The sequence below is a fragment of the Molossus molossus genome, unplaced genomic scaffold, assembly GCF_014108415.1.
Source record: "Molossus molossus isolate mMolMol1 unplaced genomic scaffold, mMolMol1.p scaffold_m16_p_10, whole genome shotgun sequence".
NCBI lineage: Eukaryota > Metazoa > Chordata > Mammalia > Chiroptera > Molossidae > Molossus > Molossus molossus.
The window spans coordinates 103,881,240-104,167,172 of record NW_023425345.1 but is presented as its reverse complement, the minus strand read 5'-3'; the positions used below and the strand labels follow the sequence as shown (position 1 = coordinate 104,167,172).

The 285,933-nt window shown below is 41.0% G+C and overlaps 4 protein-coding genes, 1 non-coding gene and 2 pseudogenes across 14 annotated transcripts; 3 read left to right on the top strand and 4 right to left on the bottom strand.

Moving 5' to 3' along the window:
- Nucleotides 1-32,425: 32,425 nt before the first annotated feature.
- Nucleotides 32,426-33,726, bottom strand: LOC118623483 (gap junction alpha-3 protein-like). The gene is given in 2 exon segments (XM_036251126.1): nt 32,426-32,838; nt 32,841-33,726. Coding segments are annotated over 2 exon segments (1,299 nt in total).
- Nucleotides 33,727-63,179: 29,453 nt separating this feature from the next.
- Nucleotides 63,180-81,402, top strand: LOC118623482 (gap junction alpha-3 protein-like). The gene is made up of 2 exons (XM_036251124.1): nt 63,180-63,235; nt 79,856-81,402. The coding sequence occupies exon 2, from the start codon at nt 79,872-79,874 to the stop codon at nt 81,210-81,212; it is 1,341 nt and encodes a 446-aa protein (XP_036107017.1). The 5' UTR covers nt 63,180-63,235; nt 79,856-79,871; the 3' UTR covers nt 81,213-81,402.
- A 3,582-nt stretch (nt 81,403-84,984) lies between these two features.
- LOC118623837 lies at nt 84,985-86,494 on the top strand (annotated as a pseudogene).
- A 4,067-nt stretch (nt 86,495-90,561) lies between these two features.
- LOC118623491 (60S ribosomal protein L32-like) lies at nt 90,562-90,969 on the bottom strand. Its single transcript, XM_036251131.1, has one exon. It carries the CDS (start codon nt 90,967-90,969, stop codon nt 90,562-90,564), a length of 408 nt encoding a protein of 135 aa, XP_036107024.1.
- A 34,221-nt stretch (nt 90,970-125,190) lies between these two features.
- On the bottom strand, nt 125,191-255,645 carry ZMYM2 (zinc finger MYM-type containing 2). Of its 10 annotated transcripts, XM_036251105.1 has the most exons (26): nt 244,824-244,845; nt 215,323-215,824; nt 214,968-215,061; nt 209,086-209,371; nt 207,572-207,737; nt 206,352-206,564; nt 194,142-194,213; nt 187,815-187,965; nt 187,236-187,351; nt 184,260-184,376; nt 181,973-182,123; nt 178,392-178,564; nt 169,085-169,250; nt 167,923-167,957; nt 163,216-163,320; nt 162,010-162,139; nt 161,164-161,279; nt 159,431-159,602; nt 157,777-157,902; nt 156,276-156,370; nt 154,224-154,392; nt 153,578-153,729; nt 129,046-129,160; nt 128,161-128,412; nt 127,726-127,846; nt 125,698-126,079 (listed from the first exon to the last, which is right to left on the bottom strand). In XM_036251105.1, coding segments are annotated over exons 1-26 (3,990 nt in total). In that variant the 5' UTR covers nt 244,826-244,845; the 3' UTR covers nt 125,698-125,886. The 10 variants fall into 10 exon arrangements, with proteins under 10 accessions (XP_036106995.1, XP_036106996.1, XP_036106999.1 ...); XM_036251102.1 differs by lacking the exons at nt 163,216-163,320; nt 244,824-244,845 and adding exons at nt 254,379-254,447; nt 255,484-255,645 and having other exon boundaries at nt 125,191-126,079; nt 214,968-215,824; XM_036251103.1 differs by lacking the exons at nt 163,216-163,320; nt 244,824-244,845 and adding exons at nt 254,379-254,447; nt 255,372-255,599 and having other exon boundaries at nt 125,192-126,079; nt 214,968-215,824.
- On the bottom strand, nt 173,599-173,706 carry LOC118624798. Its single transcript, XR_004958467.1, has one exon. It is a non-coding gene; the product is annotated as a U6 spliceosomal RNA (small nuclear RNA).
- LOC118623246 lies at nt 219,501-219,955 on the top strand (annotated as a pseudogene).
- Nucleotides 255,646-285,933: the final 30,288 nt, after the last annotated feature.

The following is a 285,933-nucleotide window of genomic DNA, read 5'->3' as shown; positions in this document are numbered from 1 at the left end:
TAAAAAACAAACAGCTCCCCTACCCCCACCCCAAAATAGCAATGTCTGGAAAGACAATAGCACCAGGGATTCAATGCCCAGGTGAACAGGTGAAAGCAGACTAAACTGACATGGCAATTAAAATACAGTGCTTGAAACTTGATTGGATTCTGGACTGGGGGGGAAAGAAACAGTTTAAAGGGCATTATTATTATTATTATTATTTTAATCCTCACCTGAGGATATTTTTCCATTTATCTTCAGATAAAATGGGAAGGAGGGAGAGAGAGAGAAACATCCATGTGAGAGGGACACATCGACTGGTTGCCTCCCACACGACCCCGACCAGGGCTGGGGACAAACCGCAACCAAGGTACGTGCCCTTGACCAGAAATGAACCCGCAACTCATTGGTCCAAGGGCCAATGCTCTAACCACTGAGCCAAGCCAGCCAGGGCAGAGGACATTATTAAAACAATTGCAGAAACTTCAATACTGGCTGTATTTTAGATAACATGTTTTGAATAAGTGCTAAATTTGCCGAATATGAAGTGAATTTCCTGGATACTTCTTAAGAAATATATGCCCTAGAATTTAGGGATAAAAAGACACGAGACCTGCAATTTCAAAGAATTCAGCTATCACCCTGCCTCCAAATCGCTGTTTCTATATTACTTGTGTCTGTGTCTCTCTCCATACAGAGAGAACAAGTGTGACAAAATGTTAACAAGAGATGAATATACAGATGAAAGAAGGACACACGGCTCAGACAGCACAGGAGGCCTTGGGGATGTTTTCCTGGGCACCTGTGACCAGTAAGAACCTTCCACCCAGTGGAGCTGTTCCAGCTACTGGGAAACCACCTCGTGTTGTTAAAGTACCAACTTCACAGCACGCCCGGAGTCTAAGCCGGGATCTCAGATTCCACTGCACAGGCCTCAGAGGAGTCCAAGGTTCGAGAACAACGAATGAACATTCCTCCCCAGAGGGGACCTAGACCAACCCGTGAGGCTGGGAGTAAGGTGATGTTGAACCCCGATAAATTGTGAGACACCCTGACAGTCACCAGCTCTGCCTCATGGAGTGGACAAATCAGAGCTTAAAGATTTCTTTCAAAATTATGGGACTGTGGTGGAGTTGCTCATTAATCGTGGTGGGAAATGACCCAATTTGGGTTTTGTTGTGTCTGATGATTCTGAGCATGTCCAAAAGGTCCTTAGCAACAAGCCCATTGTGTTCAGGGGTGAGGTCCGTCTGAACATGGAAGAGAAGACGACTCGAGCTGCCCAGGAAGGGGACCAGCAAGATAATCGCCTTCAGGACCAGAGGCCCTCGAGGTGGGCTGGGTGGTGGAATGAGAGGCCCTCGCCAAGGAGGCATGGTGCAGAAATCAGAATTTGGGGTGGGAGGGGGAATTGCTCCAAGGCAGTGAATTGCTCTTCACTGGTCTCCATGCAGCAGTACAACCCGTTCCTGCAGAATGGTGAATTTCTTCAACCACCCCTTGGTATCTTGCAGTATGACCCTGGTCTCTAATAAATTGCTTAAGTTTGTACAGTTTTACTTTTTGTGTTAATGGTGTGCGCTCCCCCTTCTTTTCCCTTACCTCACCTTTTAGTCCTTCCAATTTTGTGGAATGATATTTTAGAAAAAGTGGATTTTTAGAGAAGGAAAAAAAGACTGAATTTCCTTGCTTTACTTTGCATATACAGATTGGATTTTTTTTTTTTTTTTTTTAACAGCCATTTTTCCAAAGGAATGTGTCTTGCTTATTACTGACATTTGGTATATTTCATTCATTGGAATATTTCTTACTTATTTTCTACGTGTTTCAAAAGCCTTTGAGAAATACAGGATTTGAGAAACATTTTGAAGGCAAGAAAAACCCAAATTGTTTCTTCTTTTGAGAGTCATGACTTCCTTCTAGTGTGGAGGAACTGCCATTGGAAAAATTGACAATTTTGATTCTTGGTTAAAAACTGAATAAAATATGTTAGTAAAGTTTTCTTCTTTTGATATGTGATCGCAAAACAATTATAAAAGTCACTATTTTTACCATTGAAATTTAAATCATGAGATATGTTTAAATGTCTATAATTTAACTGATGTGATTTTCTTGAATTGTTAGGTTTTTTGAAGTAGAATTTATTTTCATGTTTAATTTGTATTTGTAAAAAAATCAAAGACCAACATCCCCCCGCCCCCCGCCCCAATCCGAATAACACAAAACCAGAGCAAAACTGCTGTGCCTTCTATTTATCTTTGATTCCAGTCTTGGCAATTGTTTGAAGGAAAAAAATAAAAGTCTAGAAAAACAACATCAACAACAGTAGCCCCCTTTCTTTTGACAGTGAAGATGAAAATTAATAAGTATAAATAGTTTGAACTTTGTTTCAAAGAGCATATGGGGTGTTTTCAAAAATAACATTTTGTCTGTTATAAAGAAAATACAAATGCATTATAGAAAATTTAGAAAACAACAAAAAAATTTATTAAGATAAAAACAAAGCCAGACATTATAGGCATGTCATTTAGGCAGCTTTGACAGGAAACTGCAATTTCACACTCCCCAGGGATCCAACAAAGGGGAGATAGACCTGTGCCCAGTAAAGTTGGGGGTGTAGAGAAGGTGCTTACTGTCAGTCACTTCTGGGAACAGATATTATTGGCCAGAATGGGCATGGTCACTGCAAGCCCTTGGAAATGTGGGAATACATAATCCCCTAAACTAGTGGTTCTCAACCTTCTTAATGCCGTGACCCTTTAATACAGTTCCTCATGTTATGGTGACCCCCCAACCATAAAATTATTTTCACTGCTACTTCATATCCGTAATTTTGCTACTGTTATGTCTTAGGCGACCTGTAAAAGGGTCATTCGATCCCCAAAGGGGTTGCAACCCACAGGTTTAAGCTAAACAAAGAAATTCACTGTCTTGGTTCTCTTGGGACTCATGTTGCTTCAGGACCATAGGGACCCCACACACAATGGACTGCAGCACAAAACAAAAGCTAAACATAGGCAGTAAAATTTCAGACATCTCATGCAGCAGTATTTTCACTGATACATCGCCTAGGGCAAGGGAAACAAAGGAAAAATAAACAAATGGGACTACATCAAACTAAAAAGCTTCTATACAGCAAAAGAAACCATCAACAAACTGAAAAGGGATCCTACTGTATGGGAAAACATTTTCTCCAATGATACATCTGATAAGGGTTTAATTTCCAAAATATACAACACTAGGAAGACAAATAATACAATTTAAAAAATGGGCAAAGGTCCTAAATAGACACTTCTCCAAAGAGGATATACAGATGACCAATAAACACATGAAAAAATGCAGAATGTCACTAATCATCAGAGAGATGCAAATTAAAATGACAATGAGGTATCACCTCATACTTGCCAGAATGGCTGCCATCAATAAATCAACAAATAAACACTGTGCTGGTGATGATATGGGGAAAAGGGAACCTTAATACACTGCTGGTAGGAATGCAGACTGGTACAGCCACTGTGGAAAACAGTATGGAGGTTCCTCAGAAAATTTAAAAAGGATCTGCCGCCCTGGCCAGTTTGGCTCAGCGATTAGAGCATTGGCCTTTGGACCGAAGGGTTTCAGGTTTGATTCTGGAAACAGCCCAAGTGCCCATCAGTAGATGAGTGAATAAAAAAGTTGTGATACATTTACACAATGGAACACTATGCTGCTGAAAAAAAGAAAGATTTCTTATCCTTTGAGACAGCATGGATGGACCTGGAATTTATTATACTAAGCAAAATAAGCAAGTTAGAGAAAAACAAATATCACATGATCTCACTTATAAGTGAAATCTAAAGAACAAAATAAAATGACAAACAAAATGAGTTCATAGGTATGGATGCGTGAAACAGAATAACAGATCTCAGTGCGGTAGAGGTTTGGGGGGAGAAGACAGAAAGAGATTAACCAAAGAATATATATGCATATAGGCATAACCCATGGGCACAGAAATAGCATGGGGAAGGCTTGGGGTGGGGCGGAGGTTAAGTGGAGGTGGGAAAAAAGAGAGAAAATGGGAGACATCTGTAATACTGTCTCCAATAAAATAAATTTTTTAAAGAATCACTATTCTCTAATCAAGTTTTTAAAAGGCTTCTCATTCATAAATAACAAATATTTAGGAATATGAAATATTTCAAACATAGAATAACATAAAAACACCCATGTTTCCATGAACTACTTAAGCAAACACAAACATCAAGTTTTATGGAAAATTCCTTTGCTATTCTGTATATAGAATTAGAAGATCCCACAGATCTAACTTCTAGAGTCATTCCCTTCGTTGTGACCTTTCGTTCTGACATCCCAAACCATCTGCTCTTCACTAATTACAAACCGGAGGCAGCTACAACTAACTCAGCAAGTATGATCCTCCTGCTACCCGCCTTTAAATCCTGCTCTGTTGCACGATGGTCAACATGTGGACTAAAAGAGTCCTGATTGTCCTCAATATTACTAATATTTCATGGAACTAGGTGAGATTCCACTTTATTTAGAATTAGCCAGCCATGACTTGGTCCATTCTCTTAACTCCCGAGGTTCAAATGAAGCATGATGGCTAGTAAATACACACGCTGGAGAAAGGAGGGCCTTTTTGGGTAATCTCCCAGGGCTGACTTAACATTAAAATGCAAATCAGACTTTGTCTTATTAAGTGTCCCTGAATGATGGGAAATCCTGACTGGATTTCAGATGTGCACATGCATCACTGTCACAGCATCTTGTTGACTCCAGTACACCAGACCTGAGTTAAAAATCACACCTCTGCTACTCTCCAGCTGTGAAAGGAATCACAAATTATCAAGCCCCTTCCCTAAGCCTCAGTTCCCTCCTAAATTGGAGATAGTAAGTCTATCACCTGCCTCTTAACAGTTCTATTGATTAAATGAAACAATCCAAGGAAAGTGCTTAGTTCAGGGCTTGGCACAAAGAAAGCATTCAGTATGTGTTACCATGGTCATCACCAACATCAGCGTTCTGAGGCAGCAGGAAATGGAGCTCGGAAAATAGGTCAGACAGCGGAGATGGCAAGTTAGAGAATGTCGGACAGGCCTGGACAGCAGCTGAGAGGCTGGGCATTTGAAGCTAGAACTTGGATTGATGAGGACTACGATCTCTCTTCTCCATTTGAATTCTAACTAGAAACAAAAGATACTGACACTAACAGCATCAAAGAAGCTGAAGGAAGAGGGTACAGGGATCTGAAATGCTTTGTAGTTCTTTCACTGTGGAATAGTCGAACTTAAACCAGCTTTAATATTAAATATTTTGTCCAGACCATAGGATCCTGCTTAATCTATGTAACTATTTAATTTCTTAAAACTAATAAATATCACTCCTTAGTAATGCCATCTGGAGGCATAAAACATACCATATATAATACACACAGAAACACCTGACAACCATATGCATGAAGACTAAACACATAAAGACCATACACATAATCTGAGTTATTACTTTTTATAGAAAAGACGTGAGAATTTTCTCATTTGCTTTTGATGACTTTTTAGAAAATGGAAGAAAGTTCCTAAACACCAAGCAAGAAGACCTGTTGAAACTCAATAAAAACATCAAGGGCCGCCTGGCCAATGTGGCTCAGTGGTTGAGCGTCAACCCATGCACCAAGAGGTCGCTGGTTTGATTCCCAGTCAGGGCACTTGCCCAAGTTGTGGGCCAAATCCCCAGTGGGCGGCATGGAGGAGGTGGCCAGTCCATGTTCTCTCTTATCGATGTTTCTGCCTCTGTCTCCCTCCCCTTTCCTCTCTCTAAAATCAATGAAGAAAAAATACTTAATGATTTTTTAAAAACCCTCAAGGGCTGTGAATGAGCAGTGAAAACAAAGAAAGTCCTGGCTCCGATCTAAGGAATTAAGCAACAGGAGAGAGCCGGGCTAGGTTCTTTTTTTTTCCTTCTCTTTTATAAACCTAAAACTTTTGTAGCCTTTATAACCTCTTACAGACCTTTCTACAACTTTCACAAACCTTCTTACCCATTCATAAATAACTATCCTTAGAAAAACTCACATTCTTCCTTTTCCCTCAAAAAATGAATCTCCATACCTCATGCCTTCTATTACCAAAATCATCTAATTTCTTTCCGATTTCAGGAATTTCTAACTTTTAGAAACCTCAGTTTTCAATGATAACCAAAAAGTAAGCAACCAGTATTCTCTAGACTGACTTTTATGAACACATTCCATAACCTTTGGAAACAGTTCCCTCTATTGACAAACACACCTCTAAGAAACACACCTCGGACAAAACATTAGACGTTTATTAACAGCTCCAAACATACTCCACGGCCTCTGCAACAAGAGCCCAGGCAGGCGGACCCGAGACCTGTCTAGCAGTGTTCCAGTGTTTTATGTTACTTCAAAATATCTAGACATTTAATAACTTTTATTACATTTAAAAAGGAATAGCTGAAATGAGTTAAGTTGATTTGTTTAGATGGCTAAGGTTTTTTTCTCCTTTCAATAAGGATTACCTCCCAGAAACTTGCATTTTAAAAGATGGCCCAGATAAGATCTGGTGGCTTTGCATTGTTTCTGGAGCCACTGCTCTGGTCCTGTGAAGACTGCACAGTAAAACAAGGACAGTACTTTATTTTGTTTTGTTATTTATTTATTTATTTATTTATTTATTTAACATCTCCACAATGGACTGACAAATGCACTCACCCATTTTTTAAATGTTTCTTCCCATTTGGATTTTTTTTCTTCTTAATCCTCACCTGAGGATACTTTTCTATCCACCTTCAGATACAGTGGGAGGGTGGAAGAGAGAGAGAGAGAAATATGGATGTGAGAGAGACACATCTACTGGTTGCCTCCTGCACAACCCCAACTGGGACCGGGGATTAACCGCAACTGAGGTACGTGCCCTTGACTGGAATCGAACCGAAGATTCATTGGTCTGTGGGCTGATGCTCCAACTGCTGGGCCAAACCAGCCAGGGCTGGATATGTTTTTTAGTTTGCAGACAGCACATAGCTTAGGGTCGCCTCTGAGAGCCATAAAGGCTTGGTTGGATATTTGGCACCTCTGGCCACGTCCCTTGGGAATGGTAGAACAGGTGTGGCTGTAGCATCAGCTAAATAACTTCCTTTTGCTTCCATGGTGGCAGTTTTAGAATGTCCTGGAATTTTGATAATTGCCAATTATTTAAATGTTGTGTGTGACATCTAATAATTCTGCAACCTGTTTTTCTTTATGGGCTGCCTTAGAAGATTAAAAAGTTGAAATTGGACAACAAACAGGTCCGGGCCTCTTGTCATTACTAAAGCCAATTAAACAAAGACAAGGTTGAATCCTTTATGTGTGTTTATTCCAATACGCCAGCAGCATGGGCAAGCAGGGTCATCCTGTAATAATCTGCTCTCCACACCCCCATAAGCCAACTGTTTATATTGGTTAGAAGGACAAACTACCTGGAGAAATAGGCCAAAGGAACGACGACGAGTCAGCCAGTTCCAGATCATAGCAGGGGAAGGAATGCGGCTGGGGAACGCGAGCCGGGGGCTATGAAGGGCTGTCTCCAGGCCACCGCCTCCAAGGCTCCAAAGTTGGTCTTCTTTCCATCATGAGGGGCAGTTCTCAGATAAGGAGAATGGACAGCATTCCCGAGGTCTTCTCCCAGGGTGTGCAGCTCCCAGCCAGGTCAGAACAGGCTTTCTTTAATCAGAACAAAGCAATCATGATGAACAGAGCAAGAATGATTAGCATTTCTTATAACTATGGCTAGTCCCCCACTATAAATAGTTCTCTATTATTCTCTCATGCTTCTTTCAAAGTCTTGCTGCTTCTACAACATTTTTTTAAAATCTCACCCAAGGATATATATATATATTTTTCTATTTCTCTTCAAATAGAGTGGGAGGGAAGGAGATAGAGAGAGAGAGAAATATCAATGTGAGAGAGATACATTGACTAGTTGCCTCCCGCATGACCCATCCAGGACCAGGGAGGAACTGTAACCAAGGTGCATGCCCTTGTCTGGACTCGAACTCCTGATTCATGGCTCTGTGGGCCGAGGCTCTACCACTGAGCCAATCTGGCCAGCTTCTACAACATTTTAAAGGTGTGAGTTACACCAAAATCATAGCTATTATCTGTGTAAATATTGACTATTTGATTTTGGGCCAATTGAATAATTAGCCAAAGTCCAAATTAGAATAATTAGGCTTGTTGGGCAGATCTTATTCAGGTAAATAAGAACCTTCAATTATGTCCCTTTACAGCTAGTTGTTGGAATAGGTATATTGTGTTCTTTGGGGAGTTCAGTAATTTTCTAGAGCATAAACAAAGTCACCCATGGGTAGGATTAGAGTGGACTATCTAGGAAATTTAACATTATTTAAATTAGCTTTAAGTATCTAAGACAGTAAGTGGGACTCCTTGTATATCCCTGGGCATTATTGTCCAAGGAAACTTGTAATCTTCTCAGATGAAGGCAAAGAGGCATTGACTGTCTTTTTCTACTGGGATGCTGAAAAAGACGCTATATAAATCTTACTGAAAAACACTGGCAGTCACAGGAATGGCTGATAATAAGGTGTGTGGATTTGGAACCACAGGATGTCTGGGAATAACTAGCTTATTTATAGCTCCGAGATTTTGTACAAATCTCCATTTTTTTTCTTCCATTTTGTTTCTTTACTAAAAGGATAGAATTACAGAGACTCATACATGAAATTATAAGCTCCCCTTATATGGTAACTTTAATTTCCCCTAAACTATTAAGAAGGAGGAGGGGAAACATCTTCGTGTGATGCTCAGAGCAGCCCTAGGCTTGTTTCTGGGGGTTTTTCTAAATCCCATTTCAGGTTCCTATAATCCTTAAAGTAGACAGACTGCCCTACAGGAGTTTTCTTGTGAACTTTAATACTTCTGTTGTTTTTGCTCCCAGAAACCAGTAGGTATATTAATTGGAATAAGTTAAAATAGCCAAGATTAAATGTTCTACCAGTTAAATTTCTTTGTGAGCCCATCAGGGTCCCAGATAAAGTCGGGAACAATTGCTGGTGTCTCTCTGGCTGAGACCAGCTTTTCTCCAAAGGGGGCTCTTAGAATTCCTGTTCTTCTTTCCCCCAGTCAGTAGGGGTGGTAGTGGGGAGACGGAAGGGGAGGGAGGAGGAGGGGAGGGCCCGTCTGCACCAGGAAGCTCAGGGAGCGAAGGACGCAGTGGAGGAGGACAGAGGGGAGGAATGGGTATGGGCAATTAGCTTCAGAGGAGTTCAGAGACAGTCTCTAAAATTTCTTATTAACTTCTTTAGGAATTTATCTGTGCTTCTCCTAGCTTCTAATTTCCAAATCAAGATACGCTTTCCATTTATTTATTTAGTTTAATTTTAGAACTAGCATTTTTTTAAAGCTTTGCATGCAAAATAATTAATTTAGGCACCAAGACAACTGCATTTTGGCCATTTTTAGTTGATATTTCCCTTTTTTTTTTTATCCTCACCTGAGGACATTTTGCATTTATCTTCAGATAGAGCGGGAGAGAGAGAGTGGGGGAGAGAGAGAGAGAGAGAAACATCAATGTGAGAGAGACACATCGACTGGCTGCCATCCACACGACTCCAACCGGGGCCGGGGACAAACTGCAACCGAGGCACGTGCCCTTAGCGGGAACCAAACCCGGGACTCTCTGGTCCGTGGGCCGATGCTCTAACTGCTGAGCCAAACCGGCCAAGGCTAAGTTGATATTTTCTAGTTAAATGTTCCCATTTCTGCAAATCACTTGCAAGTACAAGCTTTCTGTAGGGAATATTTTTTATTTATTTATTTAATTTTTTTTTTTTTTGGTACGTGCCCCTAGCGGGGACCAAACCCAGGACTCCCTGGTCCACAGGCTAGCTCTCCAACTGCTGAGCCAAACCGGCCAGGGCTCTATCAGGAGTATTAATGAGGGCTGGGGTCTGGGGGTTCCCAGCCTTGGAGGCACAATTTCCCATGTCAATTTTAGGTTGTTTTTTTCTTTTACATCTGCAGAGTCTGAGCAAATGTCCTAGGGATGCTGTGTAGTGGTCAGAAGTGTGCTGCTTGTGGGTTGAGCTCCACAAGGCTCTCACCCTTTGAGTTTCCTTCAACCCTCTTATGCGCCTGAGTTTCTCTCCCGGCATCTAACACAAACAGAAGGTCTCAGGACACAGCTGACCAAACCTTCTGGATGCTCCCCTAAGTGAGCCAGTCAGTGAACTACAGCTGAGCTGGAAATCCCTACGGGGCTCCTGCTCGTCTTGAGGAAGGACCTCTGACACCCCCACAAAGATTCTGAGCCGCCCAGAACACCCGAGATTCGGGCTGGAGGGAGGGCTTGCCCCTTATCTTTGGAGTTGAGTGAGTTCAGCTCTCATTTATACAGCGAAGGTTTTTGTTCAAACTCTCAGAAAGCAATTCCAATTGAAAAGCCAAAGTTAAAAACCAGCCATGTATTTTCTTTCCTCTCTTGCCTTCGCCTGGGCTCTGTCGACCCTTAACCCTTAACCTCGAGAATTTAAAAATACAGCTCTAAAAAGGTTAGATCCTCTACCACAAGCCAGGGAAGGTCCTGGATCCAAGAGACAACTCACTGAAGTTCACCCACTGGGCCCGGAGCTCAGTGGGCCCTTTGCTGGAACCTAGCACTGGTCCTGGTCCACAGGGTGGTCCTGGGTGAGCTTCTTTGGAATCCTGCCACCCTAGTGTCAGCATAAGAAACATTCATTCAACAATAAAAGAAAAAAGAAACATTCAAACCTGTGAAGAATTGTTATGAGTTTATTTGAGCCAGAACTGTCAACAATTGCCAGGAAGCATAATCTCAACAGACTGAGATAATGCTCCAGAGAATGGCAGTTTTGCACTTAGTTTACACATTACAGTCAAAGAGGAGACATAAGTAAGTAACATGAAGTCCATTGGTGATAGATTAGGAAAAAAGCAAAGCAGTGGGAACCTCTGGGATTGAATAAAAAGTAAAATGATAGACACATAGTCTTTTATACAGGTGGGGACAGGATGGTTAACAGCAATTATCTCAGTAACCATGAGGGGACTTGTGGTCTCCGCAGAGCGGGGCCTGTGCTTCGAGGGGTCTGGGAAAAGAAAAATGACTTTGACATTCCAAAGATATGTTATCATAGATGCAGAAAGACCATAGACAGGCTCAGTGAAGGTAAAGATTGACCTTGGTCAGGGAAGATGCTGGCCTAGAACATGACCACCTGCCATAAACTGCTTTTAGTCAAAAAGTTTCACTTCAGACCATCCTCTGTGGTTACTTAGGTCTGAGTGTGCAAGGCCGCCACGCAGGCCTCCCTGAGCTTGTCAGGTTAGCACGTGGCCCCTTTTCATCCATACTTTAATTCCAAATGCAGGGTCCTATTTCCTCGGGAGGGGGAGGGGGAGCTTTGTATGACAAAGAACACAGATTCTCGCTGAAAAACCTACGGTGAATATGGAATTAGAAGTTTTTGAGATCCACTGGATTTGCATTTGGAAGTTAATATATATTTGCTTATACGCCATTCTTAACATGTTTTCCAAAATTTCACTTTTTAATTGTTATCTTTACTCATTCACTTCCCTATAAGTTACAGAAATACAAGCATGGTTCTCTGCACTTCTGGCCCTCTGCTAGGAGAGAAAAGAAGGCCTGGTCTGGTCCACAGCTGAGTCCTGGGACTAGCCCAGCCTCTTTATATATGAAGAACGGAGAATGTCACTGGGCCAGTTTGAACTGTGCCAGGTCCCAGGTTACCCCAGCTCTCATCTTCTGTTGCCAACATTTTTCTTATTAAAAGTGCAGGAAGCCTGTGGGAGGCAAAGGCGCTGCTGCTGCACCATTGAGACCCGGGCCTGGGCCCGCCCCCTCGCCAGGCCTCCCCCAGCGCCTCACCACTTTGAAAATGTGTTGAAAGTTATAAAATATCTCATCTAGAAAAAGGCTGGCCAAGGCAGAGTGGAGTTTGGAGCCAAGTCAGCAGCCAGTTGTGGACTCTGGAATGTTGCAGAAGTGTGGGCCTTCGCCGGAAAGCCAGGCACTGCTTTGTAGGAGGTCCCCGAACTGCAAGCCCAGGAAGGCGGCCGGACGGCTGCAGAGCAGCAGCTGCTGGGGAGAGTGCCCTTCAAAGGGGCCTCGCTGCTGGCACCGGTGCCCTGTGCAAGGAGGGGTCGCCCCGAACCTCCTGCGAAGGCTGCCAGCAGGAACCTGGCAGGAGCCACACACGCCCTGTGAATAACTGAAGTAGGGCTTCAGGTAAACAAGTCATACGAGTCCACAAAAGAACATCCAAACCCACTGAAAAATTGTATACGAGTTTATTTGAGCAAAAATCTTGATGACATGCCCAGAAGCAAGATCTCAGCAGACTGAGAAAATGCTCTATAAAATGGCAATTTTGCTGTTTATTTGATGCATTAGAATCGAAAGAGAAAACATAAGGAATCTGTCAGTTGTAGATCGAGGAGGTGGGATAAAGCAAACGGGAAAATCTCTAGAACTAGATAAAAAGCAACATGGAGACACACATGCTTTTACATCAGTGGGTGCAAGAGAGTTAAGATTTAATATTTACAGCACACAGAGATGGTATGTGAGCAACAAGATAACAGTGCAGGGCTCTGCAGACCTGTGTCTGGTGCCCGAGGGTGGTTATGCCTTCCCAGGGAAAGAAAATTACTCTGACATTTGAAAGGTATGTTATCCTAGATGCAGAACAGTGGACAGGGCTCACTTACGGCAAAGACTGACCTTTTGCTAGGGAAGCTACAAACCTGAGATGTGACTGTCCAGTTAGGAATTTATGATCAGACCATCCTACGCGGTCACTCTGGGTCACTGGGCTTGTCATGCTTGTTGAGTAATCCCTGAACTTGTTGGGTCTGCAGTGTTGCCCCCATTTTGTTCACATGGGGTACCTGGAGGGACAGGGCAGGCTGTCAGGTGGGGACAGACAGTGGACCCTTTCCTGCTCCTACACAGCCCAGGCGGGGTGCGGTGTGGCCGCATCCTGCCTAAGGCCCCACACTTTGATATTGACGATTCACTCACATGACATAAGAAGCCCTCTGAGGGCAGATTTGGCCCATGAGCCCTGAGTTTGTGATCTCTGCTATTTTTAAGTAAACCTTTTATTAAAGTGGAATAAGCATGCAGGAAGCCAATAAAGCCATTAAAAACTTTTTAAACAAAATAAAAGAATAGGTGGTATTTGGGTTTTTTCTATGGTTAAATGTGACTTCAAAATAAATCTCTCTTAGTGTTGAAGTTAATTTTTAAAAATGAAAATAGCCTTGGATGGGGAAGGTGGCAAGGGCCAGACCAGAGGGAGGGTGAGTGTGAGAGAGTGAGCGAGTGTGTGAGAGAGTGTGAGTGGACGTGTAGGTGGACGACCAAACCAAGCAGTGCAGAGCCGCGGAGCAAAAGGTCCCTGTGCTGTGGATGGAGCAGCTGGCTACACGGTGAGCAGCCCTTCAGGGTGCTTCTCCCTGCGCCGCAGGGAGGCCCCATCATTTTGGAAGATCCCTGGTCATCCCTGGGAGGAGGTAGTGGGAGCGGGTGGGGCCCAGTAACCTGAGCCCACCAGTGCACCTGGCACCGTCCGACCACTGGACACCCTGTGTCAACACAGACTGGTGCACAGTAGTGGAGCTCCCAAGGTGCTGGTCACAGAAGCCGCAAATGGCCAGGAACCCAGGACCATCCCCCGCAGTAGTAGCCCGATCAGAGTCAAGATATACCCCCAGCAACAGAGGCTGGTGAGCAGAATCCATCCCTAGGCAACAGAAGCACAGGTCAGCAGCTGAGACCCATCCCCCAAAAACTACAGCAAAGGCTGAGCAGGAGCTGAGCTCCATGGGGCAGCAGCACTCCCCAGCCGTCAACAGTGGGACCTGGGGCTCCACAGAGGTCGATATGACCCAACAGTCCACAAGAGCAGTAGGAAGCCGGGGCTCGAGAGGAACCAGTGTGATCCAGCTGCCCGTGGGACCTGTGGGGTGCTGGGGCACCAGAGAGGTCTGTGTGACCCAGTTACCCACAAAATAGGCATGGAGCCAGGTCTCCAGAGGGGGCTGTGCAATCCAGCTCCCCACAGGATCAGCGGGAAGCGGGAGCTCTAACGGGGCCTGTACAACCCAGCTGCCCACAAGATCAGTGGGGTGTCAGGGCTCCAGTGAGGCCTGTGCAACACAGCTGCCCACAGTATGGGCAGGTAGCGTGGCTCCAACAGGTCCTGAGCTATACAGCTACAGGTGGCACCAGCAACCAGCTGGGAACACAGCTCTAGAGGGGCCCGTGTGATCCAGCAGCAGCACCTACCATGACACACAAATACCAGACCCCAGTAGTCAATTCTCCAGGATCCACAGCAGGCAGAAGGCAACACACAACGAAACAGTCTGGGAGGCACAGTAGCCTTATTTGATATACAGTGAGCTGCCTACACATCCAAACATCCCTCAGCAGGTCTAGAGCTACCAGACAGCTAAAATGGGGAGACAAAGAAACAACACCCAAAGGAAAGAAAAAGAGGAATCACCAGAAAAGGAACTACAGAAAATGGAAGACAGCAACTTGTCAGATAAAGAATTTAAAGCAATGATTTTAAGGGTGCTCAAACAATTTGGTGATAACAACAAGCAACTTAATAGGAATTATGAACAGCTCACTGGGACCTACTTCAGCTTAAAAAAAAGAGGTAGAAGCTATGCATAAAAAAACAAGAGGAAATAAAGAATGACATAGCAGTTATGAAAAATACCTTAGAAGGGTTCAATAGTAGATTAGAAGAAGCTGAAGACTGAATCAGTGACTTAGAAGACAAGGTAGAGAAAAACACTCAAATAGAGCAGCAAATGGAAAAAAATTTTTTAAAGCAGGAGTATAGTTTAAGGGAGCTGTGGGACAATACAAAACGTAACAACATTCACATTGTAGGGATACTGGAAGGAGAAGAGTCAGAGAAAGGAATAGAGAATCTGTTTGAAGAAATAATGACATAAAACTTCCCTAAACTGGTAAAGGAAAAAGTCACACATACCAGGAAACAGAGCGTCCCAAGCAAAATGAACCCCAGAAGACCCACAGCTAGACACATCATAATAAAAATGGCAAACATTAAAGACAAAGAAAGAATCTTAAAGAAAGCAAGAGAGAGACAGAAAGTTACCTACAAGGGAGCTCCCATTAGACTGTCAGCTGATTTCTCAGTAGAAACACTGCAGGCCAGAAGGGAGTGAAATGAAGTGTACAAAGTAATGAAAGGCAAGGGTCTGAATCCAAGACTACTCTATCCAGCAAGCCTGTCATTCAAAATTGAAGGAGAAATAAAGAGCTTCACAGATTTAAAAAAAAAGCTAAAGGAATTTACCACCACCAAACCAGACCTGTAAGAAATGCTGAAGGGACCATTGTAAGAAGAAGAGAGAGGGAGAGAGAGAGAGAGGAAGGAACACAGGCATAAAATTAAAATGGCAACTAATAACTATCTATCAATATTTACCTTAAATGTAAATGGCTTAAATGCTGTAATCAAAAGACATATGGTAGCTGATTGGATAAGAAAACATGACCCACATATATGCTGTCTACAAAAGACCCAGCTCACAACAAAAGACTCACACAAAATGAAAGTGAAGGAATGGGAAAAAAATTTCCAAGCAAATGACAATGGAAAAAACCTGGTGTAACAATACTCATATCTGATAAGATAGACTTCAAAAACAGGGCCATAACCCTGGCCGGTTTAGCTCAGTGGTTAGAGCGTCAGCCTGCGGTCCAGAGAGACCCAGGTTCGGTTCCCACTAAGGGCACGTACCTCGGTTGCAGTTTGTCCCCGGCCCTGGTCGGTCTTGCAGGTGGCAGCCACTCGATGTGTTCCTTTCACATCGATGTTTCTCTCTCTCTGTTCCTCTCTCTCCCTCCCACTCTACCTGAACAAAAAATGGAAAAATGTCCTCGGGTGAAGATAAAAAAAAAAGAAGGCCATAATAAGAGACAGAGAAGGTCACTAAATAATATTAAAAGGATCAATCCAGGATCCTCAAAATGGCGGCAGAGTGAATGGAAGCTACACAGACTGTCTCCCAGGACCAAACTGGAATTACAACTAAAACACAGACAAATCGACAGGAAAAAGCAACAGAAAAGCAGATTGTGAGGACCATATGAACAGGGACACTGACTTGATCCTGGTAGAATTGCGAAGGCGTGAGAGGGGGACTGGGAGCCCACAGACAGCAGCGGCCTTAGCTGTGACCCGTGCCCTCGGGTTATACTCCCAAGCAGCTCCACAGTGCAGAGCCGGGACAGAGGCTAAAATAGCCACAGCCACTCACATTGGGCTCCGGCAGAGGGAGGGCAGACTGGACTAGAATTGTGTTGGGACACTCGGGATTTGGAGGGCGCTCAGAGCTTTTGCTGAGTTGTAGCCACGCAGGACGGTGGCCATATTGTTCCTTCCCAGAGCTCTGGGGAGAGGCAGCAGTCCCTCCCTTGGAGATTCAACCCCACCCTGTGGGCCACTGAAATGCAAATTGAGGCTTACTAACAACCAGCATCTGTCCCACCCTTGGGAAATCCCCTTAAGCTAAGCACCTGAGGGAGTTTTTCAATCAACTAACAATCCAAAACTCTTCAAGTAACCTGGACTGCTAGCCTCCAGGCAAAAAGCTAGAGGATAACAGTACCATTCCTGGGCTAGCAACTCTAACCAGGAAAGTAAGACTTGACAGTGGTGTTTAACGTGGGTCTTCCCTCACTCATCTAAACCCAGGAGAGGGAGCCACAAAAAGCAGAACACCAACACCCACAGGGAAAACTTGGCAGGCTCCAAAGTCCACTGTGATAGCCAAAATGGTGAAACACAGAAACAAAAGCCAAATGAAAGAACAAGAGACCTCCACCAAAAATGATATCAATGTGGAGCAGTTAGGCAAGTTAACAGAGCTAGAATTCAGAGCCATGATCTTGAGGAAGCTCAACAGCATGAGTAAGGACATAGAGATGCTGAAAATAAACCAATTGGAAATTAAAAACCACCAAAAAGAGATTAAGAGTGACATATCAGAAGTAAAGAACACATTGAAAGGTCTAAAGAGCAGAGTAGAGGAAGCTGAGGACCAGTTCAGTGAATTAGAAGACAGGGTAGAAAAAAATCAACCAATCAGAAAACCAAAAGGAAAAATCGATTAAAAAACAGGAAGACAGCTTAAGAGAACTGTGGGACAATTGGAAACGTAATAATATTCACATCATAGGAGTCCCTGAAGAAGAAGAAAATGAGCAAGAGTTAGAGAATATATTCAAAGAAATAGTGACAGAAAACTTCCCTAATTTGGTGAAGAAAGAAGGCATTCAAGTTCAAGAAGCACAGAGAGCCCCAAGTAAGAAGAACCCAAACAGGCCCACACAAGACACATAGTAATTAAAATGCCAAAAATTAAAGACAAAGAGAGAACCCTAAAGGCAGCAAGAGATAAGCAACAGGTTACCTACAAAGAAAACCCCATAAGGCTCTCAGCTGACTTCTCAACAGAAACACTACTCTACCCAGCAAGGCTGTCATTCAAAATAGAAGGTCAAATAAAGCGCTTCCCAGACAAAAAAGGCTAAGGGAATACATTAGCACCAAACCGGCACTATAAGAAATGTTTAAAGGACTGCTGTAATTAGTAGAAGAAATAAGAAGAAAAATATAACCCAACTAAACAAAAATGGCAATAAATAAGTACATATCAATAATCATTTTAAATATAAATGGACACAGAATAGCTGATTGGATAAGAAAACATGACTCATCTATATGTTGTTTACAAGAGACCCACCTCACAACAAAAGACTCATATAGGTTGAAAGTGAAAGGTTGGAAAAAATTTTTCCAAGCAAATGGAAAGCAAAAAAAAGCTGGCATAGCAATACTCATATCTGATAAAAATAGATTAAAAAATGAAGACTGTAACTAGAGACAAAGAAGGCCACTACATAATATTGAAAGAATCTATTCAACAAGAAGATATAACCTTGATAAACTTATATGCATCCAATATAGGAGCACCAAAATATATTAAAAATCTTCAGGAGGACTTCAAAGAAGAAATCAAAAGCAATACAATCATAGCAGGGGACATCAACACCCCGTTGACACCACTGGATAGATCCTCTAGACAAAAAATTAGCAAGGAAACAGAGACGCTAAATGAAGCACTAGATCAAACGGATTTAATAGATAGCTTCAGAGAATTACACCCCAAAACTACAGAATTCACATTCTTCTCAAGTGTACATGGGACATTCTCAAAGATAGACCACATAATAGGACACAAACTAAATCTCTACGAGTTCAAGAAGATTGAAATCATATCAAGCATCTTCTCAGATCACAATGGCATGAAACCAGAAATCAATTACAACAAAAACATGCAAAGACATTTGAACACATGGAGGTAAAATAGCGTGTTATTAAACAATGAATGGGTTACTGAGGAGATAAAGGAAGAAATTCAAAACTTCCTGGAAACCAATGAAAATGAACACACAACAACACAAAATCTATAACATGCAGCGAGAGCAGTTCTGAAAGGAAAGTTCATAGCACTTACAGGCCGACCTTAAGAAACAAGAAAAATTTCTAATTGACTGTCTAACCTCACAACTTTAAGAATTAGAAAGGAACAAAAAGAAAACCCCAGAGCAAGTAGAAGGAAGAAAATAGTAACGATCAGAGCAGAAATAAATGACATAGAGACCAAAAAAACAGTTCAAAGGATCAATGAAACAAAGAGCTGGTTTTTCGAAAAGATAAACAAGATTGATGGGCCTTAGCTAGACTCACCAAGAAACAAAGAGAGAGAACCCAAATGCACAAAATCAGAAATGAAAGAGGAGAAATAACAACTAACACCACAGAAATACAAAAGATCATTAACAGCTACTATGAAAAACTATATGGCAACAAATTGGACAATTAAAGTGAAATGGACAAATTTCTAGAAACACACAGTCCCCAAAACCGGAACGGGAAGACATAGAAAACGTGAACAGACCAATAACAACTAAGGAAATTGAAGAGGTAATCAAGACTCTCCCAGCAAACAAAAGCCCAGGCCCAGATGGCTTCATGGGGAAGTTTTACCGAACATTCAAAAAAGAACTAACACCCATTCTCCTCAAACTATTCCAAAAAATTCAAGAAGAAGAAAGACTTCCTAACTCATTTTATGAGGCCAGCATAATTCTAATTCCAAAATGAGAAAAAGACATTACAAAAAAAGAAAACTACAGGCCAATATCCCTGATGAACATAGATGCCAAAATCCTGAACAAAATACTAGCAAATCAGATCCAGCAATACATAAAAAAAATTATTCACGATGACCAAGTGAGATTCATCCCAGGGATGCAAGGCTGGTACACTATTCGCAAATCAATAAATGTGATACACCACATAAACAAAATGAAGAATAAAAACCACATGATCATATCAATAGATGCTGAAAAAGCATTTGACAAAATCCAGCATCCATTTCTGATAAAAATGGTCAGCAATGTGGAAATAGAGGGATCATATCTCAAAATAATAAAGGCCATACATGAAAGACCTACAGTCAACATCATACTCAATGGGCAGAAAGTAAAAGCATATCTCTTAAGAACAGGAACAAGACAGGGATGGTTACTTTTGCCACTCTTATTTAACATTGTACTGGAAGTCTTAGCCACAGCAATCAGACAGGAAGAAAAAATAAAAGGGATCCAAATTGGAAAGGAGGAAGTGAAACTGTCATTATTTGCAGATGACATGATATTATACATAGAAAACCCTAAAGACTCCATCAGACATCTACTAGACTTAATAAATGAATTCGGCAAAGTAGCAGGATACAAAATTAATGTCAAGAAATCGATGGCATTCTTATACACCAATGATGAACTCACAGATAGAGAAACTGAAAAAACAATCCCATTTACCACTGCTGCAAAAAAATTAAGATATCTAGGAATAAACTTAACCAAAGAAGTAAAGGACCTATTTGCAGAAAACTACAGGACATTGAAAAAAGAAATAGAGGAAGACATAAAAAAGTGGAAGCACATACCTTTTTCATGGATTGGAAGAATTAACATCTTTAAAATGCCCATATTACCCAAAGCAATCTATAGATTCAATGCAATCCTCATCAAAATACCAATGACATATTTCACAGAACTAGAACAAAAACTTCAAAAGTTCATTTGGAACCAAAAAGACCTCGAATAGCCACAGCAATTTTGAAAAAGAAGGACAAAATAAGTGGGATCACAATACCGAATATCAGGTTATACTACAAAGCCACTGTAATCAAAACAGCCTGGTACTGGCACAAGAACAGGCAGATAGACCAGTGGAACAGAATAGAGAACCCAGAAATGGACCCAAGGCAATATGTTCAATTAATATTTGACAAAGGTGGCAAGAGCATACAGTGGAGTAAAGACAGCCTCTTTAATAAATGGTGTTGGGAAAATTGGACAGCTACATGTAAAATAATGAAACTAGACCATCAACTTACACCATACACAAGAATAAACTCAAAATGGATAAAAGATTTAAATGTGACCCTTGATGCCCTGGCCGGTTTGGCTCAGCGGTTAGAGCGTCGGCCTGCGGTCCGGAGAGACCCAGGTTCGGTTCCCGCTAAGGGCATGTACCTCGGTTGCAGTTTGTCCCCAGCCCTGGTGGGTCGTGTGGGTGGCAACCACTCGATGTGTCGCTTTCACGTCGATGTTTCTCTCTCTCTCTCTCCCTCCCACTCTATCTGAACAAAAAATATCAAAAAAAAAAAAAAATGTCCTCGGGTGAGGATGAAAAAAAAATAAATGTGACCCGTGAATCCATAAAAATTCTAGAAGAAAATTTAGGCAACAAAATTTCGGACATCATACGCAGCAGAATTTTCACTCATACATCACCTAAAGCAACAGAAACAAAGAAAAAAATGAACACATGGGACTACATCAAACTCAAAAGCTTCTGCACAGCAAAAGAAACAACCATCAAAATGGAAAGGCAACCCACTGTATGGGAGAACATCATTGCCAATGATACATCAGATAAGGGGTTAATTTCCAAAATATATAGAGTACTCACACAACTCAACAAAAGGAAGACAAAGAACCCATTAAAAAATGGGCAGAGGACCTAAATAGACACCTCTCCAAACAGGACATACAAATGGCCAAGAGACATATGAAGAAATGCTTAACATCATCAATCATCAGAGAGATGCAAATTAAAACAACAATGAGGTATCACCTCACACCTGTCAGAATGGCCACCATCAACAAATCATCAAGCACGTGTTGGCAAGGGTGCAGAGAAAAGGGGACTCTAGTACACTGCTGGTGGGAATGCAGCCTGGTGCAGCCGCTATAAAAAAACAATATGGTGTTACCTCAAAAATTAAAAATTGAACTTCCATTTGACCCAGTGATCCCACTTCTAGGAATATACCCTAAAAAGCCTGAAACACCAATCAGAAAGAATATATGTACCCCCATGTTCATAGCAGCACTATTTACAATAGCTAAGATCTGGAAACAGCCCAAGTGTCCATCAGTAGACGAATTGATAAAAAAGCTGTGGTACATATACACAATGGAGGGTACATATACACAATGGAGTACTATGCAGCTGTAAGAAAGAAAGATCTCTTATCCTTTGAGACGACATAGAGGGACCTGTAAAGTATTATCCTAAGTGAAACAAGCCAAGCAGAAAAAGACAAATACCACATGATCTCACTTATATATAGAATATAATGAACATAACAGTTTGAGGAATAGGGTAGACCTAGAAACATGGAAGGAGGGTACAGACTGACAACCCTCAGAAGAGGGGGTGGTGGGGAGTTGGAACCACAGAACTTATATGCATGTATCCATAACCAATGGACATGGACAGCAATGCCAGGGACGGGGCGGGAGGGATGGAGAGGAGGGTGTCAATGGGGTAAAAAAGGAGAAACATCTGTAACAAAAATAAAATTAAAAAATAAAAATAAATAAATAAATAGAATAAAATAAAAGGATTAATCCAACAAGAGGATATAACCATGGTAAACATATACACACCAAATATATTTTAAAAATTCTGGAGGACTTCAAGGGAAAAAATCAATAGCAACATGATCATAGTGGGTGACTTTAACCTGCCACTGACACCACTGGATAGATCTCCTAGACAAAAAATTAACAAGGACATAGAGTCCTTACAAAATAAACTAGATTAGTTGGACTTCATTGATATTTACAGGACATTTCACCCCAAAGCTGTAGAATATACATTCTTCTCAAGTGCACATGGGTCAGTCTCAAAAATAGACCACATGTTAGGACACAAAGAAAGTCTCTACAAATTCAAGAAAATTGAAATCATATCAAGCATCTTCTCAGATCACAGTGGCATGAAACTAGAACTCAATTTCAATAAAAACACACAAAAACACTCAAACACTTGGAGGCTAAATAGCATGTTATTAAGCAACAAATGGGTTACTAATGAGATCAAGGAAGAAATTAAAAACTTCCTGGAAACCAATGAAAACTATCACACAACAACACAAAATCTATGGGATGAAGCCAATGCAGTCTTGAGGGGGAAGTTCATAGCACTTCAGGCCTACCTCAAGAAACAAGAAAAATTTCTAATTTACATTCTAACTCTACAACTTAAAGAACTAGAAAGTAAACAAAAAGAAAAACCCAGAGCTAGTAGGAGGAAGAAAATAGTAAAGGTCAGAGAAGTAATATGACATAGAGACTAAAAAACCAATTCAAAAGATCCTTGAAACAAAAAGCTGGTTCTTTGAAAAGATAAACAAGGTCGATGGACCTTTAGCCAGACTCACCAAGAAACAGAGAGAGAGAAACCAAATACACAAAATCAGAAATGAAAGAGGAGAAGTAACAACTGACACCACAGAAATATAAAGGATCATTGAAACATACTATAAACAATTATACGCCAACAAATTGGACAATCTAGGAGAAATGGACAAATTTTTAGAAACACACAGCCTCCCAAAACTGAACCAGGAAGAGATAGAAAACTTGAACAGACCAATAACAACTAAGGAAATTGAAGAGATAATTAAGACTCTCCCAGCAAACAAGAGCCCATGCCCAGATGGCTTCACGGAAGAGTTTTATCGAACATTCAAAGGTAATCTGTTACCATTCCCCTCAAACTATTCCAAAAAATTCAAGAAAATGAAACTTCCAAGCTCATTTTATGAGGCCAGCATAATCCTAATTTCAAAACCAGATAAAGACACTACAAAGAAAGAAAACTACAGGCCAATATTCCTGATAAACATAGATGTCAAAATCCTTAACAAAATATTAGCAAATCAGATCCAGCAATACATCAAAAAAATCATTTATCATGACCAAGTGGGATTCATCCCAGGCGAGCAAGAATGATACAATATTTGCAAATCAATAAATTTGATACACCACATAAACAAAAGAAAAAATAAAAACCATACAATTATATCAATAAATGCTGAAAAAGCATTTGACAAAATCCAGCACCCATTTCTGATAAAAACGCTCGGCAATGTGGGAATAGAGGGATCATATCTCGACATAATAAAGGCCATATATGAAAAACCTACAGCCAACATCATACTCAATGGGCAAAAACTAAAAGCATTCCCCTGAAAAATGGGAACAAGACAGGGATGCCCAATTTCACCACTCTTATTTAACATAGTACTGAAAGTCTCAGACACAGCAATTAGACATGAAGAAAAAATAAAGGGGATCCAAATTGGAAAGGAGGAAGTGAAACTATCATTATAGGCAGATGACATGATATTGTACATAGAAAACCCTAAAGATTTCATCAAAAATCTACTAGACTTAATAAATGAATTTGGCAAATTAGCAGGATACAAAATTAATGTCAAGAAATAGACGGAATTTTTATACACCAATGATCAAGTCACAAAAAGAGAAACTAAAAAAAAATCCCATTTACCATCGCAGCAAAAAAATTAAGATATCTAGGAATAAACTTAACCAAAGAAGTAAAGAACCTCTTCACAGAAAACTACAGGTCATTGAAAAAAGAAACAGAGGAAGATAAAAAAAAAAAGTGGAAGCATATACCTTGTTCATGGATTGAAAGAATTAACACCATTAAAATGCCTATACTACCCAAAGCAATCTATAGATTCAATGCAATCTCCATCAAAATACCAATGGCCTACTTCACAGAACTAGAACAAACACTTCAAAAGTTTATACGGAACCAAAAAAGACCCCGAATAGCCACAGCAATCTTGAAAAAGAAGAACAAAGTAGGAGAGATCACATTATATAACCAGATTTCAGGTTATACTACAAAGTCACTGTAATCAAAACAACCTGCTACTGGCACAAGAACAGGCAGATAGATCAATGGAACAGAATAGAGAACACAGAAATTGACCCAAGACAATATGCTTGATTAATATTTGACAAAGGTGGCAAGAGCATACAGTGGAGTCAAGACAGCCTCTTCAATAAATGGTGTTGGGAAAATTGGACAGCTACTTGCAAAAATATGAAGCTAGAACACCAACTTACACCATATACAAGAATAAACTCAAAATGAATAAAAGATTTAAATGTAACTCATGAATCCATAAAAATTCTAGAAGAAAATGTAGGCAACAAAATTTCGGACATCATACACAGCAGAATTATCACTCATACATCACCTAAGGCAACAGAAACAAAGGAAAAAATGAATACATGGGACTACATCAAACTCAAAAGCTTCTGCACAGCAAAAGAAACAACCATCAAAATGGAAAGGGATCCCACTATATGGGAGACCATAATCGCCAATGACACATCAGATAAGGGGTTAATTTCCAAAATATATAGAGTGCTCATACAACTCAGTAAAAGGAAGACAAAGAACCCAATTTAAAAATGGGCAGAGGACCTAAATAGACACCTCTCTAAAAAAAGCATACAAATGGCCATGAGACATATGAAAAAATGCTCAACATCACTAATCATCAGAGAGATGGAAATTTAAACAACAATGAGGTATCACCTCACACCTGCCAGAATGGCCGCCATCAACAAATCATCGAACAACAAGTGTTGGCGAGGGTGTGGAGAAAAGGGGACTCTAGTACACTGTTGGTGGGAATGCAGACTGGTGCAGCTACTGTGGAAAACACTATGGTGTTACCTCAAAAAGTTAAAAATTGAACTTCCATTTGACCCAGTGATCCCACTTCTAGGAATATACCCTAAGAAGCCTGAAACACCAATAAGACAAAATATAAGTACCCCTATGTTCATAGCCACACTATTTATAATAGTTAAGATCTGGAAGCAGCCCAAGTGTCCATCAATAGAAGAGTGGATAAAAAAGCTGTGGTACATATACACGATGGAATACTATGCAGCTGTAAGGACCTGGGGAGTATTATGCTAAGCGATACAAGCCAAGCAGAGAAAGACAAATATGACATGATCTCACTTATGTGTGGAATATAATGAACTAAACAAACTGATGAACAAAATTGACCCAGAGACATAGAGATGGGGTACAGACTGACAAGCCTCAGAGAAGTGGGATTGAGGGAAAGAGATAAACCACAGAACTTATATGCATGTATGCATGACCAATGGACATAGACGACAAAGCTGGGGATGGGGGGGGGGATGGGGAGGAGGGTATCAATAGGGGAAAAAGGAGAAACATCTGTAACAAAAACAAATTAATTAAAAAATAATGAAATTAGCCTTTATAAAAATTATGAAAGCAATATCAACTCATTTTAGAAAAATCTTTTAATAGAGACAAGTATAAAGAGGATAGTGTTCTATACCTGGAATAAACACAATGTTATAGATCAATTATACATCCACTAAAAAAAAGGAGATGGTAGAAATCAAAGCAACATGTCCATGAGAGATGCCCAAAGGTGTTAGAATGTAAAGAACCAGACAAGGAGATCAGGCTTTCGAGCCAGAGGAACCTATGTTTGGTTTAAAGAATTACAAAAGTTCTTAAAGTTAAATTTTCTCCTGATTCCAGATGTTAGAATTCTAGGGGGAAATAGGAAAGAATTTCTGAATAATTTTTAGGTTTATGACCAGTGATGACTAATCTATTTTGATGAAGTTTATTTTTAGTTTTAGTTTTTAGTTTTGAGACACATTTTTCTTCTTTTGGAGGGAGGGCTATTAACTTTAACTTCGTTAAAGGAAATTAATATATATACCACAGTGGTTATTTCCACAATAAACTTATGACAAATACAGTAAAGAAAGATACATAGTTCCTAACATCAGAGAAACAGCATTTGAAATATGATATTCATGCGGGGAAAGGATAGGATTCTGTTGTTATGATTATGACAGACTATATACTGTTTTGAAATATGTCCAGAGATTCCTTGACATCCCTCTCCCCAAAGGTGTCGCCCAATTCCCTTCCACCTGAGTGTGGACAGACTAAGCAACTCTTTTAACTCACAGAATGAGGAAGAAAATGGCACGGTGTGACCAGTGACACTTAGGCACAGCGTCATGGCAGCTTTTCCTTGCTTCCTCGTGAAGCACTCGCCTGGGGGAGCCACCACCATGTGTGAGGACACCAAAGGCCCCAGCCACTCAGCCGCTCCCAGGCCACCCCGTCGCTAAGGAGGACGATGTGTGCTTATAGTTCCAGTGGCTGAGTTTTGAGTAATTGGTTGTGGGGCAGCAGGTAACAGACACACTGGCCGTACCCTGTGAAAACTCCGCCAGCATCAGACACGCCCACAGCACGGCCCCAGAAGAGACACTTCCGGTCTCGTGTTGTTTCAGGAAGTGACCTAAATAAGAAGTATTGTCTTCCTTCATTTTCTGTCTCCCTTATTCTGTCTGCAGGGCACACACCCAGATAGACAGAAGCCACAGTTCAGAAGAGAAGACATCCATATTCATTCATTTGTCCATTCAACAAAGACTTTCTGAGAATCCGATGTGTGTCTGACACATTTTCTTTTGAACTACAAATACAAATAGCTGTATTGAATCTGGGGTGGGGGTATAAGGTATGAATATTCTTATAACTTCCATTTTCTGCTTTATTGACCAGTGGGACTGTCTCTGAGGCGACCTTTTTGCCCCTAAGCAGATCCTCGAGGCTCTCTGAACAGGAGTAGTTCAGAGGAGGCCAGGCCATCTGCCACCACCAACCTGGGCAGAAACTCCATCTCCATGTCAACACCAGGGGCTCTGTCCACAACCCTGTGACCCCAGGGGTGAGCATCCAACAGACGAATGCATAACCTGCCTGAGACCACCAGGAGTTGGGGTGGAGCTGGTCACCTTCAGTGTGACAGCCCAGGGTTCCAGGTCACCCAGAGCCATTGCAGAGGTGTTTCCCTCATTCTCCTGCTCAGTGTGAGCAGAAGGCTGCCAGAGACACTCTGTGGACCTCACTATGGAGTAGAGCCTGGCTAGACCCCCTCGCTCCCCTTTAAAAAGTGTACTTCCTTGCCCTGGCTGGTTTGGCTCAGCGGTTAGGGTGTAGGCCCACTGACCAAAACTCTTTGGTTCAATTCCAGTCAAGGGCACGTACCTCGGCTGTGGTTCCATCCTCTCCTTCGCCCTCCCTCCCTCCCACACTATCTGAAAATCAGTGAAAAAATATCCTTGGGTAAGAATTTTTTTTTTTTTTTTAAAGTGTGCTTCCAAGTAACATTTCACTTATGCGAAGCCTTCTATGAACTAAATAGGGGCCAGCTGGGTCAGTCCCTTCCATCCTGTCACCTGTCTGTGCAACAAACACGCTTTATCTGCATCATGTTGTGGGTACAAAGTGGAGCAAGGTCAGGGTCAAACACACTCCTGTCAAGGCAGGTCATGAAAAGTGCTTCTTTAGTCCAAAATACCGACTCCTTGTTGCTGGGCTCACCCTGGGCACCCCTGATGTCACATCCTGGTACAGAACTTGATCGTGTGACCTTATATGGCAAAAGAGATTTTGCCAAAGTGACTAAGTTACAAATCTGGAGATGGAGATGTAATCCTGGATGGCCCGGGTGGGGCCTGATGTAACTACCTGTGCCGTTACAAGAGGACAGAGGTACTTTGATGTGAGGTGAGATGTGACCACAGAAGTGGGTGTTGGCTGCAGTGTGGTGGCCAGGCGCTAGGGAAGGCAGGCCTCCGGAAATGGACGAGGAGTGAGTCCCTGGGGCCTAAGGAAGGAACGACCTTGCCAACAACCCAGTGTCAGCCCAGTGACACTGATCTCAGACCTCTGCCCTCAGAACTGTCTGAGGGTAAGTATGTGTTGCTTTAAGGCACTGAGCTTGTGGTGATTTGTGCAGCAGCCCAGGAAACTTATCCACTCCCTCCGGCCAGCATCCCACCCTCAGTTACAGCCTCCAGGCATGTGTAAGTGGTGCATACCTGGCCCACACCTGGCCCGCACCTGGCCCACTGCAGGCCTGCACCTGGCCCACACCTGGCCCACCAGCAGAACTGCAATCAGTGCAAAGCTGGTGGAAGTTCACATGCCACCTGACTGCTCTGCTGCCTTTTACCCCCCATGGGACCCTCGGCCACACCGCCTATTCCTCAGCGTGGTGTCACCTCACCACGCCCCTTCCCATCTCATCTAGACTGTTTTTAAAAACCTGGTTAGAATGAAATGCAGAGATGGTAAAGTCAATGAGGGTGAAGATTTAGTCCTTTTGTGTTGAGTTTAGGTTTTGTAGCCATTGAGAATCTAGGTGTATGTGTATGAATGTACACACACATATATACACATATTTCCCCTTAAATCAACGTTGTGAACATGTAAGTCACATGATGAACTATTTTAAGGTGCAGTTTATTGAATTTTGAAAAATATCTGTACTTGTGTAGCCACCCAGCAGTTTCCCTGTCTGTTCTGCAGTCAGTTCGCCCTGACTCTGACCCCAGGCAATCGCGGACCTGCCTTCTGGCAGAGTCACCTCTCGACATATTGGGTAAGCGATATGTTTGTCATCTTTTTTTGTTTTGTTTTAATCCTCACCCGAGGATATTTTTCCATTTATCCTCAAATAGAGTGGGGGAGAGAGAGAGAGAGAAAGAAACATTGATGTGAGAGGGACACATCAATTAGTTGCCTCCCATATGACCCTGACCAGGGCCGGGGTCAAACTGCAACCGACGCTCTAACCACTGAGAAAACGGCCAGAGCATGTTTGTCATCTTTAAGGGAATCTGGCATATTAAAACACCTGGCAAAATAGGTTTTCCTTTTTATGTAAAATGTGTAATCAATTTTAGACTTGTCGTTAAAAAGTTTAAGAACATATGACTAAGTGTGTAAAGGATATTGGAGTGCGTACAAGAATTTGAAAGTATCTATAGTTATAACTTTGATTTATTAGAGTTTTAAAAGAGTTGTTACAAATATCAGAAGAAAATGTTTAAAAGAAAAAAATTTGAGATAAAGGATTTTATTTAATAATACTAAAGCACTAAATAAAGTATTAATAGGAGGGACGAGAAGAGAACTAATCTCATCAGGTTATTTTTTTAAAGAATGTTTGAGTTGCATCCACAGTTTTTATTCTAGATGTTCTCATCTGAAAAAGCTATGATCTAGCCACTTACTAAAGATCAGAGAAAGCCAGGGGATATCAGAATATTCTAACTTGCTATTTTTACACACACCTCCCCCCCTTTAATGTAAGGTATCCTTTTTGTCAGTTTCTTGGGGGAAAGGAATAACTCAGCAAAATAGAATTTGAAAAAGAGAACATGATTCTATAAGAGATGATGCAGAATTTAAAGGTGGACGTGGGCGCTGTGAATACAGTGATGTGTGACCTTGACTTCTACAGTTGCAGGGCCAACTGGATGACTGGGTTTCTGAGTGCAGGGAGGCAAGAAAGTAAATGCCATGTATACTGCATATTAAAAATAATGTGTATAAACATAACAGGTAAATAAGCTTAGGGATAAAAAATATATACTTTTAAATTGAGAGGAAATAGTTTCAGGGAAGTTTCCAAATAATTAACAGGTTAAAAAAAATATATCTGGAATCTGGCCCAAAGGGAGAGGTGGTTTTTATTTCTATTGACATTTGAACGCTTACAATGATGGGTTGGACAGAGAGCAGCCTTTCCCACCTCTGCTGGGAGGAGAAGGAGCCCTGACTCAGGGCCACCAAACCCTCAAAAAGCAGCACCATGTAAGATGTGCTTTTTTTTAAAACGTGAATTGAACTCAGAACACTCACCTGCAAACATACCATAGGCTCTATTGCAGAACTGTACTTCTCTGTGGACTGGCTGTAGGGACTTGGACCTAATTTGACATCCTCGCCAGGCTCTGAGTGGGCCAAGCAGACTGTGGTCAACTGCACAATACTGGCCTCTTCATGACGTATAGGAATAAAATCCAATTTTAAAATGCAAAATCTAAATGCAGTTATAGTCCCACTCACACCAACCCCAATCAAGATCAAATTGTGGTCTGAAAAAAAGCTTCTCATCGTTATTAACAGTCTCCAGGGTAGAACCTAAGGACCTGGACAAGTTTCCCACTCACACAAAGAGCTGCACTTCCCCTGTCTGATAACTGAGACTGCATTTTCTAAATGACCACGGCTTCTCTGTCACAGTGCTGTTCACACTGGGACTCTCTAGAGGCCCTTCTCAGCCAGGAGAGCGCAACCTCACTCCCGAAGCCCGAGGACCCCCTGCGTGTGATGGCGACCTTCTCTCCCGGCATCCACACTGGCAGTGCTTATGCACTAGCCCTGGGAGAACTGACTCAGCAGTCACTCAGATATTCTCAGGAGGGCTCACCTCCTGCTCCTTGTCCATCTGTCTGAGACAGGCTGCAGGTTGCGTATGGAAAGCGAGCCCACACCACAGCTCATTAATGAACTAGCTACTCACATTAGTCAGTCTTTTCATCACAAAAGAATCATCAAACAATTAAAGGAATTAATAAAAACAAATGGATCAATTGCCGGTGCAGGTTGTTTTGCTGCATAAGGACTAACTACAATCAGTGGCTGTTGGAGGTGAAAAGGGACACGAGGACCAGACTCGGCATCAGCACTGCGCACAGGCTCAGCCACTGGCTGAGACGAACTGCGTGTGTGCAGGACAGAAATTCCCTCATCTTTTAGCCACACCCCCCCACACACACACACACAAAGAGCCTCGCCTGTCACAGCAGCCATCCACGCGGTGACAGTCCCCGGCACGCGCATGAAATCACACAAGCACTCACCCAGGAGTGAACCCAGACACTTTTATTTACACGTTAGAAAGCAAACGGGCTGCCCACAGAGAAGGCGAGGAGCCAGGAGAGGTTCCCGGGGACAGCTAACAAGGGGCAGTGCCTTCTCTCATCTGGGGAGATACTTTTTCTGGCAACAGCTGTTAACTCTTAACCTCCCATCCAAAAACTTTAAGTATTTGAAAGGCACCTGAGAGACTTCCTGCTTTTATTTTATTTGGTACGTTCTCTAGTAATTAGCTGACTCACGAAGTCAAAGCAGTGCTTTTAAAATAAATTTCAAATCTTTCCTAGTGGGAAATGGGACAAATAGTCAGCATTTGGTCAGTATCCACATGACAGGAATACATTTCTTTTCTGTTTTCTGAAGGAGAGGAAGTGGGGGAAGTAGGCCTATCTGTACAAGTCAAAGCAGCAAATAGGATTTCGAAACAGGCACAGAGACTGCCTGCCACGTTATTGACTCCTCAGCTGTGAAAAGGGCTCTCGCTGGGGCTGCGTCCCCACCCGCGTTCCTGCCGGCCGCCTCGCGCCCTCGCCACACGCTCTGCCGCTCGTCCCACTTGTCACGCCGCCTGCGCTTGGGTGTCCTGGACTTCACGCGCGGCTTCAGACTCAAATGACACTACCTAGGCTTGCTCTCAGTCCCCTTTAGGTGCAGTTTGGCGAATACCCCAATGAACTCCGACTCAGAGTTAAAGTGTCAAACAGAGAGAGGGCTGAGTGCAGCTGTGGCCTTCTGAGCGGCCCAGAGGCTCGGGGAGCTCAGGACAGAAAACCTAGTGGCAGAAACGGAAGTGACTGCAGGCACCTGCCTGTCACCGCAGAACAGTCCCCCACAGAGACAGAGACACCTGAGAAGGTGGCTGGGTTCTGGGCTCTTGGGTGGCTGTGAATATCATCATTACAGGCCATCGGCCCTGCACCCCACTTTGCCCGCCCCCATGGAGAGCAGGAGTCCCCCCGGGCCCCTCCAGCACTAGGGCAGCAGCCCTGACAGGAAACCTGGCCTCTCTGCTGATCTTCCCCTGCCCCGCTCCAGTGCTCTCTGCACTCAGGTGAAGTGCACTTTGGTTTTGTTGCTAGAAAAGAGGTCATCACAAAGCTGTCTGGAGAGACCACCACTAAATGGCCAAGTCACTGGGTCTGGCCCGACTGCCGCTGCTCTCACTGGCCTTGCTTGACCGTCTGGGGTCTGTGGGGGGCAGAGGTGGCGGGTGCATCTCCACATTGGGGGGCGCTGCCTGCCGCCCCTCCTCAGCAGTCACTGCCAGTCTGCTCTCCCCCAAGGTGCTGCCGGCCCCGTCCCCCAGCAGGACAGGCTCTTTGCTGCCTGCTCTGTCCCCCTGAGGGGTTGGCTGGGAGCTGCCTGGAGGCGTAAAGGAGGAGGATGTGGACACAGGGGGCGAGGCCGTCCTCACAGAAGTCTGCTGTTCGGTCTCCTGGTTGGCCCAGTTCTGCTCTGTCGTTAGAAGGTGGTGGCTGCTGTCGTAGGATTGGTCAGGGTGGCCCTTCCCCTGTGTCTGGGACCAGGCTGCCTTGTGTCTGGTGCTGGCGGAAGGGCCCTGGGATAGGCTGTGGCCATTGCCTGTCCCAGGGAGGAAGCGGAGTGAGTGTAGGAAGGAGGGCACCCCACAGTACCGGTGTCTGTGGCCTAGTGGGAGGGGAGTGGGATCACATCCCCAGATATTGTGACCCCCATCCTGGATTCAGGGGTGTCTGGGCCATAGTGGTTGGTCACACCCTGTTTCAGCTTCTTCCAGCCCAGGTGGTATAACTCCAGCACATTGAGTAAGAGGGACAGGCAGGCCACGACCAGCATGAAGATGATGAAGATGGTCTTCTCCGTGGGCCTGGAGATGAAGCAGTCCACGGTGTTGGGGCAGGGCCACCGGTCACAGTGGTAGAGCGGCTTCAGCTCAAAGCCATACAGGTAGTACTGCCCGATGATAAAGCCCACTTCAAACAGCATCTTAAAGATGATGTTGAAGACATAGGTCCGGAGCAGGGCCCCGGCAATGCGGACCTTGCCCAGGTCGTCCCGCACTGGGGCCCTGTCCAGGCTGTGGGTGCTCTCTCTCTTCACCTGCTCCTCCTCCCGCCCCTTCTTCTTCTGCTCCATGCGCACGATGTGCAGCAGGTGCCCCAGGTAGATGAGGGTGGGCGTGGACACGAAGATGATCTGCAGCACCCAGAAGCGGGTGTGGGAGATGGGGAAGGCTTTGTCGTAGCAGACGTTCTCGCAGCCCGGCTGCCCGGTGTTGCAGGTGAAGCCCGACTGCTCGTCTCCCCACACTGACTCCACGCCGGCTCCCAGCAACAAGATCCGGAAGATGAACAGCACGGTCAGCCAGACCTTGCCAATGACCGTGGAGTGCTCCTGTGCGGTATCCAACAGTCTCCCCAGAAGGCTCCAGTCACCCATGCTTCAGACTTCCAGCCTGTAAGGGAACATGCTCTTTAATATGCAGGTAGGACGGGTGGGCCACAGCCCAACCAGCTGAAGGGGCTGGTGTCCTTGTACATGGGGGTTGGAAAATAGTGTCATTGGGTGGCTGTCCTCCGGATTCCTGTGTGTCCTGTCCTGCAAAGAGCTTCACACATATGTGTGTGAATGTCATGTGTTGTGAGTATACTTGTGTGCATGTATGTATGTGCATTGTGTATAGTGCACGCATGTGTGTACATGCAGGTATACATACAAGTGTACATGGGTATACATTGTGTACCTATCTATGTGTGTTGTGCCACCTGGGTTAAACCAGGTTTACAGCACTGATCTAGTAGTGAACTTTGCTACCTTCCACCAGTGCAGCATAAATGAGACGAACAGGTTATCTAACTCACTTCAGAGATGAGGACATTGAGCAAGAAAAATCAGTGACTCTCCCAGCCTCCTAACTCCACCCTGGGCTCTTGGAGGCTGGGTCTCTGCAGGAGCTCTGGGGCTGCCCGTGAGGCCAGCCAGCTCCTGGTCTCACCTGTCCTGCTCCCATGAGGTTAGAGCAGCCTCCTTCCAAGTTGCGCTGTGCTCCTTCCACCTACATAACTCCCCGGATTAATCTGTTCCCTCCCCCACGCTTTACTTTCCTTCTGACTCTCTCTGCAAATGTTGCATAAACAGTTCACTCAGCTCACACGGATTCACCGCATGTGCCTCCATCTGTAAGGTGGGGCCATGGTCATACCCAGTGAACTGCCTCTGGGACAGGGAAGTCAGGCCCAGGGGCCCACTTCGGGAAGGAGACAGTGCTCCTCGAAAGTGGCGGACCACGCCCGAAAGACGTCCTCTGTGTGGCCTCTGCTCAAACGGGCCAGAAGCTCGGACCTGGAACTGCAGACAGCGCCGCTGCTCCCGGGGCGTCTGTGCAGCCGGAAAGCGGCTCAGCGGGAGTATGCATGAGAACCTATCATGTTGAATCCTAAGAGGCTTAACAATACTAACTTTTAGGGATTGCTTAAAGGCAAATAAACCAACAAGACTTTACTCCCTGGGATCTAAAAAAAATAGGCAATCGTCTCTCTCTCCCAGTTTTTGGGGGAGACAACCAAATTTTTAGTGGCCTTGTTTTGACAAAGCTAAAAAAATAAATAGAAATAAGAAAAAGTAGGCAAATGTTAATCCTCTTTTAGAGTAAGCTTCCAAGTCTGCTTCAGTCATTTGAGCTCTGCAGAGAAATCTCAGTCTCCACTATCCCACCAGCCTCCTTGCCCCGTACTGTGACGGCCATTCTTAGACAGGACAAGTTTTCATTGAGAAACTTAATTCTTGAGCATGAAACAGCCCACCCTCCCTGAAGGATGTCAGAAGTCAGGGAATTATTCTAGGTTACATCCTGCTTCCCCTCCAAGCTATTAATTCTGACTCCTGCACAGACCCCACAGCCATCCAGCTGGGCTTGGAGGGATCCATCGACCCCAGACCGTCACAAGACCCCTAACCCTCCTTGGCGCCAGCCCCTCCCTCCACGCTGCTGGACCCCTGCCTCTGGGGCGCAGGACAAGAGCCAAGGCCAGTGGGCACCACCCAAGAAGACCTGGCCCAGCACTGTGGGCACGAAGCTTCCTGTGCGCCCTGCAACTCCACCTTTGTGCGTGAACACGGGCTGCGTCTTCAACGTAAGCGTGGTCTCCATCCTAAGACCTACCTGCGGAGGCGGGAAAGTTCAGGAGAATGGGGAGCTCTAGAAGGGCAGAGGGACCCCAGAGAGGGGCATTCGTATTAAAAGGTGCAGCCAGGGAGCAGTGAAACTTGAGCTGGGCTTCGGAGACGTGGCTTTGGGTAGAATGGAGAGTAAGGGAGTGCATTTCAGAACAGTGCGAGGTCCCCGTGGAGTGGAGCACGTGTGACCTGTGACTGAGCCGGCGCCGGGTGAGAGGGCTGTGGACTGAAGGGCTGCGGGTGCAGGTGCAGCTGGGCTGTGGCCATGTCTGCACAATGGCGTTCTGTCAGCACTGGGGGTGCACACGAACCAGAGGACTGGGGAGCCACTAGCCCCTGGCGGGGGAGAGAGGTGCTCAAGTGTCGTTCAAGAAAGAAGGGTCCCCCCTCCACAGCCCGCAGGGACTCAGGAAGGGTATGTGACCTTGGAGTGAGTGTCAAAGGCCCGGCTGGATGACAGGAGGGGCGAATGGAAAAGAGGAAGGACAGACAGGAGACACTTTCTGAAGACAAGAATAAAGCAGCGGGTAGTATCTGAGCAGAGCCCGAGGTGAGAGGTACGAAGGAAAGACAAGTCCCAGGTGCCTGGGCCCGGTGAGCAGGACAGTGAGGGGATTGGAAGAGGAGGACGCGGGGACAGGCGCTGGCTGGGGTGGAAGAGGCCGGGAACGCTGGCGTGTGGCTGGATGGGGAGCAGTGCTGGGAGATTTGCGGGCAAGTGTCGGGCAGGAAGCTGGAGCCGTGGGGTAGAAGCAGCTGGGAACAGGGTCTACAGGGTGACTCCTCCGCTCCCGGGTGGGGGCCACCGTGCCAAGGACAGAGTTTAGAGACGACGTCGTGGGAAACGCAGCACAAGAGATGAAGAGGATGCGGAACCAACCCGCTGCCCTGGGTGCCTAAAAGGCGCCGGTGTGGGGGGTGCCTGGCGAAGGGCCGGGATCTGACCAGGGGCTGAGGGCCTGAGACCGAGCAGAGCTGGAGACCACCCTCAGTGTGCGCCTGGCCAGTTCTCACAGAGAGGCCACAGTCTTTAGGTGTTATTAGGGTCTTGGAATTTACGCCCTGAAAACTTGTTTAACCTCTCCTTTTATTTTCATTGTTGTTTCAAACCCTTAGTCTTCTGGCAACGTTCCTTTAGAAAATTCTAACCACAGGAGGAACATGGTCAGGGCAGCCCTGCGTGCTTGTAAGGACCAGCACCACAGGGCCGGCAGGTGCAGGGGACTGGGCGGGGCTGGGAGCAAGGTCACCGGGACCGGGCGGGCAGTCCGACTCCCCTGCCGATGCCCTCGGGTCTCAGAAGGCACATTCTCGTGAGAGCATCATCAAGCAGAGCTGGGGCGGCCCAGACTTGAGGAGGCTTGTGGAGGACTTTGCAGAAGGTGACCAACAATGTCAGGGTGTGTCAGAGCCTTCCAGAAGGATGGAAATGAAGAAGAGGCCCTGTAACCTAACAATATGGAGGCCTCGGATGGTTCTCAAGTGACAGGAGGGGACAAAACCAAAAGCCTGGGCATGGGCCGAGAGAGGCAAATTCAGATTGCTACTACTTTCTTTGGAGTTGTTGTTTATACCTAAGATTGGTCCCAACTCAACTTTTTGTAGTATTATTGGATTTTTGTAGAAGTTAGAATCTCTAGACTGTTTTAATAACATTTAGTACAATACGCACACTATGTGTTACTAATATATTTAGGTGCAATACTGAAGAAAATCCTAAAAATATATACATTTTATTTATTCTCTGTTAACTGCATATTCAAGTAATAGTAACATTTAAAAACCTAATTTTTATTTCAATTCTTTATGTGCAAGAGGTTTTATAAAATGGCTATGATAAATACAGAGAATTCATTTTATGTTACTAATGTATAGTGTAAAAGTTATTTTAGTTAAGAAAATGAATATTACTTAAAATGTAAGTAACATTCAAGGAATTCACTTTCTCGTTGGCAAACCGTGAACTGTTTCACACGCCCTGACCTGAGGCAGCTCCGAGCTGGTTAACCCGTGCCGGTTAACCCATGCTGGTTAACCTACACGGCTCTGTCTAGCAGTTACAGCAGTGGAGCTTCTGTGAATTACTTCACAGGAAATTCTGGGTTCCCCTTATTAGATGCTCATCTCAACGTGCACTAAACGGCCGCACCCGTGGAATATGGGCCAAATGAGCTGATGTTTGCTTTGAACACTGACCTTTGGGAAATGAATCCCCATTTCGTCTCTGAACTTCTACTGTCTGCTTTGCTGTTTCTCAAAGCTGACAATGGACTGCTAGTGAAGTGACACGTAAGTCACCGTCATTCTGAGTTCTTGGGTCCAGGAGACCAACACAGAATTCACGTCTCAGCTGTTTGTATATAACCATTTTTATTTTTATTTTTAGTTACTTATTTATTTTTATCCTCACCTTGAGGACATTTTTGCATTTATCTTCAGAGAGAGCAGGAGGGAGAGAGGTAGGAAGAGAGAATGAGAAACATCGACATGAAAGAGACACATCGACTGGTTGCCACCCACACAACCCCAGCCAGGGCGGGGGACAAACCGCAACGAAGGGACGTGCCCTTAGCGGGAACCAAAGCAGGGTCTCACAGGTCCGCGGGCCGATGCTCTAACCGCTGAGCCAAACCGGCCAGGGCTATAGAACCATTTTTAAGTGGCATATTTTGGCGCTATGGATAAAATAAAAACTGAACTCCCCTTGACTCTAAAGCCCAGGTCACAAATATTTGTCCTAGGAGGAATTCTGTTCACTAGAGCACAGACAGCAAAGCAAGTACATTCATGTCCCTGCCACTAACCCACAGGACAGCCGCTAAAGAAAGGATCACTGTGGTCAGAATAGTGTTTCCCACTCTTGTACTTGAATGTACAGTAACCAGCATATAGGTCAAGAATCAGGTCCTAATCATTAAAGGGTTTCTTCAGACACACACACACACACCACCCACATCATGCTAAAAAGTTTCCTTAGCCTTGGCCGGTTTGGCTCATCAGCCCCTGGACCAAAGAGTCACAGGTTTGATTCTGGTCACCGGCATGGACCTCGGTTTCAGTTCCTGGCTCTGGTCAGACAATCAATCTATGTGTCTCTCTCACATTGATGTTTCTCTCTCTCTCTCTCTCTCTCTCTCTCTCTCTCTCTCCCTCCCTCCCTCCCTCCCTCCCGCACTCCCTTCCTCCTTTCCTCCCTCCCACTCTGTCTGAAGATAAATATTAAAAAAAAAAAAAAAAAATCCTCAGGTGAAGATTTAAAAAAAAAGCAATATTGTTCTTAACAAAACCAAGAAGCTGTGCAGAGAGCCGGCACTGCTGGACCAGCCTGGGGTGACCCTCCTTCCCTCCTTCCTGAGACCCTGTGTCCCTGAGCTTCCAGGGTTGAAGTAATCCTTGGAGCCCTCCAAACTGAAGTTCTAGACTCTAGAATCTAGGGCAATTCCTGCTCCCCCTCCCTCGAGGGAGACATCTCCAGGAAAACATATCCTCCCAGTTTTTGGCAAACCCCCAGGAACCCTTTACTCAGCTGAGAACCGGGTTCTGTGGGAACCTCCAGCATCACAGGAACCTCAGTTACCCCAAAGGGACCTCAGAAAGTCCCGAACCTCGCCCTCCAGCCCTGCTGCTCCCACACTTCCCAAAGATTCCCAGCGGAATCCCAGAGGCCCGTTTCCACTCAGTTGTCCCGGCCGGTTCTGGGGCCCTCGCCCTGGCTTACCCCGCTGCCTGCGCTCCTGGGAACAGCGTCCTGCTGCTCTGGACGAGAACTTTCTCTACCTCCGCCTGAGCCGAGAGTGTCTACCTGTGCCAGGTAACCTCGGGCCCACCACGGCCACACCCCGAGCCCACCCAGCCCCGCCTTCCACATCCTCACACCCACCTTGTGCAACTGCACCCGCATCCCTCCCCCGCCTGCACCCGCATCCCCGCCTGCATCGCTCCACCTGCTTCTTGAGACCAGCCCCAGCCCCTGCTGTGCACGTAGGCGGGGCCCAGCGCCTGGCCCGGTGACTCTGTTCCCCCCACACTGGAGGGAAGGCCATGGGCCCCAGACACTGTTGGCTGTTGTCCCCTGAGGCGCCGGGAGCAGCTGGAGTGGTTCGGCCGCGGGCGGAGCGCTGGCGACACAGCCCGGGGACTCGCAATAGCGCCGCCAGCCTGGCTCCCTTCAAGCGCACTCACTGGGGTCGCGGTCAGAGACGCCCTTGGGCTGTTAAGAACTTGTTCCCCTGCGCTTGAGACCTGGCCCCGCTGAGGGGATAGGGAGGGTCATCGCCGTCGCTGATTCCCGCTGGTCCTGGTGATCGCGAGGGCGAAGCCTAACCTGCTGGCCTCCGGGTAGAGTTGACCGTCGGTCAGAGATGAGCTCCCTGCACTGGACAGGGAACCTGCCACTCAGGCCAAGACCAGGGAAGGACCCGCTGTGACCGTGCCAGCTCGGCTGGCTCGGCTCAGGCCCCTCCGCATTGCACACGGTCGCTCCCCAGGGTCCAGCCCGGGCCTGGCCCGCAGGGTCTTTCACAGGTGTTAGGGGACTGAACTTTGCGGGTCACTCTACACGCTGAAAATGGGCTCAGAGCTGCCTTTAGGAGTGGATTTGTTGTGGGGGTGGGCTAACGAGCCTCTGGTTGTTTTCAAATCCCCGTGGAGCAGCTTCCACCGGCGGCCTTCATCAGGGCTGACATCTGTTCTGATTAGCAGTCTGCCGGCCCTGGAGAGTTTACCTGTCCAGGTGTCCCAGGGAGAAAGAAAACCAAGCGTCCCCGGGCACATCTGGAATCGTTTCTCCTTGTGGAACCCGAGGTGTGTGTGTAGTAAGTAGGTGTAGTTTTGGAGACTATGGTGTTTTTTTAATTGAGAAATATTACTCAAGAAGTTTTTCAAATATTTTTTATTCTCTCTGAGAAACAAAAGAGTAGTTTCTATTTATATATTTTTAATCACAAAACAATTAAAGTTCATTATACTTGTAGTCTTCTTACAACTATTATTGCTATTCCTGGGGTAATAAATGAAAATAAGATATTGCCATTATTTTAAACTTTTCATTGAAATACAGTTAAAATGATCTGCATTACAAAGTAAATACAGAAGCATATAGAGTCAAAGTGGAAGTCCGAATTCTCAGCTCCTCTCAGAGGTATCAGCATGAACATCGCATCGCATTTCCTTCTAGTCTCTTCTATGCCATTGTAACTGTTTCTCCTGGGGACCTTCAGGAACAAAAAGCTGAATCATGAAAGATGGCACTCTTTTGCTAGGAGTATAACGGAGACTAATGGTTTGACCCCTTTCATTTCTTGGAGAAGCTGAATAACCCATGGAGGGTTATATGCCACCTGGTCATATGACGGGATGACCAGTTTCTCAGGTTTAAGGTCCAGAATAGAAGCCAGATTGATAGGAAGCCGCTCGCTGCTGCCACCTACTGTCAGCAAGGGTCACTACAGGGCGCTGCCTCCTCCCCAGCCCCTGGGGCTCCCTCAGGATGGCAGGGCCCTGCCAGCACCAGCCTAGGCCTTCTTAGGACCCTCCTGCACCCGCACAGGCACACCCTCCCCTCTGTGAAACCTCACCACTCATTGCTCCGGAGTTTATGTTTCCAATTTGTAGCTCTCTAGCCATTGCTGCTGAAAATGAAAAACAGAAACACACACAAATGTATGCTGTTTCCTCTCATAAGTGGTGTAATGAGCAACATTAGCAAACTGCTGTAATCTCATGGTTACAGTGAGTGGCTTGTCACCAGGTTCTTAGGTAGGTTTTTTCCTGCGTTTCTATAAGCTCTCTGTCACCTGGATTTTGGAGTCTCACCATCTAGGTTTGTGAACACCACAGTCCAAAACAATATGGTGTTTGCTCAAAAAATTAAAAATTGAACTGCCATTTGACCCAGTGATCTCACTCCTAGAAATACATCCTTAGAAGCCTGAAACACCAATCAGAAAGCATATATGTACCCCTATGTACATAGCAGCACTATTTACAATTACTAAGATCTGGAAGCATCCCAAGTGTCCATCAGTAGACGAATGGATAAAAAGCTGTGGTACATATACACAATGGAGTACTATGCAGTTGTAACAAAGAAAGATCTCTTATCATTTGAGATAACATGGAGGGACCTGGAGAGTATTATGCTAAGCGAAATAAGCCAATCAGAGAAAGACAAATGTTACATGATCTCACTTATTTGTGGAATATAGTGAACAGAACAAACTGATTAACAGAATGGACCTGGAGATATGGATGTGGGGTACAGACTGAAAAATCTCAGAAGAAGGGGGTGGGGGGGAGGGAAGAGATAAACCACAGAACTTATATGTATGTATGTGTAACCATGGACATAGACAACAATGCTGGGTAGGGGTGGGATCAGGAGGAGGGTGTCAACGGGGGAAGAAAGAGAAACATCTGTAACAAAAAAGAAAACAAAGCACCACAGTCTGATGATTTCTTGGCCATCACTCATCTGTGGAGGATCACTTATTTTAAAAAGCATTTAAAATCATCATCTCATTATTAATGCAGCAGTTCTTTAAAGATTCAGTGTTATTTGGCTTTACTTCTCTTATATTGTTAATGGGGAAATAACCCAACATATTCCATTAAAATTTTTCAGGCTCCTTATTAATTGTGAGATCTACTTTTCCAAACCAAAAATAAAGGTTTAGGGCAATTTTGAATCACAATAACTCAAGAAAGCATGGGTTTTCCCATTTTCCTTGCTTTTTCCAAAAGAGAGAGATCTCAGTGTGAACAGATACTTGCACACCCGTGTTCACAGCATTATGAGCCACAATGGCTAGAGGTGGAAGCAACATAAGTATCCATTGATCTCTGCAGTGGTCTATACCCACAATGGAGTGTTATTCTGCCTTAAAGAGGAAGGGAATTCTGACACATGCTACAACATCTGAACCTTGAGGACATTGTGGTAATGAAATAAGCCTGTCACAAGAGGACCGACACTTACAGGAGGCACGCAGACCAGTCAGATTCATAGAGACAGAAAGTAGATGGTGGGTGCCAGGGCTGAGAAGGGGGATGGGGAGTTAGTGTTGAGTGGAGAAGATGGAAAGGTTCTGGAGACAGACAGTAGCAATGGTTGCAGAACAATGTGGATGTTCTTAATGCCCCAGGACCGTACAACTAGTGGATTTTATGTTATGTATATTTTACTGCAATACAGGTTTGAAAATGAAGACTAGGAAAATTAATAAAACAATTGTTTCTTTCTTTTTTTTTTTTTTTTAATCCTCACCTGAGGATATTTTTCCATTGTTTGTTAGAGAGAGTAGAAGGGAGGGAGAAAGGAGAAGGAGAGAAGAGAGACATCAATGTGAGAGAGACACATCAATTGGTTGCCTCTCTAACAACCCCAACCAAAGCCAGGAATTGAACCCACAACCTAGGTACACGCTTTTGACTCAGAAATGAACCGGTGACCCTTGCGTCCATGAGCTGATGCTCTAACCGCTGAGCCAAACCAGCCAGGGTAATCATTGTTTCTTTACACCTGTCATGTTTTGTATTTTCTCTCTTTTTTTTTTTTATCCTCATTCGAGGAAATTTTTCCATTTTTTGTACAGATAGAGTGGGAGGGAGAGAGAGGAAGAGAGAGAGAGAGAGAAACATCGACGTGAAGGGACACATCGAGTGGCCGCCACCCGCACGACCAACCAGGGCCGGGGACAAACTGCAACCCAAGTACGTGCCCTTAGCGGGAACCGAACCCGGGTCTCTCTGGACCGCAGGCCGACGCTCTAACCGCTGAGCCAAACCGGCCAGGGCATGTTTTGTATTTTCTAAGTAGACAACTAAGATGTTCATCATATAATTAATTTTTAGATGTTAAGATTTCCTGCTTCTTCTTTAGCTTCAATAAAGAAATGTTAAGATAATTTCAGCGGAAAATACATGTATATGTACATATACACATATGCCAAACCGATTAGAGCTGATATACCAATTGTAGGTTCCATTCCCATGTTCTAGCAAGATGTTTAGCAAAAAAAAAAAAAAAAAGATTAAAAGGCTCACAGTGAAGAGAGTCCACCCTGCTGCTCTCCGAGCCAGGTGCTTCTCCAGCAGGTGCTCGGCACCACCCTCTCCGCCTTTCTTCTCCCTTCCACCAGCCAAGAAGTGGCTGCTGAGGTCATCCCTAGGCGCTCAGGGCCTGCGCTGCTCCTCGGGCCCACACCGAATCAGAATAAATCTCTGTGCTTTGTAAACACGATGCCAGAGAAGGCAAAGGAAGGAATAACATGCTTGGAGGGATGGTGGGCCTAGTGGGAGCTGTACACAAGTATGAGTAGAGAAGAAACTAGAAAAGAAAATGGAACCCAAAGCTAGCAGTAGACAGGAAATAACAAAGACTAAAGGAAAGATAAACGAAGTAAAAAGTTTTTTTAAAAATGGAGAAAATTAATGAAACCAAAAGTTGGTTGAAAAGGTCAACAAAATAAACAAATCTTTAGCTACCTTGACTAAGAAAAAAAAAGAAGACTCAAAGAACTAAAATCAGAAGTGAAAGTGAGGACATCAAATCTATAGAAATAAAAACATTTTTAAGGGTGTACTATGGACAATTTTATGCCAATCAATTGACTAACCTGGATGAAATGGACAACTTCCTAGAAATACAAATCTGACAAGACTAAATCATGAAGGAATAGAAAATCTAAATAGACCTATAACTACTTAGGAGACTGAAAAAATAATCAATAATCCCTCAACAGAGAAAAGTCCAGTCCTGAACCTGGTGGCTTTACTGGTTAATTCTACCAAATATTTAAAGAAAAAGCAATGTTAATCCATCTCAAATTTTTCCATGAAATTGAAGAGAAGAGAACACTTTGTAACTGCTTTACGAGGCCAGCATTACCCTGATACCAAAGCCACATAAAGGCACTACAGACCAATATACCTGATGAACAGTGTTGCAAAAATCCTCAGCAGAATGCCAGCATACACATTCAGCAGCATGTTAAAGGGATCATATGCCATGATCAAGAGGGATTAATTCCTGGAATGCAGGAATGGTTAGACATATACTAGTCAATCATTGTAGTCCACCACGTCAATGGAATGAAAGGAAGAAAAACCACATGATCATCTCAATTGACACAGAAAAATAATTTGACAAAATGTAACATCCTTTCATGATAAAAACACTTGACAAACTAGGAATAGAAGGAAACTACCTGAACATAATAAGAGCCACATTGAAAAACCCACAGCAAACACGCTAAATGGTGAAAGAATGAAATTTTTTCCTATAAGATCAGAAACAGGCCAGGATGCCTGCTTTTCAACATAGTACTGGAAGTTCTAACCAGAACAATTAGGCAAGAAAAAGAAATAAAAAGTATCCAAATTGTAAAGGAAGAAGTAGAATTATCTCTGTTTGCAGATGATATGATCTTATATGTAGAAAACCCTAAGTATTACACACACACACACACACACACACACACACAAACCCTACTAGAACTAATAAATGAACTACGCAAAGTAGCAAGAAACAAAGTCAACACACAAGAACAGTTGCGTTTCTGTACACTAATAATGAGCAATCTGAAAAGGAAATTTAAAAAACAATTCATTTACAATCGCTTCAAAAAGAATAAAATATTTAGGAATTAACCAAGGTGTTGAAAGACATCCAATGAAAACTACAAAACACTGCTGAGCTCTAGCCAATGTGGCTCATTTGGTTGGAGCATCGCCCCATACACCAAAAGGTGACAGGTTCGATTCCCAGTCAAGGCACATATCCAGTTTGCAGGTTCGGTGCTGGCTGGGGCACATGCAGGAGGCAATTGATCAATGTTTCTCTTCTCTCTCTCTCTCTCTCTCTCTCTCATCAATAAAAAAATATATCAGATTTTTAAAAAATAAAACACTGCTGGTCTTCGGATCCAACAGGGTTGCAGAGTAGACAGAACCTCCGACTACTTGCTCCCAACACCAGAGGGTTTGTGACGAAACTGCTCGGCAACAGGCGTGAAAAACCAACTGAAGTGCAGCTGGTCTGAAATATTGTGAACAGGGAACACAGAGAAGAGACAGGAGGAGCCGGGTGGAGGGTGACCAATGCGTGCAGGTACACAGCTGGGAAGCTGGAGGTACATTGTGGTGGTGGAGCCCCCGCCACCCTGGGAGCATGGGGTCGAAGCCCCACACAGGGATCTCCAATTCAGAAAAACAGAGAAAGGAAGGGGAACCCATGTAGCACCAGGCGGTGGGAAAGAGTGGAGATTTGGTCCACCTTGGAAGCTGCAGCATCCCAGGCAAAGTGATTTCTTTGTTGCAGCACCAGGGACGACCACTCTGATCTGGGCCTGGGAGAGGGGACACGTGGTAAAGCTTCACACTGCAGAGCTCCGCCGTGGAGGGAGCTGACCAGCACACCGCGCAGTGACTCTGAGTGCCACAGGGTGAACGCAGAACGCACCGAAATCTGCGAAGTCATACTCCGCTTGTCTTTCTTTTTATTTCTTGAATATTATGTTGTATATAATCTCTTTATTTTTTAGATTTCACTTTGTTTCTACTTCTCTTTTTCTCTCATATCCCTTACTTATCTCTTTCCTTTTCTCCATCAATTTTTTTCTTTCTCTTTGCTTTTTTGAATTTTTTCTTTTCAGTTTTTCTCTTTCTATTCCATATACTATTTTATTCAGTATTATTATCTTTTTAATTATTTCACACATATATATTTCTCTTCTTCTATTACTTTTTTCTTTCTTTCCTCCACCTTCTTTTTTTGTTTATTTATTTTTGTTACAAATGTTTCTTCTTTTCCCCCAATTGATACCCTACTCCCAATTCCACCCTCCACCCCCAGCCTTATTGTCTATGTCCTTGTTTACCCATACATGCATATAAATTCTGTGATTTATCTCCTCCCCAACATCCACTTCTTCTGAGGTTTGTCAGTCTGCACCCCACTTCCATGTCTCTGGGTCTATGTTGTTTCTCATCTTGTTTTATTCATTATATTCTACAATAAGTGAGATCATGTGATATTTGTCTTTCTCTGATTGGCTCCATGTTGTCTCAAAATATAAGAGATCTTTCTTTCTTACAGCTGCATAGTATTCCATTGTGTATATGTACCACAGCTTTTTTATCCACTCATCTACTGATGGACACTTGGGCTGTTTCCAGATTTAGCAAATGTAAACAGGGAGGCTATGAACATAGGGATACATATATTCTTTCTGATTGGTGTTTCAGGCTTCTTAGGGTATATTCCTAGAAGTGGGATCACTGGGTCAAATGGCAGTTCAATTTTTAATTTTTTGAGGTAACACCATATTGTTTTCCATAGCGGCTGCACCAGTCTGCATTCCCACCAGCAGTGTACTAGAGTCCTCTTTTCTCCACACCCTCACCAGCACTTGTTGTTTGATGATTTGTTGATGGCGGCCATTCTGACAGGTGTGAGGTAATACCTCATAGTTGTTTTAATTTGCATCTCTCTGATGATTAGTGATGTTGAGCATTTTTTCATATGTCTCTTGGCCATTTGTATGTCCTGTTTGGAGAGGTGTCTATTTAGGTCCTCTGCCCATTTTTTTAATGGGTTCTTTGTCTTCCTTTTGTTGAGTTGTGTGAGTACTCTATATATTTTGGAAATTAACCCCTTATTCGATGTATCATTGGCAATTATGCTCTCCCATAGAGTGGGTTCCCTCCTCCATCTTCTTTTATCTCACATTCTCCTCATTCACTTCCTTCCTTCCGCTCTAATTCTTTTTGTCTCTTGTATTATAGTATTCCCTTTTATTTTCTATTCTCCCTTTTCTCTTTTCTTATCCTTTCTTGTTGGTGGTGGGGTGGTTGTGGCTCTTGTTATTGGTTTTTATTGTGTATGTGTGTTGTTTTGAGTTTGGTCATGTTTTATCTTGTCTTGTTCTGTCAGCACCTGTAAAAGAGCTGTCATGATATGGCTGGGGTTGAGCCTCGGAGGCAGCAATCCTGAAGACCAAAACCACCCATAAAAGGGACAACAGCAACCAGGAGCCAATTAAAAAGGAAGATCCACATAAACCATGCAAGGGACATTACTAGAGCACCCAGCTCAGAAGATCAAGGAGACTACACCACTGGGTTCCACAAGACACTCCCTACAGAAGGCCAGCCAACCAGGACTGGAAGACATAGCAAATATACCTAATAAATAGGCTCAAGTCAAAGAGGCAGCCAAAATGGTGAGACAAAGAAACAAGCTCCAGCCCTGGCCAGTTTGGTTCAGCGGTTAGAGCGTCGGCCTGTGGTCCTGAGAGACCCAGGTTCGGTTCCCACTAAGGGCGCCTACCTCGGTTGCAGTTTGTCCCCCGCCCTGGTCGGTTGTGCGGGTGGCAGCCACTCGATGTGTTCTTTTCACATCGATGTTTCTCTCTCTCTCTCTGTTCCTCTCTCTCCCTCCCACTCTACCTGAACAAAAAATGGAAAAATGTCCTCAGGTGAGGATAAAAAAAAAAAAGAAAGAAAGAAACAAGCTCCAAATGAAAGAACAAGAGAATTCTCCAGAAGAAGAGCTAAATGAAATTGAGAAAACCAATCAGATATAGGCTACAGGGTAATGATAATTAGAGTGCTCAGCAGCATAAAACCAGATGTAGAAACTATGAAAACCAGTCAGAAATGAAGAATGGCATAGCAGAAATAAAGAATACACTGGCCCAGCTGCTGTGGCTCAGTAGTTGAGCATTGACCCATGCACCAAGAGGTCGCTGGTTTGATTTCTGGTCAGGGCACATGCCCAGGTTGTGGGCCTGATCCCCAGTGGGGGGCATGCAGGAGGTGGCCAATTGATGTTCTCTCTCATTGATGATTCTAGCTCTCTCTCCCTCTCCTTTCCTCTCTCTCTAAAATCAATAAAGAAAAAATAATAATAACAATTTAAATAAAGAATACACTGGAAGGAATAAATAGCAGATTAGAGGAAGCTGAGGACTGAATCAGCAAATTAGAAGACAAGGTAGAAAAAAAAATCACTCAATCAGAGAACCAAAAAGAAAAACCAATTAAGAAGCAGAAGGAAAGTTTAAGGGAGTTTTTGGACAACCGAGACTGTAACAGCATCTGCATCATTGGAGTACCAGAATAAGAAGAAAGTGAACAAGGAATAGAGAACCTATTAGAAGAAATACTGGCAGAAAACTTTCTTAACCTGGTGAAGGAAAAAGTTACACAAGTTCCAGAAGCACAGAGAGTCCCAAGGAAGAAGAACCCAAAGAGGCCCACAACCAAACACATTATAGCCCTGGCCGGTTTGACTCAGCAGTTAGAGATTTAGCCCATAGACTGAAGAATTGTGGACTTGATTACCTGTCAAGGGCACGTACCTGGGTTGAAGGTTTGATTCCTGGCCCTGGTTGGGGTCATGTGAGAGGCAACCAATCAATGTGTATCTCTCACATCAATGTTTCTCTCTCTCTCTCTCTCTCTCTCTCTCTCTTTCTAGCTCTCTCTCACTCCTTCCTTCCCTCTCTTCTTCCCTCCCTCCCTTCCACTCTGTCTAGAAAATCAATGAAAAACTATCCTCAGGTGAGGATTAAAAGAAAAAAAAAGACACATCATAATTAAAATGCCAAATATTAAAGGCAGCAAGAGAAAAGCAATTCATTACCTACAAAGGCACTCCAATAAGACTGTCAGCTTATTTTGCAACAGAAATACTACAGGCCAGAATGGAATGGCATGAAGTATTCATGGTAATAAAAAGCAGGGGTCTGAAACCAAGACTACTCTATCCAGCAAGGCTACCATTCAAAATAGAAGGTGAAATAAAAAGCTTCCCAGACAAAACAAAAACAAAAACTAAAGGAGTTTATTACTACCAAACCAGCATTGCAAAAAATGTTAAGAGACTGCTGTAATAATAATAAATAGAAAGAGAGAGAGAAACATAGGCATAAAGAACAAAAATGGCAATAAATAAGTACCTATCAATGATAACCTTAAATGTAAATGTCTTCAGTGCTCCAATCAAAAGATGTAGGGTAGCTGAATGGATAATAAAACATGACCCATATATATACTGTCTACAAGAGACCCACCTAAGAACAAAAGACTCACACAGGATGAAAGTAAAGGGATGGAATAAAGTTTTCCATGCAAATGGAAATCTAAAAAAAAAAAAAGCGGGGGTAGCAGTACTCATATCTGACAAAATAGACTTCAAAATGAAGGCCAAAACAAGAGACAATAAAGGTCACTACGTAATAGTAAAGGGATCAATCCAACAAGAGGCTATAACCCTGGGAAACATATATGCACCCAATATAGGAGCACCAAAATACATCAGAAAACTTCTGAGGACTTTGAAGGAGAGAGAGACAGTAATACAATCATAGTAGGGAAATTTAACACACTACTGACACCACTGGGTAGATCTTCTAGACAAAAAAAAGAAAGCAATTACCCTAAATGACACAATAGGTCAGATGGATTTAACTGACATTTACAGAACATTTCACCCCAAATCTGCAGAATATACATTCTTCTTAGGTGTACATGGGACATTCTCAAAGATAGACCACATGTTAGGGCACAAACTAAGTCTCTACAAGTTCAAGAAGATTGAGATATCAAGCATCTTCTCATATCTCAATGGCATGAAACTAGAAATCAACAACTATAAAAAAAAACAAACTCAAAAACATTCAAACACATGGAAGCTAAATAGCATGTTATTAAACAATGAATGGCATACCAATTAGATCAAGGAAGACAACAAAAACTTCCTGAACACAAATGAAAATAAACACACAACACAAAATCTATGGCACATGGCAAAAGCAATCCTGAGATGAAAGTTCATATCACTACAGGACAACCTCAAGAAACAAGAAAAAATTTTAGTAAACTATTTCACCCTACAACTTAAAGATTTAGATGGAGAGAAAAAAAAGTAAGTAGAAGAAAGGAAATAATAAAGATCAGAGTGGAAATAAATGACATAGAGGCTTAAGAAAAAAACAATACAAAAAAAAAATCAATGGAACCAAGAGCAAGTTCTTTGAAAAGGTAAAGAAGATCAATGAATCTTTAGCCAGACTCAGCAAAAAACAGAGAGGACCCAAATAAATAAAATTAGAAATGAAAGAGGTGAATGAAGTAACAACTGACATCACAGAAATACAAAAGATTGTATGAAAATGCTATGAACAAACAATATGCCAACAAATTTGACAACCTGGGCAAATTAGAAAAATCCCTAGAAACATACAATCTCCCCAAACTCAACTAGGAAGATTCAGAAAACCTAAACAGACCAATAACAATTAATAAAATTGAAGCAGTAATCAATAAACTCCTAGCAAACAAAAGCCTTGGTCTGGACAACTTAACAGGGGAGAACTAACACCTATCCTCCTCAAACTATTCCAAAAAATTCAAGAGAAAGGAAGACTTCCAAGCTCTTTTTACAAAGCCAGCATTATCCCAATTCCAAACCATATAAAGACACTACAAAGAAAAAAAAATTACAGGCCAATATACCAGATGAATATAGATGCTAACATCCTCAACAAAATATTAGCAAATTGAATCCAGCAATATGTTAAAAAGATCATACATCATGACCAAGTGGGATTTATTTCAGCAATGCAAGGCTGGTACAACATTTGCAAATCAAGAAAGGTAATACATCACATAAACAAATTGAAAGATAAAAATCACGTGTTCATATCAATAGAACCAGAAAAAACATTCGACAAAATCCAATACCCATTTTTTATAAAAACTCTCAGCAAAGTGGGAATAAAGAGATAATACTTCAACATAATAAAGACTATATATAACAAACCTATAGCCAACATCATACTCAATGGGCAAAAGCTAAAAGCATTTCCTTTAAGATCAAGAATAAGAGAGGAATGTCTGCTTTCACCACTTATTCAACATAGTACTGGAAGTCCTAGCCACAGCAGACAAGAAGAAAAAATAAAAGGCATCCAAATTGAAAGGAGGAAGTAAGACTGTCATTATTTGCAGATGACATGGCTCCTTTGTACATAGAAAACCCTAAAGACTCCACCAAAAACTACTAGATTTAATAAATGAATTCAGCAAAGTAGCGGGATACAGAATTAACATCCAGAAATCAATAGCATTCTTATACACCAATAATGAACTTGCAGAAAGAGAAACTAAAAAACAATCCCATTTATCATTGCAACAAAAAAAATTACGATACTTAGAAATAAACTTGACCAAGGAGGTAAAAGACATGTACTCAGGAAACTATAGGACATTGAAAAAAGAAATAGAGGAAGATACAAAGAAGTGGAAACATATACCATGTTCGTGGATTGGAAAAAGCAACATCATTAAAATGTCCATACTACCCAAAGCATTTTATAGATTCAATGCAATCTCCACTAAAATACCAACCACATATTTCACAGAACTAGAACAAATACTCCAAAAGTTTATATGCAATCACAAAAGACTCCAAATAGTCACAGCAATCTTGGAAAAATAGAACAAAGTTGGAGGGATATCAAGTTATACCACAAAGCCATTATAATCAAAACAGCCTAGTACTGGCACAAGAACAGGCAAATACATCAATAGAAGAGAACAGAGATCCCAGAAATTGACCCAAGACACTATGCTAAATTAATATTTGACAAAGGAGGCAAGAATATACTATGGATTAAAGATAGTCTCTTCAATAAATGGTGCTGGGACAATTGGACAGCAACATGCAAAAAAATAAAAGTAGACCACCAACTTACACCATACACAAGAATAAACTCAAAATGGATAAAAGACTTAAATGTAAGTTGTGAAACCATAAAGATCTTAGAATAAAACCTAGGCAACAAAATCTCAGACATCTCATGAAACAGAATTTTCACCAATACATCACCAAGGGCAAGAGAAACAAAGAAAAAAGTAAATAAATGGCACTACATCGAACTAAAAGGTTTCTGCACAGCAAAAGAAACCAGCATCAAAATGCAGAGGGAACCCCCTGGATGGGAGAATACATTTACCCATGATACATCTGATAGGAGTTAATTTCCAAAATATATAAAGTATCATACAACTCAACAAAAGGAAGACAATCCAATTATAAATGGTCAGAGGACCTGAATAAACACTTCTCCAAAGAGAACATACAAATGGTCAAGACAACCCTGGCCTGTTTGGCTCAGTATTTAGAGCTGTGGCCTGTGGTCCAGAAAGACCCGGGTTCAGTTCCCACTAAGGGCACGTACCTCGGTTGCAGTTTGTCCCTGGCCCTGGTTGGGTCATGTGGGTGGCAACCACTCGATGGGTCCCTTTCACGTCGATGTTTCTCTCTCTCTCTCTGTTCCTCTCTCTCCCTCCCCACTCTATCTGAACAAAAAATGGAAAAATGTCCTCGGGTGAGGATAAAAAAAACAGAAAAACAAACAAAAAAAACAAATGGCCAAGACACATATGAGAAAATGCTCAAGGTCATTAATCATCAGAGAGATGCAAATTAAAACTACAATGAGATACCACTTCACACCTGCCAACATGGCTGCCATCAATAAATCAACAAACAACAAGTGCTGGTGAGGGTGTGGAGAAAAGGGGACTCTAGTACACTGCTGGTGGGAATACAGACTGGTGCAGCCACTATGGAAAACAGTGTGGAGTTTTCTCAAAAAATTAAAAATGATCCTTATGACCCAGTGATTCCATTTCTGAGAATTTATCCAAAGAAACCCAAAACACTAATTTGAAAGAACACATGTACCCCTATGTTCATTGCAGCATTATTTACAATAGCCAAGATATAAAAGCAACCCAAGTGCCCATCAATAAACAAGTAGATAAAAAGTGGTGGTACAGGCCGGGCCAGAGTGGCTCAGTTGGTTAGAGCATCATCCCAAGAACTGGAGTCTCTGGATCAATTCCTGGTCAGAGCAACATACCCAGGTTTCAGGGTTGATCACTGGTCATGGTGCATATGGAAGGCAACCAATCGATGTTTCTTTGTCACATCAATATTTCTCTCTCTTCTTCTCCCTCTCCATTTCCCTCTCCCTCTCTGTGCAGAATCAATGTAAAAACATATCCTCGGGTGAGGATTAAAAAAAAAAAAGTAGTTGTGTATACACACACACACACACACACACACACACACACATACACAATGAATTACTAGTTGGCCATAAAAAAAGAACAAAATCTTACCATTTGTGACAGCATAAATGGACCTACAGGGTACTATGCTCAGTGAAATAAGTCAGTCAAAGAAAGACAAATACCATATAATTTCATTTAATTTTTTTCCTTTATTGATTTTAGACAGAAAGGAAGTGGGAGGGGGAGAGAAACAGAAACATCCATGAGAGAGAACATGGATTGGCGACCTCCCACATGACCCCACACTGGGGGACGGGGCCCACAACCTGGCATGTGTCCTGACCAGGAATCAAACCAGCGACCTCCTGGTGCATGGATCGATGCTCAACCACTGAGCCACACCGGCCAGACATTTTATTTCATTTATATGTATACTCCAAAGAACAAAATAAATGAACAAACACAGTTGAAACAGACTCAGACACAGAGTGAACTGGTGGGTGCCACAGAGGAAGGGGGTTGAGGGTCTGGATGAAAGAGGGGAAAGGATTAAGAAGAACAAGTTGGTAGTTACACAGTAGTCACTGGGACCTAAGTACAGCATAGGGAATATGGTCACATATACTGTGACAGCTATGTATGGTGCCAGTTGTGGTACTGGAACTGTCAAGGGGAACAGTATGTAAAGTATATGACTGTCTTACTAAGCTGTACACCTGAAACCAATACAAAATAAAACTGAAAGGAGAAAAAAAAGGAAGGAGATACTGACATATTCTATGACATGGATGAACCTTAGGACACTATGCTCAGTGAAATAAGCCAGACACGAACGGAGAGATACTGTTTGATTCCACCCACATGCGGTACTAAGATTAGACAAACTCACAGAGACATTTCATTCCATGTGTAATGGTGATTGCCAGAGTCTGGGGGAGGGGGAATGGGGAGTTCATGTTTAATGCGGACAGTTTAGTTTTGCAAGATGGAAGAGTTCTGGAGATGGATGGAGGTGATGGTAGCACAATAAGAATGTACGTAGTACCACTGAACTGGGCCCTTAAAAATGGTCAGTCTTATGTTATGTATATTTTACCACAGTTTGTAAAAAAGATAACAGGACATGTGCACATGTCCAGGAAGAGACGGTTTGGACTTGTGTGCAGGACTTCACGGGGAAGCAATGAAGGGCGAGTTTGGCGGTGTGGGCTGGGACCAGATGTGCCCTGCCTGGGACCACAGAACAGCCTGGCTGTCCCAGGTTGCACTGCAGGTGGCAAGCACAGTGAGGCGCTTTTCCCTGGCAGGGGCTGGTGAAGAGAGGACACAGGGTGAGTGAGCCAGCGCCAGGATGGTGTGTGAGCTGTGTCCAAACACCAGTGAGGCCAGGGGTTGACCTGATGGCCCTGAGGTCTGGGTGGGAAGGGGTGAAGCTGGGAGGGGCACAGGCAGAGAGGCTGGGAATCTCCGAGGGGGTGAGGAGATCTAAGCAAGTGGCAACGGTGAAATCCAGGGGCCCGAGAGCTCTTGGCCTTTTGGGCACATTGACATTGAGGATCATGCCCATGGTGCAGTGCTGTTGGGGGAGGCTGGCATGGCCCAGAGGAGGCCCTTGCCTTCCCAGAGGACCCTGTGCAAGTAATCACAAGGGACAGAGCAGGCCCCACGCTGGCTCTCAGGTGCTGACAAGAGCTGCCAACCTCATGGGGGCGGGGGGTGTCTCCGTCAGAGAGGTGGAGGCACTGACAGTGTCAGCACTGTCAGGGATGAGCCAAAGAAGGGGACAGTGTCCCTAGCACTTGGGGTACTAGCACTGGGCAGGGGCTGGCCCTCACTGTCCAGCCTCCAGAGGGGGTTGTGGAAGTGGCTCTGGGCCCCTCTGAGATGCTGACCACTAAAGGCTGAGAAACCAGGAGGCTCACCTCCCCACTCCCAGGCCCCCAGCCCCTGGCGGCCACCATGACACCTGTCTCTGTGGACCTGACTTCCAAGTGCTCCGTATCTGAATGAGGAAATAAAGGGAGTTCCCTGAAAAGCTCTGGGCTCAATTCTGTCTCTTAGAAGCTCAGCTTCGCGCAATGACTTAGACAACTGACACATTTGTTGCTTTGAGGGTTGCAAGAAAGCAGCATGTCCCCCTCTCTGGCCGGAATCCGAGCAGAGGAGACTGGGCTGCAGGGAGGGAGTGCCATGCTCCTTGTGTGACCATGACCCTGAGGCCGGCAGAGGTCATGGGACATCTACTCTCTGTGACGTCAGGGAGATCATCCGACCACACTGGATGTCCCCAGGTGATGGTCGGGGTCAGATGGACAGGAAGACTCAGAGTCTTCCAGAAATGATGGGACATGAGGTGGTTGAATAAAGGCAACGAGGAAACCCAAGTGGGACCTTTACGGCCACAGTGGGTGACAGAAGAGGTGGCTGTAGACCTCAGCTAGAGAGCACCGGCCTGGTTCTGGGCCAGGTGTGGGAAGTGAGAGGGTCTTTGAGGGAGCCCCGGAGGGGTCTGGTCCCCATGAGGGAGGAGCCATGGGAGGGCTGGCTGGCACCCAGTTCTGGAAGGCACGCACATGGCACACGGGGACGGTCACGTGGGCTCACGCTGTCACTCCTGTCCAGTGCACCTCACTGCCCCACCACTGCCTAGAGAGGCCGTTCCTCAGCCAGCCTGTGGCCAGGTGCCACTGGGATGTCTCCACCCCCCACCCGAGGCAGAGGACCCACTCTTTTCTTTGTTCTGTGGACACAGAGCCAACGACACCTGGCACCGCGTGGGAGGCTGGGCTCTGGTTCTCACCAACTCCCACTTACTCGTAGGTGTCAGGTAGGGCTCGTGGGGCACCCCCGGAGCTCCCTCCCAGGTTCAGAACGAGATGAGAAATGAGACGCAGGACAGACGGATGGAAATCAAATGTCAGCGTTACAGAGGAAGGATAACGTGGCTTGGATACCTCCTTCCAAACGTGGAGGATCAGCTGCCTGCTCATTGACTGCTGGCCTGTCCGGGCACAGCCGCCCGTCCGCGGACCCCCCAGCACAGGCAGGCCAGAGCCACCCGCGGCCACCAGAGGGCGCCGAGCCCCACGGGCCGCTCCACCGCCCAAGCTCCTGGGTGAGCGAGGTGGCCCCTCGTGGAGGGGGGAGGGAGAGGGGGAGAGGAGCAACAGGGAGGGGGGAGGGAGGGAGGAGCACCTTGGGTCCTACTCAGTCAGCAGCACCCTCAGGAGCGCGGGGCTGAGGCCTCCCGGAGTGCCTGCTGCCGCGTGACAGGTGCTGTGTCACTTTTCATCTGGATGGAAGCTTTTCCCAGCAGCACCGTTGTCGGCCTCACCTGGTCTCGGGCATCTCGCGGAGAATTGGCACCTGGTGATGCTCAGTAGGGCTCGAGCACGCAGAATGGAAGTGGGCAGGAACACCTGTCCCCAGAACTTAGGGTTGAGCCGCCCGCATCTCACCTCTGACTGCGTGGGCCTGGGCGTGGGCCCGGGCGCCCTGCTCCCTCTGAGGCCTCAGCCAAAACGTGCTTGAGAGAGTTCCTCGGGGCCTCTGGCCAGGCCTGCTTCTGACCAGGCTCCATGCGGCCTGGACCCTGGCTGTCCCTGGCAGCCTGCAGGTCAGGGCCTCGTGGCTGGTCGGGTCGCCAAGGACTGGAGTGTCCTATGCCTGCCATCGCTCAGGGCCCGGGCACCGTCATCTTCGCTTCCCCAGTCACTCCCAGGAGTCCAAGGCACCAACATGTCATTTCTTCCTCACTGAGGACTCCTCTGCTCCTTCACTGGTGGTGAAGGACGAGGCCCCACGCCCTTTTACAAGCCTGTGCTGCCCCGTCCTGGCTGTGGTTGGGACGGGACAGACTCAGGCGAAGGAAGCGTGCTGAGTCACCGCCACTTCCTACGACACCCAGCAGCTCCCTTCATCAAGGCCTCCTGCCCACGTGGTGAATCACCAGCCTGAGATCAGAAATTAGGAAACACCCCAGGCACCGGGGGTTTAAGGAGCACAGCCCGGTCCCCCCTTTGCGGAGCCCAGAACACAGGCCCTTCCCTGTCTTGCTCTGTCCCCGTGGCTGCCTCCTCCAGACAGCAGGAGGTGAGCCTGTGAGCCTGGTTGAAGATCATCTTCCTTCTGTTTGTCTTGGCACAAGTATTTCGTTTTCAAACACAAGTAGACTTGATGCTGCGACAGGGAGGTTTTTGGAAAATACTTCCCTTTCAAACGAGCTCCAGTTAAAGTCACTGGTCCTACAGCATTTTCAAACCAGAGAACATACTTATGTTGAGTGTTAATTGTTGAAATACTAGGGAAGTTTAAAAAATTAACCAGTTCTAGGAAAGCTGTCTTGGGCTCATCTTCAAATCGAATGAGGCATTTCAAGGTGACAGTAGGACCGAGGTCTGTCAAACCCTGATGTGGCCACTTGTTGGCTGCGTTACTTCAGACAAGCCCTCTGGGTCTTGAAGCCTGATTTGCTCATCTGTGCCATGGGGAAGATCACTTCTGTTTTAGGAGCTTCGTGGAGATGACAGGACGTGCCTGGAGAAGGACAATAGAATCTGCCGAGGCCGCCCCTGCGCTGGCCACTCTGCAGGTGCTGTCTCATACAATATCTTTGTAGGTCAGCCCGAATATTTACAAAGATATGCAACCTTGGTTTTTATTATAAGTTGTTTAACCGTGGGGAAGTCTCTTAATTGCTGTGAACTCAACTTCTCTATCTGTGAACCTGAAATAATTCCAGCAAACTCAAAGGGTTGTGTAAGACTTGCATGAATTCTCCGAGGTAAAGGTGCTGGGCAGAAGTTACAAAAGCTTTCAAAGAGTAGATATTCGCATTGCTGTTGACGATATATTTTTAAATTGCTGCTTGAGAATAAGCTCTACAGTCTTCCATAAGGGGCTATACCAGTCTGGGCAGTGGCATCGTTAATGATGTAGCTAATGACAGAAGATCTGTGTATCCTTTTATCCAACCCAGACTTTAAATACACCCTCTGGTTAGATGGCACCATCAATTTTAAAAGGGCTCAGAGCCAGAACCAACGCGTTGCTGAGCCGCCGGGGCTGCTATTTCATGTATGTTACTTTTGTTTTTAAGACAAAACATGCTTTGGAATCTTTTGTCTTGAGGATCCTAATCCTCGTGAAGGTATCCACTGTTTTACTATTCATTCCACAGTGAATAGTTTGTGCCACATGAAGTCAGCTCAGGAAATTCTGAATCTTCTTGGCAAACCTGAGAGCTGGCCCAGGGCAGGAAGAGGAGGAAGGGAGGGAGAGGGAACAGCAGGGAAGAAGGGAGCCACAGCACTCCAGAAAGGGAGTCCCAGGGGACTGGCTCCTATGGGAAACTGCCTCCCGGTCTCTGCTCCTTGAAAACAAGCCAGCCTCCTCCTGACCCTTGGGTCACTCAGCTGAGAAGTGCGTCCATGTACACAGCGACCGCCAGCTGCCACCATCTTCCTGTCTTCAAGAGGGACCCAAACAGGCCTTGTGTGGCCAGCAGAGTGATTTTCTGGTACTTCTTCCCTAAATGACTTGACCAGACTTGAACATGACTCTTTTTCACGGGGCTGGGAAAGACAGCTGTGTGCTCAGACTTGCCCCACTAGTTTAATGTTTATGGTCTATATATATAGGCGTAGGGATTTATGTTGGTGCATTATAGCTCTAATAAAATAGGATAGAGACATTAACAGTGTTTGATGTGTGCTTGAGTCCAGAATACTTTTTAACACGTTTGTGATCAGTGTCTTTCAATGTTGAGAAAAGAGGTCTATTTTTTTTACTTTAAAAAATAATGGTTAAAATATCCATAACATAAAATGTATCATGTTAACTAATTTTAAGGATATATTCTCACCCTGGCTGGTTTGGCTCAGCAGTTAGAGCGTTGGCCTGCAGACCAAAGGGTCTTAGGTTCAATTCAATCAACGGCACATACCTGGGTTGCAGATTTGATCCCCGCCCTGGTCAGAGTTGTGCAGGAGGCAGCCAATAAATGTGTCTCTCTCACATTGATGTTTCTCTCTCTCTCTCCCTCCCTCCCTTCCACTCTATCTAAAAATCAATGAAAAAATATCCTCAAGTGAGGATTTAAAAAAAAAAAAAAAAGTGTACATTCTCAAAAATATTCACATAATTGTGTAATCACCACCTCCAGAACTTTTTCATTTTCCCAAACAGAAACTCTGTATCCATTAAACACTAATTCTCCATCCTCCTTCCCCTGCCCTGGCACCTACCATCTATCTGTCCCTATGAATGTGACTGCTCCAGGTGCCTCATATAAGTGGAAACATACAGTGTCGGTCCATTTGTGACTGGTTTATGTCACTGAGTATAATGTCCTCAAGGCTCATCTATGTTGTAACCCAGGACACGATTCCCTAACTTTTTAAGGCTGATTAATATTCTGTTGTATGCACAGACCACATTTTGTTTGTCCGTTCATCTGTGGGTGGACATAGGTTTTGTTTCCACATGTGGCCATTGTGAACAGTGCTGAAAATGAACACGGGTGTGCAAATATTTGTTCGAATTGAAATCTCTCCTTTTTGGAAAAATCGAGGCAAATGGGAAAATTTATGCTTTTTTTAAGTTATTGTGATTCAAAATTGGCCTAAACCTATATTGTTGGTTTGGAAAAGTAGATCTCACAATTAATAAGGAGCCTGAAAAATTTGAATGGATTATATTAGGCGATTCCCTCTCTAATAATATAAGATAAGTAAAGTCAAATAACACTAAATCTTTAAAGAGCTGCTGCGTTAATGAGATGATGATTTTAAATGCTTTTTAAAATAAGTGATCCCCCCCCCCCACACACACACACACACACAGATGAGTGATGACCGAGAAATCACCGGACTGTGGAGTTTACAGGCCTAGGTGGTGAGACTCCAAAACCCAGGTGACAGAGAACTTATAGAAACACAGGGAAAAACCTACCTAAGAACCTGGTGACAAGCCACTCACTGTAACCATGAGATTACAGCAGTTTACTAATGTTGCTCATTACACCACTTATGAGAGGAAGTAGTGTATGTTTATGTGTGTTTGTTTTTCATTTTCATGGTTACCCTAACAAAGCAGCAATGGCTAGAGAGCTACAAATTGGAAACACAAACTCCTGAGCAATGAGTGGTGAGGTTTCACAGAGGGGAGGGTGTGCCTGTGCGGGTGCAGGAGGGTCCTAAGAAGGCCTAGGCTGGTGCTGGCAGGGCCCTGCCATCCTGAGGGAGCCCCAGGGGCTGGGGAGGAGGCAGCGCCCTGTAGTGACCCTTGCTGACAGCAGGTGGCAGCAGCGAGTAGCTTCCTATCAATCTGGGTTCTACTCTGGACCTTTAATCTGAGAAACTGGTCACCCAGTCACATGGCCAAGTGGCATATAACCTTCAGTGCATTATTCAACTTCGCAAAGAAACAGAAGAGCCCTGGCCGGTTTTGCTCAGTGGTTAGAGCTTCAGCCTCAGATTCGATCCCCACCTGGTTGGGTCACATATGGGAGGCAAACAATTGATGTGTCTCTCACACCTAGATATCTCTCTCTCTCTCTCTCTCTCTCTCTCTCTCTCTCTCTCTCTCTCTCCCTTCTCTCTCTTTTTCTCTCTCTCTCACCCCCTCTCTGTCCCTCTCCCTCCCTCCCTCCCTCTTTCTCTATCTAAAAAATCAATGGAAAAATATCCTCACACAAGGATTAGCAAAAAAAGAAGAAGAAAAAGAGAAAGAGAGAGGAAGGAAGGAAGGAAGGAAGGAAGGAAGGAAGGAAGGAAGGAAGGAAGGAAGGAAGGAAGGAAGGAAGGAAGGAAGGAAGGAAGGAAAAGGGAAGGGAAGAGGCCAAACTAATTGCTAGTTTCTGGTCTTTTGCTGCCAGAAGACTGCCATCTTTCATGATTTAGCTTTTTGGTCCCGAAGGTCTCCAGGAGAAACTATTTCAATGGCATAGAAGAGACTGGAAGAAAATACGATGGGATGTTCATGCTGATACCTCTGAGCGGAGCGGAGAAATCGGACTTCCACTTTGACTTTGTATGCTTCTGTATTTACTTTGTAATGCAAATCATTTTAACTATATGTCAATGAAAAGTTTAAAATAATGGCAATATCCTATTTCCATTTATTACCCCAGGAATACCAATAATAGTTGTAAGTTACAAGTATTATGAACTTTAGTTCGTTAGTTTAAAAAAAAAAAAGTGTGTGTGTATATATATATATATAGAGAGAGAGAGAGAGAGAGAGAGAGAGAGAGAAACTACTCATATGCTTCTCAGAGAGAATAAAAAATATTTGAAGACCTTCTTGAGTAATATTTGTCAATTAAAAAAATATCATAGTCTACAAAGCTACCACCTACTGCACACACACACACACACACACACACACCTCTGAGTTCTACAAAGGGAATAGGTTCCAGATGTGCCCGGGGACGCTTGGTTTTCTTTCTCCCTGGGACACCTGGACAGGTAAACTCTCCAGGGCAGGCGGACTGCTAATCAGAACAGATGTCAGCCCTGATGAAGGCCGCCGGTGGAAGCTGCTCCACGGGGATTTGAAAACAGCCAGTTTTGCCCCATTCGTGCGATAAACCCACCACTCCTAAAGGCAGCTCTGAGCCCATTTTCAGCGTGTAGAATGGCCAGCAAAGTTCAGTCCCCTAACACCTGTGACAGACCCCGCGGGCCAGTCCAGGCTGGACCCTGGGGAGCGACCTGAGCTGAGCCAGCCGAGCTGGCACGTCACAGCGAGTCCTTCCTTGGTCTTGCCCTGTGTCGCATGTTCCCTGTCAAGTGCGGGGAGGTCATCTCTGAGCAGGAAAGAAGAGGGGCGTTCAACTTCTACCCGGAGGCCCGCAGATCAGGCTTCGCTCCTGCCCGGTCACCAGGACCAGTGGGAATGAGTGACGGCGGTGCCCTCCCTATCCCCTCAGCGGGACCAGGTCTCAAGCGCATCCGAACAAGTTCTTAAATGCACAAGGGCCCCTCTGCCCGCGGCCCCTGCGAGTGGTGAGCTAGCGAGGAGCCAGGCTGGCGGCGCTAATTCAAGTTCCCCGGCTGTGTCCCCAGCAATCGGCCAGGGGCCAGGCCGCTCCAGCTGCTCCCTCTCGTTCGTGCCCCGCGCCTCCCCTCTGCTGTCCGGGAACAGCAGCCACCAAGACCAGGGTTCCCCGCCCCTCTCCGCCCCTGCCAGGGCACAGCAGCCACAAAGACCCGGTACCCTGCTCCCACGTGAGAGGATGGTGGGGGTGGGAGTCCGGGGCTGGTCCGGAAAGGGGCACGGTGGTGATGCAAGCGGAGAGGCAGGCGGGTGGAGGGATGCAGGTGGGAAGGTGCGGGTGCGGGGGCAGGTTGTGTGTGAGGATGTGGAACTCAGGGCGAAGGGTGCGTGAAAGGAGAGCGAAAGGCAGGAGTGGTGGGCGTGGGATGTGGCCCGCACTGGGCCCTGGGTTCCCTGGCGCCACCCGGCGGGAACTGGGACGGACGCTCGGGGACGGGGGCGGGGCGGGGCGCGGCGGGGCTGCGGCGGAGGTCGGGGAGCGGAGCCTGGGGACAGCCGGGATGGCCGCGGGGCGGGGAGGCCGGGCTCTGGCGCGGGGCGCGCGTGTGCAGCCGTAGCGAGCAGGTAGAGGACGCTCTGGTCCAGAGCAGCAGGAGCGCTGTCCCGGGGCGCGGCCAGCGCAGCGGTAAGCACCCGGGGCCCCTACTAGCTCTCTGGAAGCCGGCCTCTGGGGATTCCGCTGGGAATCTTTGGGAAGTTGTGGGAGCAGCAGGGCTGGAGAGAGAGGTTCGGGACTTTCTGAGGTGCCCTTGGGGTAACTGAGGTTCCTGTGATGTTGGAAGTTCCTGCAGAACCCGGTTCTCAGCTGAGTAAAGGGTTCGGGGGGGGGGGGGGGGGGTCGTTCCTATGGGTGTCTCTCCCGAAGGTGGGAGAGCCGGATTTGCTCCAGAACTTCAGATCTGTGGGCTTCAAGGACTGTTTCAACCCCGGAGGCTCAGGGGACACAAGGCCCCGGGAAGGAGGGAGGGAGCGTCACCCCAGGCTGGTCCAGCAGCGCCAGGCTCTCTGCACAGCTTCTTGGTTTTGTCAGGAACGACGTTGCCTTGTACATCCCTCTAAGGAACCTTTTTAACATGATGTGGGTGGTGCGTGGTTTGTGTGTGGTGCGTGTGTGTGCGTGTGTGTGTGTGTGTGTGTGTGTGTGTGTGTGTGTGTGTGTTTAAAGAAACCCTTCAGCGATCAGTTCGAGGACCTGCTTTTTTACCTATATGCTGGTTAGTGTATGTTCAAGTACAAGAGCCGCCAACACTTACCTGACCACAGTGACCCTTTCTTTTAGGGGCTGTCCTGCCAGTTAGTGGCAGGGACGTGCAAGTACTTGCTTTGCTGTCTGAGCTCTAGTGGACAGAATTCCTCCTAGGACGCAGAGCTCCCCCTCATGAGTATTTGTGACCTGGGCTTTAGAGTCAAGTGGAGTTCTCCAGTTTTTATTCTATCGATAGTGCCAAAATACGCCATTTAAAAAATGGTTATATACAAACAGCTGAGACGTGAATTCTGTGTTGGTCTCCTGGACCCAAGAACTCAGAATGACGGTGACTTACGTGTCACTTCACTAGCAGTCCATCGTGAGCTTTGAGAAACAGCAAAGCAGACAGTAAAAGTTCAGAGACGAAATGGGGATTCATTTCCCAAAGATCAGTGTTCAAAGCAAACATCAGCTCATTTGGCCCATATTCCACGGGTGCTGCCGTTTAGTGCACGTTGAGATGAGCATCTAATAAGGGGAACCCAGAATTTCCTGTGAAGTAATTCACAGAAGCTCCACTGCTGTAACTGCTAGACAGAGCCGTGTAGGTTAACCAGCACAGGTTAACCAGCTCGGAGCTGCCTCAGGTCAGGGCATGTGAAACAGTTCACGGTTTGCCAACCAGAGTTTTGACCCAATTTCTTTGAATAATACTTACATTTTCAGTGGTGTTCATTTCTTTTTTAAATACTTTTTTTATTTTTCAATTAGAGTTGATGTACAATATTACATTAATTTTAGGTGTACAATCCAGTGATTACACATTTATTTAACCTATGAAGTGATCACTGCAATAAATCTTGTCACCCATTTCACACCATATATCATTATTAAAATATTGGTGTTCATTTTTTTAACATCTGAAACTTAAAATTAATTCTCTGTATTTATCACAGCCATTTATAAAACCTCACTCATGTAGAGAATTTAACCGATAGTCTTTCAGATGTTACAATTACTTGACATGCACCTAACAGAGATTAAAAAGGATATACATTTTTTAGGATTTTATTTCAGTATTGCATATGATACATTAGTAAACACATTGATTGTGTAATGCACTAAAATATTATGAGAACATTCTAAACAGTGTAAAGGCCTTTGAGAAGCATTTGACCCTGTACAGAAACCCCGGGTTCATCTTGATTATTGTCCAGTCTCCTCCTCCCACCCCTCCAGTGGATCATGGCCACACCAACACTATGTAGCACTTGCCAAATTATATTTTGATTAGTTTTTTTACAAACCTGCTTCTCCCATAGACTGTGAATGAACATCCTGAGGGTAAGAGCCACATCTTAATTATTTTGGTATCCTCAGTGCCACAGACATATAGGTGTTTGATTAATGTTTCCTTAATTGAAGAGGGGGAAATATCCAATACATGTGACTGTACACAGCACACATGTGTCTCTAAAAAACAGTATGTTTTGGCAATTTTAATAAAATAGTGATAACATTCAATCTTAATTTTCATTCTTGCAGTGGTGGAAAATTCCTCATCATGATTTCTAGGTTAGTATTCTACTGCTTACTTTTTAAAATCTCTGTATCTTTGAAGTTATGATATCAACAATTTTTTCACTCTTACAGTTTCTTTAATTTAATTGAAGAATTAGTAGTTTGCTTTAAATTTGCTATTAACAAACTAATGATACTAAATATAAAAAACACTTAATGTTTTCATTCATTATCTTCATGAATTATTGCTTATTTATTCATGAGACTTGATTTCCCATTAGCTTTAAAATGAATCTTTTATCCCAGAACATAGAAGAGATTTCTAGTTATATATTAATAAAAATAGAGTTAAATAAGAAAAGTTAAATTATATGCATATTATAGAAATTGTTATTTCTGCCCTGGCCAGTTTGGCTCAGCAGTTAGAGCATCGGCCTGAGATCCAGAGAGACCTGGGTTCAGTTGTCACTAAGGGCACATACCTCGGTTGCAGTTTGTCCCTGACCCTGTTTGGTCATGTGGGTGGTAGCTACTCGATGTGTCCCTTTCACGTCGATGTTTCTCTCCTCTCTCTCTCCCTCCCACTCTGTCTGAACAAAAAATGGAAAAATGTCCTTGGGTGAGGATTAAAAAAAAGAAATTATTATTTCTGCAAACGCAGAAAACATTTCAACAGATGTAATTTATGTCAGTAATATAGACTAATAAAATACCATAATTATAAGGCTATGAGGGTTTGTTTACTAAACAAGAGGAAAGAGAATATCTGAATTTGCTTTAAACTAGTAATTCCAATTTATACGATGAAGTAACTGGACTGTTATTAGCATATCACTAAGATTTAACAATTTTAATCACTCTGAACTGGAAGAAAGTTGAAAGCTTAAAATATACACTAAAACTTGTTTTCAAACATGTTTTCAAGTGTGGTGGAGATATGACTCAAAAGGCAGCTGTTGTGATCGGAACAGCCGGCCTGGTGTGTGATCCGGCGGTCCCGGGGAGGGGAAGGCATGCCGGCAGCCTCAGATCTGCGAGCTGTGTGGCCTTCGAAGGTCACCACACCCTCTCTGGGTTCCATTTCCCAATCTGTAGAATGAGGAGAATAAAGTAGACCACTTCTGAGGTTCTTCTAGCTCTAAACTGCTTTGATTCCATGTTCCTTCCATGGACAATAAGTAACATTCTTGAAAGATGTAATTTGGATTTATATAGAAAAATTACTTGTAACCAACTTCTGTGCTTATAAAGCCAGTGCATGGCATGCTCTTCAGACCGTCTTATCTGGTGTTGCCGATATGACGAGGTCCTTCTCAGAGCTGGGGTACACCGAAGTGCCCCTGTTATTTTCTTTCTTGTAATTTACCCTTGCCCCAAGCCACCCTTCAGAAAGTGATGTACTAGTAAATTCATTTTTAATTTAGTGATTAAATTAAACTAAGTAGAGATTTTTTAAAATTACTTATTAAAACCGTGAGGACTAATGTTGAATTGAAGTATGTTAAAATGAACACATTAGTGAATTGTCTAAATAACATGTTTAAATACGTGAAAAATTCTAATGGTGTTGGTAGGTCTTTCAGAGAAGTGATTTAAAAACCTCATTAATTTAATGATTGACAGGAGAAACTTGAGGACTGACAAAGTACTTGAGCAGGGACTATATGCGAATGGTTGGAAAGGGAGTCAGTGTGGCAGGAACAGCCTTGGAAGACAGTCACATGTCCAACTACATGCCAGACTACCCACATTTCCCTGTCAGTTGAATTGAAGCTAGCCTGGCTGTTAACTTTCTCATTTAATGTTGAAACACTAACTGTGGAAAGGATGATTTAATACCAATTTCTGGAGGGAATGATTACTTTATTCAAGTAAGTAGTGTTAATTTTGCCATTCTTTTTTTTTTAATCCTCACCCGAGGACATAGATAGAGCGGGAGGGAGAGAGAAAGGAAGAGAGAGAGAAACATCAATGTGAGAGAGACACATTGACTGGCTGCCACCCACATGACCCCAACCGGGGCGGGAACAAATGGCAACCGAGGAACATGCCCTTAGCGGAACCAAACCCAGGTCTCTCTGGTCCGTGGGCCAACACTCCAACCCCTGAGCCAGACTGGCCAGGGCTAATTTTGCCATTCTTGAGTATAAAACATTGAAGACATTTGTTTTTAAACTAACAGAGTTGTTTAAATTGCTTTCAACTTAAAATTAGCTCTCACCAAGCTTTTCAGTCACAGAAGGTTTAACTGATGAGAACTGATGAGTTCTTTCCTTTGACTAAAGAGGAAACGTGTTAATCATGTTTGCCTTAGCCAAATGCAGATATAAGAGCATAAGACTTTTCAGGTAAGCACAAATGATGAAAATCCCCACACGAAAGAGAACAATATAAGGATAATAATAACAATACATGAATGGCAGGCACTATTGTAAGTGCTTTCCATACATTCTTATTTAATAAATAAAATAAGTAGATTAAAAGTAGAATAAAAACTATTTCATGTTTCTGGATATTTATTCTCTGACAATAAAACTGTATAACCCCAGCAGTGCTTTAAAATTATTAATAAAGAACCTGGGAAATCAGTGCTTTATCATTTCACTAACTCAGTTCTGGGTGAAACTGATGTTAACTACCAGATATTAGATTACTGAAAAGTTAAGCAAATAAACCCATCTGTTTTTTCATTTAAAATTAGAGAAGAATGGACTGAGAGGTCCTGGTTGGATTCCAGATCAGAGCACATGCCTGGCTTGCAGGCCTAATCCCCAGTAGGGGGCGTGCAGGAGGCAGCCGATCCATGCATCTCTTACATCAATGTTTCTCTTGTTCTCCCTTCCTCTCACTCTAAAAAAAAAACAGTAAAAACATATTTTTTAAAAAATAAATAAAAACAAATAAAAGACTCATAGCATGTTTTTGTAGATTTATTTATATACTATAAATATACCATATATGATAAGACATTAAAAATAAATAAATCCTAAATTTTTTTTTTATCTTCACCTGAGGAGATTTTTCCATTTTTTGTTCAGATAGAGTGGGGAGGAAGAGAGAGAAAGAGAGACATCGACGTGAAAGGGACACATCGAGTGGCTGCCACCCGCACGACCCAACCAGGGCCCGGGACAAACTGCAACTGAGGTACGTGCCCGTAGCGGAACCGAACCCGGGTCTCTGGACCTCAGGCCGACGCTCTAACTGCTGAGCCAAACCGGCCAGGGTGTAATTTTTTTTTTTTTTTCATCCTCACCCAAGGACATTTCTCCATTTATCTTCAGAAAGAGTGAGAGGGAGGGAGGGAGAGAAAGAAAGAGAGAGAAACATCAAAGTCGACTGGTCGCCTCCCCCACGACCTCAACCAGGGCCAGGATGAAGCACAACCAAGACACGTGCTCTTGACCAGAATTAAACCCGCGCCTCATTGGCCCACGGGTGGGCACTCTAACTGCTGACCCTAACCGGCCAGGGCAGCCCTAACTCTTTTTTAAACATATCAAAGCTGGCTGTAATAAACTTTTAAAAAAACTAATATTTGCCCAGCTGGTATGGCTCAGTGGTTGAGCATCAACCCGTGCACCAAGAGGTCACGGTTCTATTCCTGGCCAGGTTGTGGGTCTGATCCCCAGTGGGGGGCATGCAGGAGGCAGACAATCGATGTTCTCTCTCATTGATGTTTCTTTTTTTTTTTTTTTATCCTCACCCGAGGACATTTTTCCAACCTTTGTACAGATAGAGTGGGAGTGAGAGAGAGAGAGAGAGAGAGAGAGAGAAACATCGACGTGAAAGGGACACATCTAGTGGCTGCCACCCACACGACCAACCAGGGCCGGGGACAAACTGCAACCGAAGTACGTGCCCTTAGCGGGAACCGAACCCGGGTCTCTCCGGACCGCAGGCCAACGCTCTAACCGCTGAGCCAAACCGGCCAGGGCTCATTGATGTTTCTATCTCTCTCTTCCTCTCCCTTCCTCTCTCTAAAAATCAATAAAAAAATTTTTTTAATAAATAAATAAAAAGACTAATATTTTAGAAACCTAGAATAAATAATATCTGGAACCAAACAAAGGAATCTAACTAAAAATACTGTACAGTTTCAATAACAATAAAATACCATGAATAACTTTACGACAGTAAATTTGAAACTTAGATGAAATAGAAACTTTTCTTAAAGTTTGACTTAAGAAATAACAAACCAGTCCAGCTGGTGTGGCTCAATGGATTGAGTGTCATCCTGTGACTGAAAGATCCCAGTTTGATTCCTGGTCAGGGCATGTGCCCAGGTTGTGGGCCTGATCCCCAGTGACGGGTGTGCAGGAGGCAGCTGATCAATGTTTCTCTCTCACATCAATGTTTTTATCTCCCTTGCCCTTCCTTCCTCTGTAAAAAAAAAAAACAATAAAAACATTAAAGAAAAGAAATAACAAACTAAGTTCATTTAAGAAATAGCACACATTTATATGAACAATTAATTAAATTGAATTTATAATCAAGTCTTCCTCCAAAAAACTCTCAAAACGTGATATTAGTCCTCAAACTCTTTTATAGGAGATTCTTATAAAAGCTTATTTAAGGAATTTATACTTTTTCAGGCTAAAACAACTTTCACAGTAAAATCTAATAACAGTACCAAAAAGTCCACATTGTGCTAGAAGTTCTGGCCCATACAAGAAGACAAGAAAAAGAAATAACAGGAATTCGGACGAGGAGAGGAAAACACAAACCTGCCCTTAGCAGCAGATGACATGATGCGTGTCTTCCACAGACCCAAAGGCCTGTCATCACCACGAGAACTAGAAAGGACTTCCTGGCAGTTTGCTGGCTATAAGACTAATATATAAAGATAAGTTTCTATGTTGTAACCAATCAGGAATTATAATACAAAAACTGTTTAGAACAAAAAAATTGGAAAAACTATAAAATATCTAGGAATAAATCTAACACAAGATGCGTGCGGCCTTCAGGGCAGTGTCCTGACGCTCCACCGAAGGGCAGAACCGAAGCTCTGCACCTGGGGACAGAGGTGCTTATTGGTGAGAAACTCGATTGTAAGGAAGTCAGTTTGGTTCATCTACAAACTGATTGCAATTCCCATCCAAATCATGTCTCACATTTTTGGGGAACTTGACAAGCCGTACCTAAATTTCACATGGAAGAATAAAAGGCTAACCTATATTGAAGCAACGTTGAAGATCACAGTGGGAGCCGTGTGTGATCGGTATCACAGGGATCTATAACCGTGGCTGTTGGGCGTCCCGCTGGTGGGTATGATTGTTATGGGGAGTCCTCAGTCCTTTTCTTCTGGAGATGAAATACAAATGCCACGTGTTATTTAATCTGCAAGTTCAAAGGTTGCGTTTTTTTTCTTTTCATGCTCGTCTTTGTGAGTGAACTTTTCCACATACTGTGACTCTTGATGGGTCTCTAAAATCTGTTTTACATCTTGCTTTTTGTTCTTAGTAGCTCAGACAAAGCTACATGTTGGGATCAACTTCACAGAGTAGAAGAAAAAAAGAGTCTTTTGTTATTTTGACACATTTATTTTGAATTATTTTTCCTTTTTCAAGAGTCAGAACAGAATTATGAAAAAAGTGTGAAAATCACATAACACCTTGGGGTGGGTCTCCTGGCATTGGGGAATTACTGTCTTAATGGTGACAGCTTGAAACAGGCAGGTAAGGGATGAGAGAGGCTAATGGAATCTTTCTACTGGCAGAAAAGTTCACTAGATAAGCCCCTTGTAATTGTACCATATTCATGACAAGTTCAGCCTACTATGTTCTTGTAGATTTGTGCCAAGTAAAGGATGGCAAAAATTCACATTTGGGCTACCCGTGCCCCATACTCAACCTCAGCAGATCCTTGATGACCATGGACTTGTGACTCTCAGAACCTACTCCATGTGTTCCAGGTAATCACAAACATTAACAAAATTAATTTGCCTGGCCCTAGTCCACATTATAGGATGTCTAATTTGTAAGTCAAGGAACAGTGGTTTTTTTGTTTGTTTGTTTTTTTATCCTCACCGGAGGACATTTTTCCATATTTTGTTCATATAGAGTGGGAGGGAGAGAGAGAGAGAGAGAGAGAGAGAGAGAGAGAGAGAGAGAGAGAGAGAGAGAAACATCGACGTGAAAGGGACACATCGAGTGGTTGCCACCCGCACGACCAACCAGGGCCGGGGACAAACTGCAACCGAGGCACGTGCCCTTAGCGGGAACCAAACCTGGGTCTCTCCGGACCGCAGACCGACGCTCTAACCACTGAGCCAAACCGGCCAGGACAAGGAACAGTGTTTTTAGTTGTAATATATTGTTACAAAAGGGGGTCTAGTACAATACAAGTCACACTTTTCTTGTTACTCCATTCCAGGGTCTTTCCTAAAACTGACGTTTCCTGAGGGCAGCTCTTTCCAGACTCCGGAGGACACAGGGCTTGGTCTTCAGCCCCCTTATCTTCTCCCCGCCCCTCAGACTATCTCAGGCCAGCATCAGGGTCAGATGATGACCTCCAAATGCTTATCTCCAGTGTCCACACTCACAAGTCTAATAGACGTTTCCAAGGTAACATTTTCAAACAGAGCTCATGATTGCCATCCCGCAAACCTGTATGTTGTCCTCTGATCTCCCCATGTTGGCAAATGATAGTTCCGTTTCTCCAATTCAGGGCAAAACCCTTGGCATTCTCCTCAGCTCCTCTCTGCCCCACCCCGAAACCCCACCCGTCGGCACTTTGTGCTGGTCCCACTTCAGACTATGTGCAGACTTGGCCACTGCGCACCACCTCCTCTGCTTCCACCATCTCCTTTCTGGGTTACGGTTCAGCCTCCTCACCGGGCCTTCTCCTGTCCCATTGCCCTCCCCACCCCCAATTCACCAGAGCCAACCGGGGTGGTCCTGTGAAGATGTGAGTCGGTTATGTCACTGTGCTCAAAACCCTCCGTAGGTTCCCAGCTCACTTGGAGCACAGCAGAAGCAAAGCCTGAGTTGTCACTGCTGTGACCTGCCTGCCTCCCCACCTACCTCTCTGACCTGCTTGGTCACCTGTCCCCTCCTGGCTGGCTCTGCTCCAACCATTCTGTCCTTTCCATCCGGAGCCCTCCCGGTCTGCTCCCTCCCTAGAGCCCAGCTCTGCTGGCCACTCCGCCTCCTATCAGGGGCTCAGGGCTTCGCTGAGAGGTCACCCTCTCAGCCCACCCAGCAGTCCTCTCTGACCCTACACTTCCCTCCATACTCACCCCCAGCTCTCTGTCTGTCCGCGACACTCACAACATCTGGCATCTCTTCCATGGGGCGTCTTTCCCACCAGAGGTACGTTTCTCCGGCCATGTTTCTGTTCTGTTCAGCACCAGGGCCTGGCAGACAGGCCTCCCTCAGCCCTGCTGCAGGGCTTCATCCTGCACACAGACTCGGCCTCTGGGGGAGGGCAGCAGGTGGAACCCAACTCGTTCTCCTCCACCCTGTCCACTCCCTTGTTATGAAACGTGCCTTCTTCTCAAGGCTCAAGTCCTGCCCTTGCCTGAGAACTTGACCTTCCTTGGACTTCACTGAGCAGAGACATGTCAACACTTGGGAGAACTCTGTCCCATGCCTCCGCTCTCACCCACTGCCTGTTCCTCCACTCAGCCTGGCTGCCTGCTGAGCAGCCTGCGCCCTGTCCTCCTCCCGCAGGGTCCCATCCCAGGTCAAACACCCACAGCCTTCTGGATCTTGAAAACACCTCCAACAGGCCACTGCCCTCCCTTCCCCATGTTGTGTCTCTCCTTCCTTTAAGTTCCAGATTCACTGACCAGGGACTGACTCCTGCTTCCACTACTGCCATATGCTGCCTCTTAACCCCGTGCCCAGGCTTTGGGTTTTGTCCCCTCCTGTCACTTGAGAACCATCCGAGGCCTCCATATTGTTAGGTTACAGGGCCTCTTCTTCATTTCCATCCTTCTGGAAGGCTCTGACACACCTTGACATTGTTGGTCACCTTCTGCAAAGTCCTCCACAAGCCTCCTCAAGTCTGGGCCGCCCCAGCTCTGCTTGATGATGCTCTCACGGGAATGTGCCTTCTGAGACCCGAGGGCATCGGCAGGGGAGTCGGACTGCCCGCCCGGTCCCGGTGACCTTGCTCCCAGCCCCGCCCAGTCCCTTGCACCTGCCGGCCCTGTGGTGCTGGTACTTACAAGCACGCAGGGCTACCCTGACCATGTTCCTTCTATGGTTAGAATTTTCTAAAGGAACGTTGCCAGAAGACTAAGGGTTTGAAACAACAATGAAAATAAAAAGAGAGGTTAAACAAGTTTTCAGGGCGTAAATTCCAAGAACCTAATAAAACCTAAAGACTGTGGCCTCTCGCCCTGGCCGGTTTGGCTCAGCGGTTAGAGCGTCCACCTGCGGTCCGGAGAGACCCGGGTTCGGTTCCCGCTAAGGGCACGTACCTCGGTTGCAGTTTGTCCCTGGCCCTGGTTGGTCGTGCGGGTGGCAGCCACTCGATGTGTCCCTTTCACATCGATGTTTCCCTCTCTCTCTCTTCCTCTCTCTCCCTCCCACACTGTCTGTACAAAATATGGAAAAATGTCCTCGGATGAGAATTAAAAAAAAAAAAAAAAGACGGTGGCCTCTCTGTGAGAACTGGCCAGGCGCACACTGAGGGTGGTCTCCAGCTCTGCTTGGTCTCAGGCCCTCAGCCCCTGGTCAGATCCCGGCCCTTCGCCAGGCACCCCCCACACCGGCGCCTTTTAGGCACCCAGGGCAGCGGGTCGGTTCTGCATCCTCTTCATCTCTTGTGCTGCGTTTCCCACGACGTCGTCTCTAAACTCTGTCCTTGGCACGGTGGCCCCCACCCGGGAGCGGAGGAGCCACCCTGTAGACCCTGTTCCCAGCTGCTCCTACCCCACGGCTCCAGCTTCCTGCCCGACACTTGCCCGCAAATCTCCCAGCACTGCTCCCCATCCAGCCACACGCCAGCCAGCGTTCCCGGCCTCTTCCACCCCAGCCAGCGCCTGCCCCCGCGTCCTCCTCTTCCAATCCCCTCACTGTCCTGCTCACCGGGCCCAGGCACCTGGGACTTGTCTTTCCTTCGTACCTCTCACCTCGGGCTCTGCTCAGACACTACCCGCTGCTTTATTCTTGTCTTCAGAAAGTGTCTCCTGTCTGTCCTTCCTCTTTTCCATTCGCCCCTCCTGTCATCCAGCCGGGCCTTCGACACTCACTCCAAGGTCACATACCCTTCCTGAGTCCCTGCGGGCTGTGGAGGGGGGACCCTTCTTTCTTGAACGACACTTGAGCACCTCTCTCCCCCGCCAGGGGCTAGTGGCTCCCCAGTCCTCTGGTTCGTGTGCACCCCCAGTGCTGACAGAACGCCATTGTGCAGACATGGCCACAGCCCAGCTGCACCTGCACCCGCAGCCCTTCAGCCCACAGCCCTCTCACCCGGCGCCGGCTCAGTCACAGGTCACACGTGCTCCACTCCACGGGGACCTCGCCCTGTTCTGAATGCACTCCCTTACTCTCCCTTCTACCCAAAGCCACGTCTCCGAAGCCCAGCTCAAGTTCCACTGCTCCCTGGCTGCACCTTTTAATACGAATGCCCCTCTCTGGGGTCCCTCTGCCCTTCTAGAGCTCCCCATTCTCCTGAACTTTCCCGCCTCCGCAGGTAGATCTTAGGATGGAGACCAGCTTACGTCAAAGATACAGCACGTTCACGCACAAAGGTGGAGTTGCAGGGCGCACAGGAAGCTTCGTGCCCACAGTGCTGGGCCAGGTCTTCTTGGGTGGTGCCCACTGGCCTTGGCTCTTGTCCTGCGCCCCAGAGGCAGGGGTCCAGCAGCGTGGAGGGAGGGGCTGGCGCCAAGGAGAGTTAGGGGTCTTGTGACGGTCTGGGGTCGATGGATCCCTCCAAGCCCAGCGGGATGGCTGTGGGGTCTGTGCAGGAGTCAGAATTAATAGCTTGGAGGGGAAGCAGGATGTAACCTAGAATAATTCCCTGACTTCTGACATCCTTCAGGGAGGGTGGGCTGTTTCATGCTCAAGAATTAAGTTTCTCAATGAAAACTTGTCCTGTCTAAGAATGGCCGTCACAGTACGGGGCAAGGAGGCTGGTGGGATAGTGGAGACTGAGATTTCTCTGCAGAGCTCAAATGACTGAAGCAGACTTGGAAGCTTACTCTAAAAGAGGATTAACATTTGCCTACTTTTTCTTATTTCTATTTATTTTTTTAGCTTTGTCAAAACAAGGCCACTAAACATTTGGTTGTCTCCCCCAAAAACTGGGAGAGAGAGACGATTGCCTATTTTTTTTAGATCCCAGGGAGTAAAGTCTTGTTGGTTTATTTGCCTTTAAGCAATCCCTAAAAGTTAGTATTGTTAAGCCTCTTAGGATTCAACATGATAGGTTCTCATGCATACTCCCGCTGAGCCGCTTTCCGGCTGCACAGACGCCCCGGGAGCAGCGGCGCTGTCTGCAGTTCCAGGTCCGAGCTTCTGGCCCGTTTGAGCAGAGGCCACACAGAGGATGTCTTTCGGGCGTGGTCCGCCACTTTCGAGGAGCACTGTCTCCTTCCCGAAGTGGGCCCCTGGGCCTGACTTCCCTGTCCCAGAGGCAGTTCACTGGGTATGACCATGGCCCCACCTTACAGATGGAGGCACATGCGGTGAATCCGTGTGAGCTGAGTGAACTGTTTATGCAACATTTGCAGAGAGAGAGTCAGAAGGAAAGTAAAGTGTGGGGGAGGGAACAGATTAATCCGGGGAGTTATGTAGGTGGAAGGAGCACAGCGCAACTTGGAAGGAGGCTGCTCTAACCTCATGGGAGCAGGACAGGTGAGACCAGGAGCTGGCTGGCCGCAAGGGCAGCCCCAGAGCTCCTGCAGAGACCCAGCCTCCAAGAGCCCAGGGTGGAGTTAGGAGGCTGGGAGACGTCCATGTCCCTGCAATATCACTGGTCTTTCTTGCTCAATTTCCTAATCTCTGAAGTCAGTTAAGTAACCTGTGTTTGTCTCATTTATTTTTTAATTTTTTTAACTCATCTTTATTGTTGAATGTATTACAGATGTCCCCCCTTTTTATTCCTATTGACCCCCTCCTCCCCAATTGTGTCCCCTCCAGCCTTCCCCACACTATTGTTGGTGTCCTTTGGTTATGCACATATGCATAAAAGTTCTTTGGTTTATCTCATCTCGCCCTCCCTCCCCCTTCCCTTTGAGGTTCATCAGCCTAACAACAAATTTGTACTTCTTAATTCCTTCATCTTTTTTACCCATCCTCCCAGCCCCCACCCATCTGGCAAGCAACAGAAAGTTCTCAGTATCTAGGAGTCTGTTTCTGTTCAGTTTGCTCATTTTGTTTGCAGATTCAATTATTGATAGAGATGTATTAATTGCCATTTTATTGTGCATATTTTTGTTCTTCTCCTTTAAGAATACCCTTCAACATTTCATATAATTCTGGTTTGGTGGTGATGAACTCCTTTAGCTTTTTTGTCTGGGAAACTCTTGAGATGTCCATCAATTCTAAATGACAGCTTTGCAGGATAGAGTAGTCTTGGTTGTAGGTCATTGCTTTTCATCACCTTGAATATCTCTTGCCACTCCCTTCTGGCCTGCAAAGTTTCTTTTGAGAAAGCTGACAGACTTATGGGAGCTCCTTTGTAGGTAAAGAACTGCTTTTCTCTTGCTGCTTTTAAGATCCCTCTTTGTATTTCACCTTTGGCATTCTGATAATGATATGTCTTAGTGTGGTCCTCTTTGAGTTTATCTTGTTTGGGACCCTCTGTGCTTCCTGGACTTGTCTGACTGTTTCCTTCTCCAAGTTCAAGAAATTTTCTGTTATTATTATTTCAAATAGGTTTTCAATTTCTTGTTCTCTCTCTTCTCCTTCTGGCACCCCTATGATGTGAATGTTGGTACACTTGAAGTTGTCCCAGAGGCGCCTTATACCCTCCTCATTTTTTTGGATTTTTTTTTTTTTTTTTTTTTTTGCTGATCTGATTGGGTGTTTTCATTTCTGACGGGTTCATTTTTAAGTTGTTGATATTCTCACTAAGTTCCTTGAAGGTCTCATCAAGTTCCTTGAGCAACCTTATAACCAGTGTTTTTAACGCTGCATCTGATTGATTGCTTATCTCCATTATGTTTAATTCTTTTTCTGGAGTTTTGTTCTTTTCTTTTATTTGGGACATGTTTCTTTGTCTTCTCATTTTGGCTGCTTCCCTGTGATTGTTTCTATGTATTAGGTAGTGTTGCTATGTCTCCTAGGCTTTGTAGGGTGGCCTATTGTTGTAGGTGTCCTGTAGGATCCAGTGGCACAGCCTCCCTGATCCCCCAGCTGGGCCCTCGAGGTGCACCCCTCATGTGGACTGTACCCTCTTCAGTTTTAATTGAGTCTTGATTGCTGTTTGCATGTCAATGAGAGGGATTTACTCGGCTGATCAGCTGCAAGGACTGGCTGTGCTCATTGACCACTGGCCTGTGACTACCTTGGAGGATCAGCTGTGTAGGGGCCACCACACAGAGCAAGACTTACTTCATCAGGGCTCTGGTACCCACTGAGTCCCCTCATTGAGTGTGTCATTTGTGGAGGTGGTTGGGTGGTAGTGCTTTGCAGTGTTCTGAAGCTGTCCACTGGGTGTACTGGCTCTGGGGAAAGGTCAGCCACTGCCTGTGTTCTACCCGGGGCCACCCAGCATAAGCTACAGAGTGATCTGCAGATGGCTGCTGCTTGTGCTGGGCTTGGACGTGCCGCAGCAAAGCCAAGTTGTGAACCAAGGCTGGCTGCTTCTAGTGCCAGGCCTGGGGCCACTTAACAAGAGGTATGGGGCTCACTGAGACCAGATGCTGCTTGTTTGAGAGATTTTAGGAAACTCTGAAGTAGGATCCAAGACACGCCACTCCTATGGTAATGCCACCGGAAACAGTTTGGTGGGCCCGAAAGTTGGGTGGGGCAGGGCCTCAGGGAATCACCAGGGCAGGGCAAACAGTGTGAACCAAGTTGCTGGAGTCCCAGGGAAGGGCTCACCAAACATCAGCCTTCGCCAGCACATCTGTCCAGGAGAAAGCCACCTCTCCAGTCCTCGTCCCAAGGCCAAACAACTCAGTTCTTCCCTGTATGTCTCTGGTGCCCCTCAAGCTGCCTTCCCTCCGAGCTTAGAGGGAGCAAGTCTGAGTAAGTCCATTCGCAGGCCCTTTATTTATTTATTTATTTATTTATTTATTTATTTATTTATTTTTCTTTATTGATTTTAGAGAGAGAAGAAGGGAGAGGGAGAGATAGAAACAATGACAAGAGAGAACATAAATTGGCCGCCTCCTGCATGCCCCCCACTGGAGATTTTGCCCACAACCTGGGCATGTGCCCTGACTGGGCATCAAACTGGCAACCTCTTGGTGCATGGGTCATTGCTCAACCACTGAGCCACACCGGCTGGGCTACGTGCGGGCCCTTTAATAGGAGCTCCCTGGGGCTCCAGCAGCCTCAGCCTCCCTGAGTTTCAGTTCCCACTGGTTTTACAGCCAAAAGTGATGGGGATTCTCTTCCTGGCACTGGAACCTTGAGCTGGGCGCCTGGTGTGAGACAGGGACCCCTCACTTTTCAGGGAGGACCTTCCCAGCTGAGGTGTCCTCCTGATTTTTATCCACCACATGTGGGTGTGGGACCAGCCCGTCCGCCTCCATCCCTCCTACCAGTCTCCATGTGGCTGCTTCTTTAATTCAGTACTTGTAGGACTTCCATTCAGCTAGATTTCAGGTGGTTTTGAATGATGGTTGTTCTGTAGTTTAGTTGTAACTTTGATGTGGTTGTGGGAGGAGGCGAGTTGATCAGAAGTTCCCTGTTTGTCTCATTTAATTTATGCTTGTGTAGGGTAACTACAGTACTATATCGATATTGTAGACTATTATTAATGGTGGGTGGCACGTTAGTGGGCAATATGTACAGATATACAGAGACAGGTATTCATACCACACACATGTATGTGCATATGCACACTCGTACACAAATGAGTACACACACAGATACATGCACATATTTATGTGCACATATGTGGCACATGCACACAGACTCATATGCACACACATGCACATAGATTACAATGTGCACAGGCATACACACGTGAAAGTATTGTGTGTGCATGTTCATGTGCTCTTTGCACACATGACATGAAACATATACACACACATGCACTGTAAATGCATTCAGATACAGTACGTGGACTCACACCAAGACAGGTGTGCACACAGCTTAGATATGTACTCACATGCGTGTGCACATACATTCACATACATGTAACTGCTTGCATGTACAACATGCACACACATTTGTGCCAGAACCTTCATGTGCACATAGGGATAAACACATGTACACACAAACATATTCACATGAACACACAGGGCTTTGGAGAGCTCTGCAGCACATCCCACATTGGAAAGTGTTAGGACAGCCACCCAATGACTGCATTCCACCCCCACGAATGACAACACCTGTCCCTTTGGGCAGTTGGACTACAGCTCACCTGTCCTACCTGAGTATTAACAAGCATGTTCCCTTATAGGCCAGCGATCTGAAGCATGGGTGACTGGACCTTCCTGGGAAGATTACTGGAGAAAGCACAAGAGCAGTCTACAGTCATTGGCAAGGTCTGGCTGACCGTGCTGTTCATCTTCCGGATCTTGTTGCTGGGAGCCGGCGTGGAGTCAGTGTGGGGAGACGAGCAGTCGGGCTTCACCTGCAACACCCTGCAGCCGGGCTGCGAGAACGTCTGCTACGACAAAGCCTTCCCCATCTCCCACACCCGCTTCTGGGTGCTGCAGATTATCTTCGTGTCCACGCCCACCCTCATCTACCTGGGGCACGTGTTGCACTGCATGAGCATGGAGCAGAAGAAGAAGGGGCGGGAGGAGGAGCAGCTGAAGGGAGGCAGCTTGCACCTCACACCTGCTGGGCAGTGCAGGCCCAGCGACCACAGCCAGGACAAGCCCCTTCTGTGGAACATGCAGGGCAAGGTCCGCATTGCCGGGGCCCTGCTCCGGACCTATGTCTTCAACATCATCTTTAAGACGCTGTTTGAAGTAGGTTTCATTATCGGGCAGTACTACCTGTATGGCTTTGAGCTGAAGCCGCTCTACCACTGTGACCGGTGGCCCTGCCCCAACACCGTGGACTGCTTCATCTCCAGGCCCACGGAGAAGACCATCTTCATCATCTTCATGCTGGTCGTGGCCTGCCTGTCCCTCTTACTCAATGTGCTGGAGTTATACCACCTGGGCTGGAAGAAGCTGAAACAGGGTGTGACCAACCACTATGGCCCAGACACCCCTGAATCCAGGATGGGGGCCAAAAAACCTGGGGAAGTGAGCCCACCATCCTCCCACCCTGGTTTAGCCACCAGTACTGTGGGGTGCCCTCCTTACTGTACCCACTGTGCCTCTTCCCTGGGACAGGCAATGGCCGCAGCCTATCCCAGGGCCCTTCCGCCAGCACCAGACTTCAACAAGGCAGCCTTGTCCCAGACACAGGGGAAGGGCCACCCTGACCAATCCTACGACAGCAGCCACCACCTTCTAACGACAGAGCAGAACTGGGCCAACCAGGAGACCGAACAGCAGACTTCTGTGAGGATGGCCTCGCCCCCTGTGTCCACATCCTCCTCCTTTACGCCTCCAGGCAGCTCCCAGCCAAACCCTCAGGGGGACAGAGCAGGCAGCAAAGAGCCTGTCCTGCTGGGGGACAGGGCCGGCAGCACCTTGGGGGAGAGCAGACTGGCAGTGACTGCTGAGGAGGGGCGGCAGGCAGCGCCCCCCGATGTGGAGATGCACCCGCCACCTCTGCCCCCCACAGACCCCAGAGGGTCAAGCAAGGCCAGTGAGAGCAGCGGCAGTCGGGCCAGACCCAGTGACTTGGCCATCTAGTGGTGGTCTCTCCAGACAGCTTTGTGATGACCTCTTTTCTAGCAACAAAACCAAAGTGCACTTCACCTGAGTGCAGAGAGCACTGGAGCGGGGCAGGGGAAGATCAGCAGAGAGGCCAGGTTTCCTGTCAGGGCTGCTGCCCTAGTGCTGGAGGGGCCCGGGGGACTCCTGCTCCCCATGGGGGCGGGCAAAGTGGGGTGCAGGGCCGATGGCCTGTAATGATGATATTCACAGCCACCCAAGAGCCCAGAACCCAGCCACCTTCTCAGGTGTCTCTGTCTCTGTGGGGGACTGTTCTGCGGTGACAGGCAGGTGTCTGCAGTCACTTCCGTTTCTGCCACTAGGTTTTCTGTCCTGAGCTCCCCGAGCCTCTGGGCCGCTCAGAAGGCCACAGCTGCACTCAGCCCTCTCTCTGTTTGACACTTGAACTCCGAGTCGGAGTTCATTGGGGTATTCGCCAAACTGCACCTAAAGGGGACTGAGAGCAAGCCTAGGTAGTGTCATTTGAGTCTGAAGCCGCGCGTGAAGTCCAGGACACCCAAGCGCAGGCGGCATGACAAGTGGGACGAGCGGCAGAGCGTGTGGCGAGGGCGCGAGGCGGCCGGCAGGAACGCGGGTGGGGACGCAGCCCCAGCGAGAGCCCTTTTCACAGCTGAGGAGTCAATAACGTGGCAGGCAGTCTCTGTGCCTGTTTCGAAATCCTATTTGCTGCTTTGACTTGTACAGATAGGCCTACTTCCCCCACTTCCTCTCCTTCAGAAAACAGAAAAGAAATGTATTCCTGTCATGTGGATACTGACCAAATGCTGACTATTTGTCCCATTTCCCACTAGGAAGGATTTGAAATTTATTTTAAAAGCACTGCTTTGACTTCGTGAGTCAGCTAATTACTAGAGAATGTACCAAATAAAATAAAAGCAGGAAGTCTCTCAAGTGCCTTTCAAATACTTAAAGTTTTTGGATGGGAGGTTAAGAGTTAACAGCTGTTGCCAGAAAAAGTATCTCCCCAGATGAGAGAAGGCACTACCCCTTGTTAGCTGTGCCCGGGAACCTCTCCTGGCTCCTCGCCTTCTCTGTGGGCAGCCCGTTTGCTTTCTAACGTGTAAATAAAAGTGTCTGGGTTCACTCCTGGGTGAGTGCTTGTGTGATTTCATGCGCGTGCCGGGGACTGTCACCGCGTGGATGGCTGCTGTGACGGGCGAGGCTCTTTGTGGGGGTGGGTGTGGCTAAAAGATGAGGGAATTTCTGTCCTGCACACACGCAGTTCGTCTCAGCCAGTGGCTGAGCCTGTGCGCAGTGCTGATGCCGAGCCTGGTCCTCGTGTCCCTTTTCACCTCCAACAGCCACTGATTGTAGTTAGTCCTTATGCAGCAAAACAACCTGCACTGGCAATTTGATCTGTTTCTTTTTATGAATTCCTTTGTCTGATGATTCTTTTGTGACCCTATAACAGTCTGTTAAAGAGACTGTGATTCCTGTCCTCAGATTAATGCAAGCAGCTGCTTCCTTCGAGTGTTTTGCTGGCTGTGGCATGGGCCGCACCATCTCCCCGGTGTGAACATCGCTCACTTCCCATTCATTCCTGCAGCCCCTCTCCCGCAGCTCTGGCCTCTCAGGGAGCGTGGGCCATCTCTGGGATATGAGTTATGCCCTTCAACAGGTTCTCACTTCTCTCATACCAAAAGGGTACACCATAACATCCTCAGTAATAATACACATTTCCATTATAATATATTTTAAATACAGTAGATTGAACAAAATTGATTTATGATCAAGCATTTCTCTTTTAATGAATTCTCAAGACTGAGAAGCAATTTTAGCATTACAGAAAGCACTAAGAGACAAATTCCTTAACTACAAAAGCAAGATCACTATCATTGTTGGCTGCAAGACTATGTCTTTTATTACTGCCTTTATTAGACAGAGATGCGGCTAGTTGGGATAAGATACAAAACAGCTGACAAGAATACTGATAATTTGGAATGTATCCACTTTGCAAATCCAGCTAAAGCTGATAAGAGTTCTTTCCTATTCATTTGCGTTGACGATCTCATGAAATTTAAGTCTATTTTTACATGCCCTTTCAAAATTGTCTTGGGAAGCATTCCGTATGAAAAACTGCTTGCACATTAAGCTGCTTTTCAGGGTTTGCTCTTGTGCAAACAGAGACAGTGGTTCCGTAGTTTATGTTAAATATGGAAACTGAGCTCCACTCAGATGTCCAGGCAGTTGTATTCGAGAAAATATGGCATTGAGTGGTATAAGACCGAGCCAAGAACATGCTGCGTTCTAATGCCAGCCTAGCCTCCAGCTTGCCCTGTCAGCTCTACAATGAGTCTGTTGTGGAAGGGAGGGAGGCAAGGAAGGGTAGGAACAGTTAGTGTTACTGCCTAGAAGTAGATAGAAGACTGCTACTCATCACCCCTCTGTACTTCAAGTGGGCTGGAACCAAAACTGCCTGGATTGGGGCTTGGCATGTAGTAGGCACCTGATAGTGACCCAATGACTGAATGAATGAATGTGAATGAATGAATGAAACCTAGGTTCTGCTTGATCACCTGAACTTAATTGGACATAGATTGAAACATCAGTGAACATGGTATCAGAGAAGTATATATATTTGCCAGGGCCGGCTAATTCTGTCCATAAAATCAACTTTATTGAGATATAATTTGTATTTGCCACATGGGGATATGCCAAAAGTGTATCACCACAGTCAAGAATATTTCCATCACACTGAAAGGTCCCTTTTGCTTCTAGTCAGTTCTCCTTCACCACCTTCAGGCAATCACTAATCTGCTATCTGACATTATAGATTAGTCTTTTCCAGAATTTCATGTAAATGGAAACATACAATGTGAACTCTCCTCTGTTTGTCTTTTTCACTTAAATGTTTTCAAAATTCATCTCCACGGTTGCGGGTTTCAGCAGTGTTCTTTTTATTGCTGAGGATTCCAGCAATTGTCTCTTCACCGGTTAATGAACTTTTGGGTGGTATATTAGGGTTCTCCAGAGGAGAGGGAAATATATATACAGTTGATCCTTGAACAACACGAGTTTAAACAGGTACACTTATATGTGGATTTTTTGCAATAAATACTGAAAGTATATTTTCTGTTCCTTGTGATTTTTTAATAACATTTTTTCTCTAACTGTATTGTAAGAATATAATATATAATACATATAACTTATAAGATATGTGAATCAGCTGTTCGTGTTATCAGTAAGGCTTCTAGCCAACAGTAGGCTATCAGTAGTTACATTTTGGGGGAGTCAAAAGTTATATTTTCAGCTGCCCAGGGGATAGGCACCATTAACTCCCATGCTGTCCCAGAGTCGTGTGTGTGTGTGTGTGTGTGTGTGTGTGTGTGTGTGTGTAAAGAAGGAATGTCCTCACATAACTGTGGAGGCCCACAAGTCCCAGGTCTGCAGTCTGCAGCTGGAGACCTAGGGGAGCCGGGTGGTGTAAATTCCCATCCAAAGGCCAGTAGATTTGAAACCCAGAAAGAGTCCGAAGACAGGGAAAAACAATGTCCCATTTCAAAGGCCGTTAGGCAGGAGAACTTTCTCTTACAAGAGAGTCAGCTATTTTTTCTCTTCCCGCCTTCAAATGATGGGGTGGGGCCACCACGTTAGGGAGGGCAATCTGCTTGACTCACTACCAATTCAAATGTTAATGTCATCCAGACACACCCAGAAACAGGCAAGATCAGCTCTCTGGGCACCCCAGGGCCCCAGTCAATTTGATACATGAAATTAATCATCCCGAGGTATGGGGTCCTCGAAGGCTGTAGGCACTCGATGGAGAAGTGGCTCGCCGGTGCCCCGGGCTGCTAACCTCTCGCTGCCTGCATTTCCGCAGCGCGGCCGCAGGACCGTGCTGGCTTCGCGCGTGGCGCGCGGCTCGTGGGGCGCATCACGCGGGGCCGCATGGGCGCCGAGGCTGCAGCCGGGCACGGGGCGCGCCCTCGGGGCCCTCCTGCCGCCCGCACCCGTCTGCCCGGGCTGCCTGGCGGAGCGCTGGTGGCGGCGCCCTGCCGTGCTCGGCCTGGGGCCACTGCTCAGGGGCGGGGAAGGCGACCCCGGGCCCAGGCCGGAGAGGGTGCGGCTGCGAGGCCCGGGGCGGACGCTGGGGCCCCGCGAGCGTCACCAGCCTGTATGAAAACCCTCGGACAATCCCAAATATGTTGTCAATGACGAGAATTGGCTTGGCCCCAGTGTTGGGCTATTTGATTATTGAAGATTTTAATATAGCACCAGGAGTTTTTGCTTTAGCTGGGCTAACTGATTTGTTGGATGGATTTATTGCTGGAAACTGGGCCAATCAAAATTCAGCTTTGGGCCCTGGCCAGTTTGGCTCAGTGGTTAGAGCTTCGGCCTGCGGACCGGAGAGTCCTGGGTTCAGTTCCTGCTAAGGGCACGTACCTCGGTTGCAGTTTGTCCCCGGCCCCGGTTGGGGTCGTGTGGGTGGCAACTACTTGATGGTGTCTCTCTCACATCGATGTTTCTCTCTCTCCCTTCCTCCTTCTCTCCCTCCCACTCTATCTGAAGATAAATGCAAAAAAAAAAAAAAAGGTGTCCTCGGGTGAGAATAAATAAATAAAAATGCATTGCTGTCTAAGGCCCCATGCTCAGTGCTGGCACGGGGGTGGTGTTTGGTAGAACTGCACACACAACACAAATACACAGAAACAAAAATAAATAAATAAAAATAAAAAAAGGTTGCCAGTTCGATTCCCCGTCAGAGCACATGCTCAGGTTGTGGGTCCAATCCCCGGGGGGGGGGGGGGGGGGGGGGCGTGCAGGAGGTGGACAATCGATGTTCTCTCACATCAATGTTTCTATCTCACTCTCTCTTCCATTCTTCTCTCTCTAAAATCAATAAAGAAAAAAAATTTTTTTTTTTTTAAAAATCAGCTTTGGGAAGTGCTCTTGATCCACTTGCTGATAAAATACTTATCAGTATCTTATATGTTAGCTTGACTTATGCAGATCTTATTCCAGTTCCACTTACATATATGATAATTTCAAGAGATGTAACGTTGATTGCTGCTGTTTTATATGTCAGATATCGAACTCTTTCAACACCGGTTAAAACCAACCTTCATCAGCAAGGTAAACACAGCAGTCCAGTTCATCTTGGTGGCAGCTCCAGTTTTCAATTATGCTGATGCATTTGCCTTCAGATACTGTGGTGTTTCACAGTTTCCACCACCGTTGCATCAGCTTATAGTTGTTATCATTATGGCCGGAAACCTGTTCAGGTGATAAAAGGCAGATGAAGGTCATCCCTCATCTCATGAGCAAAGAAGTACTGTGCATCATTGGCGGCAAGGCCAGGAGGAATATACGGGAAGTTCTCTATTTTGGTGTTCATCTTGAAAGGGACTTGTCAGAACAAACCGTATCATCAGCGTTTAACTAATGTGCATTGAAAATAAGCTTGATCATGGGCATATGCAGAATTTCCAATGGAATTTTAAATACAAATAAAACTATCATTTAGAATTTTTTATCTTAGGTTTCTTGATTAACTTACAAGGAACCAATTAATTCCAATTACTGTCAGTCATTTATTAAAATAATAATTTAAAAAAAATAGTCCGAGCATGGAAACTAGGGAATTTCCTAGGTTTAAATATATATAGCCTACACACCTGGGCTACACAATTTTATGTTTGATTTGATTGGTGTACATACTAACAGTTCATGTGGTTAATATTTGATCATTTAGAATAATGAAAATAAAGGTAGCTTAGTTGTAGATGAAGTAAACTTGTAAAGAGATTATAAAGATCAAAATAGAGGGTATTGAAGTTCATGTTCAGTAGTCTTCCAACCTCTGAGGTGCCTAATAGTTTATTTATCAGGATAACAAGTAACAGGGGCAGTTGGAATATGAAAACATATCCATGAGCCTACATCATCCAAGAGGCGGTGAATATATCATGCCTTCCCACGGTATTTCTAACATAGCAATGTTTGTATGATAACTGGAACCTGTACTCATATGTTATGTAAATAATATGACACTGTATTTTTTTAAGATTTTTAAACTTTGAGGAATATTCTTTTGTTCAGATGTTGAAAGAATAAAAATTCTGGGGGAAAAAAATTAATCATCCCACATGGTGTCCAAGTTGTGGACATCTGTGCACAGCTTTTCGTAGAGACGTGTTTCAGTTCTAAGAGGGCAGTGGCTGGGCTTCACAGTGAGTGCCCATCCAACTTTCTAAAGAATCTGTGGAGTGTTTGCCAAAGTGGTAAATAACAGGCTGGGAAATGCCACTAATATCCCTGGCCGGTTTGGCTCAGCGCTTGGAGTGTCAGCCTGAGGACCAGAGAGTCGAGTCCCGGGTTCATTATCGCTAGGGGCACGTACCAAAAAAAAAAAAAGAAATGCCACTAATAGAGTAGAAGAGTTCCAGGTAGAGCTGCCTAAGAACTAGATCAGCAGTTCTAGAAATTTAGCCTGCACTAGAGTCGCTGGAGGTGCTGCTTGTTTTCTTAAAATTTGTATTGCCCAGTACTGTAAGTGCTTGGAAGAGTATATGTCAGCTCCATCTACCCAATATAAGGAATAATAAAAGCTGAAAGCTCAAGTATCCACCATCTGGACTAAAAAATACAATACTACAAACATGTATGAAGCTCCCATTTGCCTCTTTCTCATCACAACACCCTTCCTCCCCAGCAGAGGTAAGCTTTATCCTAAAATTTCATGTCAATAATGCCCTTGTTTGTCTTTATGGTTTTATAATATATGCATGTATCCCTAAACAGTAAATATTATTTAATTTTCTTTTGACAGTTGACCCTTGAGCAACATGGGGGTTGAGCTGCTGACCCCCCGTGCAGTCAAATATCCACATGGCCCTGGCCAGTTTGGCTCAATGGTTAGAGTGTCAGCCCGCAGACCAAAGAGTCCCAGGTTTGGTTCCCACTAAGGGCACGTACCTCGGTTGCAGTTTGTCCCCTGCCCCAGTTGGTGTCATGTGGGTGGCAACCACTCGATGTGTCTCTCTCACATCAATGTTTCTCTCTCTTTCTCTCTCCTTCCTGCTCTATCTGAAGATAAATGCAAAAATGTCCTCGGGTAAGGATAAAAAATAAAAAATAACTTTGTTTAAAAAAAAATCCACATGTAACTTTTGATTTCCCAAAACTTAACTAATAGCCTACTGTTAACCAGAAGCCTTACCGATAACATAGTCAATGAACACATATTTTGTATGTTACATGCACAATTTATTGTATTTTATAATAAAGTAAGCTAGAGAAAAAAAATCATAAAGAAGAGAAATACATTTACAATAATGTATGTATTTATTGAAAAATTTCTGTGTATAAGTGGACCCGCAAACTTCAAACCCGTGTTGTTCAAGAGCTAACTGTGTTTTGGACTTTGTGTAAATAGCATCAGTGTATATTCAGACATGCCCTGCTTACTGATGGGATGCATTCTGAGAAGTGCAACTAGGCAATCTGTCATTGTGCGAACACACAGAGCCACTTATACCAACCTAGATGGTATGGCCCGCTACACACCTGGGCTACATGGCCTAGCCTATTGCTCCTGGGCTATATCCTGTACAGCACATCACTATACAAAACAACATGAGATTAAATCAAGGACAAGATAAAATGATGCAATCAACAGACATGGTAGACACGAGATGTGTGAGGCTGCTGCTGTTGGTACACAGCTACTGTTTTATAGCAAACTTTTTTTATATGTAGAAAGAGTACACTCTAAACTACAAATAAAAAGTATAGTATAGTAGCCCGGCCAATGTGGTTCAGTGGGTTGAGCATCCTCCCATGGACTGAGAAGTCAGGGTTCGATTCCCAGTCAGGGCACATGCCTATTGCAGGTTCTATCCCCAGGTGGGGTGTGCAGGAGGCAGCCGATTGATGTATTTCTCTCACATTGATGTTTCTATCTCTCTCTTTCTTCCTTTCTCTCTAAAAAACAAATTAATAAAATAAAATAAAAATGTTAAGTATAGTATAGTAGATTCATAACCCAGTAACGTCATTTATTTTTATTATTATTATTATTATTATTATGAAGAATTGTGCACTGTATGTAACTGCATGTGCTGTAGTTGCATGGGACTGGCAGCACGGTCTGTTTAAACCAGCATCACCGAAGACACGTGAGTAACGTGTTGTGCTACAATGTTCTGATGACTATGACATCACTAGGAGATAGGAATCTTTCAGCTCTGTTATCATCTTCCAGGACCACTGTGTTACATGTGGTCTGTTACTGACCAAAGTGTCATTATGGGGCGCATGTCTCTATAGTCTTTTGAAACTTGCTTTTTGCTCCTTAAAACTATGTTTCTGAGAATTACCCATATTGTTGAGTTAAACTGGTTTGCTCATGTTTGTTGCTGTGTATTGTATTGCTATATTCATTGTATTCATTACCTGTTCGACTACTGATGGGAATTCAGGTTGTTTTTAGCTTTAGGCTAATGTAACAGTGATGCTGTGAACTTGTACATGTTTCCAGGGATTATGTGGCAGCAAATCTCTACTTTATACACTGAGAGTAAAATTGCTTTTTCATTTACAAGTTTAAGTGCATTAGGCAATACCAAATTGTTTTACAAAATGATCACAAGCTACAAATAAATAGCATTAGTAATGAATGGTAAACACTAAGAGAATATTATGATTAGCTGTATGTCAATAAATTTAAGAAAGTATGTAAAATGAAAAATTCCTCGAAAAATATAATTATTAAAACTGACTCCAGAAAAAAAGAAAACCTGAATGCTCTTATAAATTAAATAAATTGAACCAGTGGCTAAAATCCTTGCCACAAAGAACACACTAGGCTCTGGTAGTTTCATAAGAGAATTCTACCAAATATTCATAAAACATAACATTTTAATTCTATATAAACTTTTTAGATTTCTCATTTCTTTCTTGCATTTCAGAACTTTTCCTGCTTTCTGAAGTATGTACATTAGAACTTTCTCTAGTGAAGCAAACGCTCAGTTTTCATTGCTCTGAAATATCTAATCTCAAGACAGTTTCAATGTATATAGAAATTTAGGCTAATGGTACTTAGAAAATGTCATCCAACTGTCTTTTGACCTCCATTACAGAGGAAAAAGACAACATAAGTCTAATTGTTATAGTATTGAAATTAATTTCTGTCATTTCTGTCATTGCTTTAAGAATTACATTCTCTTTACTTTGATATTCAGCACTTTTATTATAACAAACTCACACAGGGATTTTGGTGTGTTTTTTTGTTTTGTTTTTGGTTTTTTTTTTTGATGGTAGAATTTTATGGTTTTATTAACATAAATACAATGTGTACACAATCCGTCTATTCATTTTCTTCGCTGTGCAGCCTGGCATTGGGATTGGTGACTCTGGTGGCCAGCTGGGCTGCTCTTTCCACAATAGCTTTGCAGGTCTTTGAAGAGACGTTGTGAGCAGTCTCAGCACAGTGAGATTTGTTGCACATCAGCAGCACTTCAAGCTCCTTGACGTTGTGGACCAGAAACTTACAGAAGCCACTGGGCAGCATGTGTTTTGTTTTCTTGTTGCTCCCATAACCAATGTTGGGCATCAAGATCTGGCCCTTGAATCTTCTGCGCACCCCATTGTCAAAACCTCTAGGTTTTCGCCAGTTTCGCTTAATTTTGACGTATCGGTCTGACTGGTGCCGGATGAACTTCTTGGTCCTCTTTTTGACAATCTTGGGTTTCACAAGGGGTCTGAGGGCAGCCATGGTGCCCAGCAGAAGGCTGCGGCCCACTCTGTAGGCAGTCCCGAGGAAGAGAGGGGGAGGTGGCGCGCCATGTGTTTTTTTAAACTCATCTTTATTGTTGAATGTATTACTGATATTCCCACCCTTTTTTCCCCATTGACTCCCTCCTCCCCAATCCCAACCCCTCCTGCCTTCCCCACACTATTCTTGGTGTCCATTGGTTATGCATATATTCATAGAAGTTCTTTGGTTTATCTTTTTCCACCTTCCCTCCCCCCTTCCCTTTGAGGTTCATCAGTCTAACAACCAATTTGTACTTCTAACTGTTTTTTTGGTTTGTTTTTTTTGGTACATGCCCTTAGCGGAAACCGAACCTGGGACTCTCTGGTCCACAGACCAATGCTCCCATCACTAAGCCAAACCAGCCAGGGCCCAATTTGGGCTTCTTAATTCCTTCATCTTTTTCACCCACCCACCCCAGCCCCTACCCATCTGGCAAGCAACAAAAATTCTCTGTATCGCCCTGGCTGGTTTGGCTGAGCGGTTAGAGCGTCCGCCTGCAGTCCAAAGAGATCCCGGTTCAGTTCTCGCTAGGGGCGCGTACGTCGGTTGCAGTTTGTCCCCGGCCCTGGATAGGTCGTGCGGGTGACAACCACTCGATGTGTCCCTTTCACGTCGATGTTTCTCTCTCTCTCCCCCTCCCACACTATCTGAACAAAAAAAATGGAAAAATGTCCTCAGGTGAGGATAACAACAACAACAACAAAAATTCTCTGTATCTAGGAGTCTGTTTCTGTTCTGTTTGTTCATTTTGTTTGTAGATCCAATTGTTGATAGATATGTATTAATTGCCATTTTATAGTGCATATTTTTGTTCTTCTCCTTCAAGAAGACCCTTCAACATTTCATATAATACTGGTATGGTGATAATGAACTCCTTTAGCTTTTTCTTGTCTGGAAAACTCTTGAGATGTCCATCGATTCTAAATGATAGCTTTGCAGGATAGAGTAGCCTTGGTTGTAGGTCATTGCTCTTCATCACCTTGAATATCTCTTGCCACTCCTTTCTGGCCTGCAAAGTTTCTTTTGAGAAATCAGCTGACAGACTTATGGGAGCTCCTTTGTAGGTAAAGAACTGCTTTTCTCTTGCTGCTTTTGAAAACCTTTGGCATTTTGATAATGATATGTCTTTGTGTGGTCCTCTTTGAGTTTATCTTGTTTGGGACCCTCTGTGCTTCCTGGACTTGTCTGTTTCCTTCTCCAAGTTCAAGAAGTTTTCTGTTATTATTGTTTCAAATAGGTTTTCAATTTCTTGTTCTCTCTCTTCTCCTTCTGGCACCCCTATGATGTAAATGTTGGTACACTTGAAGTTGTCCCAGAGGCTCCTTAAACTATCCTCACTTTTTTTTTTTTTTTTTTTGGATTCTTTTTCTTTTTGCTGATCTGATTGGGTGTTGTTTGCTTCTTGGCTTTACTTACTCTACTATTGACTGCCTGTAAATTGTTCTTTATTTCAGTTAGTGCATCCTTCATTTCTGAGGGGTCCTTTTTTATGTTGTTGATGTTCTCACTAAGTTCCTTGGAGGTCTCCTTAAGTTTCTTGAAGGTCTCACCAAGTTCCTTGAGCAACCTTATAACCAGTGTTTTGAACTCTGCCTCTGATTGATTGCTTATCTCCATTTTGTTTAATTCTTTTTCTGAAGTTTTGTTCTTTTCTTTCATTTGGGACATGTTTCTTTGTCTCCTCATTTTGGCTGCTTCCCTGTGATTGTTTCTGTGTATTAGGTAGAGTTGCTATGTTTCCTAGGCTTTGTAGGGTGGCCTATTATTGTAGATGTCCTGTAGGATCCAGTGGCACAGCCTCCCTGGTCAGCCCAGCTGAGCCCTTGAGGTGAACCTTTAGTGTGGTCTGTACACCCTTCTGTTGTAATTGAATCTTGATTGCTGTTTGCACATCAATGGGAGGGATTTACTCGGCTGATCAGCTGCAAGGACTGGCTGTGCCCCTGACCACTGGCCTGTGAGTACCTTGGAGGATCAACTCTGTAGGGGCCCACCATACAGCAAGACTTACCTCAGCAGGGCTCTGGTACCCACTGAGTCTGCTCACTAACTGTGTCACTTGTGGTTGGATGGTGGTGATTCAATGTGGTCTGAAGCTGTCCACTGGGTGTGCTGGCTCTGGGGCAAGGTCAGCCACTGCCCATGTTTTACCCGGGGTCACCTGGATAAGCTACAGAGTGATCTTCAGATGGCTGCTTCTTATGCTGGGCTTGGAGGTGCCCAGGAGAAGCCAAGTTGTGAACCAAGGCTGGCTGCTTCTAGTGCCAGACCTGGGACCACTTAACAAGAGGTATGGGGCTTGCTGAGACAAGATGCTGCCTGTTTGAGAGATTTTAGAAAACTCTGAAGCAGGATCCAAGACAGGCCAATCCTATGGTAAAGCCACTGGAAACAGCTTGGGTGGGTCCAAAAGTTGGGCGGGGCAGGACCTCAGGGAGTCACCAGGGCAGGGCTACCAGTGTGAGCCAGGTTGCTGGAGTCCCAGATATGGAGACTGTCTGCCGCCCCAGGGAAGGGCTCACCGCCAGCACATCTGTCCAGGAGAGAGCCGCCTTTGCAGCCCTCATCCCGAGGCCAAACAGCTCAGTTTTTCCCTGTATGTCTCTGGCGCCACTCAAGCTGCCTCCCCTCGGAGCTTAGAGGAAACAAGTCCGAGTAAGTGCAAGTGCTCATCCTTTAAGAGGAGCTGCCTGGGGCTCCAGCCGCCTCAGCCTCTCTCAGCCTCAGTTCCCACTGGTTTTCCAGCCAGAAGTGATGGAGATTCTCTTCCTGGCTCTGGAACCCTGAGCTGGGTGCCTGGTGTGGGACGGGGACCCCTCAGTCCTCAGGGAGGACCTTCCCAGCCGAGGTGTCCTCTTGATTTTTATCTGTCACATGTGGGTGTGGGACCAGCCCGCCACCTCCGCCCTCCTACCGGTCTGGATGTGGCTGCTGCTTTAATTCCATAGTTGTAGGACTTCTCTTCAGCTCGATTTCAGATGGTTCTGAATAATGGTTGTGCTGTAGTCTAGTTGTAATTTTGATGTGGTTTTAGGAGGAGGTGATGCCATGTTTACATATGCCACCATCTTGACCGGAAGTCTCTGGATTTTCTTTTTTAATTTCTGCTTCTTTTTTTTTTCTTCTTTTTTTTTTTTTTATGAATTTTTATTTATTTTTTTGTTACAGATATTTTACCTTTTTACCCCATTGGCACCCCCCACCCCACCCCACCCTCTCCCCTCCACCCTGTCCCCGGCTTAGTTGTCCATGTCCATTGGTCATGCATACATGCATATAAGTTCTGTGGTTTATCTCTTCCCACCCCCCCACCCCCCATCCCCTCTTCTGAGGGATGTCAGTCTGTGCCCTACTTCCATGTGTCTGGGTCTACTGTATTCCTCAGACTGTTATGTTCATTATATTCCGTATATAAGTGAGATCATGTGGTATTTGTCTTTTTCTGCTTGGCTTCTTTCACTTAGGATAATACTTTCCAGGTCCCTCCATGTCGTCTCAAAGGATAAGAGATCTTTCTTTCTTACTGCTGCATAGTACTCCATTGTGTATATGTACCACAGCTTTTTTATCCATTCGTCTACTGGTGGACACTGGGCTGTTTCCAGATCTTAGCTATTGTAAATAGTGCTGCTATGAACATGGGGGTACATATATTCTTCCTGATTGGTGTTTCAGGCTTCTTAGGGTATATTCCCAGCAGTGGGATCACTGGGTCAAATGGAAGTTCAATTTTTAATTTTTTGAGGTAGCACCATATTGTTTTCCATAGCGGCTGCACCAGTCTGCATTCCCACCAGCAGTGTATTAGAGTCCCCTTTTCTCCACACCCTCGCCAACACTTGTTGTTTGATGATTTGTTGATGGCGGCCATTCTGACAGGTGTGAGGTGATACCTCATTGTTGTTTTAATTTGCATCTCTCTGATGATTAGTGATGTTGAGCATTTCTTCATATGTCTCTTGGCCATTTGTATGTCCTGTTTGGAGAGGTGTCTATTCAGCTCCTCTGCCCATTTTTTAATTGGGTTCTTTGTCTTCCTTTTGTGGAGTTGTATGAGCACTCTATATATTTTGGAAATTAACCCCTTATCTGATACATCATTGGCAATGATGTTCTCCCATACAGTGGGTTGCCTTTCCATTTTGATGATTGTTTCTTTTGCTGTGCAGAAGCTTTTTAGTTTGATGTAGTCCCATAATTTCTGCTTCTTAAATATGAGGATTGCTCTCCCTCATCAACTCTGGAAATTTCTTAGCCATTATCTCTTCAAATAGTATTTTTTTATTTTTGGAACTACAATTAAATTTATATCAGATATTTTATTTTTACTTTTTTTTTATTGTTAACACTATTACAGATGTCCCCCATTTCCCCCCATTTTGCCCACCTCCATCCAGTTTCATCATCCCCTTCCCTCTGGCCATATCACCACACTGTTGTCTGTGTCTGTGAGTTATGCATATGTGTTCTTTGGCTAATCCCTTTACCTTCTTTCACCCAGTCCCTCCACCTCCCTCCCCTCTGACAGGGCATGTATCCATGCCTCTATTTCTATTTTGTTTGTCAGTTTATTTTGTTCATTAGATTCCACATATAAGTGAGATCATATGTTATTTGTCTTTCTCTGATTGGCTTATTTCACTCAGCATAATAATCCCCAGGTTCATTCATGCTATTTCAAAAGGTAAAATTTCCTTCTTTTTATGGGCTGCATGGTATTCCATTGTGTAAATATACCACAGCTTTTTTTATCCACTCATCTACTGTTGGGCAGTTGGGCTGTTTCCAGATTGACTCAGTTTTATCTGTGCCTGATCTGCTATTTAACTCACCCACTTATATGAAGTTTCTAACTTCAAGTATACTAATTTTCAATCCTCAAAGTTCTACTTTATTAATGTTTTGGTCTCATAAGTCCATTTTGACTTCCATATATTAATCTCCTTTATTTCTTTAAATATTCACTTTACATTTTCCCATAGTTAATATATAGTATCTTCAGTTTTTATGGGTCTGTGGTTGTGATTTCTCTCCGCTGACCCTCATTGTTTTCTGTGCATTTACTGACATGTGTTTGGGAAATTTTCTTCTTTAGAACTTTTCTGTTGGAAATTTTTGAGGTCTAGTTTTGAGTCCTGGCGACATTCCTAATTCAGGTACCTTGGTTCCATATTTTGACTTAGGTTTTCTCAGACCACTCACATAGTATAAATTCTGACCGCACACCATGTGAATGAGAGTTTGAGGTTTGTATTTCTCAGGAGAGAGTGAAACAAAGATCTTTACCTTTACAATGTAGTAGGGTGAGGTGAATAATTTAAAAGACATAAAAATGAGAAAATTGAAATACTTAGAATCTGATAAGTGCATGCAAAGAAAAAAAAAGTGCAGCCCAGTAAAGGGATTAGGAGTATAGTGGGGTGGAAAGGTTTGCAACATTTAATAGATTCAACAGGGTACGCCTTCCTAGAAAAGTGACATTTGAGCAAAGCCTTAAAGGGGGTAAAGGATATATAAGTGAAGAGAGAGAACCCAAGGAAACACTAGGGAGGTCGTGGGTTCAATTCCTGGTGAAGGGCACATACCTGGGTTGCAGGTTCGATCCCCAGCCCCAGTTGGGGTCATGCAGAGGCAACCAATTGATGAGTCTCCCTCACATCAATATTTCTCTCTCCACCCCTCCCTCCCTCCCACACGATCTAAAAAATCAATGGAAAAATATCCTTGGGTGAAGATTAACAACAACAACAACAAAAATTATTATTTTATTTACCCTTACACAGATCACAGGTAAAATTAATTATATGCACAAAGAAATGAGGCTTGGTGAGTACAAACAGAAACAACAGCACAAATAGACCTACCAAGTCTTCCAATTTAGAATTATCAGACACAGAACATAAAATAACTATGTTTACTGTTTAAAGAACTAAAAGACAAGACTGAAATATAGAGAACAAGAGGTTCGCTCTGTCTCCAGCTCCATTTTCTCCACCAGGGGCCCAGGATCTCCTGGTGGTGGGAGCAGCTAGTACCTCCAACCTCCCTTCAGAGGCAGATGAACCCGCCAGGACATGGGCAGGGGTCGGAGTGGAGGGAGCAGTGGCCTCTGCAAGTATGGGGAATGAAGTAACCAGGGGTGGGGGGTCAGGCCATGGAGGGCCCCCCTATCAGGGACCAAGGGCTGCTGTTGCCTGGGATTCGTGGGTGGAGAGCCTGGGGGCCCTGGCAAGCCTCACAGTGGTGGAGACCCCGGTGGGGGTGGGGGTGGGGGTCCCAGGAGGTGGAGGGAAACAAGACTTTCAGGGACATTCCACAGGAGATATGACCATCACCAACCAGAGCCTGGAGGAGGGCCGAGAAACACGAGCTTTGTGAGATAGAGCACTGGAAGCCCCCAGGAGGAGGACCCGGCGAATCCCAGCTGGTGGAAATGGACACATGCTTCTGGCTGCAGGCAGGGCTAGGCCCAAGGAAGGAGCAGCATGTCCCCAACAATGCCATCAGACACTAAGACTGCCACAGCAAACGTATCCAGATGCAGCATGTCCCACACCTGGAGCTGGGGGTGAATGAGTGGGCATGTGAGGAGTTCACCAGCCACTGGCACACAGGGACATGGACCACATGATGAATGCCATCCAGGGAACCTCAGCGCCACCTGGACATGGCTCAGGTGGATCCCCTGCTGTGTGGAGGCCAAGCCACTAGGTCATGACATCAATAGCCGTTCACGAGATCCACCTGACATGCTGGGGCCAGGGCTATGGGATTAGCTCTGGGGGAGGCCAAATGTCCAGCCCTCTGGAAATAAGGAGGCTGTGACTTCGTCCTTAGTGACACCCCCAACAGAGGGACCAGGCAGCGTTCACGTTGACACTGCCAACTAATCTTGCCCCTCAGGGCACAGGGGTGGGGTCTCATGAGGTGACCCTTGAAGAGGACACAGGCATCTAGAGGACAAACCCCAGACACAGGAGAAGCACAGACAGAGGGCAAATGGAATCGCCCCTCCCCCACCAGACTCAGAGCTGACGACATGGCGGGGAGGATGAGGTCCCCAGGGAAGGTGAGATCTGGCTCCTCCCCCTTTTTTCCTTTTTTCAGTAGTCCTCTTCTCTCTTCCCCCTCTTTCTTTCTTTTTTTTTTTTTTATTCTCACCCGAGGACATTTTTCAATATTTTGTTTAGATAGAGTGGGAGGAAGAGAGAGAGAAACATCAACATGAGAGAGACACATCGAGTGGCTGCCACCCACACGACCCAACCAGGACCAGGGACAAACTGCAACCGAGGTACGTGCCCTTAGCGGGAACCGAACTCGGATCTCTCCGGACCGCAGGCTGACGCTCTAACCGCTGAGCCAAACCAGCCAGGGCTCCTCCCCCTTTCTTTTTTTTTTTTTTTTTATCCTCACCCGAGTACATTTTTCCATTTTTTGTACAGATAGAGTGGGAGGGAGAGAGAGGAAAGGAGAGAGAGAGAGAAACATCGATGTGAAGGGACACATCGAGTGGCTGCCACCCGCACGACCAACCAGGGCCGGGGACAAACTGCAACCAAAGCACGTGCCCTTAGCGGGAACCGAACCCGGGTCTCTCCAGACCGCAGGCCAACGCTCTAACCGCTGAGCCAAACCAGCCAGGGCTCCTCCCCCTTTCTTACACAAAAGCACACACAACCAAAATCCTATTTTTCAGACCCTTTTCTCTCTGTGTCATACATACATGTAAACTATTCTCTTTCTCTCTCTGTCTCTCATGTTCCCACTCTCCCTCCCCATCCCTTATGGGCTCTTAGAATCCCTAGAGGGCGGGGACGAGCATCTCGCAGATACCTGCCTCGGAGGGACTTCCTGCCACGGTGGGAAACTGCTCACTGGGTTTTATGTTTTTGTTTTTCCAAAGAGAAAGAAACTCTAGGATACATCTGTATTTTTTGTTATTGTTGAGTCTTAATTTTTAATTTAGTTTGGGGAAGTAGATGTTTTAATAAATTTGTTGATTTTAATCTCTCACTGTCCCATATTGAGGGTGGTGGCCAAAGGGGCCATGATAAGAGAAAGGGGAACAAATAGAGCTGGTGACGAGAGCAGCTGGCTCGCCCTGGCCCTCAGGAGCACTTTAGCGGGCACCACCCGCGCAAGGGAGTCCCAGGTGTTCTCCTCTGCTTGCGAAGTCCCAGGTGTTCTCTGCTTGTTCACACAGCTCCTGCTGCATCTGGTATCAAGATGCTGGGGCTCCTTTGGCTGGCCTCCTCTCCCTCTTCCCACAACTCTTGGGCAGGGCTAGAGTCAGTAATTCTGAGGAAATGCCACCTTCCCCTGTGACATGTCCATAAATCTTTTTTTAAAACTACTCTTTACACATTGGAGGGGGAAGTAGGGAGGGGCTTGTTACAGGGTGATAAGAAGCTATGGAAATTCCAGGGCAGGGGACTAGGGAAACTGAGACAGGAAAATGAAAACAAGGCCAAACAGTGTGGGCAATTTGCAGCTGGCCTGCAAGTAACAAGCCAGTGTCTTTCCCTGCCACGGACTCTTGAGAGCAAATGGTTAAAGCCTCCCTAAGGAGAGAACATAGGAAAGGGGGCGGCAAGGGGGGAGTCTTTCTCACCCCTAAACAAAGAAATCAGCCATTTTAAAGAAGGGAAAAGGAAAAAAAGGGCAGTTTTATTTTTTACTTCCTAAGCAGAAAAGTCAGCAGTCTCAAGGCTTGACCAGGTAAAATTGCCAGGTGCTTCTCATGAATTCTGGGAGAACCACAACAAAGTAAAAAGGGACCATGGGAATTAATCTGTACCAAAATGTCTAGCAAAGGAATCCTGAAACCTAAAGACAGGGGGGTATATAACGCCTCAGACCCCCACCCAACTCGCTCTTCAGGTTAGTTGAGAGCATCTGTGCTTTGTAAGCCAGATGTATAAATTTGCTTCTTTTTTAAAAAAATATTTTTTCTTTATTGATTTTAGAGAAAGAGGGAGAGATAGAAACATCGATGAGAGAGAATATCAACTGGCTGCCTCCTGCATGCCCCCACCCCCTGGGGATCAGGCCCACAACCTGGGCATGTGCCCTGACCAGGAATCAAACCAGTGACCTCCTGGTACATGGGTCAATGCTCAACCACTGAGCCACACCGGCCAGGCTACATTTGCTACTTCTTAATAAAATTTGGAATTAAGAATTTGGGATTGCTTTGTTGCTTTAATAAATTGGTTTAATTACAACACAATCATCTAGAGTTTTATCCTATAAATTCATTTATGTGAGAAGGATCAAGGTTAGGGATAGCCCGCTCCCTCTGATTCAGGGGGCTGTCCAGTAACAGCTGTCTGGTGGGGGTGGGAGGTGGGAGGTGGGGGGTGGGGGGTGGGTGGTGGGAGGTGGGGGGCACAGGCAGAGGGCAGTTCTCTCCTCCCTTGGAAACTTGTAGTTTCACAGAAAGAAACAAAAAAAGCAATTTTAAATTAAAAAAACAAAGTCCCTGAGGGGAAAAATAGACAGAAAAAGAAATTATAATGACCAAAAGAAAGTTCTAGAAATGTGAAAGATTATAATTGAAATTTAAAACTCAATGGATAGATTTAACACACCGCTAAAGAGCTGGTGATCTGAACAAGACAGATACAGCTGAGGAAGCTAGTATGTTGCATGGAGAGTGGAAGAACAGGCCGTAGGAAAAAGAGGTTCTGAGACATGAAGAACAGAAAGAAGGTCTCATGGGCCTCTAATCATTATAGAAGGACGGAAACAGAGACAAGACGAAGAAAATGTCTGAAAATCTAACAGCTGAGGATTTGCCAGGATTGATGCAAGATCCTATGTATAGATTAAAAAGCCCAATAAATTTTTAGTAAAAAATATCTACACCAAGATGCATTAAAATGAAAGTACAAACACCAAAGCATGAAAAAAACATAAAAGACATTTAAAATCTCATCACCCAATTAAAAAATGAAGAATCTGCTAAGATCTGGAAACAGCCCAAGTGTCCATCAATAAATGAGTGGATAAAAAAGCTGTGGTACATATACACAATGGAGTACTATGCAGCTGTAAGAAAGCAAGATCTCCTATTCTTTGAGACAACATGGAGGGACCTGAAAAGTATTATCTTAAGCGAAACAAACCAATCAGAGAAAGACAATACCACATGATCTCACTTATTTGTGGTATATAATGAACAAAACAAACTGAATAACAAAATAGACTCAGAGATATAGTAGTAGGGCATTAGACTGACAAACCTCCGAAGGGGGTTGTTGGGGAGGGGAGTGAAGAGATAAAACACAGAACTTACACGCAGGTATGCATGCCATGGACGTGGACAACAATGCTGGGGACAGGTGTGGGGGTGGGATCAGGAGGAGGGGATCAATGAGGGAAAAAGGAGAAACATTTGTAACAAAAATAAATCTTAAAATAAATAAATAAATAAAATATCACTACCTATAGATACCCCCTGCTAACATTTTGAGTTATTTCCTTTGAGGTATTTTCTAAGTGTATACTTATACAAAATTAGGATCCGACTGTGTATTTATTCTGATATTTTTTATTTTGTATATTATGAAAATTTCTGCATGTTATTACAATTTTCTTTCAAATCGTAATTTCAAAGGCTCCATAATGGTTCACCATTGCAGAGCAATTTCTTTAAGCAGAATCCAATTGCTGGACATATATTTCCAGTTTGGGGCTATTTTAAATAATGCCTGTTGTACATAAATCATTTCCACATTCCTGATTGTTTTAGGACACATTTCTAGAAGTGGACTTGCTGGGTTGAAGGATAAACTCCATGCAGACTTTTTGATGCATTTTGATTGCCAAGCTGCTTCCCCAAAAGACTATATACTGATGTAGTCCCCTGTTCGCAGCCGATGGACGCACGTCTCACCACTTGGGAGGACTTCTCACCTAACTTGACTCAAGTAAATTCAGAATAGTTTGGTGGACTTCCTCCCCAAATGTTCAATAACTTTCAATTTTGCATCTATCCCAAAATAAAAGACTCTGATGCTCAGAAACTAGCAGAAGAGCATCAAGTCACATCCCACTTCAGAACCAAAGTAAACACATTTCGTTTTCAGCTATTTCCCAACTTGGCCTCCCTGTTTTCCAAAATCACTGTGTTTCATTTGCTTGAACAAAACATTTTAAAATGCACCGTCATCGATTCTGCACCTCCGAGAGCTAGGCAGCGTGTTTTCCATAAACGGCGCGCTGAGCTCAACCACGTGACGAGAGGGCTTTGCACACACGCCAGCTCTCACTGCGGCCCTAGTCTGGCTCTCACATCCCGTCCTGTGTGCCCCGCGGGCCTGCTTACTGCAGCATTCTGATTGTGCCAGTTCAAAGGGCCAGGGATTGAGCAGAAACAAGGCAGGTCTGAGAATTGTTTTTTTGCCATGTGCCCAGTCCAGCTCGATAGCCAAATGAATAGAAACTATCTGGAATCCAGCCAAAGCCACTGGGTGGAAAACTCCGACTTCCCAAAAGTATTCCTGTTGCTTTTTAAAAGCATCACACTTTGCCCAGGTTGAAAAAGGTCCATAGGTGGCCAGCCACAGAACCCAGGTTTCCTCAAGCTTTCTGTAAAGAACTGGACAATAAATAGTTTAGATTTTTCAAGACAGGTGGTGTCTAATGTAGCTGCTCAATCCTGCCACCATCCCTGGAAAGCAGCTGTGGGTCACATGTGAGCCTGTAAAAACTTTACCCCCAAAATGCCAGGGCAGGACTTGGCCTGCAGGCAGTCGGTGGTCTGCCAATCTGTGTATGTAATCTAACACGGAACCGCTAAGGTCCCTTCCAACTCTGAAATTCTGTCAATCAGTCACTAGGCTTGGGGCTTTGGGGCATGTGGCATTTTGGATTTAGGCTGTCCAATGATGGCTGATATTTGGAAAGAGGGTAGAAGAAAGGAAATTCTGCTAACCTCCAAAGGCAAAGAGATTCAGTCTGTGTGGGTTTTTTTTAATTAATTAATTAATTAATTTTTGTTACAGATGTTTCTCCTTTCCCCCCCACTGATACCCCCTCCCCCATCCTCCCCACCCTGTTCCCAGCTTTGTTGTCCATGTCCATTTTTCATGCATACATGCATGTAAGTCTGTGGTTTATCTCTCCCCCAACACCCCCTCTCCTGGGGATTGTTAGTCTGTACCCCACTTCCACGTCTCTGGGACTACCCCATTCCTCAGACGGTTATGTTCATTATATTCCACAAATAAGTGAGACCATATGATGCTTGTCTTTCTCTGTTTGGCTTGTTTCGCTTAATACTTTCCAGGTCCCTCCATATCGTCTCAAAGGATAAGAGATCTTTCTTTCTTACAGCTGCATAGTACTCCATTGTGTACATCTACCACAGCTTTTTTTTATCCATTCGTCTACTGATGGACATTTGGGCTGTTTCCACATCTTAGCTATTGTAAATAGTGCTGCTATGAACATGGGGGTACATATATTCTTTCTGATTGGTGTTTCAGGCTTCTTAGGGTATATTCCTAAAAGTGGAATCACTGGGTCAAATGGAAGTGCAATTTTTAATTTTCCGAGGTAACACCATATTGTTTTCCATAGTGGCTACACCAGTCTGCATTCCCACCAGCAGTGCACTAGAGTCCCCTTTTCTCCACACCCTCGCCAACACTTGCTGTTTGATGATTTGTTGATGGCGGCCATTCTGACAGGTGTGAGGTGATACCTCATAGTTGTTTTAATTTGCATCTCTCTGATGATTAGTGATGTTGAGCATTTCTTCATATGTCTATTAGCCATTTGTATGACCTGTTTGGAGAGGTGTCTATTTAGTTCTTCTACCCATTTTTTAATTGGGTTCTTTGTTTACCTTTTGTTGAGTTGTAGGGGCACTCTATATATGTTGGAAATTAAATCCTTATCTGATATATCATTGGCAATTATGCTCTCCCATACAGTGGGTTGCCTTTCCATTTTGATGATTGTATCTTTTGCTCTGCAGAAGCTTTTGAGTTTGATGCAGTCTAATGTGTTCATTTTCTCCTTTGTTTCTGTTGCCTTAGGTGATGTATCAGTGAAAATTCTGCTGCGTATGATGTCTGAAATTTTGTTGCCTACACTTTCTTCTAGGATTTTTATGGATTCATGAGTCACATTTAAGTCTTTTATCCATTTTGAGTTTATTTTTCTGTATGGTGTAAGTTGATGGTCTAGTTTGGGGTTTGTTTTTTTTTTTTTTGCATGTAGCTGTCCAGTTTTCCCAGCACCATTTATTAAAGGGGCTGTCTTTACTCCACTGTATGCTCTTGCCACCTTTGTCAAATATTAATTGAGCATATTGCCTTCGGTCCATTTCTGGGTTCTTCGTTCTGTTCCACTGGTCTATATACCTGTTCTTGTGCCAGTACCAGGCTGTTTTGATTTATAGTGGCTTTGTAGTATAACCTGAAATCTGGTAATGTGATACCTTCTACTTTGTTCTTCTTTTTCAAGATTGCTGTGGCTATTCGAGGTCTTTTTTGGTCCATATGAACTTTTGAAGTATTTGTTCTAGTTCTGTGAAGTATGCCATTGGTATTTTGATGGGGATTGCATTGAATCTATAGATTGCTTTGGATAATATGAACATTTTAATGATGTTAATTCTTCCAATCCGTGAACAAGGTATGTGCTTCCACTTTTTTGTATCTTCCTCTATTTTTTTTTTTCAATGTCCTGTAGTTTTCTGCAAATAGGTCCTTTACTTCTTTGGTTAAGTTTATTCCTAGATATCTTAATTTTTTTGCCGCGATGGTAAGTGGGATTGTTTTTCTCAGTTTCTCTTTCTGTGAGTTCATCATTGGTGTATAAGAATGCCGTCGAGCCCTGGCCGGTTTGGCTCAGCGGTTAGAGTGTTGGCCTGCGGTCCAGAGAGACCCGGGTTCGGTTCCCGCTAAGGGCACATACTTCGGTTGCAGTTTTTCCCCAGCCCTGGTTGGTCGTGTGGGTGGCATCCACTCGATGTGTCCCCTTCACGTTGATGTTTCTCTCTTTCTCTCTCTCTCTCCCTCTCTCTCTCTCCCACTCTGTCTGTACAAAAATTGGAAAAATGTCCTCAGGTGAGGATAAAAAAAAAAAAAGAATGCCATCAAATTCTTGACATTAATTTTGTATCCTGCTACTTTGCCAAATTCATTTTTTTTTTTTAATCCTCCCCCGAGGACATTTTTCCATTTTTTGTTCAAGTAGAGTGGGAGGGAGAGAGAGGAACAGAGAGAGAGAAACATCGATGTGAAAGGGACACATCGAGTGGCTGCCACCCGCACAACCGACCAGGGCTGGGGACAAACTGCAACCGAGGTACATGCCCTTAGTGGGAACCGAACCCGGGTCTCTCAGGACCACAGGCCGACGCTCTAACCGCTGAGCCAAACCGGCCAGGGCCCAAATTCATTTATTAAGTCTAGTAGATTTTTGACGGAGTCTTTAGGGTTTTCTACGTATAATATCATGTCATCTGCAAATAATGACAGTTTCACTTCCTCCTTTCCAATTTGGATCCCTTTTATTTTTTCTTCCTGTCTGATTGCTGTGGCTAAGACTTCCAGTACAATGTTAAATAAGAGTGGCGAAAGTGGGCATCCTTGTCTTGTTCCTGTTCTTAAGGGAAATGCTTTTAGTTTTTGCTCATTGAGTATGATGTTGGCTGTAGGTCTTTCATATATGGCCTTTATTATGTCAAGATATGATCCCTCTATTCCCAGATAGCTAAGCATTTTTATCAGAAATGGGTGCTGGATTTTGTCAAATGCTTTTTCAGCGTCTATTGATATGGTCATATGATTTTTATCTTTTATTTTGTTTATGTGGTATATCATATTTATTGATTTGCGAATAGTGTACCAGCCTTGCATCCCTGGGATGAATCCCACTTGGTCATGGTGAATAATTTTTTTGATGTATTGCTGGATTCGCTTTGCTAGTATTTTGTTCAGGATTTTGGCATCTATGTTCATCAGGGATATTGATCTGTAGTTTTCTTTCTTTGTAGTGTCTTCTTCTGGTTTTGGAATTAGAATTATGCTGGCCTCATAAAATGAGTTTGGAAGTCTTTCATCTTCTTGAATTTTTTGAAATAGTTTGAGGAGAATGGGCATTAGTTCTTCTTTGAATGTTCGGTAAAATTCCCCTGTGAAGCTGTCCTGGCCTGGGCCTTTGTTTGCTGGAGAGTCTTGATTACATCATCAATTTCTATTGTTGTTATTGGTCTGTTCAAGTTTTCTATCTCTTCCTGGTCCAGTTTTGGGGGACTATGTGTTTCTAGAAATTTGTCCATTTCACTTAGATTGTCAAATTTGTTGTCATGTAGTTGTTCATAATATCTGTTAACAATCCTTTGTATTTCTGTGGTGTCAGTTATTATTTCTCCTCTTTCATTTCTGATTTTGTGTATTTGGGTTCTCTCTCTTTGTTTCTTAGTGAGTCTAGCTAAGGGTCCATCGATCTTGTTTATCTTTTCCAAGAACCAGCCCTTTGTGTCATTGATCCTTTGAATTGTTTTTTTTTTATCTCCATGTCATTTAATTCTGCTCTGATTTTTACTATTTCCTTCCTTCTACTTGCTCTAGGGTTTTCTTTTTGTTTGCTTTCTAGTTCTTTAAGTTGTGAGGTTAGATAGTCTATTAGAAATTTATCTTGCTTCTTGAGGTAGGCCTGTAGTACTATGAACTTCCCTCTCAGAACTGCTTTCATTGCATCTTATAGATTTTGTGTTGTTGTGTCTTCATTATCATTGGTTTACAGGAAGTTTTTAATTTCTTCCTTGATCTCCATGGTAACCCATTCATTGTTCAATAACATGCTATTTAGCCTCTATGTTTTCAAATGTCTTTGCATGTTCTTGTTGCAATTGCTTTCTAGTTGCATGACATTGTGGTCTGAGAAGATGCTTGATACGATTTCAATCTTCTTGAACTTGTAGAAACTTATTTTGTGCCCTAACATGTGGTCTATCTTTGAGAATGTCCCATGTGCACTCGAAAAGAATGCAAATTCTGCAATTTTGTGGTGTAATTCTCTGTAGATATCTATTAAATCCATTTGATCTAGCACTTCTTTTAGAGTCTGGGTTTCCTTGTTAATTTTTTTGTCTAGAAGATCTATCCAGTGATGTCCGTGGAATATTGAAGTCCCCTGCTCTGATTGTATTGCTGTTTTCTCCTTTGAAGTCCTCCAAAAGATTTTAAATATATTTTGATGCTCCTATATTGGGTGCATATATGTTTATCAAGGTTATATCTTCCTGTTGGATAGATCCTTTCAATATTATGTAGTGGCCCTCTTTGTCTCTAGTTATGGCCTTCATTTTGAAATCTACTTTATCAGATATGAGTATTGCTACCCATCTTTTTTTTTTTTTTTTTTTCCTCTCTCCGTTTGCTTGAAAGATTTTTTCCCATCCCTTCACTTTCAACCTGTGTGAGTCTTTTGTTGTGAGGTGGGTTTCATGTAAACAACATATATGTGAGTCATGCTTTCTTATCCAGCCAGCTACTCTGTGTCTTTTTATTGGAGCATTCAAACCATTCACATTTAAGGTGATAATTGATATGCACTTATTTATTGCCATTTTTGTTTAGTGTGGTTCTGTTTTTCTTTCTATTTATTCTACTAATTACAACAGTCCTTTTAGCATATCTTGCAGTACTGGTTTGGTGTTAATATATTCCTTTAGCCTTTTTTGTCTGGAAAGCTCTTTATTTGACCTTCTATTTTGAATGATAGCCTGGATGGATAGAGTAGTCTTGGATTCAGATCCTATTTTTTCATGACCTTGATTACATCATGCCACTCCCTTCTGGCCTATAGTGTTTCTGTTGAGAATTCAGCTGAGAGCCTTATGGGGGTTCCTTTGTAGGTAACCTGTTGCTTATCTCTTGTTGCTTTTAGGATTCTCTCTTTGTCTTTAATTTTTGGCATTTTAATTACTATGTGTCTTGGTGTGGGTTCTTCTTACTTGGGGCTCACTTTGCTTCTTGAAGTTGAATGCCTTCTTCCTTCACCAAGTCAGGAAAGTTTTCTGTCAATATTTCTTCAAATATATTCTCTAACCCTTGCCCATTTTCTTCCTCTTCAGGGACTCTTATGATGCGAATGTTATTATGTTTCCAGTTGTCCCACAGTTCTCTTAAGCTGTCTTCCTGTTTTTTAATTGTTTTTTCCTTTTAGTTTTCTGATTGGTTGATTTTTTTCTACCCTGTCTTCTAATCCACTGATCTGGTCCTCAGCTTCCTCTACTCTGCTGGTTAGTCCTTAATGTGTTCTTAATTTCTGCTATGTCATTCCTCATTTCCACTTGGTTCATTTTCAATGTTTCTATATCTTTACTCATGGTGCTGATGTCCTTACTCATGCTGTTGAGCTTCCTCAAGATCATGGCTCTGAACTCTACCTCTGATAATTTGCCTAACTGCATTTCATTGATCTCTTCTTCGATAGAGTTCTCTTGTTCTTTCATTTGGGATTTGTTTCTTTGTTTCACCATTTGGGCTATCTCAGTGGGTTTTGGAGCCTGCCAAATTGTCCCTGTTCTGCTGTTTGTGGCTCCCCCTACTGGGTTTGAATGAGCCTGGGTGGGCCCACGTTAAACAACACTGTCAAGTCTTATTTTCCTGAGTATATTTGCAAGCCCAGAAAAGATTCAGTTATCCTCTAGCTTTTTCCTGGTAGCTAGTAGTCTCAGTTACTCAGTGCCTTAGAATGTAGCCCTGGTGTTCTGCATAAGAGGATTTCCAGAGGGTGGGATAGATGCTGGTTGTTAATGAGTCTCAATTTGGATTTCTTTGCCTCACCTGGGAAAGACTGAATCTCCGAGGAGGGCTGCTGCTGCTTTCCCCCACAGCTCTGGGAAGGAGCACACTGAGCACCATCCATTGTGGCCACAAAAACTCTGAGTGGCCTCCAAATCCCAGGTGTTCACACAGAGTTCTGGCCCAGTCTGTCCTCCCTCTGCCGTAGTCCCCAGGTGAGTGGCTGTGGCTATTTTAGCACTGTGTCCCGGCTCTCTGCGTTGTGGAGTGGGCTTGGTCTTTATTCCCCAAGGGTGCTGCTCACAGCTAAGACTACTGCTGTTCATGGGCTCCCAGCCTGCCACCCTCTCACACCTCTGTAGATTCTACTAGTGTCCCTGGTTATATGGTCCTGTCCTGCTGCTTTTCTGTTGCTTTTTTCTGAGGATTTGCCTTCATTTTAGTTGTAATTCCCGTTTGGTCCTGGGAGATCACCTGCGTAGCTTCTATTCACCTGCCTCCATTTTCACATCCTCTAGGCCTATCTTGTGCGCAGCTCGGTCGCACAGGCCTTCCTGGTGCCCCCGCACCCTGCAGGTCCCGCGGGTAACTGGATGGCACAGTCCCTGCTGGGTTGCACAGGCCTCTCTGGTGCCCTCGCACCCTGCAGATCCCACAGGCGGGCAGCTGAATCGCACCAGTCTCTCTTGGGCTCTGGCTTCCCACTGCTCTTGTGAGCTACTGGACTGCACAGGCCTCTGTGGAGCCCCAGATCCCACCGCTGGCGGCTGGGGAGTGCTCCTGCCCCGTGGGACTCAACTCCTGCTCAGCTTTTGTTGTAGTTTCTGGGGATGGGTCTCAGATGCTGGTCTGTGCTTCTGTTGCCTGGGGATGGATGTCTGCTCCCCAGCCTCTGTTGCTGGGGGTATATCTAGACTCTGATCAGGCTGCTACTGTGGGGGATGGTGCTGGGCTCCGGGCTGTCTGTGGCTTCCGTGACCGGCACCTTGACAGTTCCACTACTATGCACAGGTCTGTGTTGACAGTGTCCACTGGTCTGATGGTACCAGGTGTGCTGGTGGGCTCAGATTGCTGGACCATAGCCGCTCCCACTGCCTCCTCCCAGGGAAGACCGGGGATCTTCCTAAATGATGGGACTCCCCACGGTGCAGGGAGAAGCACCCTGAAGGACCGCTTACCTTGGTAGCTGGCTGCTCCGTCCACAGCACAGGGACCTTCTGCTCCACGGCTCTGCACTGCTCGGGTTTGGTCGTCCACCTTCACGTCCACTCACACTCGCTCACACACTCGCTCCCTCTCTCACACTCACCCTCCCTTCGGTCCTGCCCGCCGCCATCTGCCTGACATTCAGTCTGTGGGTTTTAATCCATTTCACAGGCTAGCCTAGACATGTTTCATTAGTGGGTCTTAATAAATAGAAATTAACCTTAACAACAACAACGACGACGGGTAAAACAGAATGGCAGCCCCTCCCCAGTGACAGTATGCTTTAAAACATTTTTAAGGGTGTCACGGTAAACCACAAAAATATTTTATATGATCAAAAGTCCTCTAAGAAACTCCATAAAAACATCAATGTGATACATCAGTGAAAAGGTACATATAAACATAATTGTATTTGCATATACATAATATGAACATATGGACAAGGACCCCATGGAGTAATTTATGTACTATGGGGATGAAATTTCAGATATATTTGTTGTATTAAAATGTTTTCCCCCATGGTTACAATTTAATATTTTTTACCACTTTTAAAAAATAATCTGACCCCCACAATTAAAGAATCTAAAGCAGAATATTTCACAAAGGAGAACAAAAATTGTCTAGAAAGCTGTTATTTAAAAATTCCTAACTCCAGCCCTGGCCAGTTTTGCTCAGCGATGGAAGGATCATGGGTTTGATTCCTGTTCAAGGGCACGTACCCGTGTTGCAGGTTCAACCCCCAGCCCCGGTTGGAGTCTTGCGGGAGGCAACCAATTGATGTGTGTCTCACATGAATCTTTCTCTTTCCCTCCCTACACTCCACTCTATCTAAAAAAATCAGTGGAAAAATATCTTCAGGTGAGGTTTAAAAGCAAAAATCCTAACTCCAAAAAGTGATTAATCCCTCTCTACTTTCTAGGATACAAAAGCGTTTTAGTATCTGCCCCATGCCCTGATCTGCAGTTCACCAGAATGTGTGTCCGTCAGCCCTGCGCTGCGTGCAGCATCAGCGTGTGGCTTTGTGTTGTGGCGGGAAGCTTCACCACATGATTTTCTCAGACGTGTAATTCAAGCTTCTGGTCCACGTCATCAGACTCAGGAGAGAAGAGAATAAAGAATGAGAATTTAGACCTGGCCGGTTTGGCTCAGCGGTTGGAGCATCAGCCTGCGGTCTGGAGAGACCCGGGTTCGGTTCCCGCTAAGGGCACGTACCTCGGTTGCAGTTTGTCCCCGGCCCTGGTTGAGTCGTGTGTGTGGCAGCCACTCGATGTGTCCCTTTCACATCGATGTTTCTCTCTCTCTTCCTCTCCCTCCCACTCTGTCTGAACAAAAAATGGAAAAATGCCCTCGGATGAGGATAAAAAAAACTTTTTCTCTTTTAAGTACTTACAGAGTATCCTTCATGCTGTCTAAAATGGCATCCTCCCACAACCACATCAGAGTTACAACTAAACTACAGAATAACCATCATTCAAAACCACCTGAAATCCAGCTGAACAGAAGCCCTACAACTACGGAATTAAACCAGCAGCCACATCGAGACTGGTAGGAGGGGCAGAGGCTGCGGGCTGGTCCCACACCCACGTGTGGCGGATAAAAATCAGGAGGACACCTCGGCTGGGAAGGTCCTCCCTGAGGTCTGAGGGGTCCCTGTCCCACACCAGGCGCCCAGCTCAGGGTTCCAGTGCCAGGAAGAGAATCCCCATAATCTCTGGCTGGAAAAACCAGCGGGAACTGAGGCTCAGGGAGGCTGAGGCACCTGGAGCCCCAGGCAGCTCCTTAAAGGGCCCGCGCACAGATTTACTTGGATTTGCTCCCTCTAAGCTTGGAGGGGAGGCAGCTCGAGGGGCACCAGAGACATACAGGGAAGAACTGAGCTGTTTGGCACTGGAGCGAGGGCTGGAGAGGCAGCCTTCTCCAGGACAGACGTGCTGTCGGAGGCCTTTGTTCCTTTGGTGAGCTCTTCCCTGGGGCGGCAGACAGCTGCCATACCTGGGACTCCAGCAACCTGGCTCATACTCGTTGCCCCACCCTGGTGATTCCCTGAGGCCCCGCCCCGCCCAACTTTCAGGCCCACCCAAGCTGTTGCCACTTGTTTTACCATAGGATTGGCCTGTCTTGGATCCTGCTTCAGGTTTTCCTAAATTCTTTCAAACGAGCAGCATCTGGTCTCAGCTAGCCCCATACCTCTTGTTAAGTAATACACAGAAACAAACACAGGGAGGCAGCCAAAATGAGAGACAAAGAAACAGGTCGCAAATGAAAGAACAGAACAAAACTCCAGGAAAAGAACTAAGTGAAATGGAGATAAGCAACCTAACAGATGCTGAGTTCAAAATACTGCTTATAAGGATGCTCAATGAACTTAGTGAGGGCCTCAAGAGCATTAAAAAAGACAAGTCAGAAATGAAGGAGGCACTAACTGAAATAAAGAATAATTTACATTGATTCAATAGTAGAGTAGGTAAAGCCAAGAAGCAAACCATTGATTTGGAATACAAGGAAACAAAAAACACCCAATCAAAACAGCAAAAAGAAAAAAAGAATCCAAAAAAATGAGGATAGTGTAAGGAGCCTCTGGGACAACTTCAAGCATGCCAACATTCGCATCTTGGGGGTGCCAGAAGGAGAAGAGAGAGAACAAGAAGTTGAAAACCTATTTGAAACAATAATGGCAGAAAACTTCCCTAACTTGGTGAAGGAAACAGACACACAAGTTCAAGAAGCACAGAGAGTCCCAAACAAGATGAATCCCAAGAGGCCCACACCAAGACACATCATCATCAAAATGCAAAAGGTTCAAGACAAAGAGAGAATCTTAAAAGCAGCAAGAGAAAAGCAGTTAGTCACTTACAAGGGAGTTCCCATAAGACTGTCAGCTGATTTCTCAAAAACAACTTTGCAGGCCAGAAGAGAGTGGTAAGAAATATTCAGAGTGATGAAAAGCAAGAACCTACAACCAAGATTACTCTATCCTGCATAGCTGTCATTTAGAATCGATGGCCATACAAAGATTTTCCCAGACAAGAAATAGTTAAAGGAGTTCATCACCACCAAACAGTTATATGAAATGTTGAAGGGTCTTTTTGAAGAAAAAGATAAAGTATATGAACAAACAAAATGGCAATGAATACATATCTATCGGCAATACAATCTACAAACAAAATGAACAGGCAGAACAGAAACATTTTCATAGATACAGAGAACATTTTGTTGGTTGCCAGATGGGAAGGGGGTTGGGAGAATGGGTGGAAAAGGTGAAGGAATTAAGAAGAACAAATTGGTTGCTAGACTGACAAACCTCAAAGAGAAGGGGGTTGAGGTGTGGGAAGAAATAAACCAAAGAATTTTTATGCATAAAAATAAAATAAACCTGAAAAAAAATATGAACAATAAAATGGTAATACATATCTATCAACAATTGAATCTACAAACAAAATGAGCAAGCTGAACAGAAGAAATGCATAGATCAGGGAACTTTTTGTTGCTTGCCAGATGGGCGGGGGCTGGAGGGATGGGTGAAAAAGATGAAGGAATTAAGAAGTACAAATTGGTTGTTAGACTGATGAACCCCAAAGGGAAGGGGGTAAGGAAGGCGGGATGAGATAAACCAAAGAACTTATATGCATATATGCATAACTAATGGACACCGACAACAGTGTGGGGAAGGCAGGAAGGGAGCAGGACTGGGGAGGAGGGGGTCAATGGGAAAAAAAGGGAGGACATCTGTAATACATTCAACAATAAAGATGAGTTTTAAAAAATAAATAAATAAAATAAAGGCAATGGGACCACAAAAGAAACCCAAAGAACTAAGTTAGATATAAGAGGCCCAAGAACTGAGCTCTGGCACCCCAACTTTAAGAGGTCAGAAGATAAGGGGGATCATAGCGAAAAAACACCAAGAGAAGAGGAGCTATATGAAATAGGAGAGAAATCAGGACAATGTAGAATACTAAAACTAAGTTTAAAGGCATTTCAAAAAGGAGGAACAATCTGCAGTTAAATGCCGCTGATCGGCCAAGAGATATGACAACTAAGAGCTGCCACTGGGCTCTCAACAAGGAGGGCATGGTTGAAATTCATAAGTGCAGTCACTGGAAAATGGCACAAAACTTTCCAAGTTTAAGAGAAAACAGGAGAACAGGGCTTAAGGACCATGAGGATAGGCCAAGGGAAGCAGAGAAATGTGGAGGAAAGTTGAGTTAAATAGAGAATTTTACCATATAATTTCACTTTTATGTGGAATCTAAAGAACAAAATAAACAGACAAAAGAGAAACATACTCATAGGCACAGAAAACAAACTGATGGCTGCCAGATGAGAGGGGGTGCTGAGGGGACTGGGTGAAAAGGGGGAAGGAATTAACAGGCACAAACTAGCAGTTAAAACAGTCATGAAGATATAAAGTACAGCACAGGGAATACAGCCATTAATATTGTAATAACTATGTCTGGAGCCAGGTGGGTACTGAAGTTATCAAAAGGACCACATTCTAAATTATGTGTCAAACTACCATGTTGTGCATCGGAAACTAATGTAATATTTGAATGTCAACTATAACTGAAAAATTTTTAATTAAACTTTTTTTTCAGAAAACTTTTAAATTAAATTTTTTTCAGAACAAAATTTAAAAGACAATTATAAAATAATGAGATCAACAAGACTGTATGCTAATGGAAGCAATTTATATGCTTTAGGGGTGAATACGACATGGGATCAATGACACCCTCTTTGGCTTTAACACTGCACTATTTTCATTGAAGTGGGGAGCAGAAGGCATTTAAGGAGGGTGGGCAAATCACAGGCTGCAGCCAGGTCTTACATCACCTGTTTTGTCACAGCACACTACCCAAGAACAGTTTTTATATTTTTAAATGATTGGAAAATTAATTTTAAAAATTTGTGACAGCCCTGGCTGGTTTGGCTCGGCGGTTATCAAGTTTTATTGGAACGCAATGGTCTTTTTCATCTACATTTTGTCTATAGCTGCTTCTGCATGGCCAGGGCAGTTTAGTCACAACAGAACCATATATGGCCTCGCCTAGCTTCAGGCTGCTACTCAGTGAGGTACCTACGACAGTGTGTCGAGGGCCATGTGTATTGCCTGTACCATTTTATTTCTTGACCAGGGCAAACCTATCACATCAGGTGTTCTTCAACTATCACACCTCTAAAGCAAAGTGGAGTGTGCATTATTTTGTCATGAATTAGGTGGCATTGTGTTTATCACACAATAGCTGTGCTCAAAGATTGCAAAATCCATCAACATACCAAACTGATCACTTAACACACTATTTTCAACTCGCAGGGAAAAATGGTCAGAAAAAATTTTTTAAAAATAGGAATATCTCATTCTAGCAGAATTTCTTCCTAAAATCTGAAAACATTCAAATGAGGCTGCAATCAAAATACATTTCTAAAGGGCTCATTTGTCAGCTGAGTGGGCCATTATCAGTGGTAAATGTACTAGATTCTATCTGACTGCAGCAGCCAAACAGACCTAGAGAAAATAAGCTAAGCCTTTTGGCAAAAAGAGTTGCTCAGAGTTGAGTCACTTAAAAGTTTTAAAACAGACAAATGTTTTCAAGTTGTTTTTCTTAACTCTTGATGGGTCAAAAGATTTATTTATCTATATCTCTTAGTTGTCTTTTCAAAGAGTCAATGCTGTGTTTGAAGTGACTGAGAGTTCATCTCTATGTATAGACTGTGGGTAACAACTATAGGCAAGGATATTTTCGAAGTTGTGAAAACACCAATTCAATAGAACCTGAAAAGTTCTGCGAAGATGGGTGGCAAAAATATGTATGGAGTAGACAAAGTCTTCATTGAAATGTAATGTTCATGATGTTATTCATCAGCGGGTACTTTGTGGTAAATTTTTTAATCTATCACGGGTGAACCAGTAGGATCAAGGGTGAATTTCAGTGCCGTAGACTTAACCATCTTCAGTTGCATTATCAAAGTTCAGTCTTGACAGCATAGTAAGAAGGCAGCATTGTCATGTTCTGAGTTCAAAGCCAAGATATGATTTTGTTGAATGAGAAGAACCATGTTCAACTATTATTCAACAATGAATAACTTTGGAAATTAGCTTTCATTGCAGGCTTCCTCATGCTTCTTAATAAAGTCAACCTAAAATTACAAGGCAAAGTAGTGCTTATGTACAAAACATACTTCAGTTATTTTCCAACAACTAATGTTGTTTGAATCACAAGTAACCTTGAGCTGCTCACACGTCTCCTGCTGCCAAAGGGCAAAAGCAGCACCTCTGTGCCCAGGTGTATTTATAGCATATTTTCCAAGTTCAAACTGCAGCCCAGTATTGTTTTCCAAGTCAGTGCAAGTATGAGGGAAATTTCCATTTTTCAAAATTCTTTTAACAGTACAGTTGAAGAGGTTTCATCTAGTCTTTGAGGGGAAGTGATTAATGTGCAACATGACATACTGAGAGGCAAATGTCAAGGGGAGATTCTAATAGAACCAAGTAATGCTGGTTTGATTAAAATCAATCGCTCCTGACTTGACATCAGCATTTGGCCGTACTTATATTGAAGAGACATTTTCAAAGACAAATACATAAAAGCTAATAAATGAGCATTTGCAATCAATTTTGATGATAGTGAACTTTGAATTCCAGGTAAGCATTGGATAATCCCCAAAAAAGCATTTCATCCATTCTTCTCATTAGTAGACATGCATTAGAAAAAGTTGTACTCAATTGTTTAGAATTTTGTTAATAAAAACAGTGTGTAAAACTTTGTTTTCTCGCCCTGGCCGGTTTTCTCAGTGGTTAGAGCACTGGCCTGCGGTCCAGAAAGACCTGGGTTCGGTTCCAATTAAGGGCGTGTACCTCGGTTGCAGTTTGTCCCCAGCCCTGGTTGGTTGTGCAGGTGGCAGCCACTCGATGTGTCGCTTTCACGTCGATGTTTCTCTTTTTCTTCCTCTCCCTCCCACTCTGTCTGAACAAAAAATGGAAAAATGCCCTCGGATGAGGATGAAAAAAAATTTTCTTTTAAGTGCTTACAGAGTATCCTTCATGCTGCCTAAAATACTGGCTCTGTGGTGGTGTAGAAAAGGCTGGCTGAGCTTAAAGCTGAAGGAAGTGTTAGAAATCTGAGGAGAGTTCAAGGTACGGAATAGGAATCTAGGAAAGCAAGACAATGAATGGACTAGAGCAGGCTGAGCAAGGGGCTGTGTCTGGCACCTGCAACAGCAGACACCCAGGTGCTGGGGCAGGCAGAGTCAAGTGCTCTGCTCTAGGTGTATCTGTTACTGGCCCTGCTAAATCCATCTCCATTTAGCCATCTGCTTTCTATCTTCCAACATTTTGCTGCATTCTCACCTGTTAATTTTTCCTTGACATATGCTTATTAAACATGTTATATCAGTGAAAAACAATTCATGAACAGGGAGAAGTGTAGACTGAAAGGAGTACCCTTTCGTGTCACTAACAGTAAGTGGACAGCAAAGGGGTCAAAGAGCACACATGAGCTTTCCCATAAAAAGACCTGAATTTGAATCACAGCTCACCATTTACTAGTTGTGTGACCCAAGGCATTCTCCAACGTTTAAGTTGGGACAATAGCAGCAATAATATCTCACTGGGGTTTTCACACAGAAATCACTCAACTATTTTGTTTTTGTTTTTTTAGTATGTGCCCCTAGCAGGAACCAAACCCGGGACTCTCTGGTCCACAGGCTGACGGACGCTCCAACCGCTGAGCCAAACTGGCCAGGGCAGAAATCATTCAACTATTGATCTTATTCCCATAACCACTCTTGAAAAAACAAAACAAACAAAAATGTCTGAAACTTAAGGAACATGGACAGAGAAACAGGTCTATCTCAAAAAATCCACATTAGTTTTGACTAGCCACTTACTATGGCAAAATGAAAAGCATTTGTGTCCATAAAATTAAGAAAATGGTATCTGAAAACTAAATGGGTTCAGATTAACAAATCCTTCCATAGATGTGAGCTTTCTTTTAGTTTGACTGAAGAGCGTAAGGAATATATTTTATATTTACCACCCAATATAAGAGTATAAAACACATTTCATGAGGAAAAAACCTTTATTATGTTCTAGTCCATTCAATTCTAGTTCATTTTTTTAAAAAAAAATTGTGGGCCGATTTCTCGACTGTATGTTTTTTCCTTTTTTTAAAAAAATCCTCACCCAAGGATATTTTTCCATTGATTTTCAGATAGAGTGTGAGGGGGAGAGAGAGAAGCATCAATGTGAAAGACACATCGACTGGTTGCCACCCACACAACCGCAACCAGGTCCGGGGATCAAACTGCAACCGAGGTACATGCCCCTGACTGGAATCAAACCCGTCTGTGACTCTTCAGTCTGTGGGCTAACACTCTAACCGCTGAGCCAAACCAGCCAGGGCTCAACTGTGTTTTTAACCCTGGTGTTAAAAATGCAGTTCTCCAGGATCCATTCCAGATGTACTAAGTCAATCTCCAGGGCATAGGTCAGAAATCTGCATTTTAACAAACTTGACAAGTGATTTTTATAATCTGGAACTATATAAGCCATCAAACCCTATATCCTGATCCACTTGGCCCTCATAAAGGGAAGATGACAGGAACAAATCAGATACACACACACAGAAACATGACAAATGTTCAGAGGCACACCAAAATTCAAGTGCACCTGGCTGGTGTGGCTCAGTTGGTTGAGTGTCATCTCATGCGCAGCAGGGGTTTGCAGGTTTGATTCCCGGTCAGGGCACATGCCCAGGTTTCAGGCTGGATTCCCAACAGGGGTGTGCAGGAGGCAGCAGATAGGTTTCTCTCTCCCCCACTCACTAAAAATCAATCATTTAAAAAAAAAAAAAAAAAGTCTGGCACTACTTCATGGATCATAGTCATATTTTCAATATTCTTGAACTTGAAAGTGCCTATAATCATTAATTTACTCAACAAACATTTACTTACTAACACCTAGCATGTGCCTGGGACAGCAGGAAACAAAAATGTTCCCTACCCCCTGAGCTTGCATTCTGGTGAACCGACTCGGCTCTTGCATGACTGATTAAAAACTGAACTGCACCCTAGCCAGTTGGCTCGGCAGTTAGAGTGTCTGCTCACAAGAAGCAGGTTTCATTCCCGGTCAAGGGCATGTACCTGATGCAGTTTCGATCCCTGGCCCCAGTTCAGGTCATGTGGGACACAGCCAATCAATGTGTCTCTCTCTCTCCCTCCTTCCCTTCTATACTATCTAAAAATTAATGCAAAGATATCCTTGGGTGAGGATTAACAAAAAACAAACAAACCAAAAATCTGAATTGAGAACACTAGTAAACCATGAAAGCCTTCAGTGTGAAAGATGTTCACTAATATTTTTCATTTGCATCTATCTCTGCATCCTCAAATAGTTGGCACCTGTTCCTCTCCAGAATGGGAAGCAAATTGGTGTAATACCAATCTGAACCACAAGTGGGCCTTCATAAATTATTTGAGCTGGGTATTGGTTTCTTTAAAATGCAAGCAACTATGTGCAACAAGGCTTAAGTCCCTACCTTACTCTGTGGTCCTATCTCCCCAGTTAAATTAAGTCTTTTCCAGGAGGGCATCTATCCTATTGTGCAACCAGCACCTGGCTTAGTGTGTCTGGAAGAATCACTCAAGTATTTGTTGAATGAATAAACGACTGGCTCCATGACACGACTGCAGCTAGTCATAAAGGTGTTACCATATTTATGCAGAATAATTATGATACCAATAGAGGCAAAATTATAAGTTTCAGAACTCAATAATGGTTCTAGCTCTATTTACATGTATGCCTATTCTAGGCATTCCTTGCATTTTTCTTTCAATATGCAAATTTTACCGAAAGCCAGGAGTTATCTCTACCAAAACTAAGCAGTGAGAAAAAAAACATTAGATGTTCTTATTAGAAGAAAAATACTAAACCCGACATTAGTTGTTTTGTTTGTTTTTTTAATTACAAGTGTGCAATTCCTCACCAGCAATTCTGAGATCCAGAAAGTCTAAAAAATCTAGTTTTTCCTGTTTGTGAGAAAAACTGACCTATAGCCTTAAGTTTACCTCAGTTAATAATACCTGATTTACTGCTGCAGAAATGTTTTGATTATGGGGTGCTGCCCCAGACCCCACTGAGGGTGTTATGTAATTTATTCTTGAAAAGGGGGAAATTTTGAATTCTAAAACCCCAAGGGTTTCTGATAAAGTATTATAGTATAACAGCATAAACCAAGAAAAAAAGCAACTGTGCCATCTGCTGATACCAATTTAGAACTACAAATATGTAATAGAAATGTTTAACTTTGCTTCTGAGGGTTAAGAGCACCATACCCATAACTTAAAAATATATGAGATTCTATTTTTAAAAGCAATTGGTATGGGGGTGGAAAAAGACCTCAGTGGACAGTTTTTAAAAAATATCCAAAATTAGCCCTGGGTGGGTGGCTCAGTTGGTTGGCATGTCATCCCGTACACCAAGTTTGCAGGTTCAACTCCTGGTCAGGGCACATACCCAGGTTGTGGGTTTGATCCCCATCAAGGTGCACAGGAGACAATCAATCAATGTTTCTCCCCCCACCTCTCTCTCTCAAATCAATAAAAAGAAAACCTCAGGTGAGGATTAAAATGGATGGATGGATGGATAGATAGATAGATAGATAGATAGATAGATAGATAGATAGATAGATAGATAGATAAAGATAGATATATAGATGTTAAACAGATAGGACCTTGAATGTTCCAACCACACACCATATCCTAGATGTCGAATTCCTCACCTTGATTCAATGTAGTGTAATACCTACACTATGTAATTCTCTCTAATCCCTTCAGGTGCTATTTTTAACTACTCTTGTAGTAAATTGGTCTAAAAGCCAGAGATGAGGACTGGTATTACCAAAATAGAACCCTTAAAATAATCAGAAATTGCACCACTCACCATTTCTAACAGAACTGAAAGCAGCAATGTCAAGGTTACAGGAATCTAATGTTTTATATAAACACAGATGGCAGTAAATCTATGGAACCTACTCTAGACCACAATAACCTTTTAGTGTATTTCTGAGTGTTCACAGTCTTCCTTGTGGTGAACTATCATGAATATATTTTCTATATGTTCATACAACAGTGAATCTTGTTTATCGCCCATAACTATAAGCTTTGGAACATAGTATCTTCTTCATCTTTTATTCTCTCTTCCTCCGTAATTACCATAGTTGGCAGTAGTAGCACAGAGAAAATATGTAACAAAGATTTGTTGTTTAAGATTTGTGTTAATAAATATGCATGAGTTTATTTCTGAGAAGTTAGACTATTTTAGAAAAGACTGCTCCCCTCTCCAAAGAAATGTACTTCTAAATAAAAGAATTCAAACATAAATCTGTAAAATTTACTACTAAGTCTCTAACTACCATACCAACCATGCTTAATTTGAAACTCAAGAATCAGAAATCCAGGCAATACTTTCACTTCACAGATTAAAAAGTTGAAGCCCAGCCTGGCTGGTGTGGCTCAGTGGTTGGGCATCAACCACACACCAAGAGGTTACAGGTTTGATTCCCGGTCAGGGCACATGCCCAGGTTGTGAGCCCAATACCCAGTGGAGGCATGCAGGAGGTGGCTGATCAATATTCTCTCTCATCAATGTTTCTCATTCTCTCCCTCTAAAAATCAATTTAAAAAAATTATTAAAAAAAAAGAAAGAAATTGAAGCCCAGACAGAATAAAGCACCTAGTGTTCCAGAAAGAGTTCATTGTTCTTTCCACTGCGCTACAACAGAAAACATGCTATTAGTATTCACACTTGTCCTCAATGACTCAGTGACCTCTCAAAGGGGACTCATAAGGTCCATGGCCCTCTCTTTGGTCCTGTTCCTTGATTAAATCTTAATTTCTGTCTTTTTTTTTCCCCCAAAAAAGGCCCAAATTCGTGAATTTGTTCAATCTGCACAGATTCAGGCACAACTTTCTCTTATCCAGGATGTTATTAGGCAGGGGACCACAGTACTGATGTCCCTCTAATATCTAGCTTCTAAGTATGGACAAAAGAACAGGGAGGTATCACTCTAGGTGTTTCTAGTCTCAAGACTCAGACTGATGTGGTTAAATTGTTCTGAACACGAACTTCTGAATTTATAACATTTCATTAGCAATAGTATTTTCAAGTATGATGTACCCAGAAACAAAAAAGTACTTAACACTAGAAAAGACATTAAAAATAGTCTATTCCTAAGAAAAAGGCAGAATGAAATAACTGAAATTCAAATGACTAAGGGAGGGGGAGACACAAAAATACTGTAATTTAGTTAATAAAAATTATTCTAAAAAAAAAAAAAGATATATATATATATATATATGGCCTTGGCCAGTTTGGCTCAGTAGTAAGAGCATTGGCCCACAGACCAATGAGTCGCAGGTTTGATTCTGGTCAGGGGCACATACCTCAGCTGAGGTTCATCCCAGGCCCACGTAGGGATCATGCGGGGTTGATGTGTGTGTGTTTCTCTCTCTCCCTCCCTCCCACTCTATCTGAAGATAAATGGAAAAAAATATCCTCTGGTGAGGATAATATATATGTGTGTGTGTGTGTGTGTGTGTACTTATATATATAATTTTTTAAATTAATTTTTAGAGAGAAAGGAAGGGAGAAGAGATAGAAACATCAATGTGAGAGAGATCCATAGTTCAGCTGCCTCCTACATGCCCCCTACTGGAGATGAGCCTACAACCCAGGCCTGTGTCCTGACCAAGAAGCAAACCTGGACCTCTCAGTCCCTGGGATATCGCTCAATCCACTGAGCTACATTGGCCAGGCTAAAAATATTTTCATGTACACTTTCATGACTTTGGTTGAGGGAAGCAAGGAAATTATCCTACAGTGAATGTTAACTTAGAACATAAGTGACATTATGTATTACAATACATTTTGGACATAACTGGCAAAATAAAAGTGCAGATTTTTATAGTGATTTAAGACTGCAAGTTATTTAAGATCTCAGATGAAATGAACCCACATTAGAGTAGTACAAACCAAAAATTTGTAATTTTATGACTTCTCCAATACTGTCATACTTAATACTATGCATAAACAAGCTACCCAAATCACAATTGGCTAAAACAAAGGGAAATTCCATGAGAAAAAGTGACAAAAGTTTGAATGCATACTACAATATGCATCCTATTCCTATATGAATATGTTTAACACACTGGTAACAACTCCATGTAATAAAAGAAAAACCATGAACTACTACTTAACAAACTGTACTCTTGGCCCCCCCAAAAATACTTGTCTAGAAAAATCCTTTAATATATTACCTAATACAGTGAAAAGCCTAAAATATGTGTTAATGAAGATTCCATTTGCATGCAAAATTCACTTTTCTCAATATGTATAAAAACTTTCTCATCAGTTCATTTTAAATGGCAAAATCTTCAGAACAGAAAAAATACAGCATTTCCAGTAGACATCTAAAGGCAATAAAGTTGTATTTACAGGATGCTATAATCAGCAATCACTAAGAAGCAAAAAGGAACTGTTATCCTTTTTCTCAGCAGTCAGCTGTGACCACACACAGGAGGGAAATCCTGAAACCAATGAAATGTATTCTAGGTGAAATAAGCTTCACAAAACAAACAATTCTCATTATAAATAGTATTTTTTTTCTTTTCACCTGAGAGTCAAGTTACTCAATCCTGGGATTGCAATCAAGACAAAGACAGGAGCTCTAAACTCTCAACTGCATCAAGATCAAAATTATGTAGACATATCTGTTTAGAAAACCTAACATGTACAAAAAAAGGAAATGTAAATAGCAAGATAAGGTGCTTAATAGAACCATGGAAGAAATGTGTGGTATTTGGTAAAATACACATTAAGTGACATTTAGAAGAGACTTTATTGCTCTGATGAACTATAGCACCACTCTTAAGAAAAGACGATTAGGGTTAACCACCTTTCTACTGTAAGATGCATTTATAGGAAAAGTTCTTAAAAGTAGTTCTGAGAAAAATCAGGGATAAAGAAACTTTTGTATTATATATTTTAAATATGTTACCCATTTTTCTTCATTCAACAGACAATGAGCAATCTATTTTAGTAAAGTATCAGATTTGTTACTGTCTGATTATCAAGTCAACAATATAAAATTAAATAGAGGACAAAAACATTATTCAAACTTATAAAACAAGTTAGAATATTGTAGTTTTTATGCCAAAAATATTTCTGATAATTACTGCTTAAATGTGCAGTGATTACACTTATGAAATTTTCTAAATTGTTACTAAGAAAATTTCTTCTTAATGCTAACATTTATCCTAAGGAAGAGAGCAGCATCTAAGGGCCATGCGACATAGCCTAACCACTGTGGAAAAGAGCCCAAATGCGCCCCGCCCAGCAATTTTAGAAAATTAATGTCACTGTGGTGACTGAGGACTTGGAAACAAGAAAACATGACTACACACAGGCCATATGAAGTTAGCCAAAGGATTTCTTTATGAAAATCTGCAGCTAGCATTTTGCTCAGTCTCTAGAAGGTAGGATCTTAAACAAACATTGTTCTGAAAGAAAAGGTGTGAATGGATAAATTGCTATGCAGAAGCACAAAGTTTTTTAATGCAATCTTCTATAAGAAGTAATTAAAATTTAAAAGCCAAACAATCTAACAAAGAATGTGATTTCTTTTGAGATAAACTTCATCCCATCAGTTTCTTTCTCTGTTCATCAATCATCTGAAACATCAGAATCACTACACTGGTAATCTTTATGATAGCATGTGATACCATCTTTTTAAACTAGCCCGACTTTCTCTAACAACTATTTCAGGAGTGGCATTTCTAAAAATAATCTTATCCAATGTACGCATCAGTCATATTTGAGGGCAGGCACGAGAATTCTAATAAAATGGTAAAGTTTTAGAGTACTACACAGGTACTGAAATGATCCATAACCTTAAAGGGGGGGAAGGGACAGAAAAATCAAACTTCTATAAATGAAGGAGATTTTGGATACTTATAGTTGGCATAAAAAAAAAAAATTTTTTTTATACTATCATCAGACATTTTTACAAAGAAAATGTCTCAATGATCATGTTTTCAATGTCATTCTTCATATATATGTAGATATACATACATATACACACATACATATATATACATATATATATTTAAATTATTGATTGGAGTGATGCAGAAAGCCACAAATGAGAAAAGGACACTAAGGTTTTAATAAGGGGAACAAAAGTTGTTTTCACCAGTAGAGATTCACATTACAGTACACCAATATTGAAAGCATTCTCTCGTCTATTTTTTGGTACAGAAGATGGTCTCTCTCTACATAACCTTGTAAGGCTTCAGTAACTAAAACATAAAACAAAACAAACAAATAAAACTCACCCCCCCCCCCCAAAAAAAAACAAAACCAAAAACCCAGCCTATTAGTTTACAGTTTATTTTAAAAATTCTGAAAGACACTGCAAGTTCTAAACTTTTAGTAGTGCTACCCATACACAACCGTGTGGTCAAGAACCCAGTAAAAGAGCCCCCTTCAAGGAAGCATTGCAACAGTAGAATTGTGCAATATGGATGTTTCTTACTACAAGAAAAAAATTATACATGGCACATTCTCATTCATATTTTGTAATGTAAAAAGTTACAAACATACCTAATCAAATAAATAATAATAAAAAAAAATTTGAATGTATTTGTTAAGTATCCTAAAACAACTACATAGAATAATGGCAACTTTCACTCACAGATTATTTACATGGTAATACCCAGTGTGGGTACACTGCTACAAAACTCAAAACAGAAGGAGTAAACTTGAAATGTTTTCCATAATAAAGATCTAGCAGCATGACTATCTAATGCTGTTTTATCCCGAATGCTTCTGAAATGTTCCTTTTTAGTCTGTGTCTTCATCCAGTTCATAATAGTCTTTATCATAAATATCTTTTACTAAGAGAACCCGTACGAGCATATTTTCCAAGGTGTTTCGGTCCAGTGAAGTAGATGTGTACCAGACAGGGCTATCTGTAGAACTAGAGCATTCTGGTTGCAAATAAAAAACATCCATTCTCTGATTAAGATTCTGTGGACTTTGGGAGAAAGGAGAAAGTCAATTTTACAGTATATATACAAAATTCCCCAAAACTTTGTTCTTCTTTCATGAACACTTCCATAAATACAACCATATTATGTGGTCAGACCATATGAACCCCTCATTACCTACATTAAATACTCTATCATTCAGGTATTTTGAAAGTTAATTTCTGTGATAAAAGATTTTCCCATCATAATTTCAATTATGTTCTTCACTGAATCTAAGACACCATTAATCGAAATATTATTTTTAATTATTTTAATATTTCCACTAAACAAGTAAAACACTACCAATTATAATTTAAAAATTCATCAATTATAACATGCATCCCAGTTTCAGAGATGGTGAAATGCAAAAGACATTTCTTAGAATTGACGAAACATGGCAGCACATAAAATAAAAATACTTAACAGCATTACACAATAGAGCTTAATTTTTAAATTACCAACAAGATAATACTAAGATGGGGCTTTCCATATAACAAATAGTTACTAATATGGGAAGATCCTGATTTCGTTTCAGCTAAATAGGGCCACCCCAAAACCATCATCAGAAATATTAACATCATCCTGTAGGTGACATTACTATTTCTGAGTTCTTGAGAGCTAACTTGGGGACCTAACATGAATTTATACAACTGATTATATAAGAAAATACACTGAGTTCATGCTAACCTTTTGAAAAGTACAGGGCATAACTTAAAATAATGGACAAGCATAAAATAATTTATGGTCTTGCCCTGGCTGGTTTGGCTCAGCATTTAGAGCATCAGCCTACGGACCAGAGAGTTCTGGGTTCGGTCCCTACTAAGGGCATGTACCTCGGTTGAAGTTTGTCCCTGGCCCTGGTTGGGGTCGTGCGAGTGGCAACCAGTCAATGTGTCTCTCTCACGTCAATGTTTCTCTCTTCCCCTCAACCTCCTGCTCTATCTGAAGATAAATGCAAAATAATAATAATAATAGTAATAATTTATTGTCTCAAACCATTTCAATGATTTAAAATATTTTTAAATGTCTGTTGGTATTAGACTGGGGGAAAAAGCAGTGGTATATCTGAAAAGTATAGTGCTTTCGTTTTAGACCTTCTTAAAGGGCAATTTTCTCTTAAATATAAGTACTTCATTTTCCTCTCCACCTATCTATCCTACCTTTGAACTTATCTTTCCACCATGGCATGGCAAACTATAGCCCATCACTTGTCTGTGTGAAGTTTTATTGTAACAGAGTCATTACTGTCATTTATATATAGTATATGCCTGCTTTCCAGCTATAAAAGCAGAATTGAGAGGCTACAATAAGAACTATAGCCCAGAAAAGCTTAAAATATTTACTACCTACCCACTTACAAAAAAAGATTTGTGCCCCCTACTTTACACTCATTAGAATTGCTATCATTTAAAAGATAAGAGTAATTTCATTAGTAATGAGTGATTTCTTAACACAAGCTTGAATCCTAAAGCATGAAGTATAAACTGGTATTTTATAATAATGGGACTAAAAATGTTGTAATTGATTGAACTTAGATAATAATTGAGAAGAGAAATCTACAAAAAGATCAGTGGAAAAAGTCACCTCTCGTTAACATTAGGTTCAAGTCAACTAACTTATAAAATTTTAAAAATTAAATATCAATAACATTTACCTTTTAGACAAGTAGCATTCAAACATTTTCACAGGACATCTTGAAGGATTGGCTGTATTTTCAATTTGTTCAAATACTGGCTCATCATCTTCATGTTTTCTTTTTCCAGTAGTAATTTTATCTTAAAAAATAAAAATTATATAAACTTCCTAAGCCCAATCTTGAAGAAAGATAGTACTATCCACTCTATTCAGTCCTAGTGTCTATTATACCAAAGAATGGGACTAGGTATCCTTCAGAGACCTAAGTGTGGCTTTTGGTAATTCATAATTTTGAAACAAAATGAATTGAGATGTTTTAAGGAGACACAGGATGTCTTGTTTTATGAAAATGACAGTCCTCGGGTTCTTAACAAGTGACCTAGGTAGTCTTTAGTAAGCAAGGTTTGGCTGTCTCTGCCACAAACAATCCCCAAATAATAATCTGTTATACTACCTTCATTATCTGTTCCACATAAGGAAGACACTTGGTATCGGAGACATGCTTTGTTTTCCATTGTTAAAGGATTTTTTTTCCAATGCCTAAACACAGTGCCAAAGGAAAGTCTTAAGTGTTGTTCCACTGTTTTCAGGCCAAAATACTTAGTGTTAAAGTAGAACAGGGTATTCAGAAGAGCTACTGGAGAGTGTGAGCCTAGTTGTTTTATCCTCCAGAGATAATCTTCTTCAACTCGAGAAAATATTGACCCTTAAATAGAGAGAAATATTTTAAAAGAATATAATAAAGAAAACAGTTTTCATTTACAATCTAGAAATAGTTAATTTAAGAACAAACTATTGCCATCTTCCATTCACACCAGGTCAAGTGGAATGAATATCGGAATTACCTATGGAGCTCATCAGCAATAAGAAAGAGGTTAGAGAACACGACAGACTATGTTAGCTTCTCTGCTTTAAGGGGCTGGATGTTTGCTTCTGTTTCACAGAACAAGCAGACAATGGTCAGAAAGGAATTTAAATATGTAGAATTCCTAAGAAAATTAGGTGGATTGCATTCATAAATATTTTCACTTCACACATCCAAAATAGAGGTTTAATCTTAGATAAGTTTACATCAGAATCTCCACTAAAGGCTCAAGAAGTAAACATCCAGTTTCTTACTCCAGAGAAAGGTCACATTTATTACAAAGCTCTTCATAAACACTACTTATCAACAATATTCATTACCAATTCAACAAAAGATGAACCACTTAGGTCACAAATAAGTACTCTGAAAAATATGCTAATTTAAATTGTTTCCTAATTATATTTAATATATGTTCTATAAAAATAAAAATCCCAGTAGCAAGTTAGTAACAGCTTTATTGTAAAAGAGCATTACCATCTGGAAGTATGCTTGGTTGCCAACTTCGGAGGATTTTATTCAATTCTTGCTCAAACGTCTGGTATCCTGGATCGATAAATATGTTGTCTTTTCTATTACTACCACACAAGTACTACAAAAAAAGAGAAAATTTTATGAAGGAAAACCAGCTAATTACCGTGAATACATTACTTATATTCTATATTACTTAAGAAAAAAAAATCAAGATGATGTCTAAGAGAAGCACACTAATAAAACAAGAGATTAATGGCTTTCTCTAATTATCTAGAAATCATAGAGAATCACAAGTTACCAATTACTCTGTTGCAAAAAAAAACTTCAAAACTGAACTATACATCCAAGAACCCAGAATGTAAAAACTGGATGAGAACCTACGGTCTGTCAGATAAAAAACAGAATTTCTATCTCCAGTCAGTATTCATTACATAGTACATAAAGAAAACAAAATCAAATTTGAAAGTAAGAGTTATTAAATAAATTTTAAAGAAATTCTGAATGGTGAGGGTGGGAAAAAATGTTACTCTGCAGCTGTGTGAGGGTCTCCTCCAGCACTGACTCTGTTAGGCTGATTCATGCTTTTCTCCTCCTAACTGCCTCTCTATGTTTCACTCTCCTGAGTCAGAACAAATTCATGAATCTTATCATTTACTATGACAAACCTTAACAGTGAGGGTTGTTCAAGGGTGATTTAAACATGAAAGTTTGCAAAGTTCATCTCCAATGGGATTTTTTTTTTATTTTTTTCTTTATTGATTTTAGAGAGAGGAAGGGAGAGGGAGAGAGAGAGAAACATCGATGAGAGAGGGCATCAACTGGCCACCTCCTGCATGACCCCACTTGGGTTCGGGCCCACAACCTGGGCATGTGCCCTGACCGGGAATCAAACCAGTGACCTCTTGGTGTATGGGTAGATGCTCAACCACTGAGCCACACCGGCCAGGTTCCAATGGGAATTTGAAATGAAATAATGTCAAAGTAAAATGCATTACTACAATAGCACAAAGATTGGGAAGCAGGAATTAGGACTGCACTGTTGTTGTAAGGTTCTCACATTACACGTGAAGTAGTACTATAATTTTTGAAGGTAAATAATGATTGAAGATGAATACTGTAAATCGTAGACCACCAGTAAAAACAAATTTAAGAGGCATAAATAATAAACCAATATTAGAGACAAAATGGAATAACAAAAAAATAACTAATGCAAAAGAAAAAAGACAAAAACCAAAGAACAGATATAACAAATACAAAACAACCAGCAGGACGATAAATTTTAATCCAGTGATATCAGTACTTACCGTAAAACCTCAATATAACAGACTAATCTGGAGGAGGGGGTGTCTGTTAAAGCCAAAAGTCTCTTATATAATAAAGTAGGTTTTGCAAATCCTTATGTTAAAAAATTGACAAATTAGTTAGTTTACCTGTTTTTACTTGTGCAGACACGTTTGTGTAATTAAGTATTTATCAAGTTAAATTCACAGAAAAGTTTTCTATATGTATTATTGTAAATTTAAAATTTATTTTAATCCTCACCTGAGAATATTTTTCCATTGATTATTTTAGGTACAGTGGGAAGGAGGGATGGGGGAACATCAATGTGAGAAAGACATATGGATTGGTTGCCTCCGCACAACCTTGACCAGGGCTGGGGTTCAAACCTGCAACCCAGGTATGTGCCCTTAACCAGAAATCAAACCCAAGACGTCCTCGGGCCAGGAGTTCAACCACTGAGCCAAACTGCCAAGACATATCACTGTAATTTTAAATTTATACTAAATAGGTCTAGTAAATGTGTGCATTCACCAGTCACTGTGAATAAACAATGCATGTGGCTGGGACATGGCTTGGTGCACGTCAGAACATTGGCCAGCATGTGTTAAAACTGCTGCGGAAAGTCATACCACCCGACAACAGAACCAGTTACCATGTGCGATACAGTGTGATCTTGTGCTAACCATTTGCCAAACATTGATTATGAGCAGTGACTCTTGGATTTAAATATGTAATATTTATTTATGTCAGTGATATTACTATAATATTTTTCCAACATATGGCCAATTTGCTAACATTTGTTAAAAGTAACAGTGAATCAATAACAAAAAATAACTTATTTATTAAATTATAAGCAAATCTTGGTTAAAAGCATTTTAAAATTATTAGGGTGTTAATTTTCATATATGACATATAGACTGGAAATTTTGTCCGTTAAATCCAAAGTCTGTTAAACTGAGGTCCGCAAAATCAAGGATTTACCGTACATTAAATGTAAAAGGTCTAAACCAGGGTCAGCAAACTAGAGTTCTTAAACCAATTCTGACCTCCTCTCTATTTTTGTAAATAAAGTTTCCTTAAAACACAGACATGCTCATCATTTGCATATTGTCCAAGGCTGCTTTCATACTTCAATGGCAGACTGAATGGTTGCATGACCCAGACAAATATGGCCTGCAAAGCTTCTAAAACATTTACTATCAGGTCCTTTATTTTTAAAAAGTTTGTTGGTCTAAAAACACCAAGACAAATCCTGTCACAGACTAAAGAAAAACAAACAACAACAACAACAAAAAACAAGGCCTACAAGATATCTACTTTAAATATGGAGACACAGAGCGTTGGCCGGTTTGGCTCAGCGGCTGGAGCGTCGGCCTGTGGACCAGAGTCCTGGGTTCAGTTCTCTCTAGGGGCACATACATACATACATATATAAAATATGGAGACACAGATAAGTAAATGGATGAAAAAATATATGCCATGTATATACTAATCAAAAGGAAGACTAGCCCCTGACCAGTGGTTTAGTTGGTTGGAGCACTGTCTCATACACCAAAAAGGTTGTGGGTTTGATTCCTGGTCAGGGCACATACAGGAAGCAACCGATCAATGTTTCTCTCTCACATCAATGTTTCTCTCTTTGTCTCCCCCTTCCTCTCTCAAATCAACAAACATATCCTCAGGTGAGGATTAAAAAATAACAATAATAGCCCTGCCCGGTTTGGCTCAGTGGTTGGAGCATCAGCCTACGGACCAGAGAGTTTCGGGTTCGGTTCCCACTAGGGGCACATAGCAAAAAATAATAATAATAATAATAAATAAATAAATATATAAAATAACAATAATAATAATAATACTAGAGTACTATCATCTGAGTTGACGGATTGTTACTCCTACCTGTCAGAAGGAAGGTTAGCCAGCATAATTTCAAAATGCAGTACAAAAATTCCTAACACCTTTCAAAAAGGATGACAGTTTGGCCAATTAATTGCCTAGCAATCAATGAAGTAATAACAAATGCCAAAAACTACTAAGTTCCCAACTCAGCACTGAAAAGGCTTCTTCAGGCAGTTCATGATAAATTCAAAGATCTGCAGCCCTTATTGCTAGAATGATGACAATATGCTTCATTAGTCATTGTTGTAATATGGGAAGCAATACTATATTACTATTATTGTTCTTAATTCCCATTAAAGGCAGTCCCAATTTACATCTACACACATACTTTATAAACACTTCATCTGCCCCATCATCAGAGCCCTACGACCAATGGGAATCTGGTGAAGAAAAAACAAAGCTGTGGTTCCAGAAACAAAGCAAAGAGAAGCTGTCAGGACAGCAGCACCTTCTAGGAAAAAGTCGCAGAGAAAACAGGCCTGTCAAATTAGCACCAAGTCTAATTTAAAAAGAACCTTCGCCTTAGTGATGTTCAGTGGTTAGAGCACCAGCCCAGCCTGAAGGGTCTCAGATTCGATTCGGGGTCAGGACATGTACCTGAGTTACAGGTTTGATCCCTGGCCCCAGTCAAGGCACATGTGGTAGGCAACCAATAGATGTGTGTTTGTATCTCTCTCCCTTCTACCATCTCTGAAAATCAGTGAAAAAATATCCTCAGGTGAGTATTAACAAAAATAAAAGTAAGTAATAATCTTCACAGAAAGTCTTCAATCACAGAATTACTTGAATTAATAAGTATCCTCTTTTCTAAATATAAATTTCTTTAAAAGGGTAGTTGGTCTCTGATTTTACTTAGATTGCTTTGGAACAATATTTGACAGAACTAGAAATCCATAAACAATTTTAGAATCACTGTATAGAACAGCATTAAAAATATCATTTGATAATAAAATGTATACTATATAAAAAGAAAAAAAAATAAATCATTTGAGCCCTGGCCAGTTTTGCTCAGCGGTTGAGCAACCACCTGCGGACCAGAAAGTCCCGGGTTCAGTTCCTGCTAGGGGCATGTACCACAAAATAAATAAATAAATAAATCATTTGATCCATACATATAATTTAAAATTTTCTAGTAGCCACATTAAAAAAGGCAGAAATACTTCATTTAACGCAATATATCTAAAACATGTAATTTCAATATATAATATAAAAATTGATATTTCACATTTTTTTAAAACTGGAATTCTTAGATATTTTTGTGTATTTTATACTCAATGTGCTTATTTTCAAATTAGCTACTTTCCAAGGGTCCCGTTTTCTTATGATTAACATTGGTAGATAACTATCTACTTAAACAGCAATTCTGGTACCAGTATTTGAGAAGTAGAATGAAAGTCCCATATAATAATAGGAATTTGAAAAGCAAGTATTTTGGAGAATATATTCAGAATATTAACATGTTTGTTTAGATATCCATTGTCAGTAATATGGGAAATATGTAATGTCAAACAACGTTTTGTAAAGCTAGCTAAGCAAGAAACCTATCAAGTGTAATAATATGCATAATAATTTATAAAATGTTGAGACTACAAGACACGCATAATTTAAGAATTAGATATATTTAAGAGATTCTACTTACATTTCTCTAAAATTGGTTGTCTTATTAAATGCTATTTGCATAGTTTCATTAAGAATGTAAACTAACCCACCATTAATTTAGCTACAAATCAGTAGTTCTGCACAATAATTTATTTCAGTAATAATATTCCAGCTTTCGACTGCCTTCCTCTAAGAAAAAAACTATTGAGTTCCGATCTTTAAAAATGCTTAAAAGCTTTTCATGTTTCACCCCGAATAAAAGATGAAGTCTACGCATTTTAACAAGGAATACAGGCCCTTTGTGACATGACCCACTTCATACCCCACCCACCCTAGAGCCTTCCACACTTCTGTTGAAGTTGCTCCTGGAAAACGATGCCCTTTTATATATTTCTCTCTCTCTTTAGAATGCCCCTCTCTTCTTCCCTCATCCTGTCTGCCTAGTGAATTTTTATATATTCTTCAAATCTCAACTTTAAGGTCTTCTCCACTGTTTTATTTTCTCTGATTATATCCTTAGGTAGAATTGAGTAGTTCCAGTTCTGTGCCACTACACCATACTGTGAGTACAGCACTGTTTAGATACTACATAGTTGTGTATTTCAAATCCTTGAGCGGAGAATATTACAGTGACTTAAGGTCAAACTGCTTACCAGATTAGACTCAAAAGGTATAAGCTGTATAACCTCAAATGAGCTGCTTACCTCTACTTCCCTCATCAAAAAATGATGATAATAAGAGTACAGTTGTTGAGAGAATTAAATGACATGCCAAGCACTTAACACAGTGCATGGAAAGGAGTAAGAGTCAAAAGAAGAGGTCGTCTCCAAAGTCTACTCCAATGTTCACTGTTCAGCATAAAGTAGCCCTTTTAACTGTTTCCTGAATGAACCAATGAATGTAGGATTAGCAAAACTCTGAATCCACCACTTCATTTCTGGGAAACATAAGGCAAATTCTTAAGGCCCTTTTAGGTCAAAGAAAAATTTAAAAAGTTAAAAATTATATAATTATAAAAAGAAACTGCCTATTTTAAACAGAACTCAAATTAACGAGCCATGTGAGTTTATATATTTTTTAATTTTGTAAATGGAGTTAACACTCTTCTTAAAAAACAATTTCCTCCAGATAAAAGGCTTAAAAGTGTTAAAATTGAAAACATTGGAAAACATTTTGGGAAAGTGACAAAGAATTACCGTCTATAACAAGGAACTCTCACGAACTGAAAGGGATAGGCAACACAATAGATAAAGGAAGAATTCACAGAAAAGCAAATCTAAATAGTTAATAAACCAAAAGATCCACAATCCTTCTGTAAAGCTCTCTGGTGGTATCTTTTAAAATAAAAAATACACTTTATCTTATCCAATAACCTTTCAGGAATCATATTTCACAGAAATAAAAGAACCAGTTCTTCAGGATAATTATGTAAGATTTGGGGGGAGAAGGGTAAGGAAATGTACACTGTTTATCTATAATAACAAGATTTTATGAAACAAAGGGAATGTTCATCATTGTTGAAATCACTAATTGTGTTATGAATTATTATTCTCACAGTTAAAGCCTGCTCCAGCTGACTGAGACAGACTGCCACCAACGTATGAGGAAATGGAGGAAAGAAAAGTAAAATGCACAAGTGTATAATATGGTTCCCTGTCCTTAGTTGACAAAACTTCTATGTCTTTTACCATATTCATAAAAAGCAGAGCAGTGTACGCACCTAGCTAACATGATGGGGTGGAGAAGATTAAGAAAAAAGGGCATCCACGATTCCACTTAAAATGAATTTGACGAGAGGCATAAGTTCACATATGTAAACGAGTATATGAAACCACGATCATGATTACAGGATTTCATATAATTTTGTTTTCTTCCTCAAACATTTCCATATTATGTAAGCATTTAGAAACAACCATCATTCCTTACACAATCAGGGGGAAAATGAGTTATTTGTTTATGAGGGAGAAAAAACTGGAATATACTCCTCCTTTCACAAGTATCAGTTCAATATCTATAATTATATTTAATTTTTCACTATGCAACACAGAAGTGGCCACCTGCTTCTGGATATAATCACAAAATTTAGTCCTTTCAACTACAGATATTATTCTTTTTACAGACCTATCTAGAGAAATCATACTTCTTATTATTGTCACATGTGAACAAAATCTGTAAATGCAACAAATACACACTCTTCCAAAAATAGCTTCTATTTCTGTACACATCCTTGAAATAACATTAAACAGCAATGGCCTGGCCAGTGTGGCTCAGTGGTGGAGCGTCGACCCATGCACCAAGAGGTTACAGGTTTGATTCCCGGTCAGAGCACATGCCCAGGTTGTGGGCCCAATCCCCAGTGGGGGGCATGCAGGAGGCGGCCAATGGATGTTCTCTCTCATAGATGTTTCTATATCTCTCTCCCTCTCCCGTCCTCTCTCTCTAAAATCAATTAAAAAACAAAACAAAAACAGCAATGATTTCTGGAAAGTATATTTTATTTTTTTTATCCTCACCCAAGGACACTTGTTTTGCATGTTTATCTTCAAATAGAGCAGGAGGAGAGAAGGAGGAAGAGAGAAAGAGGAACATCAATGTGAGAGACACATCAAGTGGCTGCCACCCTCATGACCCAACCAGGGCCGGAGACAAACTACAACCGAGGTACGTGCCCTTAGCGGGAACCAAACCTGGGACTCTCTGGTCCGTGGGCTGATGCTCTAACCGCTGAGCCAAACCAGCCAGGGCTGGAAAGTATATTTTAGATAGTTTATCTTTGCACTGAATAGTCCATTGTTTTTAAAGCTGCTCATACATACCATACAGGCCTTTACAAAAATTAAACCAAGTGTGAAAATATGTCTAATGATGAGAACAAATTATAAAAACAATTTTTTTCAATTGTAGTAAAAATACACAAAACAAAATTTACCATCTTTATTTTTCAGTGTACATAAAGAACCAATTTTATTTTATGTATTTATTACTTTTTTTCAATGTTTTTATTGATTAGAGAGAGAAGAAGGGAGAGGGAGATAAAGATAGAAACAATGATGAGACGGAAATATTGATAAGTTGCCTCCTGTACACCCCCTACTGGAGGTCAAGCCTGCAACCCAGGCATATGCCCTGACCAAGAATTGAACCAGCAACCTCCTGGTGCATGGGACAATGCTCAACCAAATGAGCCACACCAGCCAGGCCATAAAGAACCAATTTTAGCCCTGGCCAGTTTGGCTGAGCGGTTAGAGCGTCGGCCTGCGGTCCAGAGAAACCAGGGTTCGGTTCCCGCTAAGGGCATGTACTTCGGTTGCAGTTTGTCCCCGGCCCTGGTTGGGCTGAGTGGGTGGCAGCCAGTCGATGTGTCCCTTTCACATCGATGTTCCTCTCTCTCTCTCTTCTTCTCTCTCCCCCGTCACTCTGTCTGAACAAAAAAAAGGGGAAAATGTCCTCGGTGAGGATTAAAAAAAAAAAAAAAGAACCAATTTTAACACATTGTTGACCGCCCACAAGTTAACTCGTGTTTTCATGCCCAAACGTTATTGACTGTTCACGAGTTAACTCTTAAAGAAGTTTCTCGGTTTGTTCATATTGACGGGACAAACGAAAAAAATCACATTGGAGGGATTACTAGTCAACTGACCCTTTTGGTTGAAGCTCCAATATTTCCTAAAACTATAAGCAGAATGAGGTTTAAGCAAATTTACATTTTTTCCATCTTAGTGATAATTCACAAAATACATCTAATGAAGACAGACTATAAAATTAAGCCTCTTTGTATTAATTACTTTCTTCCAAAATTTCAGTCTTTGTATGTACCTAAGCAGGAGTTATTCCTAGATGAAAGTGCAGTGAAACCAGATATATTTGCAAAACATGTTGAGTACCATTACACATATGTGATTGCTATACAGTATATCACAAAAAACAAAAAAATTACTAAAATATATATGTATGAAATAAGTAGCAGATATGTAAAAAGTTTTATTTAAATTCATTATGTATAAATAAAGTATACTAAAGTTTATTTAGATCGTTTCACTTTAATATTCAATTACAAAAAAATAGCCGGTGACATTAGATAACTTCTGCGTAAAATTTGCTGGTCAACAATGTGTTAAACAGGAAGACCATTTTGACATGTGCTACAACATTGATGAACTTTGAGGACACTCACTATACTGAGTGCAATAAGCCGGTCACAGAGAGAAATACTGTACGATTCCACTTAATTGAGGTCCCTAGAGTAGTCAAACTTACAGAGACAGAAGGTAAAATGGTGGGTACCAGAGTATAATGGGGAGTTATTGTCTAATAAATGTAGTTTCAGTTTTATAAGAAAAAGAGTTACAGGGATGGATGATGATGCTGTTTGCACAAGATTATCAATGAACCTAACATCACTTAAAAAATAGTTAAGATGGTAAATTTTATGTTACAGGTGTTTTAGAATTTTAAAAAGTTTACTTAGCTCTAGCCAGTTTGACTCAGCGTAAGCATGGACCTGTGGACCAAAGGGTCATGGGTTTGATTCCCAGTCAAGGGCTCTTACCTGGGCCATAGTCAGGAACATGCGCGAGCAAACCAGTCAATGTGTCTCTCTCACATCAATGTTCCCCTCTCTCTCTCTCAACCAGTTGACGTGTCTCTCTCACATCACTGTTCTTCTAATTTCTCTCTCTCTCTTTCTCTCCCCCCGCCCCCTCCCTTCCACTCTGTCTAAAAATCAATGAAAAAATATCCTTGAGCGAGGATTAACAAAATACATAAAAATAAAAATTGCCTGGCTGGTGTGGCTCAGTGGATCAAGCATCATCCCATGGACTGAGAGGTCCCAGTTTCATTCCTGGTCAGGGTACATGTGGGCTCAATCCCTAGTAGGGAGCATGCAGGAGGCAGCCAATCGATATTTCTCTCACATTGATGTTTCTATCTCTCTTTCCCTAAAAAAAAAAACAAAACAAAAAAAACAATAAAAACATATTTTAAAATAAAATGAAATAAAAATAAAATGTAAAAAAAGCTTGCTTAAAGACATACTTTATTATCATAAGAGACTCAGTTCACGTAACAGGAGTGTAAGTTCAGCCAATTCCCTTTACTTAAGGAAAATGAAAATACAACATAAAATAAAACCAATAATCCTTCCGCTAAATCAGCAAAACACAACGTAATAAAGATCATATATGACAAGTCCACAGCCAACATCATATTCAATGGGCAAAAACTATAAACATACCCCTTAAAATAGGGAACAAAACAGGGATGTCTGCTTTCAGCACTCTTATTGAACACAGTACCAAAAGTCATAGCCACCACAATCAGACAAGAAGAAAAAAATGCACAGCCGGTGTGGCTCAGTGGATTGAGTGTTGTCCCATGTACTGAGAGGTCCTGGTTCAATTCCTGGTCAGGGCACATACCCAGGTTGTGGGCTCAATCCCCAGTAGGGGGCATGCAGGAGGTAGCTGATTGGTGTTTCTCAAATTGATGCTTCTAACTCTCCCTCCCTCTCTCTAAAAAATAAAAAAATAAAAAATAAAAAACACATTAAAAAATTTTTTTAAAAAGAAGAAAGAGAAGGTATCCAAACTGAAAAGGAAGTAGTATAACTGTCATTATTTGCAGATGACATGATACTGTTACAGAGAACTCTAAAGATTCCACCAAAAGAAAAAATATATATATATACTAGAATCAATAAATGAATTAAATAAAGAAGCAGGGTACAAATTAAATATCCAGAAATCAGTTGCAGGTTTTTTTTATTGATTTTTAGAGAGAGAGAGAAAGGAAGAGAGAGAGAGAAATATTAATAAGAGAGAACATCGACTGGCCACCTCCTGCATGGCCCCCACTGGAGATTGGGCCCACAACCTGGGCTTGTGCCCTGACCGGGAATCAAACCAGTGACACTCTTGGTGCATGGGTCAATGCTCAATCACTGAGCAACATCAGCTGGGCTGTCAGTTGCATTTTTGTACACCAATAATGAACTATAAGAAAGGGAAACTAAGAAAACAATCCCATTCACAATTGCTTCAAAAAGAAATAAAATACCTAGGAACAAATTTAACCAAAGATGTAAAACACCTGTAGTTGGAAATTATAAGACACCAAAGACAGAACCTGAAGAAGATGCAAATAAGTGGAAGCATACGCTGTGTTCACAGACAACGAAGAATTAACACTATTAAAATGTCCATACAACCCAAAGCAATCTACAGATTCAACATAATTGCTATCAAGATACCAGTGGTGTATATTTCATAGAACTAGAACAAATATTCCAAAAATTTATATGGAACCACAAAAGACTCCGAATAATAACAATGATCTTAAGAAAGAAGAATAAAGTTGAAGGAATCACATTACCTAATATCAAACAGTACTACAAAGCCATAGTTATCAAAACAGCCTGTTAATGCCCTGGCCAGTTTGGCTCAGCGGTTAGAGGCCTGTGGTCTGGAGAGACCCGGGTTCGGTTCCCGCTAAGGGCACGTACCTTGGTTGCAGTTTGTTCCTGGCCCTGGTTGGGTCATGTGGGTGGCAACCACTTGATGTGTCCCTTTCACATCAATATTTCTCTCTCTCTCTCCCTTCCACTCTATCTGAACAAAATATTGAAAAAATGTCCTCGGGTGAGGATAAAAAAATAATAACAAAACAGCCTGTTAATGGCATAAAATCAGACATAGATGAGTGGAACAGAATAGAGCGCCCAGAAATAAATCGAAATTTTTTTTTAATCCTCACCCGAGGACATTTTCACATTTATCTTCAGATAGAGAGAGAGAAAGAAAGGTGGGGGGGAGAGAAAGAGAGAGATAAACATCGATGTGAGAGAGACACATTGAGTGGCTGCCACCCACATGACCCCAACCAGGGCCAGAGACAAACCACAACCAAGGTATGTGCCCTAGTGGGAACTGAATCTGGGCCTCTCTGGTCCACAGGCTGACACTCTAACTGCTGAGCCAAACCGGCCAGGGCTAAGCCTAATTTTTATAGTCAATTAATATTTGAAAAAGAAGGCAAAAATGTATAATAGGCTGAAGATACCCTACTCAATAACTGGTGTTGGGAGAATTGGACAGATACGTGCATAAAAATAAAATTAGGCTGCCAACTTACACCACACACAAGAATACACTCAATATAAATTAAAGACTTAAATGTTGGTCTTGAAGCCATAGAAATCTTAGAAGAAAACAGGCAGTAAAATCTAGAACATTTCTTGTGGCAATATTTTTTCTGACATATCTCTTCATGCAAGGGATACAAAAAAATAAAAATGAACAAATGAGACTACATCAAACTAAGTTTTTGCACAGCACAGAAAACCATCGACAAAATGAAAAGACAATCCACTGAATGGGAGAACATACTTGCGGATACATACGAAAAGGGATTAGTATCCAAAATGTATAAAGAACTTATAAAACTCAACACAAAAAAAATCAAAACAAAACAATCCAATTACAAAATGGGTAAAGGACCTAAATAGACACACATCTCTATGACATTCAGATGGCCAACTGATGTGAAAAGATGTTCAACATCACCAATCATCAGAGAAATGCAAATTAAAACCACAATGAGGTACCAATTGACACACATTAGAATGGCTCTCATCAATAAAACAAACAAGTGTTGGTGAGCATGTGGAGAAAAGAGAACCCTCATGCATTGTTGGTGGGAATGCAGATTGGTGCGGCCACTGTGGAAAACAGTATGGAGTTTCCTCAGAAAATACCCAAAGATTCCACTTCTGGGAATATATCTGAAGAAACCCAAAACACTGATTCGAAAGAATATATGCACCCCTATGTTCACTGCAGCATTATTTACAATAGCCAAGTTTTGGAAGTAGTCCAAGTGCCCTTCAGTAGATGAGTTGATAAAAAAGCTGTGGTAGCCTAACTGGTGTGGCTCAGTGGATTGAGCATCATCCCATGGACTGACAGGTCTCAATTCGATTCCCAGTCAGGGTACATGCCCGGGTTGTGGGCTCAATCCCCAGGGGTGGGGTGGAGGGGGTGTAGGAGGCAGTTAATCAATATTTCTACCTCTCTCTCCCTTCCTTCTCTCTAAAAAAATAAATAAAAACATTAAAAAAACAACAACTCATAGACAAAGACAATATGGTGAAAAGGGGGTAGGAGGAGGTAGAAGAGAGTTAAGGTGAAGGAAATGGTGAAGGAAAGAGACTTGACTTTGAGTGGTGAATATACAATACAGATAATGTATTACAGAATTGTATACCTAAAAAGTATGTAATTTTATTAACCAATGTCACTCCAGTAAGTTCAATAAAAACATTTAAAAATAAATTTAAATGGCTACTCTTTAAAACGTTACATTTAAAAATGATTACCAAAAAAAATACCTTAAATAACAATGCACACGCACAATAAAAAACAGTAGAGAAGAATCGAAGATGATGGCGGAATAGGTGAAAGCGACACTTCCTCCTGGCACCGAAACAAAGTTACAACTAAAATTTAGAGCAATTAACTTGAATTAACAATAAAAGGACACCTGTATAGGAGTATTATATCCAAGGGTTGAAAAAAAGAGCTACACAGAGACTGGTAAGAAAAGCAGAGACAAGGAAAGGGCTCATCCCTGCACCCAAGGGCAGCAGCTGTGAAGCCCAAGAAATACTGTGGCTGAAAAAGGCCCCAAGAGGAAAGTGGGGTCTCAATTTCACACTGGCACCCTCAAACCCAGAACACTAGGGCCAGGAAGAAGAGCCTGCATAACATTTGGCAGCAAAAATCAGCAGGGACTTTGTCCACTGGAAAGAGGAGGGGCTCAGCTTAAATCCCAGGTGATTTCTCCTTACAGCTAATGCACAAGGACTCACTCTAGGGCACTCACCTGGGGCTCTGGTAGAGGGAAAGAGACTCAGGGCATAAGAAAGCTATATAAGGAGAAGATCTGTGTGGCATAATGCTGAAGATTGGTAAGGCAGGCTTTTAAGGTCCCAGTCCTGAGCCAACATCCCACATCACCCTCTGTCACCATCTCCCATGGTCCAGCACTTCTATTCTTACAGCTGTAAAAAGTGCACTAACCATGTCCTCTAAATACTGGCAACACCACCCTGCCAAGCTTGAGTCCAGCATAAAGGACTACTGGTTGTGGACAAAAGGGATCTGAGATGCACTTTTCTTCTAGAGAAACTACAGACATTCTCAAACGAAGATTGAACTGAAGTGGTTTGGAAACAAGAGCCAATCTTTCCCCCTCCCAAGGGTTAGGCAGGCTATCCTATCCCCAACAGAAGGCATCCTGGTCAGGGCCTCAGGCAGCAGGCAGCTGCAGAGCTACGGGGAGGTGTGCACTTTCAAGCCTCCCTTCAGGATGTCTGGTGGGCACTGCTCAGCTAGGAGAGTGGCTAACTCTGCTTCCAAGCACCAAGGGCCTGTGCCACCTCCAACAAAGGGCTGTATAGATTTTATTCCCAAAATCTGCTGCCACCACCAGCCAAGCACAGTCCCACAGGGGGAAGGAAGTGCAACTCAGAACTAGGACATTTGGAGCCACCACCTCAGAGGCCTCCATTAGGGCCTCTTGCAGTAAGCTGCAGAGACACAAGATAGCCACAAGCTCTCTACCCTCTCAAGGACCAGCACCACCCCAAATGGAGGGGGCAGTCTTGATCTATTCCTCCAAGCTCCACCCGCACTTTCCTGCAGATGCAGCCTCTCAGGTAAAGGGGTCAGAATTCAGACCTGAGAAATCTGGCAGGACCACCTTGCAGCGCCCCACATCAGGAGCTCTGGTAGGGCACCAATGAGCCAGAAGGAGAGTGGCTAGCTCCTTCCTGAGGACCAAGGGCCTATATGACACCCAAAACAAAGGGCTGCCAGGACTTGCACTCCCAAAATGCCCTGGCACTGCCTGCCAAGTGCAGAACTGGGACATTTGGAGCTCCCCCTCCATCAAGACCTCTGATAGTGAGCTGCAGAGATAGAAGGGGGCACCCAGCATCTATCTATTCCTCCAAGCCCACCTGCACCTTCCTTCAGGTGCAGCCTTGCAGGGTAAAGGGGTCATAACTCAGAACTGGGAAATTTGGCACAACCCCTTGGAGCCTCCCTTCAGGAGCAGTCAAGTGCCGCTGAGCTACAAGGCGAGCAACTAGCTCCCTTCCTTAGGGCCAAGGAACTGTGCATCCCCAACAAAGGACTGCCTGGATTTGCACTCCCCCAATCTGCTGCTACCACCTGCCAAGCAGAGTTCCAAACGGGCAAAGAAGTACAAATCAGAACTAGGCCATTTGGAGCCACCCCCTTGGTAGTCTCCATCAGGACCTCTGGCAGTGAGCTGCAGAAATAGAAGTGGGTGAGCAGCTTCTTCACTCCCAAGGGCCAAAGCCACCCCAAGTGGAGGGGGCAGCCTTGATTTATTCCTCCAAGCACCACCTGCACTTTCATGCAGGTTCAGCCTCACAGGGGACAGGGGACACAACTCAGAACTGGGACATCTGGAGCAACCCCCTCAGAGCCTGCCTTTAGGAGCTCTGGCGTGATGACGCCAAGCTAGAAGGCAAGCACCTACCTCCCCTGTAGAAGGCTGAGGAATCGGGCCACCTCAATAATAGGGTGGATTGGATTTGCATTCCCAGATCCTGCTGGCCCCATCCTGCTAAACTCATATCCTGTGAGGAAAGGAGGTGCAACTCAGAGCTTGGACATTGGATGTGACTCACTCGAAGCCCTCATAGACACTGCAGAGATAAAAGGAGGTGAACAGCTTTCTCTCCTCCCAAGGGTCAACACCACCCCAAGCAAAGGGGGCAGCCTTGATCTGTTCCTCCAAGCCCTGTCCAAACCTTCCTAGAGGTACAGCACACAGAAGAAAGGGGAAACAACTCAGAACTGGGTGTGACCCCCTCAGAGACTCTCTTCAGAGTTTCAGGCAGGGCACCGTGGACCAAGAAGGCAAGCAGCTAGCTCCCCTCTCGAGGGCCAAGGGCAGTGCCAACCCTTAAATTTAATTTGTATTAAAAAATCCTGGGGGTGCCATCTTGCTAAATTCATTTCCGCGGTGCAAAAATTGATCCTGTCCATAAGTGGGCCAACACCAATCAGCTACTAATTATAATAAGAGGGCTGACCTAACCCACACAAGGACATTACTAGAGCATTCAGCTCAAGAGATCAAGGAAATTGCATCACCGAGTTCCACAGGATACTTACTATATAAAGCCATCTCACAGAGACTAGGGGTCATAGTAGTACTATCTAACACATCGAAACAAATACAAAGAGACAGATAAAATGGGGAGACAAAAAAAAACCACCAAATGAAAGAAAAGGAAAACCATCCAGAAAAATAACTAAATGAAATAGAAGCAAGCAATTTTTCAGACACAGAGTTCAAAATAATTTTTGCAAGGATGTTCAAACAACTTAGTGAGAACTACAAGGAACTTACTGAGAACTACAATGACCTTAGTAAGAAATACGTTAACATGACAAAGCACATAGAAACTATGAATAAAAACTAGTTGCAAATGAAGAATACCATAACTGACATCAAGAATATACTGGCTAAGGAATTTAAAGTAAGCTGGACAAAGCAGAAGATGAAATCAGCAATCTGGAAGACAAGGTAGGGGAAAAAAAAACAAAAAAGCAACAAAAACAAAATTATAAAGAACAAGGATTTCAGAAACTCTGCTACAACATGAAATGTAACAACATCCACATCATAGGGGTACCAGAAGATGATAGTAAGCAACAGACAGAGAACCTGTTTGAAGAAATAATCACAGAAAATTTCCTGACCTGGTGGGGACAGAGAGTCCGAGTCAAGATGAACACAAAGAGAACCTGCAAAGACACATCATAATTAAAATGGCCAAGGCTAAAGACAAAAAGAGAATCTTAAAGGCAGCAAAAGAGAGACAGTGAGTTATCAACAAGGGAGGCCCCATAAGACTGTCAGTGGATTTCTCAATGGAAACACTTCAGGCCGGAAGGGATTGGCAAGAAGTATTCAAAGCAATGAAAAGCAACCTGGCCAGTATTGCTCAGCGGTTAAAGCACCGGCCCGTGAACCAGAGAGTCCTGGGTTCAGTTCCCACTAAGGGCACGTTGCAATTTGTCCCTGGCCTTGGTTGGGATCGTGAGAGTGGCAACCAGTCGGTGTGTCTCTGTCACGTCAATGTTTCTCTCTCTCTCTTCCTCCCTCTCTATCTGAAGATAAATGCAAAGTAATGAAAAGCAAGAACCTGAACCAAGTCTGCTCTCATGGCAAGACTATCACTTACAATTGAAGGTGAGCCCAGCTGGTGTGGCTCAGTGGTTGGGTGCCAACCCATGCACCAGGAGGTCACCAGTTCAATTCCCAGTCAGGGTACATGCCTAGGATGTGAGCTTGATCCCTAGTAGAAGGTGTGAAGTCAGCCAATCAATGTTTTTCTCTCATGGATGTTTCAATCTCTCTCCCCCTCTCCCTTCCTCTCTTTAAAATCAACAAAAACATGTTTTTAAATTGAAGGTGAAACAAAGAGTTTCACAAACAAAAGAAGGCTAACAGGGTTCAATACCACAAAACCAGCACTGCAAGAAATGCTATAGAAACTGCTATAAGAAGAAATATAGAAAGGAAGGAACATAGGCAAAAATTTTTAAGTGGCGTTAAATGAGTATATATCAATAATATACTTAAATGGAAATGGATTCAATGCACCCATCAAAAGACATGGGGTAGATGAATGGAAAAGGAAACATGACCCATATATATGCTGTCTTCAAAAGACCCACCTCAGAACAAAAAGACTCACACAGGATGAAAGTGAAGGGATGGAAAAAAAGATTCCATGCAAAGGAAAAAAAAAAAAAAACTGGGGTAGCAGTACTCATATCTGACAAAACAGACATAAAAATGAAGGCCATAACAAGAGACAAAGAAGATCACTATATAATACTAAAAGGATCAATCCAAGAAAAGAATACTGTATAGCCCTCACAAACATGTATATACCCAATATAGGAGGAGTAGCTAAATATATAGAAAAACTCTTGTTGGACTTTAAGGGTGAGATCAATACAGTCATAGTAAGGTTATTTAACAACCCACTGTCATCAATGGATAGACCTTCTGGACAAAAAGTTAACAACGAAAGAGAGACCTTAAAAGACATGCTAGTGTCAAACCCTGCAAAAAGAGGTTGCTGGTTCAATTCCTGGTCAGGGCACATGCTCAGGCTGTGGGCCAATTGATGTTCTCTCTCATCAATGTTTCTATCTCTCCCCTCCCTCTCTTTCTCTCAAATCAATAAAGAAAAGAAAAATGACACAATAGATGAAATGAATTTAATTATTATTTACAGAACATTTCATGCCAAAGCAGAATAGACATTCTTCTCAAACACACATGGAACATTCTCAAAGATAGACCACATCTTAGGACATAAAACAAGTCTCTACAAGTTCAAGAAGACTGAAATCATATCAAGCATCTTCTCAGATCACAATGACATAAAAGCAAAAATGAAACACAACGAAAAAAAAATTTAAAAAACCCCAAAACATTCAAACACATGGAGGCTAAAAAACATGTTATTAAACAATTAATGGGTTACCAAGATCAAGAAAGAAAGAAAAACTTTCCTGGAAACAAATGAAAACAAACACAATACCCCAAATCAATGGGATACAGCAAAAGCAATTCTGAGAAGATCATAGCATTACAACCTACCTCAACAAACATGAAAAAGCTCTAAGAAACTAACACTACAACTAGAACAATTAGAAAGAAAACAGCAAGAAAAGCCCAAAGTAAGTAGAAGAAAATAATAAAGATCAAAAAGGAAAAAAATGACAGACTAAAAAAGAATACAAAAAGCAATAAAACCAAGAAGAGCTGGTTCTCTGAAAACACAAACAAGATTGATGACCTTTAGCCAGACACACATCAAAGAACTAAGTGAGGATCTCAAAAGCATAAAAAGGGATCATTCAGAAATGAAGGATGCACTAACTGAAATAAGAATAATTTACAGGGGATCAATAGCAGAGTAGGTGAGGCCAAGAAGCAAACCATCAAATTGGAATATAAGGAAGCAGAACACACCCAATCAGAACAAAGAATCCAAAAAAAAAAAAAAGAGGATAGTGTAAGGAGCCTCTGGGACAACTTCAAATGTACCCACATCTGCACCATGGGGATACCAGAAGAAGAGAGCAAGAAATGAAAAAATGACAGAAAACTTCTCTAACTTGGTGAAGGAAACAGACATGAATTCAAGTCCAGGAAGCACAGCAAGTCCCAAATAAGATGAACTCAAAGAGGCCCACACCAAAACACATAATAACCAAAATGCAAAAGGTTAAAGACAAAGAGAGAGTCTTAAAAACAGCAAGAGAAAAACAATCAGTTACCTACAAGAAGCTCCCATAAGACTGTCAGTAGTTTTCCAAAAAAAAAAAAAAAATTTTGTAAGACAGAAGGAAGTGACAAGAAATATTCAAAGTGATGAAAATCAAGAACCTACAACCAAGATTACTCTATCCTGCAATGCTATCATTTAGAATCGACTGACATATAAAGAGTTTCACAGACAAGAAAAAGCTAAAGGAATTCATCACCACCAAACCAGTATTATATGAAATGTTGAAGGGTCTTCTTGAAGAAAATAAAAAATATAAACAATAAAATAGCAATAAATTCACAGCTATCAACAATTGAATCTACAAACAAAATGAACAAGCAGAACAGAAACAGACTCAGAGATACAGAGAACTTTTTGTTGGTTGCCAGATGGGAAGGGGTTGAGTGGATGGGCAGAACAGGAAAAGAGATTAAGAAGTACAAACTGATTGTTAGACTGATGAACCTCAAAAGGAAGGGGCAAGCAGGGTTGAAGAGATAAAGAACTATATACATAACAATGGACACAGAAAATAGTGTGGGGAAGGCAGGAGTGGGAGCAGAGAGGAGGGAGTCAATGAGGGTAGCAGGGGGATAGCTATAATTTCAACAGTAAAGTAAAAAATAAAAATAAAAAATGACACCCATACTGGAAAGGAGGAAGTATAACCATCACTATTTGCAGATGATATAATTTTGTACACAGAAAACCTTACATACTCTACCAAAATACTATTAGATTTAATAAATGAAATCGGCCAAATAGCAGGATACAAAATTAACATCAGAAAATCAACAGCATTTTCACACACCAATAATGAACTCCGAGAAAGAGAAACTAAAAAGACACAGTTCCATTTACCATTGCAAGAAAAATATAAGATAGCTAGAAAGAAACTTAACCAAGGCAGTAAAACACCTGTACTGGGAAAACTACAGGACACTGAAAAAAGAAATAGAGCAAAATACAAACAAGTGGAAGAAGGTACCATGTTCATGGATTAAAAGAATTAACATATTACAAGGTCCATACTAGCCCTGGCCAGTTTGGTTTAGGGTTAGAGTGTCGGCCCGCAGACCAAGAGTCCGGGTTTGGTTCCCATTAAGGGCATGTACCCTGGTTGCAGTTTGTTCCCGGCCCCGGTTGGGGTCATGTCGGTGGCAACCACTCAATGTATCTCTCTCACATTGATATTTCTCTCTCTCTCTCTCTTCCTCTCTTTCTCCCTCCTGTTCTGTCTGAAGATAAATGCAAAAGTGTCCTCAAGTGAGGATAAAAAATAAAATATCCATACTACCCAAAGTAATCTGTAGTTTCAATGCAATTCCTACTAAAATACCAAAAGTACATTTCACATTCTAGAACAAATATTTTAAAAATTTATATGGAACCAAAAATAGCTTCAGCAATCTTGAGAAAGAAGAACAAAGTTGGAGGGATCACAATACTGGAATTAGCTGGGCCAGTGTGGCTCAGTGGAATGAGCATTGTCCCATGGACTGAGAGGTCCCAGTTCAATTCCTGGTCAGGGCACATGCCCACATTGTGGGATTGAGCCCTGGTGGGGGGTGTGCAGGAGGCAGCCAATGGATGTCTCTCTCTCACATTGATGTTTCTATCTCTATCTCTAAAAAATCAATAAATACATATTTAAGAAACACAATACCGGATAACAAACTATAGTACAAAGCCACTGTAACAAAAAAAAGCCTGGTACTGGCATAAGAATGGCATATAGGTCAATGGAACAGAACAACCCCAGAAATCTACCCACACCATTATGGTCAATTAATATTTTTTACAATGGATGTAAGGGCATAAATGCAGTAAAGACAGTCTCTTTCCCCTGACCAGTGTGACTAAGCGATTAGAGCGTCAGCCCATAGGACAAAGGGTCTCAGGTTCGATTCCTGGTCAAAGGCATGCCTGGGTTGCAGGTTCAATCCCTGGCCCCAGTCAGGGTCATGCAGGAGGCAACTAATCGATGTGTCTCTCTCACACTGATGTTTCTCTCTCTGCCTCCCTTCCATCCTATTTAAAAATCAATGAAAGCCCTGGCCGGTTTGGCTCAGCGGTTAGAGCGTCGGCCTGCGGTCCAGAGAGACCCGGGTTCAGTTCCTGCTAAGGGCACGTACCTCGGTTACAGTTTGTCCCCGGCCCTGGTTGGTCGTGCCGGTGGCAGCCACTCGATGTGTTCCTTTCACATCGATGTTTCTCTCTCTCTCTGTTCCTCTCTCTCCCTCCCACTCTACCTGAACAAAAAATGGAAAAATGTCCTCGGGTGAGGATACAAAAATAAATAAATAAATAAATAAATAAATAAATAAATAAATAAATAAAAATCGATGAAAAAAATATCCTCAGGTGAGGATTAACCACACACACAAAAAAGACAATCTCTTCAATAAATGGTGTTAGGAAAATTGGACGGGTATATGCAAAATAAACAACAACAACAAAAAAACAGTAACTAAAGATCACCAATGTACTCCGCACATAAGAATAAACTAAAATGGATAAAATACTTAAATGTAAGTCATGAAACCATAAAAATCCTAAAAGAAAACATAGGCAGCAAAATCTCAAATATCTCAAGTAGCAGAATTTTTGCCAATATATCTCCTAGGGTAAGAAAAACAAAGGAAAAATAAACAAATGTGACTACGTTAAACTAAAAAGCTTCTGTACAGCAAAAGAAACCAGCATCAAAATGCAAAGGGAACCCACAGTATGGGAGAGCATATTTACCAATGATATATCTCATAAGGGCTTAACGTCCAAAATATATGAAGAACCCACAGAACTCAACAAAAGGAAGACAAACAACTCAACAAAAGGAAGACAAACAATTCAATTAAAAAATGGGCAAAAAAACCTGACTAGACACTTCTCCAAAGAGGATATACAGGTGGACAATAGACATATGAAAAAATGCTCAATGTCACTCATTATCAGAGAGATATAAATTAAAACCACAATTAGGTTATCACCTCACACCTCCCAGAATGGCCACCATGAATAAATCAACAAACAACAAGTGATGAGAAGTATGTGGAGAAAAGGGGACTCTAGTACACTGCTGGGAGGAATGCAGACTAGTGTCGCCACTATGGAAAACAATATGCAGTTTTCTCAAAAAATTTAAAAATGGAACTGCCATTTGACCCAGCGATCGCACTTTTGGGAACATATCCTAAGAATCGCCAATCATAAAGCACATATGTACCCTATGTTCATAGCAGCACTATTTATAACAGCTAAGATGTGGAAACAGCCAAAGTGCCCACCAGTAGATGAGAGGATAAAAAAACTGTGGTACATTTACACAATGGAATATTATGCGGCTATAAAAGAAGGATCTCTTACCCTTTGAGACAGAATGGATAGACCTGGGTGAAATAAGCAAGACAGAGAAAGACAAATATCACATAATCTCACTTATATGTGAATTCTAAGGAACCAAATAAACTAAAGAACAAAATAGATCCACAGACATGGAAGCATTGGACAGACTGACAAACCTCAGAGGGAAGGTGGTTAGAGATTAATCAAATATATGCATAGCCCATGGACACTGACAAGAGACAAGTGAAGGCCTGGGGTGGGGTGGGAGCCGGGTCGAGGGGGTAAAGAAGAGAAAAATAGGGGACATCTGTAATACTCTCAACAAAATAAAAAATTTTTAATTACAGTTAAAAAAAAAAAAAAAAAAAAAAACAGCAGTAGAAAACTGAATATATAGGTCTATTATGTAATGGTCACGACAATTATCCAGGCCAGTGCGTGCAGACTATGTGGACATCATAGCACAGACCCAAAGGAGTAATACCCAACTCCTGTTTGTTCCCAAGAGGAATTATATGTAATAAATGACTTGTTCTGACTTCAGAGAACTGAGATACTTTCACCTACACTGGTCTATTTACAAATGCTATTCCTATTCTTTTTTACTACAAAATATTATAAAAGAGGAAAGAAAAACACATATACCAGTCTAAATCCCTATGCCACTGAGGCCAGATATGTTTTATAATTCATATTTTTGGGGGATTTTTACAGACAAAACACAGGGCATGTACATAATTATACAATATTCCTACAGTAGTCTAGGAAAGCACCCTGTACTTGCTGAGAAACATTAACAATTCTACAGTGAATTCTACAACAGAGTATTTTTTTAAAGTATAATAAAAACAACAGCATCACAACTCTTTGAGTTAGGTTTTACTGTCAAAGGAGTTTCTATGAAAATCTTGGTTCTCAGGTTTAGGGATTTTGGAATGGTGAACCTAGTATTGCCATATAAACATGAGGCTCGAAGTACATGTAAACCTATCAAAAAAAGAATAAGAAGAAACAAAACCTACTCTATTTCTTTTAGAGTGCTACTGCAAAATATGTAATGGCCTTTGAGCACACGGTAATGTACAGCTATACTTCCCCATACCGCTTACATAATTCTTGGGCAAATTTCTATCCCGAAGAGAATGGAAGTTAAATGCAAATTAAGACAATTCTAGTTTTCTTCTGTATCTTATTTCAGCGTAACATTAAATTTTAGGCCTATAAACAAAACCCTGTGTAAGATCTCTTTCCATTATTTACCACATTTAAAACACACAGAATGTGAAGTAAGGATCCTTTCTGACCTCTGGACTTAAACTTATACAATTTATTCAGAACCAGAAGTTAATGCCTACATATGATCTTCATGTGTACTATGGAAAATAGACATACTCCAGATTCACAGATAGGCAGATGAAGCTGATCTAAAACCCCAAAAAATGATCTCACTCTGTAAGATGATTCCAAAGAACTAATGAGTAGTTATACCATTTAACATGTTAGAAACACGTAAGAAGTGTATATACTGAAATAAAGTGACTATGTGGAGAAGGCAGACACTTTCTGTACACAATTATATCAGTGAATCTATGCATCATGTCTCAGAGTGTTTATTCATTTACATGGGACTCTAAGAAGGGAACAATGTCATCTTAATTATCATATGTATGGTAACAAACATACAACTTTGTCAGGCTTATTACAGAAGATACAGGACTTTTGAATGGCCTGTTGTTTTTGGTTTTGGTACACAATCTGGAGAATTTGATAAGTTTTAGTAACATGTGATGTCACATTAAAGCAGAAACATCTATATACAAAGAAGCTCAGAAAAATCCTTTATAGTATCTTAGTATTTTTAATAGATTACATTTCTTTTTTGTCTCTCTTGGTAAAGCAATGAATCATCATGTTCCATAAAGGTATCTTTACTATTCTTGAAGCGTAACATTATTTTGTACAAGAACTACCACAATAACCTTTCTTATTAACATTATATTCAAAAGTAGCCAACAAATGACTAACCTCTTGTATCCCAAGGCAAAGATAATAGATGCTATCAGGTGCATAACTCTCTCCATTTGGCCGACGGATCTCATTGACAAAATGGGCTAGCCCATAGTTAAGCTCAGCCGTGGTGTGAGACAGCAGATCCTCTTTTAACTTGACTGATTTAGCTAAAAAGAAAAAATTAGTAATTGCTATTATTTACTGTCTTAAGATTAAAAAACTCCCAGAAATTAATTTATTCTTTTGTGTGTGTTGTTTTTTGTGTTTTTTTTTATCCTCACCAGAGGACATTTTTCGATATTTTGTTCAGAAAGAGTGAGAGGGAGGGAGAGAGAGAAACACTGACGTGAAAGAGAAACATTGAGTGGTTGCCACCCACACGACCCACACGACCCACACGACCCAACCAGGGCCGGGGACAAACTACAACTGAGGTACGTGCCCTTAGCGGGAACCGAACCCTGGTCTCTCTGGACCACAGGCTGACGCTCTAACCGCTGAGCCAAACCGGCCAGGGCAAAATTAATTTATTCTATGTAAGAACTTAAAAGTACAAAAAAAAAAAAAAAAAGCTAGATTAATTTTTTTTAATTAAAGGTAGTTAATAACAAAAATCTTGCTTTTAAATAGGATGTAGATAAAACAAAATCAGAACACTTACGAGATTTTAGCTCATCTAATACCAGAAGATCTTCATCAAGTTGCCTAGTTTTGACCCAGTGTTTCCACGCGTTTACACCGTACGTGTATTTGAAAGGAAAGCTGCATTCCGAATTGTCAGAACTATCATCATGAGACTGGTATCCTGATACAGCTTTTCTCTTGGCTCCCTATTAGTAAAACACCACTGTAAATCTCCTTTTGAATGTCTATATTATTTCATGATTTATGTAAGCCATCAATCAAAAAATGCAAATTAAAGAGAAATATACTTATATGCTTATAATTGACTGGTATTCCTGAATCTGTGAATAGCTACCTATAATATGCCTTGAAATATCTCCAGGGATACCTTATTTCTACATAAACCGTTGTGTACAACAAAATTTTATTAACTTCTGCTGTGAGTCACTGATGAGGAAATACATGACATAATAAATAATCTGAAATAAAAGAATTATAAATATTAATTTAAGAGTAAATGAAGAACTTTTCAGTATTTCCACTGTATAAGGAATGGCTACTAAACTTATTTTAACCTTTTGTTGTTGTTGTTAATCCTCACCCAAGGATATTTTTGCATTAATTTTTAGATAGTATGGAAGGGAAGGAGAGAGAAAGAGAGACATTGATGTGAGAGACACACATTGATTGATTGCCTCCCACGTGACCCGAACTGAGGCCAGGGATCAAACCTGCAACCCAGGTACGTACCCTTGACCAGAAATCGAACCCACGACCCTTCAGTCTGAGGGCTGATGTTCTAACTTTTGAACAAATGGGCCAGGACATTTTCACTTTCTTGACAGCACTGTTTGCTATACAAAAGTTTAAATTTTGATATAATCCAATTCATCCTTTCCCCTTCTGTTCCTTGTGCTTGTTGGTGTTATAACTAAGAAACCCAAGGTAATGAAGATTGAGGCCTATGTTTTCTTCCAAGAGTTTTATAACCCATTTTGAATTAATTTTTGTGGTGTCAGGTAGGAAAACAACTTCATTCTACTGCAGGATACTCACTCCTTTTTGAGTTTCCTTCTTTTAGGGTAAATTTGTGAAAGTTGTCTTTCTTTATCTTTAGACCTCATTTTATGTTTGAAATCAGAAATAACGATGATATTTGAAACAATTACACCCATTAATATAATTAGATCTAGTCTACCTGAATCTATTAAAGTGTCTGAGATGTTCTCCTATGTGTTGACATGCTTACAAAATGAAACCATATACAGTGATACCTCGGTTCTCGAACGCCTCGGATTTCGACCAAATCGGTATTCGACCAGGAGATTCGAGAAACTTTTGTCTTGGAATCCGAACAAATATTTGGAACTCGAACTTCCGAGATGAGCCGAGTTGAGCCGAATGGCGTTCATTCGGCCCAGCGCGCCTTGCTTGCGTCATCAGTGTGAGTGCAGAGAGAGTCACGCTTTGTGGAGAGAGTCACGCTTTACACTGAATTTAACCCTTAGACATACTGTACACTTTTATTTCTTGTTGAGACTTATGTTTTTCTACATATTATATACAAATTAGGCCAGTAAATAGGCATTTTCTGGGGCTTGGAACGAATTAATCCAGTTTCCATTATTTCCTATTGGGTTTCATTGCTTCGGCTCTCGAACAATTTGGTTCTCGACCGTCCTCCTGGAACGAATTATGTTCGAGAACTGAGGTATCACTGTATAATCAACTATGTACATCAACCCCACTGATTAGTCTCTTCAAAAATAATGATGGAAAAAACGGTTCCCTAGAATAGTCCCAATTCATATCAAAGACTTGAATTTACTTGCAACTATGCCAACCTTTCATCAAGATAAAACTGAAAACAAAAACTGGCAATATTCACTCTTCTTCTATGAAGTTACAATTAAATCTGAGATATTTTTATTACCTATAAAGGAAGTAATAAAGGCTTTACCTCTTAAAATCTAGAAAACAAAATATCTTCCCATATTCACAGGCACAACTGAAGACCACTGTATCCTTACTCTATACCTGCAGAGATATTACTACACAGCAAATGCATAAAATACTATTAACTTAATACCTTTTTTTTAGATCGAGGTCTAGGCTGTTCCTCATATTCTTCTCCAAAAACAGGTGGTAGTAAAAATTCATTTTCCATATCAAGCTCCTCAGCAGCTGACAAGCAAATCGGAAGAATTTGTATTCCAAATGTAATAACAGAGGTTAATGTTACATAAATACAGCCAACAAAAACATAACTACAGAACGTAAACAGGCACCCGTATATGGGGACAACCTGCGCTGGGGTAGAGGGTAAATGATCTTCTGTACCTAGCACAGTCCATGAGTTCTGAAAAAACCTGTTCAGACTCATAAAAAACATGTAGAATAGCAACACAAAATTTACATGTAAATCTGTATCAGAAAAATTATTACAACCTGAAATTCAACTATAATATCTAATAGTTTCAGTACATATCTGCTTCAATCTATTAAATATTTTCTAAAACAGAAAGGGGACTCTAATACACTGCTGGTGGGAATACAGATTGGTGCAGCTACTATGGAAAACAATATGGAGTTACCTCAAAAAGTTAAAAATTGAATTACCATTTGACCCAGTGATCCCACTTCTAGGAATATACCCTAAGAAGCCTGAAACACCGTAGCAGCACTATTTACAATAGCTAAAATCTAGAAACAGCCCAAGTGTCCATCAGTAGACGAATGGATAAAAAAGCTCTGGTACATATACAGAATGGAATACTATGCAGTTGTAAGAAAGAAAGATCTCTCATCCTTTGAGACCACATGGAGGGACCTGGAGAGTATTATTCTAAGCGAAACAACCCAAGCAGAGAAAGACAAATATCACATGATCTCACTTATTAGTGGAATATAACGAACATAACAGTCTGAGGTACGGGGTGTACTACAGACATGGAAGTGGAGTACAGAGTGACAATCCTCAGAAGAGGGGTTGGGGGGAGAGATAAACCACAGAACTTATATGCATGTGTGCATGAACAATGGACATAGACAACAAAGCTGGGGACAGGGTCGGGGGGGTATCACTGGGGGAAAAAGGAGAAACATCTGTAACAAAAATAAATTAATTTAAAAAAATAAATATTTTCTAAGACAAAATGTTTTATGTTCTATTCAGTATATTTGCCATCAATAGATTAAGAAAAATAATGAAAATAGAACATTTCTTTTATAGCTAAAGACCTGAAAATATTTTACCCTTTGTAGGTCTACCTAATTTTCAAAAAGGTCTTAAAAAATACTATTGATATTTTGTTTAAAATTTTAAAAATACAGAAAAATTTAAAATTTTCTGTATCTTCAAAATTTTGTATAATGAATTACTTTAAGAATGTTTCTTTTTATGGCTCTAAAAAATTCAATCCTATGTGTTCATCAGAACTGTTCAGTTTTATTTGGGTAAAAAAGACAAGACAAATATAAATAGTAAAGGCAATGACATGAACACTAATTGCACAATGATCATAACCACAGTTATGACTCCATAACTAAATTCCATTCACATTAAAAGAATAAAACAGCATTTTCAGTACCTCTAGGAAAATCTATTTCTATATCCAAGTCTGGTTCATATGGTACATCAGGCATGCTGGACTGTGTCTCTGGGTCAGATTTCTTTAAGAGATCTGAACCAATTATGTCTGTCTCAATAATTACACCTGTAACCAATACATACTGTCATTAGAAATCAAAATAAAAAATTTCAATAGTACCTAAACCTGGCAAAAGAAAGTCAGTTAATTATAAATGCAAAACAAGAATACTTATATTAATGTCACAGAAGAAAAAGGTATATAGCTATATTGCAATTAACTACTGTAAACTTTATAATTATTAGATAACCATGAGTACACAAAAACTTTTAATCCTGTAAGTTTTTGACCACCCTTCTTCAAAACTTAATAGGCATGTTTGGCCATTAAAACATCTCTGATACCAGAGTACTTTTAAAAGCCATTTCTTGTTAAAAGTAAACTAATGAGGGTGGATAACTGTAATTTTCAACATTTTCCTTGACTTGTGGCCTAAGTTTCATGTCATTCAACATATGCTTATGTGCAATTGTCTTCTAATCAGTTGCTTTCAAACATTTCTCTATTGCATCCCTCAGGAAGAAATTGTTTTATCTAGTTCAGGATGGTGGTGAGACAGAAAGACCAATAAGCATTCGTGCACACACACACACACACACACACACACACACACAGGAAAAAAAGGTTTCACAAAACAATACTCTATGAGGAAGGAAATATATGCTGACTTTTTTTGTGTGTGTTCCACTTCATTCAAAAAACAAAATACTGAAAACATATTTTAAAACAAATGCCCGGCCAGTGTGGTTCAGAGGATTGAGCATTGTCCCATGGACTGAGAGGTCCTGGTTCAATTCCTGATCAGGGCACATGCCCAGGTTTCGCATTCGATCCCCAGTAGGGGATGTTTCTCTCTCTCTCTCCCTTCCTCTCTCTCTAAAAAAAAAAAAAAAAAAAGGCCAATAAACACATTTAAAAAAAAACCACTGGTTTCAACCCACTAAATTAATTTTACAACTCCCTAACAAAGTGCTTCAAAAATACTGTCACATTGTAAAATACATGTAATTCACAGTGTTTCTATTATACACTAAATGGATTTAGCTCATGGTTAAAACAGGACTCTGTTGTCACCAGAGGACTAAGGGGAGGAATAAATATTCTCTAAAAGACAGAATCATCCACAACATACTCATCATGCTGTACCATTTGGCAAACACTGCCCTAATGGAAGCTACAATAAATCCCAGTTTAGGCCAGGCAAATGACATTAGTACCATAGACAAAACAAAACTGGGGATAACTATCACAAAATAAATGTCTGGGTTATAATTAAAACCTACTACAAATTAGTTTTGTGTTAGAGCTAGTCTATTAAAACAAGAATAATTTTGAAATGATCCTACAAGTCAAATCCTATCACAATTTAAAAAGGGACTGTATAAATTTATTCTTGAAACTGGGCTTCACATAAGAGAGCACCTGGCTAGATATAGCTTGACACTCTTACCATAAAATACACTTTTGTTACAATGCTTTCCCCACTCCTGCACCAAGGACTAAAATACCCTGGAACATACTATAACAATTATAGCACTTAGTAAAAACCAACAACACACTCATCCACAAAGTGTAATAATACAGTGTAGCTCACTGTTGATGTTAGCAGCATTTGTTTTCCCCTCATCTTCAGTCATCATGTCTGTCATTGTGAGCAACTCGGTATCAAGGGGATCTGAAGAAACTTTGTTTTTTAGCTCCTCAGCTGTTGCAGGGCTCTTCTCACTGCTATCCACCCGGGCCGGCAGAAAAACAGGGACTGGCACCTAATTCACCAAAGTATTTATGTTAGGTTTGCTCAACATTAAGGTATTTTTCTAGCCCTGGCTGGTGTGGCTCAGTTGATTGAGCATCATCCCACACAACAGAAGGTCACCAGTTCAATTCCAGGTCAGAGTACAGGACCCAGTTGCTGGCTCGATCCCCAGCATGCAGGAGGCAGCCAATGGATATTTCTCACATTGAGGTTTCTCTCTCTCTCCCTCTCCCTTTTAAATCAATTAAAAATATGTATTTTTTAAAATATGGTATTCTTCTAAAGTAAAAATTATTCTGATACATGGTCTAGTTTATCACTCTATATTGGATAAAAGCTTTGGAAAGAACACAAATCAAAACTAAAATGTCAACTGTGACAAAGAAAAGTCAGAATACAAGCAGCTACGTTTTGAAACAAATTTTTTTTTTAAATGTCTGGCCAGTGTGGCTCAGTGGATTGAGCATCGACCCATGCACCAAGAGGTCACAGGTTTGATTCTCTGTCAGGGCATATGCCAGGGTTGTGGGCTCCATCTCCAGTAGGGGGAGTGCAGGAGGCAGTTGATGGATGTTTCTCTCTCAGTGATGTTGTTCTCTCTCTCTCCCCCCTTTCCTCTCTCTAAAAAAAAAAAAAAAAAATTCAAGAAAAATAATTTTTGAATTATCATCAACACATCATTCCATGCAGAGTTGGCATGAGATGAAATATGAAGTATATTTATCTGTGGCCTGTCTATCTGCCAAGTTTTGCGTTAAAATCTAAAGAAATACAGATGACTAGGAAGCACTCTTTACCCTCAAAGAATACAGAATACAGTTGAAAATATAAACCATATATAAACAAGCAACAGTGAGGCAATAATCATATAATAGTATTCTATGTAAACTACTACGGGAATCTAGAAGCTAGAACCAGATACTCTACTTGGAGAATAACAATGATTATAAGAAAAACATCTAAAATTTATTAAGCGCCACGCATTGAGTAATACAGACAGACTGATAGGGAGAGATGTAGGCACCCCTGATCCTCCGACCATGTGTATGTATATATGTTTTATGATGTGGTATATAAAATATTATGATATATGATGCAATCATAAGCACAGAGTAGCCACCTGGAAAAATCTCCATCAGTGTTCATATTCGGGGTCAGGTTAATAAATCTATATATATTTATTATATAAATATATAAAACTGATATATTATTTTTAAAAACTACCAGCGCCCTGGCTGGTTTGGCTCAGCAGTTAGAGCATCAGCCCACGGACCAAAGAGTTGCCAAGTTTGATTCCAGTCAAGGGCACATACCTCAGTTTTGGTTTGGTCCCTGATCCTGTGATAAATGGAAAAATATCTTCACATGAAGATTTAAAAAAAAAGATGAACATATACTCAATTTGACACAAAGCCATCACCGACAGAGATTCAATACCTAAGTTAACTATTGAAGAAAGGTTGACTCAACCCTGTTTGCTAGCTTCACTGAAGCAGTAACTGCAACAACACTGCTCTCCCACACATGCCTCATAAATCTCACAACAAAAAAGAAGTTGAAATCCAACTTACAGGAACAGGAACTGTAGTAGGAACGGGAATATTTTGGCTGTACATGTGCATAGGCACCGGGATATACACAGGCACAGGGATAGGCACTGGGACATACTCTGTCTTCCAATTGTCATCTGCAAATGCAACATGTGATGAGGGAGCTCGTTAACTAGCACTGATACAAAGTGTTCAATGTTAAAATAATTTTGTAACAAAGAAAAACTTAAGCACCTCAGTACCCATTTAAAATAAATTACCAGTTTTCACAAAATTAGGTATCTAAAAACAAGAAAACTTAATGAAGTAGCTGTTCTAACTAACAGAAAGCACAAATAGAATTTAAGTGCTTTTTCTAATAGAAAGAAAAGATCCTTTAAAAACAATATATAGTTCCTGACATCTTACGGAGTCCCCTCATGCCCCCGACAAAGGGGTTTATTTAATCTAACAATCAGAATATACCTAAATTTTAAATTTGATGAAAATACATATTTGAATTATTTCATCTCATTCTTAGAAGGAAACAGTATGCTATTATTATAGACCACACTTAGAGATGATGGACAGAGGGAGTACTATAAGTTGAGTGGGTCTTGGCCCCAAGAAAATTTTTGCTACAGCATTATTTCACTGGTGACATTAATTTGTATCCTAGGCCTTTATGAGAGATTGATTTTCATAAATGATTTTAAATAATATGTTGTATTCTCAAGGTAATGTCTAAAAGTAGATAGGCAAAATCAACAGAAAATGACAAAGTGACTAACAAGTCTATTCGTAGCCTATTATTTGAGAAAAACCATGAATTTCATTAAGTTAGATATAAGTACAGGGAAATATGTAAGTAAAATTCCCCAAAGTTACCTGTCTGACAAGATTTGGTCTGCATGTGAGGTTTACAGTAAGTAGCTTTTGTCATTGTTAAAGGTTTGCAAAGAACTGCTTTGTTCTTCATCTCTTTGTTAGGTGTTGGAGAAGGGGGTGGTGCTGAACCCTAGAGAGAGGCAAAGAGAAACATTTTATTTTTACCTCTGATTTATATTACTTCCTGGTAGGAATGAGTATCTGGTTTCTAGGGCCTCTGGAGGGAACACAGGAAGAGTATAATCAAATTATGTTATTAATATTATGTTTACCAAAGTCATAATCTGATAGAATCAATTAGGATAGAACGAATCTACTCTGACCACTGGCAAAGCAGTAGTCATTGGTCATTCTACAGCTCTGTGTTACCTTCAAAGGATATCACCAGCATGTCTTTTAAAAACATAACACAATTCTCACTTTTAAGTACAAAAGCAAGGTTATGAGCCTGAATTTTAAAAATAATTTGGCTCTTTTAAATTTATTTAAAGAAAGAGTTCTTGTAGTTAGTATGGCTATGTGATACTCTTGCTCCCTCTGTTGGATAAGCAGCTTATAGATGGCACTAACTTTGAAAAAATAAGAAAAATGATGAAAGTATCTCCCATGTTCCAACAATTGTAATTTTAGAAACTTATAGTCTCTCAAATGTTTTCACTATGTTCACTGTAGCATTAATTGCAACTGGGAAAAAAACAACACACAAAATCTAAAACAAGCTGAGCTCTGTGCAAAAGGGACTAAAGATAAGGTGCTCTCCACATCACCTACTGAAATGGGGGAAATGTACAAAATACTACCACACTGGGTTCCCATTACTTAGTTTCATTCTGCACAGTCACTGTGAACACTGAACTGTTGCTCTAAAAGGAAATTCAGGGGTAGGTTCCTGCCAGCCTCTGGTCACAACATTTTCATCAATAGATCAATACATAACCTCGTTTCTGTTGAAACACTTTATTTAATACATAATTCTTACAAATAATGATATGCAGCATTTCTTCATAACATTATGATTACAGTATTGTTGTGTAATGTGCTCCAGTGTTCATCTCTCACTCAGACATGTATGCACGCAGTACACACATACTGTACAGTACTCATACTCAGTCATGTGAACACGTATGTACACTGGTACAGTGATGTAAAGTAGGTCCTGAAAACAGACTCAGCATTTAAACTTTTATAAGAACATTAGCACCTTACTGTTGGCAGAGCTGCAGGATGTACGTCGGGCAATGTACTATGGGGTGAGACCTCTTGACCTTGGCATGCCCCACAGACACCAAGGGAGAAGTGATGGAGCTTATTCTGCAGACAAGGAAGACATCAATGAGGGTGGCAGGGTGACATCTGGCAGTTCTACCTCAGAAGCTGGGCTCTGGCAACTTGCTGTGTCAGCAATTTTCCCTCCCAAAATGGCTTCAAAAATTAACTAAGCCTTGTCTGCTGGGCTTTTCACCTCATATCTTTTGAGTATCTTAATGTAAGGTGCAAACACACTGGTACTTCAACTGGAGGCTTTACTCAGGCACTGGATGATATGCTTCTGTGTCACTGACAACTTTTCCCAAGGCAGAATTCCATTCCAATATCCCAGCTGCTGCTGGGAGTCTTAAGCTGACTTTCATCACTGAATCTGATGCCTTGTATTGCCATCTTGTCCAGGTCTTCATTAGTGGGCTCTATGGCCTTGTCTGTAAAAACTTCCTCCACATCTTCTTCCTTCATGTTCCCAAAGCCTTCTCCACTTATTCGTGTATGAGTGGCATTGTTTTTAACATTGTTCTTTTAATTTTCTATAACACCTTCAAAGACTGAAATTTTTACAGTCTGGTCAAACATTTCCCAACAGTTATTCACAAAAGACTGGTGATGCTGTCCTGGGCTGTACCAACATAACTGATAATGTCACATACGACCATCATGGTATTTTCCTTGTTGGTGTTGAGAATCTCACAAGTTCTCATGAAGTGGGCCTTGAAAGCTTTCATATGCCCTGATCAAGGGGCATAAAAAGAACTACATTGAGATGGGCATTTTTTAGTTCTTCATGGTAAAAGATACTATCCAATAATAAAACCTTGAAAGCAAGGTTTTCATTTTGAAGACAATGTTCAACTTCTGGGATAAAGCAGTTGTAGAACTAATCCCAGATACCCAGACAGTATTTCAAGCTCTTCTGTCTCACCTCCAGAAAATGGCAGACGATTCAGCTTTTCCTCTTTAAGTGCTCATGAACTGTGTGAGGGTTGTACACATCATGAGGGTTTTGTGCTTAAAATTACCCTTTGCACTGGCACACAATAGCACGGTTGCACGGTCTCAAGTCAGGGGCTTTGGAGACCATCTGTGCTATATAGGTTCGTTTGCCAATGACCTTGTAAAAACAGTCAGTCTCACCAGTGTTGAAAACCTGCTTGCATAACCCTCTTCCTGCATAACACATGGCAGGTCTTCTCCCACAGCATCTTGATCTGCATAACCCTCCTTGCCTGCCAGTTTAACAGTTTTTATACCATACTGCCTTAAAATGTGTAAGTTAGACGGCACTAGGAAGGACAAAGTTAACATCTTCCTGCTCTGGATAACATATGAGCTAGAGTCTCACAACAGTGCTGTTCACTATGCCTTTGAAATCAGGTATAAGCTCATAAACCCACAAGTCATCACTACTACACCTCTTCCACAGCTTCACCACACATTACAGACTTGGCTTTAGCACTTGGAATTGCATCCTGTACAGACTAGTGAATTTCTTGTTCCTTTCGCTAAGTGTACCATATTGTTGATTTCATGAACACTGATCTCACTGTCAACTGACTGGAGTTCAACTAACAACACATGTATTTCCTCCTTAAGGCACATCACAGCCTTCTGGTGCATACAACCAATAGACATAACTTCAGTACTATGCTGGGAGGAACTTTTAACCACCAACAAAAAAACACAAAAATAAGAAAAACATGCACTAATCAAACTGTGAAAAGGACACTGCTGTACTAAGGAATGAGAGACAAGAAAGAGGGGTATGCACCTCACACAAAACATTTTTCACCACTCTGCATATGTCTGAAAATAACCTTGAAAGTGCCATAAGTACTGATGTAGGGTTACAAATAAATTTTAGAGAGTAGACAAATTCATATATAGGAATAATGAGGATCAACTGTGCTTAAAGTACTTACTGTTTCAAAAGTTTACTCGTGCATATTTAAAGGTCTAGAAGGGTATAAATTAAAAAACTGTTTATCATGAATCTCTCACAAGTTACAAATAATGCATAGGGCCAAGGGGATTGGTACTAGCATGAGCTTATTCTAGATTCACAGGGATTTCAAATCACATAATTAATCAACTGTAAGACACAAGGAGCTAGGAAACTTGGTTCTAACACTACTGCTATATAGCATCAGGCCAGTCACTCAATTTCTTATGCCTCAACTTCCTCAGCTGCAAACAGTTATTGAATATCTACTACACCCCAAGCACTGGGTAATCTTGTTTGGAACCGGAAATACTCCCTACTTAAGAATACGGGGTACACGCCCTGGCCGATTTGGCTCAGTGGTTAGAGTGTCGGCCTGTGGTCCAGAGAGACCCGGGTTCAGTTCCCGCTAAGGGCGCGTACCTCGGTTGCCATTAGTCCCCGGCCCTGGTTGATTGTGCGGGAGGCAGCCACTCAATGTGTCCCTTTCACGTCAATGTCTCTCTCTCTCTCTCTCTTCCTCCCACTCTATCTGAACAAAAAAAATGGAAAAATGTCCTCGGGTGAGGATAAAAAAATAAATATAAATAAAAGAATACAGGGTACAAAACCACAGACTTCCTAGATTACTTAATAGTTTGCCACCTATGATTCTGCAAATATTACATCATGTCAATGAAGCTATGCCACCTGGTGAAAGCCTACACTTGGTAATGCTTAATCTTCTGCTAGTCAATAAGCAGATCTATATCTATTTATAATGAATACTAAAGGATCCATTATGAATATTATAAAATCTACCACCTGTTGAGTATTTGCTATATGCCAGGAACCGTGTGCTGTAGACAACATTTGTAAACCTCCTAAAACTCATGTTAAAATCTAATTCCCAAGGTGAGATATTTGAAGGTGTGGCCTTTAGGTGGCGATTTGGTCATAATAAGATTAATGCCCTAGCCCTGGCTGGTTTGGCTCAATGGTTAGAGCGTCAGCCTGCGATCCAGAGAGACCTGGGTTCAGTTCCCGCTAAGGGCACGTACCTCGTTGCAGTTTGTCCAGAACAAAAAATGGAAAAATGTCCTCGGGTGAGGATAAGACAAAAAAAAAAAAAGATTAATGTCCTAATGAAAAAGATCAGAAATTTAAATAAAACTCTGATTCTTGCCCTGGCTGGCTGGCTCAGTTAGTTGGAGCACTGTCCTGTACACCAAGAGGTTGCAGATTTGATTCTGAGTCAGGGTACATAGCTAGGTTTTGAGTTCAATCCTGATTGGGGTGCATATGGGAGGAAACAGATCCATGTTTCACTCTCACATCAATCTTAATCCTTTTCTCTCTCTCTCCCAATAAATATAAACAAAAACAGCCCTCACGGGTGTGGCTCAGTTTGTTGGCATCCTCCCGTGCAACGGAGGGTTGCCAGTTCGATCTCACCCCAACCACAGGGTTGTGGCCTTGATCCCCAGTAGTGGGCATGCAGGAGGCAGCCAACTGATGTTTCTCTCTCCCTCTACCTTCCTTTCCCTCTTTAAAAAAAAAGTATATATATATATATATATATAGTTTTATATATCCATCCATCCATCCATCCATCCATCCTCCAGTGAGGATAAAAAAAAGTTTTTGTTCTTATTTACTAGATTCACTTGCCCTTATGAGGTGTTAGTACTGATAAACCCCAGGCATCTTCATCCTGATTTTACAAATAAGAAAATTCACACGAAAACAGTGAAGTCACTTGCCCAAAACTATATAACTAAGCTCTCATCCTTTGAAGTATATGGGTGGGGAAGTAAGATTCCAAAAGCTTACAAAGAAAAGAAAAAAGGTAACATCTACAATGGCACACTGACTGATCCTGCCCTGCTAGTAATGCTCTTGTCCACCACATTACAGGGTGTAAGTGCTGAGAAGCCTTGGTCAAAAGCTTACATATCTGAAACAAGGTTGGGAAGTTGCCTGATAGCTGCACAAAAAATAAACACAACAGGGAGTGATCACCTTTATGTTCCTCAGCATACATCAAAGTGCCTGGTCTCGTAAACCAAAAAGACTTAAATCCCAGTCAGAGCGCATACCTAGGCTGTAAGTTCGATCCCAAGACAGGGTGCATGTAGGAGCCAATCAATTGATGTTTCTCCCTCACATCTCTCTCTCTCCCCCTTCCTCCCTCCCTCTCCTTCTCCATTTCAATCCCACTATTTCAAAAATAAATGCACAAAGCCATTAATAATCTGGCCCAGCCCACCCTTTCACCATTATGTCCCAGGACCACCACAGGTCTTCTTTAAGCTTCGCCCTCATAAACAGTTTTGCCAAATACGCATGCCCTTTGCACATTATTGTTACTTCTCCTTTTCATCCCAGTTTACCTTCTACTCAACTGTTTAGAAGTTTTCTTATAGCTGTCAAGAACACACATAGGAAATTATTTCAAACACCTTTTGCTACTATCTTAAACATGCATCTATTATGGGTGCTTTAGCTCAAATACGTAAGGTAGGGAGAGGCCATAATTATTCACCTTAGCATGTATGCAAGTACCTGTTTTAGCATCAGGTAATTCAGCTGAATACTTCAACTGTCCAACAAAGGAAAGTAAACACTTTTTATTATTACAATCAGATAAAATTGAACTGATTATATTTTTTATGTCCCCACATTATAAAAATCAGTATTTAACACTGTCCTTTAGCAATACTTACTGTCATTTTGGTTCGGGGCGTCTGACAACCCTGATCTAAAAAATAAAAACATAAATTGAAAATGAGACAAATATAATTTTCTTCATAATTTCTTAAATCTGTATTTGTCATTAAATTTTAATGTTTTAAAATAATTACTAAGCCCTGGCCGGTTTGGTTCAGCGGATAAGAGCGTCAGCCTGCGGTCTAGAGAGACCCGGGTTCGGTTCCCACTAAGGGCACATACCTCGGTTGCAGTTTGTCCCCACCCTGGTTGGTCGTGCGGGTGGCAGCCACTCGATGTGTCCCTTTCATGTCAATGTTTCTCTCTCTCTCTCTCTCTCTCTCTCTCTCCCTCCCACTCTATCTGAACAAAAAATGAAAAAATGTCCTCGGGTCAGGATTAAAAATAAATAAATAAATTACTAAAGGTAATATTTTAAGCTATTTTAAGTAAAGAATATCAAATCTGGGAACTGAAATACAGCTAAATAAGTGGAGTCAACTCTTCCCATTCTGTCCCCTCAAAAAGCACACACAACTTTGGGGACAACAGCACCTTCCAGATTTTTAAGTGAGTCACATATAGCTTCTAAAGGGCTTTTGTTGCTCTTCCAAACATACTCCCAGGTACACACATATAATTTGCTAAAAATGGTTTTCATTTAAAATTGTACTTGAAACAATAGGTAGATAAATTTTTTAGAATTTTTGTTGTAATTCTCTTTAGCTTCTCTCCGACCCCAACTAGACACTTTATCTTCAACTAGCATTAACTTTTTAAAATAGAGCCTGGCCGGTGAGGCTCATGACTGTCGACCCCTACACCAAGAGGTCACCAGTTCAATTCCTAGTCAGGGCACATGCCTGGGTTTCGGGCTCCGTAGCTAGTGGAGGTGTGCAGGAGGCAGCCTATTGATGTTGCTTTCTCACCGGTGTTTCTATCTCCCTCTCCCTTCCTCTCTCTCCGAAACTCAATAAAAACATTTATTTTTGAAAAATGTTAAAAGAGAATAAAATAAAAAGAGAATATATCTATAGAAACATCACACAGGACACTTCTACCCAGAGAAACTATTAAAGTGATTGTTAAACTACCTCCCAAATCAACTATTTGTTTTCATCTAAAAAACTAAAGACTACAGTACAGGTTTATCAAGTTGCTCCCTAAGTTATGACATACCATAATGCAAGTTTTCAGGTCCTTTCTGAGTCGTCATGTTGGGCTCATTCTGCTGGCAATAGAAGCGCAATAAGCAATGCTGGTCACAGAAATGCTTCATTTCCCCACGCCACTGCACACGCTCTTTAAGAGTCCCTTGAGATTTACAACAGTCACACCTTGCAGCCTTAATAAAAAAGGAAGGTACCAGAGATTTAAATTACAAGGTTTAAAAAGTCAGATATGTACTTTAAAAGATGTCTAAAATTTTGTCAGTGATTACTGCCAAATGTGATAAAACAATGTCTGATAAAAAAAAATTATAAATCATAAATATGCAGTAAAATCCACAATAAAAGTGAAAAGAAATAGACATTTTTCTCATTGTTAAAATCCTTTTATATACTTACCAAAAGTCAAAGACCAGCATTACAAAGATATGATAACCAAAAAGAGTGAACAATGGTAAACCAAATTGGTACAATGCATTTTAATATTTTAAAATAATTTTGAGGGGAATAATGATATACTAGTAGAAGTCTCTACAATCATATTACATTGAAATCTCTGATTAATGAACAGATAATAAATCAATTTAAAGAAGTTGTACAAGACCAGAATAATTTGGAAGCAAGCTCTTATGATGAGAAAATTATGAATGTTAACTTGAAGTATTTTTATTTTGCAACAGTTTAATAAATTTGAAGAGCTTTAATAAATACACTGATTTATTTTTAATAACAGGAACTTCCAGTTCATCTGTTAAAATACTCAATGTTTAATTAATTAAAAAACAATTATATTTTGAGACAACCAATTTGAACTACATTTAGGAAAACAATCACCCCCAATTGGTCTATAATTTAATATGCAAAATGATACCCACTAAAATTCATACATAAAAAGTTATACTTTATGATGGTGAATTAATAATCTAGATACAGAATTTTGTTTTAGAGACTCCCTTTCACCTAGATTTTGCTCATTTTCCCTTTTACTTAAATTATGATTGAGTGAACCAAAAGTTTAAAATGATTTATTTCAAATAGCTACTTTCATAATTAAGAAATTTTATAATTTCTGATCTAGTTAGAGCAGAAATAAATTACTGTAATTTTTGTAAATTAGCCTTTGGTTTAAACTAACTACTCAAGTTTTGATAAAAAATAAATATTAAGTATTTTGTAGTTCATAATCATGGTTGCAGCTTTTCCTCATTACTCTAAATTACAGAATTTAAACACTGTGGGTTTTGAAATTTCTCACGTTATGTCTCAAAAGGAATTCTACGAATAAATACTATGTCAAAATTCCTAGCCAGGAATTAACGAATGATTCTGTTGGTAAACAGGTCTTATATAACACACATACCCCAATGTTAGAACACAGCTCTTTTTTTTCTCCAGGTCAGGTATTTCTCCTGCTGAATAAATGTTAAATGAATGAAGATCTGTAGTATGATTTATGACTACTAAGTGATGCCAATATCACATCTCTTGTCCAAAAATTTCTGAGCTCAAATTTTATAATGCTGGTAGTATTATGTGGTAATCTCAATAACATTAGCACTTTATATCAACCAGGTCATATTTTACTCAATAACAAAAAAGGTCCCTATGTACCATTCTCACCAGCCAAAGACTGTTCATTTTTACTGCTTGATTTTAGAGCAAAGAAAGGAAGGGGGACAGGAAGGGGAGAGAAAGAGGGTGAGGTAGAGAAAGAGGGGAAGGGAAGGAGAGAAGGGGAGGAGGGAGAGGGGGGAGCCAGAGAGAGAGGTGAGAGGGAGCGAGAGAGAGAGAGGCACGCAGAGTTTGTACCACTTATTCATGCATTCATTGGTTGCTTCTTGTACTTGCCCTGACTGGAGATGGAATAAGCAATCTTGGAATATTAGGACAATGCTCTAACCAACTGAGCAACCTGCCCAGTGCTAAAGACTATTCTTTTGGGGGGGGAGGGGGGTACGAGGGGAGGGGTACGAGCCCTTAGCAGGAACCAAACCCGGGACTCTCTGGTCCGCAGGCCAATGCTCCAACCACTGAGCCAAAACAGCCAGGGCCCAAAGACTATTCTTTAAAATAACTCTTCAAGTGTTCCAGACTTCATTTTCCCACACATTTTATACTTTATACTCAAAGAAAAAACAAAGGAAGGAACTGAAAGCCTAACATTCTATTTGTTGAGTTTAAATAGTGCAAGAACATGACAAAAGTTGTAGCAGACTACCTCATTCATTGAGACTCTGAAAAATAAAAGGCCACCATATTATATACTCTCTATAATCCTCACAACAGTAATGGAAACTAAGATCCAAGTAGGAAAAGTAACTTGTCTAAGACCAAATATTAAAAATACAAAGACAAGATTCAAAGCAGACTATCCACCAAGTAATAAAAACAATGGAAAGATAAAATGAGTTAATATGAATAACCAGAGAATCAAAATCCTAATAAGTTAATGTTGCAGGAAGGTTCTCAATGCAGCATCCAAAATTTAAATCTATTCATATAAAACATTCCAAAAATTTCACTGACTCTCAGTATATGGTAATATTGCCATTTATACAATAATTTAGAAAGCCAGGGGCAAAAAAACAAGAACATTCCACTCAAGGAATCTGAACAATGAAATCACTTCATTATTTTGTTAATTATAGACGCTCCTTTCTTCCAGAAGGTTCAAAACAAATTTAGATGATTTCTCCCTATCTAAAGAAAATAAAAAGAGTGAGATGAATGCCAATTTTCAAATGGAAACAAAATAGGTATATATTTTTTCAGGAAAGAAGAATAACAACAGAACTCAATACTAACTCCAAATTTAATGCCGTAATCAAAAATGTAAAGGTGGTGAACCTCGTTTTGTTGTTGTTGTCTTTTACAGTCACTAAAGTACACTCCAGGTCAAGTGTTCAGAATTAAGCAAAAAATAGAATGGCTAATTTAAAAACATCATTAATGGCCATTCCTTATCCACACCAACACCAACTCTGCCCCAACGACAAGAGAGGAAAGCTTAACATTTCTGTAACACAAAAACTAAAGTGTGATTTAGGTCTCTTGTTTAAAAAATCATTTTTAAAAGTACTTTATCTTGATACCACACCTAAGCAAGAAAACAAAGGAAAAAATGAACACATGGGACGACATCAAATTAAAAAGCTTTTGCTCAGCAAAAGAAACAATCATTAAAATGAAAAGGGAACCCACCATATGAGAGACCATAATGGCCAATGATGCATCAGATAAGGGATTAATTTCCAAAATATATAGAGTACTCATACAGCTCAACAAAAGGAAGACAAAGAACACAATTAAAAAATGGATAGAGGACCTAAATAGACACCACAACAAACAGGACATACAAATGGCTAAGAGATATGAAAAAATGCTGAACGTCACTAATCATCAGAGAGATACAAATTAAAACAACTATGAGGTATCACTTCACACCTGTCAGAATGGGCGCCATCAACAAACCATGAAACAACAAGTGTGGAGTAAAGGGGACTCTATAGTACACTGCTGGTGGGAATGCAGACTGGTGCAGCCACTGTTGAAAACACTATGGTGTTACCTCAAAAAGTTAAAAATTAAACTGCCATTTGACCCAGTGATCCCACCTCTAGGAATATACCAATATTCCTAAGAAACCTGAAACACCAATCAGAAAGAATATATGTACCCCTATGTTCACAGCAGCACTATTTACAATAGCTAAGATCTGGAAACAACCCAAGTGTCCATGAGTAGATGAGTGGATAAAAAAGCTGTGGTACATGTACACAATGGAATACTATGCAGCTATAAGAAAGAAAGATCTCTTACCCTTTGAGATGACATGGAGGGACCTGGAGACTATTATGCTAAGTGAAACAAGTCAATCAGAGAAAGACAAATATCACATGATCTCACTTATTTGTGGAATATAATGAACTAAACAAACTGATGAACAAAACTGAACCACAGACATGAAGGTAGCATATAGACTGACAAACCCCAGGAGAGGGGTGTTGAGAGGGGAGAGATAAACCACAGAACTTACATGCATGAATGCATAACCAATGAACAAAGCTGGGCAAAAGGTGGAGGGGATGGGGCGGAGGGCATCAATGAGGGAAAAAAAAGAAACATCTGTAACAAAAAACAAATTAATAAAAATATTCTTTTTAAAGGTATTTTATCTTAGTGGTTTTCCCGTCACTGTGAAAAATCAGGGACTATTTGATATTTTGGGGGTAAAAAGAGTCACTGATTCAAACAGTCTAAGGAAAAGGCATGTACTAAACTCTTAATTCAAAAACCTTAGTCCAACCTCTCAGCTACTAGAGGAATCTCGTCTTTAATAATTGACAAAAGGTCATTTACAGCCTATATTATACTGATGTAATACATTACATTTGTTGGACAGTTTCAACTCTTCACTTTTGGTTGATATATAATACATCCACTGTTCCCCATTACACCAGACCTAGTTTGGCAGAAGGGCAGGGGGAGGAAACCATGAACATAAATGAAACAGTGGATTTTACAGTCTTTTTTTTTTTTTTAAATGTATTTGCGTGTCATCCTTGCGCAGGGGCAGTGCTAATCTTCTCTGTATCATTCCAATGTTAGTATATGTGCTGCCAAAGCGAGCACTTTACAGTCATTTTTAAAAGAAATTCTTTACAACGCCCCAATGTATCTTTCTGAATACAATTCAGTTTTTTAAAATGCAGTGATAAGAATAGGTGATTGGTTATTATGCAAAGCATTAAGTGAGAAGAATTATTCAATGACCCAAAAAGCACAACATTAAAGCAAGAATATTAGATATTCCCTTTCTAAAATTAATTTCAAAAACAAAATATAATTTTTCTGGGGGGAAAAAATCAGCTATTTTAGAAGTTTAGACAAAAAAAAAGAAACTTTAAAGCCTAATAATATTTTTCATTCAGTTATCCTTGAATAACTAAGATTTACTAAAATGTTAATTTGATTAAAGCCCATAACTTGCACTGTTAAACTATTACAGGACCTTTGCATTAAAGAATTTAGTATTGCCCTGGCCAGTTTGGTTCAGCGGTTAGAGCATCCGCCTGCGGTCCCAAGAGATATGGATTCAGTTCCCGCTAAGGGCACGTACATTAGTTGCAGTTTGTCCCCGGCCCTGGTTGGTTGTGCGGGTGGTAGCCACTCGATGTGTCCCTTTCACGTCGATATTTCTCTCTCTCGCTTTCTCTCTCTCTCTCTCTTCCTCTCTCCCCACCCGGCTCTATCTGAATAAAAAATGAAAAAATGTCCTCGGGTGAGGATAAAAAAATTTTGAAAAAAATAAAATTTAGTATTGCCATCACTCACTACTAATTTGTAAAACAAATCAATCAAAACCTGTATAAAAAAAACCTGTAAGTTCAAGTAAAAGTTTAAGAAAAGCTTATTCATTCTATTAAGAAATACTGTGTAGTGTTCTTGGAAAACAGTGGGCCTTTTGATTTTTTTTTTTTTTTTTTATCCTCACCCGAGGACATTTTCCCATTTTTTTGTTCAGGTAGAGTGGGAGGGAGAGAGAGGAACAGAGAGAGAGAGAGAGAGAGAGAGAGAGAGAGAGAGAGAGAGAGAAACATCGACGCGAAAGGAACACATCGAGTGGCTGCCACCCGCACGACCGACCAGGGCTGGGGACAAACTGCAACCGAGGTACGTGCCCTTAGCGGGAACTGAACCCGGGTCTCTCAGGACCGCAGGTCGACGCTCTAACCGTTGAACCAAACCGAACAGTGGACCTTTTGAATGATCTTCACTACATATCAAACCACCTGGCTATTTATTCAGTTACAATACTAAATTCCTTTTTGTTTTTTATCCTCACCTGAGGACATTTTTGCATTTATCTTCAGATGGAGCTGGAGGGAGAGAGGGAGGAAAAGAGACAGAGAAACATGGATGTGAGAGAGATACATCAACTGGTTGCCACCCACATGACCCCAATAGGGACCGGGGTCAAACTGCAACCAAGGCATGTGACCCTAGCGGAAACCGAACCCGGGACTCTCTGATCCATGGGCTGATGCTCTAACCGCTGAGCCAAACCAGCAAGGGCTACAATACTAAATTTTTTTCTCCAAAAACTTTAAACTTACAGAGATCAAAAGAACTACGCTCCCACTTGGTTTCATATTATGCCTGAAAACAGTTACTTTGAGGAAAAGTAAAATCTACTTCCTACTAAAGAGTAATCTAGGAGAAGAAAAACACAATTTTATTCTAAGCATTTGTTTTCGTTGCATAATTTCAACAGATTTTCTATTCCAATCTAGAAGAGACAGTATGTAAAAAACCACCATTTAACCCCAAAACAAACCATTATATAGACTAGAAAAAAATAGATCATTCAAAATGTCTTGTTAGTGTGGAAAAAGGGGGTGGGAGGCGCGCAGAAAATTTTAAAGTATATTAAGTATTCAAATTAAATTAAAATAAAAATGTAAAGTTATCTAAATTCTAGGTAGTCTCTCGAATTGAAGCACAAAGACAACAGAAAGTGGAAATTCAACATGCGTATTTCTCTGTTTAGGTAGCAAATGCTCATGACTGAAGGTGAGTTGACAACTGGATTGGTTAGCTGCTATTTTCAAAGATTCCTTGATGAGGCACTATTTACTGGGAGGGGTTTTTTTGTCCTAGTAAAAGTAAGGGTCACGCCATCAGTAAGCTAAAATCTAAATTTTTGAGTTCTTACATTAAAAAGGTGGAAGAAGCCCTGGCCGGTTTGGCTCAGCGGTTAGAGCGTCGGCCTGCGGTCCTGAGAGACCCGGGTTCGGTTCCCGCTAAGGGCATGTACCTCGGTTGTAGTTTGTCCCTGGCCCTGGTTGGTCGTGCGGGTGGCAGCCACTCGATGTGTCCCTTTCACATCGATATTTCCCTCTCTCTCTGTTCCTCTCTCTCCCTCCCACTCTATCTGTACAAAAAATGGAAAAATGTCCTCGGATGAGGATTAAGAAAAAAAAAAAAGGTGGAAGAAGGCCCTGGCCAGTGGGGCTCAATGGTTAGAGTACAGGCCTTTGCACCAAAGGGTTGCTAGTTGGATTCCCAATCAAGGGCACATACATGGGTTGCAAATTTGATCTCTGGCCTAGGTCAGGGAGCATGCAGGAGGCACCAAGAGATGTGGGTCTCTCTTACATCTTTTTCTCTTCCCCCCCCTCACTCTCTCCCACCCTGTTCTCCACTCACTTTAAAAATCAATGGAAAAAATATCCTCACATGAGGATTATCACAATTTGGTTGGGACTCAATTAACCACATTTTTAAGATGACATGGTAGCAGTGAATAGATGGGACGGACTCGGGAAAGGTAAAGGAAAACAGTTTGACTCAAGTAGAAAGCACACAGAAGAAAGTTATTCTTTGATTAATGTATTGGCTGCCTCTGGAGAGGCCAACAATGACGCAGGAGATGCAACCCCATTTTCTTTTCTAGGACTGTATTCCTACTGATTATATAGAAAAATCCTCATTGTTACTTGCTTTACAAACTGCTGCCTTGTGACAGACAAATTGTTCTTAAATGTTGGATTTATAAGGAATAATAATAAAAATGTGTTTGATACATAGATCATTATACGTTGTTATTTCAGTAATAATAATCTTATATGTTCTAAAATGCACCACCTCACTGAAATTTATCATGGAACACTGCATAAAATAAAAACATTAGATACAATTATTCTTTAAAATAAATAGCAAAATGGAACAAATGGCAACACCTAGAATAGTGTGGTCTTTTGCCAAACACGTCCTTGCTTCCCAAAAAAGAAAAGAAACCAAAAGATTTCTTTATTTCAATTATCATACAAAAGAAAACAGGAAGAATTCATTCAAAGAAAGAAGCCAAACAAAGAAATACATTCAGTGTGCTGGGAACAGAAAGAAAATCCTCCAAGAAAGATTATTTTAAGAAACAAAGTTTTGACTCAAAATTATACAATTAAGTAGAAATTTTTAATAAAACAGTAAGGGGAAACCATCACATGGCAATAATTTGGCCTCAAACTAGAAAATTAATGATGAAAAGGGTAACAGATACTGTAGTAAGAATAAAGTAGAATTTCCGCATTTGTAACCACTAAATACCTTTACTATTTGAGATTTTCCAAAACAAAATTTCAAAAATAAAACCTTCTAATCATTGGAGAAGAAGGTATCTTTGTGCTAACCTAAAATTAAGCACTTAAAGTAACATTTTCTGAGTGACTTCTCAAAATTTCTGTCTACAACAGAATAGGACCTCAGTTTAGACTGAAAAGAATCCATGTTAAAAGGTGTCATTATGCCTGTCCTGCGTGTTACTAAAATTTGAACCTCAATTCTAAGACTTAGTCACAAGAAACAATAAAATAATAAGTAACTTAAAAGCTGTACTGAAACTCTTAGCCTCGACAACCTCTGACAACTTGGAAAGTATCTTCCTCTTTTTATTGCTTTAGATATTCAAGAACTTCACCAAAAGTTCTTGTAAAGTCTTAGTGTCATTTTAACACTAGTCACTTTCATTAAGTGAACTAAATAATATTCTACATAATTTAACCGTTTGTTTCTTTAGTAGTCATTTTGCAATTCTTAAGTTAGGATGATGTCTGTCTTCACATGCTTTAGAACTACATCCATAGTGAAGTTTTTGCATGGAGATACTTTTCCATGTTAAAAACAAGGAACAGATAACTGTTTCCTGGGCAATACTTCACTAACCAAAGCCCAAATTTACACTCTTTTTCTTATCCAGAAAGAAACCATTACGATGCACCAAAAGGGACTTAACTTTTGTAGATACATATTTTAATGAGACATACAAACACATACATTTACAGTTATAAATTAAATGTTTTTGGTCTCTGTTGATTCACATAGCATCCTTTCAATTTGAAATTCTCCACAGACTCATAAGTAAAAAGGCAAGAAAGAAGAGTTTTAAAACAAAACTTAAGTATCCAAAGCAATTTACCTGCTAATGTTCAACACTGATTAAGTAGTCATCAAAAATATTCCTATTTAGTGAAATAAAAATACAACAAATTGGAAAGAAATAATCCATTTTGTTAAGCAACAATGCTGAAAATACAGGTATATCCTAGTTTTGGGTAATGTCCAAGTTACAAAACAAGTAAAAATGCTACTTAAAGTTATAAAGAACAAACTACAATGAGAAAAAGTTTAACGAACTGTATAATTAGGCTAAGCCTAATGTGCGTACATTTTTTAACATAAATAAGTTACCATGGCAATAACGTTTTTTTAAAAGCTGGTTAAAGTAGTGATTTTAATAAAAATTTTTAGTTACTTGCCTTGTAGTACCAATCCTGAAATTTTTTACAGCAGTCCTCGCTACAGAAATCTCTCACAACACCATCCACTTCTTTTGTGGCTCCCTTCTTACACAGCTGAGAGCAATAGTTGCAAGTAACACATCTCAATCCCAAACGTCTTGCAAAATCCTGTTTGTACAATAGTTTGCAGCCTGGAAAATAAAAAATTATAATATTAAAACAAACAAAAACCACATTAAAAGCTACTTTTGAGGGTGAGAAACAGCATATGGTAAATAGCACATCAGCTTTAGAAATTGTCTATAAATTCACATATCAATTCCATTTTCTCTCCTGATCAAAATTATGAAATCTCCTGCTATCAAATTTATAAAAATTTGAACAAGATATATTATACTGAATGCCATGTGGGTTCAAATAATTAATCTCTAAGACATTCAAATCTAGTAAAGTCTCACAACTGTTTTATTGGCTCTATTTAAATATAACTCTAAGTATCATAAACTCCCCACAAATTGGCATTTTAATAAATGAAATAGTGAAGACTGTTGGGAGTAAAAGATAGAAATAATGGCATTAACATTTTCACTCAAAAAGCTAACTTAAGACATAAATCAGTTAAGTGGCATTTTAGCCGAATTTTCTAAAGCCTTTTTTTCTCTACCAACCTGCACAGACCTTAGGGAAGAAAAACTGGTTTATTTACTTGTAGAGAGAGGACTTTTTAAAAAAATTCTATTACTGCAGTAAAATATTTCTTTTACATACTATGTAAGTACATTATTTTATTTTTTACATATCAATCTTATTTTTTCCCTATAAAATCTCTATGAGGATTAAATAATCTTCTTTTCTTTACTCATGCTGTGCCACATAGGAATGACCTTCCAATTCTTATCTACAAAAATCCTTCCCATCCTTTAACAATTACATCTCCTCCACAAACTTGGCCCTCATCAACCTAGCTTGAAATGATCTTTCCAAACTGTTAAGTTGAATTGCAATTATTTTATATATAATGTACTTGGCAAATAATTATTCTTATATAACTTATCTGGCAATTAATTTATGACTTATCTGTTACTCTGAACTATACTTACAAATGTTTAATATTTCATCTTTATTAGCTTTATTTTTCTAATAAAATGGTTCCAGCAGAGAATTAGATGCAGTTAGAGAAAGCATAAAATCTATTAATAGGAAAAAGACACACATCTTTTGTATTAAGTTTTTACTGCCCATGTAAAGTGATGTCTCTCTGATTGAAAACTATATTCTTAAACATCAATTATCTACTTGCTGCCACCTGTCCATTTTAGTAAAATCCACATAATCTCAAAGGCACAAGATCACTATGTATGTTAGCCATCAACACCAATACATTCGGATTTAGGAAACACTAAGAATGTCACTGAACAAAAATTGAGATGTAAAAATTAATTCAGAATCAATCTTTTCAATGAAACACTATGTCACTTTTCATTATAGCTGTGATCTTTAACAGTAAACATAGTACCCTAAGTACCTTTTCATTCTAGATGAACTATACCAATTAAACCTATAAAAGTGGAATGCTTCGTTGTATAAATAGTACTCTCTTACCTATACAAACTTCAATGTAAAACGTATAATGTTGAAAGAACTGATAATTTTTTTGGTATTGCTCATTCCTACTGTTGGCATTTAGAATTTTTCAACTTTTTTTTGTGTAACAGTACAGTATACTTAATATGCCATGAATTCACAGGGACCAGGTTCCAGCAGCTCAGGTTCTTCTCCATTGGATCTCACAAAGTGTGCTTCTCTGGGTGGAGAAGGCTGACGCTTCAGTTGAACCCAGGTACCTTTCTCTTTGGCTTCCTTCTTTTTCTGATCACTTCCTTTGGCATGTTTTAGAAAGCTATCTCAGCTCTTAGAGTGCTTAATATCCTCAATACATACCTTAATAATCTTGGCAAGAATCATGGTGTTAACTTACTTGTTTACAACAATGCCCACCGCATGCTAGGTGACGGTGTACTCTTCCAGTTTTGCCACAGTGACATTTGTGGAGCCCTTTTTTTTTTTATCCTCACCTGAGGACATTTTTTTTTGTTTTCTTTTCAGATAGAGTGGGAGGGAGAAAGAGGAAGAGAGAGAGAGGAACATCCACGTGAAGGGGACACATGGAGTGGCTGCCACCTGCACGACCCAACCAGGACCAGGGACAAACTGCAACCGAGGTACATGCCCTTAACGGGAACCAAACCCGGGTCTCTCTGAACTACAGGCCAATGCTCTAACCGCTGAGCCAAACCGGCCAGGGCTGTGGAGCATTTCTTTTTGAACAGTGCCCATTCCCTTTATGTCTACAATATCACCTTTCTTATAGACTCGCATGTATGTGGCCAAAGGAACAACTCTCATGTTTTCTCAAAGGCCTAGAGAACATATAGTAGTAGTTGCCTCTCCTCTTTACCTTTGGGTTAGTCATTTTTGCGAATTTCTGGAAGATGGCAGTTCCAGCCAAAAGGAAGCTCCAACCTTTCCCTTGCCCTTAACTAGCCATAGAAATCCATAGGAAAAGTGAAGGGGGGGGGGGGGGGGGGCTAACTGGGAAATAATAGGTAGCAAACAGGAAATCTGGGAGTTCAGTGTTTGGGGCCAAAGAAAAGAATAGAACATGAAAGCCAACTTCAAGCAAGAATGTGGCATTTGGGGAAAAGATAATAACCACAGGAGCCCAAAACCCATAGTGACAATCCTGGTCCCTATCTCTGGAGAACTGGAATGAGGACTAGAGTCCATTTCTATAATCTGCTGCTGGACCCCAAGAGCAAGAGCATAAATAAGAGGAAAAGAGAATTCCAAAATGCACTATTATCAAAAGTCAGTATTTCTCTGGCATCCCAAACTGAAAACCTAAGTATTACAGGAATGCCACAGGTAATTTTCTTTTTTTTTTTATTTTTTTTATTTTTTTTTTTTTTATTTTTTTTTTTTTATCCTCACCCGAGGACATTTTTCCATTTTTTGTTCAGGGAGAGTGGGAGGGAGAGAGAGGAACAGAGAGAGAGAGAGAAACATCGATGTGAAAGGAACACATCGAGTGGCTGCCACCCACACAACCGACCAGGGCCGGGGACAAACTGCAACCGAGGTACATGCCCTTAGCGGGAACCGAACCCGGGTCTCTCAGGACCGCAGGCCGACGCTCTAACCGCTGAGCCAAACCGGCCAGGGCGTAATTTTCTTTCTGGTATATTGAAAACCTCTGTGAGCTGGGCCAGGCAGTATGCTGGACAGAAAAATGGATCCAATAAAAAAGAATTCTACTCCACTTGCAAAGTCAACTTTCAGGTCACATTTCACATGTTTAAAAATGACACAGTATGCTAGTGATTTTATTTTATTCTAAAAACTTCCCTGAAATGGAAAACAGGTTACTAAATGTTTAACAAACAAGTCAACAGAAAAGCAAACTCAATTTTTATGTTCAGCTACACTAAAATTGTACAGCTCCTCTGGACATATGTAGTTATATAATTTGAAAATACTTTGGCAAAAAAATTAATATTAAATATTAATAAATTTATGAACAACACTGTATATACACTTGCCTTCACTACAGAAGGGTCTCTTAACGCCAGAGAAATTTACTGTTTCATGAAGAGTCTTCTCCTCTTGACAGTACTCGCAATATGTAACTATGCAATGCAGCTTCTTATAGTCGTCTGAGCAGGTTCTGCTGCAGAATTGATGCACTTTATTCTAAATGCACAATGGGAACCTTGGTAAGCAGAGGACAACCATCTCGAGAACAAGTTTAAGAAATAAACAAGCCATGTTTACAGAAACTAAGTTAACTCATTTACCTACTTCATGTTATCTCCTTGGAGATACATTTCAGATAGACCACAGACTAGTTTAATTCAATGCTATATTTAGATATAGCTCCACAAAATTCAATACCATTAACTAACCAAAAATTACAGTGAAAGAGTATAAGTATCAAAGTAATATAGTATCTGGTATTGCTAACAGAACTGGAGAAATGGGAAGAAAACAATGGAAGATACAACATGGGTAAGCTATAAAAAGATGAAAATTATGACATTAACAGTTTCAAACACACAAAAAGGTATTCTTTGTTAAGCATAGTCAAGTAGGCTCAATCCCATTCCTATCACAGCTTAACAGTAAAGATCTATTGTGGGTAAAGATATTCAACTTGGAGCCATCCTACAGTGTGCTGTTAAGCTCAAAACTGAGTGGGCTCCCTTGAGTAGAGCAAAGTTAGTAATTATTTAGTTATTTCTCCTGGCCTCAAACCCATAAGAGCCAGTGATACTTTTCAAATATGCAGCCAAACAGAAACAAATGAAAGCCTCCAGGGCAACAGCATTTCCTCTTTGTTACTGTGGAGGATATAGACTAGGTCTAAACCATCTAACACTAGCAAAGATACCTGAAGACCCAAATAAGGAAAGTGAAAGAGCCTAAGAAGGAACTAAAGTAGTAAGGTCATCATCAGCGGAAAGATGCCCCATCATGGACATGTAACTATAAAGGAAAGGCAACAAGGAAATGGCAACTGTGAGAAGCAAGAGGCCCTCCGAGTTCTCAATCACCTGAAAGGCAGGTACAACTCTCCTTCAGTTTTATAGTGTTTCCTAACTCCTTCCAGTACTTGGCCTCCACATAAATAAAAGCAACAACACTGCAAAAGCAGGGTGGTGCTGACATGGAGAGGGTGGAAAGGACTTCATTTTCATCCAGTATTATGAAGACTCACTCAGTTTATGCAGGCCCTTCATCTCCGATATGATACTACCCTGTGAGCGTGCTCATGGGCTTGTTTCCTCATTCCCCACCATTCTTTTATCCTTTATTATTAGGCCTTCAAAATCCTTACTGCTAGGATCTAAACAGGGTTTTAGTCACTAAAAATCATCACTGAGTGCCATCAACAGTCCCAAAGAATGATTGGTTAAAATATTCCTTAGATTACACCAATCAAATTAACAAACTAGAAAATTTTCTAGGGACTAAAGTGTTAAAATAATAAAATTTCAGATTTCCAAAGAACTTTAAAAATTGTGTAGTTTGGTTCTGGATATCCCTTTCACGTAAGGCTTGCCAACAGCCACTAAGTTTTGGCTCAGGAGCCGTCAATTGTCAGTATGGCACTTTGTACATCATTTGTTATATACTACAGGCCCTCAAAAAGGGTGAAAGAAAGGATGGTCAAAGATAAACACTGCTCAAGAAAGCAATGTTCAGCCTGAACCACCTTGTCCATCCAGCCAGCCACTACTACTGGCCCCTTAATGAAAGAAAAGATAATAATCAGAGTTTTGGCTAATGGCAAAAGATATGGCAAAGTAAATAAATAAATTGAGGAAGGCTAGAGTAATGAGACAGAAAAATAAGTTTATATTAGGATTTTTATTAAAACAAAATTATAATGGTAAATGACTACCAAATTCTATTTATTAGGTAGTAGGCAATACAAGATATTAGAGTTCACAGAAAATATTTATAAGGATGGATGGGGGTGGGGAGGAGAAGAGATGGGGGAGAGATTGGGGTAAGTAGCTAAACAAAGTGATACTCCATACACTATTATGAACATAATATATAGTGAATATGACTTGAATAATTTTTTGTTTTACATTAAAAAAACAGATCCTTTGTTGGTGCCACTCCCACATAAATAAATGATTCAAATATGAGGATGTATCATACTTAAATGACAACATCTTCTTTCTTAATGGTAAACAAAATCTGAAAAACTGATTAGTGGGCCCTTATCCACTATGAAACAGATTCTCAGATGGAAATGCCAGTTATTTTACTATATTTTCTTTAGTACTAGATAAATATGCATAATAAAATATGACTTGCCTCCCATTCCAGGATTTCTGGCTTTGAACAAAAAGAATTTTTGCAATAGTTGCATTTCAACTGAATATCACTTGGAGCTACAAACTGGCCATTTGGAGATGACTGCATACTTAGAGCCTTAAACAAAACAAAGAACACATATACTGAGTCTAATGCGGATTTTGGAATTTTTATTTATAACAACTATCAAATATACACTATATCCAGAAAATAGTATTTTGCTTAGGTATTTCAACACATAAAATTACATTTCTGAATTTTGTCTTTAAGAAGTATATTAGTATTCTAAGTACGTTTTATGAAATTAGAATTCATCTTTTATCTCAAGATTATGATTTTAAAAATATATAAAAGATTTTTTTCTCTTTAAGAAACTGTAAGTGAATAATAGGTTGCTCAACCAAGTTCTGAACTAGTAAATAAAAATAAACTCTAGGTTGTGGCCGGGTAGCTCAGTTGGTTCGAGTGCTGTCCCATATGCCAGGGTTACAGGTTTGATTCCCCAGTCAGGGCACATACAGGAATCAACCAGTGAATGCAGTTGATGTTTCTGTCTCCCACCACCTTTCCCCCTCTCTCTAAAATCAATAAATAAAAATTATTTTTTTCATTTACATCCCAGCCCCTGCCAACAGCTGATTCACGGCTGACCTGTACCACTTGCACTGTTGCCTTCTTTGTTGTTCCAAGTTCCTGAATGAAAACAGCCTATGTTGCTTTATTTTTTAATTATTTCTTCATTAATTTTTAGAAAGGGAGAGGGAGAGAGAGAAACCTTAAAGTGAGATCAGCTGCCTCTTGCACACCCCCTACCAGAGATAGAGCCCAAAACCTGGGCATGTGAACCCAACCAGGACCTCAGTCCATGACACGATGCACTCAACCAAGCCATGCCCAAATAAGCCAGGGCCAGCCTATGCTACTTTTTAAAGTTGCTCATTTCTTATACAAAGTTACAGAAAAAATATTTATAGACTGGTACTGATACCAGAATTTATTTTGAGGTTATTACAGTTAAAGTTAAAGCTATTTACTGCAGATAAAAAGATATAAGCATACATGGGCTTTAAAAGTTTTAATCTAATCTGAATGGGTGAGTACACTGATAATTTAATTTTCATTTTTATCCATATTACATATAATCTTCTGAATGTATGAAATAGTTAATTTTCTTTAAATGTGGCAGTGGAGAGAAAACATTTATCATTTTTAAAACTTTTGCATTGTTCAACACAATTAAAATTTGTGGAAACATAAAACATGCAAATTTAAGACAGAAAAAAATTTTAAATAAAAACTACCATTACCCTTAACTGTTTTCAAAAAAATTCAAGTCCATTAAAATTTTTTCAAAACTTTTTAAAAATATTTTTTTCCTCATCTGAGGGCATGTTTTTATTGATTTTAGAGAGAAGAGGGAGTAGGGGGAGGAGACAGAGACATATATCAGTGTGAGAAACATCAATCGGTTGCTTCCCATACATATCCTGACCCAGAATCAAACCAGCAAGCTAGGTATGTGCTCTGACCAGGAATCTAACACACAACCTTTTGGTGTACAGGATGACGCTCCACCAAATGAGCCACCCCGTCAGGGCTAATTTTTCAAAACTTTGAATGAAAACCATCTAATGAAGACAAAGTTCAAAATTTACGGTTTTAAGATACAGGGAAAGGAAAAAAGTGCAGCTTTCCTATTTGTCAACCTTGTATTACATTTATGCAGTCACAATGCAAAGAGGCTGCCTACAGGCTTACTTGCATGCATCCGTCAGAAATCAGAGTCTAAATTCTGTGTTTCTTTAAAATATACAATACACTGTTATACAAATGGTTTCATCAAATCATGGGCAATACAAGTTTCAATTAAAGAAAAAACACAGTTAAAACATTTTCAATTAACATTTCAGTTTACCCATCATCAAAAAGGAACAAAGATCTGACAAAGCAGCATGCCAAAGACATTGTCCTTCACTCATCTAATTACTTCTTATTCCTTAATTTCTACTTTATGAAAAGTCAACAAGTCAGATGCAGTCCTTACCATCTAAGGGTTTTTCAAAATGAAAGTTTAGTCTTGAATATGGTTAATCACCTAAGCTCAGATAAGGACATAACTACTAACAAAAATAACTCACCAGGCTGAATTCAAAACCACTTCAACTTAAATGCTAATAACTGATAACTACTGTAACATACATAAGAGAACTGTGTTTTCATTTTAAATAAATTAACAAAGAGCACAGAGCCTGCAACTCAGAACTGTTGAGCAAATGAACTGATTATGTAAAGCTTTGTGAACTGGTAAGAACCTGTGTTTAAAACCCTGAAATTTTCAGAGCAGGTAGTAAACCTACTCTTACCACTTAACTAATGCTAAATTCCCTCTAAACTATCCTTACTAGTGGTCAACAGGCTTAAGTTTAAACATTTCCAGTAATTCTATTTTCTGACAATATCCGTATGCCAAGTTTGCAATTTAACAAAATAAAATGTTCTTTACATTTACCAGAATAAAAAATGTCTCCCTGAAACTGATCTTGTATTAAAATCCAATTCCCCTTTTACCTGGCATATTTCTAATATATGAAGAAAACGTTTATGGCTTATTATTTCCAGGCTAAGTATACCTATCTACAGCCTTCATAAAACAGAATCGCCCAGTAAGAGTCACATGTTATTCAAACCATCTACTATGAAAATACTATACACCAGACACTGAGCTCAATTTTGTTTTGTTTTTCCTTCAAAGATTATGTCATAGATACAATTAAAAAGTCAATTAGACCATCTGTGCTAAGAAGAGAGCAGGAAGTAACCATGTGTACTATGATTCTAGAATCTCCATACACCAATGTAACACTCAACAAACTAAAAAAAAAAAAATCAATATATTAAATAAAGACAAAGCATATTACAGCTTATTTTCTATGTCTCTTTCATTGGGGTAGGGGTTATGCAAAATAAATAACAAACCTGAAATTTAGCCACACAACTGGAATTGCAAAAGTTATACAGTTTTCCATCAGGCATTGTGGCTTGATATTGAGGTAAAGAGTTTCGCTTACAAAAATGGCAAATAATTCCCAAACCTAGGAGAGAAAAGGTACATACCTGATTTCTTTATAAAGCAATAAAGTTTTTTAAAAACACATCTTAATTAACCTCAGAAAAGCTTCTTAATGGAACCTTCTGTAAATTATCCTTTAATTTCCAAAATCATTTACACCTTAAAAAAACACTGTCATAAAGGAGTCTACTATGTCTCTAAAACATACATAGACACATGAAACAATTTCAGTTTTAGATAATTTTTGGAAGGAAAAACCGTTTTAGCTAAGAACACAGACATGGATAGAACATCAATAATTTAAAAATTAAAAGAAATATAAAATGATCAAAACACTGAAAGTTTTCAGTAATACAATTTAGTGTGATAATAAAAATAAACATTATATAGTTAGAACAAGCATAAGAATTAAATTAAAAGAGAGAAAGTAGTTAGAAAATTAGTCATGTTATTAAAAGTTAACTTTCCAAATCCCTGAAACTTACTTTGTGATTTTGCATATTTTGTCTTGTGACTGTTCATGCAAGCAGTGGAACAGTATGGCTCCATATATCCGTTAGGACCTATACACTGAGTCATATCAAAAAACCTGCACTGTGTTCGGCAACCAGTACAAGTGGTCAGTTTTCCATATTTCTAAAATTTGAAACATAAAAAGATAATTAAGAACACCACAATTTAACTAAAAAACTATTTTTCATTACATCTTTTCTCTCTGTAAAACAATTCTATTAATCTCTAATCAGGGTTAGTAGGTCAGAAGTCTTCATCTGTATGCAAACTGCCAAGTGCAATGCAGCTAAATCAGATTCAAACAAAAGTAATGATCTCAGCTAACTCTCCTTAAAAAATACAGTGTTTTCTCAAGCAGAATCCCTACATATAGGTAAATAACAATAGAAAATTATAGGTTCGGTGTTTTCTGTTTACAATGACGACACACTTTTTTGTCATTTGACAGAAGAAATAAAATGAACCTAGGAACGTAAGCCTTCCCCGGCCGGTGTGGCTCAGTGGTTGTCGACCCATCAAAAGGTTGCTGGTTTGATTCCCCGTCAGGGGCAGACCCATGTTGTGGGCCCAATCCCCAATGGGAGGCATGCAGGAGACAGCCAATCAATGTTCTCTTTCATTGTTGTTTCTGTCTCTCCCTTCCCCCTACTCTCTCTAAAAATAAATTAAAAAAAATTTTTTTTTAATAAATAAAGGAGCACCTTTAAAAAAAAAAAAGCAAGCTTTCAGAATCAAATACAGCCCTGCCCTGTTTGGCTAAGGAGTTAGAGCATTGGCCCACGGTCCAGAGACCCGGGTTCAGTTCCTGCTAAGGGCATGTACCTCGGTTGCAATTTGTCCCCGGCCCCAGTTGGGGTTGTGTGGGTGGCAACCACTTGATGTGTCTCACTCATGTCAATGTCCCTGTGTGTGTGTCTCTCTCTCTCCCTCCCACTCTATCTGAAGATAAATGCAAAAATGCCCTCGGGTAAGGATAAAACAAAACAGAATCAAATGCATATAGTCCTTCAGACAAATAATTTGAAGGACAACTTATTCTATTGAACTACTGTTGTCCCAGCACTTTTGGAATGTCTCTTAAAACTGATTTACCACCTATATACTAAAATTAAAATCTTATTCAACCACAATAAAATAAAATAAAATTTTTTTTAAATTTAAAAAATCTCATTCAAAATGATTTTTGGCTTTTAACTAAAGTAAATAAGTAGTCAACAGATAATAATGAAGTCAATCCTTCTGCCAAGCATAAATATTTGCCAACACTGATGTAATTCAGAGAAATGAGATAGAATATATGAAGGTAAGACAGGAGGAGGTACACTTTGACAACTGCTAGACAAAAGCAGTATCACTGAAATATAGTCTTAAAAAAATAAAATTTGGATGAACTAGTGTGTTTGTATTAAAACATTTACTTGCGAGTCACAATTAGACAACAAACGTGATTTAAAAAGCCTTTTACAACTATTATCTAATCTCTTCTAAGTGGTTACAGAATTGTCACAATCAAATTACTACATATGTTGCAAAATAATTTTGCCTACCTTTCCACCTGATGTGGAGATTATCTCACTCATCTGCATACCCAACATCATCTAGTGCAATATGATGATGTAAGAAGGCCTCAAAATGTTCCACGGATGAATAAATAACAGATGTCAGGGCCCTGGTTGGGTGGTTCAGTTGGTTGAAACATCGTCTGTACACCAAAAAGGGTTGTGGGTTTAGTTCCCAGTCAGGGCATGTGCCTAGGTTGAGGGTTCAATCCCCAGTCGTGGCACAGACAAGAGGCAACCAATCGATGTTTCTGTATCACATTGATGTTTCTCTGTTTTCTTCTCTCCCTGTCTCTCTCTTTTTATATCTCTATCTCTATCTCTGATCTTCTGCCTCTAAAATCAATTAAAAAACATATCCTTGGGGGAGGATAAAAAATAAATAAAACAACAGATGTCAAAGAACATGACAATCAGGCCAAAAGTAACATAAAATGAGTACTGCATGGATAAATTTCACAAGCACTAAAGAATTTTAGAAAATAAGGTTGTAAATTGGAGGTAAAAACAATAACCAAAAACAAGTAATCAACATCAAAAACAGAAAAAAAAAATGACTTCCTCAACATACAACAAATAGAATAGGTATGAGAAAATAGAGCTCTTGATGTGCCAAGAAGGTATGTTATATTCTTTCTGATACCATAAAATATAATCCATGCTGCCAATCCCATTCACTCAAATATCGCTCAAAGGAAGCCCTAAGTTTTATTTTTCAAAGTGGAAATCAACTCATTCTTCAATTTCTGATATGCTCCAGAAAGAAAGGCTTACCAACAACAAAAGAATAATAAGAAATAAGAATTGCTGTAAACCTGTAAAACTAATTTTGACTCTCCCAGTATGTGAAATGGCAACATGTTTTCCTGAGGCCTATATAATAATTTAAATTATTATACTGGGTGGTGGTGGTGGGCAAAGGAAACCAAAAAAAAAAAAAAGGAAGATAAAAGAATGTGTAAACTCTGACACCACAAATTAGGAATACTAAAAATATTAGGACACCTGCCATTTCTATCGCAGGATCACTCCCAGTAGATGTGTACATGAGACTTCCACATAGTGGCACCTATTAAGAATTCCTTTACCAATAATTCAATAAAAGTCCAACCGTCGTCTATCTAATCTTGGATTCAATTTTTTAAAACTTATTAGAAACATCCTTCAAGTTGACAATGATTTTACAGGCAGATGGTTAAGTAATTACTAAGTTTTAAAATGTAAAAAAAATAAAAAGTATATCAGCTGAATTAAGTAAACAAGGAGCTAAGCAACTGGTCCACATTGACAAATGCGTTTTGTTGTTGTTGTTAATCCTCACCCCAAAATATTTTCCCACTGATTTTCAAAGAGAGTGGAATGGAGGGAGGGAGGAAGAGAAAGAGGGTAACATCAATGTCAGAGAGATACACTGATTGGTTGCCTCCTGCACAACTCTGACCAAGGCAGGGTATTGAACCTGCAAACCCAGGTATGTGCCCTTGACCAGAATCAAACCCAAGACCCTTCAGTCCACAGGCCGATGCTCTAACTGCTGGGCCAAACCAGACAGGGTGACAAATACTTTTATTTGAATAGAATGAAAAGGTATGATCAGAAAGACAGAATTGTTTATATTGAAAATACTTCAACACAGCTACTTTCATAGCTACCACTACTTCAAAAACATAAGGACCCATTTAATGGAACACTAGCAAAAAAAGAAATAAACATTCATGTGCTGTTTTCCCTTAGTGATATGTAAAAATAAAAATAATCAAAATAATCATATTTAAATTCCATGTATCCTATAAATATGATTATGTAATTTGAAAAAACAAAATTAAATAGGTAAAATTAACAGTTAATATATTCCCCATGTAGGCATAGGGAAAAAGAAATCAATTTATAACTTCAGGGGGGAAAAAGAGGTAGAACTGATTGAAACAAGATACCAGTAAGGTAAAGGGAAATATAATGGGAGTTTATAGGAAATTGGCTCACTTTCAGGCTACTCACTAAAAAACAATGCCTTACATTTTAATTTTAATCAACTCCATATGAATATCAAAATAACAACCATCACATGATTTTAAAACCTTATACATGTAAGTAATACATTTCATTTAGAACATTTTGACCAAGCAACCTGAGAACATGGGTAGGTGCTCAAGAGATAAATTTTCATGTACTTACTGCTGCAAACCTAACCTAAGAAATGGGCAGAGATACACCCAGCTACATGGAAAAAAATATGTTATCTTTATATTCAATAACATCTACCTGAAATGTGGCATTCACTTTCAGTCTAATTGGAGGCAACAAACCACATAAGTTTTAGCAGACTTGTGTCTTCATCAAAAATAAAAATCCCCAGCATTTTCTATCATATTGGCATACAACTCAATATAGCATCATGTCCAATATTACTTCAAAAAACAATGCAGTTATTAACAATACCATTTTACTATACTTAGCTCATTAATAAAGTATATATCACACTTGAAAATACTTCAAAATGTATTGATAACTATTTTGATTAATTGATTCAAGTTATAACCATGTTAATTTATCCATGTAATAACAGTCTGAAAATTGGTCTGTCCATATTACTAAAGGAGTCAAAAGCACAAAAATAGTGAACAACCCTGATTAGAGGGAAAAAAGCATCTAAAAAATTTGACAAACCATAATGTTTTACTTTTCCTCATTATTGTATAGTTCACAATTTTTCTTTCAACATACATATATTACTTGTAATTTAAATTTTTTTCTAGTTGACAATAGATGTTAAAAATAGTGGGTGAAAAATCTACTGAGCAACAGGATATTTATAGTGTAATAATATATACACCAAAAAAAATTAATAAATACAGAGAGAAGAACAGCAATGTTATGCTGGATAAATTCAGCTGACACCTCCTTAGCTAAGTGAACCAAGTCAACATACAGACAATCAAGTACCTCCTGGTGTGGTGCACTAAAATGCATACAATATAGCTTATGAGGTAATTCATGCCCCCAAAATGCATGATCTCAATATATTCCTCAAAAAATATCTGACGAACCCAAATAGAGGGGCACTCTACAAAATGTCCTATAGTATACCAAAATGTCAAGGTCATGAAAAATAAAGACTGAAGTCCAGCCAGGGTGGTGCAGTGGTTGAGCATCCACCCATGCAACCAAGAGGTTTCTGGTTCGATTCCAGATCAGGACACATGCCCAGGTTGTGAGCCCGATCCCCAGTGGGGGGCATGCAGGAGGCGACCACTTGATGTTCTCTCTGATTGATGTTTCTATCTCTCTCTCCCTTTCATTTCCACTCTCTCTATAATCAATAAAGAAAAAGAAAATTAAAAAAGAAAAAGAAAGACTCAGGAACTGTTTCAGATTAAAGCAGACAGGACTTCCATCTAAAGCCATGATGGAGTAACAGAGACTACATGTAATTTCCCACCTTTTACTAAGAAACTAGACAGAAGAAATGAAACAATGGCTTTTAAACATCGCACAAAAGACAATATAATTCATTATATAGACATTTTTTTTTTACTCTTTTCTTTTTTTTTTTTGGTACGTGCCCCTAGCGGGAACCGAACCTAGGACTCTCTGGTCCGCAGGCTGATGCTTCAACTGCTGAGCCAAACAGGCCAGGGCTCATTATATAGAAATTTAAAAAATCAATCTGTAGAAACACATCTAGAAAAAACAGAGATGTAAACAGCAGACAAAGATATTAAAAGATCTATGATAAGTATGTTGATATAGTGAAGAAATCGGTAGAGAAAAACATGAATATAATGAGGAAAGAAATAAAAACTATAAAAAAGACCCAGGTGGAACTTCTGGAGATGACAAAGATCTCGATGAAAAATACACATTTTATTTAAGTTTATTTGATTAAAGATTAATAAAATCAAAAATACAATAGAAACTCTCCAAAATGAAGCAAAAAGGAAAAAGGACTAAAAAAAAAAAAACACAATAAATAATAGAGCCACAGTGATTACAGGACAATAGCAGGAAGTCTAATATATCTGGAATTGGGGTCTTAAAAGAACAGAGGAGGTTGCCTGGCTGGTGTGGTTCAGTGGTTAAGCATCTACCCTTGCACCAAGAGGTCGCCGGTTCAATTCCCGGTCAAGGCACATGCCCAGGTTGTGGGCCTGATCCCTAGTGGGAGGAATGCAGAGGGCAGGCAATTGATGTTCTCTCCCATCGATGTTTCCATCTATCTCTACCTTTCCCTTCCTCTCCCTCTAAACTAAATAAAGAAAAAAACTTTTTTTGTAAAAAGAAAGTTTGTATAAAGTAAGAAAACATTTATCTGATATATTTTAGGTGCATAAATTTTAACATACATTTTATTGTGATGCGTAGATACTAATTTTTTTTACTAATTGAAGACCGTCCAATAGCAAAAAGATCAATGAAGGCTTAAATGATGATAAGCACTTTTTAGCAATAAAGTATTTTTTAATTAAGGTTATGTACATTGTTCTTCTAGACATAATGCTACTGCACACTTAATAGCCTACAGCGTAGTGTAAACATTCCTTTTATATGCAATGGGAAACAAAAACTTCTTGAGACATAGTTTACTGCAATATTCACTTCCTTGCGGTGGTCAGGAAGGGAAGCCCAATATGTCCAAAGTATGCCAGCACTCAGAAAGCACAGGGCTGTTCAGATACACCATAACAACAGCAGCAGTGCATGAAACCATCAGGCCTTAATGTCTGCTATATTTCTACTTACCTCAGGCTGCATCAAGAAAGAGTCCTGCATGTGATCTCGAACCTCCTTCAGAAAGCTTGGATGGCTACCTACCTAAAAAAAGATTTTCAAACACTTTATAAAAACATACAAAGGAAGGCTACTAGATTGAAAGGGAAATAAGCAAGCTGTAAAAGTTGATTCTCAATTACCTGTTCTGGGACTTACAAACTCATTTGAACTTTAAAAAATCCCTATCTGTTGTAGCCCCAGTGCCACTGCCCAACTCAGGCAAGAATTATTAAATAGCCCTGGCGGGTTTGGCTCAGCGGTGAGCATCGGCCTGCAGTCCAGAGAGACCCAGGTTCAGTTCCCACTAAGGGCACGTACCTCAGTTGCAGTTTGTCCCAGGCCCTGGTTGGGTCATGCAGGAGGGAGCCCCTCAATATGTGCCTTTCATGTCAATTTTTCTCTTTCTCTCCCTCTCTCTTCCTCTTTCCCCCTCCTACTCTATCTGAACAAAAAATGGGAAAATGTCCTCGGGTGAGGATAAAAAAAAAAGTAAATAAATAAATACTATGTTCTCTTCACTCCTTAGATCTGTAATAAGGCCAATAAAATTTTACCAAAAAAAAATTATTAAATAATTTTAATTGTCCTATAGAAAAAAAATCACTTGATTATAAAGCAATAATGTTACAATGGGATAAGAAATTAAAAATATAGCCTGAAATCTGACCCAATATAAGTACACCTTAAAAAACAGCATTTATTTCTCTTACACAACAGGATCTCATTAAAGTCTATTAATACTTATAATGAGCCGTGGCCATTTTGGCTCAGCAGTTAGATCATCGGGCCACAGAGCAAAGAGATGCATATTCGATTCCAGTCAAGATTCGCTTTCGGTCAAGGTCACATAATTCAATTGCAGTTTGGTTCCTGACCCAGGTCTGGGTCGTGTGGGAGGCAGGCAATCAACAAGTCTTTCACACAACAATGTTTCTCTCTCGTTCTCCCTCACCCTCTCTCCCTCTCTCCCTCTCCACCCCTCCATTCCTCCCCTCCACTATTTCTGAAAATAGATGAAAAATTTTCCTTGGGCGAGGATTTGAAAAAAAAAAAGTCTATTAATACTTATAATGATATCAGAACGTATTCTAAATTAAGTGTTCTGTAGGTTATGCAATTATAATTTTCATCTGCAACTGGGTTGTTTTGGAAACTCATTTTAAGGCACACATGACAGCTTCTACAACATATAAATTCACATCCTTAGTCTTTGCAGAAAGCATCCTGCTTTCAATAGTCAAGATACTCTGCAAATATATGTAAATAACTGAAAAGTGAAAACATTTTATATAGCCTCCAGTGCCAGCATCTGAATTAATTACCTGAATCACTATACTCTAAAAATTAATTGAGCAATGAGGACATAGATAACAGTGGCAGGCAAGTTTAATATTTAGAGACAAGGGTCAAAGGGTGAAGGGAGGGCAGGGACAAGAAAAGATCACCATGCAAGTTTAGATCCCAAGCTACAGAAAAAGAAGACATTAACTAGAGTGTCTAGAGTAGTGGTCTCCAAACATGTCTGATAGTGCTCCTTTATCAGTAACAACATATACATGGATTCCCATTTATTTATTTATAAATTATTAACATATAGTATTGGAATTATAAAACACATAAAAATATGGGTGTGTGTGTGTGTGTGTATTTATATCCTCACCCTAGGACATTTTTCCATTTTTTGTTCAGATAGAGTAGGAAGAAGAGAGAGGAAGAGAGAGACAGAAACATCGACATGAAAGGGACACATCGAGAGCTGCCTCCCGCACAACCCAACCAGGGCCGGGGACAAACTGCAGCCGAGATACATGCCCTTAGTGGGAACCAAACCCGGGTCGCTCTGGACTGCAGGCCAATGCTCTAACTGCTGAGCCAAACCAGCCAGGGCTGAAACAATATTATTAAATAATTTTTTTTAATTCTCACCCGAGGGCATTTTTACATTTTTTGTTCAAATAGAGCAGGAAGGAGAGAGGGAGGAGGAGAGAGAGAAACATTGACATGAGAGAGACACATCGAGTGGCTGCCACCACAACCGGAGCCAGAGACAAACTGCAACCGAGGTACATGCCCTAAGCGGGAACCGAACCTGGAACTCTCTGGCCCACAGGCTGACGCTCTAACTGCTGAGCCAAACCAGCAAAGGCTAAAGTAATTTTTATGTCTAATAGAGTGGAATCTTTGGTACCGCTCTGAGGGGAGCAACAAGGAAACATTCCTAACTCCTCCCAATCAGGGTAGAATCAGCCAAAGCCCAGAGAGGAAACGAAGTCCTATATCCATCCAGCATAAGAAGATGCTCCTCCCTGTCCATGGGTCTCAACAAAGACAATCAATAAATGCTAATTGTGAAAGTACAGTGGTGTTAGAATTAACTGACAAACTAGTAGCCATGATAAAAATGCTGCAACAAGGAACAAAAGCCACTTAACAATGAATAGAGATTATTATTATTTTATTTTTTTTTTAAAGGTAGATGGAAGAAGAACCAAGTGGAAATTCTGGAACTGAAAAAAAGCCTGTAAAAGAAATTTTTTAAAAAGTCAGGTCCTGCCATGGCCGGTTTGGCTCAGCGGTTAGAGCGTCAGCCTGCGGTCCTGAGAGACCCGGGTTAGGTTCCCGCTAGGGGAGCGTACCTTGGTTGCAGTTTGTCCCCAGCCCTGGGCGGTCGTGCAGGTGGCAGCCACTCGATGTGTTCCTTTCACATCAATGTTTCTCTCTCTCTCTCCGTTCCTCTCTGTCCCTCCCACTCTATCTGAGCAAAGAATGGAAAAATGTCCTCGGGTGAGGATAAAAAAAAAAAAAAGTCAGGTCCTGATAGTGTCTCAGTTGGTTGAACATTGTCCCATACACCCAAAAGGTTGCCAGTTCAATTGCTGGTCAGGGCACATATGCACAAGTGGCAGGCTCCATCCCCAGTAGGATAAAGCCTATCAATGTTTCTCTCTATCTCTCCCTCTCTCTCCCCCTTCCTCTCTCTCTCTTGAAAATCAATAAAACCTATTTTATTTTTAAAATCTAATGTCCGGTATCTTAAAAGAATACAGGAGCCAAGTAAAAGTGTTCTCAAAGACCAAAGCTAAAAAATTATGCAAAAATTAAATAAAGCAGTATTAAATTATAACCCAAAGTATAAAATAAATATCCTTGAGTACCTACTAATATTAATAAATGTAGAAGAGACAAATTTCCTATGCAAAAAAACCCCAGGCAGTATCTCTATATATTCCCCACTAAAGGAGACTGTGACTTCATTCCAAAGACCACAACATAGAAACGAGGAGCTGGGGAGATTCACAATGGAGAATTCTGACAAACACTAATTCAGCAAGGTGATAACATCAACTTCAGCAGTCATAAATCAGGCTGACAGATGTACTCCTATATGGTATGAAAATGGCAACAGTATACAAGTAAACTTCTCTGTGATGTTCCTGCTAAAACTCCCATAGTGCCCCAGTATACCTAATGATGAGAAAAACACGAGACAAATTCCAATAGAGGGGCATCTTAGAATATACATGACTCCTAAAAACTGTCCACGTTAAAGGAAAAAAGAGGGGGTAGAAATGGGGAATAAGAAGAAAAAAAAAATGTCAAGGTCACCAAAGAAAAAAAAAGGATTAGAGAAAACGCCACAACCACAAGGAGCCAAAGGTAACATGATTACTTGATATTATGTGTTATCCTGGAGAGTCCTGAAACAGAAAGGGGACACTATGTAAAAATTAAGGAAATGTGAACAAGCTATAAATTTTACATAATGATAATAAAAGGAAGACAATAACATGAGAACTGTTACTACCTGCTCAATTTTTCTGTAATATTTAAACTGTTCTAAAAAATTAAGCTTTGGTAAAAAATTATAAAAACAAAAGCCTTACAAAAAACCCCAATGGGCCCTGGCCAGTTTGGCTCAGCCCTGCGGACCAGTGAGTCCCAGGTTCAGTTTCCACTAAGGGCACGTACCTCGATTGCAGTTTGTCCCTGGCCCCGGCTGGGGTTGTGTGGGTGGGAACCACTATGTGTCTCTCTCGTATTGATGTTTCTCTCTCTCACTCTCTTTCTCCCTTTCTCCCTCCAGCTCCATCTGAAGATAAATGCAAAAATGTCCTCGGGTGAGGATAAAAAACAAAACAAAAAAACGATTAACGGGACCAATAGCAGAATGGAGAAGACAAAAGAAAGAATCAATGAAGGGGAAAACAGAAATTATCCAGTCTGAACAATGAAAGAAAACAAACTTGGAGGAAAAACATTTTTGAAAATAGAATTATTTTCAGGAATTAGGACTATAACAAAAGATATAACTTTCAAGGAAAAAAAAGACAGGGTTGAAAAAGCAGTCAAAAAAAGACTGGCTCACGCCAGGTAGCTCAACTGGTTAGAGCATCATTGAATACATCGAAAGGTTGCAGGTTCAATTCCCACTCAGAGCACATACCTAAATTGCAGGATCAATCCCCAGTTGGGGAGCAAAAGGGAGGCAACCAATTGATGTTTCTCTCCCTCTAAAATCAAGAGAGAGGGTAGGAACACAGCTTTCTGTTTTTTTTAATCCTCACCCGAAGATACTTTTCCATTTATCTTCAGATAGAGTGGAAGGGGGAGCTAGAAAGAAACATCGATGTGAGAGAGCCACATCAGTTGGCTGCCTCCTGCACAACCCCAACCAGGGCCAGGGCCAGAACTGTAACCAAGGTACGTGCCCTTGACCAGAATCCAACCCATGACTCTTTGGTCCACAGGCTGATGCTCGAACTGCTGAGCCCAACCAGCCAGGACATGAACACAGTTTTTCACAGCCAGTTAACTTGTTATCAAATCACATTAGACAGATATAAACTTAGTTCAATGTAATCTCCATGGTAACTATAAAAACAATATCTAAAAACTATACACAAAAGGAAATGAGGTGAGACCAAAAAAAAATCCTACAAAAAAGAGCTAAACACAAAAGAAGGCATAATGAAGAGAATGAGCTACAGAATAAGTATTAGATATACAAAAAGCAAATAAATCAAAAAGCAGAAAAAAGTACTTCTTTATTACAAATAACTAAATTAAAATTTCCAATCAAAAGATAGACACTGGTAAAATGGAAATAAAAAATTATCCATCTGGCAGGTGTGGCACAGTAGTTGAGTGTCGACCCATGCACCAAGAGGTCACCAGTTCGATTCCCAATCAGGGTACATGCCCAGGTTGTGGGACCGATCCCCAGTGGGAGGGTAAGAGAGATGTTTCCATCTCTCTCTCCCTATCCCTTTCCTCTCCCTCTAAAATAAATAAAGAAAAATAATTTTTTTTAAATGATCTTACTATAGGCAGTGTACAAGAGACTCACTTTATACCTAAATTCACAAATAGGTCAAAAGTAAAATGATAGAAAAAGATATTCCATAAATGATATCTTAAAGAAAGTGGAAGTGGGAGTTGCTATACTAATACCAAACTAAATAAACTTTTAAAATCTTGAACAAGAACTGATGAGCTAAAGAAAACCAGTAAGAGGGTAAATGCATCAAGAAGATATGATAGCCCTGGCCAGGTTCACTCAGCAGTTAAATCATCAGCCTGTGGACTGAATTCAGTCAATTTCAGTCAAGGGTTCAATTACAGTCAAGGGCACATACTTGGTTGTGGTTCAATCCTAGGCCCTGGTCATGGCTGTGTGCAAGGCAACCTATCAATGTGTCTCTCTCATATCGATGTTTCTTTCTCTCTCTCTCTCTCTCTCTCTCTCTCTCTCTCTCTCTCTCTCTATCTCTGCCCTCTCCCTCCCTACTGAAAATCAATGGAAAAATATCCTTGGGTCAGGATTTAAAAAACAAACAAACAAAAAGAAGATATGATAATTATAAATATATATGTACAAAATATAAGACTCCTAAAATACATTAGATAAACAATGACAAATCTGAAAGGAAAAATAGACAAGTGTAGAACAACAGGTGGAGAATTCTATAAATATATCACTTTCAATAATGGAAAGACCATCCAGACAAAATTTCAATAATTAAATACAGGATTTTAATAACACTGTAAAACAACTACAGCTAACAAAGAGTACTCCACCCAACAACAACAGAATAGTCTTCTCATTAAAAAAAAAAAACATTCTCCAGGATAAACCATACATTAGGCCATAAAAAACAAAAAAAATCTCAATAAAAGCATAAAGATTGAAAACACACAGATATCTTTTTCAATCACAAGAGAATAAAACTAGAAATGAATAATGGAAGGAAAACTGGAAAATTCACAAATACTGAGACATTAAACTATATATTCTTAACCAGTGGTTCAAAGAACTCACTAGGGAAATAAATACTTAACAGGCCAAACCACAAAATACCAAAAGTGATGGGATACAGAGCAATCAGTGATCAAAGCAAAATTTATCACTGTAAATACCTATTTTTTTTAAAGATCTCAAATCAATAACCTAATGCACACCTTAAAAGAAACAGGGGGAAAAAAACTAAACCCAAAGCCAGCAGAAGAAAGGAAATAATAAAGATTAAAGTGGAGATGAAAAGTAAAAAAAAGAATCAATAAAACCAAAAGTTGATCATTTGAAAAAAGTTTACAAACATTTTAGTTAGACTAAGAAAAACAAAAGATGCAAAGAACAGAAAAATAAAGAGACAACACTACAGACATTGTTCCCCGACCCGGCAAAAAAAACTGATTAAATATTATGAACAATTATATACCAAAAATTTGGGTAACATAAAAGAAACAGACAGATTCCTTAAAACACATGAACCACTAAAATGAACTCAATAAGAAATAGAAAATATCAACCTGTAAGAAAGACAGGTTAAATCAGTCATCACAAACCTTGCAATAAAGAAAAGTACGGAACCAAATGGCTTCCCTGATGAATTCTGCCAAACATTTACAGAACTACCACAAATTCTTCTAAAACTCTTCTAAAAATCAGAACAGAAAGGAACACTTTTCACCCTTATTCTATTAGACCACCATTACCATGGTTCCAAAGACAGATAATGACACCACAACAAAGAAAATTATAGACCAGTATCCTTTATGAATATACATATAAAAATCCAGAACAAAATTCAGCAGCATACTAAAAGTATTATACACCAAACCTGGCTGGTGTGGCTCAGTTGGTTGAAATATCATCCCATACACCAAGGTGTGGCAGGTTTGATTCCCAGTCAGGGCACATATCAGTGTTGGGAATTCAATCCCCAGTAAGGGCCAATTAATTTATCACTCTCATATCTATGTCTCTCTGTCTGTCTCTCTCTGTTTCTGTCTCTCTCTCTCTCTCTCTAAAAAAGCTATTATACACCATAACCAAGTGGGATTTATCCCAGTAATGAAAGAGTAGTTCAATGTAAAACGCTCAGTATAAAATGCCACATGAAGGAGAGGAAAAGGTTGACAAAATCCAAGATGCAGAGAATAGAATGACAGCTGTCAGAGGGGATGGGGGTTGGGAGGCTGGTTGAAAAATGTGAAGGGATTAAGCAAAGAAAAAATACTCAAACACAGACAACAGTATAGTGATTACCAGAGGGAACAGGCAGGGCGGGGAGATAGAAGAGAGTAAAAAAGTAAGGATAAATGGTAAAGGACTTGGGGTGATGAACACACAATACAATATATAGATGAGGTATTATAGAATCATACACCTGAAACCTATAATTTTATAAACCAATGTAACCCCAATAAATTCAATAAAATTTTAAAAAATTAAAAACTTTTGTGCATGAAATGGCATTATCAAGAAAGTAAAAAGACAATCTACATATGGCAGACAATATTTGCAGCCATGTATCAGATAAGAGATTAACAGTCACAATATATGAAGAATTCCAACAACTCAAGAACAAAAGGAAAAATGATTCAAGTATGGGCAAAGGATTTCGATAGATATTTCGTTAAAAAATATATACCAATGGCCCTGGCCGGTTTGGCTCAGTGGTTAGAGCGTCGGCCTGCGGTCCGGAGAGACCCGAGTTTGGTTCCCGTAAGGGCACATACCTCGGATGCAGTTTGTCCCCGGCCCTGGTTGGGTCATGTGGGTGGCAACCACTCGATGTGTCCCTTTCACATCGATGTTTCTCTCTCTCTATCCCCCTCCCACTCTATCTGAACAAAATATTAAAAAATATCCTCGGGGAGGATAAAAAAAAAAATAGATAGATAGATATCTAGATAGATAGATAGATATATGTACACACACACACACACCAATGGTCAATAAGAATAAGTAAACATGTTCAATACTATTAGTTATTAGGGAAATATAAATCACTACCACAAAGACATAATACTTCACACATACTAGGATAATTATAATCAATAAAAATATTTTTAAAACAAAAAATAAGCATTGGCAAAGATGTACAGTAAAAGGGAACCCTCGTGTATTGCTGGTAGAAATAGTAAAATGATATTGTTGTTGGTGAAAAGAGTTTAACAGTTCCTCAAAAAACTAAATGAAAAATTATCCTATGACCCAGCAATTCTACTCTTAAGTATATGCCCATGAGAACTGAAAACAAGGATTTAAACTGACATATATGCCAGTGTTCATTGCACCATGATTCACAATACCAAAAGGAGGAAATCCAAATATCCATCAACAAATTAATGGTTAAACATATGCCATATACATACACTGAATATTATTTGGCCATAAAAAGTAATACTACAACATGGATGAAACTGAAAACATGATGCTAAGTGAAATAAACCTCACAAATGGATAAATATTGTAGGACTCCACTTATATAAACTACCTAAAATAGGCAAATTCATAGAGACAGAAACTAGAGTAGAGATTTTCAGGGACTGGGGATAGGAGAAAATGAGGACTCATTCGCTTAATTGTCAGAGTTCCTATTTGAGTCATGAAAAATTCCAGTCAACAGAGATGATGAATGGCGCTCAACAGTATACTTAAAAAGGTTTAAAATCAGAAACCTTATGTTGTACACATTTAGCACATTAAGAAAACATAAGTTGCCCAGCCGATGTGGCTCAGTGGTTGAACATCAACCCATGCACCAAGAGGTCACTAGTTCGATTCCAGGTCAGGGCACATGCCCTGATTGCAGGCTCAATCCCTGGTACAGAGCATGCAGGAGGCAGCTAATCTATGTTTCTCTCTCACAGATGTTTCTATCTCTCTCTCCCTCTCCCTCTCTAAATAATTTAAAAAAAACAAAAAAAAAAAACATTTTTAATAAAATATGGTATTTTCCTTTTTTATGTTCAGAATGGTTTAAATAGCATTGAGATTACCTAGTTTAAGTATGATGGAATTCATCAACAAATCAACAAACAATAAGTGCTGGGGAAAATGTGGATAAAGAAAACCCTACTACACTTCAGAGGGAATGCACACTGGTGCAGCCACTATGGACAACAATATGGAGTTTCCTCAAAAAAGTAAAACTGGAATTGCCATTTGACCCAGTGATTCCACTTCTAGGAATATATCCTAAAAATCCCAAAACACCAATCAGAAAGAATATATGTACCCCTAATGTTCACAGAAACATTATTTACAACAGCTAAGCTCTGAAAACAGATCAAGAGCTCATCAGTAGATGAGTGGATAAAAGAGCTGTGGAACATGGAACACTATGCAGCTGTAGACACAATGGAATACAATGCAGCTGTGACACGATGGAAGACTATGCAGCTGTAGGAAAAAAAGGATCTCTTACCCTTTGAGACAGCATGATTAGACAGACCTGGAGATCATTAAGCAAAATAAGCCAGGCAGAGAAAGACAAATAATACATGATCTCACTTACATGTGGAAATGAACAAGATAAACTGATGAACGAAAGAGACCGACAGATCTCACAGGGAAGGTGAGAGAGAGAGAGTGGGAAGAGATCAAAGAACTTATACGGCCTGGCCAGTGTAGCTGAGTGGTTGAGCGTCAACCCATGCACCACGGGGTCACCGGCTCGGTTCCCGGTCAGGGCACATGCCCAGGTTGTGGGCCTGATCCCCAGTGGGGGGCGTGCAGGAGGCAGCCAATTGATGCTCTCTCCCATCAATGTTTCTATCTGTCTCTCCCTCTCCCTTCCTCTCTCTCTAAAGTCACTAAACAAAAAAATTTAATTAAAAAAAAAGAACTTATACACATAGCCACTGGACAAAGACAACAGACAGGTGAAGGCCTGCAGTGAGGTGGGAGATGGGTGGAGGGGGACAATGAGGAAATGGGGGACATTTGTAATATTCTCAATGATTAAATTAATTTTTAAAAAATTTCTGATGGAATTCCTTAAGACCATTTGAGCCCATTTCTTTTTGTGGGGTAGTTTTTTGATATTATCTGTTTCTTCTATGAAAATTTCTCTGCTTTACTGTATGTGCTCTGGAGTCAATTTAGGGAAATCTCAACGTTTTATATAGGATTGTTCAATGTAGCCCCATAATGACTGATTTTCAACTTTAAATTTCTCTGTTTTGATGGTTAATTACACCCTGCCATTTTTTTTATTTTTGTGAATCTGTGCTTTTTTTCTTAGAGAGAGAGGATATTTTTCCACCTATCATCATACAGAGTGGGAAGGAGGGAGGAAGGGAAGGAAAGTGGGAGGAAGGGGAAGAGAGAGAGAAACATAGATGTGATAGAGCCACATCGACTGGTTGCCAGGGCCAGGGACAAACCACAACCGAGGTACATGCCCTTGTCCGGAATCGAACCAGCGACTCATTAGTCTTTGGCCGACGCTCCAACCACTGAGCAAAACCGACCAGGGCAGAAAGAAACACTGATGCAAGATAAAAACCTCAATTGCTTGCCTCCCACACGTACCCTGACCAGGTAACCTGGGCATGTGCACCCTGAATGGAAATCAAACCCAAGACGTTCAGTGCATGGGATGACACTCAACCAACTGAACCATACGAGCCAGGGATAACATGGGCATTTTTCAAACCTCTTCTCATAGATTAACCACTGGTGTTTCTAGTTTTTCCAAGACCTGATTTTTCAGAAGCAGCATTTTAAAATATTTTTATTGATTTCTAGAGACAGAGAGAGGGAGAGAGAAACATCAATGTAAGAGGAAAACATTAATTGGCTGCTTCCTTGCACAAACCCTACCAGGGATCAAGTCCAAAACCCAGGTAAGTACCCTGACTAGGAATTGAACCAGCAACCTTTCAGTGCACAGGATGACGCCCAACCAACTGAGCCACAATGGGCAGGGTGCATTTCAAATTACTTTCATACTGTTTTTATTTCCTAACTCATTAATTTCTACTTTCTCTTTCTTTTCTTCTCGTTTTTTACAACTTTTGGAGTTGAATATTTAATTTACTTTCATTTTTACTGTTTTAAGCATACAAAGATGTGAATGTTCCTAACCATTTTTATAATGCAAGAATAACACTGATATCTTAAAGACTGTACCAAAAAGGAGGAAACTAATCTCGCTTATCAATATGAATGAAAAAGTACTTATAAAATATTAACAATTAGAAATAAACATTTAAAATACAATAATGACCTGGTATGGTTTATTGTAGTAATGCAGAATGGTGAGATAGATTAGAAAATCCATTAAAGTCCATTAATAGATTTAAAAGTCCACAGACACTGAAAAGACCTTCAAAACTTGACACTTATTTCTGGTCAAACACTTAAAAAAACAGAAATCAATACTTCTTTAACATGATAAAATATGTTTACCTCTGCCCTGGCCAGGAGGCTTCAGTTGGTTGGATTATTGTACCATACAAAAAAAAGATTTCAGGTTCACTTCCCAGTTAGGGTACATACCTAGATTGTAGGTTCCATCCTGGGTCGGGCATATGTGGGAGGTAGCCAATCGATGTCTGACGGTCTATCTGTCTGTCTGTGTGTCTCTGTCTCTCTCTCTCTCCCCCTCTCTCTCTCCTTTTCTCCCTTCCACTCTATCTTATAAAAAAAAAGAATCAATGGGCAAGTATATTCAGAAGAGGATTAAAAAAAACAAAAATCACACATTTATATCCAATTATCTGCATAGTATTCAAGATAGGTCATTTCCAAGAGGTGAAGACAATAATGGAATCAAATGAGATTCCAAGGAAAATGTGGTTAATAAATGCTATTAGAATAAAACATTTAGAGCCATTTACAACATATTCAGAAGAATGGTGGGGTTTGATCAGATCAAGAATTACCTGTTTGTATTCACTGACACAACTTTGGCAGCAAAATCTTTTCTGCTGGCCATCAATTACCAGGACATTGTTTCCAGCACCTTTGCTGGGCAGGTACTCTCCACACTGTTCACAGCAGTTCATTATCAGACCATTGGCCATTCTGTATCTATTAAAGCAGTGGTCACTACACAGCTTATGAGTCATATTTTTAAAGCTAACTTCATGGCGAATCTAAAAGAAAAACAACAAACAAAATTTTAAAAACAAATGGTTATGACAAATAGCCAAATATCCAGGTACTCTCATAGAAAAAAAAAATTCCTCAATAATTCTTCCTGGAGGCTTGGTTAAGCAAAAAGAAGAGATAAAGTATATTTCACTATTCCTTGAACCATTTTTATACACTTAAGGAATACACATATGGTGCAGGGAGGACCACCCATGACATAATTACAAACTTTCCTAGAGGTATCTAAAAATGATACAGCATGGCCGATGTGGCTCAGTGGTTGAGCATCGATCTATGCACCGGGAGGTCACCAGTTCAATTCCCAGTCAGGGCACCAGTGAGGGGCACGCAGATGGCAATCAATGTTATCTCTCATTGATGTTTCCATCTCTCTCTCCCTCTCCCTTTCTCTCTCTCTAAAAATCAATAAAGAAAAAAAAATTTTATATCAATAAATAAAAATAACAATGATACAAAATAACCCAATTTGTATACTGTTAGTATAAAACCTCTAAAACAAAAAGACTGGAAATCTTCAGAAATATCCAGCAGGAACTGTAAATAAGTGCACTGCTTTAGAAAAGGGAGGAGAGAGAACCATTATTATAAATCACTCAAATGAAGTATGTACACACAGGTTTCTTTTAATCAATAAAATGCAAACATTTTAATACCATGTGAACAATGTGAAGTTACCAAAAAATATTCCCTCTATTCTATTTCTTAAGCAAGATTGCTGTCTTATTTAGTTAGCCTACTGGTTTAAACATTGTGGTTTTGTCTGTGAGTGCTCCCAACATCAGGAAAAATGTCAATTCATATTATATTTTAATTTTTTCTAATTCATTCTCACTAAGGGAGAATGAGCTTACATAATAGGATACTCGTCAGATTGATTTTTATATATTCTCACTTTTCAATAAATACATACTAATGAAAGATAACATAAATAATGTTAAAAATATTTCCCTTTAGTTAAAACCAAGTGATAAAACACAAAAGTACAAACCTCTGTTAGTTTACCACAAATTGTACATCTTGATTTATTTAGAGCTCCTTTAGTAGGATTCTGTTTGTCTTCATAAAGAGATAGACAAGATGTACTACAGAATTCCTGGAAGGACTCACTTGAATCCACTTGAGCAACGATGGTTCCTTTCATTGTAGTTATATCTCTGAAATTAAGAGGAACAACTTGAAGTAAAATTCTATTTTAAAAAATAATCAAACATAAGAGTAATAACTGACATTTTTCATTTCTATAGCAGCAAAACTACTTTATACTCTTAAATCCTTACCACTACCTAATTTACCCTTAATTCCTTACTCAGATATTAGTAACACTTTAAAATACAAAATGGCTGTTATTATTTATATAAAGTTTAATGTCAAGGCCCAATTTACCGAGGTATAAATTTATAATACCTATTCAAATCCCCTCCCCCGGGTAAGTAAAAAGCATGAGATTATCTAGGCCATGGGAACAAAAATAACCCCACCTACCATTCTATAAAGCTTTCTAACTGAAATGAGAAATGTTACATGACATTACTGATAACCTTTGAAGATTTCCTTCAATTTTCAATGTCAAGATCCTATATTGTAACATAAGTCTTTTTTATTATTGTAAAGCAATCTAAAAAGGGTATGACTGCCCGGCCGTTGTGGTTCAGTGATTGCACTAAGAAGTCGCCAGTTCGATTCCCAATCAGGGCACATGCCCAGTTGTGGGCTAAATCCCCAGTGGGGGGCATGCAGGAGGCGGCCAATCGATGTTCTCTCTCATCGATGTTTGTTATTTCTCTCTCCCACTCCCTTCCTCTCTCTCTAAAATCAATAAAGAAAAAAATTTTAATAAAAAGGGAATAACAATTGTTCCAATATTTGACTTTATTAAACTCGTATAAACCACTAAGACCTTTCCAAAGTTCTAAAATCAAAAACACCTTCACAAACGTGGGCTGTTCCATGAGATGTTATAAGAAAATCCACCAGGTTTGACCTTGCACATACTATACCATATCCCACTTATTTTTAACTAGTGAAGACAGACTGAAAAATTGGCGGATGAGAGCATCCTGTCTCTTCGAGACTGCCAAAAAATTGGTATGAGTCTTGAAACAGTGAGTATTCTAAATGACTTAATGTTCAAAACACACATAAACACATACCTATTTTAATAAAGAATTAGTCATATATAAATTACTTAACAATTTTATCTAATCAATAATATCAATATGTATTTTTACAAATTCAAGGAGTCCGATGGAAATTACAGACAAAATTAATTATAAGATCAACCCTGAAGCCTATCCAAATAGAAAACCTTTTAATCATAAGCCACCTGGACTCGAAAGAAAACCTTCCAAATCCATTATAAATTTTAGTTCGGCTTTAAGAATCAATCAACTTGCTTACCAATTTTTAAAACAAAGCAATTCATCTCTAAGACTGACAATTTTCCACAAATTGTATACTACCAATAATCAACCATATGGATTTATGCTGAAAAGTAAACCTTACTTTTTACACATAACACACAGTTTCTTTGGAGCAGGCTTGTGAGAGAAGGAGGAAAGGCAGGTTGTAGAACAAAAGAGGTGAGCAGATCCTTTTCGTTGATAAGCTGTCTGTCCCTTCTGTAAAGGTTTTTTGCAATTTGCACAAGTGACTTTAACTGGTTTAGTGGGTTGCTGTTGAGCAGACGGCTGGAAAATCTGTTTAGGAAGAGAGGCCACTGGTGATAAAGAATCCACCCCTGGCTGTTTCTGATTTCGAGGAAATGAAGCTGACTGGGAGATCCAAGAATCTTAAAAACAAAATTCACAAGAAAGAGTAATGAAATAGATATTTTCACACACCGAAATATATATCAGAGAAACAGTTTTAACTTCCCATTTTGTACAAGTGTAAGACATTAATAAGGCAGCAGCATAGCAGAGAAGTAAAGGACCCAAGTTTTGCAGTAAGAATCGCTGACTGACATTCAGGCTCCATCACTTTCTAGACCTGGAAGTTAAACTCTATGCCTAACTCTTCTCTAAACTGGAAATGGTACCAACATCATATAAATGATAACATAAAATGAAAACACCATGACTAGCATATAGGAACCACTAAAGAATATTAGCCTATAGTTATTAAACAGGAATAATTAATTTGCAGAATACTACTTTAAGCAAGGAACACATACATCAATATAAAAGTACAATAAAATCTTTACCAACCAGAATCTTTGACAAATATAATATAGGTCTGTTAAAGTTCATATATAATTATATTGAAAACATCTTTTTAAGAACAGCTTTTCCATGTAAACATTCAGTTTCATAGCCTCTAAATATTCCACACAACAGCAAAAAAAGATAAAGTGTTACACAGAAATGACATTAAGCCAACATATATAATAATGAACCCAACATACTGCTGCTCTGCCACTGCCAACAGCTTCAGCATGGCACAGGATTAAAGGTACATGTTTCATTAACACTGCAGTGCAGTTATTCATCTGTCCTTTTTTAATAGTGAGCTGCTTTACCCCAGCTTGTGAGGCCAGTGGCTGAGCATCAACTTGTGCACCAAGAGGTCACTGGTTTGATTCCTGGTCAGGGTACATGCCTGGGTTGAGAGCTCGATCCTGGGGAGTACAGGAGGCAGCCAATCGATGTTGATGCTTCTCTCATCAATGTTTCTCTCTCTCTTTCCCTTCCTCTCTCTAAACACATCAATTAAAAAAATTTCTTTTTTAACTTTTTTTTTAAAAGCTGCTTTGGAACTTAGCTGCAGCCTCCAGCTCACTGCATAGTTATAGTACCACAGACCTCTCACTATACTGCCAAAACCATAATCTGTTTTTCATTATAAAACTTTTTCAGGCCAACAACACTAATTTCTACTGCTTTGATATTTTATAAATTTTTTTTTCCTTTCTAGTTTATTCTGAATTTTGAACTTCCATACATAAAAAGCTGCCCTTTCATATGATAAACCATTTCCTTCCACAGTAAGTACAAATATAGCAAGAACTCAGGGAAACTTCTTCACTACAAAAATTTGAAGGCAATTTCATAATTCTGACCCAGTCTACAACCAAATGGTTTTAACAGGCTACACACACTGCTGTTCAAATTTTACTTTACTCTACAATCCCCCATACCAAAAAATATATATACTTTATACATAGAATAAACAGGGTACATTCTAAAATCCTGTTATCCTGCTATCGTCAGGATAACTGAACAGTTTTAATAAATGGGTAACAATACTAATGAAGACAAAGAAAATAAATCACTGAAAGAACTGGTAATTCTACCTTCTGAGATACATTCAATCAAAAACTATATTTAAATATATGCTAGAAGAAACAGCTTTTTGCAACACAAATTCTGACTCCTTAGGATTTTCAATTTTGTAGGCTTATCATCTGCATATACACTTAAAGGAACCTATTTAAACTTAAGGGCTCCTATTAACTTGATTTTGAAAAAATTGTGCTTTTAATTTCAATTTAGTTTTATGCCCTATATAAATAATGTAATGGCTCCCTTTATATATAGGGTGTCCCAAAAAATGTATATACTTTGAATCACTATAAAGCTAGTGTTTATTAAAATACATTTCATTTTCAAAATGTAATAGAATCTACAGACACCCTGTATACATATTTCGGGGATACCCTATACATTTCAGTTCTACATTTCTGGTACTTTCAAATTTTCACCTCCAAGACCAAAACCCTTTTAGGAATAGAAGGTACCTATAATTTCATCTAAACCCTCTATTTTATACAAGGGACATCATGGGATAGCAGTTTAATCAGTCCAAGAGCCAGTACACATAGCCAAGATTTTACAACTCTCTATTAGAAATAAAAACAGCATATAAACACAAGAGCAAGATTTCACAGCTCTCTATTACAAATAAAACCAAGAGTTAATTCATAAACTCAACAGCCACAGGTGTATCTGTTTAGTTTTTCTGATGAGTCCTTTATATTCCCTTGTGTAAAAGTTTGAGTGAACAAGAACACAACTCTTAAAATATGTCCCTTTGACCCAGCAATATTCATAAAGAAATACATATCCCAGATACATTAATAAGAATATTCGTCCCTGGCTGGTTTGGCTCAGCAGTTAAAGCACAGGACCGCAGACCAAAGAGTCTTGGGTTCAATTGTGGTCAAGGGCACATACATCAGTTGCGGTTTGGTCCCAAGCCCTGGTCAGGGTTGTGCAGAAGACAACTCCCCCGCCCCCCACTCTATCTGAAAAATCAATGAAAAAACATCCTCCGGTGAGGATTAAAAAAAAAGAATATTCTGCCCTGGCCTGTTTGGCTCAGCGGTTAGAGCACCGGCCTGCAAACCAGAAAGTCCCGGGGTTCGGTTCCTACTAAGGGCATGAACCTTGGTTGTACTTTGTCCCCAGCCCTGGTTGGGGTCGTATGGGTGGCAACCAGTCAATGTGTCTCTGTCACATCGATGTTTCTCTCCTCTCTTCCCCCCTCTCTCCCTCCTGCTCTATATGAAGATAAATGCAAAAATGTCCTCGGGTGAGGATAAAAAAAAAAGGAATATTCTTAAGAGTCATTTATATAGTAAAACTTATAACCAAGCTAAATAGAGAATGAACAAAATCAAACATATACTTGACATGGTCAAAAGTTCAAGATTTACTGCTAGGTATTTAAAGCGGTAGTAGTAGGGGACAGTTTGCAAAACTATACCTATACTATGATCTCAGAATAGAATTAAATGTACCATTCTCAATGGAACGATTGAATATTATTTGCTTTTTTATACTTTTTTTTACATATTTATAATTACAGGACAGACAAAATAGCCAATTTAAAACTAATTTGAGCATCATCATTTCTTAAACTTTTATGTGAGCTATAATATTACAAAGAAATACACTATAATACACAGCTAGCAGTAGTATAAGTTAGCAAGAACTTTCTGGAAGGCAATATGGAATATATTTCCACAACATAAAAATGTCCTACAAATACATACACACACACACACACACACACACACACACATACGCAAGGATCTGTGAAGGCATGAAAAATTTTCAAAACTGAGTAATAAGAACCACGTTTCTTTCAAAATCTCTATAAACCAGACAGACATATTTTAGACCAAAAATCTTTAGGAGAACAGGAGAACATAAACAGAATTTGAACAAGATGTTTATCATAGACCTACCATAGCAAATATGGAAAAAGCTAAATATGGGAGTAGTATATTCATACTCATTCATTATGCAGCCATTAAAACATTTTGTGTATAGCAGCCCTGGCCAGTTTGGCTCAGCGATTAGAGCGTCGGCCCGCATCAAAGAGTACAGATTTGATCTTTGGCCCGGGGCCAAGGTCATGTGAGAGCTAACCAAGAGGTGTGTCTTTCACACATCAGTTTCTCTCTCTCTCTCTCTCTCTCTCTCTCTCTCTCTCTCTCTCTCTCTCGCGCTCTCTCTCCCTCCTTCCCTCGCTCCCACTCTATAAATAAAAAAATAAATATCTTTGGGTGAGGATTAAAAAAAAACTTTTTGTGTATAAATATGTTAATGGTCTGAGAAAATACAATGTAATAATAGATGGGGGGGCAGGTGTTCAAGTTAAAAAACACAAAGAAAAAAAAAGACACACACTCAAAGCAGAAATCTTTTTTTTTTTTTCCTCACCCGAGGACATTTTTCCATTTTTTGTTCAGATAGAGTGGGAGGGAGAGAGAGGAAGAGAGAAAGAGACAGAGAGAAACATCAACGTGAAAGGAACACATCGAGTGGCTGCCACCCACATGACCAACCAGGGCCAGGGACAAACTGCAACTGAGGTTATGTGTCCTTAGCAGGAACCGAACCCGGGTCTCTCTGGACCGCAGGCCGACATTCTAACCACTGAGCCAAACCAGCCAGGGCAGGAATCTTTAGTTGATAAGACTATAGGGGACTTTTTCCCTCGTTTTTTTTTGTTGTTGTTTTTTTTAAATCCTCACCTGAGGATATTTATTTTTTTTACATCCACCTTCAGACAGGGTGGGAGGGGAGGGAGGGAAGGAAGAAGGGAGGGAGGGAGAGCGAAAGAGACAGAAACATTGATGTGGGAGAGATCCATCAATTGGTTGCCACCCACATGACCCCAACAGGGGCCAGGGACAAACCGCAACTGAAGTATGTGCCCTTGGCCAGAACCAAACCTGGAACTCTTTGGTCCACAAGCCAATGCTCTGAACACTGAGCCAAACCAGCCAGGACCCTCAATTTTTAATTATAGATTTTCCAAATATCCTTTAATAATTAAACATCATGCCCTGGCCAGTTTGGCTCAGCGGGGACCTGCAGACCAAAGAGTCAAAGGTTAGGGTTAGGGTTAGGTCAAGGGTTTGTACCTGGGTTGCAGACCATCCCTGGCCTGGTGGGAGTCATTCAGGAGGCAACCAATCAATGTGTCTGTCTCACATAGATGTCTCTCTCTTTCTCCCTCTCTCCCTCTCTCTTATCCCCACCCCCACACTTCCACTCTATCTAAAAAATAATAATAATGAAAAAATGTCTTTTGGTGAGGATTAACAAAAAAAATAATCAGATACTACTCTTGCAACCTAAAAAGTAATATAAAAGAAAAATGACTAGCATTTCATAGAGCATTCTACACAACCTAAGTTTTAATCATTTATTATTCTCCAAAATTCCTAGGCTGATAAAGTTACTAATGAGCCTAAAATGATGAAAGAATGAAACAGACACAGAGATGGGTATATGACAGAGACAGAGGCAGACAGACAGAGGCAGACACGCACAGGCTTGGGGGCAAGTTAAAGAGAAAGGGACACATACAGACATGGTCATGAGAAAGCCAGAATTCTTACAATGCTTTCACACAGAAAAACTGACCACAGAAAAAAATTTTAACCTTCAAATATAAAAAATTTAATAAACAGCTAGTAAGTAAAAATTAAAATCAGATAGGAAGTCAAAATGAAACACAGAAAAAGTAAAACAAATCTAAATGAAATTATACCATATTATGTTGTTCCTTAAGTGTGCTATTTACCTTTTTGTTCTCTACATATTAAAAGAAAAAAACTAGAAATCTATTAGCAAAAAAATGAGTACATGACAAATAAAATGCCCAATTGTTAGAATTTAGTGGTGGTGAATAAAGGAATTTTTTTTAACCCTTTGGACATAAGTTTCTGATTAATTTTCTAATAATTGTGGGAAAATACTGTATATGGTTTCACATCTCTGATTACCTAAGACTCCAAACCTAGAAATCGACAGAATTAACATACCTTACATGAATAAACTAATCAACGTGGCACCAATTATTACAATGGAACAAGCATCATCCAGAGTTCAAATTCATTTACATGGGGTGGAAGATCACTCACGGCTTACCAGGACTATGATGACTTGCAGATTCTCCATTCTGAAAAACATCTCCTGCCACATTCATTCTACCAGGATTAAAAGGTCCTACTCCAGTCTTGGTCTGTGAAGTTAAAGATGGGGTGTATGTTTGTATATTAACACCAAAATTACTTGACTGCAGTCCGTTAGAGACATCTCCCAAGTTGGTATTCTGCAGTGATGTTACATGTGTAATCATTAAGTTCATATCTCGCCCGTCAGTATTTTCTAATTGGCCATCATTCACAGAGCTTACACCTGTTTCTAAGGTTGTAACATTAGCAATCTGAATTTCAGAGTCTGGTTCTGTGGTGATACCACTATTACCCATTCCTGCATTTACCTTACTTCTTGAAAAACTGGAAGTGGAGAAATCCACATCATTGGTTCTGTTTTTAGTCTCAGGAGGTCTCCGAGGTTCAATAAAATTGGAGGAATTTTTCTCTTGCCCTTGATTTGTTTCCATGTCCTCTTCATCATCAATGACAATTGTCTCACTTACATTTCCCTTCTGTGAAGCCAAGTCTTTTGAGGAAGGAAGAATTTTGGAATCATTTCCTTGTAGTTCTTCAGTTTTTGATGATGTAAATGTTATGGTTCTTTGATCAGCTACCACAGGTGCAGAAAGGGGAGGTTGTACAGGTTCAATAAAAACAACATCATCATCATCTTCCACTGATGAGTTTTGAAATTTATTCGATCTAGAAACTAAAGGATTAGGCGGACCACTGAATGAATTTCCAACATTCGTGAGACTAGTTGCCATGGTCGTACTTCCTAATAAAACAGGTGTCTGATCAGTCAATTCTAATCCTCCAACTGAACCTGTGTCCATGCCAAGGAACCTGTTAAGAACATAGAAAAAAAGAATACAAATGTCAGTATGTGACATTTTATGTTACTCTAATTGAAAGAATTTTTTAAACTACCCGTACTTTCTTTGTTATTATAAATGAAAATGATTCTTATCTTATACCGAGGATAATTTTGATATGCATCCTGTAATCTTCTCTTATTCATTAATCATTTCATATAATTTACATGTGAGCCTCTATCAATATAAAAAGTATCCAATTTTCACCAATATTCCCACCTCCACCACCTCCTTTCCATCACACTATTTACCCTATAAACTAACACCAAAAACACATAAACTGTCTTAGACACATTTCAGCAGAAAAATAACCATACTGACAATAAAAATCCCTGCTCTATATATTTATCCCTCTATATTAAATAAAATGATATGGTCTAGTCCCTAATTTCCCTTGCCTCATCTTTTATTTATAATTCCTTCTTCTCATACTCCCTGGCTCCCATGTAACTAATTGTAAGATTAAATCCTTCTAAGAATCTGAAATCTTTCTTGACCCTATCCAGAAAGCTTAAATCCTTACTTTCCAGTCACTATGCAATTTGCTTTACGTCTATGTATCAGTCTGAATAATGATCCCCAAAGATATCAAACCCTAATCCCTGGAACCTGTAAATGTTACTATATATGAAAAAAGGGGTCTTTGAAGATATAATTAAGGATTTAAAAATGAGATTACCTCGGTGGGCCCTAAACGCAATTACGGGTGCCTTTACCAAAAAAAGGTGGAGGGAGAGTACAGTATAGACACAAGAGAAGCCAGCATGACCATATAGGCAGGTTAGAGGAGACTAAGTGATGCAGCCAAGGAACATACAAGAGTCAAGGAATTTATTCTCCCACAAAGCTTCCAGAGAAAGCATGGTCCTGCTGACACCAACTGAGCCCAGTGTCACTGATTTCTCACATCTGACCTCCACAACTGAGAAAAATAATTTCTGTTGCTATAAGAAAACTTGTTTACTCTCAGGTTTGTGGTAATCTGCTACCAACAGCTATAGGAAATAAACACAATCCACTTTTTATATCCTCAAAACCACCCTTGATATAGCTATAAAATTTGTCCCATTTTAATGATTAAGAAATTGTGGCTTACAAGCAGAAAAAGACAAATACCACATGATCTCACTTATATACGGAATATAATGAACATAACAGTCTGAGGAATACATTAGACCCAGACACATGAAAGTAGGGCACAGACTGACATCCCTCAGAAGAGGGGATGGGGGGTGGGGAGGTGGGAAGAGATAAACCACAGAACTTATATGCATGTATGCATGACCAATGGACATGGACAACTAAGCCGGGGACAGGGTGGAAGGGGGGGGGGGTGCCAATGGGGTAAAAAGGTAAAATGTCTGTAACAAAAAAATAAATAAAAATTCATATAAAAAAAAAAAAAAAGAAATTGTGGCTTAGAGATGCTAACAAACATGCGCAAGCCACACAACTAGTATGCACACCCAAGTCTTCATAACTCAATAGTTCAAACTCTTTACTACTGCACTATATTCAACTAATATTTTCTGAGTACCTACTATATATGCAGGGCTGTACTGAAGCCAAAGAAACAGCAAAGAGTTAACAGTAAAGAGACAAAAAGGAAAGAAAATAAGTTCTTGAGCAGATGGAAAGGATAAGGTCATGGGCACAGATGGCAGTAGAACTAATCTTGAACACGAATCACCTTAATCTCAGAAACTAAACAGGGAGAAAAAAGAACTGGAAGGGGGGGAAATGAAGGATGAATATAGATTGTACATGGGATGGATGGGAATTTGAAGCAGTTTATACAAGGTAGCCTCATTTTCATACAGTAGCTTACCTAAGGAGAGGAAATAGTGATGTACAGGTCTTAAAAGACTGATTTAAGAACCCCACTGCCAACTCCTAAAGCCTTTGTAATCTTCTTTCTCTAATAAAGCTACTTAGACCAGTTTTTTTAAAAAAGGACTGATGTAAGAACACTTACTAGTTCATACATATTGTCATTTGCTTATATTGCTATGAAGAATCTCTGGAAAGATGAAAACATTAATATCACTTTGGCAGACGGGAAATAGAGATCAAGAAATTGTTTCCTGTCTATTTTGTTTCATTTTCTCAATTTCTGAACACAATGTCTCACTTTTGTTGTTGTTGTTAATCCTCACACGAGGATATTTACCCATTGTTTTTTTTTAGATAGAGTGGGAGGGATGGAGGGAGGGAGGGGAAGGGAGAGAGAGAGAGACAGAGAGAGAGAACCATCGATGTGAGAGACACACATCAATCAGCAGCCTCCTGTAAAACCCAATGAGGGTCAGGGATCAAACCTGCAACCCAGGTACAAGCCCTTGACCAGGAATCAAACCCACGACACTTCAGTCCTCAAGCCAATGCTCTAACTGCTGAGCCAAACCAGCCAGGGCCCTCACTTTTTTTTTTTTAATCCTCACCTGAGGACATTTTTACATTCTTTGTTCAGATAGAGTGGGAGGGAGAGAGAGAGAGAGAGAAACATCGACGTGAAAGGGACACATTAAGTGGTTGCCACCTGCACAACCCAACCAGGCTGGGGACAAACTGCAACCGAGGTACGTGCCCTTAGCGGGAAGCAAACGTGTGACTCTCTGGACCGCAGGCCAACGCTCTAACCACGGACCTAAACTGGCCATGGTTCTCACTTATTTCTTAAGCTAAATTAAAATGTTTTCAATAGACTGAACCATGGCCAGGTGGCACAGTTGGTTAAAGTGTGGTCCCATACACCAAAGAGGTTGCAGGTTTGATTCCTGGTGAGTGAACGTACTAGATTGTGAGTTCAATCCCCAGTCGGGGTGCATACAGAGGCAACCAATCAGTGTTCTTTCTGTCTCTCTCTCTCTTCTCCCACCACTCCCCCCTCTCTAAAATCAATAAACATATCCTAAGGTCAGGATTACGAGAGAAAAAAAAAGAGTGATAGCAGTATAAAGAGGTAACTACTTTACTCTGGTGACCAGAGAATAACTCTATGAAAGTTAGGTGACATTTACAGTGAAATCTGAAATGATAAGAAAGATCTAACTATGAGAAAGGGTATACCAGCTCCTATAAAAAAAAACAAAAAGCCTAAAGGGAATGAGGTTGGTAAATTCAAGCAACAGAATAAAAGTCAATATGGCTGGAACAAGGTAGGCGAGGAAGAATACTATGAGACAAAATATAAACACAGAGAGCAACAACTCACCAAAGCCAACAAGTTCATTCCTTAATTGCATTCAATAAAGATTTACAGAACACTGAGTATGTGCAAGACACTGTCTTAGGCAGCTGGGAAAAAGCAATAAACAAAACAAGTAAACATGCCTGTCATCAGAAATCATGAATTCTAAAGGCAACAGTTTGAATTTTTCCATAACAGGAAACATAGAAGCATTTTTACCAAAAGGCTAACATAATCTCACATGGTTTGAATAGAACACTGTGACTGCTACATGGGCAAAGAAAAAACCACAGAGCCACCGGTCCAGGTGAGAGATGATGATGGCTGAAACAAGGAAGGTGATTGGAGATGAAAGGAAAACAGATTAGGGTTACAGTTTTGAAAAGCAAATCTTACTGGCATAAAAAGACTAAAGATGCTGCACTATCTGACCACTTTTTGGCACCAGACGATCTCCATGAAGTTCAACCCCTTCATGACCTCGGGCCCTGGCAAAAACCGCAAATGCCACTTCGATGCCCCCTCCCACGTGCGTCAGAAGTTCATATCTTCCCCTCTCTCCAGAGAACTGTGGCAGAAGTACAACATCCGCTCCATGCCCATCCACAAGGACAACGAGGGTCCAGGTGTTTTGAGGACACCACAAAGGTCAGCAAATCAGCAAGGTAGTACAGGTGTACAGAAAGAAATATGTCATCTACACTGAGCAGGTGCAGTATGAGAAGGCTAGCTAACAGCACAACTGTCCATGTGGGCATTCACCTGAGCAAGGTGGTTATCACCAGGCTAAAACTAAATAAAGATCAGAAAAAAAGTCTTGAACACAAAGCCAAATCTCAACAAGTTGGAAAAGAGAAAGGCAAATGCAAATAAAAAGAAGAACTTATTGAGAAAATGCAAGAGAAAATATAACCTATGTGCAACCACGGGTTGGTGTGCATTACTTTGAAATTTCAAGATGTCTCTGGAATATTTCGTTTCCATTCTGTTTTGTTATTGATATGTGGCTCTGTAAATCTACTGTTGCTGTTTTGATTAATTTTATGAAAAAAAATTAGAAATGTTTCTTAAAACAAAAAAAAAGACTAAAGATACACTATAAACTCAAAAATCGTTACAGAACACAAAGAGTATTACAATATTAAGCATTCCCCAAAACCGATATATACATACACAATATGTTTTTCCTCAAGTACATATATTTTTATGTAAATTCGTTAAAAATAAAAAACAACCCTGGAAGGATTACATTATATTGACAAAGCAGTTTGCTGGAAGGGTCAGGGAGGTTTCAACAAGTTGCACATTAGGTTCCACATTAATCTACAAATAATTTCAGGCAGCTTAAGAACTGAATGAATAATGGGAAAAACAGAAGATCACATAAAGCTGAGGAAGCACTGAAGATGAAGTGATTATCATTCTCCAGATGCAAGAGGGACACAGAATAACCATTTTTCGCAGACATTAAATGAGGGTATGCCAATTTTTTTATGAAACACTGTGAATAGACCTTAAGAATTTCCCTCCTGATTGAATATCTAGAGCCTAAAACAGTCCCTGGACAGAGAGTAGACACTCACTTGTCCCAGATATTTACGGAAAGGCCAGAGGGCCAAAAAAAAAACCAGTAAGTTTACTTTAACAACTGGTCAATTTTAAACAACATTATATAACTGTCAAAGTATACAATCTATAGTTCCTTTATTTTATATACACTGTTGTTATTCTCTGACCATTAAGTATCCTACTTAAACCAGGTTCTAGTGTCAGGAGAGAACCGTATCCGCTTCATTTCAGTATTTCATAGGAAAAGTTTTACTTTATTTTCACTTAGTAGACTGCTTGCCTCCATTTCATTTAGTTCTTTTTCTGGGGATTATTTCTGTTTTTTCATTTGTGGTGTGTTTGCCTCCCTGTTTTGGCTGCCTCTCTGTATTTGTTTCTGTGTATTAGGTAGATTTGCCATGTCTCTCAGTCTTGATAGGGAGGCCTTATGTAGTGTATTGTGGAGCTCAGTGGCAGTCTCCCTGAGGACCTGTGCTTGACGAGCCTTTACTTGTGTTTTAAATACACATTCAGCCAGTCAGTTTGGATTTGATATTTTTTTCATATATGTGGATTTTGAATATTAATTGGGTTATTGTTTTATTGTATATCTATAGTCTTTCTAATTCTCAATAGAGGATATTTTTCCACTTATCATCAGACAGAGTGGGAGGGAGGGAGTGACAGACAAAGAAACATCGATGTGAGAGAGATACATCAACTACTTGCCTGCCGCATGAACCTGACCAGGGCCAAGGCTGGGACCCGAACCACAATCAAGGTACGTGCCCTTGAACGGAATCAAATCCGTGACTCATTGGTCCACAGACTGACACACTAACTGCTGAGCCAAACCAGCCAGGGATCTCTTTTAAAAAATATGTTTTTATTGGTTTTTAAGAGAGAGAGGATGGGAGAGACAGAAACATCGATGTGAGAGAGAAACATTGATTGGCTTCCTCTGCATGCCTCCTACTGGGGATTGAGCCAGTAACCTGAGCATGTCGCTTGACTAGGAATTGAACCAGGACCTCTCTGTCCATGGGATGATGCTCAATCCACTGAGTTACACCAACCAGGCAGATACAGTTCTTTTTTAACTAATAAGAGCGTTGCTCTATTTTTTATTGTTTAATACCTAATATGTATTACATAGTAATTACAAATATTCAAATTCCGCCTACCTTTCATTTGTTATAAATTACTGGTTTCATTTGAAGTATACTGTTGGAGGACAGCTCTGTGGAGACCTTGAACTGTAAGAAAGATGAACCAGTGGGTTCTAGAGCAAATTAAGCCTGAAATTTCACTGGAGGCAAAAAGTAACAAAAGTCATGCACTCCTACTTTGGGCACATCATGAAAAGGCCTGGTTCTTTGAAAATGACAGTAGTTCTCGGGAAAATACAAGGGAAAGAGGAACGCCAAACACGAGATGGGTTAACTCTATGAACAAAGCAATAAAGGCATAAGTCCACAAGAGCTGAAAAAGAACTGTTGAGAACAGGACACTGTAAACATCACTCATTCATACGGTTGTTAGGAGCCTGAGCCGACTCAATGGCTTCTAATGGCTGTGGTTTTGGGCAGCTTGCTTTTGAGGACCGGTTTTTAAAAATCTGTGTAAGGGAGATAATGATTTTACTTCATGGGTTGCTTTAATGTTTAACTGACATGCATACTTGGTCATAATCATTAAATAAATGTGAACAATTATTGGATAGATGTACTTTTATTTTTAAAATTTAGTTGAATTATGAAAATTTTGAATCATGTTATTTAGCATACTTATATTTTCAATAACTTTCTGTAGTGTTAAAATTTTTTTCACGTTTGCTTAACATTAAGTGAAGGACTTTTGAAGATCTCCCCTAGCAGATGCTATTGTTTTACCATAAAGAAGTCTGTTATTAGGAGCTATTTTATAGTAATGTTATATATATTATATTGTTTTCAAATATACATGAGAAACTCTTTGAAGAAATAATGACTGAAAATTTCCTGAACCTGTTGAAGGAAAAATATATACAAATCCAGAGTCCCAAATACGATAAACCCAAAGAGACCCACACTAAGACACTTCAAAATTAAAATGGCAGAGGTTAAAGAAATGAGAGAATCTTAAAAGCAGCAAAAGCTCCCATAAGACTATCAGCTGATTTCTCAACTGAAACATTTCAAGCCAGAAATATTGGCACAAAATATTCAAAGTGATATAAAGCAAGGACCTACAACCAAGACTACTCTACCCAGCAAGACATTCATTTAAAATGGAAAAACAAAGAGCTTACCAGCCAAAAAAAGAGCTAAACGAGTTCAATACCACCAAAACAGCATTATAAGAAAAGTTAAAGGGAATCCTTTAAAAAAGAAAGCCCTGACAGACTAGACTCAACAGTTAAAGCATTGGTCCGTGGACCTACGGGTGGGGGGTTTGATTCCCAACCAAGGGCATGTACCTGGGCTGCAGCTTTGATCCCCAGCCACAGATGGGGTAGTGCGGGAGGCAACCAATCAATGTGTCTCACATCAATGTTTCTGTCTCTCATTCCCTTCTCTCTCTGCCCATCCGAGCTCCATCTTCCATTCTCTCTAAAAAAAACCAATGGGGAGGAAGGGAAGGGGAGAAACAAATATCCTCTGATGAGGATTAACAAAAAAGAAAAGACAATCCAAGTAAAAGTTGACCACTTCTATATTATCCAAATAAATTCTATCCCATTTAGCCACTTTTCTACAGTAAGTCAATTCTAATTACCTATTTAACATTGAGCAAATAATGTCACTGCTCTGAGTTTCAATTTTCCCTAAAGTAAATGGTATAACAAAAGTTCCCTGCCCTGGCTGGTTTGGTTCAGCAGTTAGAACGTCAGCCTGCAGTCTGGAGAGACCCAGGTTCGGTTCCCGCTAAGGGCATGTACCTCGGTTGCAGTTTGTCCCTGGCCCCGGTTGGGTCGTGTGGGTGCCAACCACTCGATGTGTCCCTTTCACATCCATGTTTCTCTCTCTCTCTCCCCCTCCCACTCTATCTGAATAAAATATCAAAAAAATGTCCTCGAGTGAGGATTAAAAAAAAAAAAAAAAAGTTCCCTATGTTTTTCTTAGAATTCAAACAGGTAAATGGATGTGAAACCAAAAAGCTGGGTTAGAAATACTTACACTAGACAAAACAGAATTAAAACAAAGGCTACAAAAAGAGACAAAGATGCATCCAGCAACTCCAATTATGGCTATTTAGCCAAAGAAACCCAACACACTAAATCAAAAGATAGATAGGTAAATAGATAGCTAGATAGGCAGACAGACAGACAGATACACACACATCCGTATGTTTATTGCAGCATTTTTTACAATAGCCAAAATATGGAAGCAACCTAAGGGTCCATTAACAGATGAATAAAGAAGTGGTGATGCATATATACAATGGAATATGATCTAGCCATAAAAGAATTAAGTGTTGTCATTTACAACATCATCAATGAACCTAAGATGTGTTATGGCTGAGAAAGTGAAAGAAAAAATGCCAGATGATTTCACTTATATCTGGAATCTAAAAAACAAAATAAATAAATAAGCAAAACAGAAACAAACTCAAAAAGAACATTTTGAGGACTGTCAGAAAGAAAAGAGGTTGGAGGGAGAGAAAGAAAGAATTTCTAAGTTAAAGAATAATCACAGGGACTTCCAGTCAAGATGGCAGTGTAGGTAAATGCAGTACTCGCCTCCTCCCACAACCACATCAAAATTACAACTCAACACACAGAATAACTATCACTCAGAATCGCCCAAAATCTACATGAATGGAAGTCCTACAACTACGAAATTAAAGAAGCCACATGGAGACTGGTAAGAAGGTCTTGTGCCAGATAAAAATCAGGAGTATACCTCGGCTATGAAGGTCCTCCACAATGAGCAAGGGGTCCTGATCCCACACCAAGCCCCCCAGTTCAGAGTTACAGTGCCAAGCAGAGAAGTCCCCATAAATTCTGGTGGTAAAACCCAGCAGGAATTGAGGTTGAGGATACTAGAGTCCCAGGCAGCTCCTCTTAAAGGGCCCACACACGGACTTACTCCGATCCACTCCTTCTGAGCTCCAGTGTGGTGGAAGCAGCTTCAAAAGCACCAGAGGCATACAGGAAAGAACTGAGCTGTTTGGCTTTGCGGAAAAAGCTGGAGAGGCAGCTTTTTCCCAGAAAGAGGTACTGGTGGAGGCCAATGTTCCTTTGGTGAGTCCTTCCCATAGAGGGCACGCAGGTAGACAGCAGCTGTATCTGGGAATCCGACAACCTGGCTCACACTGTTTGCCCCAACCTGGTGATTCCCTGAGGCTCTCTCCCACCCTCATCCAACTTTCAGGCCCACCCAGGCTGTTTCCAGTGACTTTACACAAGAATGGCCTGTCTGGGCACGTGCTTCAGCTTTTCCTGAAATCTCTCAAACAAGTAGTATTTGGCCTCAGCACGCCCCATACCTCGTGCTGAGTGGCCCCAGGCCCAGCACTAGAAGCAGCCAGCCTTGGTTCACAGCTTGCTTTGCCTGGGTACCTCCAAGCCCAGCACAGACAGCCATTTGCAGATCGCTTTATAGCTTATGCCTGGAGGCCTGGGTAGAACTCAGGCAATGGCTGACCTTGCCCCGGAGCCAGCACACCACCTGACAGCTTCAGACCACATTGAAGCACCACCTCCAACATACTCAAGGGGTGGGCTCAGTGGGTACCAGAACCCTGCTGAAGTAAGTTTTGATCTGTGTGGTGGGCCCCTGCAGAACTGATCCTCCAAGGTGGTCAGAGTTCAGTAGTCAGTGGTCACAGCCAGTCCTGGCAGCTTATCAGCCTGAGTAAAACCCTCCCATTGATGTGTCAACAGCAATCAAGACTCAATTACAACTGAAGGGTATACAGTCGATTAGAGGTGTGCACCTCGAGACCCAGGCTGGAGTCATCAGGGAGGCTGTGCTACTAGACCCTACAGGACACCTACTACAATAGGTCACCATATGAAATCTAGGAGACGTAGAAGCACTACCTAATACACAGAAACAAACACAAGGAGACAACCAAAATGAAGAGACAAATAAACAGGTCCCAAATGAAAGAACAGAACAAAACTCCAGGAAAATAAATAACTAAATGTAATGGAAATAAGCAATCTAACAGATGCAGAGTTCAAAACACTGCTTATATGGATGCTCAAGGAATTTATTGAGAACCTCAAGAGCATAATAAAGGATCAGTCGGAAATGAAGGATGCACTAACTGAAATAAAAAATAATTTACAGGGTATCAACAGGAGAGTAGGTGAAGCCGAGAATGAAACTATCGATTTGGGATATAAGGAAACAAAAACACCCAATCAGAAGAGAAAAAAAAAAAAAAAAACAATCCAAAAAAGTAGGATAGTTTAAGGAGCCTCTGAGACTACTTCGAGCATACCAACATTCACATTACGGGGGTGCTGGCAGAAGAGACAGAACAAGAAATTGAAACCCTATTTGAAAAAAGAATGACAGAAAACTTCCCTAACTTGGTGAAGGAAACAGACATTTAAGTCCCAGAAGCACAGTCTCCCAAACAAGATGAATTCAAAGAGGCCCACACCAAGATACATCATAATTAAAATGCAAAAGGTTCAAGACAAAGGGAGAATCTTAAAAGCAGCAAGAGAAAAGCAGTTAGTTACCTATAAGAGAGCTTCCATAAGACTGTCAGCTGATTTCTCGAAAGAAACTTTGCAGGCTAGAAGAAAGTGGCAAGAAATATTCAAAGTGATGAAAAGCAAGGACCTACAATCAAGATTACAATATCCTGCAAAGCTATCATTTACAATCCATTCACATATAAAGAGCTTCCCAGACAAAAAAAAAAAAAAAGAAGAAAAAGCTAAACGAGTTCATCACCACCAAGTTACCATTATATGAAATGTTGAAAGGTCTTCTTGAAGAAGATAAAAAATATGAATAAGCCTGCCCGGTGTGGCTCAGTTTATTGAGCATCCCCCCCCATGCATCAGTAGGTCTCTGGTTTGACTCCCGGTCAGGGCACATACATTCCCGAGTAGCAGTCTCAATCCTCAGTAGGGGGAATGCAGGAGGCAGCCAATATATGTATTTCTCTCTCTACCTCTCTGAAATCAATAACATATTTTTTAAAATATGAACAAGACCTGGACAGTCTGGCTCAGGGTTAGAGCGGCAGTCCACGAACTGAAGACTCGTGGATTTGATTACAGTCAAGGGCACATACCTCAGCCATGGTTTGGTCCCAGGCCCTGGTTGGGGTCATGTGGGAGACAACCAATTAATGTCTCTCTCTCTCTTTCCTTCTCTCTCTCTCTCTCTGTCTCTCTCACTCCTGAAGATGAAAATATCCTCTGGCGAAAATTAAAGATAAAAAACTGAACAATAAAATGCAACAAACACATATCTATCAGCAATTGAATGTACAGCCCAGCCGGTGTGTCTCACTGGTTGAGTGTTGAAACATGCACCAAGAGGTCACTGGTTCAATTCTTAGTCAGGGCACTGGCCAGGTTGTGCACACAATCCCTAGTGGGAGGGATGCAGGGGGCAGCCAATGGATGTTCTCTCTCATCAATGTTTCTCTCTCTCCCTCTTCCTTCCTCTTTCTGCAAAATCAATACAAAAAAAAATTAAAAATGAAAAGGAAAATAGAGATATAAAAATTTGAAATAAGAAAATCTGTTTATATATGATTATATTATTCTTTGCCTCAAAGACCCAAAAAATTTACCTGAAATGCTAATGCAGTGAGAAAATGTAGTCAAATGCTAAAAGTCAAAATGTAGAAATTAATATTAAATTAACTGAATAGCCAATTAGAGACGGATATAAAACTCTGGTAATCAACGTCAACTAAATAAGGAACTATATATTTTAATCCTCACCCAAAAATATTTCTCCATTTATCTTCAGATAGAGTTAGAAGGAGAGAGAGAGAGAGAGAGAGAGAGAGAGAGAGAGAGAGAGAGAGAAACATCAGTGTGATAGAGACACATCGACTGGCTGCCTCCCACATGAAACCCCTTACAGGGCTAGGGACTAAACTGCAACCGAGGTACATGCCCTTGACGAGAATCGCACACCCGACTTTTTGGTCCATAGGCCAATGCTCTAACAGCTGAGCCAAACCAGATAGTGCAAAGATATCTTTTTAAAATACATTTTCATTAATTTTTTTAGAGAGAAATAGAAACACTGGTTACCTCCAGCATGTTCCCCACTGGGGAATGAGCCCGAAACGCAGGGATGTTCCCTGACCAGGAATCGAACTAGACCTCTCAGTCCATAGGACTATGCTCTAACCACTAAGCAACACCAACAGGATAAATAAAGGTATTTAAAAAAAAAAAATTGGCCAGTTTTGCTTAGTGGTTACACCATCAATTCCTGAACCAAAGAGTCACCAGCTCGATTCTGATCAAGGGCACATACCTTGGCTGTGGTCCAGACTCCGCCCTGGTTGGGGTCATGCAGAAGGCAACCAATCGATGTGTCTCTTTCACATCAATGTTTCTCTCTCTCTTTCCCTCCTCCTCCCACTCTATCTGAAGATATATGGGAAAATATCCTGAGGTGAGCATTAAAAAAATAAAATTAAATAAAAAAGACAAACCCACAAAGACAGGCAGAACAAGGAAGAATTCAACAGCACCAAATATTTGGAACAGAGAAGGCAGATGAGCATGGATTCATTTTAACTGACTTAGCAAGCCTCAGAAAGATATACTCTGAACAAATAGTAAAGAAAGTTTTGAAATGACTAAAATACAAATAAAGTTAAACTGGTACTTAAGGCAGGAAGTATCCTGATCAACAAAATTATCAGAGGAATTTGACAAAAGGTCCTTGTGACTATGACTTAAAAAACAGATGAAGACAAATGTCACAAAAAATGGCAGAGTGGGAAACTCTAGGTATGGGTCCCCCCACCCAAGTAACACCATTGCACTGGACAGAGTGATTAGAACCAACTACTTAGGAACTCTGTAACCTGAATGGACACATAACAACCAGGGGAGTGCTCAAGCAAGACAATTGTTAATCATTCTTCAGTGAGTAACACATATGGACCAGCAACCATCCCCCATTCCTCACTCCAATTTTGCCATGAGGATAGTATCTTGCATTCCTGCAGTCTGGCTGGACACAGGACTGGCAGTAAGAAACTTCTAACAAAACTTGGGATAGTATTTGTGGTGGTCTGATGCTTCTCTTGTTTTTAGCCCTCTAGGAAGCAAAAGCTTTCCTGAAGGCATCTGTCAGATTTAATCAAACATAACCCTTTATTTATTTATTTTTATTCCTAATCCAGACATTTGAGGAAATTTTTGTCAGGTGACTAGCTCACCACCAGGAAAATGGAACTTCAATGACCATAAAAAACAAAAAATAAAAACTTTGCAAAAAGAATAGTTTAGAAAAGTAAAAACTTGAATGGCTCCATCCCTCAACAAGTAAAAAATCAGCAATTTGTGAAGATTGGAAAATTTCCATATATCCAGAGCTACTCATAACATATTCAGAATGTTATAAAACATACAAAGAAACAGAAAAGCAAATCTATTCACAGGAATAAAAGAATTGGACAGAAACAAATGGTGAGGAGTCCCAAATATTGGTATAACTAGTCAAAGACATTAAATCAACTATCTTAAATATGGTCAATGAACTAAAGGAAAGCACAATGAAAATCAGGAAACAATGTTTGAACCAAATGAGAACATAAACAAAGAGGTACAAATTACAAAGTGTAAACAAATTCTGGAAATCAAAAATACAATAACAGAAATTTAAAATTCACCCAAAGAGATCAACAGGAGATTTGAGCAGGTAGAAGAAAATCTATACAGTGGAAGACAGAAATTATCCAATTGGTGCAGAAAAATGAAAGGGGAAAAATAAACAGAACCTATAGGATCTGTTAAATACCAAGTATACCAACATATGCATCATAAAATGAAAAAGAAAGGCACTGGCCAGGTTGCTTGGAACAGAGATTGGCAGGTGGGATTAAGAAAACATGATCCATCTATAAATTGTCTAGAAGATACTCAATTTACATACAATGATACAAAGAAGTGGACTGCAGGATGAAAAGATACTCCATGTAAATAGTAACCAAAAGAGACCTGGCATGGATACAGTACTATCAGACAAAATAAAATATGTCATAAAAGGTTACAAGAGACAAAGGACACTATATATTGGCAAAACATTCTTCCAACAAGATGTCACAATTATATACACAACTAATAAGAGAGCACCTAAATATATGAAGCAAAAATTGCCAAAATTAAAATGAGAAATACCGTTTTATGAAATACTTTAATTCAATACCCTGTTTTTAATAGTAGATACAATTACAGAAGATCAATAAAGAAACAAAGGACACAAACAACACTGTAAATCAATTAGACACATACGAAGTACTAAATTCACCAAGAGCAGAACACACATTCTTCTCAAGTGCACATGCAACACTCTCCGAAATAAGCCAGGTGACAGCCACAAAGCAAGTCCTTATAAACATGAGAATCAAAATGATAAATGGTTTTTCTGATAACAATGGAACGAAACTAGAAATAAATTAATAGAAGTAAAACTAGAAAATCATAGATAAGTAGAAATTAAACAACAATTAAACGAACTACCAATGGGTGAAAGAGGAAATCACAAGGGAAATGAGAAAATACGAGACAAAAGAAGACAAAAACACAAAATATCAAAACTTATGAGACACAATGAAAGCAAGGCTCAGCAGGAACCTAAGCCATTAATAACAGCATTAAAAAATATCTCAACCTTACAGGGTAGCTCAGCTGACTGGAGCATCATCCTGTACACCAAAAGGTTGGGGATTTGATTCCCAGTCAGTGCAAATACCTAGGTTGTGGGTTCAATCCCCAGTCAGGGTACGGATGGGAGGCAGCCAATAATGAAATAATAAAGATTACTGTAAAGAACAAAAAATGAGAGCAAAATAAACAAAATAAAAAAGTGGTTCTTTGAAAAACAAATTTTTAAACTGAGTAAAAAATCTTAATTATTAAAATAAAAAATTAAAATAGGACATCGCTATAGATTTTACAGAAATAAACAGAATCATGAGCAAATACAATAAGTAAGTGTATGCCAATAATTTAGATAACCAAGATAAAAATGGGCAAGGAAAAAATAAAATGGTGGCAGAGTGAAAGGAAACTACATAGACCATCTCCCAGGACCAAACAGGAATTACAACTAAAATAAAGACAAGTCATTGGGAAAAAATGATGAAAAAGCAGCTGCAGAGAAATCTTATAACCAAGGACAGAAAGAGGACAACAAATCAAGAACAGAAGGAACTGTGGAGGCGTGAAAAGGCAGGCTCAGAGTCCACGGACAGCAGGTAAGAGTCTGAATAGTTCCCTCTAAGAAGTCAGGGGTTAAAACCCCAAGCTGACTCCACAGCACAGAGTAGCAAGATAGGGAAATGTGCCCACATTAACACTTGCCTGACATCACATGAGCTGAGGTTTTGTAGGGCAAGGAGAGGCACAGGAGAAAAATGACACTTCCCTGAAGGGCCAAGAAACTAAATCAGCTACTGCCACTCACCCTGGGCTCCTGCAGAGGCAAGGCGGACTGGCCTGGAACTGTGTGAAGAGCCTCAGGGGTTTGTGGCTCAGGGGAGACAGCTGGGAAAGAGGACACAAGGAGTGTTATGTTGAATCACTCTCTCATAAAATATCTTACTCAAAGAGCTCCTTCCCAGAGCCCCAGGGAGAACCAATGGCCCCTCCCCCTCAGGAATTTGACAACAACAGGCCAGAGAAATGCAAATTGAGGCTTATTAATAACCAGAGACTACCAACAACCAACAAGGGGGGGGGGGGAGGACGCCACAGTATTGCCCCAACCACTGGAAATCCTCTTACCCTGTATACCTGGTTTTTCATTCAGCTGAGGGCTACAACCAGAGGTTCATCAACTAACTGAGTCTAATAGCCTCCAGGGAAAAGCTAGAGGAAAAGTGAACCCTTGCTTGGCCTGCAAATGTACCCAGGAAAGTAAGACCTGACAGAGCTGTTTAACATGGGTCCACCCACACTCATCCAAACCCAATATAGGAACACCAGTGGAACACCAACAGGGAAAATTTGACATGCTCCAAAACCCACTGAAAAAGCCAAAATGGTGAAAAAAAGAAACAAATCCCAAATGAAAGAACAAGAAAATTCTACAGAAGAAGAGACAAATAAAATGCAACTAAGCAAGTTATCAGAGGTACAGTTCAGAGTAATGATGAGAAAGCTCAACAGCATGAGTAAAGATACAGAAATACAGAAAATCAACCAACTGGAAATGAAAAACCTCCAAGCCGAAATGAAGAATGACATAGCAAAAATAAAGAATACATTGGCGCCCTAGTCAATTTGGCTCAGCAGCTGAAGCATCGGCCTGCAGACCAGAGAGTCCCGGGATCAGTTCCCACTAGGGGCATGTACCAAAAAAAAAAAAAAAAAAAAAATACATTGTAAGGAATAACCAGCAGAGTAGAGGAAGCTGAGGATCAGAACACTGAATTAGAGAACAGGGTAAAGCCCTAGCCCCAGCTCAGTGGTTAGAGTGTCGGCTCATGGACCAGAGAGGCCTGGGTTCAGTTCCCACCAAGGGCACATACCTCAGTAGCAGTTTGTCCCTGGTCCTGATTGGGGTCATGTGGCTGGCGACCACTTGATGTGTCTCTCTCACATCATGGTTTCTCTCTCTCTCCCTCCCTCTCGCTCTATCTGAAGAGAAATGCAAAAGAAAAAAAGTCCTCAGGTGAAGATTGAAAAAAATAAATAGAAAACAGGGTAGAAAAAAAATCACCTAATCAAAGAACCAAAAATAAAAAGCAATTAAGTAACAGAAAGACAGCTTAAGAGAACTGTGGGACAAGATGAAATATAACAACATCCGCATCATAGGAGTGCTAGAAGCAGAAAATGAGCAAGGGTTAGAGAATATATTTGAAGAGTGACAGAAAACATCCTTAATCTGGTGAAAGAAAAACACATACAAGAACCACAGAGAGCCCCAATAAGAACTCAAAGAGGCCCACACCAAGAAAAATCATTCAAATGCCAAAAATTAAATACAAAGAGAGAATTCTAAAGGCAGCAAGAGAAAAGCAATAGGTTACCTACAAAGAAACCCCCATTAGGCTATACACTGACTTTTCAACAGAAACACTACAAGACAAAATAAAACAGCATGAAGTAATCAAGGTAGTGAAAAACAAGGATGTGAACCCAAAACTACTCTATCCTGCAAGGCTTTCATTCAAAATAGAAAGTGAAATAAAGAGCTTCCCAAACAATAAAAAAGGGCTAAGGGGGGCTAAGGGAATATATTAGCACAAAACCAGCACTGCAAGAAATGTTAAAAGGACTACTGTAATAAGCAGAAGAAATAGGAAGAGAAACATTACCAGAATAAACAAAAATGGTAATACAGTCAGCCCTCATTTATCACAGTTAATCAGTTCCAGACTCGACCACGACAAATGAATTTCCGCAAAGTAGAATTCTTTATTTATATTCTCAATTTGACTTTGGCGGCTTCCCTCTATCACGTTTTCTCAGCCCTAAAAAAGAAAAATTCTGACATATGCTGAAACATAGATGAACCTTGAAAAGATTATGCCAAGGGAAATAAGCCAGACACAAAGAGACAAATACTTTATGGTTCTACTTATCTGAAGTACTTAGAATAGGTGAATTCATAGAGTTAAAAAGTAGAATAAGGTCACCAGGAGCTGAGGTAAGAGGTACTAAGCACTATTGTTTAATGGGTAAAATTTTTATTAGGATAATGAAAAAGTTCTGGAAAAGAATAGTGATGACTTTTGCAAAACACTGTGAATATATGTAATACTACTGAACTGTACACTTGAAATAATAAATTTTACATTTGTATATTTAACCAGAAAATTTTTTTGTAATCCTCACCTGAGGATATTTTTCCAATTTATCTTCAGATAGAATGGGAGGGGGAGAGAAAGAGAGAGAAACCGATGTGAGAGGTTGCCTCCTGCACAACCCTGACCAGGGCCAGGGACCAAACCACAACTAAGGTACGTGTCCTTGACGAGAATCAAACCTACAACTCTTTGGTCCGTGGGCCAATGCTCTAACTGATAAGCCAAACTGGCCAGGGCTATCAGAATTTTAAAAAGAAAAAGAAATAGAAGCCATCTATATGGGTGGAAATATCACAAACACAAACAATGATTAACTACAATGAAAATATTTGCAACTGATATCCTAAAAAACTGAAGACAAAGAGGTCCTATAACCAATGAGAAAAAAACAACAACCAAAGAAAATAAAGGGCAGAAAAAAGGGAACACAGTTCACAAGAAAAGGAAATATAAAAGGCTATTAAATGTGTGCTATAGTTAAGAGAAATGCATATTTAAACTATAAAGGGTCACCAATTTTCTCTTACCACAAAGGCAAAGATCAAAAGATCTAACTATGTACTGAGAGTCTCATACCGAAACAAGTGTGAACTGATAAAACTTCCACAGAGGGCAACTCAAAAATATTTCTTTGACCAAGTAATTCCACTTCTAGTCATCCTTCCTACAAATATATTATTTAATGTTTTTATTTATTTTTATGTTTTTTGCAGACTTTTTAAAATGTATTATTATTTTTTTATTCTCACTGAGGACATTTTTGAATTTATCTTCAGATAGAGCAGGAGGGAGAAAGAGAGGGAGAGAGAGAGAAACATCAATGTGAGACAGACACATCAAGTGGTTGCCACCCACACGACCCCAACCAGTGCTGGGGACAAACTACAACTGAGGTACACGCCCTTAGCGGGAACCGAACCCGGGCCTCTCCCATCTGTGGGCCAACGCTCTAACCGATGAGCCAAACTGGCAGGACATTATTTAATGTTTTTAAGAACAAAATGTAAAAGGATATTCACTGTAAAATTAAAAGACTGAAACACCCTAAATGTCTCTCAATAGACAGCTGATAAAATAAATGACAATAAAAACATACAATGAAATATTATGAAGTCCTGCAAACAATGAGAAAGCTCTATATGTACTTACATACCAATATGGAACAACCTCCACATTAATTAACTAGAAACAAGGTACAGAACAATAGATAAGCACACACATACAAAGGCATACACAACATACATATACACACATACATACATGTCTGGAATATTTCTAGATAAGTATCTAAGAAAATGACAACAGTGGTTTGCTTCTAGGGAACAGAACTGTGTGGATGGGTCAGGGGAAGGAGGAAAGAGTCTTCCTTCTCACTGTTTTCCCTGCTTTGCCTTTTAAATTTGGTATCATATGCATATACACTGGAATTTGATTGGGGTTTCACTGAATATAGAAACAAAAAAATTAACATTTTTTACATTACTGAATTCTTTCCAACCAGACATATGCATATCTCTATACTCCAGTTTTCTTGTATGGCCTAAGATATTATTTTACAATTTCCTCCATAAAAATATTGCATATTTGTTATTGTTATTCCTATTTCTTGCAATAGTGAAATAAATTTTCCTATTACATCATAAAATGTTTAGAGAGCAAAGAAACACCTTAAAGTATAAAATACACAAAATAAAATATATTATTATATCGTTATGACCGATATAATAGATATTCATACCTTTAAAAGAACACAAATGAAATTGACTATTTAATAATATCCAGTGTTGCCTAGCCAGCGTGGCTCAGTGGACTGAATGTCATCCCATGGACTGAGAGGTACCAGTTCGATTCCAGTTCAGAGCACATGCCTGGGTTCTCAGCTCGATCCTCAGTAGGGAGCATGCAGAAGGCAGCCGAACTAAGTATCTCACATCAATGTTTCCCTCTCTCTCTCTCTAAAAAAATCAATAACATATTTTAAAGAAGAATATCCAGTGTTGGCAAGAATGTGAAAACATAATGGAAGTGCAGTAAGCATTGTGGCCCAGTGGATGGCAATTTGGCAGTTTCTAATAAAACATGCAATGTGTATATATTGATTCAGCAATTCCTATTTTCAGAATCTCTCCTAGAGAAAACATATGACCCCAAAGAAACCAGTACATAATATGTTCCGTGCAGCATTATGTATAACAAAAAATTAAAAATAAACTAAATGTCCATCAATATCTAAACTGTGTTATAGCCGTGCTGTGAAATATCACACAACAGTTAAACACAAAAGAGGTTGATCTTTATGTACTACCTCAGAAAACTAAAGACATACAGCTAGGTGAAAAAAGCTAGTTGCAGAAAAGTACATATAGTATGTATGTTCTTAAAACGGAAATACAAGTGTACTATATAATTCTTATGGGTACATGATAGTATATGAACAGAAAAAGATTTGCAACAATACATGCTAAACTGATAATACTGGAGAAGTAAGGAAAAGGATCAGAAGATCAATGAAAGATGACAGAACAGATTATACCCTCGTGTTGCTTATAGTCAGTCTAGTCACAACATTTCTTAATATATTTTTATCAAATATCTAAAACAATGCTACTCTGGCTTTAGAAACTAATAAGCATTTAATTAATATACTAAAAATCCATTTAAGGGTTATGATAGAGTCTAAACAACAATCCCTTTTGATCTAATAAATGAATAAACCAATTAATTCATTCAGGTTATCTCTAGGGTGCAGAATTTCTTCTTTCTCCTACGACCAAACTTTAACTGCAAGTACTGTCAAGTAATTTTAACTTTCTTTGGGGATCTCATCCACTCTCACAATTTTAAATACCTCAATACCCTAGACTCCTTAACTTATCTTAGTCAAGATGTTTCAAAGCCCTCAACCTGCCTACTCCAAGTTATTTTAAACATGCTTTCACTCTGTACCCACCTGCACCTTCTCCAGTTGTTGCCCCTTTGGGAAGTTATGTATCTAGCTACTCATAGAAATCTGGAATTCATTCTTAATTTCTTCTCCTCTCTTCACCTACAGTCTTGACATCCACCCCCAAGACCTGTTCTACTTCCACAATAAATCTTGAAACTGCCCACTCTTATTTCTTTTGACACCCCTCTAACCCTAGAATTTAACCATCATTTTTCTGTTGGATTACTCTTTTTAAGACCCCAGTCACGTCTCACATGGCTTTCCAGTGTACTTAGGAGTAAACGTTAAGATTCTTCCCTACCTTTAATATTACTGCTTGACGGGAACTGACTAAACGCCAGGCTCCATTTCAGCACCACTCTTCCCCACCTTGCTCATTAACTGCATTTAGCAGAAGCCTTCTTTCAGTTCATGGAAGGGCCCAAGATCCTCCTTATTTCAGGAGCCCTTTGTACACAATCTTTCTCTGCCTGAAATGTTCTTTTCTGAACTTCTTTCTAGTAACAGCCTAAATGTCACTCCCTGGAGATCCCTTCCTCTCAAACATTTCACAAACCCATTCCTGGTCGACATTAGATCTCCCTTGTTATAAACTCACATCATCACTCACACTTCCTCAGCTGCATTCATCCAATTTATAATCATGTTTACTTGTAATATATGTATCCCCCAATGGACTGTATGTTCCATGAGGACAAAAACCTATGTTCTTGTTGCTGCTAACTCCTCCAATGTGCACCCCGCAACTGAATTCTATCGCTCCCTCCCTCCCTATCATTTCACATTTGAGACTGTTTCCCCACTGTAAGATAGAAAATTAGGATAATTTCTTCAAAATATGAAATAAAGAAAATAAAAATGTATTTGCCCTGATTTGGTCGTGATTTTTATTACTTCTATAGTCAATTATATAATTAGCAACATGGCCTGATTTTAGTGCCTAATAAAAGTTATCATACCTAGTCCTTTTTAACCCTTAACCAAAGAAGTTAAAGGAACCCACACTTCGTTCTCTACACAGTTTTAAAACGAGGAGAGCAAAGGCAAACTTGAATATATGTTAATTTGGAAACAAACAATCAGTTATTTTTATATTTCGTATTCCAAATCTATGACCTAGTTTTACAACTTTTTAAAAAATATATATTTTTTATTTTTTAGAGAGAAAGGAAGGGAGAGAGAGAAATATCAATGTGAGCGAAACATCGAGTGCCTGCCTCCTGCACGACCCCTACTAGGCATCCAGCCTGTAATCCGGGCATATGACCTGATCAGGAATTCAACCCGGACCACTCAGTGCATGGGAGGACATCCAATCCACTGAGCCACACCAGCCCTGCTCTGACTATTTTTAATACTAATTTTTCCCTAGTGTTTAAAGGTGATGAAATAAATAGAGGGCTTTAAAAAGAGTAATAACCTTCTTTAGGTGAGTTCCAATGTTCCATGATTAAGACTTACGTAAAGAAACAACATTTGGAAGGACTTCTGGTCAAGATGGTGGCATAGATAAACATGGTACTGCCTCCTCCCATAACACATCAAAATTACAACTACAGAACAACCATCCTTCAGAACCGCCTGAAGTCAAACTGAAGGGAAGTCCTCCAACTACGAAATTGAAGAAGCAGCCACACCGAGACTGGTAGGAGGGGAGGAGGCGCAGACAGGCTGGTCCCAGCACCACATGTAACGGATAAAAATCAGGAAGGACACCTCAGCTGGGAAGGTCCTCCCTGAGGAGTGAGGGGTCCCCGTCCCACACACACCAGGCACCCAGCTCAGGGTTCCAGTGTCCATAAATTCTGGCTGTAAAAATCAGTGGGAACTGAGGCTGAGGGAGGCTGAGGCTTCTGGAGCCCCAGGCAGCTCCTCTTAAAAGACCCACTCCCTCTGAGCTCCAGTTCTGGGGGAATAGCTTGAAAGGCACCAGAAAGTCCAGCTGGTGTGGCTCAGTGGTTGAGTGTCATCCCATGCACCAAAAAGTCGCCAATTCAATTTCCGGTCAGGGCACATGCCCAGGTTGTGAGCCCGATCCCCAGTGGGGGGCATGCAGGAGGCGGCCAATCAATGTTCTCTCTCACTGATATTTCCATTTCTCTCTCCTACTTCCCTTCCTCTCTCTCTAAAATTAATTTTTAAAAAAAAATGTTAAAAAAAGAAAGGAACCAGAGACATACGGGGAAGAACTGAGTTGTTTGGCATCAGGGTGAGGAACAGAGAGGCAGCTTTCTCCTGGACAGATGTGCTGGTGGTGGCCGTTGTTCCTTTGGTGACCCCTGCACCCAAAAGGCTGGCAGTCCAGTGCCATTATCTGGGACTCCAGCAACATGGCTCAGACTGTTTACCCCGCCCTGGTGATTACTGATGCCCTGCCTCACCCCCACCCAACTTTCAGGCCCACCAAGCTGTTACCAGTGGCTTTTCCTAAGAATGACCTGTCTGGGCACATGCTTCAGATTTTCCTGAAATCTCTCACACAAGCAGCATCTGGCCTCAGCGAGCCCCATACCTCTCACTAAGAGGCCCTAGGGCTGGCACTAGAAGCAGCCAGCCTTGGTTCATAGCTTGGCTTTGCCTAGGCACCTCCAAGCCCAGCACAAGCAGCAGCCATTGGCAGATAACTTTGTAGCTTATGCTGGTGGCCCCAGGTAGAATACAGGCAGTGGCTGACCTTGCCCCAGAGCCAGCACACCCAGTGAACAGCTTCAGACCACATCGAAGCATCACCACCCACTCTACAAGTGACACACACACTCAAGGAATGAACCAGAGCACTGCTGAAGTAAGTCTTGCTCTGTGTGGTGGTCCCCTGGCACAGCTGATAATCCAACGTAGTAAGAGGTCAGTGGTTAGTGGGCACAGCCAGTCCTTACAGCTGATCAGCCTGAGTAAAACCCTCCTAATGATGTGCCAACAGCAATCAAGACTCAATTACAACAGAAGGGTGTACAGTCCACCCAAGGAGTGTACCTCGAGGGCCCTGCTGGATGATCAAGGAGGCTGTGCCAGTGGACCCTACAGGACATCTACTACAATAGGCCACCCTAGTAAGCCGAGGAGACATAGCAACTCTACCTAATACACAGAAACAAACACAGGGAGGCAGCCAAAATGAGAACACAAACATGTCCCAAATTAAAGAACAGAACAAAACTCCAGGAAAAGAATTAAATGAAATGGCGATAAACAATCTAACAGATGTAGAGTTCAAAATATTGCTTATAAGGACGCTCAATGAACTTAGTGAGAACTTCAGTGAACTTAGTGAGAACTTCAGTGAACTTAGTGAGGGCCTCAAAGCATAATAAAGGACCAGTCAGAAGTGAAGGATGTACTAACTGAAATAAAGAATAATTTATAGGGAATCAATACTACAGTAGGTAAAGCCAAGAAGCGAACCATCGGTTTGGAATACAAGGAAGCAAAAAACACCCAATCAGAACAGCAAAAAGAAAAAAGAATCCAAAAAAATGAGGACAGTATAAGGAGTCTCTGGGAAAACGTCAAACACACCAACATTTGCATGATGGGAGTTCCAGAAGGAGAAGAGAGAGGGCAAGGAACTGAAAACCTACTTGAAAAAATAATGACAGAAAACGTCCCTAACTTGGTGAAGGGAACAGACATACAAGTCCAGGTAGCACAGAGTCCCAAACAATATGAACCCAAAGAGGTCCACACCAAGACACATCATCCTCAAAATGCAAAAGATAAAAACAAAGAGAGAATCTTAAAAGCAGCAAGAGTCCGGCTGGTATGACTGAGTTGTTAAGCGTCAACCCATGCACTAAGAGGCCACCGGTTGGATTCCCAGTCATGACACATGCCCAGATTGTGGTCCCTATCCCCAGTGGGGGGCATGCAGGAGGTGGCCAATCAATGTTCTCTCTCATGGATGTTTCTATCTCTCTTGCCCTGTCACTTCCTCTCTCTCTAAAATCAATAAAGGGAAAAAATATGTTAAAAAAAAAAAAAAAGCAATTAGTTACCTACAAGGGAGCTCCCATAAGGCTGTCAGCCGACTTCTCAAAAGAAACTTTGCAGGCCAGGAGGAAGTGGCAAATATTTAAAGTGATGAAAAGCAAGGACCTACAACAAACATTACTCTATCCTGCAAAGCTATCATTCAGAATCGATGGCCATATAAAGAGTTTCCCAGACAAGAAAAAGCTAAAGGAGTTCATCACCACCAAACCAGTATTATATGAAATGTTGAAGGGTCTTCTTAAGAAGATTAAAAAATGTGAACAATAAAATGGCAATAAATACGTGTCTATCAACAATTGAATCTACAAACAATAGGAGCAAGCAGAACAGAAACAGACTCATAGACAACAGATTAAGTTTTTGTTGGTTGCCAGATGGGAGGGGAGTTGGGTGAAAAAGATGAAAGGATTAGGAAGTACAAATTGGTTGTTACACTGATGATCCTCAAAGGTAAGGAGGGAGGTGGGACGGGAAGAGAGAAACCAAAGAACTTACGTGCATATATGCATAAAGAACAGACATAAGACAATAGTGTGGGGAAAGCAGGAGGAGGGCGGGATTGGGGAGGAGGAGGTGGGGGGGGGAAGGGGGATATCTGTAATACATTCAACAATAAAGATAAGTTTTTTTAAAAAAAGAAACATTTGCATCAATAAGCCAATGGGACCACAAATTCAAAAAGGCTGAACTTCAAGTAATAATAAGTATTTGTCCAATATAAATTATTACTAAATAAAAATGTATCGCCCCTGTTTCATAAGACTCAAAACTCGTGACAATTTTTATCAGAATTCTTTCCCAGAGATATGTTCTTCAAATGTTTTGTTATTGGTCTTAAAAACTCAAAGAAATACAAAAAAGACATGGAATATATACCAAAGAAAATCTTTGCTTTTCCTCTCTTAATGGACAAATTTCAGAAAGTAAATAAGCAATCCTACCTATCATTTACAATTCAATATAATTTTTATTTTAATTATCTAATAACTGTGAAAAGCTCTGAAGCAAGGGCACTTAGTCTTATTTCATTTCTCCCCTTTATTCAACTCCTCATGACTTCAGTTCTACTTTTTTGTCTTCCAATTTTATCCCATATCTAGTACAATAATAACTACCATTTATAAAGACATACTAGGTACCACACTCATCAAAACTAAAATGTACCTTATGCCCTGACCAGCTTGGGTCAGCAGTTAGAGCATTGGCCCAAGGACTGAGAGGTTGCAGTTTCGATTCCTGGTCAAGGGCGTGTGCCTGGATTGCAGGTTCGATCCCCAGCCCTGGTCAGGGTCATGCGGGAGGCAATCAGTCAATGTTTCTTTCTCATTCCTTCTCCCTCCCTCCCTTCCACTCTAAAAATCCATGGGAAAAAAATCCTTGGGTGAGGATTAACAAAACAAAACAAAAAAGGTACCTTATAATAGATATCTTAAATATATTAGGACCCCAGTTTGCAGATGAGTAAACTATTCTGTTATCAGATAGCTTTCCTATGGCATATAGCCAGCATACAGGTGGTAAAACCAGAGTTTGTACCTAAAGTCCACATACCTTTCATTATACAACATCGTCCCTCAATCATATACTACTAAGATTTGTGAAATGGTCTGATAACACTAACTGCTAGCATACAAATATTAATCAACTAATACATTTATAAGATATAAGGATAGGAAAGGGACTAAAAGAACATCAGACTTGGGTCGAAAATTTCAATTGTTGATAGTCTATATGTAAAATATTTGTAATGATAACCGGGAAATATTCTAGGAATATATTTTTTAAATGTAAACATTGGTCTCAACAGAAATGGATTACAAGGAACTTTCATTTATCACGTCACATATTTCTTTATTATTTGAAGATTTTAAAAGCTTTTTATTTGATGAAAAGGTGGAAGATTTTTTTTAATTGATTTTTTAGAGAGGAAGGGAGAGATAGAAACATCGAGGTGAAAGGGAAACATCAATCAGCTGCCTCCTACACACCCCCAACTGGTAATCAAGCCCCCAACCAGGCATGTGCCCTGATTGGGAACTGAACCAGGACCTCTCAGTCCATGGGAAGACACGCAATCCACAGAGCCACACTGGCCGGGCAAGAGCATGTTTTAATTTTATAACCAAAATATACTTTAGAACTGTCCTGATTCACAACTATTTCTGTATATAGCCTATTATGCTTCATTGTTTATACTTATTCATTTACAGATTCTCTCCACCAAACTGAACATTGAGAACCTACCTAAAAACATAACAGATTGCTTAATTGATTTCTTCTTTTTAAGGATTTTAAAATCCAGACTAGTTTTCAGTTTGTTTCACAAGCCAACAAGAATCACTCAGTATTTTTATTGTTTTTAAATAGATTTTTAGAGAGAAAGGAAGGGAGAGGGAGAGAGAGAGAAACATCAATGTGACAGTGGAACACTGACTCACTGCCTCCTGCACGTCACCTACTAAAGACTGAGCCACATGTGCCCTGACCAGGAATAAAACCCATAACTTTTCGGTGCATAGGACGACACCCAACTGAGCCACACCAGCCAGGGCCCTCAAGTTTTTGCAAAGTAATTCAATCAGTTCAGGCTGGGCTTTAGAAAAATTAATCTGGCTGTAGATTGGAGTAAATACTAGGATACAAGTGTCTTGTAAATACATATAACTCCGTATTTCCTAACACAATAAACTATGGTTCAAGTACAAAACAGGAGATAGTTGAATAACTTAGGAAATAAGGACACTTAAAGGTCTAAACATTTGGGGAAGTAAAAAAAACAATGAAACATATAAGAATAACACCATGTTAAGTTCAAAGTCCCAGGAGTCAAGAGAGTTTCAAGGAATACAATAAATCTCAAGTGTTACAGAATTAAGACAAAAAAGAGGCATCTGAAGATTTGACAATAAAGTCACTAGTGATCTTCAAGAAACAGATTTGATATTACAAGTCAGTGAACTACTTTTGATAAAGAAAAAGAAAGAAGCATGCAAGTTTGAAAAAGGTACAGAAATTCTGGAGGATAGGGCACTTTAGCCCACTTTTAGACTAATAAAGAAGACAACACAGGGAAGTTAGTCGAGAGGAAGATATAATCCTGCTCTTTACCATCAGATAAACATTCAGTGAGTTTATAGTACCAGTGGTAGCAACAAATTCGCGTTTGGTCCATACAGATAATTGTACCTGCTGTTAACTGAGCACCTGCTATTGGCCAGTCTCATAGCCTATATTATTATTAAACCTTATCTTATAAACAATCTTAGGAAAATAGGCATTACTATCTAATTTGTCAAATGAGTGAAATAAGACTCATTGGTTAAATGACTCACCAGGAATCACCAAATGATACATAGTAAAGCAAAATTGAGTTTTAACACTTTTTAAAGTTTTTTTAAATATATTTATTTTACTGATTTTAGAGCGAGAGGAAGGGAAAGGGAGAGATAGAAATATCGATGAGAGAGAACATCAATCAGCTACCTCCTGCACACCCCAACCAGGGAGCAGCTGGCAACCCAGGCATGTGCCCTGACCAGGAATTGAACAAGCGACTTCTTGGTGCATGGCTCAAATCTCAACCACTGAGCCAAACAGGTCGGGCTGGGTTTTAACAGTTTTATTAAGGCATAATTTGTATACAATAAAATTTACTTATTTTAACTGAAAATTTGATAAACTTCAGTAAAGTTATATACTTCTTGTGTGGTCATTATCAACAATCTAGTTTTACAATACTTTCGTCATCCTATAGGTTCCCTTGTAGACAAGGCATATTTGAACCTCAGCCTACCTCCAAATTCATGTGACACTGCAAATCTTCTAGCAACACTCAAGTGACAAAAATTGATTGAGGCAGAAAAGCTGCAAAATTAAGTCCCACTGGTTCCCCGCCCATGTGAAGTCCCAACACACCACTACAGCCACACTTACATGGCATCTCACCAAATTTAAGGTTACTAAAATTTGAATATTTCTCAAATAAGCACAGCATAATTAGACAGCATAATTAGGATGCTATTACTGATACTGTGTGATATTTCTTTTAAATGCAAAACAAGTTAGGAGGAAGATTGGATTAAAACTGCTGGGCAATGACATCCAGGATGAAAATGTGGATATACAAATGAAGAGAACAAGGAATAGAAGTCAAGAGTTTGTGTCATGGAAGACAAAAGACTAATTTGAACAGAAGCTTCTGTTTGATGAGCAACACAAACTATTTGAGATGCACAATGAAATGACTTCCTAAGCAATTGTTAAAAATTATTTGACTAAGAAACAGGACTATACAATATTAGAACAGACAAAAGTAGTTTTGCGACTTACATTTAAGGCTTTTATCCATTTTGAGTTTATTCTTGTGTATGGTGTAAGTTGGTGCTCTAGTTTCATTTTTTTGCATGTACCTGTCCAATTTTTCCAACTTAAATGTAAGTCGCGAAACCATAAAAATCCTAGAAGAAAACATAGGCAGCAAAATCTCAGATATCTCACATAGAATTTTCACTGATATATCTCCTAGGGCAAGAGAAACAAAGAAAAAAGTAAGCAAACAGGACCACATCAAACTAAAAATCTTCTGCACAGCAAAAGAAACCATCATCAAAACGAAAGGGAACATACAGTATTTGCTAAGGATACATCTGATAAGGGGTTAATTTCCAAAATATATAAAGAATTCATACAACTGAACAAAAGGAAGACAATCCAATTGAAAAAATGGGCAAGCCCAGCCAGTATGGCTCCGTGGTTGAGCATCGTCCCGTGCACCAAAGGTCAACCAGTTGATTCCTGGTCAGGGCACATGCCCAGGTTGTGTGCCAAATCCCCAGTAGGGGGCATTCAGGAGGAAGCCAATTGATGTTCTCTCTCATTGATGTTTCTCTCTCTTGCTCGCTCTCCCTTCATCTCTCTCTAAAATCAGTAAAGAAAATAAAAATATTTTTAAACGGGCGAAGGCCTGGCTGGTGTGGCTCACTGGTTGGGCACTGACCCATGCACCAAGAGGTCGCCAGTTGATTCCCAGTCAGGGCATATGCCCATGTTGTGAGCCAAATCCCCACAGGGGGCATGCAGGAGGCAGCCAATCAATGTTCTTTCTCATCGACATTTCTCTCTCTCCCTCTCTCTCTAATAGATCAAATAAGAAATAATAATAATAGCCCTGGCCAGTTTGGCTCAGCAGTTAGAGCGTCGGCCTGCGGTCCGGAGAGACCCGGGTTCGGTTCCCGATAAGGGCATGTACCTCGGTTGCAGTTTGTCCCCAACCCTGGTTGGTCGTGCGGGTGGCAGCCACTCGATGTGTCCCTTTCACATCGATGTTTCTCTTTCTCTCTCTCTCTCTCTCTCTCCCTCCCACTCTATCTGTACAAAAAATGGAAAAATGTCCTCGGGTGAGGATAAAAAAAATTTTAAAAAAATAAAAAAGAAATAATAATAATAATAAAAACGGGCAAAGGACCTCAGTAAACACTTCTCCAAAGAGGACAGATGGCCAAGAGATATGAAAAAAATGCTCAGTCACTAATCATCAGAGAGATGCAATTTAAAACTACAATAAAGTATCACCTCACACCTGCCAGAATGGCTACCGTCAATAAATCAAAAAACAAGTGCTGGCGAGGATATGGGGAAATGGGAACCCTAGCACACTGTTGGTAGGTATGCAGAATGCTACAGCCACTGTGGAAAACACTATCAAGTTTCCTCAAAAATTTAAAAATGGAACTGCCGTTCTGGCCAGTTTGGTCCAGTGGTTAGAGCACTGGCCCACACACCAAAGGGTCTATGTTCAATTCCCGGTCAAAGGCGCGTACCTGGGTTGCAGGTTCAATTCCCAGCCCCAGTCGGGGTAGTGTAGGAGGCAACCAGTCGATGTGTCTCTCTCACATAGAGAGATGTTTCTCTTTCTGTTTGCATTCCCCCCACAGCTTCCCTTCCACTGTTTAAAAAAAAAATCCACACCAAGGTCATGGGTTTGATCCCCGGTCATAGCACATACAAGAATCAAGCAATGAATGCATAAATAAGCGGTACAACAAATCAATGTTTCTCCCTCTCCCTCTACCTTCCTCTCTTTCTCTAAAATCAATTAATTAAAAAATTAAAAAAAAAAAATCGATGGAAAAATATCCTCCGGTGAGGATTAACAACAAAAAATAATAATTTTAAAAAATTAAAAAATGCAACTGCCGTTTGACCCAGTTAACTCTTTTCTGGGAATATATCCAAAGAATCCTGAAACACCAATCAAAAAGAATACATACACCCCTATGTTCATAGCAGTGCTTTTTACAATAACTAAGATCTGGAAAAAGCCCAAATGCCCACCAGTAGATAAATAGATAAAAAAGCTGTCACATAAAACAACAATGAGGTATCATTGTCAGAATGGCCGCCATCAACAAATCATCAAACAACAAGTGTTGGTGAGGGTGTGGAGAAAAGGGGACTCTAGTACACCGCTGGTCGGAATGCAGACTGGTGCAGCCACTATGGAAAACAATACGGTGTTACCTCAAAAAGTTAAAAATTGAATTACCATTTGACCCAGTGATCCCACTTCTAGGAATATACCCTAAGAAGCCTGAAACACCAATCAGAAAGAATATATGTACCCCCATGTTCGTAGCAGCACTATTTACAATAGCTAAGATCTGGAAACAGCCCAAGTGTCCATTAGTAGACGAATGGATAAAAAAGCAGTGGTACATATACACAATGGAGTACTATGCAGCTGTAAGAAAGAAAGATCTCTTATCCTTTGAGACTACATGGAGGGACCTGGAAAGTATCATCCTAAGTAAAACAAGCCAAACAGAGAAAGACAAGTATCATATGATCTTACTTATTTGTGGAATATAATGAACATAACAGTCTGAGGAATGGGGTAGTCCCAGAGACGAGGAAGTGGGGTACAGACTGACAATCCCCAGAAGAGGGGGTGATGGGGGAGAGATAAACCACAGAACTTATATGCATGTATGCATGAACAATGGACATGGACAACAAAGCTGAGGACAGAGCAGGGAGGGAAGGGAAGGAGGGAATCAGTGGGGGAAAAAGGAGAAACATCTGTAACAAAAATTAATTAATAAAAAAATAAAATAAAATAAAAAAGCTGTCATACATTTACAAAATGGAATACCATGCAGCTGTAGAAAAGAGGATCTCTTACCCTTTGAGACAGCATAAATGGGTCTGGAGATTATTATGCCAAGCAAAATAAGCCAGTCAGAGAAAGACAAATATCACACGAACTCACTTATATGTGGAATCTAATGAACAAAATAAATGGATGAACAAAATAGGTCCAGAGGCATGGATGCATGGAGCAGACTGACAGACCTCAGAGGGGAGGGGGGTGGGAAGGTAGGGAAGAGATTAATCAAAGAATACACACACACACGCATAGACGATGGATACGGACAACAACATGGTGGAAGCCTGGGATGGGGCAGCGGCTGGGTGGAGGGAGGCCAGTGGGGAGATTATGGGGGACATCAGTAATACTGTCAATAATAAAATAAAATTTAAAAAAATAATACATTAAAAGAATAAAGCCAGCACTTTCATTTTGAAAAACTGATAAAAATAAACAGAAAGTGAGATAATATTTAGTTATGATCGATGGAAAGCTAAAACTAGTTTAATTTTACAATAATCATTTTATATAATTAAAACAAGGGCCAAATTTCAATTACTTCTAAACAAGCATTAGAACCATGAATATATTAAAATTCTGATACTATGTTAGGGCCAGAAATAAACTAGTATAATGAAAATAAAACATGACAACCTTCAAAGAAAAAAATACAAATATAAATCTAAAACAAATAGATATGATTAAAATTTCATTTAATCTAAATTTTCACTTCCACTCTAACATTTTCTTAATTCTACAGAATTGAAAGCACAATTCGCTAAGATGATAATCACTACACCTAACCAACAACTTAAAAATTCCACATCAGGATACTGAAGTATAGCATTCAAAGTCTATATGTAATACTCGTCTGAGCATAGAACCAAAAAAACTGCTGACCATTTGTTAACAGAAAATATCTGTTTTGGGTTTTGTTTTTATTTTTGTTTTTGGTACGTGCTCCTTGCGGGAACTGAACCCAGGACTCTCTGGTCCACAAGCCGATGCTCCAACCACTGAGGCAAACCAGCCAAGGCAGAAAATATCTTTTTTGTATGACTTTATGATATACAATATACAATACATAAATATATTTAATAAATGACTTCTACACTCCTTGACTGATTAGCCTGAACTAGTCTCAGTCTGGTCCAGCTCAATAGTCCAAGAAACACTCTTCCTAGGCAAAAAAAAAATGCCTCTTTGAAATGAAGGATTATAAAACTGTTCCAACATTACAAGAAAAGTTTTCTCAATGTTTTTAAATTAGAAAACCGTAATTTCAATTCCAAATTCTTACAAAAATAAATCCATACAAGGTATGAAGGTAACTACAGCAAAAGTAATATACACTGGCATTGTTATATAGAAAAAAAAAAAAACTGAGTAATTTGTCTCATTGAATTAGTCACAATTTATAAACTCTCTTCTGTCTGAAAACTCTACTGTGCAATCACCATATTACTTAAAATAGCCATTTTGGTATTTTTCCTATCCAATCTAAATGGTTAGAAAAAAATAAGTTTACTGCAAGAATTACAAAAGACCTTTCACAATTTCTTTAAGATTGCAACAATTAATTCTATTCCTAGTAAATTTATCCTAAAATTACAATTTTTTTAATCCTCACCCGAGGACATTTTTCCATTTTTGTTCAGATAGAGTGGGAGGGAGAGAGAGGAAGAGAAACAGAGAGAAACAGTGACATTGAAAGAGACAAGTCCATTGGCTGCCTCCCACACGAACCCAACCAGGGCCAGGGACGAATTGCCACGGAGGTACGTGCCCTTGGCCGAAATTGAACCCTTTACTCATTGGTCAATGGGCTGACGCTCTAACTGCTGAGCCAAACCAGCCAGGGCAAATTACAATTTTTTTTTTACCCTCACCCGAGGACATTTTCCCATTTTTTTCTTCAGATAGAGTAGAAGGGAGAGAGAAAAAGAGTGAGAGAGAGAGAGAGAGAGAGAGAGAGAGAGAAACACATCGACATGAAAGGGATAAGTTGAGTGGTTGCCACCTGCACAACCCAACCAGGGCCAGGGATAAACTGCAACCGAGGCACACGCCCTTAGTGGGAACCAAATTCGGGTCTCTCTGGACCATGGGCCAACACTCTAACAACCACTGAGCCAAACCGGCCAGGGCAAATTACAATTTTTTTAAATACGTTTTTATTGATTTTTTTAGAGAAAGGAAAGGAAATATAGAAACACTGATGTGAAAGAGAAACATTGATCGGCTGCCCACCCGCTACTGAGGATCAAGCCCACAAACTGGGCACGTGTCCTGACCTGGAATGCAACCAGAACCTCTCAGCCCATGGGACAACGCTCAATCCACTGAGTCAAACTGGACCGGCTTAAAATTACAATTTAACATTAACTTTTAATATCAGAACCATACTAAAATATTTAATAATTTATGGACAAAACATTTTAAACACTGTTTGTTAGAGATGTAATTGACACACAACACTGTTAGTTTTAGATGTACCTTTTGAACCTTTAAACTTTAAATTCACAGAAACAAATTTGACTTCAAATTCACTAGGAATGTTATTACTGAGGGGAAAAAATCTAGAACCTCTGGAGAAGTAAGAGAAACCTGATCTTTGGCAGCCTATGGACAGTAAAGAAAATGGTTGAGCCCTGGCCAGTTTGGCTCAGCGGTTAGAGCGTCGGCCTGTGGTCCGGAGAGACCCGGGTTCGGTTCCCGCTAAGGGCACGTACTTCGGTTGCAGTTTGTCCCCGGCCCTGGTTGGTCGAGCGGGTGGCAGCCACTCAATGTGTCCCTTCACGTCGATGTTTCTCTCTCTCTCTCTCCCCCTTCCTCTCTCTCTCTCCCACTCTATCTCTACAAAAAATGAAAAAATATCCTCGGGTGAGGATAAAAAAAAAAAAAAAAAGAAAAGAAAATGGTTGAAATTCTCTAACTATAATTTGATAACTCTTCAAGAAGAATAAACAAAAACAAGATAACATGTAATAATGAAATAAACGCGTTTTTTTTGTTTGTTTTTTTAATTTTTTATCCTCACCCAAGGACATTTTTCGATATTTTGTTCAGATAGAGTGGGAGGGAGAGGGAGAGAGAGAGAAACTTCAACGGGAAAGAGACACATCAAGTGGTTGCCACCCACATGACCCAACCAGGTACATGCCCTTAGAGGAAACCGAACCCGGGTCTCTCTGGACCGCAGGCCCACGCTCTAACGGCTGAGCCAAACCGGCCAGGGCAAAATACACAAGTTTTTCAAACACAGATCTGCCCTGGCCAGTTTGGCTCAGCGGTTGGAGCGTCGGCCTGCGGTACAGAGAGACCTGGGTTCGGTTCCCGCTAAGGGCACGTACCTCGGTTGCAGTTTGTCCCCGGCCCTGGTTGGTCGTGCGGTGCGGGTGGTAGCCACTCGATGTGTCCCTTCACATTGATGTTTCTCTCGCTCTCTCTTCCTCTCTCTGAACAAAAAATGGAAAAATGTTCTTGGGTGAGGATAAATAAATAAATAAATAAATAATAAAACACAGATCTATTAAATACTTATCTATTTCTCCTAATATCCAAAGTTTACTCTTAAATCATTTCTTAAAATAGTAAACATTAATACAGAATATTGATCAAATCAGTAAAAATAAAACCCTCAACAGTCATACACTCTTCTAAATTAAAAATCATGAATTTTCCTTAAATTTTATTACTTCTACCCTGGACGGTGTAGGTCAGCAGTTAGAGCGTTAGCCCACAGACCAATGATTCTTGGGTTCGATTCTGCTCAAGGGCATGTAGATCAGTTGCAGTTCGTCCCCAGCCCTGGATGGGGTTGCACCAGAGGCAACCAGTCAATGTCTCTCTCTCACATCGATATTTCTCTCCCCATCTCTCTCTCCTTCCCTCCCATTCTATCTGAACAAAAATCCTCGGTTGAGGATTAAAATAAATAAATATATAAATAAATTTTATTACTTCCCATTTTCAATGGACTTCTGTGAAGTTAAAACAGGATAGAACAAATCCCAAACAAGTCAGGTGATCAAGTGATTTTGCAAACTCCTACACATCATTTTTTTTTAAGCTCTAAATTATATTTTCCAATGGTATACAAAATTTTATTCTAGGGCCATGGCCAGGTAGCTCAGATGGTTGGAGCATTATTACCAAGGTGTGGGGGTTCGATCCCCAATCAGGACACAAACTTAGGTTGCAGGTTTGATTCCCGGTAAAGGCACACAGGAGAGGCAACCAATCAATGTTTCTCTCTTATCAATGTTTCTCTTTTCTCTCACAAACTCATCCCTTTCCCCTCTCTCTCTAAAATCAGTAAAAACATATGCTTGGGTGAGATTTTTTAAAAAGACTATAAACACTTGTAGATGGTACATCCACGAAAAATCTGAAACATCCATATGTCAGCACCTATGTGACATCTGAATCGATGCAGGACTGTCTCACCAAATGAGGTACAGAAGTCCAGACCATGCGATCACAAGTAAGTAGAACATGGACAAGTAGGGACCACTCTGTACCTTTCCCTCAACTGTTTAAAAGGACAGGTGGGAGGGGAACATGATACACACTTATTAAGAATGCACTAACCCTGGCTAGTGTGGCTCAGTTGGCTGAGAGTCATCCACTGATGTGGTTCCTGGTCAGAGCACATACCCAGGTTTCCAGTTCGGCCCCAGGTCAGGGTGTGTGCAGGAGGCAAATAATCGATGTTTCTCTCTCACATCAATGTTTCTCTTTCTCTCCCTCCCTCTTCTCCTCCCTCTCGCTTTCCCTCCCTCCCTCTCTCTACAAAAACCAATTTTTAAATAAATTAAAAATATACTAAAAATGCCATAATTATGCAAAGTATTTTAAATGTCAAGTATATATAATAGTGCCTAACTCATATTAAGTGCCCAATAAATGTAAGTAAAAAAAAGAACTTACTGAGTCAAGGTTAAGTAAAAATTGTCAGGTTCTCTTCATCTTATTGTCTGGCACATTAAAACACCCTTAACTGGTATTTTAAAATCATTTTTAATTCTGAGCTAAATCATTAAGCAAAACAAGAATGCCATTTGGTATTATTTTTCTTCCTCTATATATTAGAAATACAAACAGTACCTATATCAATGGGTTTTCATGAAGATTAATTACTAAATACATGTTAAAAATTAGTTTGGACATGTGTGGAAATTACACAATGTAAATGATACACAGAGATTCAATATACTACTCCCTGTAAACTTGGAAGTTTCTAAATAAACTTTTTCTTTTAACTTAGATTACAATTGTGCTGGAACACAGTAGCGGCTCAATAAATGACATTTTAATTACCCCACAGGCTAGTTGCTAAGATTAAATAACAGATGAAAGTGTCCTGAAATGTACCTAAATGACCTCTATTTAATATAAGCTGTCATCCTTACATCATCCTTCACAATCAGTATTAAGCAAATATTCATCATCAGTTAACTGGTTTTTGACCCATTTGGGACTTAATAATTAAGTATAAGTTACTACACTTATGACTCACCTGACAGAGATCTTCAGGTTACAGTATCAACTGTCAATGGGCTCAAGAGATACAATGTGTCCTGAGTACTAACTTCACTGATATTTTGTAACTAATTTCAAATGAGGAAGGTTTTGACTGGTTAAGTTCATTTTACCATCTAGAACATTACCAGACTGACTTAAAACCAACAAATGACAAACACTAAACAATAATTCTCAGTTAAAATATTTAAGAATGGCTCAAGTGAAGCCCTGGCCATGGTAGCTCAGTTGGTTAGAGCATGGTCACATGGTTGTGGGTTCAACCCCCAGTCAGGGTATACACAAGAATCAACCAATGAATGCATAAATAAGTGGACCAACAAATTGATGGTCTCTCTTTCTCTCTCTCTCTAAAAAAATCTATTAAAAAATTTTAAAGCATTTATTTATTTTTATTTTTTAGAGAGAGAGGAAGGGCTGCCTCCTGCACACCTCTGGGAACTGAGCCAGGTCAGGGAATCCAACTGGGACCTCTCAGTCCATAACATGACACTCAATCCACTGAGCCACACTGGCCAGGCCAAAGCATTTATTTTAAAAAAAAAAAGAATGACTCAAGTGAAGACTAATGAGCACAGAAGATGGGGAACTCAGAGAGTAACTGGAGCAGTGCACTGGTGTGATTAGCATACTAGTTGGTGAACTGAGAATACTAAAGGAGTCATGCCTAAGCAAAGACATGAAAGAGACCTACCAACTCATGAACCCTGAGTGTAAACATTTGAGTTTTAAATCAGACACAAAGAAAAAGTTAAATGGTTCTTTCTATTTTTCCGATCCCTTCAGTCAATATCCACTGTAAAGGTAGAAAAAAATGTTAAAGATGGTTGCTTGCATAGCATTTAAAATGAAATAACTTCAGTTCTCACTGTGGAACTCTAGAGGGCGCAAGAAATATGCCCTCGTTCCCATCAACCCACCTCTGGGTAACGTGAGCAGCTGCAGGACCTGAGGTTTGTGTTGCAGCAGCAGGAGCGGTATCTGCAGCGGTGCAAACAGCAGTGCCCATTCTCAGCTGCCTTCCCAGCCATTATTCAGGCTTGCCCGGTGGGGGGCGGGGGGTTGGGGGTAGGGGCGGCTGCCACCAAGGGAAAGCGCCTCCACCTCAAAACAAGGGGACAAACAAGTCCCAGGGCTAAACCCCTACAACCTGACAACTTCTAAGAGCGACAAATCAGGGGCAAAGGACTCACAATGAGGGTGTTTTCTTTCTCACTTTCTGTCAAAGATTCACCACACAGGGTTGAAGGCGATTCCTATTCCTGGGGTAAGAGGAAAAATGAGAAATGTATCAAGAACTATCTATCCAGGTGGGACAACCAAGCCTTCTCACACACAAAAAGACAGAGAAGGGAATAAGAGGTCAAAAGGAGGTTTGGCCCTTCTGTTATCACTGCCCAACCCAAGACCAACAATCCCTCGTACGTAAAACGGAGCAAAACGGCGTAATACATGAATTTGGTCCAAAAACCGAAGTAAAAGGCAAAATCTGGACGGAGAAGGGGGAGGGCATCCAACCTGCCCCGGGGAAAGGATCGGGGGAAGGGCAAACGTTGCCTCGACGCCAGCAAGGGTATGGCATTTTCTCCCAAATGGACGCACCCAGCGTCTCTCCCGTCACTCCAGGCACCAACTCCAAGGTAAGAGCGGCTCACGTCGCTGCTGGGTTGAAATCTCCCATATTTGCCCCAAGCGTTTGCCCTGGGCCCGAGACTTGCCCCCCCCACCCCCGCAGTCGGCGACCGGCTGCGCTGCCTCCCCGTCCGCCATTAGAGACCCAGCCAAACAATACGTGCGGAGCAGGGCCTCGCAGTGCCGGGGAGGGGAGCATGGAGCAGGCCCAGCGCGGACGCGGACCCTCGCCCCCAAACTTGGGGACCTCGGGCTCCGGCGCAGCCCGGGGAGCGGGAGGACCGAGAACCCCTCCCCCGCCGCCCCCCGGAGAGAAAGGAAAATGCCCGCAACCCCCCCGCCACCCCAGCGCCCCCGCCGGGCGCCCCCCACACGGCGTCCTCACCCGGCCCTCCCGGCCTCGCAAGGCAGCCCGCAGCCCTCGGGCCGCACGCGACGGTGCCGTGACATGAGCGAGCCCGGGCCAGCTCCCGGGCCCGACGCGCAGCAGCGACGGCGGCCGCGCCGCGGGGGTTAGTCCCGGGCCGGTGGGAGGCTCCGAAGGCCGCCCTCGCCCATCTCCGCCTCCCCGGCCGCCTCCGCCTCCGCCTCCCGAGGCTGCGCTGCACCCAGCCACCCCCACCGTTCGCGGGCCGGGACTGCGAAGACCGCGGGGACGAGCCTCACCCGGTTCTGGCTGCGGCTCCGCGGAACGAACCTCCCCTCCCCCGACCCACCCCCTTCGGCGACGCGCACAACTCCGCTCGGTCCAGTCCCGGGTTTAGCGCTGTGAGCGGGAGGAGGCGGAGGAGGCGACGCGGCTGAGCCCGAGCACGCCCCGCCCTCCGCTCAACCATTGGCTGGCTGTGAGGGCCGGCCAGGGTGCCTGGGGCGAGTCCATTGGCTGAATCTGCTTTCCTTCAGGAACCCCTTGAGGGGCTGGCCTGACAGGCTGTCCGTCAGGGGCAGGCCACACCCCTAGCGTTTCCATTCCCTCGCCCCTACGCCAGCCTAGGCCTGGGCCGCGTCCCTCCCTCCTCGCCCCCGCCCCCCGCCCCGCCCCCACCCGGCCCGTCAGGTCAGCGGCCCGACTTTAGTTGCCGCCGCACCGGCCAGGGGTTTGGACCCTGCGGGAAGGAGGGGATTCCCTGTGTTGGGACGGCCAAAGACACTGAGGCCCGGCCGCCTAGGCCGCCGAGGCGGTTCCCAGCGTTTTGCCCTGGGAGGGACGCGGCCTCGATGTCCCCAACGCCCTCCTATCCAAATCCTTAAGGCCCGGTGCGGGCCGCCAGGCAGGGGCTGCCCGGGGCCAACGAGGTCGGGCGGCGCGCGAAGGCGTTCCCGAGCTGTGTAGGGTTGACGCACGTCCACCCGCGCCTCGTCCCGTGAGGAGCAGCCCCGCCGCCCGTCATGGCTGCGGGAGGAGACAGCGCCCTCCATCTTGTCGGGACCCACTCGGAACCGGGCCCGTGGGGCTGGGCGAAGTATCCCCGAGCAGTCCCCGCTGCGCCGCGCCGCGCCATTCGGCCAAGGGACAGGCTGCTCCGAGCGTCCGCGTGGGCCGCGGGGACGGGAGATGACAGGGAGCCCCAGACGTCGCTCCCCGCCCCTAAGGCCAAGATGGAGGCGCTGCGGGCGCCCCTGGAGTCGGGCCCGCGGGTGGACGGGCCGCCGCGGGTTCCTGGGCACCGCCGCCGTCGCCCTGTACCGTCTGGTCTTCCAGGGTGAGGGACCAACCGCCCGCCCCGTCGCCGCGGGGAGTAGCCCACCGGCCGCGGTTCCTCTTTTGTTCCCCGTCTACCCCGACGTCTCGGGGCGCCCGCACAACCGGTGGGGTTCCAGGACTCCGGTCCCGCCCTAGTGGCCGATGGCGGGATGACAGCGACGGAGCTGGGGACATGGATGGATGGATGGATGGATGGATGGATGGATGGATGGATGGATGGATGAATTAAGACTTCTCAATTCCACCATTAGCCACCACTGCCTCCTAATAAATAGACGTGTGATGTTACCACTGAACGTTCAACAAGATGAGGATGAAAGGGCAGTTTGTAATGAAGTTCATCATCCTCAAGGTCTCAGTCAAGACTGACTATACACTTCAGTTACAGCAGGAGAAATTGAGTTTCATTCATGAATTATGAATAAAAGATCAAGTAATTCTTCCACCTAGGGCGAAATGCAATAAATATAATTCTCTTTATTTAAGTTGAAGAATATCCAACATGTATTTCAACCAGCTTTCTCAAAATAGTATCACTGGGAAGGAGGATTAGCAAAAGTTTTATTTCATAATTGTAAATTTTTCAGTTCTCAATACAATGAAATATCCTTATAAGACTTTATAATACAGTTTTGCATTGGCTTTTATTTTGTTAGTTTTCTTTTGTTAATCCTCACCCGAGGATATTTTTCCCATTAATTTTTTTTGTTTTTTGTTTTTTCAGTGAGAGTGGAAGGGGGGGGGGGGGGACATGGATGTGCATCCATTGGTTACCTCCCAAAGGAGCCCTAGCCCAGGACCAAAGACAGAACCTGCAACCCAGGTAGGTGCCCTTGACCAGGAATCAAAACCAGGACCCTTTGGTGCACAGGCAGACACTGTAACCACTGAGCGGCACCAGCTAGTGCATGCATTGACGATCTTCATGGCACTATCTTTATAACAGAAATGGTCTGTTACGAAAACGCAGAACAACATTGAACAGTACGCGAGAACTTATACCACCCCTTTTCTATTACCATGTACTGTACCATTGCAATAGCTTCTGATCATTGAGTTTATACTTATAAGGCTTAGAGATACTTCCAAATAAGTTATGTCATAGACTTAAATGACAGATTGTGTTCCCATACGAGTTCAATTCAAGGAAGTTCTGTACTGTTACTAATTCCCTGGTATTATTGCTGTTTTATAATTAACAACAAGAATAATAATTACAGTAGTATATGTTATTCACATTTGGTATTCCATCATTAAAATCCATGTGTCACCCTGGCCGGTTTGGCTCAGCGGTTAGAGCATTGGCCTGGGTCTGGAGAGACCCGGGGTCAGTTCCTGCTAAGGGCACGTACCTCGGTTCCCCAGTTTGTCTCCGGCCCAGGTTGGGTCTAGTGGGTGGCAACCAATCGATATGTCCCTTTCATGTCGATGTTTCTTTCTCTCTCTCTCCCACTCTATCTGAACAAAATATCAAAAATGTCCTCAGGTGAAGATAAAAAAAAAAATCCATGTGTCTATGAAAATGTTAACTGGGTTGCCAGCATAATATCAAGGAAAATTTTAGTTGAGGGTTTAAACGGGGGGGGGGGGGGGGGGGGGGGGGAATTTTGTGTCATAATTTTTTTTACATTACACTTAATTTATATAAAAGAACTATTAAAAATGAATATTTTGCCCAGGTTAGTTTGGCTCAGCAGTTAGAGCATCAGCCCGCGGACCACAGAACCCGGGTTCAGTTCCCACTAAGGGAATACCTCGATTGCGGTTTGTACCCAGCCCCAGTTGGGGTTGTGTGGATAGCAACCACTCGATGTATCTCTCTCACATTGATGTTCCTTTCTCTTTCTCTCTCCCTCTCTCTCTTCCTCCCTCTCTCCCTCCTGCTCTATCTGAAGATAAATGCAAAAAGTGTCCTCAGGTGAGGATAAAAAAAAATTAAAAATGAATATTTTGCCCTGCCCAGTTTGGCTCAGCAGTTAGAGCGTCGGCCTGCAGACCGGAGAGTCCCGGGTTTGGTTCCCACTAAGGGCATGTACCTCGGTTGCAGTTTGTTCCTGGCCCTGGTTGGGGCAGCAACCACTTAGTGTGTCTCTCTCATATTGATGTTTCTCCCCCTGCCCCCCCCCCCATCTAAAGATAAATGCAAAATTGTCCTAGGGTGAGAATAACAATAAAAAATTAAAATAATATAATAAAAAATGAATATTTTAATGTCCATAATTTACAAAAGGTAAAAACATCCCAAATATTGATTGACTGATGAATGCATAAACAAATGTGGTGTATCCATACAATGGAATATTTTTTTTTTTATCCTCACCCAAGGACATTTTTCCATTTTTTTGTTCAGATAGAGTGGGAGGGGGAGAGAGAGAGAAACATTGACATGAAAGGAACACATCGAATGGCTGCCACCCGCACGACCAACCAGGGCCCGGGACAAACTGCAACCAAGGTACATGCCCTAGCGGGAACCGAACCCGGTCTCTCTGGACCACAGGCCGACTCTCTAACTGCTGAGCCAAATTGGCCAGGGCCATACAATGGAATATTATTCAACTATAACAAGTAATGAAGTTCTGATACATGCTACAAAATGGGTGAACCTTGAAGACATAATGCTACATGAAATAAGCCAGATCCAAAAGACCACACATTGTATGGTTCTGTTTATGTGATTGTACAGACTAGGCAAACCTCTAGAAACAGAAAGTAGATTACTAGTTGCCTAGTCCTGGGGAGTGATAGCTGAAGTGTGTGGGTTTATGTTTGGAGCAATGAATATTCTGAAATTGCACTGCCCAGTGGTGCTCATTGGTGGGAGCCTCAGCCTGTGCACCAAAGGGTCCCAGTTTGATTCCCAGTCAAGGACACATACCTGGGTAGCAGGTTCAATCCTAGGCTGATCTGGAGCATGAACAGGAAGCAACCAATCAATCGATGTGTCTTTCTCACATCAATGTTTCTTTCTCTCCCCACACCTTCCTTTCACTCTCTCTAAAAATCAATGGAAAAAATATCCTCAGGTAAGGATTAAAAAGAAAGAATTGTGTGGGCTGAAAACTGGAGAGCTAAGGTAGACTAGCATTTTAACTTTTACCATTGTAAACAAAGAAAAGCAGACTCTGTCCAGGTAGCTAAGTTGTTTAGAGCATTGTCCCAGTACACCAAGGTTTCGGGTTCAGTCCCCAATCAGGACACATACAAAAATCAACCAATGCATCAATGCATAAGTAAGTGGAACAACAATCAATACAATCTCTCTCTCTCTCTCTCTCCCCCTTCTCTAAAAATCTGTTTTTAAAATGTAGTAAAAAAGAAAAGAAAAAAGTCAATATTTTAATCATTGAAACACAGAAGAAAATTTTCTATGGGAGAAGGAAATTGTTCTGTGTTCGTTTTGAATAATAACTCATTATCCTCTTACCAATTTGTGAAGTAGTTAATATTACTGTTGCACTTTTACAGGTGAGGAAACCGAAGCAAAGAAAGGTTAAGGAACTTATCCAAGGTCACATAGGTAGCAAGTGGTAGAGAGGGACTCATGGCCCAAGGATTCTTACTTCAGAGCCCAAGAACCATCTTACCATGCTGCCTCTTCAAAATACACTTCTCCTAATTCATAAAATTTAACTTTTAAATATGTCATCTTAGATAGTTTAAAACAACCCACAAAGTAATGCATTATAGAGCATTGATGCATAAACTTTTTTTGACTGTGACAATCATATTATACACAGAGACTCAGTACAAACCCACCTATATACATAACTACATAATTGAAATAAAAATTACATTGGAGAATTATTACCTTTACTACCTTAGGTGGATTTAATATTGTCTATTCTAGTCTATTTCAATATAGTCTGTACTGTTTTCTTCCAATTTGTTGTTGGTTTTTGTTGTTGTTAATCCTCACCTAAGGATATTTTTTCATAGTTTTTTTTTCTTAGAAAGCGAGAAATATCAATGTGAGAGAAACACATTGATCTGTTGCCTCCTGCACAACCCCAACCAGGGCCCAGGATTGAACCTGCAACCCAGCTATGTGCCCTTGATTGGAATCGAACCCGTGACCCTTTGGTCCTCGGGCCCATGCACTAACCACTGAGCAAACTGGCCAGGGCATTGTTGTTTTTAATAAACAGTGATTCCAACCCACCAAATTGATTTCATGGCTTACAAACTGATGTTTCAAAAACACAATTCTAGCCCTGGCTGGTTCGGCACAGCAGTTAGAGCATCAGCCTGCAGTCCAGAGAGACCCGGTTCGGTTCCCACTAGGGGCATGTACCTTGGTTGCAGTTTGTCCCCGGTCCTGGATGGGTCATGTGGGAAGCAGCCACTCGATGTGTCCCTTTCGCGTCAATGTTTCTCTCTTTCTCTTCCTCTCTCTCCCACTCTTATCTGAACAAAAAAATGGAAAAATGTTCTCAGGTGAGGATTAAAAAAACAACAGCACAATTCTAGAGAAAGAAAATCATGGATAAATTTAAGTTCTAAAACAAATTAAAATACATGACATCAGAAGCTGAGAGTGACCTAGAATAAACTATAGGTAGGAAAACTCAGTTTAAAAATAGAGATTTGCCCTTCCTGGTTTGGCTCAGCAGTCAGAGCCTGCAGACCAAAGAGTCTTGGGTTCAATTTCCAGTCAAGGGCACTTACCTTGGTTGCAGGTTTGATCTCCAGCCCCTGTCGGAATTGACAACCCCTGTCAACGTGTCTCTCGCATCAATGTTTCTCTTTCTCTCCCTTCCTCCCTCCCACTCTAAAAAGCAATGGAAAAATATTCTGAGATGAACATTTTAAAATAAATAAATAAATAAAAATTTTAAAAAAAGATTTATGAAGGGGAAAGGAAGGACATCTGTAATAAAAAAGTAATTAATTAATTAAGATTGCTGATAAAGCAAAAACAGTAGAGATTTAAGTTGCCATCCTTCCTACAATACATGAAATACTTACTCCTTCTTAACAACACGTGTTACACTTTATGAAACCGTACTGCAGCTGACCAGAAATCTCTAGAAAAGCAATGTGATGATTTGGATTGACCTTGATCCTGATTCCACCATTTGTTAGCTTTGTGACCCCACACCTTGTTGAACTTATTTCTTCTTCGGTGAAATGAGGGTATTGTATATAATATGTACTTGACAGAAAATCCTTCTCTTTCCTTATAATCGTCTCATCCCTGGAATCACAGTGCCTCCAAATAACCCTTGCTCACTTTTCCAGCTTATTATGAATATTCCCTTCCTCTCAGTTCCTGTGGCTTTTTATTAAATAATAAAATGTTTACCACTTTATTATTTTTTTATCATCACCCAAGGATACTTTTTCCATTTATCTTCAGATAGAATGGGAGGGAGGGAGAGAGCGAGATAGAGAAACACATGTGAGAAAGACACATCAACTGACTGCCTCCCACATGACCCGGATCAGGGCAGGGACAAACCACAACTGAGGTACATCCCTTGACAGGAATCGAACCCAAGACTCATTGGTCTGAGAGCCCACACTCTAACCGCTGAGCCAAATCGGCCAGCTCACCACTATATTCTTAACAAAGGTTGCACTTCACTCCTCCTTCCCGGTTCACTGGAGTATGAGGAAGGACCCATCATGTTCTTCATTTCTTCTCCCAGGCAGCAGTGCCCACCACAGTGCCTTCTAAGTTTTAGAGATACTTAGTGGAAAGTGGGTATTAAAAATTTAAAAATTTAAAAGATAAAATTACATTAAACAATTACAGAGGGCCTTTCCAGAGATTAAATGTTGTGATCTTATAAAATCATAAGCTGAAAATAATTATTTAAGGGTTAATTTTTGCCTGTCTAAAGGGTTCCTGCCCAGCCAGTGTGGCTCAGTGGAGTGAGCATCGTCCCATGGACTGAGAGGTCCTGGTTCAATTCCCAGTCAGGGCATATGCCCTGGTTGCCTGCTCAGTCCCCAGTCGGAGTGTGCAAGAGGCACCCGATCGATGTATCTCTCTCACATCAATGTTTCTATCTCCCTTCCTCTCTCTCTCTAAAAAATCAATGAAAACATATTAAGAAATAAATAAATAAAGGGTTCCTTATGTGCTCAACTATTAATTTTTTGAGTTTCTATATTTGGTAGGTATTCTCTAAGAGATTAAAACAAGTTTAATAAAATAGAATCATTTTTTCAATTTTTTTTCTGTTTTCATAGGTAATAAATAACATTCAGTGACAAAAAACCTTAGAAGTGCGAAGAAAAATATACCAGTGGTCCTTGCACCCTAACATCACTATTAACATTTTTTTTCAGCAGACCTTATTTTGTAGAGCACTTTTCACACAAAAATTGAGCAGAAAGTACAGCATTCCCATATACCCCTGTGCCCCCACACATGAACAGCCTCCCCGACTAGCAACATTCAGCTCCACCGTGGTTTGTCTGTTACAAGAGGTAAACCTATGTTGATACATCATACTCCATATTCCATAGATTACCATAATGTTCACTTTGGTGGTGTACATTCTATAGGTTTGGACAAATATATAATGACATGTATTCACCATTACAATATCACACAGAATAGTTTCACTTCCCTAAAACTCCCCTATGCTCCACCTATTCATCTTTCCCTGCCCCCTACCTCATAGCAATCCTGACCTTTTTATTCTGTCCATAGTTTCTAGAATGTCAGAGTTGGGATCATATATTATGTAGCCTTTTTAGATTGGCTTCTTTCACTTAGGGATAAGCATTTTAGGTTCTACCAAGTCTTTTCTGACTTGATAGCTCATTTATTTTTACAACTGAATAATGTTCTATTGTCTGATGGACCACAGTTTATTCATTTACCTACTGAAGGACATCTTGATTGCTTGCAAGTTTTAGCTATTGTGAAGAAAGCTGCCATAAACATCCATGTGCAGGTTTTGATGTGGACATAAGTTTTCAACTCATTTGGCTAAATACCAAGGAACATGATTGCTGGATCTTGTGAGAAAAGTATGTTTAGTTTTGTAAGAAACTGCCAAACTGTCTTCCAAAGTAAAAATTTACATTTCCGCCAGTAATGAATGAGGGTTCCTGTTGCTCAACATTCTCATCACTGTTTCATGTTGTTGGTGTTTTAGATTTTCACCATTACATATAATAGATATGTAGTGGTAACTCATTGTTTAACATTGCTAATATTCTGATGTGTCAAGATTTTTCACTTTATTTTTCCACCAAATATTTTTTATGAGATTTTGTTTTTGATTTTTAGAGAAAGAAGAAGGGAAAGGGAGAGAGTGAGAGAGAAAAACATGGATGTGCGAGCAAGACATCAGGCACCAATTAGCTATCTCCTGTATGCTCCGTATCTGGGATCAAGCCTGCAACCTGGACATGTACCCTGACCTGGAATTGAACTGGCAATCTTTTGGAGTCCGACCAACTGATCCGCACTGGCCAGAGCTGCACATAATATTATTAAAACATGCCCTGGCCGGTTTGGTTCAGCGGTTAGAGCGTCAGCCTGCAGTCCAGAGAGACCCGGGTTCGGTTCCCGCTAAGGGCACGTACCTCAGTTGCAGTTTGTCCCCAGCCCTGGTTGGGTCGTGAGGGTGGCAGCCACTCAATGTGTCCCTTTCACATCGATGTTTCTCTCTCTCTCTCTCTCCCTCCCACTCTATCTGAACAAAAAATGGAAAAATGTCCTCGGTGAGGATAACTATGTCTTGCTAATTTTTTTATAATGTCCCATAGAAGTGAAGAAGAAATTTGGAAAGAACTGGTGATATCTAGAAAAATAAAACCGTCATTGGGAAAAGAGTCATAATTTTTGTTTTCCTGTTGTCAGATAGGTAAAAATATTTTTTAAAATATGTTTTTATTGATTTTTTAAGAGAGAGAGATAGAAACATTGATATGAGAGAGAAACATTGATCTGATGCCTGCTGCACACCCCCTACTGGGGATCGGGCCTGCAACCTGGGCATGTGCCCTGACTGGGAATTAAACCAGGACCTCTCAGTCCAAGTGACGATGCTCAATCCACTGAGCCACACAGGCTGGGTGAAAGGTAAAAAGATTTTAAGAACAGATGCATGCAGTTGAGACTAATATAGAGCTTTGAAAAAAATTGCATTTTGTCTTCCTTCTACCCCTAAACCGTGGATAAGAAATCAAAGTCCAAGGAGTTATCAAGCTGGATAAGATGAAAAAGTTTTTATTTGTTTTGTTTTATAAGAGAAAGTTTATTTGTTTTTGTTTTTTTTTCATCCTCACCCGAGGACATTTTTCGATATTTTGTTCAGATAGAGTGAGAGGGAGAGAGAGAGAGAGAAACATCGACGTGAAAGCGACACATCGAGTGGTTGCCACCCACACGACCCAACCCGGGCCGGGGACAAACTGCAACCAAGGTACGTGCCCTTAGCGGGAACTGAACCCGGGTCTCTCCGGACCGCAGGCCAACGCTCTAACCGCTGAGCCAAACCGGCCAGGGCAAGAGAAAGTTTATTTAGAAAGTTACAGAGGTAGTAAAAGTGAGTCAGCTGGACTGCGGAGAGTCAGAAAACAAATTACAAAAGGGAAAAAAAAGGGCCCTTGGAGCTTAGGAAAGAGAAAGGCAAAGGTAATGGGCCTGGGGGGAAGAAGTGGGGGAAGGGAAAGGTACAGGTGTGCTCTCAAGAGGGCATTAAGATGAAAAAGTTGTGTCTTGTTTTTTTTAATCCTCACCTGAGAATGTATTTACTGGTATTAGAGAGAGAGAGAGAGAAGAGAGAAAGAGAGAGAGAAGAGAGAAAGGGAGAGAAACATCAGTGTGAGAGAAAAACATCAATAGGTTGCCTCCCAGGGTTTGAACCCAAAACTTAGGTATGTGCCCTGACCAGGAATGGAACCCACAACCATTTTGCTGCATGGGGCAATGTGCCAACCAACTGAACCACCCAGCGAGGGTAAGATGGAAAAGTTTTATCAACCAATGATTCGTGGTGGTAACAAAAATTAGTCATTGTTATTAGAGAGTGTAGAACTTTTTTAAGATCTTTGTTCATTCATTCCAAAAATATTTAGTGTCTTTGTTATGCCAGATACTATGATAAGTGCTAGGGATATGACAGTGAAAAACACAGGTATAATCTCTACCATCATGGAAGATGTAGGTTAGACTAGAAAGAGCCAACAAACAAGGAATCAACAAAATGCATAAAATGATTACAGTTGACTGCTAGGAAGGAAAAAAACAGAGATTACTTCTAAAGAGTAGCAATGGAGACCTATGCTACAGATCATGGTAGACCTTTCTTTTTTTTTTTATCCTCACCTGAGGACATTTTCGTATTTATCTTCAGATAGAGTGGGAGGGAGAGAAGGAGGAAGAGAGAGAGAGAAACATGGATGTGAGAGAGACACATCAACTGGCTGCCACCCACACGACCCAAACCTGGGCCGGGGACAAACTGCAACCAAGGCAGGACTCTTTGGTCTGCGGACCAACGCTGTAACTGCTGAACCAAACCGGTCAGAGCCATGGTAGACCTTTCTGAGGAAGTAACATTTAAAATGAGATCTGGCCCTGGCCAGTTTGGCTTAGCAGTTGGAGCATTGGCCTGCGGACCAGAGAGTCCCAGGTTCAGTTCCCGCTAGGGGCACATACCACAAAAAACAAATAAAATAAAATGAGATCTAACTAAGTACCATCCATTACTGTAACCTGGGGAATGCTGTATGGATAGCAGGACAGGCAAGAATTAAACTTATCCTGGGAATTGTAAGGTAGAGCATACTATTTGAGGAAAGAGTGACACCGTGTTGAGGTGAAGAGCTAGACAAGAGTAGGTTCAAGTGGGGCCTTGTAGACCATGCTAAGGAGTTTGAATTTTTTTTTATGTTGTTTTTTTATTATTATTATTTTTGTTTTGAGAGAGAGAGAGAGAGGAAGGGAGAGAGAGATAGAAACACTGATGTGAAAGAGAGACATCAATCGACCACCTTCTGCACACCCCCTACTGGGGATCAAACCCACAACCTGGACATGTGCCCTGACCAGGAATCCAACAGGTACCTCTCAGTCCATGGGACAACACTCAGTTCACTGGGCCACACCAGCTGGGCAAGAGTTTGGTTTATTTTTTTTAATCCTCACTCAAGGACATTTTTGCATGTATCTTCAGATAGAACAGGAGGGAGAGAGGGAAGAAGAGAGAGAGAGAAACATCGATGTGAGAGAGACACATCAACTGTTTGCCACCCACACGACCGCAACTGGGGCCAGGGACCGACTGTAACCTCGGTATGTGCCCTTAGCGGGAACCAAACCCTGGACTCTCTGGTCTGCAGGCTGACGCTCTAACCACTGAGCAAAATGGCCAGAGCAAGAGTTTGGATTTTATTCTAGTGCATAGAGAAGCCATAAATAGGATTTTAAATGAAATAGTGATACATCATGGTGTAAATTTGAAGCAGATAATTCTGACCACTTGTGGAGAATGACTGGTAGGCAGCAAGTGTTGGCCTCAAACAAAAAGTCAGCCAGGTATTTCTTCAATAAAAATGACTTAGCCCCAGCCAGTTAGAGCATCAGCCCATGGACCAAAGAGTCCTGGGCTCGATTATTACCGAAGGCACATACCTTGGTTGTGGTTTGTCCCCTGCCCTGGTTGGGGTCGTGCAGATACCAACCAATCAATATGACTCTCTCACATCGATATATCTCTCTCTCTCTCTCTTCCCCCCCCCCTTCCCTCGGGCTCTATCTGAAGATAAATGGAAAAAATATCCTCAGGTGAAGATTTAAAAATATAATAATTTTAAAAAGGACTTATGTGGGGCCCTGGCCAGTTTGCCTAAATGGTTAGAATGTCAGCCCGGAGACCAAAGAGTCACGAGTTCAATTCTGCATGTACTTCGGTTGCAGTTCCGTCCCTGGCCCTGGTCGGAGTTGTGCAATAGACAAACAGTTGATGCGTCTCTCTCATGTCGATGTTTCTCTCTCTCTCTTTCTCCCTCTCTCTCTTTCTCCCTCCCTCCCACTGTACTAAAAAAAAGAAATGAGAAAAAAAGAAATTTATTTGGGGCAAAAAGAAAGAATTATAATCTGGTATGTGTACCATGTCAAACCATGTGCAAGTCTGGGCATAACAAAGGAGAAGAAGGTCTTTTCCACGGGGCATGAGGAAGTTGGGGGTAGGGGGGCTGCTATAATACAAAGTTCTTTGAGTAGGACTTTCATGACCCGCAGAGGGCTGAGAGCTCCTCGTGTAGGCCCTTCCAATTTATTTTGGTTAAATTCTCTGTCATTAATTTTTTTTAAATTTTTAAATGTTTTTATTGATTTCAGAGAGAGAAGAAGAGAGAGAAAGAAACATCGATGGGCTGCTCTCTGCACACCCCCCACTGACGATTAAGCCCGAAACCTGGGCATATGCCCTGACAGGAATCGAACCTGCGACCTGTTGGTGCATGGGCCGATGCTCAACAGCTGAGCCATGCCGTCTAGGCCTACCCCATTATTTTTCAAGACTACATAATATTAATTGTACTGTGGACCAAAAAGGGGCCACATACTAAACTTGACAAGCTTAAGGGAGGCCAAACCCAGAGACCAAAAGTAACCACACAGGGGTGGACTGAATGTAAAAATTCTTACCCAAAAGCCAACCATGGTGGGTTGACACATCCTTGGCCTGTAGCTTCCTTGACAAAGGTCAATATTTAACTTTTAAATGGTCTATTGTCTTTATGCATCTAAGATAACATACCTTTGAAATGTCAGAGTAATTTTATTTTCCATGCCCCTCAAAGGCACAATCATGGGCACCAGAGCAGAAACCACATTGTTATCTTATTCCCTGCTTACCATCTCTCTGTGCTGTAAATGTTAACCATCCTATACCCACCAATGTACAAGAAGTACATGTCTCTTTGTTTAACTTTTTATCCAATCTCTGAGATTTCTCTGCTTTGCTTTCTCTTGCTTCCCTAGGCTGCCAGCATTGGATTTCACATAACCCTTCTTACATTTCCTCCTTTGATTCTAATGTATAAAATAAGCTGCAAGAACTGCCATTCTCAGGAGCATTTTATCAATCGGTTGAGATTTTGCTTCCCAGCAATTGTTATCAGTTTGGCTCAAATAAACTCTTATAAGACATTTTCTTTTTTTTTTTTATCCTCACCCGAGGACATTCTTACATTTCAGATAGAGCACGAGGGAGAAAGAGAGGAAGAGAGAGAGAGAAACAGCAATATGAGAGAGACACATCAACTGGTCGCCAGCCACACAACCCCAACTGGATCTGGGGACAAACTGCAACCAAGGTACATGCCCTTAGCGGGAACCGAACCCGGTCTCTCTGATCCGCGAGCCAACACTTCAACTGCTGAGCCTAACTGGCCAGGGCTATAAGACATTTTCTCAAGCTGGATATTCTTTCATCAATGGTATCATAATTTATTTAAACTATGTCAATCATCATTAAAGTCATTTCATTATCTTGTCCTTAATGTCTAATTCAATAATAGGAAGTCATTTGCACATTGTTACTTTTTTAATCAAAGTACCCAAAACACTTTTTTTTTTTTATCCTCAACTGAGGATATTTTTCCATTTAACCTCAGATAGAGTGGGAGGGAGAAAGAAAGAGACAGCTAAGAGCCTCATAATGACCATTTTTTTCAGTGATTGCATAAGATTATAATGGCTGAAAAATTCCTATCACCTAGTTACATTGTAAAGTTGTAGGACAACACCCAGTTGTGTAGCAAGGCTATACCTTGTGTTTGTGTAAGTGCACTCTGTGATGTTCCTACCACAAAAGAATCGCCTAACAGCGCATTTCTCAGGAGGTATCCATGGTTAAGTGACACGTGACTATAATCAGTTTCCAGATCCCCGGTTGTGCTCTTTCCTAAAACTGACCTGCTAGAGAACGCTTACTGTAAAGCTGCTCCTCCCTTTCTTTCTTTCTTTTTCTTTTTTGGTTTTGTTTTGAAAGAGAAACGTGGATCAGTTGCCTCGCTTAAAAGTCCCAACCGAGGATAGAACCCACAACCTCGATATGTGCCCTGACTTCGAATCAAACCCACAAACCTTTTTTTTTTTTTTTTTAATTTTTTTTGGTTTTTTTGGTTACAGATGTTTCTCCTTTTTTACCCTATTGGCACCCCCCTCCCCATCTCCCCCGCCCCATCCCCAGCTTTGTTGTCCATGTCCATTGGTCATGCATACATGCACATAAATTCTGTGGTTTATCTCTTCCCACCCCCCACCCCCTTCTTCTGAGGGATGTCAGTCTGTGCCCTGCTTCCATGTTTCTAGGTCTACCGTATTCCTCAGACTGTTATGTTCATTATATTCCGTATATAAGTGAGAACATGTGATATTTGTCTTTTTCTGCTTGGCTTATTTCACTTAGGATAATACTTTCCAGGTCCTTCTATGTCGTCTCAAAGGATAAGAGATCTTTCTTTCTTACAGCTGCATAGTACTCCATTGTGTATATGTACCACTGCTTTTTTATCCACTCGTCTACTGATGGACACTTGGGCTGTTTCCAGATCTTAGCTATTGTAAATAGTGCTGCTATGAACACGGGGGTACATATATTCTTCCTGATTCAAACCCGCAAACTTTTGGTGTACTGCATGACACTCCAACTGAGCCACCTGGCCAGAGCAAAGCTGCCCCTTTCACATACATGCTTCTCCCACTGTAAAAACAAAGGTGGGCTTGATGCCCATCAAAAGAACAATCTGAAATAGTGGTGTCAGTTTTAATGTAAATGAATTGCTCTTATGACTGGATAGTGCTAACTTAAAAATAAAAGGCCTTTAAAAGTGAGAGGCAACAAGCATTTATTTGAGATCAAATAATAGCTATTGGGATGCACTGATTCCCGCAGAAGCCCTTCCAACTAGGAAACAAAGGGGTACTTAGGAGAAAGGGAAGAGGAACAATTCCATTAATAGAAGAAAGGCATTTCTATTGGGGCAGATAGGCTAACATAGTGATGCTAATTCTAAAAAATGGTTTTAATTGTCAGTCAAGTAGTATTCAATCTAGTTGTACTAACTACTTTTTTATTATCTTTACAAACAGTTCTTTGGGATATGATGTTGCTTTAGGCCAACTCCAAAAATTACTTTGCCGTTTTCCTGTTTTAACATTCCAAGCTGTGAGTCATAAGATGTGCGAGGCAGTGCCTCTGGGATGGCAATTCAGTCTCCGTTTTAAAGTGGCTCCATTTTGCCCTACTCGGTGTGGCTCAGTTGGTTGGAGCATCGTCCTGTGCGGCAGAAACTTGCAGGTTCGATTCCTGTTCCCAAACTCTGGGCTCGTGTAGGGTAAGCAACCGATCGACGTATCTCTCTCATGTCAATGTTTCCCTTTCTTTCTCTCGCTCCCTTCTCCCTCTTAAGTAAATAAAAGTGGCTCCATTTATATTATTGTTTACAATAGTAACTTTCTTCAATCCTTTATTTTCTTTTATTTTTTTCATCCTCACCCGAGGACATTTTTGCGTTTATCTTTAGATAGAGCGGGAGAGAGAGGGGGAAAAGGAGAGAAAGAGAAACATCTATATGAGAGAGACACGACACATCTACTGGTTGCTACCCACAAGACCCCAACCAGGGTGGGAACAAAGTGCAACTGAGGTACTTGCCCTTGGTGGGGACTCTGGTCCGCAGGCCGACACTCTAACCACTGAGCCAAACCAACCAGGGCCAGTCCTTTATTTTCAACAAAACTGAAGGAAGACCCAATTACAATGTCAGTTGATAGGCCCTTAAAATAATTTTTATAATAATAACTATGTTATGAATTGAATTTTGTCCCATCTCCCAAAACATATTTTGAAATCCTAGCCCCCAGTACCTTAAATGTGACCTTATTTGGAAATTGGGTCTTACAAGGGTCATCAAGTTAAAAAGAGGTCATTGGGTTGAGCCCTAATCTAATAAAACTGGTCTTATCAAAGTGGGAAATTTGGACAGACACAGACACACACCAAGAAAATAACACACAGGGAGAAGACAGCCCTGTGACCGGAATGATGTATCTACAAGACAAGGAACAGCAAGGTTTGCCAGCAAACAACAAAAGCTGGGAGAGGCAAGGAAGGAGGCACTCAGGAGACCTCAGAGGGAGCTTAACTCAGCCAACAACTTAATTTAAGACAAAAAATTTGTGTTATTTTAAGCCACCCTGTTTGCATTAGATTCTAACAGCAGGCCTAGGGAACAAATACAGATTTCTGTATAATTTTTAGCATGTAATTCCCATGCTAAAATAATGGAGAGACAAAATTAAACAAAACTTCTACTTTTATCTACTTATTGATGTTAACCAGTTTTTTTCATCATTTACATTCACAAAACTGAAAAAGGGAAAAATAGAAACTGGCTCATTCTAGCAAAAAATAACATTCATCTTAGGATTTATGAGCTGTTTTTTAAATTACTTTCTACACCATTAAAGACATAGTTCTGGCCCTGGTCAGTTTGGCTCAGCAGTTAGAGTGTCATCCCACAGACCAAAGGGTCTTGAGTTTGATTCCAGTCAGAGCATGTACCTAGGTTGCAGGTTCGATCCCTGGCCCCTTTTGGGGTCATGTAGGAGGTAACCATTCAATGTGTCTCTCTCACATTGATGTTTCTCTCTCTCTCTCTCTCTCTCTCTCTCTCTCTTTCCCCCTCCCTCCCTTCCCTTTCTCGGAAAATTACCCTTGAATGAGGATTAAAAAAGAGAGAAAGAGAGAGTTCTATAAAACTCTACTTTTTATAAGTTATTTTTTTTATTTTTTTATTTTTTCTTAATTTTTAGAGAGAGAGGAACGGAGAGAGAGATAGAAACATCAATGGGAGAGAACATCGATTGGCTGACATCTGCATGCCCCCCACTGGGGATCAGGCCCACAACCTGGGCATGTGCCCTGACCTGGAATTGAACCGGTGACCTCTTGGTACATGGGTCAATGCTCAACCACTGAGCCACATCGGCCAGGCTCGTAAATAATTAAATAAAATGTGTACCATATTGTGTTGATTTAATCAAAGAGTTAATTGTTTAATTCACTTTTTTTTTTTTTTTTTTATCCTCAGCCGAGGACATTTTTCCATTTTTTGTTCAGGTGGAGTGGGAGGGAGAGAGAGGAACAGAGAGAAAGAGAGAAACATCGATGTGAAAGGAACACATCGAGTGGCTGCCACCCGCACAACCGACCAGGGCCGGGGACAAACTGCAACCGAGGTACGCGCCCTTAGCGGGAACCGAACCCGGGTCTCTCAGGACCGCAGGCCGACGCTCTAACCGCTGAGCCAAACCGGCCAGGGCGTAATTCATTTTTTTTAATGATTTTAATATTCAGTGAAGCAACCACAATTTTTATTTATTTTTTAATTTTATTTATTTATTTATTTATTTTAATCCTCACCCGAGGACATTTTTTCCATATTTTGTTCAGATAGAGTGGGAGGGAGAGTGAGAGAGACACATCAACGTGAGAGGGACACATCGAGTGGTTGCCACCCTCACGACCCAACCAAGGCCGTGAAAAACTGCAACCGAGGTATGTGCCCTTGGCGGGAATCGAACCCGTGTCTCTCTGGACCACAGGCTGCCGCTCTAACCGTTGAGCCAAACCGGCCAGGGCTGTTTAATTCATTTTTTCATTGATAAGAAATGTTTAACACTTAGGTTTATGGGCCGAGAGATTTCAAATTAAAACTTTAATATATTTATATATTTTTGTTGCACAGAAATATCATAGGATGATGACTAAAAAACTTTTAAGAATATATATAGCCCTGGATGGTTTGGCTCAGCGGTTGGAGCATCGGCCTGTGGACCAGAGAGTCCCGGGTTCGGTTCCTGCTATGGGCATGTACCAAAAAAAAAAAAGAATATATATAGCCTTGGCCAGTGTAGCTCAGTTGGTTGGGTGTCATTTCTTGCAACAAAATGTTGCTGGTCCTTTTTTTTTTTCAATTTTTTTTCTTTATTGATATTAGAGAGAGAGAGAGAGAGAGAGACAAAGAGAGGGAAGGAGAGGGAGAGAGAGAGATAGAAACATTAATGACAGAGAACATTGATTGGCTGCCTCCTGCATGCCCCCCACTGAGGATTTGGCCCAAAACCTGGGCATGTGCCCTTACCGGGATCAAATTGGCGACCTTTTGGTACATAGATCGACAACCAACCACTGAGCCACACCAGCCAGGGTGATTCAATTCTTGATCAGGGCACATGCCCAGGTTGCAGGAGGCAGCCAATTGATGTTCCTTTCTCACATCGATGTTTCTTTTTCTCTCTCCCTCTCTCTAAAAATCAATAAAATGTATATATTTTAAAAAGAATAAATATATATTATACTACAATAAAATTCTATGAGGGAAGCGAAACAGAAAAAGGTTCAAATGAGAATAAAGGATCATAAAATTATCTACTACTAAAGAATTGATAAAATAACTTTAATAACTACAGAAAATCAGAAATGAAGTAAAAGAATTCAGAAAAGAATCTGGTTTGTTTTTTTAAAAACAAACAATAAAGTAGAAGAAATACAAAAGTGCATAAGCACTGTAAAATGTCTTAAGAGAAAAAGAAGACAAGGAGGAAAATCAAACAGAAATGAAGAAGGAGCCCTGGCCGGTTTGGCTCAGCAAGTTAGAGCATCAGCACCAGGACCAAAGGGTCATACCTCGATTCCTGGTCAAGGTCACGTACATAGGTTGCAGGTTCAATCCCAGGTCCAGACAGGGAGTGTTCAGGAGGCAACCAATCAATGTGTCTTTCTTATATCAATGTTTCTCTCTCTCTCTCTCTCCCCTCCCCTTCCACTCTAAAAAAAAGGGGGGGAAAATACCCTCAGGTGAGGAGTAACAACTACAAAAAAAGCAATGAAGAATGATTGAGAATATTCAAGAGAAGGAGCAAATAGAAAAGACAGGCAAGGAAGACTCAATATATATAATGAGTAATCAAAGAAGAAATAAAAGCAAGGAAGTAGAATAAATATTTTAAAATATAAGTCAAGAAAATTTTATACCAAAATAAAAAAAGTTAAAGGACACACACTAAGCATCTGGGAAAATTGATCCTGAATGACAAACACTGAAACATCTTTTTTGTTAGGCTTAAAAAAAAGAAAATCTTCACTGAGGATCCAAACAAAGTACAAGTGATGAAAGTAAATTGTCTCCAGACATTTTTTACAACAATACGTTATGCCAGTAGTTCATAAATATATTTAAGATAATGAAGGAAAAACACGAGCCAGGAATCTTATACCCAGCAAACTTAATTTTCAAATCTAAAGGATGTAGAGAAATTGTCAACATACAGGCATGGGTCAACAACATAGAAGAGAAACAAATCAGAGTATATTGTTGCTATGAGTCTTCAAAAGCTACTAGAGAATTATCTTTGGGCAATAATAATGACTCGATTGACATAAAGAGAGATGGTGAACAAAAGGTTTAAGACGGTGGCAGAGTAGGTGGATATTTCTTGCACCTCCTCCCAGAACCAAACTGGTATTAAAACTAAACTGGGCCCCGTGCTCAGTGGTTAGAGCGTTTGGTGCACATACCAGAGAGTGCTGATTTGATTCCTGGTCAAGGACATGTGCCTGGGATACAGATTCAATCCCAGGCTCTGGTTATCTGGTTGGGTGCAATCAATTAACGTGTTTCTCTCACATCAATGTTTCCTCTCTCTCTCTCTCTCTCTCTCTCTCTCTCTCTCTCTCTCCTCCCTCCCTCCCTCCCTCCCCATCACTCCCTCCCTCTCACTGTCTCTAAAAATCAATGGAAAAGATATCCTTGGGTAAGGATTAAGAATAATAATAATAATAATAGACACCTCTCCAAACAGGACATACAAATGGCTAAGAGACATATGAAGAAATGCTCAACATCACTCATCATCAGAGAGATGCAAATTAAAACAACATTAAAATCACCTCACACCTGTCAGAATGGCTGCCATCAACAAATCATCAAACAACAAATGTTGGCGAGGGTGTGGAGAAAAGGGAACTCTAGGGCACTGTTGGTGGGAATGCAGACTGGTGCAGCCACTATGGAAAACAATATGGAGTTACCTCAAAAAAATTAAAAATTGAATTGCCATTCCCAGTGATCCCACTTCTAGGAATATATCCTAAGAAGCCTGAAACACCAATCAGAAAGAATATATGTACCCCCATGATCATAGCAGCACTATTTATAATAGCTAAGATCAGGAAAAAGCTCACATGTCCATCAGTAGACAAATGGATAAAAAAGCAGTGGTACATATACACGATGGAGTACCATGCAACTGTATGAAAGAGATCTTTTATTCTTTGAGTTGACATGGAAGGACCTGGAGAGTATTATACTAAGCGAAACAAGCCAAGCAGAGAAAGACAAATATCACATGATCTCACTTATTTGTGGAATATAATGAACATAATAGTTTGAGGAACAGGGTAGACCCAGAGACGTGGAAGTAGGGTACAGAGTGACAATCCTCAGAAGGGGGAGGGGAGATAAACTACAGAACTTATATGCATGTACGCATAACCGATGGACATGGACAACAAAGCTGGGCACTGGGGTGGGGGGGATGGGGTTGAGGGTGTCAGTGGGGGAAAAAGGAGAAACATCTGTAACAAAAATAAATTAATAAAAAAAATAATAATAAAATAACTAAATTGGGAAATATTCACCCTGAATTACCAGCTGAAGACTACCTTTAGAGGAGACTTTTAAACAAGGAAGGGCAGAAACCATGTCAAGACTGGTACGAAGGCCCTGGCCGGTTTGGCTCAGCGGTCTGCGGTCCGGAGAGACCTGGGGTCGGTTCCAGCTAAGGGCACGTACTTTGGTTGCAGTTTGTCCCCGGCCCTGGTTGGTTGTGCAGATGGCAGCCACTCGATGTGTCCCCTTCACATCGATGTTTTTCTCTCTCTCTCTCTCTCCCTTCCACTCTATCTGAACAAAAAATGGAAAAATGCCCTCGGATGAGGATAAAAAAAAAAATAATGAACAAGACTGGTAGGAAGGCAGGCCAAGGGTGAGGAGGGATATCTCAGATGCCTAGGGTTCCTTCTGTGAGGAGAGAGGCTAGGTACACAGCCTGGGCTCCCCAGCCCAGACAGCCAGAGCTGGGAACAGCAACCCAGGCAGCATCCAGCAGCGGGGCTTCTATCAGCCAGGGAGACTCTAAGCTTTCTGGAGACAAAGCCACTTTTTTTTAAAGGGCTGGTACACAGGAGTTTTGTTCTCAGCCACTCATGCTAGGTTTCAGCAAGGAGAGGATAGTGTAGATTGGAGTTGCCTGTGGAGAGGCTCTGGTGGAAGTAACTGGGGAGAGTTGTAGGGGTGTGGATCCTTAGATACCTGTGCTGGGTCATCCCCTTGTGCTGACTCGACCTTCCCCACAACTTCAAGGAATCAGGCTTGCATTGTGTTTGTGCAGCTCCAGGCTAAGTGTGACCCAATGAACCTTGAAATACCTGGGTGTGCCTGGGTGTGCCTGGGTGTGCCTGGGTGTTCCTGTTATCCACAAGGCAAACTAATTCTATACAGCATTGTTGTAGCCCTGGGCATTAATATCAAGAAAATCCTATTTTCTTATACCATTAAACTTTTGCTGTAAGGTATAAAAGTCATGTAATAAAGCATATCCAGGCTGATTCCGAAGACTCTGTCACAGGGGTGTTTAGAATCAGACGCCGTCCAGCTAATAAACGACTCTTATTTAGACCTCCAATTCTCTAGTGGTCTTTCTTTTACTCTGTCGCAGCACAACACCCTGATATGGCAGCAGCTATTTTTTCTGAGAGGTGCAAGTCCCTCCCAGGAGTAGAAGCCTGGGAAAAGGCAAATACTCTACCCCCCAGGATACAGCTGACCCCACCCTAAGGAATCCTGTTTGCCCCACCCTCTGGAATCCAGCTCAACCTATCTGCATCTCAACCCATGCTGAGGAGGCAGTAGTCTCAGGAAGCATCAGTGAATGGCTTTGGGGAAGGGCCATCCCTCCCACTACCACTACCACTACCACTACCACTACCACCCCACCACATTCTGGAAACCTGGTTAGTGCTTCCATCTCATGGAAGAACTGACAGAAACTCCTGGCTTCCAGAAGATCCCACTGGCCTGCCTAAGTGTGGCTCTGCCCTGCTAAGGTCAGGGAAATAAGCCAGGACACACGCAGATGTGTCACCCTGGGATGGAGAACACACCCACCATCTTTCCTGAAGTCTGAGCATTTGCTGACCTGCCCCAGGGCCCCATACTGCTAAAAGGCTGGCCTAAGACCTCAGCTTGGTCCCTCAACTGGGCAGCAAATCACAGTGGAAGCAGCCACAAGCTTTGGATTTCTTGAAGCTTCCAACAGGGTGCCCTGAAACAAACATGACTGCTTCTGACAAAAGTCCCTCCTGAAAGGCCTGAAATCAACACACAAAACAGCCTCTAGGCAACTTAATAGAAGGATCCAAAGAGAATTCCTAGTAGGCACTAAAATCTGCCAAGACCAACTACACTTGCTTTGTTTTTTTTCTTTTTCTGTTTGATAATTTTCTTTTCTTAAATTGTTTTCTTTTTTACTGCTTTGGTATTAATTTTTTTTTGTCTTTTCTCTCTTCTTTCATATCTCTTATTTTCCTTTTTCCTTTTATCACTCTATTTTTCTTCTTTCTTTTTCTTTATCTTTCTTTCTCTTCTTTTTACATTTTTCTTTTCTTCTTTTTTTTAAATCCTTACCCGAGGATATTTTTTCATTTATCTTCAGATACAGTGGGAGTGGCAGGGAGGGGGGGAGAGAGAGAGAGAGAAAAAAAAAAAAGAGAAAGAAACATTGATGTGAGAGAGACACATCGACTGGTTGCCTCCTCCACAACCCTAACCAGGGCCGGGGACGAACCACAACCGAGGTACATGCCCTTGACCGGAATCGAACCCAAGACTCTTTGGTCCACAGGCTGACACTCTAACCCCTGAGCCAATCTGGCCAGGGCTATTTTTTCTTCCTCTTCTTTTCTTATTAATTTATTTTTGTTACAGATGTTTCTCTTTTTCTTTCCATTGACACCCACTTCCCCATCCCCTACACCCCTGTCCCCAGCTTTGTTATTCATATCCATTGGTTATGGGTACATGCATATAAGTTCTGTGGTTTATCTCTTCCCTCTCCCTACTCCCTCTTCTGAGGATTGTCAGTCTGTACCCCACTTCCACATCTCAGGGACACCCCGTTCCTCAGACTGTTATGTTCATTATATTCCATAAATAAGTGAGATCATGTGATATTTGTCTTTCTCGCCTTGGCTTATTTCGCTTAGAATAATACTCTCCAGGTCCCTCCATGTCGTCTCAAAGAATAAAAGATCTTTGTTTTATACAGTTGCATAGTACTCCATTGTGTATATGTACCACTGCTTTTTTATCCATTCATCTATTGATGGACACTTGGGCTGTTTCCAGATCTTAGCCATTGTAAATAGTGCTGCTGCAAACATGGGGGTACATATATTCTTTCTGATCGGTGTTTCAGGCTTCTAAGGGTATATTCCTAGAAGTGGGATCACTGGGACAAATGGCAATTCAATTTTCAATTTTTTGAGGTAACACTATAGTGTTTTCCATAGTGGCTGCACCACTCTGCATTCCCACCAGCAGTGTACTAGAGTCCCCTTTTCTCCGGACCGCAGGCAGACGCTCTAACCGCTGAGCCAAACCGGCCAGGGCTGTCCCCTTTTCTCTATACCCTCACCAGTACTTGTTGTTTGATGATTTGTTGATGGCAGCCATTCTGACAGGTGTGAAGTGATACCTCATTGTTGTTTTAATTTGTATCTCAAATGACATTGAGCATTTCTTCAAATGTCTGTTGGCCATTTGTATGTCCTATTTGGAGAGGTGTTTATTTGGCTCCCCTGCACATTTTTTAATTGGGATCTTTGTCTTCCTTTTATTGACTTGTATGAGTACTCTATATATTTTGGAAATTAACCCCTTACCTGATGTATCATTGGCAATGATGCTCTCCCATACAGCGGGTTCCCTTTCCATTTTGATGGTTGTTTCTTTTGCTGTGCAGAAGCTTTTTAGTTTGATATAGTCCCATGCATTCATTTTTCCTTTGTTTCTGTTGCCTTAGGTGATGTATCAGTGAAAATTCTGTTGCATATGATGTCTGAAATTTTGTTTTCTACATTTTCTTCTAGGATTTTTAGGGATTCTCGAGTCACATTTAAGTCTTTAACCCATTTTGAATTTATTCTTGTGTATGGTGTAAGTTCATGATCTAGTTTTATTTTTTTGCATGTAGCTGTCCAATTTTTCCAACACCATTTATTAAAGAGGCTGTCTTTACTCCATTGTATGCTCTTGCCACCTTTGTCAAATATTAATTGAGCATAATGTCTTGGGTCAATTTCCGGGTTCTCTGTTCTGTTCCACTGATCTATATGCCTGTTCTTGTGCCAGTACCAGGATATTGTGATTATAGTAGCTTTGTACTATAACCTGATATCCGGTATTGTGATCCCACCTACTTTATCCTTCTTTTTCAAGATTGCTGTGGCTATTCAGAGTCTTTTTTGGTTCCATATAAACTTTTGAAGTTTTTGTTCTAGTTTTGTGAAATATGTCTTTGGTATTTTGATGGGGATTGCACTGAATCTATAGATTGCTTTGGGGAGTATGGACATTTTCATGATGTTAATTTTTCCACTCTATGAACAAGGTATGTGCTTCCACTTTTTTTAAATATCTTCCTCTATTTCTTTTTTCTTTTCTTTTCTTTTTTTTTATCCTCACCTGAGGACATTTTTCCATTTTCTGTACAGATAGAATGGGAGGGAGAGAGAGGAAGAGAGAGAGAGAGAGAAACATCGACGTGAAAGGGACACATCGAGTGGCTGCCACCCGCACGACCAACCAGGGCCGGGGACAAACTGCAACCGAAGTACGTGCCCTTAGCGGGAACCGAACCCGGGTCTCTCTGGACCGCAGGCCGACGCTCTAACCACTGAGCCAAACTGGCCAGGGCTCTATTTCTTTTTTCAATGTTCTGTCGTTTTCTGCAAATAGGTCCTTTACTTCTTGGTTAAGTTTATTCCTAGGTATCTTAATTTTTTTCCGTGATGGTAAATGGGATTGTTTTTTTAGTTTCTCTTTCTGTGAGTTCATCATTGGTGTATAAGAATGCCATCGATTTCTTGATGTTAATTTTGTATCCTGCTACTTTGCCAAATACATTTAATAAATCTGGTAGATTTTTAATGGAGTCTTTAGGGTTTTCCATGTATAATATCATGTCATCTGCGAATAATGACAGTTTCACTACCTCTTTTCCAATTTGGATCCCTTTTATTTTTTCTTCATGTCTGATTGCTGTGGCTATGACTTCCAGTACTATGTTAAATAAGAGTGGCAAAAGTGGGCATCCCTGTTTTCTTCCTGTTCTTATGGGAAATGCTTTTAGTTTTTTCCCATTGAGTATGATGTTGGCTGTAGGTCTTTCATATATGGCCTTTATTATGTCGAGATATGATCCCTCTATTCCCATATTGCTGAGCATTTTTATAAGAAATAGATGCTAGATTCTGTTGAATGCTTTTTCGGCATCTATTGATATGATCATGTGGTTTGTATCTTTCATTTTGTTTATATAGTGTATCACATTTATTGATTTGCAAATATCGTACCAGCTTTGCATCCCTGGGATGAATCCCACTTGGTCATGGTGAATAATCTTTTGATATATTGCTGGATCGGATTTGCTAGTATTTTGTTCAGGATTTTAGCATCTATGTTCATCAGGGATATTGTTTTCTTTGTAGTGTCTTTTTCTGGTTCTGGAATTAGAATTATGCTGAACTCATAAAACAAGTTTGGAAGTCTTCCTTCTTCTTGAATTTTTTGGAATAATTTGAGAAAAATGGGTGTTAGTTCTTTGAACGTTCAGTAAAACATTCCCATGAAGCTGTCTGGGCCTGGGCTTTTCTTTGCTGGGAGTGTCTTCATTACATCTTCAATTTCCTTAGTTGTTATTGGTCTGTTCAAGTTTTCTATCTCTTCCCGGTTCAGTTTTGGGAGACTATGTGTTTCTAGAAATTTGTCCATTTCACTAAGATTGTCTAATTTGTTGCTGTAGAATTGTTCATAGTATTTGTTAACGATCTTTTGTATTTCTGTGATGTCAGTTGTTACTTCTTTTTCATTTCTGATTTTGTGTATTTGGGTGCTTTCTCTCTGTGTTTTTTGGTGAGTCTAGCTCAGGGTCTATCAATCTTTTTTATCTGTTAGAAAAACCAGCTCTTTGTTTCATTGATCCTTTGAATTGTTTTTTTGTTCTCTATGTCATTTATTTCTACTCTGATCTTTACTATTTCCTTCCTTCTACTTGCTCTGGGGTTTTCTTTTTGTTTGCTTTCTAGTTCTTTAAGTTGTGAGGTTCGATAGTCAATTAGAACTTTTTTTTTGTTTCTTGAGGTAGGCCTGTAGTGCTATGAACTTCCCTCTCAGAACTGCTTTCATTGCATCCCATAGATTTTGTGGTGTTGTGTGTTCATTTTCTTTGGTTTCCAGGAAATTTTTAATTTCTTCCTTGATCTCCTTGGTAACTCATTCATTGTTTAATAACATGCTAGTTAGCCTCCATGTTTTCAAATGTCTTTGCATGTTCTTGTTGCAATTGATTTCTAATTTCATGCCACTATGATCTGAGAAGATGCTTGATATGATTTCAATCTTGTTGAACTTGTACAGAATTAGTTTGTGTTCTAACATGTGGTCTGTCTTTGAGAATGTCCCATGTGCACTTGAAAAGAATGTGAATTCTTCAGTTTTGGGGTGTAATTCTCTGTAGATATCTATTAAGTCCATTTGATCTAGTGCTTCATTTAGAGTCTCTGTTTTCTTGTTAAATTTAGTCTAGAGGATCTATTTGGTGATGTCAGCGGGATGTTGAAGTCCCCAGCTATGATTGTATTGTTGTCAATTTGTCCTTTAAAGTCCTCCAGAAGTTTTTTAGTATATTTTGGTGCTCCTATATTGGGTGCATTTATGTTTACCAAGGTTATATTTTCCTGTTGGACAGATCCTTTCAAAATTATGTAGTGGGCCCTGGCTGGTTTGGCTCAGCAGTTAGAGCATCGCCCTGCAGTCCAGAGAGACCCAGGTTTGGTTCCCGCTAAGGGCACGTACCTCAGTTGTAGTTTGTCCCCTGCTCCGGTTGGGGTCGTGCGGGTGGCAACCACTCGATGTGTCCCTTTCATGTCGATGTTTCTCTTTCTCTCTCTCTCTCTCTCCCACTCCATCTGAGCAAAAAAATGGAAAAATGTCCTTGGGTGAGGATAAAAAAAAGATTTATGTAGTGGACATTTTTGTCTCTGGTTATGGCCTTCATTTTGAAATCTATTTTATCAGATATGAGTATTGCTTCCCTAGCTTTTGTTTCCTTTCCATTTGCTTGGAAGATTTTTTTCCATCCCTTCACTTTCAACCTATGTGAGTCTTGTTGTGAGGTTGGTGTCTTGTAAATAACATATACGTGAGTCATGCTTTCTTATCCAATCAGCTACTCTGTGTTTTTTGATCAGAGCATTCCATCCCATACATTTAAGGTGATTATTGATATGTACTTATTTATTGCCATTTTTGTTTATTGTGTTATATTTTTCTTCCTGTTTTTCTACTAATTACAGCAGTCCTTTTAACATTTCTTGCAGTGCTGGTTTGATGCTAATACATTCCCTTGGCCTTTTTTTTTTGTCCAGGAAGCTCTTTATTTGACCTGCCATTTTGAATGATAGCCTTGTTGGATAGAGTCGTCTTGGATTCAGATCCTTGTTTTTCATAACCTTGATTACTTCATGCCATTCCCTTCTGGCCTGTAGTATTTCTGTTGAGAAGTCAGCTGATAGCCTTATGGGGGTTCCTTTTTAGGTGACCAGTTGCTTATCTCATGCTACCTTTAAAATTCTCTCTTTGTCTTTAATTTTTTGCGTTTTAATTACCATGTGTCTTGGTGTGGGCCTATTTGGGTTCTCCTTCTTCTTCTTCTTCTTCCTTTTTTGGTACGTGCCCCTGTCAGAAAAGGAACCTGGGACTCTCTGGTCCGCAGGCCAACACTCCATCCGCTGAGCCAAATCATCCAGGGCCTGTTTGGGTTCTTCTTACTTGGGGCTCTCTGTGCTTCCTGAACTTGAATGCCTTCTTCCTTCACAAAATTAGCGAAGTTTTCTGTCACTGTTTCTTTGAATATATTCTCTAACCCTTGCTCATTTTCTTCTTCTTCGGGGACTCGTATGATGTGAATATTATTACGTTTTCAGTTGTCCCACAGTTCTCTTAAGATGTCTTCCTGTTTTTTAATTGTTTTTTCCTTTTGGTTTTCTGATTGGTTGATTATTTCTACCCTGTCTTCTAATTCACTGATCCAGTCCTCAGCTTCTTCTACTCTGCTGGTTATTCCTTCCAATGTGTTCTTTATTTCTGCTATGTCATTCTTCATTTCTTCTTGGTGGTTTTTCATTTCCAAATGGTTGATTTTCAATGTTTCTATATCTTTACTCATGGTGTTAATGTCTTTACTCATGCTGTTGAGCTTCCTCAAGATCATGGCTATGAACTCTACCTCTGATAACTTGCTTAACTGCATTTCATTTATCTCATCTTCTGTAGAGGTCTCTTGTTCTTTCATTTGGGATTTGTTTCTTTGTTTCACCATTTTGCCTATTTCAGTGGGTTTTGGAGTCTGCCAAATTTTCACTGTGGGTGTTGGTGTTCTGCTGTTTGTGGCTCCCTCTACTATGTATGGATGAGTGTGGAAGGACCCAATTTAAACAGCATTGTCAAGTCTTACTTTCCTGGATAGATTTGCAAGCCCAGAAAAGGTTCAGTTATCCTCTAGCTTTTTGCCTGGAGGCTATTAGTCTCAGTTACTTGATGAGCCTTGAGTTATCAGTTGAATGAAAAACTCCCTCAGGTGTTCAGCATAAGAGTATTCCCCGAGGGTGGGGCAGTTGTTATTGAGCCTCAAGTTGCATTTATTTGGCCCAGCTGGGATGAGTTAAATCTCTGAGGGAGGGGCTCCTGCTTCTCCCCAGAGCCCTGGGAGGGAGCACAATTGCCACTGACCTGCATGGCCACAACTCATCAAAAACTCTGAGTGCCCTCCAAATCCTGAGTGTCCCCTCAAAGTTCCAGTGCAGTCTGCCCTCCCTCTGCTGGAGTCCAAGGTGAGTGGCTGTAGCTAATTCAGTGCTCTGCTCCAGCCCTTTGCACTGTAGAGCTGGCTTTAAATTTTAACCCTGATGGCACTGCTCACAACTAAGACCACTGCTGTCTGTGGGCTCCCAGCCCCTGTCTTCCACCTCCGCAGACTTACCAGGCTCGATTTAATGTCCCTGGTTATATGGTCCTCTCAATCTGCTTTTCTGTTGCTTTTTCTTGAGGATTTGTCTTTATTTTAGTTGTAATTGCAGTTTGGTCCGGGGAGATCAACTGTGTGGCTTCCATTCACTCTGCCAATTCTCTTTTCCTTTTTGGTTGTTTTTGCTATTATTGTTCCTTTCTATATTTTAGTTTTGGTTCTTGTTTTTTGTTGTTGTTGTTTGTTTGTTTTTAATGGCAGAAAGACAAGCGTAATGTGTAATTAGATCTTCACCTTCATGGAACTAAGCCTGCCATTAGAAGTACTGCAGATACATTCTATGTGGAAGTCACAATGTTGTGCATTCATGATGATGTGTGTTCAATGGTTCATCTAAACTCTGTCTGGGCCTCATAATGCTGCATCCTGGCTGGTGGGGTTCAGTTGGTTGAGTGTTGTTCATGCACCAAAGGATCACTGGTTCAATTCTTAGTCATGGCACATAACCAAGTTCTGGATTCAATCCCCAGTTGGGGATCTTATAGGAGACAGTTGATAAATGTTTCTCTCTTCTCCTCTCTCTTCTGCTCTCTCCTGGGCTCCAACAGAGGGAGGGCAGACTAGACTGGAACTGTGTGGGGACACTAGGCATTTGGCGGGCACTCAGAGTTTTTGCAGTTGTGGCCACTCAAGACCGTGGCCATCTTACTCCTTCCCAGGGCTCTGGGGAAAGGTGGCGGCCCCTCCCGCAAAGATTGTTTTGTTTTATTTTGTCCTTTTAGCACCTGTACAACAGCTGGTATGACATGGTCAGGGTTGAGCCTCACGATCAGTCATCCTAAAAGAAGATCCTACCCATGGAGGGGATAACAACAATCAAGACCCAATTACAACAGGAGAGCCCAAATAACCCACAAAAGAGACAGTCCTAGAGCATCCAGCTCAGGAGTTCAAGGATACTGTATCACTGGGTCTCACCGGACTTTACTACAAATGTTCACCCCATGAAGACTGGGAGTCATAGCAGTTCTCATAGAAACAAATACAAAAAGAAAAATAC

What these genes read in the sequence shown, in the direction of transcription:
- LOC118623482 (XM_036251124.1), top strand. Translation starts at nt 79,872, where the DNA reads ATGGGTGACTGGACCTTCCTGGGAAGATTACTGGAGAAAGCACAAGAG.
- LOC118623491 (XM_036251131.1), bottom strand. Translation starts at nt 90,969, where the DNA reads ATGGCTGCCCTCAGACCCCTTGTGAAACCCAAGATTGTCAAAAAGAGG.
- ZMYM2 (XM_036251097.1), bottom strand. An exon ending in ACCTGAAAACTTGCATTATG is followed by an intron (nt 167,958 to 169,084) that starts GTATGTCATAAC and finishes TTTATTTTTTAG; the next exon opens with ATCAGGGTTGTCAGACGCCC. An exon ending in AGAAATAGATTTTCCTAGAG is followed by an intron (nt 156,371 to 157,776) that starts GTACTGAAAATG and finishes TTTGCTTGTCAG; the next exon opens with CTGCTGAGGAGCTTGATATG.